Source organism: Ranitomeya variabilis, chromosome 6 (genome assembly GCF_051348905.1).
Source record: "Ranitomeya variabilis isolate aRanVar5 chromosome 6, aRanVar5.hap1, whole genome shotgun sequence".
NCBI lineage: Eukaryota > Metazoa > Chordata > Amphibia > Anura > Dendrobatidae > Ranitomeya > Ranitomeya variabilis.
This window is the reverse complement of record NC_135237.1, coordinates 25,967,342-26,180,076: the sequence shown is the minus strand read 5'-3', so window position 1 is coordinate 26,180,076 and position 212,735 is coordinate 25,967,342. Positions and strand designations below refer to the sequence as shown.

Below are 212,735 nucleotides of genomic sequence, written 5' to 3'. Positions count from 1 at the left end.
TCTATTATCTATCTATCCTCAGGTTAGCATCCTCAATAATCAGAACCTCCCACTCCCGTCTCCAAGACTTTACACGTGCGGCGCCGATTCTTTGGAATGCACTACCTAGGTTAATACAATTAATCCCCAATCCCCACAGTTTTAAGCGTGCACTAAAAACTCATTTGTTCAGATTGGCCTACCGCCTCAACGCATTAACCTAATTATCCCTGTGTGGCCTATTAATAAAAAACAACAACATAATCACGTTCCTCCATCATGTTCTCATACACTTTATGCAGTTAATAGCCTCTGTGTCTGTACTGTTACATACTTAGGCCGGTTTCACACGTCAGTGGCTCCGGTACGTGAGGTGACAGTTTCCTCCCGTACCGGAGACACTGACACACGTAGACCCATAAAAATCAATGCATCTGTTCAGATGTCATTGATTTTGTGCGGACCGTGTGCGGACCGTGTCTCCGTGTGCCAAACACGGAGACATGTCAGTGTTCGTGGGAGCGCACGGATTACACGGACCCAATAGAGTCAATGGGTCCGTGTAAAACACGCACCTCACACGGACATTCTCCATCTGGGGTCCGTGTGGCGTGCCGGAGACAGCGCTACAGTAAGCGCTGTCCCCCCCACATGGTGCTGAAGCCGCCATTCATATGTTCCCTGTAGCAGCGTTTGCTACAGAGAAAATGTGAATGATAGTGTTTAAACTAAAGATCCATGTGTCCGCCGCCCCCCCACCCCCTGTGCGCCCCCCCCGCTGGTCAGAAAATACTCACCCGGATCCCCCGTCGGCTGTCGCTCCTTCCTGGTCTGGCCGCGCCTCCTACTGTATGCGGCCGATTACACTCATGAATATGTGGCTCCACCTCCAATAGGGGCGGAGCCGCCTATTCATGAGTGTAAATGATCGGGCCCACGTGACCGCATACAGTAAGCCGCGGCCAGACCAGGAAGGAGCGACTGCCGACGGGGGATCCGGGTGAGTATTTTCTGACCAGCGGGGGGGGCGCACAGGGGGTGGGGGGGCGGCGGACACATGGATCTTTATTTTAAACACTATTCTTCATATTTTCCCTGCAGCAAACGTTGCTGCAGGGATGATATGAATCGCAGCTTCAGCACCATGCAGAGTGGGTACCACACGCTCCGTGTGGTACCCACTCGCCATACGGGCGGCACACGTGTGCCGCAGGTATGGCCTCCGTGAGTTCCCAGGCACACGGACACGGATAACTCCGGTACCGATTTATTCCGGTACCGGAATTATCTGGACGTGTGGGTCAGCCCTTAGGCAGTTAACTGGTTCATGCAGCTTTACATGAACACCCGAGCCTTACACTATGGCTGGTCCAAATAACTAAAGCAATTGTTACCATCCACCTCTCGTGTCTCCCCTTTTCCTCATAGTTTGTAAGCTTGCGAGCAGCAGGGCCCTCATTCCTCCTGGTATCTGTTTTGAACTGTGATTTCTGTTATGCTGTAATGTCTGTTGTCTGTACAAGTCCCCTCTATAAGTTGTAAAGCGCTGCGGAATATGTTGGCGCTATATAAATAAAATTATTATTATTATTATTATTATTATCTATCTATCTATCTATCTATCTATCTATCTATCTATTATCTATCTATCCATCTATCTATTACCCATCTATCTATTATCTATCTATCTATCATCTATCCATCTATTATCTATCTATCTATTACCCATCTATCTATTATCTATCTATCTATCATCTATCCATCTATTATCTATCTATCTATTATCTATATATCTATTATCTATCTATCTATCTATATATCCATCTATCTATCTATTACCCATCTATCTATTATCTATCTATCATCTATCCATCTATTATCTATCTATCTATTATCTATCTATCTATCTATCCATCTATCTATCTATTACCCATCTATCTATTATCTATCTATCTATCTATCATCTATCCATCTATCTATCTATTATCTATCTATCTATCTATTATCTATCCATCTATCTATCTATCTATTATTTATCTATCATGTATCTATTATCTATCTATGTATCTATCAATCTATTATCTATCTATCTATCCATCTATTATCTATCTATTATCTATTTATCTATCTATCTATTATCTATCTATCTATCTATCTATCTATCCATCTATCTATCTATTACCCATCTATCTATTATCTATCTATCATCTATCCATCTATCTATCTATTATCTATCTATCTATCTATCTATCTATCTATTATCTATCCATCTATCTATCTATTATCTATCTATCATGTATCTATTATCTATCTATGTATCTATCAATCTATTATCTATCTATCCATCTATTATCTATCTATTATCTATCTATCTATCTATTATCAATCTATTATCTATCTATCCATCTATTATCTATCTATTATCTATCTATCATCTATCTATTATCTAATTACAATATTAGACTTTGGTTTGCTTATAGCTTTTCCGTGTACTTGACAACGCCGCCCAGGGGCACCTGCCGGGAGGCCACCGCCGGCTCCCCCTACACTGATCTCTTGTTAAGCACTTGGCCACGCATTCCTATCTAAGAAGAAGCGATCCTCAGGGAGGTCCCCGGCTGATTAGGACAAGCGATTCACAGAAATGCTTAACATTAGGGGAATCTTGGATTAATGCTCAGATATGAGATTGGGGGCCCTTGGTGGACAGTCCTTAATTACTACATCCACAAGATCCCTATAGCAATCAGTCACCGTTCCTGACATGTCTGTTGTACTTACTGTAATACTTTTATTCCACATGAAATAACAATCCTAGAAAATCCTTTTTTTCCCATAAGCCTGTGTTACAGATGTCCCATATTATTCCATCTGGAAATGTATAATTTGATACCTTTAGTAGATGCTACTCACTTGGGTCTGTCCCTGCGCATTCAGTCTCTTCTCCTGCACATTGGATGGCAACCCGACACATTCTGGTGAAGTTCTCCATCCGTGTCATTCAAAGCTGGCTCAGTCAGCAAGATTCCACCTGAGTATTCAGGTAGATATTCCAGCCCGTAATACTGCAGCATCACTGCTGACTCAACTCTGCTATTCCAGTCACTGCTACATCGATCCCCATTGATTTCCCCTGATCCACTTCTCTTTATCACAGGATGCTGAACCTGCACATGTATAATGATATAAGTCTCTGTAGGTTACATGCCAATTTGCAACTCAGAACTGATAACGGTGTGGATTTTACAGGTGCTGAAGTGGTGTGAGGTTTGATAATGGACCCAGTGGAACACAGAGCAGTCATCAAGTTCCTTTACTTGAAAGGCCTCAAACCAAAGGAGATGTTCTATGAGATGAAAGAGGTTTATGGTGATGATTCCCCAACATATGATGGAGTCAATAACTGGCATCATCAACTCAAATGTGGTCGCACTTCGGTGCAAACAGCTCCAATTCCAGGGCGACCCCACTCTGCTATTGATGAACACACCATCCAGCAAGTGGAGGTCGCCATTTTGAAAAATCACCATGTAGTCTTTCACCACCTAGCCCAAAATGTCAAGATTAATGTGTAAAAATCATCCAAGACCATCTTCACATGCATAATGTAGCACCCCCACGTCAGGGCAATGGGGTACTCGGTTCCGGGTCCTTCGGTTCGGGGGATATCACGTCCAATTAAAGGTGAAGTAGTTTGTACAGTGTTCATGACGCCACCTGTGGTATTCGGTCAGGATGACCGACGCTGCTGAGGGGTCCGCTGGGGTGATGTTATGGCAGCTAGATGGTATACCTTCCCACAGGTGAAGTATGTCCCCAGGGCTTCCCAGAAGTGTAGATGGTGATGGTGTAGGGCGCGGTAAATAACGAGCACACAAGTTTGCAGTCTCTTTACCTTTTACTGAAGACTTCAGCGTCCACAGTCCCGAGTACCGTTCACAGGGTAGGCAGAATCCGGCCGGTCCGAAGGCACATCCAGAGTTCCCTTATCCAGGTGGAAATCAGTAGCCTTCCTACTAGCGCCTGTGTGTTGTAGTACCTCCCTGCTGAGCACCACGGGATAGTCCTCACAACTGTCCTGTATGTTTCTGATGTTATCTCTCTCTTTTTCCCTAGATGGTATGGATAGGACAACCCGTATGACTGGGTAGGCCTGGAGCTTATTTATAGGGACCCTAGAGATGCCCCTCTCCCACAATTTTGCCTCCGTGTCTTCTTAGATATTAAGGTCGGGCAACCAACTTGGAATTGACTGTCCTGCCGGTCTCTGAAGTAATGCGAAGAGTCTATTACTCCCTCGGTGTTCCGGCCACCGGCTACGCGCCTCAGAAGGAGGCTGCCGATCTTGGGGCAGAACTCCTCCCGGAATTTTCTCCTTGTGCTGTGACCTCGTTTCTCACTCTCCACAATACAATTCCTTTCTTGTCCTTTCTTAGGATACTGCCGCAATGGGTGCAGGCGCAGCTCCGTAACTTTCTATCTCGTGCTTGGCCTCTGTCAGGATCCCATCCCTGACAGGGACCCTCCATCTGCAGCTCAGGTGTTCCTCCTTTCCCCCTGTCTGCCTTACAGGTCCTCTCTGGGTCAAACCCAGGCAGCTTCAGACCAACTTCCTATCCAACCCACCAGTTTTACCTGTGTGTGAGGAGTGGCCTAATAGATAGAAGCAAGGCTCCCCCTGGTGGACTGGAGTGTGAAGTGTAGTGTGTGACTTGTGATACCTGGTCAGGTGAACTCCTTTAGTACCATCAGACGTAACATCACTCCCCCTGGTGGAAGAGCGACATTACTGCAACGACCAGGACTCTGGGGCGCTGCACATAATGTATCCGCTCGCTGGGTTCCCCGGCTGCTCACACCTTTCCAGAAGCAGGAACGAGTCGATGGCTCTCAGGTTCTATTGACGATGTGCCATGGAAACCAGGAGGAGACAACAGACTGATCACACAGGATGAAAGCTGGGTCCATCACTATGATCCTGAGACTAAAGTCCAGTCCATGCAATGGAAGCATCATGACTCACTGCCTCCAAAGAAGGCACATGCCCAACCCTCGGCAGGCAAGGTCATGCTCACAGTATTTTGGGACCAGCACGGAATAGTATTGATGGATTTCCTAGCAAAGGCTCCCATGATCATTTGGGCATACTATGCTTCACTGCTGCGGAAATTGCGGGAGGCCATCGAAATCAAGAGACATGGCATGCTCATCAAAGGTGTCCGCCATCTGCAAGACAATGCACCAGTTCAGAACTCACATGTTGCCCAAATGGAAGCATGCTCCTGTGGCTGTGAAATTCTACAGCATCTCCCTTATTCACCCGACCTCGCACCATTGGACTTCCACCTCTTTCCAACAATGAGTTATGTTTGAAGGACAAGCATTTTACAGATGATGAGCCTCTGATTTCCGAAGTCACAGCGTGGCTTTTCGGAGCAACCGGTCGACTTCTATAAGCGAGGTGTTTACAGCTCCTTAAAGAGATGGGAGCAGTGTGTGTCCCTAGGTGGCACCTATGTAGAGAAGGAATAATAACCGTGCCAAGTCTCATTGCTCTCAGTCCACAGGAAGTGGGTCAGGGAAATCTTTAATGAACGCCCCTCGTACATGAGCCTCTCCTGCAATCTCACTTCTGCTATACAGTTCCTCTTCACTGAGTCAGCTTTGTTAAATCAGTGAGATAGCTCTGCTGTATTGAACCTCCATTGCAAACTTGGCTTTGATACACCGTTTCCTCACTGCTGAATCATCTCTGCTACATCACTGTTCCAGCTCTGCTGCCATTGTTCTAATTTAGTTACTCCAGTTTCCATTGTTCCAGCTGTATTAAATCTGATCATCCGGACCAATGACTTCTAGGATCCCATTCTCCATCATGTGAGATGTTACAGCTAAGAAAAGGTGTGGCGCCCCTGAGGGTCCAGTTGCCACAGAGTACTGCACCTCACCCAGAGGTGTGGGATTCCGCTATCAGGTAAGGAGGGGCACTGCACAGAACCCTACACCTGCATCCAACACCAGACAATTCAGTCAGAGCACCTGGACGCACCCTAAGGAAGGGAGGTCTCATCTCAGGCTGGATAGGAAAGGGTACAAGTCACACACAAGAAAACCAGTATACTGTGCTGTATTAAAAGAAATATCTTTATTAAACAAAGCTACAATTTCCTGTAGCCAAAATTTCTAATTCATACTTGTCTAAATACCAACAGGTATAATATACACTCACCGGCCACTTTATTAGGTACACCATGCTAGTAACGGGTTGGACCCCCTTTTGCCTTCAGAACTGCCTCAATTCTTCGTGGCATAGATTCAACAAGGTGCTGGAAGCATTCCTCAGAGATTTTGGTCCATATTGACATGATGGCATCACACAGTTGCCGCAGATTTGTTGGCTGCACATCCCAAAGATGCTCCATACAAGGCAGGATGGATCCATGCTTTCATGTTGTTTACGCCAAATTCTGACCCTACCATCCAAATGTCGCAGCAGAAATCGAGACTCATCAGACCAAGCAACGTTTTTCCAATCTTCTACTGTCCAATTTCGATGAGCTTGTACAAATTGTAGCCTCAGTTTCCTGTTCTTAGCTGAAAGGAGTGGTACCCGGTGTGGTCTTCTGCTGCTGTAGCCCATCTGCCTCAAAGTTCGACGCACTGTGCGTTCAGAGATGCTCTTAGGCCTACCTTGGTTGTAACGGGTGGTGATTTGAGTCACTGTTGCCTTTCTATCAGCTCGAACCAGTCTGCCCATTCTCCTCTGACCTCTGGCATCAACAAGGCATTTCCGCCCACAGAACTGCCGCTCACTGGATTTTTTTTCTTTTTCGGACCATTCTCTGTAAACCCTAGAGATGGTTGTGCGTGAAAATCCCAGTAGATCAGCAGTTTCTGAAATACTCAGACCAGCCCTTCTGGCACCAACAACCATGCCACGTTCAAAGGCACTCAAATCACCTTTCTTCCCCATACTGATGCTCGGTTTGAACTGCAGGAGATTGTCTTGACCATGTCTACATGCCTAAATGCACTGAGTTGCCGCCATGTGATTGGCTGATTAGAAATTAAGTGTTAACAAGAAGTTGGACAGGTGTACCTAATAAAGTGGCCGGTGAGTGTAGGTCACTACTTGATAAATATAGGAAAATGCATCAACGCCTACTTGATCTACCATTCATGTAAAAAAGTGCTCAGTGCTATTCACAGTTACAACCCCAGGTGGCGTCCTAATATAATAGACACCTACATCACTGTGGGATCAGATAAAAGCATATAAAGTCAAACACTAAGGGTACCGTCACACTAAGCGACGCTGCAGCGATAGCGACAGCGATGTCGATCGCTGCAGCGTCGCTGTTTGGTCGCTGGAGAGCTGTCATACAGACCGCTCTCCAGCGACCAGCGATGCCGAGGTCCCCGGGTAACCAGGGTAAACATCGGGTTGCTAAGCGCAGGGCCGCGCTTAGTAACCCGATGTTTACCCTGGTTACCAGAGTAAAAGTAAAAAAAACAAACAGTACATGCTCACCTGCGTCCCCCGGCGTCTGCTTCCTGACACTGACTGAGCTCCGGCCCTAACAGCACAGCGGTGACGTCACCGCTGTTGCTTTCACTTTCACTTTAGGGCCGGAGCTCAGTCAGTATCAGGAAGCAGACGCTGGGGGACGCATGTAAGTATGTGCTGTTTGTTTTTTTTACTTTTACGCTGGTAACCAGGGTAAACATCGGGTTACTAAGCGCGGCCCTGCGCTTAGTAACCCGATGTTTACCCTGGTTACCAGTGTAAAATATCGCTGGTATCGTCGCTTTTGCTGTCAAACACGGCGATACACGGCGACCTAGCGACCAAATAATGTGCAGACCTTCTAGCAGCGACCAGCAATTTCACAGCGGGATCCAGATCGCTGCTGCGTGTCAAATACAGCGATATCGCTACCTAGGACGCTGCAACGTCACAGATCGCTGGCGATATCGCCTAGTGTGACGGTACCTTTACATGACAAGGTGGTCAGATCGGCGTGGTTTTCCAGAGCGCCCCAACGCACGTTTCGTCCCTTCGTCAGGAGGCCTGACAGGAAATTGTAGCTTTGTTTAATAAAGATATTTCTTTTAATGCAGCACAGTATACTGGTTTTCTTGTGTGTGACTTGTACCATAGTCAGTTTTATGTGCCATTACATACTAAGGGGATTTTGTGATGTGGATAGGAAAGGGTGTTGGAGGAGTGGGTGAGGTAGGTAGAGTAGGGGAGAAGCTTGTTAGGAACATCAGCTAGGCCAGATTGAGAGGGAAGTGGAGCTGAGCAGACGTGGGGGTCTGCAGCTCCTGTGAGACTGAAAGGGGTTCCTAAAAAGAGGGAACTGAAAGAAAGTGACACGACAGGAAGAACTGAAGGAAGGGGTTCCAGAGGCACGGGTAGTGAGGAGTCCACCCGTGGGGCTCGTATCCAGATGTGGAGGAACCAGGTCGCAGTAAGGGACCAGCCCTCAAACTAGTGGAGAAACTTAGGACTCGGCTAGCTAACCGGAGGCTGTGGTACCTCTTTGTGCCACAGCCACATCCACACATATTCGCTGAAAAGGCAGCCATGTAGGAGCAAGGGGTCTTAGAGGACGTCACCTGACAAGGTCCGAGGCTGCTGGATTGGGACACTGTGTGTGAAGTCACAGGGCAGAAGGTTGGAAGCCAGTGTAGTGAGACGGCCAGAGAAAGGAACATAGGAAAGAGGGTTCTGGAAAGTGCACCCAAATTGCTTGAGATCTGGCTGGACCACAGACCTGGAGGACACAACACCCCAGCTGGGGCAATTAAAAACTGTGAGTAAAGCATTGGAAACTGCACCACGCTGTGTCCTCACATTTATTTGCTGCGCCATCCACCCTGCACTACAAGTACCATCAACACTTTTAACACTACAGCTGCCCCGGGGTTTAGCTCCACCTGTGGAGAGCTGTACCAACTCTGCTGCATCACCATCAACCCCAGCGGACTCTGAAGCAGCGCCAGCTACTTTATTGCCGAGTACCACAGGTGGCGTCAAGAACATACTACCTTAGACTTTATTCCCATTTCCATTAACCTCCTTTTTGCTGGACAGTCAGGGCCACGGACCGGGTCACTGCCACCGTGACCACCCCTTTAAGAACAGAACCGGCCTGGTATTGAGTACCCTACGGTTCTAGCAGGCGCTCCACAGGCAGGAGGAATAATCAGTCTTCTTTAAATAATACATTTCTGTCTGCCTGCATCCACCACTAGAGGGAGCTGGGGAGCTTGCAGTATGCAGGGAACTACTAAGCTCCCCCTAGTGGTGGCTTCAGGAAGAAAGAAATCTTTAAAGAAGCTCTATATCAATGCAGAGGATTTAAAGCTCTTGGAGTCGAGACGGCAATAATTAAATATTAAGAAATTTATTTTTTGCAGACATTTGGACTAAGGAATAATTCGCTTTAAGGGCAGCTCACTGCTGAGTTTACCTGTAGCATTCCCAGTACAATTCCTTCCAAGACAATCCTGTGTCAGAGATGACCTATCCGCGTGTGCACTCCGTGAGATTGTCCCTGGGCGTACAGTAAGGGGGCGAGGGGCAGAAGTCATTCTCACATCACTGGTATTTACCACACTTCATTTTACGCCTTTGTGAGAGGTCAGAGTTGCAGACGCTTATTGTCCTGCCTGGATGGAGGCTCCGCAGTGTACGCTCGCTCCGGAGCATCGCTTTACAACAGCCTTGTACTGGGGAAAACTAATTCCTTACAGAGCGACCTGGAATTTATTAAGTAAATATCAGGTCTCGGGGATTATTTTCTGCTTCACATCGTATAAAAGTGAGAAAGACCTGAACAAAGTCATAAAATGGGAATCCGGGAATCTGCAAAAAAACAAAAAAAAAATGGCCTCTTCGATGTCATCATGCTAAATACAGAGATGAAACATGTCAAGGTGTTTTCCTACTAAAACGGAAAAAAAAGCTGGTGAAAAGTTTTTCCATTTCTAGAAAAGTTTGGTTAGAAGCAATATGACATACATACCATGATGGAACACAAATCTACCAGGATGAAGGATATACAGTATATATAACAGAATGGGGAACACATATACCAGGATGGGGGACATATATACCAAGATAGTGCACCAATATACCAGGATGGGGGACATACACAGTATATCAGGAAGGGGGACATATATACCAGCATGGGGGACATATATACCAGGAAGGGGGACATATATACCAGGACGGGGGAACATATATATCAGGATGGGGGACATATATACCAGAATGGGCCCAGGATGGGAAAATTACTGCATAATTGGAGAAGGAATAGAGCAACTCATGACTTCTGGATATGGGATGGACCCCACTCCTTCTTAAAACCACCATAACTACTGTAAACCTAGGTACTAAAATAAATACACAAAACACATTATTTTGGTTGTCAAAATGGCCACAGCTTTTATTCAAATCACAGGATTAAATAATCACAGTAGGAGTCAGGTGGAGTGCTAGTACATTGGGATTCACAAGTACTGCGATATCCCCATCTGTCTGACATACAGCACCAGGACAGACAGCCATAAAGGGGCGGCACGCACTGGCTTGCCATTCAAGCAGAGCCAGTAAACTTTCAGGGCACCAATGACCCTATTATCCTCACTCCTGTGCTTAACCACTGTGCCCGCCCCTGATTGATGTTACCATTACAACGTCCTTGAGGCTGGCCACCAAAGCCGAGCCTGCTCACCACCATGAGGTTTTACATCCTCTATTAGTTAAAATGAGTCCACCTTAACTTGTCTGCAACTTCCACCTGACTCCTAAACCACAAAGCCGTGACGGGTTAAATATTCCAAGTCTCATTTGACACCTTTTTTTTTTTTTTTTTTTTTTTAATAAATAATTAAATCATTTTTGTAAACTTAAAAACTAGAAGTCCCTGCAAAAGCATTAATGGGACTAAACTTGGCAAACCCCCGACTCACAAAGAGTCATCCTACAGCGCTCAGGAGAGGAAAAACCCCCTGTGGAGGAAACCTCCAGGGAACCATGGCTGAAGGATTGCCCTTCCCTTGGGCTTAGAAGGTTACCACAAATAATAACTCTTTATAGCCAATATACAATTGAACATGGTACAAGATATACAATGACAAATTCAAAAATACAATGAAAAATTTATCATTATACAAGCAATAATTAAAAAGTTTAAGGACAAAGATTATAAACAGGGCGGGAGGGCGGGTAATGTTTCCTCCTGTCCATCCTGTGAGAGAGAGAGGGAGAGCCAGAGTTGCCTCCCCTATATAAGCCCCACCCTCCTCACAGTAATACACCAGGCACAAACATCTAAACTTCCTCTTAAAGCAACAACACTCTTGTTTAAAATCTACACCGCAATACAAACAAAAGCTGCAGGAGTTCTCAGTCCACCCATCCCCAAGTCATGTCCACCTCCATCTAGTCTCCGGTGGTTTCTTGACTTCTGGATATGGGATGGACCCCACTCCTTCTTAAAACCACCATAACTACTGTAAACCTAGGTACTAAAATAAATACACAAAACACATTATTTTGGTTGTCAAAATGGCCACAGCTTTTATTCAAATCACAGGATTAAATAATCACAGTAGGAGTCAGGTGGAGTGCTAGTACATTGGGATTCACAAGTACTGCGATATCCCCATCTGTCTGACATACAGCACCAGGACAGACAGCCATAAAGGGGCGGCACGCACTGGCTTGCCATTCAAGCAGAGCCAGTAAACTTTCAGGGCACCAATGACCCTATTATCCTCACTCCTGTGCTTAACCACTGTGCCCGCCCCTGATTGATGTTACCATTACAACGTCCTTGAGGCTGGCCACCAAAGCCGAGCCTGCTCACCACCATGAGGTTTTACATCCTCTATTAGTTAAAATGAGTCCACCTTAACTTGTCTGCAACTTCCACCTGACTCCTAAACCGCCACCAGCGAGGCCATTTGACACCTTGAATGGACTCGACCCCCATCACCCATCCTAATAAAGTCATCAACGAGTTCTGCATGCTATGGAAAGACTGTGCATATAAGTAACAAAATTCCAGGACTACAGATTAATTTTAACAATGCAACACTACCAAATTATGATCAATAATACGGTAACTACAGCAAAATAACAGCCGCTAAACATGCTGCAATGCGGATCCTATAATGGGTAATGCAGAAACTAAACCATAATAAAGGGGGTAGCCACAGTCTGACTACCTGTATAATGACATCTGTCATGCCTCAAAAACTATTATACCGCATGTATTGTAGCCAGCTCTAATAAGGCTACGTTCACATTTGCGGTCAGCGCCGCAGCGTCGGGCGCCGCAGCGGCGCCGCATGCGTCATGCGCCCCTATACTTAACATGGGGGCGCATGGACATGCGTTGTGCTGCGTTTTGCGCCGCATGGCCGCAAGCGTTGGACGCAAGAAACGCTTCAAGTTGCATTTTTTTTGCGTCCAACTTGCGGGCAAAAACGACGCATGCGGCGCAAAACGCAGCGTTTTAGCGTGCGTTTTGCCGCGTTTTTGTTTGCGTTGTGCGCTGCGGCGCCGACGCTGCGGCGCACAACGCAAATGTGAACGTAGCCTAACTCACTAATTCACAGATTTTTGTTCTAGAAACCACCATTACATACAGTTGCTGGGCTGTGTAGTAACCAATTCTTAAACCCACTTACTATTACTACCCAAAAAAGTGATGAGTGTATATAAAGAGAAAGATATTATAAACAAGGAGAAATTAAAAGCCATACACCATATAATATCAACATTATAACCGATCATTAAATAATTTGAACAATTTCTGTAATATTTGGACATAGTAAATGAAATAAGCCTATAGCAGAAAATCTACAAAGGCATTATTAATAACCTTGCCACGCCATTGTTAATTGCTTTACAGGCATTTGATAACAAATACCATTAACCCTCTCCAACTGGGACAAAGGCATTGGGAATAGGCACATCGCCCTTCGTGTTAATGCGCTTGATTTCTTCACCCTTAGCCGCTCCCACTGGCTCAAGGGCATCGAGATGCACTTTATTACTTTTCCCTTAGTCACTCCCACTGACTCCAGGGCACCCATATTAGGTACATTGCTCTTCAGTTTAATGCCCCAGATTACTGCATTGTCCAGAGGACAACCTTGAAAGAAACAAGAGTTGGTCAATATAAACAGTCAAAATCTGTGCCTCAGCATTCTCAAGTCACATGAAAAAAGAGAGCGTCCTTGAAGCTAACGATTGTATTGAAATGCATGCCTTTTTTTTTTTTTTTTTTTTTTTTTTTTTTTAAAGCTATTGTTCCTAGCTCATAGGACCCAATTTAATTTGTAGGCATGTAGAATATGATTGCCATGTCCACAGGGACTTTACCCTAACTGGGTCTTGTAGGATATAAATGCTTCTGGAGACCAGGGGGCCATACTGTGATGGTCACTCCTCCACACCAGGGGGCCATACCAAAGATGGCTACCCCTCCATACCAGGGGGTCATACTATGATGTACACCCCTCCATCCAGGGGTCATACCCGAGATGTTTACTCCTCCACACAAAGGGTCATACTATGATGAATACCCCCCTAAACAGAGGGTCCATACCTGAGATGGTTACCCGTACTGACCAAATCATAATTAGCTTCAAGGACCCACTAAAAAAGAAACAAATAAGTGCTTTTTTTTTTTTTTTTTTTTTCTTTAATACCTTTATTAAAAACAAACATACAATAACCCAACAAAGCATAAATAACCTTAGCTCGCTGGGAGGAGTCCTTGAAGCTCATAAGATCTGGCGATTACCAAACATAAAGTGAACATAAAATGTACCAACAATTACTCCCAGCCGTTACCCCACCAGCTCGGGAGCACCATAACCACAGGGTTCCAATGTTCACTTGCACTTCCTGAGGATCCGACAAACCCTTGCCGAAACTCCCCTCCACATTTCACCAGATCCAGAACCATATTTAATACCAAACAGAAGAATCCATATCCCAATGGATCCCCCAGACCAATTTGCAACCAACTTCAAGGACCCCCCCAACTGCCCGGCTCCAGGTAATCCACTCAGTCTGTGCTATCCACCATCTTAGGTAATATAAAATTAAGCACTCAGTGGGTATACACCATTCCTGCAAATATATGAAGGGGACAATATAAGAATTAAAACAGCATACAATAAAACATCAAAGCATAAAGAACATTAACATGCTGGGAGGAGTCCTTGAAGCTCATAAGATCTGGTGATTACCAAACAAAAAGTGAACATAAAATGTACCAATTACTCCCAGCCGTTACCCCACCAGCTCGGGAGCACCACAACCACAGGGTTCCAATGTTCACTTGAACTTCCTGAGGATTCAACAAACCCTTGCTGAAAATCCCCTTCCACCATTCACCAGATCAAGAACCAAATTAAATTCCAAAAAGAGGAATCCATATCCCAATGGATCCCCCAGACCAATTTATAACCAACTTCAAGGACCCCCCCAACTGCACAAGATGTGAGAGAAGTGAAGATGAAAACACCATGTAAGTTTACAACCAAGGTATAGTACAGGTTGATACTGGAAAATGTCCCATCATAAGGTCAGATAAATTCGATGATGGGCAATGCTGTGTTATATGCTGTAACAATAAAGAAGCCGCCTGCTCCTCTACAGCAGTTACAGACAGGCTCTCTAACCACCAGCTGCACACATATCGTAGGAAAATATAATATGTAGGTCTAGTATAAGCTGCCTGCAGCCATAAGTGTACGTGCAGAAAACTGCAAGGTCTGTGTCCCCAGTCAGTCACGCTACCTACATACAATAGACGAGAGACAGGGCTGAAAACTGGGCCCATGATGTGTTCTCCAGAGCAAGGTGCAGCATCACACTAGGAGTGCCCACTCACTGCCCGCCATGTGCTGAGTTATTAGTGCCCACTCAATGCCCGCCATGACTGTGTTAGTAGTGCCCACGCACTGCCTGCCATATGCTGCATTATTAGTGCCCCACTCACCACCACGCCATGTGCTGAGCTATTAGTGTCCACTCACCACCACGCCATGTGCTGAATTACTCCCTGAATATTTATTGACACCTGATAATATATATATAGTAAGGCTCCAGGTAATGCACTCAGGCTTGTGCTATCCACCATCTTAGATATATAGAAAAAGGGGGGTGGATATATCAGGCAGGACAGCATGCAACATAATAGGACTAAAGGCTGCCATATCTCCAGAAATAAAGCACGGATTTGGAAGTCATACACAAATTATATGTGCAGCAAGGAAAGTAACCTGGAGACCCAGGATCTAACATGCACTCAAAGTCTGTATACATGATAAGCATGCTGCACAGAGATGGAGCCTTTACTCATATATCACATATATAGTGAGAGTAACCTGTTATGCTGGATCTGTACACCCAGCATCACCAGACTGTATTGTACAGAGATGGAGCCTTTACTCATATATCACATATATATAGTGAGAGTAACCTGTTACACTGGATCTGTACACCCAGCATCATCAGACTGTATTGTACAGAGATAAGGTCACATACAGGTCACCACACTCCATAAATGGGAAGGGGGGAATCAGCACACAGCAGCATGCAATGCACAGACATGAAGTGCAGCCTCTTACCCTCATATATATATACGGTATATATATACCATCCCATTACTGCTCCCTCTCACCAGTGACTAGTCCCTGTAACTGCCCAGTTCCGCGCTAGCAATAGCAGACACTGTATGTGTCAATCCTCTGACCCATCATACAGATGCTCAAAACTCATGAAGACTCTGTATAATACAGCAGAAATGTGACACAACAGCCATGTCTGTAAGGAGGTCACACAGGAGCTGTCTCTGCAGTGTGTGAGGCCACCTGTAACAGACCCATGAAGGAACATGGCAGCTACATGAATCTCTGAGGTGATATTGCTCCCAAATAAGATGTAAGAGCTGATACTACACTGATACATGATGAATGTGGAGTAGTATATCAGCCATGTCTGCAGGGAGGTACACATGAGGGAACATGGGAGACTGCATGAATTTCTGAGGTAAAATTGATCCTATATATGATGTAGGAGCTGATACTACACTAATACATGATGTGTGAGGTGCATGTACTCCTATCAGCTATAATGTGAGGTGATAACCCCAGTATTATACTCCCTGAAACTGCAGACATGTTTCCTCCTGTCCATCCTGTGAGAGAGAGAGGGAGAGCCAGAGTTGCCTCCCTATATAAGCCCACCCTCCTCACAGTAATACACCAGGCACAAACATCTAAACTTCCTCTTAAAGCAACAACACTCTTGTTTAAAATCTACACCGCAATACAAACAAAAGCTGCAGGAGTTCTCAGTCCACCCATCCCCAAGTCATGTCCACCTCCATCTAGTCTCCGGTGGTTTCTGATGTATTTGTAGGTTGTTCATGCAGATTGCATCTACAGGCTATCTACGGTTTTATATTTATACTTATTCGATACTTTTTCTTTTATTTATTTCCTTTTTATTTTTAGCTTTGAATACGCAGTTGTAAATGGTGATGAAATTGATGCCAGACACACGGAGAGCTTTATGTCAAGGCAGGTTTTATTTTTTTACTTTAAGTGTCAGGTCAGCTCTAATAAATGCCATCTGCTCCATAATATAGAGACTCCGATCAGGTGAAGGGTCGGGTCCTCACACTAAACTCCAGCTGGTGCAGCCTATAAAATCATTGGCGGCAAATAGGACTCAACCAAGATGACTGTGAGTGTCTGGTCTTCTATTAGAGATGACAGGCAGGAAAGCACTTATGGGCGGTGGGTCCCGACTCACTAGATTTCCACATTAGAAGAGTATTTGAGATAAACGACACGATTCTTTGTGCTGCCACTAGAGGGAGCTCATTTCATGCTGATTTATTATTGCATTTAAAGGGGATGGCTCATCAGATTGGAGCCTGCGCAGTGATCCCCTGATCGCCACCTAGTACCTCTAATTTATAACATCCTTTTATCAATATGAATTAATAGGTATGAATTCCAGAGACCCACTGGTGCAACTGGTACTAGTAGTAGTGGTGGTGGTAGTAGTAGTGGTAGCAGTAGTGGTGGTGGAAGTAGTAGTGGTGGTAGTAGTAATGGTAGTAGTGGTAGCAGTAGTGGTATTAGGTTTGTAGGAGTAGTACTGGTAGTTGTAGTGGTAGCAACAGTGTTGGTGGTAGTAGTAGTGGTAGTAGTAATGGTAGTACTGGTAGTAGTAGTGGTGGTGGTGGTAGTAGTAGTGGTAGTGTGGTGGTAGTAGTAGTGGTATTAGTGGTGGTAGAAGAGGTAGTAATAATGGTAGTATTGGTGGTAGTAATCGTAGTGGTGGTATTAGTGGTGGTAGTAGTAGTGCTATTAGTAGTGGTATTAGTAGTGCTGGTAGTAGTAGTACTGGTAGTAGTAATGGCAGTAGTGGTAGTAGTAGTGGTGTTAGCATTAGTGGTTTGGTATTAGTAATGGTAACAGTGGTGGCAGTGTTTAGTGGTGGTGGTAGTAATTGTGCTAGTAGTGGTGTTAGTAGTAGTGGTATTAGTAGTGCTGGTAGTAGTAGCAGTGGTAGCAGTAGTAGTAAATATAGGTAAACTGACTGAACAGCAATCTAGTCTGAACTGGTGCATAACCAAAAAAGTCTTACATAGCAAATAGATCAATGGCTGCACTCAACTGTACTTAAGCAACGAAATGCGCGATACATGAAATGTGAATAGCTTAATGGCTTGTGAAATCTATGAAAAAACACATGAGATTTTTAGCACAAGATTTGGCCAAAAAATGTGTGCCCATCCACCAAACGTCAAGGTAATCTCAGAACGGATGGGTACCTGAGCTGTCTGCCTAGTGTGAACACTTACCTATGGCTAATAACATGGTAAAGCCTGCTTTTATAGGAAGGTCAGAACCAACTGTGTTTGGTGATAGTAGTAGTGGTGGCGGTATTAGTAGTGGTAGTAGTGGTAGTAGTAGTGCTATTAGTAGTGCTAAGAAGAGCCACACGGTCCCCTGAAGAAGCTCGCAACGCGAAACGCGCGTCGGGGCAGTGCGGATACACGGCGACTGTGTCACCACCTCTCCACATGGGTAAGCTACTATTCTAACCTACCGCTGCTGTTTTGCACTTTTTGCACTTTTTGCACTAGCACCTTTTTTGGATGGCATCATAGTTATTGTGTGCAATCAGCAGGAGCCAGATGTCTGCAGATATCCGGGCTGTATACCCGGTCTGGCACATTTTTGACATCTGACTTCGGGTCTGGCTGACAGGTTCTGGATCAACGCACTTTAGCGGAGAGATTTTTTCCTGACTTGTTCTCTAGGGGTGTTGCTTATACAGTTACCGTGTATTTTGCCTTTTTGCTCTTTTTTCCCCAAAATTGCATACTCGCCCAATAGTAGTTTTTTTTGTAACTTTCTGTGTGTCTACTGGGTCTTTTTTTGATACTGGATTTATGTATTGTTGTTTATGTATTTGACAAAATAAAAATTTAGTTTGTTTTGATTTAATTCTAAATGTTTTTATTTGACCTCAGTCGTTTTATGGGTCGTTAACTCCTTTTTTCTATGTAGGAAAATATGTCTCTCCTGGGAGTGACTCTTTTTTGCTTTATGCAAGTCTAAATGTTGGATTGATATCCGCTATGTCGGGTTTTGTCAATTATCTATTAGTAGTGCTGGTAGTAGTAGTAGTGGTAGTAGTAATGGCAGTAGTGGTAGTAGTAGTGGTGTTAGTAGTGGTGGTGTTGGTAGTAGTAATGGTAACAGTGGTGCTAGTGTTTAGTGGTGGTGGTAGTAATTGTGCTAGTAGTGGTGTTAGTAGTAGTGTTATTAGTAGTGCTGGTAGTAGTAGTAGTGGTGCTGGTAGTAGTGGTAGTAGTGGTGGTAGTAATGGCAGTAATGGTAGTAGTGGTGCTACTAGTGGTGGTATTAGTAGTGCTGGTAGTAGTAGTAGTGGTAGTAGTGGTGTAAGTACTAGTGGTGGTAGTAGTAATGGTAACAGTGGTGGCAGTGTTTAGTGGTGGTGGTAGTAATTGTGCTAGTTGTGCTTGTAGCAGTAGTGTTATTAGTAGTGCTGGTAGTAGTAGCAGTGGTGGCATTAGTAGTGGTAGTAGTAATAGTAGCAGTGGTAATAGTAGTAGTGGTGGCTATGATAATAGTACCGCTAATGCAGGCAGGATTAGTTTTGTTAGTGGTGGTGAATGTAATAATAGTACTGGTAGTGCTGGTAGCAGTAGTAATGGAGTAATAGTAGTGGTGCTGGAAGCATTAGTAGCCACATACTGTACATCTTATTTATAAGCACATATTGGCCATATAATAATACCTGATACATGATAACACTAAGATGAAGATGAGTTGGGTTTTTTGTTATTCTCCCTACAAGAACAGGGAGGTAACACAGAGATTGTCTAGATAAAGGCCCAGTAATGGCAGATTTCCTTCCTCGGCCTCCAGTGATGAGACCACATCTGATAACATCTGATCCGCGGCTCTTCTTGGTTTAGGGAAATAGTTAGCAGTAATTATCATCTCTCCTAATTTGCTAATTGCTCATAATAAAAGGAGCTGTTTCAATGGGAGACTTAATGGTGGGAAAACATCACAGCAGGGTTAGACTTGTACTATTTTGTATTTTTTTAACTGTATGTAGCCCTTTGAATTTATTCTATTAGTGGATGACTCTCTGAATAAACACTCAATATAGTGTCAGTCAGGAGAACCTAGAATTAAATATTTCATCGATTTACTGTAGTCACAGAACAGCCCTGTTAAAGCAGGATCCTCCGATGACCTACTGATGCAAGTGCTAAGATTCTCTGCAGCGCCCCCAGAGGAAAAAAACAGTATTACATATGGTAAACAAAGGGCTGCTCATATAATGTAGCACATGCCGAGTTCCCCAGAGCAAGGGAGTCTGAAGTCTGAAAAAGTACCCACCCACCTCACAATTAAATAAAGGGAACAACCCCTTTAAGTGAGATGAGGTAATACCACTGTAAGGCACTCAGTTATAGACATGGGAGAATCTATTCGCAGGACTTCGGATGATGGACTGGATTCTTGTGAATTTATTCTCCCATCTCTACTCACTTAGTAAAGATATACTGAAACTTTTGCATGTTAAAGGGGAACGCCACAGTAGAAGTGGTAGGCAACCCTTCAAAGTGTCTCAGGTCCAGCAGAACAACGAGTAGGGAAACTGTCCCATTGTCCCGGGAGGTCAGCAGGATGTCCTAATTTTCACTTTATTTGCATCCTCAGGCATGAGATATTATTAAGTACAATGGTGGAGGAAGAGCCGATGTCTCCATCATTCAGCCTGTGCCCTCTGTACCATATGAGGCTTGGTGCAGAAGACACCGTGACATCACCAGATCGCGCCTGGTGTCACAGAGTCATCCACAGCACAGACCAAAGAAAACCTGCTCTGCTCTGCTCATCTCGGGAAGAAGGATGGGGAGTGTTATTTTTTGTATTTTTTTAAGCCAGTGCACTATTCTGAGTGGAGTAGAGGGGCAGCATACTGTGTGGGGTAGAAACCTTGGGGCAGCATACTGTGTGTTGGGGTGTGACACCTTGGAACACAATGTAGGGACATCATACTGTGTGCGTTTGGGTGACTCCTTGGAACACAATGAGGGGGCATCATACTGTGTGTGGGTGTGACACCTTGGAACACAATGTGGGGGCATCATGCTTTGTGCGTTTGGGTGACACCTTGGAACACAATGTGGGGGCATCATACTGTGTGTGTGTTTGGATGACTCCTTGGAACACTATGAAGGGGCATCTTACTGAGTGTGTGTTTGGGTGACACCTTGGAACATAATGAGGGAGCATCATACTGCGTGTGTTTGGGTGATACCTTGGAACACAATATGGGGGCATGATACGGTGTGTGTTTGGGTGACACCTTTTTACACAATGAGGGGGCATCATACTGAGTGTGTGTTTGGGTGACAACTTGGAACACAATGTGGGGCATCATACTGTGTGTGTTTGGGTGACACCTTGGAACATAATGTGGGGGCATCATACTGTGTGTGTTTGACTGACACCTTGGAACATAATGTGGGAGGATAATACTGTGTGTATTTGGGTGACTCCTTGAAACACAATGAGGGGGCATCATACTTTGTGTTTGGTTAACACCTTGGAATACAATGAGCGGGCATCTTTCTGTGTGTGTGGGTATGACACCTCGGAACACAATGAGGGGGCAACATACTGTGCGTGTGTTCAGGTGACTCCTCGGAACAGAATGAGGGGGTATCATACTGTGTGTATTTGTGTGACACCTTGAAACACAATGACAAGCATCATACTGTGTGTGTCTGGGTGACTCCTTAGAACACAATGTGGGGGCATCATACTGTGTGTGTGTTTGGGTGACTCCTCGGAACACTATGAGGGGGCATCATACTGTGTGTATTTGGGTGACACCTTGGAACACAATGAGGGGACATCATACTGTGTGTGTGTTTGGGTATCTCCTCGGAACACAATGAGCGGGCATCATACTGTGTGTGTTTGGGTGACTCCTCAGAACACAATGAGGAGACATCATACTGTGTGTGTGTTTGGGTGACTCCTCGGAACACAATGAGGAGACATCATACTGTGTGTGTGTTTGGGTGACTCCTCGGAACACAATGAGGGGGCATCATACTGTGTGTATTTGGGTGACACCTTGGAACACAATGAGGAGACATCATACTGTGTGTGTGTTTGGGTATCTCCTTGGAACACAATGAGGAGACATCATACTGTGTGTGTTTGGGTGACTCCTCGGAACACAATGAGGAGACATCATACTGTGTGTGTGTTTGGGTATCTCCTTGGAACACAATGAGGAGACATCATACTGTGTGTGTTTGGGTGACTCCTCGGAACACTATGAGGGGGCATCATACTGTGTGTGTGTTTGGGTGACACCTTGGAACACAATGAGGAGACATCATACTGTGTGTGTTTTGGGGTATCTCCTTGGAACACAATGAGGAGACATCATACTGTGTGTGTTTGGGTGACTCCTCGGAACACTATGAGGGGGCATCATACTGTATTTGGGTGACACCTAGGAACACAATGAGGAGACATCATACTGTGTGCTTAGGTTACACCTTGGAACACTAACATGGGTGAACCATACTATGTGGGGGTCATGAAAGGGATATCCTACTGTATGGGAACACTTAGGGGCAATATTTCTGTGTTGGCACACAAGATGAACTGAGTGACGTTACTGGTTTGGCTTAGCGGAAAAATAAACTGTCCCAATCAGGCTGTCTCATTCCTGACTTTCAGAGTTGGAAGTTATGGTGGTAATTCAGTGACCATGGTGGTCTTCAGCAAATGAATGGAGATGTACACAAGATAGAAGGATATAAAGAACGGATGATCAAACTGCAAACTACAATACAAAAACAACATAATGTGCGGCAGATCTTACAAAGTCAAAACATAAAAAAGTAAATAAAAAAAAATTCTCAGAAACTCCTGACAGGCTCGGATCTGCTCTCAATTACGCGTCCTATGTTATGACTGGAAATTGTGATATTCAAGTTTTATGCAAATGAGACGTATTCATCGTACAGTGAAAAGTTTTACAACCCTCTAATAAGGTTTAGGGGAAATTTACTAAGTGACTAGTGTTAAAAAAAAGTTTAATTTTGCAGCACTTCTATTTTGCCCAAAACATTTAGACTTTTTTGTCCTTTCCTGCAGTTTGAATCACTTACTTAGAAAGTAAGCGAGGTTTTGCTCATCACAAGTCACTTCCTTGCAGAAAACATTGATGTCATGTGACTGTTGAAGTTACCAATAATTTTACATGATAATCAAAATGTGTCCATAGAGCCTTGTCTGTAATTTGCATGTCAAGCGCCTAGGGCGGCAGTCTGTGAAGGGGGCTGCCATTGGTAAAATGAAAATCATGGTTGCTTTCTTCTGAAAATGGTGCCTGAATTATCTATGAGTAATGGAACTCTACTCTAGTGACTTTCCATGAAGTCGAGAAAAAATGCCGGACACAACCCAATTATAAAACAAAACCGTTATTTCTGGACAAACACATATTCTTCTCTAATACAACCCATGGCAGTAACAGCAACAAGTCACATTTGGGTAGATGTCTGGAGCGTCTCATTTCTGCTTCCATAAACGATATTCTAATTCATGGAATAAAACTGATTAAACTTGTAAAAATTAACAAAGAGATTAATAGCAGAACATTTATTAGTAATTGTCATTAAAATCGCTGCATTTAATAAGGGACAGATCTGAGACTCCCTTCTGTGAGAATATAATAAAACATCACGTAAAACGCCTAAGATTTCACTTCAAAGGTCCGAGAACATTTACTGCCATGATGACCATTTGTTGGTCATGAAGAGAAAACATCTGTTTCATAAATAAAAGCCCATGACACAGAACAGCTGGAGAAGCGTCCACCCAGATATATCGTAATGATCAGAAAAAAGGATTATAACAAAGAGGCTGCACAATAAATCTCTTATTTAAAAAAGAGTCACTAAAAGTAATAGAATTCAGCCACTATGTATAACAATATAACTACTATAATACTGCTCCTATATACAAGACTATAACTACTATAATACTGCTCCTATATACAAGAATATAACTACTATAATACTGCTCCTATGTACAAGAATATAACTACTATAATACTGCTCCTATGTACAAGAATATAACTACTATAATACTGCTCCTATATACAAGAATATAACTACTATAATACTGCTCCTATGTACAAGAATATAACTACTATAATACTGCTCCTATGTACAAGAATATAACTACTATAATACTGCCCCTATGTACAAGAATATAACTACTATAATACTGCTCCTATGTACAAGAATATAACTACTATAATACTGCTCCTATGTACAAGAATATAACTACTATAATACTGCCCCCATGTACAAGAATATAACTACTATAATACTGCTTCTATATACAAGAATATAACTACTATAATACTACCCCTATGTACAAGAATATAACTACTATAATACTGCTCCTATGTACAAGAATATAACTACTATAATACTGCTCCTATGTACAAGAATATAACTACTATAATACTGCTCCTATATACAAGAATATAACTACTATAATACTGCTCCTATGTACAAGAATATAACTACTATAATACTGCCCCTATGTACAAGAATATAACTACTATAATACTGCTCCTATGTACAAGAATATAACTACTATAATACTGCTCCTATATACAAGAATATAACTACTATAATACTGCTCCAATGTACAAGAATATAACTACTATAATACTGCTCCTATATACAAGAATATAACTACTATAATACTGCTCCTATGTACAAGAATATAACTACTATAATACTGCTCCTATATACAAGAATATAACTACTATAATACTGCTCCAATATACAAGAATATAACTACTATAATACTGCTCCAATGTACAAGAATATAACTACTATAATACTGCTCCTATGTACAAGAATATAACTACTATAATACTGCTCCTATATACAAGAATATAACTACTATAATACTGCTCCAATGTACAAGAATATAACTACTATAATACTGCTCCTATATACAAGAATATAACTACTATAATACTGCTCCTATATACAAGAATATAACTACTATAATACTGCCCCTATGTACAAGAATATAACTACTATAATACTGCTCCTATATACAAGAATATAACTACTATAATACTGCTCCAATGTACAAGAATATAACTACTATAATACTGCTCCAATGTACAAGAATATAACTACTATAATACTGCTCCTATATACAAGAATATAACTACTATAATACTGCCCCTATGTACAAGAATATAACTACTATAATACTGCTCCAATGTACAAGAATATAACTACTATAATACTGCTCCTATATACAAGAATATAACTACTATAATACTGCTCCTATGTACAAGAATATAACTAGTATAATACGGCTCCTATGTACAAGAATATAACTACTTTAATACTGCCCCTATGTACAAGAATATAACTACTATAATACTGCCCCTATGTACAAGAATATAACTACTACAATACTGCCCCTATGTACAAGAATATAACTACTATAATACTGCCCCCTATGTACAAGAATATAACTACTATAATACTGCTCCTATATACAAGAATATAACTAGTATAATACTGCTCCTATGTACAAGAATATAACTACTATAATACTGCCCCCTATGTACAAGAATATAACTACTATAATACTGCCCCTATGTACAAGAATATAACTACTACAATACTGCCCCTATGTACAAGAATATAACTACTATAATACTGCCCCCTATGTACAAGAATATAACTACTATAATACTGCCCCCTATGTACAAGAATATAACTACTATAATACTGCCCCTATGTACAAGAATATAACTACTACAATACTGCCCCTATGTACAAGAATATAACTACTATAATACTGCCCACTATGTACAAGAATATAACTACTATAATACTGCTCCTATATACAAGAATATAACTACTATAATACTGCCCCTATATACAAGAATATAACTACTATAATACTGCTCCTATGTACAAGAATATAACTACTATAATACTGCTCCTATGTACAAGAATATAACTACTATAATACTGCCCCATATATGTTATGACCCCAATGGCAGAGGGTCTCAGAAATATTTACTAAGTCTGCAAACACAAAAACCAGCTCATAGGGCAGTGGTAACAGGGCTGACCATATATCTAATCCTAGCACCACAAATAACAGCAGCCGGGGAACGTGCCTACGTTGATTCTAGACGTCTCGCACCAGCCGGAGAACTAACTAACCCTAGAAGGGAAAAGAAAGACCTTTCTTGCCTTCAGAGAAAAGACCCCAAAAGTTGGATACAAGCCCCCAACAAATAATAACGGTGAGGTAAGAGGAAAAGACAAACGTAAGAATGAGCTAGGTATTTAGCAAAGAGAGGCCCACTAGCTAACAGCAGAATATAGTAAGATAACTTATATGGTCAGCAAAAACCCTATCAAAAATATTCACGCTGGAAATTCAAGAACCCCCGAACCGTCTAACGGCCCGGGGGGAGAACACCAGCCCCCTAGAGCTTCCAGCAAGGTCAGGAATCACATTTAGTACAAGCTGGACAAAAATGAGAGCAAGCAAATAACCCAAAAAACAAAGAAGCAGGACTTAGCTTAATTTAGCACGAACCGGGACCAGCAGATAGGAGCAAACAGAAAGGATCTGATTACAACGATGCCAGGCACTGGACTAAGGATCCAGGAAGTTTATATAGCAACACCCCTGGACTAACGGCCCAGGTGGGTGCAAACTGAGGGAAGAAACTCCCAGAGTAATATCACTAGTAACCACAAGAGGGAGCCAAAAAGTCTAATTCACAACAGTACTCCCCCCTTAAGGAGGGGTCACCGAACCCTCACCAAGACCACCAGGGCGATCAGGATGAGCAGCGTGAAAGGCACGAACTAAATCAGCCGCATGCACGTCAGAGGCAACCACCCAGGAATTATCCTCCTGACCATAGCCCTTCCACTTGACCAGATACTGAAGTCTCCGTCTGGAGAGACGAGAATCCAAGATCTTCTCCACCACGTACTCCAACTCGCCCTCAACCAACACCGGAGCAGGAGGCTCAGCAGAAGGAACCACAGGCACAACGTAGCGTCGCAACAAGGACCTATGGAACACGTTGTGAATGGCAAACGACACCGGAAGATCCAAGCGAAAGGACACTGGATTAAGGATTTCCAATATCTTGTAAGGACCGATGAAGTGAGGCTTAAATTTAGGAGAGGAGACCTTCATAGGAACAAATCGAGAAGACAGCCACACCAAATCCCCAACACGAAGTCGGGGACCCACACCGCGGCGGCGGTTGGCAAAACGCTGAGCCTTCTCCTGTGACAATTTTAAGTTGTCCACCACATGATTCCAGATCTGCTGCAACCTATCCACCACAGAATCTACCCCAGGACAGTCAGAAGGCTCCACATGTCCCGAGGAAAAACGAGGATGGAAACCAGAGTTGCAGAAAAATGGCGAAACCAAAGTAGCGGAACTAGCCCGATTATTAAGGGCAAACTCAGCCAACGGCAAGAAGGTCACCCAATCATCCTGATCTGCCGAAACAAAACACCTCAAATAAGCCTCCAGAGTCTGATTAGTTCGCTCCGTTTGTCCATTAGTCTGAGGATGAAAGGCAGACGAGAACGACAAATCAATGCCCATCCTAGCACAAAAGGATCGCCAGAACCTGGAAACAAACTGGGATCCTCTGTCAGACACAATATTCTCAGGAATGCCGTGTAAGCGAACCACATTCTGAAAGAACACAGGAACCAGATCGGAAGAGGAAGGCAGCTTAGGCAAAGGCACCAAATGGACCATTTTCGAAAAGCGATCACATACCACCCAGATGACAGACATACCCTGAGACACCGGGAGATCAGAAATGAAATCCATGGAAATGTGTGTCCAAGGCCTCTTCGGGACAGGCAAGGGCAAGAGCAACCCGCTGGCACGAGAACAGCAAGGCTTAGCTCGAGCACAAGTCCCACAGGACTGCACAAATGACCGCACATCCCGTGACAAGGAAGGCCACCAAAAGGACCTAGCCACCAGATCTCTGGTGCCAAAAATTCCCGGATGACCTGCCAACACCGAGGAATGAACCTCGGAAATGACTCTGCTGGTCCACTTATCAGGAACAAACAGTCTGTCAGGTGGACAAGAGTCAGGTCTACCAGCCTGAAATCTCTGCAACACGCGTCGCAAATCAGGAGAAATGGCTGACAAAATAACTTCCTCTTTAAGAATACCAACTGGTTCTGCGACTCCAGGAGAGTCAGGCACAAAGCTCCTTGAAAGAGCATCAGCCTTCACATTCTTTGAACCTGGTAAATACGAGACCACAAAGTCAAAACGGGAGAAAAACAATGACCAGCGGGCCTGTCTAGGATTCAGGCGTTTAGCAGACTCGAGATACATCAAATTTTTGTGATCAGTCAAGACCACCACACGATGCTTAGCACCCTCGAGCCAATGACGCCACTCCTCAAATGCCCACTTCATGGGCAGCAACTCCCGATTGCCAACATCATAATTCCGCTCAGCAGGCGAAAACTTCCTAGAGAAGAAAGCACATGGTCTCATTACCGAGCAACCAGGGCCTCTCTGTGACAAAACGGCCCCTGCCCCAATCTCAGAAGCATCCACTTCGACCTGAAAGGGAAGTGAGACATCAGGCTGGCACAAAACAGGCGCCGAAGTAAACCGGCGTTTCAACTCCTGGAACGCCTCCACGGCTGCAGGAGCCCAGTTAGCAACATCAGAACCTTTCTTGGTCATATCCGTCAAAGGTTTAACAACGCTAGAAAAATTAGCGATAAAACGACGGTAGAAGTTAGCAAAACCCAAGAACTTCTGAAGACTCTTAACTGACGTGGGTTGAGTCCACTCATGAATAGCTCGGACCTTGACTGGGTCCATCTCCACAGCAGAAGGGGAAAAAATAAACCCCAAAAAGGGAACCTTCTGTACTCCAAAGAGACACTTTGAGCCCTTAACAAACAAAGCATTCTCACGCAAAACCTGAAACACCATCCTGACCTGCTCCACATGTGAGTCCCAATCTTCAGAGAAAACCAGAATATCATCCAGATAAACAATCATAAATTTATCCAGATACTTCCGGAAAATATCATGCATAAAGGACTGAAACACTGAGGGAGCATTAGAGAGCCCAAAAGGCATCACCAAGTACTCAAAATGACCTTCGGGCGTATTAAATGCAGTCTTCCATTCATCTCCTTGCTTAATGCGCACAAGGTTGTACGCACCACGAAGATCTATCTTGGTGAACCACTTGGCACCTTTAATCCGGGCAAACAAGTCCGACAACAGAGGCAAAGGATACTGAAATTTAACAGTGATTTTATTCAGAAGCCGATAGTCAATACAAGGTCTCAAAGATCCGTCCTTCTTGGCCACAAAAAAGAATCCCGCACCAAGAGGGGAAGAGGATGGACGGATATGCCCCTTCTCCAGAGACTCCTTGATATACGAACGCATTGCGGCATGCTCAGGTACAGACAGATTAAATAATCTTCTAGGAAATTTACTACCTGGAATCAAATCTATGGCGCAGTCACAGTCCCTATGAGGAGGCTGAGCACCGGATCTGGACTCGCTGAACACATCCTGATAATCAGACAAATACTCAGGAACTTCCGAAGGAGTAGAGGAAGCAATATACACCGGCGGGGAATCAGCATGAATTCCCTGACAGCCCCAACTTGACACAGACATTGCCTTCCAATCCAAGACTGGATTGTGGGTCTGTAACCATGGCAGACCCAAAACGACCAAATCATGCATTTTATGCAGAACAAGAAAACGAATCACTTCCCGATGTTCAGGAGTCATGCACATGGTCACCTGCGTCCAAAACGGCGGTTTATTTTCCGCCAATGGCGTAGCATCAATACCTCTAAGAGGAATAGGATTTACCAACGGTTCAAGAACAAAACCACAGCGCTTGGCAAATGACAGATCCATAAGACTCAGGGCAGCACCTGAATCCACAAACGCCATAACAGGGTAAGAAGACAAAGAGCAAATTAAAGTCACAGACAAAATAAATTTAGGTTGCAAATTACCAATGGCGACAGGGCTAACAACCCTTGTTAGGCGTTTAGAGCATGCTGATATAACATGTGTAGAATCACCACAGTAAAAACGTAACCCATTCTGACGTCTATGATTTTTCCGCTCATTTCTAGTCTGAATTCTATCACATTGCATTAAATCAGGTGTTTGTTCAGACAACACCACCAGAGGATTAGCGGTTTTGCGCTCCCGCAAACGCCGGTCAATTTGAATAGCCAGCGCCATGGAATCATTCAGACTTGTAGGAATGGGGAAACCCACCATCACATTCTTAATGGCTTCAGAAAGGCCATTTCTGAAATTTGCGGCCAGAGCACACTCATTCCACTGAGTAAGCACGGACCATTTCCGAAATTTTTGGCAATACACTTCAGCTTCATCCTGGCCCTGAGAAATAGCCAGCAAGGCTTTTTCTGCCTGAACTTCAAGATTGGGTTCCTCGTAAAGCAATCCGAGCGCCAGAAAAAACGCATCAATATTTGCCAATGCCGGATCTCCTGGCGCTAGCGAGAAAGCCCAATCCTGAGGGTCGCCCCATAAAAAAGAAATAACAATTTTAACTTGCTGAGCTGAATCTCCAGATGAACGGGGTCTCAGAGAAAGAAACAATTTACAATTATTCTTGAAATTCCTAAACCTAAATCGGTCTCCAGAAAACAGTTAAGGAATAGGTATTTTAGGTTCAGACATAGGACTACTGGTAACAAAATCTTGTATGCCCTGCACACGAGCAGCAAGCTGGTCTACACTTGTAATCAAGGTCTGGACATTCATGTCTGCAGCAAGCACAAGCCACTCAAAGGTAAAGGGGAGAAAGAGAGGAAAAAAAACAAAAAAAACAACTCAGAATTTCCTTTCTTATTATCCCACTTCTGCATTGCATAAACATTCAATGTTGGCCTGGCATACTGTTATGACCCCAATGGCAGAGGGTCTCAGAAATATTTACTAAGTCTGCAAACACAAAAACCAGCTCATAGGGCAGTGGTAACTGGGCTGACCATATATCTAATCCTAGCACCACAAATAACAGCAGCCGGGGAACGTGCCTACGTTGATTCTAGACGTCTCGCGCCAGCCGGAGAACTAACTAACCCTAGAAGGGAAAAGAAAGACCTTTCTTGCCTCCAGAGAAAAGACCCCAAAAGTTGGATACAAGCCCCCAACAAATAATAACGGTGAGGTAAGAGGAAAAGACAAATGTAAGAATGAGCTAGGTATTTAGCAAAGAGAGGCCCACTAGCTAATAGCAGAATATAGTAAGATAACTTATATGGTCAGCAAAAACCCTATAAAAAATATCCACGCTGGAAATTCAAGAACCCCCGAACCGTCTAACGGCCCGGGGGGAGAACACCAGCCCCCTAGAGCTTCCAGCAAGGTCAGGAATCACATTTAGTACAAGCTGGACAAAAATGAGAGCAAGCAAATAACCCAAAAAACAAAGAAGCAGGACTTAGCTTAATTTAGCACGAACCGGGACCAGCAGATAGGAGCAAACAGAAAGGATCTGATTACAACGATGCCAGGCACTGGACTAAGGATCCAGGAAGTTTATATAGCAACACCCCTGGACTAACGGCCCAGGTGGGTGCAAACCGAGGGAAGAAACTCCCAGAGTAATATCACTAGTAACCACAAGAGGGAGCCAAAAAGTCTAATTCACAACACATATACAAGAATATAACTACTATAATACTGCTCCTATGTACAAGAATATAACTACTATAATACTGCCCCTATGTACAAGAATATAACTACTATAATACTGCCCCTATGTACAAGAATATAAATACTATAATACTGCCCCCTATGTACAAGAATATAACTACTATAATACTGCTCCTATGTACAAGAATATAACTACTATAATACTGCCCCCTATGTACAAGAATATAACTACTATAATACTGCTACTATGTACAAGAATATACTACTATAATACTGCTCCTATGTACAAGAATATAACTACTATAATACTGCCCCTATGTACAAGAATATAACTACTATAATACTGCCCCTATGTACAAGAATATAACTACTATAATACTGCCCCCTATGTACAAGAATATAACTACTATAATACTGCTACTATGTACAGGAATATACTACTATAATACTGCTCCTATGTACAAGAATATAACTACTATAATACTGCTCCTATATACAAGAATATAACTACTATAATACTGCCCCATGTACAAGAATATAACTACTGTAATACTGCTCCTATGTACAAGAATATAACTACTATAATACTGCTCCTATATACAAGAATATAACTACTATAATACTGCTCCTATGTACAAGAATATAACTAGTATAATACTGCTCCTATGTACAAGAATATAACTACTATAATACTGCTCCTATGTACAAGAATATAACTACTATAATACTGCCCCATATACAAGAATATAACTACTATAATACTGCTCCTATGTACAAGAATATAACTACTATAATACTGCCCCTATGTACAAGAATATAACTACTATAATACTGCCCCTATGTACAAGAATATAACTACTATAATACTGCCCCCTATGTACAAGAATATAACTACTATAATACTGCTACTATGTACAGGAATATACTACTATAATACTGCTCCTATGTACAAGAATATAACTACTATAATACTGCTCCTATATACAAGAATATAACTACTATAATACTGCCCCATGTACAAGAATATAACTACTGTAATACTGCTCCTATGTGCAAGAATATAACTACTATAATACTGCCCCTATGTACAAGAATATAACTACTATAATACTGCTCCTATGTACAAGAATATAACTACTGTAATACTGCTCCTATGTGCAAGAATATAACTACTATAATACTGCCCCTATGTACAAGAATATAACTACTATAATACTGCTCCTATGTACAAGAATATAACTACTATAATACTGCCCCCTATGTACAAGAATATAACTACTATAATACTGCTCCTATATACAAGAATATAACTACTATAATACTGCTCCTATGTACAAGAATATAACTACTATAATACTGCCCTTATGTACAAGAATATAACTACTATAATACTGCCCCTATGTACAAGAATATAACTACTATAATACTGCCCCTATGTACAAGAATATAACTACTATAATACTGCCCCTATGTACAAGAATATAACTACTATAATACTGCTCCTATGTACAAGAATATAACTACTATAATACTGCTCCTATATACAAGAATATAACTACTATAATACTGCCCCATGTACAAGAATATAACTACTGTAATACTGCTCCTATGTGCAAGAATATAACTACTATAATACTGCCCCTATGTACAAGAATATAACTACTATAATACTGCTCCTATGTACAAGAATATAACTACTGTAATACTGCTCCTATGTGCAAGAATATAACTACTATAATACTGCCCCTATGTACAAGAATATAACTACTATAATACTGCTCCTATGTACAAGAATATAACTACTATAATACTGCCCCCTATGTACAAGAATATAACTACTATAATACTGCTCCTATATACAAGAATATAACTACTATAATACTGCTCCTATGTACAAGAATATAACTACTATAATACTGCCCTTATGTACAAGAATATAACTACTATAATACTGCCCCTATGTACAAGAATATAACTACTATAATACTGCCCCTATGTACAAGAATATAACTACTATAATACTGCCCCTATGTACAAGAATATAACTACTATAATACTGCCCCTATGTACAAGAATATAACTACTATAATACTGCCCCTATGTACAAGAATATAACTACTATAATACTGCTCCTATGTACAAGAATATAACTACTATAATACTGCTCCTATGTACAAGAATATAAGTACTATAATACTGCTCCTATGTACAAGAATATAACTACTATAATACTGCCCTTATGTACAAGAATATAACTACTATAATACTGCCCCTATGTACAAGAATATAACTACTATAATACTGCCCTTATGTACAAGAATATAACTACTATAATACTGCTCCTATGTACAAGAATATAACTACTATAATACTGCTCCTATGTGCAAGAATATAACTACTATAATACTGCCCCATATACAAGAATATGTCTTATTATAAAGCCTTGTAAATTAGAGAACAATTGTCCGGCTCCACATTATATTTTGTTCTGTCCTCCTGGTCCCCCCTCCACAGTCTTATTGTGAACTTCACTTTTAGGGTATGTTTCCACGTTCAGTTTTGCTTCAGGCTTTGGTCAGGATTTTATGCAGGTAAAATCCTGACCAAAACTACACCTGAGGTCACTGGCAGGTCACCTACGGTGTACCTGCGTGTTTTGCTCATAGTGGCAACAAGCTGCGTTTCGAAAAAACGCACCACGCATGTGTTTTCGCGGCAAAAACGCATGCGTTTTTTAACGCATAGTGGAGTCTGGATTTCATGAAATCCCATCCACTATGCTGTAACATCTGGACGCTGCGTTTCCTGAACGTGGAAACATACCCTTACCGACCCTTTCTTTCTTAGCCTGTAGTTCTTCTCACAGTTAATCAGTATTCTCTGCAGTTTGGGCCTCTTCTTGTGCTGGACGTCAATTAGAGGCAGTATTTGAGGCTCTCAGCAGAAGCTTCTAAGATCTCGGTGGGAAATTATTCTTAGGACAATTTGCTGCAGGGTAACAGTTACTGAATTGTATAATTTTGAGTAAATTTAGGGAGTTCTTAAATTTAACCCCTTAACGGCGATCTCCATTCCTGAATACCACTGTGACCTCCCAAATCGCCCACACGTGGATGGCTGGTTTCACCAAGAACCTCAATTTTCTTTTTACACTAAGCCACCGGTATATTGTGAGCCCCAATGGTGACAGCAATGACAATGTGTGCAAACTGCAAAGAATATGCAAGAATATGTTGGCGCTATATAAAAATAATGATTATTATTATTTTATGCCTGACCAATCCTTTTCGTGTTCGCACGTGTAAATATTGCCCCAGTAGAACCCCTTAGTATTCACACTCTCTACGATACATTTTTAATGGCCACAAACATTACAATTCCCCAAAAAGCCCTTTTTACTGACACATTATGGTGCCCCCAAAATGCCTCCCATGAAGCGTATGATGTCCCCACAGTGCATTCTCCTAGAGTATGATGCTCCCAACATAATTCACAAACACATAATACTCCCTGTCCACCCATACAGTATGATGTCTCCACATAGTATGATATCCCCACACTGTATAATGCTCCCATAGTGCCTCCACTCAGTATGATGGCCCTAGAGTACCCCAACACAGTATCATGCCCCCACACAGTATGATGTCCTCGCTGTGCCCCCACACAGTATGATATCCCCACATCCACATACTATGATATCCCCACAGTACCGCCACACAGTATATGCCCCCATATTGCCCCCCACTTAGTATGATGGCCCCAGAGTACCCCCACACAGTATCATGTCCCCACACAGTATGATGTCCTCGCTGTGCCCCCACACAGTATGATGTCCCCACATAGTATGATATCCCCACAGTACTACCCCCCCAGTATGATGCCCCCATAGTGCCTCCCACTCAGTTTGATGGCCCCAGAGTACCCCCACACAGTATCAAGCCGCCACGCTGTATGATGTCCTCACTGTGCACCTACACAGTATAATGCTTCCACAGTGCCTCTACACAGTATTATGCCACCACTGTTCCCCCACACAGTATGATGCAGCCACAAATTATGATACCCCCACAGTACATGATATTCACATTAACCACACACTACAATACCCCAAAAGTATCCTCCACAAATTAGGATGCCCCTCACAGGGCTTCTCACACAGTATGATTTCCCCACAGTGTCACCACACAGTGTGACGCCACACAGTGTCCCCCAGACACAGTATGATGTTCCTCACACAGTAAGATGCCCCCCACAGTGTCACCTCACAGTATGATGCCCCACAGTGCCCCCCAGACCCCAGATGCAGTATGATGTTCCTCACACAGTAAGATGCCCCCCCCAGTGTCACCTCACAGTATGATGCCCCACAGTGCCCCCCAGACCCCAGATGCAGTATGATGCCTCCCACAGTGTCACCCCACGGTATGATGCCCCACAGTGCCCCCCAGACCCCAGATGCAGTATGATGCCCCCCACAGTGTCACCCCACGGTATGATGCCCCACAGTGCCCCCCAGACCCCAGATGCAGTATGATGTTCCTCACACAGTAAGATGCCCCCCCCAGTGTCACCTCACAGTATGATGCCCCACAGTGCCCCCCAGACCCCAGATGCAGTATGATGCCTCCCACAGTGTCACCCCACGGTATGATGCCCCACAGTGCCCCCCAGACCCCAGATGCAGTATGATGCCCCCCACAGTGTCACCCCACGGTATGATGCCCCACAGTGCCCCCCAGACCCCAGATGCAGTATGATGTTCCTCACACAGTAAGATGCCCCCCCCAGTGTCACCTCTCAGTATGATGCCCCACAGTGCCCCCCAGACCCCAGATGCAGTATGATGCCTCCCACAGTGTCACCCCACGGTATGATGCCCCACAGTGCCCCCCAGACCGCAGACACAGTATGATGCCCTCCACAGTGTCACCCCATGGTATGATGCCCCACAGTGCACCCCAGACCCCAGACAATGGATATATCTGTAGATACATAGATGTATCTATCCATATATCTATCTGGCTGCTTTCACACATCAGGTTTTTGCCGTCAAGCACAATCCGGTGAGTTTTGAAAAAAACTGACCTTTTTTTCCACCAGATCCGTTTATTTCTCATATAGTTGTATTAGCGCCGGATTGCGCCTGATGACCACACGTTTCATCCGTTTTTGCCAGATCCGTCAGAAAAGCTGTTTCCGGCGGACGGAGAAAACGTACAGAAGAACGTTTTTTCTGTTTGGTGAAAAAACGCCCAGCGATGTAATGGAGTGTGGGTTGGACAAATGTAAAAGAGGAGGTTGGACAAGAAATTACATCACAATTTTTTTTTTTGCTCAATAATACATCTTTATTTAGCTTACAAAAACGCATCAAAAAAGCGCAAAAAAACGCATCAAAAAACGCACCTGTGTTTTCAGCCAAGAGCTGCGGATTTAGTGCAGAAAAATCCGCAGGAAAATCTGCAACGTGTGCACAGACCCACCAAGGTTAGATGCATGCTACTGTTGCATTCATGGACCCCAACTATGAAGATCTCTATGAAGAATCAGCCGTGTGCACAATGTATCAGATTGTATCAGTGTCGCCACATCGGGCTGGAATCCAATCCTAGGAGATCTCCAGAGTCCTGATCTGTCCTGAGATTACTGAGGGGGTCCGTGTCTATGTAGTTGGAAACACGGCCCCCCAGGGAGGAAATATCCGGGTGGAGATGTGGTTTGTGGTTGATTTGGTCCAAGTTTAAACTCAAGTGAAATAAAGGTCGGACGAAGTCACGGACTAAAGAGCGAGGACTTGTTCTGTGATACATTGGGGGTCCACACACAGCTCGGATGCAAACGTTTCACACTCTTCAATTATAAAATTAGAGAAAACTGACAAACGTAACCCTTTGAAAGCCATAAGATTTTGTGCTTAACCTTAGGTATAGCCTTAGCAAATTTTTGAAGACTCCCCCATCATGTTTATTAAGCCAGAATTATCTCTGCTTTATGCAGTATCTGCCCCCAGTGCAGCAATCATACTGCAGCAGTCTGATGAAAGGAGAATATTCATCTTAACATGGTAACTTGCTGATCACTGGAGGTCCGATTGCTGGGAGAATGGAGCTTTGAGTGGCATTTGGAGCAATGGCTAATCAGGAGAAATGGCTATGCTAAGCTTTCTCCTGCTGTCCTATAGACATTCAACAAAGCAGTGCATGATCAGCTCAGTAGGGCATCCATTGTGATAGGTAGAAGGTCCCAACAGTGTGCGTCCCCCAGTGAGCAGCGAGTTATCTATCTTGTGAAAAGGTGATAACTTGCTAAGATGAAAATTCTCCTTTAAGCCTGTCGCAGTATGATTGCAGCAGAAAACTTACAATCAGAATACCCCTTTAAAGGGATTGTCCAGTACTTTTATATTGATTGAGGTCATCAATATCAGATCGGTGGGGGTGCGGCTAGAAACCCAAGTGCAGTTTTCGATGGTTCCAGTCACAGGTATGAGCTCTTCTTCTTTAATATTTGTCATCCATTCTGAATTCATTTCTAGCTATGGCTAAATAAAAAAAACTGCACGTGAGATTCCAGCCTAAATAATACTGCCATACCATGCACCAGCCCAGAAACAGGACATTAACATAACATTAGAACATGACCACGAGCTCGCTACATGCAGACACCCACATCTAGTGTCCTTCCGTGTATTTTCTCTCTTGACGTCTGGATCTGACTCAGGGCCGGCGTCAGCACCCGGCGTACCCGGGCAAGTGCCGGGGCCCTGGCGAGACGGGGGGGGCCCATTTATGGCAGTAACATCCAAGTACTGTACACACACATGCTGTGTGCTGTATACTGCATGTGCTGTGCTGTATACTGCATGTGCTGTGCTATATATACTACAAGCGCTGTGCTGTATACTGCATGGGCTGTGCTGTATACTGCATGGGCTGTGCTGTATACTGCATGGGCTCTGCTGTATACTGCATGGGCTGTGCTGTATACTGCATGGGCTGTGCTGTATACTGCGTGGCTGTGCTGTATACTACGTGGCTGTGCTGTATACTACGTGGCTGTGTTACATACTACGTGGCTGTGTTACATACTACGTGGCTGTGTTACATACTACGTGGCTGTGTTACATACTACGTGGCTGTGTTACATTCTACGTGGCTGTGTTACATTCTACGTGGCTGTGTTACATTCTACGTGGGATGTGTTAGATGCTACGTGGCTGTGCTATATTTCTGTGCTGTATCTGTGCATCATGAATCGTGGTATGTGTTAAAGAGGGGGCTGTTGTGAATTTGCTTTTTGCTCCCTCTAGTGGTTACTAGTTTTTTGACTCTGGTTTTTCTGTCATTCCTTTTATCCGCACCTGGGTCGTTAGTTAGGGGTGTTGCTATATAAGCTCCTTGGACCTTCAGTTCTATGCCTGGCAACGTAGTTATCAGAGCTAGTCTGCTGTGCTCTTGTCTACTGATCCTGGTTCCAGTTATATCAGCTAAGTCTGCCTTTTGCTTTTTGCTATTTGTTTTGGTTTTGTATTTTTGTCCAGCTTGTTGCAAATCTATATCCTGACCTTTTCTGGAAGCTCTAGGGGGCTGGTGTTCTCCCCCCGGACCGTTAGACGGTTCGGGGGTTCTTGAATTTCCAGTGTGGATTTTGATAGGGTTTTTGTTGACCATATAAGTTACCTTTCTTTATTCTGCTATTAGTAAGCGGGCCTCTCTGTGCTAAACCTGGTTCATTTCTGTGTTTGTCATTTCCTCTTTCCTCACCGTCATTATTTGTGGGGGGCTTCTATCCAGCTTTGGGGTCCCCTTCTCTGGAGGCAAGAAAGGTCTTTGTTTTCCTCTACTAGGGGTAGCTAGATTCTCCGGCTGGCGCGTGTCATCTAGAATCAACGTAGGAATGATCCCCGGCTACTTCTAGTGTTGGCGTTAGGAGTAGATATATGGTCAACCCAGTTACCACTGCCCTATGAGCTGGATTTTTGTACTCTGCAGACTACCACGTTCCTCTGAGACCCTCGCCATTGGGGTCATAACAGTTTGCCAGGCCAGTATTAAATGTTTAATGCATTGCAGAAGAGGGATTATAAGAAAGAAGATTCTGAGTTTTTTTTTTTTTTTTTTTTCTTCTTCCCCTTTACCTCAGAGTGGCTATGCTTGCTGCAGACATGAATGTCCAGACCTTGATTACAAGTGTGGACCAGCTGGCTACTCGTGTGCAGGGCATACAAGACTATGTTATCAGAAATCCTAGGTCAGAACCTAAAATACCGATTCCTGAACTGTTTTCCGGAGATAGGTTTAAGTTTAGGAATTTCGTGAATAATTGTAAATTGTTTTTGTCCCTGAGACCCTGTTCATCAGGAGATTCTGCTCAGCAAGTAAAAATTGTTATTTCGTTCTTACGGGGCGACCCTCAGGATTGGGCTTTTTCGCTGGCGCCAGGAGATCCGGCATTGGTTGATCTTGATGCGTTTTTTCTGGCGCTCGGTTTACTTTATGAGGAACCCAATCTTGAGATTCAGGCAGAGAAAGCCTTGCTGTCTATGTCTCAGGGGCAGGACGAGGCTGAAGTGTATTGCCAAAAATTTCGGAAATGGTCCGTGCTGACACATTGGAACGAGTGTGCACTGGCCGCTAATTTTAGAAATGGCCTTTCTGAAGCCATTAAGAATGTTATGGTGGGTTTTCCCATTCCCACAGGTCTGAATGATACTATGGCACTGGCTATTCAAATTGACCGGCGGTTGCGGGAGCGCAAAACCGCAAATTCCCTCATGGTGTTGTCTGAACAGACACCTAATTCGGTGCAATGTGATAGAAAAACCGCAAATTCCCTCATGGTGTTGTCTGAACAGACACCTGATTTAATGCAATGTGATAGAATCCTGACTAGAAATGAGCGGAAAATTCATAGACGCCGGAATGGCTTGTGCTACTACTGTGGTGATTCTACACATGTTATCTCAGCATGCTCTAAACGTATAGCTAAGGTTGTTAGTCCTGTCACCGTTGGTAATTTGCAACCTAAATTTATTCTGTCTGTAACTTTGATTTGCTCACTGTCATCTTATCCTGTCATGGCGTTTGTAGATTCAGGTGCTGCCCTGAGTCTCATGGATCTGTCATTTGCTAAGCGCTGTGGATTTACTCTTGAACCATTAGAAAATCCTATTCCTCTTAGGGGTATTGATGCTACACCATTGGCAGCAAATAAACCGCAGTATTGGACTCAGGTTACCATGTGCATGACTCCTGAACACCGCGAGGTGATACGTTTCCTGGTTTTACATAAAATGCATGATTTGGTCGTTTTAGGGCTGCCATGGTTACAGACCCATAATCCAGTCCTGGACTGGAAGGCTATGTCAGTCTCAAGTTGGGGCTGTCGTGGTATTCATGAGGATTCCCTGCCTGTGTCTATTGCTTCTTCTACGCCTTCGGAAGTTCCGGAGTATTTGTCTGATTATCAGGATGTCTTCAGTGAGTCTGAGTCCAGTGCACTGCCTCCTCATAGGGACTGTGACTGTGCTATAGATTTGATCCCAGGCAGTAAATTTCCTAAGGGAAGACTGTTTAATCTGTCGGTACCTGAACATACCGCTATGCGTTCATATATCAAGGAGTCTCTGGAAAAAGGACATATTCGTCCGTCTTCTTCCCCTCTTGGTGCGGGATTCTTTTTTGTGGCAAAAAAGGACGGATCTTTGAGACCTTGTATTGATTATCGGCTTTTAAATAAGATCACTGTCAAATTTCAGTATCCTTTACCGCTGTTGTCTGACTTGTTTGCCCGGATTAAGGGTGCCAAGTGGTTCACCAAGATAGACCTTCGTGGTGCGTACAACCTTGTGCGCATTAAGCAAGGTGATGAATGGAAAACCGCATTCAATACGCCCGAAGGTCATTTTGAGTACTTGGTGATGCCTTTTGGGCTCTCCAATGCGCCTTCAGTTTTTCAGTCCTTTATGCATGAAATTTTCCGGAAGTATCTGGATAAATTTTTGATTGTTTATCTGGATGATATTTTGGTTTTTTCTGATAATTGGGATTCGCATGTGGAGCAGGTCAGGTTGGTCTTTAAAATTTTGCGTGAAAATTCTTTGTTTGTCAAGGGCTCTAAGTGTCTCTTTGGTGTACAGAAGGTTCCCTTTTTGGGGTTCATTTTTTCCCCTTCTGCTGTGGAGATGGACCCAGTCAAGGTCCGAGCTATTCTTGATTGGACTCAGCCCTCGTCAGTTAAGAGTCTTCAGAAGTTCTTGGGCTTCGCTAACTTCTACCGTCGTTTTATCGCTAATTTTTCTAGCATTGTGAAACCTTTGACGGATATGACCCAGAAGGGCTCCGATGTAGCTAACTGGGCTCCTGCTGCCGTGGAGGCTTTCCAGGAGTTGAAACGCCGGTTTACTTCGGCGCCTGTTTTGTGCCAGCCTGACGTCTCACTTCCCTTTCAGGTTGAGGTGGATGCTTCGGAAATTGGGGCAGGGGCCGTTTTGTCGCAGAGAGGCCCTGGTTGCTCTGTTATGAAACCTTGTGCCTTTTTCTCTAGGAAGTTTTCGCCTGCCGAGCGAAATTATGATGTGGGCAATCGGGAGTTGTTGGCCATGAAATGGGCATTTGAGGAGTGGCGTCATTGGCTCGAGGGTGCTAAGCATCGTGTGGTGGTCTTGACTGATCACAAAAATCTGATGTATCTCGAGTCTGCTAAACGCCTTAATCCGAGACAGGCCCGCTGGTCATTGTTTTTCTCCCGCTTTGATTTTGTTGTCTCGTATTTACAAGGTTCAAAGAATGTGAAGGCCGATGCTCTTTCTAGGAGCTTTGTGCCTGATGCTCCTGGAGTCGCTGATCCTGTTGGTATTCTTAAAGATGGAGTTATCTTGTCAGCCATTTCTCCGGATCTGCGACGTGTGTTGCAGAGATTTCAGGCTGATAGGCCTGAGTCTTGTCCACCTGACAGACTGTTTGTCCCGGATAAGTGGACCAGCAGAGTCATTTCCGAGGTTCATTCCTCGGTGTTGGCAGGTCACCCGGGAATTTTTGGCACCAGAGATCTGGTGGCCAGGTCCTTTTGGTGGCCTTCCTTGTCAAGGGATGTGCGGTCATTTGTGCAGTCCTGTGGGACTTGTGCTCGAGCTAAGCCTTGCTGTTCTCGTGCCAGCGGTTTGCTCTTGCCCTTGCCTGTCCCGAAGAGACCTTGGACACATATCTCCATGGATTTCATTTCTGATCTTCCGCTATCTCAGGGCATGTCCGTTATCTGGGTGATATGTGATCGCTTCTCCAAGATGGTCCATTTGGTTCCTTTGCCTAAGCTGCCTTCCTCTTCCGATCTGGTTCCTGTGTTTTTCCAGAACGTGGTTCGTTTGCACAGCATCCCTGAGAATATTGTGTCAGACAGAGGATCCCAGTTCGTTTCCAGGTTCTGGCGATCCTTTTGTAGTAGGATGGGCATTGATTTGTCGTTTTCGTCTGCTTTCCATCCTCAGACTAATGGACAGACGGAGCGAACCAATCAGACTTTGGAGGCTTATTTGAGGTGTTTTGTCTCTGCTGATCAGGACGATTGGGTGACATTCTTGCCGTTGGCTGAGTTTGCCCTTAATAATCGGGCTAGTTCCGCCACCTTGGTTTCGCCTTTTTTCTGCAACTCTGGTTTCCATCCTCGCTTTTCTTCGGGTCATGTGGAGCCTTCTGACTGTCCTGGGGTGGATTCTGTGGTGGATAGGTTGCAGCGGATCTGGAATCATGTGGTGGACAACTTGAAGTTGTCACAGGAGAAGGCTCAGCGCTTTGCCAACCGCCGCCGCGGTGTGGGTCCCCGACTACGCGTTGGGGATTTGGTGTGGCTTTCTTCCCGCTTTGTTCCTATGAAGGTCTCCTCTCCCAAATTTAAACCTCGTTTTATTGGGCCTTACAAGATATTGGAAATCCTTAATCCTGTATCTTTTCGTCTGGATCTTCCTGTGTCGTTTGCTATTCACAATGTATTTCATAGGTCCTTGTTGCGGCGGTACATTGTGCCTGTAGTTCCTTCTGCTGAGCCTCCTGCTCCGGTGTTGGTTGAGGGCGAGTTGGAGTACGTGGTGGAGAAGATCTTGGATTCTCGCCTCTCCAGGCGGAGGCTTCAGTACCTGGTCAAGTGGAAGGGCTATGGTCAGGAGGATAATTCCTGGGTGGTCGCCTCGGATGTTCATGCGGCCGATTTAGTTCGTGCCTTTCATGCCGCTCATCCTGATCGCCCTGGTGGTCGTGGTGAGGGTTCGGTGACCCCTCACTAAGGGGGGGGTACTGTTGTGAATTTGCTTTTTGCTCCCTCTAGTGGTTACTAGTTTTTTGACTCTGGTTTTTCTGTCATTCCTTTTATCCGCACCTGGGTCGTTAGTTAGGGGTGTTGCTATATAAGCTCCTTGGACCTTCAGTTCTATGCCTGGCAACGTAGTTATCAGAGCTAGTCTGCTGTGCTCTTGTCTACTGATCCTGGTTCCAGTTATATCAGCTAAGTCTGCCTTTTGCTTTTTGCTATTTGTTTTGGTTTTGTATTTTTGTCCAGCTTGTTGCAAATCTATATCCTGACCTTTTCTGGAAGCTCTAGGGGGCTGGTGTTCTCCCCCCGGACCGTTAGACGGTTCGGGGGTTCTTGAATTTCCAGTGTGGATTTTGATAGGGTTTTTGTTGACCATATAAGTTACCTTTCTTTATTCTGCTATTAGTAAGCGGGCCTCTCTGTGCTAAACCTGGTTCATTTCTGTGTTTGTCATTTCCTCTTTCCTCACCGTCATTATTTGTGGGGGGCTTCTATCCAGCTTTGGGGTCCCCTTCTCTGGAGGCAAGAAAGGTCTTTGTTTTCCTCTACTAGGGGTAGCTAGATTCTCCGGCTGGCGCGTGTCATCTAGAATCAACGTAGGAATGATCCCCGGCTACTTCTAGTGTTGGCGTTAGGAGTAGATATATGGTCAACCCAGTTACCACTGCCCTATGAGCTGGATTTTTGTATTCTGCAGACTTCCACGTTCCTCTGAGACCCTCGCCATTGGGGTCATAACAGGGGGCCCACTGAGACTCTTTCGCCCGGGGCCCTCAAAAACCTGGAGCCGGCCCTGATCTGACTCTTTCTCGATCTCAGAATTGATTGCTGTAGCTCTACAACTCCGGCCACCATGAAAAGCTTTTGAAAGATACAATAAAACATTACCAAGAATCTTATCTTTTGCTGTCAGATCATGTGAGGTTGACAAGCCTTGAGTCCTTCCATCCTGAAGGAGTTGTGACTGATGGGTGAAGTAATGAACACGTCTCCTCTCCATCACTTGGTCATCAACGTTTGACCTGAACCCCCGGATGGATATTGTTCTCAGAACTTAGTTTCTCTCTATTATTTCCACATTTCTCATAGTTTCATGGAATGTTCCCTCCACTTATATCCATATGAAAGGACAGGAAACATCAATCACAAATCTAATAATATGTTCTTCATGGAGGAGCGAGGTGTCTGCCGTAACCTCATATCTATCCTACATCGGCTTCTTTCCTTCCACCAGATGTTGAGGAGAGAGATGACATCTTACGTAACTGTGTCCAGAAGATACATAATTATATACTCTTGGGGTTGACTTGACTTCATAATTATCAACTATTTATTCTATTCAGCAAATCACCGAGTTCTTAGATGTTTGACCCCCCATTGATCACATGTTCGTAAATATCTATAACTCGTGACTCTATTTTTCGAGTTTTTAGAACATTGAAGAACCCTACTGATTCCCAAGGAGAACATTTCTGTTGGTATCTACCAGTTCTCCTCGAGGAGATCCAGGAGTTTTATGGGCAATGCTTCCTGGGAAAGAGTATGTAAATTATCATTAATTCTTTGTTGTGCTGTTTTAATTTTGGCAAATTCAATCAAATGAGGAAGGAACTTAACTTGGGTTAAATAAATCTGGTGAAAATCGAATCTTCCGGGATATGGTAAATAAAAAAAATCTATGATACTCCTGTCTCCTCTTCTCACCCCAAACTTATCGAACCGCTGCCCGCTGCCCAATCACATTCTTCTTAGCATACATCTCCGTCCAGCTGCTTCTTGGTCTACTTTCTTCTAGCACTACCATTGACGAGTTCCGTTAATGACTTGTGTTGTGTCCACTCTTGGGACCTAGTCAATGGCAGTGCCGGAAGTGAGATGGTGGAACCAGTAAGGCAGAAAAAATAGGACGAGTACCGGTATTGACAAGGAGAGAGGAGTATCAAAGTTTATTTTTTAACCCTTTCCTGGCTCTCAAAATCCAGCACAATAGCCCGTTGGGCAAGCCAAATACCACCAGAATCGGATCCTGATGAATCAGAATTTTTCGTAAAATTTTTAAAAAATCAGCTTCATTATTAATCAATTTGTTCATCACTAGAAGCTACCAGGTCCATTTATATCATGTCGAAGATCAACAACCAAACCCTAAACACACCAAGATGTGGCCCCTGATACAAAACATAAGCCCCAAACACTGCAAAACAACTGAGGGGCCCTTGGAGAGAGGCGGCCCTGTCTTCATTGATTCTTTCCAAAATATGTTACAGAGTCTTTCAAAAACAGATTTTATCCCTGAGACTTTAATTATTCTATTCCTTCCTTCCATGATTTAGTGTCTAGTCCCTGCAGGGATCAGTTTTAGTGTAGATGGATGGAACAGATAAAGGAAGTGCTGGAAATCTACTGCAAGTTCTGAGCTACCGGTGGGAACATTCATCAATTCCCAAAATCTGATAAAGAAACCAGGTGTCCAGTCCAGAGCCAAGGATTATAATCTACAGGGAGACCTGTAATCAGTCTGGAGTGTAATCACGGCGGAGATGTTTATAGCATTGTGTCTTCATGGGAAGCAGGGAGGACGTCAGCGGGAGGGGAGGACATCAGCGGGAGGGGAGGACGTGGTCACAGAATTTTTTTCCTATAAAGTCAAAAGTAAAATGAAAAAAATCAAGAAAGATGATCTAGTTTTTCTATAGAAAGCCAAGAACAAAGATGTAAGAAAACAAACGTACCACATGTTTTAGGGTCATGTTGACCCTCCTCCCTAATTCATGTGTGTAATAACAGGAAATATTCTTAGTTTTTTTTTGTTACTTTTATTTATTTTATTTTTTTTAAATCCACCATACGGTCCCACAGATATGAACCTTTTTATTTGCTTCTATTTTTTATGGTTTTTCAAAAGGGCATGGCTCACTGGCTCTTCTGGGGCGTGTCTCCAGGCTTTAGGGACGGCGAGACCAGTGCTGATTGGGCGCAGGGCTCACGTGACATAACAACCTCAACTGTGCCCTGGGAACTCAAGTGCCGACACCGCCGGAACGGCGCCTGCACCAGCACCGGAGCTGAGTATATTTGTTTTTATTTTAACAAGGCAAAACATAAGAGATGAGAAGGGATTGGCCAAACCATACTGACCCTGCGCTACCTTCCATTGCTGACTCCCCCTTCTGGATACTATTTTTGCAGAGTTGCCTGTGCTGGTCTCATCGCCAGCTATGGGGGTTTTGTTTCCTGAATTTACATCCAGCTTTTCTGTTGTGATCTGATTTTTCTTCCAGACCGTTCCCTCCTTAATGTATATCTGCCTCTGTGTACATGGTGGTCCTTCTCATTGGGCTTTGTCCCTTGTCTCGTTCCCCTCGAATTTAGTTAATCCGGGGGAGTTAAGTACCAAGCGATATAGAGCCCCCCAGGTTCTGGGTCCAGCAGAGACCCCTCCATCCTAAGCGACATAATCAGGAAAGAGATTGCTACAGATAATACCGTGTCCCCTAGGAGCCAGATCATTGCACGGTGGTCTCCAAACTTGCGTTTCTCCAAATTACAGCTCCAATCATGTCCTGACATCCGGACGCCCGCGAGCCGCAGGTTGAGCACCATTTTTGTTAAGTTTCTTTGTAGATCCCTTGGGAATTGCAAGTAGGAATTAATTTCCTAATCACTGCGGGATATTTCCTCTGTTGTATCCTTTTCCTTCAGAAAAATAAGTGAAATCAGTATTTTGCTTGGTCCTCGGTGATTCCAGGAGATACAATGTCAGGGGTCACCGGCACCACTGAAATAGATACATATATATATATATATATATATACCCCAGACTCAGAAGCCACCATTGTATTCAATGAAAGGGGTTTCCAGTTCTATGGAAATAAAGATTAATCTTTGTCAAAATTCTACAACTTTATAATATACTTTATATATCTATTTCTCAAGATCACTGCTAGCTGTCAGCATGAGAACTGACATTGTTGAATGTAAAGTCTGACACCCCATATAGACTTTATATTTCTCTCAGCTGAGGGCAGGGGTGTACATAGAAATCATGTGGCCCCGTTGCAAAAGTTCCCATTGCTCCTACATAACCCTCCAAATATTATAATGGCCCCCAAATAGTCTTCAGTAAAATATAAAGGCCCCCACATAGCCTTCCATATAGTAAAATGTGCCCCATAATCCTCCATATAGTATAGTGAACCGCATAGTCCTCCATACAATATAATTCACCCCAAAGCCCTACATATAGTATAATACACTCCCCATAGTCCTCCATATGGCAAAATACACTTTCCATAGTCCTCCATATAGTGTAATGCACTCCCCATAGACCTCTATATAGTACAATTCACCCCATAGTCCTACATATAGTATAATTCACTCCCCATAGTCCTCCATATAGTATAATTCACTCCCCATTGTCCTCCATACAGTACAATGCACTCACCATAGTCCTCCATATATCCATATAGTATAATATACTCCCCATAGTCCTCCATATAGTATAGTGAACCGCATAGTCCTCCATACAGTATAATTCAACCCCATAGCCCTATATATAGTATAATACACTCCCCATACTCCTCCATATAGCATAATACACTCCCCATACTCCTCCATATAGCATAATACACTCTCCATAGTCCTCCATATAGTAAAATGCACTCCCATAGACCTTTATATAGTATAATGCACTCCATAGTCCTCTATACAGTATAATGCACTACTCATAGTCCTTCATATAGTATAATGCACCCCATAGTCCTACATATAGTATAATTCACTCCCCACAGTCCTCATACAGTATAATGCACTCCCCATAGTCCTCCATACAGTATAATGCACCCTCTTTAGTCCTCCATACAGTATAATGCACCCTCCTTATTCCTCCATACAATATAATGCACTCCCCATAGTCCTCATACAGTATAATGCACTCCCCATAGTCCTCCATACAGTATAATGATCCCTCTTTAGTCCTCTATACAGTATAATGCACCCTCCTTAGTCCTCCATACAGTATAATGCACTCCCCATAGTCCTCCATGCATTATAATACACTCTACATAGTCATCAATACAGTATAATGCACTCCATAGTCCTCCATTTAGTATAATGCACTCCCCATAGTCCTCCATACAGTATAATGCACCTCATAGTCCTACATTTAGTATAATGCACCCCATAGTCCTCCATACAGTGTAATGCCCTCCCTATAGTCCGCTATATAGTATTATGGCCACCACAATGTACTCAATAACATAAAAAGCTCTGAGCACCCGCACACCTCAGTGCAGCAAGCATGTGGTGACGTCATCACACCCGCTGCGCTGAGACATCAGATGCAGAGGGGAAATGATGGGACAGGGAGCATCAGGTGATGCACCAACTTTCGTTATTGCTTTCTACTGTATCGGCAGCCAGGATGCTAAAACAGTTAAACGTGCGATGATGGGTGGGTGGGGGGTTGTGATGGCGCTACTACTGGTCCCCCCGAGTCATGGGCCCCATAGTAACTGAGTGGCCTGCTGTCACTGGCTGAGGGTTTGGTACAATAGCATCCTGCCTGCGCAGTGAACTAACCACTTGTGCTGTGAGCTTCTATCATTTACATTGATACATTGTAACAAGGTGTATCAGCACAGGAGATTGCATGCAATTGTAATAAAAGCTGCACAGAGGAAGTTGTGGAGATCTCTAGGAAGCCCAGAATGTAATCTTCTGCTGCAACAATCCGACTTATTGGATCTAGATCAGACAACAGGAGCAGCTGGATCCATAAAGTTCCACATTCTCATTTTCTGACCCTCAGCCCAGTACAGGCCCTGAGAGGGAGGATGACCTTGGGATTTACTGACCTTTTCCAGATCCATTAAAGTCAGAACAACTTTGTATTAATTACTCTTCTAATTATTAATTAGGTACTCTGATTTGGACAATCGCTTTTTGATAAAGGGGTCACGTAAAGAGAACTAATCATAGGATAGTGCCCGGCCGGGAGCCCTGTGATCAGCTGGAAACAAAACCTGGTAATAATATCATATATTATACATATAATGGATCCCTCCGATCATCTCAGCAGGCGAATGTGGACATCTAAGGTTAGTATTGAGGCTCACAATGTGGTCATTCCAGTGGGGTACGTTTATTTTTGTAATTGGAAATTTATGGCAGAAATGTCCTATAAAAGTGTTTTGTTTATCATTTTATATCTGTAAGATCCAGAAAAACCTAAATTCCCCTAAACTAATGATACAATTCTGACTTTATGCACCCACCACTAGGGGGAGCTCACTGCGCACGGAGCTATATTACTGGGATGGGTTGGCAGAATGAATGTGTATGCAGAGAGCTCCCTCTAGTGGAGGCTGCAGGTAAATGACAGGCCCGTTATCAGTGCAGGGTCGCAGCAGTGGTCGCAGCAGTGGTCGCAGCAGTGGTCGCCGTGGTGTATTCACCATTGTTCCTGCGCATCACAAGCTCTTCATGTTCCTGCTCCAGCCCTCATACGTATCCCAGCTATTCCCCGATACGTACCCCACACCGGATGAGATACAGCAGGTCAAAACATTAATAAAGGCAAGTGAAGTTCAGCAAAACGCCGCAGGTCCGACCAGAGACAGATGTGGCTTCAAAGAGCTCACCTAGTACCGCGCTGGAGCGTATCCAAGCCAGCGGAGCAATCCGTGTGTACCCGATGTGATACCAAGACTGACGAGCAGGATTACTGCGGGACCGTATCACATATCAAAGGCTTAGATACATGGCTCAGCAGTCAGTATCACACAGGATAGGATTAGATACACGGCTCAGCAGTCAGTATCACACAGGAGAGGATTAGATACACGGCTCAGCAGTCAGTATCACACAGGAGAGGATTAGATACACGGCTCAGCAGTTAGTATCACACAGGAGAGAATTAGATACACGGCTCAGCAGTTAGTATCACACAGGAGAGGATTAGATACACGGCTCAGCAGACAGTATCACACAGGTAGGATTAGATACACGGCTCAGCAGTCAGTATCACACAGGAGAGGATTAGATACACGGCTCAGCAGACAGTATCACACAGGTAGGATTAGATACACGGCTCAGCAGTCAGTATCACACAGGAGAAGATTAGATACACGGCTCAGCAGACAGTATCACACAGGAGAGGATTAGATACACGGCTTAGCAGACAGTATCACACAGGAGAGGATTAGATACACGGCTCAGCAGACAGTATCACACAGGAGAGGATTAGATACACGGCTCAGCAGACAGTATCACATATGAAAGGCTTAGATACACAGCTCAGCAGACAGTATCACATATGAAAGGCTTAGATACACAGCTCAGCAGTCAGAATCACACAGGATAGGATTAGATTCACGGCTCAGCAGACAGTATCACACAGGACAAGATTAGATACACGGCTCAGCAGACAGTATCACACAAGAGAGGATTAGATACACGGCTCAGCAGGCAGTATCACACAGGAGAGGATTAGATACACAGCTCAGCAGTCAGTATCACACAGGAGATTAGATACACGGCTCAGCAGACAGTATCACACAGGAGAGGATTAGATACACGGCTCAGCAGACAGTATCACACAGGACAAGATTAGATACACGGCTCAGCAGACAGTATCACACAGGAGAGGATTAGATACACGGCTCAGCAGGCAGTATCACACAGGACAGGATTAGATACACAGCTCAGCAGACAGTATCACACAGGACAGGATTAGATACACAGCTCAGCAGACAGTATCACACAGGATAGGATTAGATACACAGCTCAGCAGTCAGTATCACACAGGAGAGGATTAGATACACGGCTCAGCAGACAGTATCACACAGGAGATGATTAGATACACAGCTCAGCAGACAGAATCACACAGGAGAGGATTAGATACACAGCTCAGCAGTCAGAATCACACAGGAGAGGATTAGATACACAGCTCAGCAGACAGTATCACACAAGAGAGGATTAGATACACAGCTCAGCAGACAGTATCACACAAGAGAGGATTAGATACACAGCTCAGCAGTCAGAATCACACAGGAGAGGATTAGATACACAGCTCAGCAGACAGTATCACACAAGAGAGGATTAGATACACAGCTCAGCAGTCAGTATCACACAAGAGAGGATTAGATACACAGCTCAGCAGACAGTATCACACAGGATAGGATTAGATACACGGCTCAGCAGACAGTATCACACAGGATAGGATTAGATACACATCTCAGCAGTCAGTATCACATAGGATAGAATTAGATACACAGCTCAGCAGACAGTATAACACAAGTTAGGATTAGATACACATCTCAGCAGTCAGTATCACATAGGATAGGATTAGATACACAGCTCAGCAGACAGTATCACACAAGAGAGGATTAGATACACAGCTCAGCAGACAGTATCACACAAGAGAGGATTAGATACACAGCTCAGCAGACAGTATCACACAAGAGAGGATTAGATACACAGCTCAGCAGACAGTATCACACAAGAGAGGATTAGATACACAGCTCAGCAGACAGAATCACACAGGAAAGGATTAGATACACAGCTCAGCAGTCAGAATCACACAGGAGAGGATTAGATACACAGCTCAGCAGACAGTATCACACAGGATAGGATTAGATACACAGCTCAGCAGACAGTATCACACAGGATAGGATTTGATACACAGCTCAGCAGACAGTATCACACAGGATAGGATTAGATACACAGCTCAGCAGACAGTATCACATATGAAAGGCTTAGATACACAGCTCAGCAGTCAGAATCACACAGGACAAGATTAGATACACGGCTCAGCAGACAGTATCACACAGGACAAGATTAGATACACGGCTCAGCAGACAGTATCACACAGGAGAGGATTAGATACACAGCTCAGCAGACAGTATCACACAGGATAGGATTAGATACACGGCTCAGCAGTCAGTATCACACAGGACAAGATTAGATACACAGCTCTGCAGTCAGTATCACACAGGAGAGGATTAGATACACGGCTCAGCAGGCAGTATCACACAGGAGAGGATTAGATACACAGCTCAGCAGTCAGTATCACACAGGAGATTAGATACACGGCTCAGCAGACAGTATCACACAGGAGAGGATTAGATACACGGCTCAGCAGACAGTATCACACAGGACAAGATTAGATACACGGCTCAGCAGACAGTATCACACAGGAGAGGATTAGATACACGGCTCAGCAGGCAGTATCACACAGGACAGGATTAGATACACAGCTCAGCAGACAGTATCACACAGGATAGGATTAGATACACAGCTCAGCAGTCAGTATCACACAGGAGAGGATTAGATACACGGCTCAGCAGTCAGTATCACACAGGAGAGGATTAGATACACGGCTCAGCAGACAGTATCACACAGGAGAGGATTAGATACACAGCTCAGCAGTCAGTATCACACAGGAGAGGATTAGATACACAGCTCAGCAGACAGAATCACACAGGAGAGGATTAGATACACAGCTCAGCAGTCAGAATCACACAGGAGAGGATTAGATACACAGCTCAGCAGACAGTATCACACAAGAGAGGATTAGATACACAGCTCAGCAGACAGTATCACACAAGAGAGGATTAGATACACAGCTCAGCAGACAGTATCACACAAGAGAGGATTAGATACACAGCTCAGCAGTCAGTATCACACAAGAGAGGATTAGATACACAGCTCAGCAGACAGAATCACACAGGAGAGGATTAGATACACAGCTCAGCAGTCAGAATCACACAGGAGAGGATTAGATACACAGCTCAGCAGACAGTATCACACAGGATAGGATTAGATACACAGCTCAGCAGACAGTATCACATAGGATAGGATTAGATACACGGCTCAGCAGACAGTATCACACAGGATAGGATTAGATACACAGCTCAGCAGACAGTATCACACAGGATAGGATTAGATACACAGCTCAGCAGACTGTATCACACAGGATAGGATTAGATACACGGCTCAGCAGACAGTATCACAAAGGAGAGGATTAGATACACAGCTCAGCAGTCAGTATCACTCAGGATAGGATTAGATACACGGCTCAGCAGACAGTATCACAAAGGAGAGGATTAGATACACAGCTCAGCAGTCAGTATCACACAGGATAGGATTAGATACACAGCTCAGCAGACAGTATCACACAGGATAGGATTAGATACACAGCTCAGCAGACAGTATCACACAGGATAGGATTTGATACACAGCTCAGCAGACAGTATCACACAGGATAGGATTAGATACACGGCTCAGCAGTCAGTATCACATAGGATAGGATTAGATACAAAGTTCAGCAGACAGTATCACACAGGATAGGATTAGATACACATCTCAGCAGTCAGTATCACATAGGATAGAATTAGATACACAGCTCAGCAGACAGTATAACACAAGTTAGGATTAGATACACATCTCAGCAGTCAGTATCACATAGGATAGGATTAGATACACAGCTCAGCAGACAGTATCACACAAGAGAGGATTAGATACACAGCTCAGCAGACAGTATCACACAAGAGAGGATTAGATACACAGCTCAGCAGACAGTATCACACAAGAGAGGATTAGATACACAGCTCAGCAGACAGAATCACACAGGAGAGGATTAGATACACAGCTCAGCAGTCAGAATCACACAGGAGAGGATTAGATACACAGCTCAGAAGACAGTATCACACAGGATAGGATTAGATACACAGCTCAGCAGACAGTATCACACAGGATAGGATTTGATACACAGCTCAGCAGACAGTATCACACAGGATAGGATTAGATACACAGCTCAGCAGACAGTATCACACAAGAGAGGATTAGATACACAGCTCAGCAGACAGTATCACACAAGAGAGGATTAGATACACAGCTCAGCAGACAGAATCACACAGGAGAGGATTAGATACACAGCTCAGCAGTCAGAATCACACAGGAGAGGATTAGATACACAGCTCAGCAGACAGTATCACACAGGATAGGATTTGATACACAGCTCAGCAGACAGCATCACACACGATAGGATTTGATACACAGCTCAGCAGACAGTATCACACAGGATAGGATTAGATACACAGCTCAGCAGACAGTATCACACAAGAGAGGATTAGATACACAGCTCAGCAGACAGTATCACACAAGAGAGGATTAGATACACAGCTCAGCAGACAGAATCACACAGGAGAGGATTAGATACACAGCTCAGCAGTCAGTATCACACAGGATAGGATTAGATACACAGCTCAGCAGACAGTATCCCACAGGATAGGATTAGATACACAGCTCAGCAGACTGTATCACACAGGATAGGATTAGATACACAGCTCAGCAGTCAGTATCACATAGGATAGGATTAGATACAAAGTTCAGCAGACAGTATCACACAGGATAGGATTAGATACACATCTCAGCAGTCAGTATCACATAGGATAGGATTAGATACACGGCTCAGCAGTCAGTATCACATAGGATAGGATTAGATACAAAGTTCAGCAGACAGTATCACACAGGATAGGATTAGATACACATCTCAGCAGTCAGTATCACATAGGATAGGATTAGATACACAGCTCAGCAGACAGTATCACACAGGATAGGATTAGATACACATCTCAGCAGTCAGTATCACATAGGATAGGATTAGATACACAGCTCAGCAGACAGTATCACACAAGAGAGGATTAGATACACAGCTCAGCAGACAGTATCACACAAGAGAGGATTAGATACACAGCTCAGCAGACAGAATCACACAGGAGAGGATTAGATACACAGCTCAGCAGACAGTATCACACATGATAGGATTAGATACACAGCTCAGCAGACAGTATCACAGGATAGGATTAGATACACGGCTCAGCAGACAGTATCACACAGGATAGGATTAGATACACAGCTCAGCAGACAGTATCACACAGGATAGGATTAGATACACAGCTCAGCAGACTGTATCACACAGGATAGGATTAGATACACGGCTCAGCAGTCAGTATCACAAAGGAGAGGATTAGATACACAGCTCAGCAGTCAGTATCACATAGGATAGGATTAGATACAAAGTTCAGCAGACAGTATCACACAGGATAGGATTAGATACACATCTCAGCAGTCAGTATCACATAGGATAGGATTAGATACACGGCTCAGCAGTCAGTATCACATAGGATAGGATTAGATACAAAGTTCAGCAGACAGTATCACACAGGATAGGATTAGATACACATCTCAGCAGTCAGTATCACATAGGATAGGATTAGATACACAGCTCAGCAGACAGTATCACACAGGATAGGATTAGATACACATCTCAGCAGTCAGTATCACATAGGATAGAATTAGATACACAGCTCAGCAGACAGTATCACACAAGAGAGGATTAGATACACAGCTCAGCAGACAGTATCACACAAGAGAGGATTAGATACACAGCTCAGCAGACAGAATCACACAGGAGAGGATTAGATACACAGCTCAGCAGACAGTATCACACATGATAGGATTAGATACACGGCTCAGCAGACAGTATCACACAGGATAGGATTAAATACACGGCTCAGCAGACAGTATCACACAGGATAGGATTAGATACACAGCTCAGCAGACTGTATCACACAGGATAGGATTAGATACACGGCTCAGCAGTCAGTATCACAAAGGAGAGGATTAGATACACAGCTCAGCAGACAGTATCACAAAGGAGAGGATTAGATACACAGCTCAGCAGTCAGTATCACACAGGATAGGATTAGATACACAGCTCAGCAGACAGTATCACACAGGATAGGATTTGATACACAGCTCAGCAGACAGTATCACACAGGATAGGATTAGATACACAGCTCAGCAGACAGTATCACACAGGATAGGATTTGATACACAGCTCAGCAGACAGTATCACACAGGATAGGATTAGATACAAAGTTCAGCAGACAGTATCACACAGGATAGGATTAGATACACATCTCAGCAGTCAGTATCATATAGGATAGGATTAGATACACATCTCAGCAGTCAGTATCATATAGGATAGGATTAGATACACAGCTCAGCAGTCAGTATCACACAGGAGAGGCTTAGATACACGGCTCAGCAGACAGTGTCATATATGATGAGTTTAGGTATGTGATAGAGTTAGAAAGACATAACAAATAATATGACATATGATAGATACAGGGGTAGCATTACACAAGAGAGGCTTAGATACTCAAGCTCAACCATCATTTTCACAAGTGAATTAGACACAGTGTCACACAAAAGTGGATTATGTACATAAGCTCAGCCTACTTTATCACACGTGAGAGGCTTAGATACATGGCTCAGCAGATACACATGAAAGACTTAGATACCAGGGTAGTATCACATAGTAAAGGCTTAGATGCAATGGCTCAACCGACAATATCACTAAATATAGAGTTACATACAGGGGCTGTATCAAATGTGATAAGCTTGGATACAGTGGCTCAGCAGACAGTATGATCACACATGTTAGAATTAGATACACTCAGCAGACAGTATCACACATAGCAGGCTTAGATACACTCAGCAGACAGTATCACACATGACAGGCTTAGATACACCAGTGTAGCAGACTGTATCCTGAGGTTCTGTCTTTATTCTGGCAGTACGCCGCCATCTAGTGGTCACATCCTGTACTACACGCCCTGTTCTTACACCTGGATTTCCATCCTCCCAGCGGACACATCTGCACCTTACACACCGACACCGGCTACATATGTCCGCGGGATGTGTGAGGCTGGTTATCACCAGGGGCCGCACCGGGCTGACAGCTACTGTCCCATGAGCCTCATCATCAATGTATAATATCAGGAATTGTGGAACATGTCCTGTGGCTGCACTTAGAAACCGCAGAACTATAATCTTGGTCTGTAATTGAGGAAACATGAAAAAAGCGAAGTTCAATATGATAAAATATAGCTTGGTATATTGGGAGAATAATGAAATGTTGTTCCGGATATGGCCACCAGGTGGCGCTGCACGCCGTCTCACTCCCTGATTTCCTTCTGCCCTGCAGTCCCCATCAGTGTCAGGTCACGGGAGGGGGCGGGGCCTGCTCGGAGGCGGAGCCTGCTCGGAGGCGGAGCCTGCGCTGCCCCTTTGGCACTGTGTGTAGCTGTACAGCCCCTGTGCTTTACCGTACAGACTGCGGCTGCTCACTGTCGGCTTCTTTATATATGTAAAATACTAACGACATCCTGAAATTATAAAGAGTTAGGGAAACTTTAGCGCTGCAAAAAGACAAGGGGCGCGATCCATCATTTGCTGGGATTTTTTTAAGTCGCTTTTATTTCTTTAGGCCCAATTCATTCTTGCATTTGCTCTTTTTTTGTCTAGTTTTTGTTGTTTTATTGCCTGATTTTCTTTGCACCTTCCTCGTGTCTTTGAACGTCAATGTCAGTGGCGTATCCGTGGGGGGCAGCCGGGGCATGTGCCCGGGGGGCAGCCGGGGCATGTGCCCTGGGCGCAGCTGACAGGGGGGCGCCAGCGGGCCGCCTGATGATGCGGCGGTCCAAGGAGGGGGTTGGCAGGGCCAGGGAGCGGGGGCTGTCTAATTATACTCACCTACTCCTGGCGCGGTCCCTGCAGGTCCCTGGCTGCCCGGTGCCCCAGCTTCTTCCTGTACTGAGCGGTCACATGGTACCGCTCATTACAGTAATGAATATGCGGCTCCACCTCCCATAGGGGCGGAGCTGCATATTCATTACTGTAATGAGCGGTAACGGTGACCGCTCAGTACAGGAAGAAGCAGCAGCGCCGGGGAAGCAGGGACTGCACCGCGCCAGGAGCAGGTGTGTATAATGAGGAGGGGAGCGCTGCGCTGCGCGATATTCACCTGCTTCTCGTTCCAGCCGCCGGTCCGTCTTCTGCAGTGACGCTGAGGTCAGAGGGCGCGATGACGTAGTTAGTGTGCGCCCTCTGCCTAAACGTCAGTGCAGAGGAGGCGGGAGATGGAGCGGCGGCTGTAACGAAGTCAGGTGAATATTGAAAGTGCGGGGGCCTGAGCGACGGAGAGGTGAGTATGCGATTTTTTTTTTTTTTTTTTTATTGCAGTAACAGCAAATGGGGCAAATATCTGTATGGGGCCATAACATTTGTGCAGCACTATATGGGGCCATAATGTTTGTGCAGCACTATATGGGACCATAATGTTTGTGCAGCACTATATGGGGCCATAATGTTTGTGCAGCACTATATGGGGCCATAATGTTTGTGCAGCACTATATGGGGCCATAATGTTTGTGCAGCACTATATGGGGCCATAATGTTTGTGCAGCACTATATGGGGCCATAACGTTTGTGCAGCACTATATGGGGGCCATAATGTTTGTGCAGCACTATATGGGGGCCATAACGTTTGTGCAGCACTATATGGGGGCCATAATGTTTGTGCAGCACTATATGGGGGCCATAACGTTTGTGCAGCACTATACGGGGCCATAATGTTTGTACAGCACTATATGGGGGCCATAACATTTGTGCAGCACTATATGGGGCCATAATGTTTGTGCAGCACTATATGGGACCATAATGTTTGTGCAGCACTATATGGGGCCATAATGTTTGTGCAGCACTATATGGGGCCATAATGTTTGTGCAGCACTATATGGGGCCATAACGTTTGTGCAGCACTATATGGGGGCCATAATGTTTGTGCAGCACTATATGGGGGCCATAACGTTTGTGCAGCACTATATGGGGGCCATAATGTTTGTGCAGCACTATATGGGGGCCATAACGTTTGTGCAGCACTATACGGGGCCATAATGTTTGTACAGCACTATATGGGGGCCATAATGTTTGTGCAGCACTATATGGGGCCATAACATTTGTCCAGCACTATATGGGGGCCATAATGTTTGTGCAGCACTATATGGGGGCCATAATGTTTGTGTAGCACTACATGGGGGCCATAATGTTTGTGCAGCACTACATGGGGGCCATAATGCTTGTGCAGCACTACATGGGGGCCATAACATTTGTGCAGCACTATATGGGGGCCATAATGTTTGTGCAGCACTATATGGGGGCCATAACATTTGTCCAGCACTATATGGGGGCCATAATGTTTGTGCAGCACTATATGGGGGCCATAATGTTTGTGTAGCACTATATGGGGGCCATAATGTTTGTGTAGCACTATATGGGGGCCATAATGTTTGTGCAGCACTACATGGGGGCCATAATGTTTGTGCAGCACTACATGGGGGCCATAACATTTGTGCAGCACTATATGGGCCATAACATTTGTGCAGCACTATATGGGGGCCATAATGTTTGTGCAGCGCTATAAGGGGGCCATAATGTTTGTGTAGCACTATAACGGGGCAAGTGTCTGTATGGAGCATCTTATGGGGCCATTATTAACCTTTATGCAGGATTATATGGGGCTCCTGATTCAATATGGATATTCAAAAACACTTAACCTACTGATGTCTCAATTAATTTTACTTTTATTATCTATTTTAACATTATGGGGATTCAGGAATGTACCTTGGCTTGGTCATACAGTTTCAATAGAGTTAAGGTTCAAATGGGGGAGGTAGGGGGGGGGGGGAGGCGCCACACTGATCCTTTGCCCCGGGTGCAGGAAAGGCTAGATACACCTCTGGTCAATGTTATATGTGTTTTTTTTTGCGGTTGCATTGATTTCCCTTGTTCTCAGGGGCCCCGGTTGCATTGATTTCCCTTGTTCTCAGGGGCCCCGGTTGCATTGATTTCCCTTGTTCTCAGGGGCCTCGGTTGCATTGATTTCCCTTGTTCTCAGGGGCCCCGGTTGCATTGATTTCCCCTCTTCTCAGGGGCCCCGGTTGCATTGATTTCCCTTGTTCTCAGGGGCCCCGGTTGCATTGATTTCCTCTCTTCTCAGGGGCACCGGCTGCATTGATTTCCCTTGTTCTCAGGGGCCCCGGTAGCATTGATTTCCTCTCTTCTCAGGGGCACCGGCTGCATTGATTTCCCTTGTTCTCAGGGGTCCCAGTTGCATTTATTTCCCTTGTTCTCAGGGGCCCCGGTTGCATTGATTTCCTCTGTTCTCAGAGCCCCGATTGCATGGATTTCCCTTGTTCTCAGGGGCCCCGGTTGCATTGATTTCCCCTCTTCTCAGGGGCCCCGGTTGCATTGATTTTCTCTGTTCTCAGGGGCCCCGGTTGCATTGATTTCCCTTGTTCTCAGGGGTCCCAGTTGCATTTATTTCCCTTGTTCTCAGGGGCCCCGGTTGCATTGATTTCCCTTGTTCTCAGGGGCCCCGGTTGCATTGATTTCCTCTCTTCTCAGGGGCACCGGCTGCATTGATTTTCCTTGTTCTCAGGGGCCCCGGTTGCATTGATTTCCCTTGTTCTCAGGGGCTCGGTTGCATTGATTTCCCTTGTTCTCAGAGCCCCGATTGCATGGATTTCCCTTGTTCTCAGGGGCCCCGGTTGCATTGATTTCCCTTGTTCTCAGGGCCCCCAGTTGCATTGATTTCCCCTCTTCTCAGGGGCCCGGTTGCATTGATTTCCCTTGTTCTCAGGGGCCCCGGTTGCATTGATTTCCCTTGTTCTCAGGGGCCCCGGTTGCATTGATTTCCCTTGTTCTCAGGGGTCCCAGTTGCATTTATTTCCCTTGTTCTCAGGGGCCCCGGTTGCATTGATTTCCCTTGTTCTCAGGGGCCCCGGTTGCATTGATTTCCTCTCTTCTCAGGGGCACCGGCTGCATTGATTTTCCTTGTTCTCAGGGGCCCCGGTTGCATTGATTTCCCTTGTTCTCAGGGGCCCGGTTGCATTGATTTCCCTTGTTCTCAGAGCCCCGATTGCATGGATTTCCCTTGTTCTCAGGGGCCCCGGTTGCATTGATTTCCCTTGTTCTCAGGGCCCCCAGTTGCATTGATTTCCCCTCTTCTCAGGGGCCCGGTTGCATTGATTTCCCTTGTTCTCAGGGGCCCCGGTTGCATTGATTTCCCTTGTTCTCAGGGGCCCCGGTTGCATTGATTTCCCTTGTTCTCAGGGGCCCCGGTTGCATTGATTTCCCCTCTTCTCAGGGGCCCTGGTTGCATTGATTTCCTCTGTTCTCAGGGGCCCCGGTTGCATTGATTTCCCTTGTTCTCAGGGGCCCCGGATGCATTGATTTCCCTTGTTCTCAGGGGCCCCGGTTGCATTGATTTCCCTTGTTCTCAGGGGCCCCGGTTGCATTGATTTCCCTTGTTCTCAGGGGCCCCGGTTGCATTGATTTCCCTTGTTCTCAGGGGCCCCGGATGCATTGATTTCCCTTGTTCTCAGGGGCCCCGGTTGCATTGATTTCCCTTGTTCTCAGGGGCCCCGGTTGCATTGATTTCCCTTGTTCTCAGGGGCCCGGTTGCATTGATTTCCCTTGTTCTCAGGGGCCCCGGTTGCATTGATTTCCCTTGTTCTCAGGGGCCCGGTTGCATTGATTTCCCTTGTTGTCAGGGGCCCCGGTTGCATTGATTTCCCTTGTTCTCAGGGGCCCGGTTGCATTGATTTCCCTTGTTCTCAGGGGCCCCGGTTGCATTGATTTCCCCTCTTCTCAGGAGCCCGGTTGCATTGGTTTCCCTTGTTCTCAGGGGCCCGGTTGCATTGATTTCCCTTGTTCTCAGGGCCCCCAGTTGCATTGATTTCCCCTCTTCTCAGGGGCCCGGTTGCATTGATTTCCCCTGTTCTCAGGGGCCCCGGTTGCATTGATTTCCCCTGTTCTCAGGGGCCCCGGTTGCATTGATTTCCCCTGTTCTCAGGGGCCCCGGTTGCATTGATTTCCCCTCTTCTCAGGGGCCCCAGTCACGACTTAGTCCCCGGGCTCCGTGTCTCCTCTATGAACACAATGGTTGCTCAGCACTTTTCAGGCAGGGACAATGGTGGATACATTGTTGCTAAGTTCCATTGATTGCGCCTTTTACAGTAAACACAGAAGATTTGCACTTGGTATTTTGTGAATGGCCAATTACTTAGTCTCCAGGCAACTCTGGGACCTGCACAGACAGGCAGCAGCGCGTGTCCTGCGAGGTGACACCATTGCCCCCGACCTCAGCTCCTCACAGGAGACAGAACCAGAAGTGTCCGAGGTAAGAGACCTCACCGACCGTCTCACATCTGACCGCGATGGAAGGCGCCGCATTATCAGACAGTGCGGACTATCAAACCGACATGGGACAGTATGGAAGAATGCCTGGTAAAGATGAGAGGAAGCAGCGGCAGGAACATTGTGACAAATTCACTGCAAAGTGTCAGTTGTTGGGTTATTGAAGGTCTCTGTCACACGTCCTGGTGATTCCTGTACTGGAAAAGCGAGTACTGCTGAGACCTGTGGTCCGTGTCCGTGTGTGTGTGACACCTACAGAATGAAATGCGGCATAGAAATGAGCGACTGTTAGGAATGAAAGATGTTACAAAGATACAGATAGTGATGAGGAACGTGATAGATAGATAATAGATAGATAGATAGATATAGATAGATAGATAGATAGATAGATAGATAGATAGATAGATAATAGATACATAATAGATAGATAGATAATAGATACATGATAGATAGATAGATAGATAATAGATAGATAGATAGATAGATAGATAGATAGATAGATAATGGATAGAAGATAGATAGATAGATAGATAGATAGATAGATAGATAGATAGATAGATAGATAGATAGATAATAGATACATAATAAATAGATAGATAATAGATACATGATAGATAGATAGATAGATAGATAGATAGATAGATAGATAGATAGATAATAGATATATAGATAATAGATAGAGAGCTAGAAAAGAATACAGCACAATATTGCACAAATTGGCCAATTCCTGAGAGCCCATCAGCCAGGACTAGAACGTTCACCATGTCAGGGCTTCTGGGCTCTCATGTGTTGGCCAGTGTCTGTCAGCTTTTTGTAGACAGATTGATATGGAGATGTTGTAGACGGCTGTTCCTATAGTGAAGTTCCACAAATGTTGGACGGTTTAATCGTCTCCTTTTCTCCGGTCTCCCAGTAGAGACCCCCATGCTCCGTTGTACACAAGTGGCTTTAGCAGCAGCCTCTTGGCATTGAGCTCTCTGACATCAGTAACCTTTGCTATTATTGCTGTGTCTCATTAGATAACGATGTCTGTCGATATCGGACTTCCAGATGATAACGAGCGTCATTACTTGTTCTCCAGACAAGTGAAATTTAATGCAAATGTGAAGCTGGCCGCAGAAAGAAGTCAGCAGCACTTTATGGTTCCAAAGAGAATTCCGGAGAATAACATCTGGAAGAAGAAGCCTCTGGACTTCAGCTTCAGATTGTACAAATCACTGAATTTACCAAGGAGGTCGGAGGAATCTAACATGAAGGAAAGAAGGACCAGAAATCAGATTCTGAAAAGAAATGAGCTGGAGATAATAAGAGACTCCCCTCCCCCGCGGCCGAGGAAATCCGAGGAGCCGGGGACGTTTCGCACAAGATTTAGGCTCATAGAACCATTTGAAGCTAACTTATTGTATGTGAAAAATGGCGTCTACCCGAAAGAAAAATACGAGGATCCGAAGCCACACGACTTCAGACAAGTAGGAAAATATCACAAGACGCACCAACACACTCCTATACTGAAACACTCTGTGCTGCTGGGCACCCTGCTCCTTCCACTAGGTCAATCCCAGCCAGTGACTCCATTGTCTTCACTTTCCTATTTACATTATGATTCTGTCACATTCATCACTTACATCATTGTATGATAGAACAGGTCAGTGTCTCCCACAAGATCAACACACTCATCAACCTGAAACACTCTGTGCTGCTGGTGCATGCTCATTTTCCTTTTTTTTCAGTCTATATCTCCCTTAATCTCCTAACGTCAGGATGCTGTCCCTCTCACATCCATCCCTGTCCTCATAAACATCATCTAATGAGTGCGCCAGTCACTGCTGCCCACAAAATCAACACAATCATCAACCTGAAACACTCTGGAGTCTCTAACTTTCATCTTTCAAGCTGTCACCTTTGTTTTTGTTCCCTTCTTTTTGAATTTTGGCAATGTAGTCCTGTCCTTACTAACATCAAATGAATGGACAGGTCACTTTCTGCTACAAAATCAACACACTCACCACCTAAAACACTGCGCTGCTACAGAACTCTGCTCCTTCTTATATCTTCACATGCATTACTACTTCTTTCTATTCCCTGCCTCTTGTCATTGAGTAATCTGCCCTTACTAACATAAATGAATGGACAGTTCACTTTCTGCTACAAAATCAACACACTCACCACCTAACACTTAGGACCCGATTCATCATTCGCATCGTGTGTGGGGGTGGGTAAGTCACTTTTCTTTTTTGTCGTGTGGTATTCGTTGGGGTTTTCTTTCTACAAAAGTCTTCTGAATAGCGCACATGGTTCATGAATTTTACATTGTTTATTTGCTTTTTTTTGTTTGTTTTTTTGTTTGACGCTTGAAAGCAAAAATCACACGTTCCAATATAATTTTCAGAGAATCATAAAAATCGCTTCAGGGGGAACTGGAAACATTTTGAGCCAAAATGTTGCAACTTTTTAAAAAGTTGCATTTGTTGAATCAGCGACAAACTCCTCGTTACTAAGTCATTTCTAATCATCGTCTAGAATTGATGATTAATCCTCCGAGGTGTCGGCTGCGTTCTGCCGTTTCCTTATTGCTGATGATTCTGAACCTTCAAGGTCGGGTTTGGGCAGTTTTGCTCCAAGATTTACCTGTCACGTTCTCCTACATAGTGCGGCCCCTTTATATTCTGACCGTCATGTGTCTGACAATAATGGACGCAGTCAGACCTGTAGCCATCTTGTGACTGTCTCTGTTATGGGGGCACTGAGGATTGTTTTCTAGAACTCTCTTAACTCCTGTTGGTGCAAAACTTTCTTTTTTTGCTCTTAAATGTCACACTCCCCGATTAGAATTAATGGCCGACGTCTCTCTCTCCTGCAGTATGAGACGGACATTCCGGATTTTATTACGAGCTTCTCCCGGGATCCGTTCAACCTTAAATTTAAAGCCCAAGTTCTAAGTTCTTGTAAGTATTGTTACATCTGCTGCATAAACACATAAGACGGTGACGTGAAGCTGCTCCATTGTGACTACAATAAGACAATGATAACGGCTCCTTCATAGTCTCCATCGCTCTCCTCTCCGCACCATTGTAGAGAACCTTCCACTGTAAGGTGGAGACCATCAACAAGCAGGTTGTGCAGGTTGGAATCTGTGGTTTTCTGTTTAGTACTTTGAGGATCATCTGTAAGTGATTAGTTACAAATTATCCAATGTCCGGAGCTTCATTCACAAGGTTCAGAAGTGAAATCTCAGCACAATTCCTGATTGATCAATGTCTTCACACAGATAATTAGACATCTGGGAAATCTCTTCATTATACCAAAAAATAAAAATACAGAGGAAACCCTCTACCTCTGCTTATAGTAACATAAGTGACAGGTACTTCTCACTAAATTAGAATATCATTAAAAAGTTAATTTATTTCAGTTCTTCAATTAAAAAAGTGAAACTCATATATTCTATAGAGTCATTACACACAGAGTGATCTATTTCACGTGTTTATTTCTGTTAATGTTGATGATTATGGCTTACAGCCAATGGAAATCCAAAAGTCGTTATCTCAGTAAATTAGAATAATTAACAAAAAACTCCTGTAAAGGCTCTTAAGTGTTTATAAAGGTCTCTTAGTCTGATTCAGTAGCTCCACAATCATGGGGAAGACTGATGACCTGACAGATGTCCAGAAGGTGTCAGTTACACACTCCACAAGGAGGAGAAGCCACAAAAGGTTATTGCTAAAGAAGCCGGCTGTTTACACAATGCAGTATCCAAGAATATTAATGGAAAGTGGAAGGAAAAAGTGGTAGAAAAAGGTGCACAAGCAACCGGGATAACCGCAGCCTGGAAAGGATTGTTAAGAAAAGGCCATTCAATAATGTGGTGGAGATTCACAAGGAGTGGACTGCTGCTGGAGTCATTGCTTCATCACACACAGACGTGTCCAGGACATGGGCGACAAGTGTCACATTCCTTGTGTCAGCCACTCATGACCAATAGACAATGCCAGAAGCGTCTTACCTGGGCCAAGGAGGAAAAGAACTGGACTGTTACTCAGTGGTCCAAGGTGTTGTTTTCAGATGAAAGTAAATTTTGCATTTCATTTGGAGATCAAGGTCCCAGAGTCTGGAGGAAGAGCGGAGAGGCCACAATCCAAGCTGCTGGAGGTCTGGTGTGAGGTCTCCACAATCAGTGATGGTTTGGGGAGCCATGTCATCTGCTGGTGAAGGTCCACTGTGTTTTATCAAGACCAAAGTCAGCGCAGCAGTCTACCAGGACATTTTAGAGCACTTCATGCTTCTCTCTGCCGACAAGCTTTTTGGAGATGGAAATGTCATTCTCCAGCAGGACTTGGCCCCTGTCCACACTGCCAAAAGTACCAATACCTGGTGTAAAAACAACAGTATCACTGGGCTTGATTGGCAGCAAACTCGCCTGACCTTAACCCCATAGAGAATCTATGGAGTATTGTCAAGAGGAAGAGGAGACTCCAGACCCAACAATTCAGACGAGCTGAAGGCTGCGATCAAAGCAACCTGGGCTTCCATAACCCCTCAGCAGTGCCACAGGCTGTTCGCCTCCATGCCACGCGAAATGATGCAGTAATTGATGCTAAAGGAGCCCGACCAAGTATTGAGAGCATTTACTGAACATACATTTCAGTAGGCCAACATTTCGGATTTTACAATCATTTTTCAAGCTGGTGTTATAAAGTCTTCTAATTTACTGAGATATTGACTTTTGGGCTTTCATTGGCTGTAAGCCATAATCATCAACATTAACAGAAATAAACACGTGAAATAGATCACTCTGTAATGACTCTATAGAATAGGTTTTTGCATTGAAGAACTGAAATAAATTCTCCTTTTGATGATATTCTAACTTTGTGAGAAGCTCCTGTATATTCTAGAGTTGTGTATGATTGTTCCAAATAACACTGAAAAGAATAGTGAGTGCATCTCTGGGGTATAATACAGGATCAGTAATGTAATCTATTATACAGTGACTCAGGGTTATACACAGATTATATTTGGATCTCACTGTACAGTTGGGCTCAGATTTCCTCATCACTATCTATTGGGTAAAGTTCATCTCATATTTTTAATATCAATCATCTTTGTAGTAAATTCTTCTACTGATTGACAGTTATTCGTTTATGAAGCTGTTTATTACCAGTTATGCCCTTTATAACATGTGTGTGCACATTAACCCTGTATTATGTGGTGTAATTGGGATGATTTGTGTAATAGAGCGTATACATAGTAATATTAGAGGATCGCCCCGTCCTCTATTGATACTTTTATGTACAGTCATTTCTACCATTATACATTAGTTGTCAATCTTTCCTGCTTATCCATGGATTATGTGGGATGGAAATGATCAGGTTAGTTAATATTGCGCCCCTCTTGTCCATAGGTAGGAGCTGGTATTGCATCTATGCCCAGTGTCCAATATTACCAATTAACCAAAGTGGTGCTTTCCCTCGTACCAGTCCATGTGATTGTATCGGACTGTGTGTTCTTGCTCGTTATGGGCAGAGATATGGGCACTAACCCGATTATTCTTCATCCGGTCTTCCAGCGTGTCAGCTTCCACCCATAGATGCCACGAAGAGGAGGGTGAAGGTGAAACGCTTCTCCTTGCATAAGCCTACCGAGGCACAGTGGGATTCAGGACTTATTTTACCCAGGAGCCCCTGGCCACCCAAGTCCGCATCATACACTGTGAGTCCCTGCTGCTAGGTCTGCAGTCGTTCTAATCTCTGTTCTTCTGGAGCGCACCGCTCCTCTGCCTCCTGGCTTCTGCTTGCCTCCTGGCTTCTGCTTGCTGGGGAACGCTGTGCTTTTAGAGGCTGACAGTTCAGGACAGTTGCACGGTTGAGCCGCCGATCCGAACTGTCCGCTCTCCGATGGCGCAAGACGAGATCCAACATCGGAGATGCACAATGAAGCTGGTTGGTTCCAGCAATCTACACAGATTCAGAGAGCTTGGAAGCGCAGCGCTCATTGTCTAGGGAGTCGGCCACCTCTGGTAGACATGGTGAACTCGAGAATTAAAATCTAGTACTACAACTCTCACCATTATATCTTGATTCCAGAGACATAGAAGAAGGCGCGGTGTGTACAGCGCATTCATGGATCGGGTGGAAGAAAAATTCACTGCCAGGAATCAAGTGAGTATTAGAAACCCAATTTATGGGCCGTTTAAAGGATATGGACACTGTCGGAGACACTTTTTTCAGCTACATGTGCATAATTTTGTCTAAAAATCATTGTTGCATGAAAATTTCATTAACACCTTGGTGCCGCTTGGCTTCTACATCCTCTGTGTATCACTGTACATAGCAGACTGCAGAGTGAGTTACCTATGAGCTCGCTCTCACTTCTGTATTCCTTATTTATCTTCTTAAACATTTTTTTTTTGTGATAATTTATGACCAGTGAAAGGCAGCATCTTGCGCAACAGAGCGGTAATGGGGCAGAGAGAGTTCAACTTAAGTCTTTATTTTACCAGCTTACGAAAATAAACTAAAAATGTTATCAATCGGTTTGCAGCCGGATCGTCTGTATCATGTATCCGACCGATTTCTCCCGACAGATGGAGCTCACTGACTGATTCTCAGTTAATTCATTCTGCTGCCAGAAAAAAAAGAGAGTAAGGGGCTTAACAAGAAAAATGGTGCAAAATTATTAATGGATCAGAATTGCAAAATTTAATTTTTAGCCAAAAATATGTGAATTCAAGTAAAATATAAAATTGCCCTTCTGAAGGTGTTTATATCCATGAAATCCTTCAGAAGTCTTTCTCATTACAGGATATGAATAGGTTTCTTTTTTTCTGCTTGTTTAATGTTAACTGTTTTTACTGTAAGTTTTTTTTGTGTTAGAAATTCTGGCATAAAACTGTCTGCAGAATTTTTACCTAGCTTAGAGTTGGGCAAATATTGTAAATGTCATTTTTAATCCAGTTTCGCCAACTTTTGAGGAGAGGGTGGAGCTTAGAGAGAGAGGCGTGACCACAAAATTGGTATAAATTTGGGCGGAAATGTACTCCAGTCAGTGAATGGAGTACATTTGTTTTGCTAGAACATAGAAACTGAGAAGTACGCCATATTGCTCCAGTGGACCCATTATCAACACTGATGTGCAAAGCAATAGACTTGATGAATCGGCTCCTATGTGTATGTTTTCAATACAGAAATATTCATGTATAAAATTGGGAAAACTCAGCTATTGGAGAAAATTTACAAAAAATGTTTAACAATTTTCAAAAAGTTTTTTTTTCTCATTTTGTCCTAAGTTACAATCACATTAAAAGCAAAATCTACAATTCTGCGGGTTTCTCCCCATTAAGGAAGAAGTTCATTGTGGGAACTAAAACGACCCACGGACCGTTAGGGATCAGCTGGTCGGTCAGTTGTCTGACGATGAGAAGAACTGAACTTAAGACAACCAGAAGAATCTTCAGTCTTGAAAGAAGCCAATCGGATTCCGTGGATGGAATGTCGAGAGATAAATGATGTTGCGCTATGTGAGATTATCTGTTCTTTCAGTTTCAATGAATAAATAGTCATTAGAAGGTTCCACCCCTGCTTAGCCATCATAATTTAATACGTTCTGTTTCATAAAAATTGATAGCTGCAATTATTAGAGATGAATAAATCAAATTTGAGTTGAAATTTGTGAAATTTTCAGGTCCTTTTGCATTCGAACCATTTGCCACCTCCTTTTTACACATTGCAGAAAAATACATCAGTCAGAGAAGACTCACATGACCTCGGGCACAACATCGTGGTCTTTCCCATAATGCCTTACAACCATCCCATCATATGATATAGCATAGCCAATCAGAAGGTCCTTTCATACCCTGTATAAAAGCAAAGGCAGGGAATGCAGCAGCCATTATAAGGAGAATTAGAGTAGTGAGAGTTTGTCAGAGCTCAGCAAATAGAGAAAGGAAGAAAAAGCCATAAACCATTGCACAAATACACCAGAAAGTGATGTCTTGCGAGTGTGATAGTCTATGAATATTACAGAGATTCAATTGATTGAAGAGAGAAACAGGAGAGTTGCCATCAGCAGTGAAAGACTTCATGGGATTAATCAGGGATATGGTGGGGCTGGCAGCTTGTTTTGCTGCACTTGATTTACAATTTCCCATTTTCCTTATTCTTGATGCACTAGAATGCAACAGCAAGGCAGCACAAAATTTTTGACAGAAAAAAAAAATCCAAAATCTGTCAGATGGTGTGTTTACTTGCCACAAGTGACTGTACTAAGTTTATGGATTTCTTATGCATTCCTTTATTTTTGTTAAGGGGGAATACTTGCTTTCACAAAATACAAAAGAAAATTACTCAAAATCCAGGCTGTCTATCGCACAAAGTATCAAGAAATTTTTATTTTCGCACATCGGTTTTACTAGTCAAATTTTTTACTAGTCAAATTTTAATCTGTACTTGTCGCACATTGGATTGTTGCAGATGCTGGATTTTGATATGTGTACCTACCTAACATTTCTTATTATGTCATTTTTGAGAAGAGGGTTGAATTTTGCAAAAAGAAAAAAAAACTGAAAAAAGAAAAACCTTAAAAAATGTACCGTAGTTATTTAACTGTGCATGTCTGTTTCTGCAGACCGATTTAACAAGTCTAATTTGACATTCATGCATTACACACCTTTACTGCTGCCACATTTTGCTTTCTGTATGTACACTGCTCAAAAAAATAAAGGGAACACTTAAACAACAAAATATAACTCCAAGTAAATCAAACTTCTGTGAAATCAAACTGTCCACTTAGGAAGCAACACTGATAGACAATCAATCTCACATGCTGTTGTGCAAATGGAATAGACAACAGATGGAAATTATTGGTAATTATCAAGACACCCTCAATAAAGCAGCGGTTCTGCAGGTGGGAACCACAGACCACATCTCGGCACCAATGCTTTCTGGCTGATGTTTTGGTCACTTTTGAATGTTGGTTGTGCTTTCACACTCGTGGTAGCATGAGACGGACGCTACAACCCCCACAAGTGGCTCAGGTAGTGCAGCTCATCCAGGATGGCACATCAATGCGAGCTATGGCAAGAAGGTTTGATGTGTCTGTCAGCGTAGTGTCCAGAGGCTGGAGGCGCTACCAGGAGACAGGCCAGTACACCAGGAGACGTGGAGGGGGCCATAGAAGGGCAACAACCCAGCAGCAGGACCGCTACCTCAGCCTTTGTGCAAGGAGGAACAGGAGCACTGCTAGAGCCCTCTAGCAGGCCACAAATGTGCATGTGTCTGCACAAATGGTTAGAAACCAAGTCCATGAGGATGGTCTGAGTGCCCGACATCCACAGATGGGTGTTGTGCTCAGAGCCCAACACCGTGCAGGACGCTTGGCATTTGCCACAGAACACCAGGATTGGCAAATTCGCCACTGGCGCCCTGTGCTCTTCACAGATGAAAGCAGGTTCACACTGAGCACATGTGACAGATGTGACAGAGTCTGGAGACGCCGTGGAGAGCAATCTGCTGCCTGCAACATCCTTCAGCATGACCGGTTTGGCAGTGGGTCAGTAATGGTGTGGGGTGGCATTTCTTTGGAGGGCTGCACAGCCCTCCAAGTGCTCACCAGAGGTAGCCTGACTGCCATTAGGTACCGAGATGAGATCCTCAGACCCCTTGTGAGACCATATGCTGGTGCGGTTGGCCCTGGGTTCTTCCTAATGCAGGACAATGCCAGACCTCATGTGGCTGGAGTGTGTCAACAGTTCCTGCATGATGAAGGCATTGAAGCTATGGACTGGCCCGCTCGTTCCCCAGACCTGAATCTGATTGAACACATCTGGGACATCATGTCTCGCACCGTCCACCAACGTCACGTTGCACCACAGACTGTCCAGGAGTTGGTGGATGCTTTAGTCCAGGTGTGGGAGGAGATCCCTCAGGAGACCATCCGCCGCCTCATCAGGAGCATGCCCAGGCGTTGTAGGGAGATCATACAGGCACGTGGAGGCCACACATACTACTGAGCATCATTTCCTTGTCTTGAGGCATTTCCACTGAAGTTGGATCAGCCTGTAATTTCATTTTCCACTTTTATTTTGAGCGTCATTCCAACTCCAGAACTCCGTGGGATATTAGTTGTGATTTACGTTGATCATTTTTTAGGTTTTATTGTTCTCAACACATTCCACTATGTAATGAATAAAGATTTACAAGTGCAATATTTAAGTCAGTGATATCTAGGATGTGGGATTTTAGTGTTCCCTTTATTTTTTTGAGCAGCGTATAACCATCTACCGCACATTTCCTGTTATGTCTTATTTTCCAAGGGTTTAATAATTGGGATTGAAAAGATTGTCAAAAGTTAATCATAGCGTTGTACAAAATGTATGGAAAAGTGGCAATGAATTGAGTTGTGTTAAAGAAATAGAAAACATACCATGGCTAAGAATGTGAGAGCCGCTAGCAGCAGCAGTAGAATCACCGACGCTGGCAGCATTATTACTATTACTATTATTATTATTATTAATATTACTATTACTATATACTATTACTACATTATTATTATTTGGTAGTATTACCAAATGCAGGTCAGAATTGGTCTCCTTTACCTCCATCATGCATTTTAGTGTAGGACGTTATGGAATAAATGACACATAATAATATTTTTGTTAATTTATACAGCACCCACATATTCTGCAGAGCTTTTCAGTCTGCACGTTATCATCACTGTCCCCAATGGGGCTCACAATCTAGATTCCCTAGCAGTATGTCTTTGGAATGTGGGAGGAAACCAGAGAACCTGGAGGAAACCCACGCAAACACGTGGAGAACATACAAACTCCTTGCAGCTGTTGTCCTTGGTGGGATTTGACCCAAAGACCCCAGAGTTGCAAGGCTCCAGTGCTAACCACAGAGCCACTGTGCTGCCCAAACATCACTCCTCTCAGTCACAGCACGGTGATGTTACCTCTGACAGCGATACCATCAGTTTAAGCTAGTATTCTGCACAGAATCGTCTGCCTGATCACATGTACTAAATTGTAACAGATTCGGCAAATGGTAAAAAAAAAAAAAAATAATACCTCATTGCTCACCTTTCCCACTCCCCTACCACTCACTGTCCTCTTCTTTCCACCCTTCTGCACCACATATCCAATTTCTTCACATAAGCTAGGACATTCGCCAAGGCTGCCAAGGCCGTTTCCAGGACCTCTGAGGTCACTTCTTTTTAAGATCGTGACATCTTGACGTGAAGACATGCACCATGGCCTTGTGACCTCCAATTGTGACCTCCAAGACCTCGAGCTCAAGCCTATAGTGAAGAGGAAGGGAATGCATTGCACAAGGGTGGGAAAAAAAATGACCATATGGCAAACAGGGAGTAGCAGTGTGGCTGAAAATGTGAGCAATGTGGTGCTACTCAGCCTACATGCTGGTGGTTTCCAATAACAACAGATGTCAGTATAGTAGGAGTGAATAAAATAAAACAGATAAGGCAGCACTCTGTAGCGCTATAGCATGCAAACATAAAATATGAAAATTGAATTGCACTATTGCACTAGAAATATGAAAAATTGTGAATGCTTAGCTCATGAATTGGCCAATTCATGTGTACCTGCATCCACGTTAAGGCGTTTCTCATTGCCAGGACCTAATGCCAATCTGCTCTTAGACAGTCTACATTTCTCTGGGAACCTAATATGAATCCTCTCTGGACTAAAGTCTATATCTCTGTGGAGGGGTAGAATAGGAGGAGTAACACATAATATTATGTAATTTGTTAGCTGGTGTAAATGCCACTTTTCTTCCAAGCCCTATGACATTTCTCTTTTGTTCCTGTTCCTCTCTGTTCCTGAGGTATGGCCTCTATTCTCTGTACAGTATATGAATATGAATATAGTCTTTTTTGACAAATAGGCATGGCCCTCAATTTCTTGAGGAGCACACCCACTTGGAAGAAAAAAAAATTTATATACAAGGAAGAGCAAACTTATCTCAGGAACAGAGAAGAGCAGAAGAAAATTAAAACATTGCCAGATTCAGGAGAACACTGGAAATTACATCAATTAAAAAAAATTACATATTTATGGCTGCCCCTTACCAGCCTGAGAATACCAGCCCCCAGCTGTCTGCTTTAACAAGGCTGGTTGTCAAAAATAGGGGGGACCCCACACCATTTTTTTATTATTATTCCTTTAAATAATTAAAAAATACAGCCTGGGGATCCCTCTATTCTTGATAACCAGCCTTGCTGAAGCTGACAGCTGAGGGTTGCAGTCCCCAGCTGTGAGTTTTGCCTGGCTGGTTATCAAAAATACAGCTGAACCCACTCCGGTTTTTTTATTTTAGTTATTTATTTACAGCGCAGGCATCGGCTGATGAATACTCCCATCAGCCGCTCCTGCTCCCACTGTTATTAGCGGCAGCAGACGTCGGCTGATGGTCAGTAGTCTGATCAGCCAACACCAGTGACTGGAAGTAAACATTATACCTCCGATCATAGCTGTGGGTTCATACTGTCATTTGAACTGCGGCTCTGTGACCGGTGGTGAAGATTTCACTGCCAATCAGAAGCGGTGTTTGCTGCAATGTCATGCACATGACAGCACGACAAACACCTGGTCTTCAGGGAGCCGAACCCGAACACTAACACAGACTTCCTGGCGAAGTCCTTGCTCGAACAGTAGGTGTTTGGTATAGACGCTGAACTTTACTACTCTGGTTTGCCCATCTCTACTTATGAAATCTCAGAGCTGGATTCCCAGCTACACTGCACAATGCTGCTGTATTATGTCCTCCTTGCTTCCACTTTCTAGTAAGTGCTTATCTAATTTCAGAATCTGAATCTCAGCTACACTGCTCGGTGCTGCTTTATAATATCCTCTATGATATTACTGCTTCTGAACATGTGCTACATAGAGACTGCAGAGCAGGAATCCCTCATTCCCATGTGTGTTGTTTATGGGAGACATCATAACAGAATCTCCACCCATGAGCTCAGAGACAACTGAAAATTAGAGATGGAGACAGAAAGAAAACACTGATAAAAAATGCAGTATACAGTTCATATAATGGCCAGCTATTGTATTATTTTTCATGTATACACATGACAGCTTATTCTGGAAACTCACCTGAAACAATAGTTATGTGAGCCCTCGCGAGCAGGGTCCTCTCTCCTCCTGTACCAGTCGTGACTTGTATTGTTTAAGATTATTGTGCTTGTTTTTATTATGTATACCCCTCCTCACATGTACAGCGCCATGGAATAAATGGCGCTATAATAATAAATAATAATAATAATACTCCAACATTGCTAATATATGTCTACAAGCTGTGGAGAGAAGGGGAAGGGAAGTGACAACTGCTCTTGGCACATTTCTGGCTTACGAAATAAGTTGTCACCGAAAGACAAAACATCCAAAAATGTTGATACTTTGATGGACAAATTTTACCTTCTTTGATTGACCATGAAGAAGATATTCAGTCTCATGTGCGAGATGGGTGATGATTGTGACGAATCTGGATAAACTGCAGACAGCACTTGTAAGAGCAGCTCCATGACAGGTTACTGAGGGGTCTCAGAGCAGTCCCATCAGCTGGAACATTTCCTTCTGCTTGGTCACACCGGAGACACCTGACCTCAACCAGACTGAGCTCCTGAAGATCTCCTGCCGCTTATACGGTATGTCCTTCTCTTAGACTCTTAGCGTTCCTGGTTGCCAATAGTGTCGTTACCAAAACGTACTCTGTAGTAATATACACAACTCCAAAATGATTCTCCGGGGACAAAACCTGTCATTGATCTATGTCATCAGTCATGGAGAAGTGATGGACAGATCATGACTGGTGGCTCCTTCTTTGTCAGCTTTGACTTTGGATTATGTTTCCGTTTCCACGTCTTATGTGTTTCGCGTTTGGAGAAAGCTGAAGTCTGATGTAGAAAAGTACTCACTTGGCCCTCACTTGTCTTCCTTGGACTGGTCACCAGTAAGGTCTTCACTGGACCATCTTTGTTGTCTTCCAGTGACCATTAACGTGGAAATCTCCAGTGATGAGTAGACCGTAACATACGCCACTTGATATCATAACATTGTTACCTAGTCATCATCGGCGAAGCTGAAGTGGCCATCCTCAGAAGATGACAAAGATGACCAAATAAAGACCACGTAGGTGACCAGACCAAAGAATAAGAGGCCAGACCACAGTGAGGCTGTGCGGTGGGACACCTGAGGGCCCAATGAGTATGTTATTATTTTCTTACATATGTTTATTACTGTATGTTCCGAGGTCTGGAGAGACCTCACTACATAATATAATACACATTCGATTCACATGAAATTTATTAAATGCAAATTGAATTTTCTGGCAAATTTCATCATATTTGCTCATAACTAGAAATCACCTTTATTATTCTAAGATATATTACAATGTTTCGTGCTATTTATAATAATGCAGTCTCTTCACTATATGTGGAAAATAAACTTTGGGGCCAGCAGATAGAAGGGTAAGACTGTGTGAGATGACAATCTCTGCACCCCATATAATGCACTTTAAATATGTATATAATGCAGACTCCTCGGTAATTATATCCTCGTCACCTGTATATCTCAATGCTCCAGTATATCAGTGATACTAATGGCAGGCGCAGAGTAATAAAGCAATAAACTATTATAATGGGTGATTCTTAAAAAGGCTTGCTATAATTACCAGGATCATAAATACTATGTATCTGTATGTACAGTACTTGCCACATGTGTAGTAAGAGAAGTGCAGCAATTTTGTTGCATAGAGTTAACCCCTTAGTGGCCAAGCCAAATTTTTTAAATCTGACCAGTGTCACTTTATGTGGTGATAACTCTGGAACGATTCATCAACTTCCAGTGATTTTGAAATCGTTTTTTCATGGCACATTATAATTTATGATAATGGTAAATTTAGGTCAATAAGTTTTGTGTTTATTTACAAAAAATATCAGAAGTTTGACAAATGTTAAAAAATTAGTAATTTTCAAACTTTGAATGATTATCTCTTTAATCCAGATAGTCACACCATATAAAACATTAATAAATAACATTTCCCACATGTTTGCTTTATATCAGCACCATTTTTAAAATGTTATTTTATAAAAGGGGATATCCACTGATGTACCAAGGCATATAGAAGAAATAGGAGAAGAACTCTCTCTAAGATGTCGGTATTCACATTAGATGTATAGTAAAGATTGTCATTATCAGTGAAATAGGTAAATAAATAAAAAGGACATTTGATGATAAACGAGAAAAACAACCCGAAAACATCTTTGAACCTCCACAATATTTGACTGTAGGTATTGTGCTCTTATTTCTAGGCTTCATTCCAGTTTCGGTAAACAGTAGAATTACATGTTTTACCAAAAGCTCTATCTTGGTCTCATCTGTCCACATTTTCCCAGAAAGATTTTGCCTTTTTTATGTCTCTGTGTCAGCAGTGGGCTCCTCCTGGGTTTCCTGCCATAGCGTTTCATTTCATTCAATTGTCGACGGATAATTTGCACTTACATTGATGCACCCAGAGCCTGCAGGACAGTTTGAAATTCTTTGGAACTTGATTGGGACTGCTTTTCCACCATCCGGACTATCCTGCACTGCAACCTGTCATCAAATTTTCTCTGCCTTTCATGTCCGGGGACATTAGTTATAATGCCATGGGTTGTAAACTTCTTGATTATATTACACACTGTGGACAAAGGAACATCAAGATCTCAGGAGATGTAACCTTGAGATTATTGATATTTTTAACAATTTTGGTTCTCAAGTCCTGTGATGTGATTTTTACATTGCCCACACCTGTTACTTGCCACAGGTGAGTTTGAAGGAGCATTACATGCTTGAAACATAGTTTGAAACATACCCACAATTTTTAGGGGGGTTTGTATGAATGATGTCCAATTTTGCCATTTTTTTCTCGTTTTTTTGGTTTGTTCCAATACACACAAAGAAAATAAACATGTATAAAAAAAAGTGTAATTACAATAATTTTCTGGGAGACTTACTTCATTTTCTGGAACAATTTGAATGGTTCCAACACTTTCACCTTTGATTGTAGAAAGATAATCAGATACATACGATATACATAATGTATTCATTGTTTGGATCAATACTGGTTACAGTGATAAAATATTGTTTGCAAATAAGGAGCGCTCATGACAATGACTGGTGATTGGGCATGAAATAGAAGCCATGTTGTAGAAATAGATAAGTGAGTAATGGAGCAATGAAGAAAGAGAAGAGAACAGAGATGAGAAGAGAATGAAGATGCAAGAACTGAGAAAAGAGAGAATAGAAAGAAAAGAGTGGAGAGACAAGAGAACAGGGATACACAAATAGTGCTCTGTTTATGTGTTCATTTTCTTTTAGACTGTACTGCATGTGACTTCTGGTTTCTCTTGTTCTTCCTCTCATTCTGAAAGCTTCAGGGAGGCATAGAAGCTACAGCAAGGTGCAGAGAGGAAAGCTAGGAGCAGGGTGCAGAGAGGGAAACTAGGAGCAGGGTGCAGAGAGGGAAGCAAGGAGCAGTGTGCAGAGAGGGAAACTAGGAGCAGGGTGCTAAGAGAAAAGCTAGGAGCAGGCTGCAGAGAGGGATTCTGGAGCAGGGTGCAGAGAGGGTCGCTGGAGCAGGCTGCAGAGAGGGACGCTGGAGCAGGCTGCAGAGAGGGAAGCAAGGGGCAGGCTGCAGAGAGGGATGCTGGAGAAGGGTGCAAAGAGGTAAGCTAGGAGCTGGCTGCGGAGAAGGAAGCTAGGAGAAGGGGCAGAGGGGGATGCTGGAGCAGGCTGCAGGGAGGGACGCTGGATCAGAGTGCAGAGAGGGACATTGAAGAAGTGTGCATGGAGGGACGCTGGAGAAGGGTGCAGGGAGGGACGTTGGAGAAGGTGCAGAGAGGGACGCTGGAGAAGGTGCAGAGAGGGACGCTGGAGCAGGGTGCAGAGAGGGATGCTGGAGCAGGCTGAAGAGAGGGATGCTGGAGAAGGTTGCAGAGAGGGAAGCTAGGAGCAGGCTGCAGAGAAGGAAGCTAGGAGACGGGGGGCAGAGGGGGAAGCTGGAGCAGGCTGCAGGGAGGGATGCTGGAGAAGGGTGCAGAGAGGGTCGTTGGAGCAGGCTGCAGAGAGGGAAGCAAGGAGCAGGCTGCAGAGAGGGAAGCAAGGAGCAGACTGCAGAGAGGAACGCTGGAGAAGGGTGCAGAGAGGGAAGCTAGGAGCAGGCTGCGGAGAAGGAAGCTAGGAGAAGTGGCAGAGGGGGAAGCTGGAGCAGGCTGCAGGGAGGGACGCTGGAGAAGGGTGCAGAGAGGGAAGCTGGAGCAGGCTGCAGAGAGGGATGCTGGAGAAGGTTGCAGAGAGGGAAGTTAGGAGCAGGCTGCAGAGAAGGAAGCTAGGAGACAGGGGCAGAGGGGGAAGCTGGAGCAGGCTGCAGAGAGGGACGCTGGAGAAGGTTGCAGAGAGGGAAGCTGGAGCAGGCTGCAGAGAAGGAAGCTAGGAGACAGGGGCAGAGGGGGAAGCTGGAGCAGGCTGCAGGGAGGGACGCTGGAGCAGGGTGCAGAGAGGGACACTGGAGCAGGGTGCAGAGAGGGATGCTGGAGAGGGGTGCAGAGAGGGACGCTGGAGAAGGGTTCAGGGAGGGACGCTGGAGAAGGGTGCAGAGAAGGACGCTGGAGTAGACTGCAGAGAGGGAAGCTGGAGCAGGCTGCAGAGAAGGAAGCTAGGAGACGGGGCAGAGGGGAAAGCTGGAGCAGGCTGAAGAGAGGGAAGCTGGAGTGGACTGCAGAGAGGGACGCTGGAGAAGGGTGCAGGGAGGGACGCTGGAGCAGGGTGCAGAGAGGGAAGCAAGAAGCAGGCTGCAGAGAGGGAAGCAAGGAGCATGCTGCAGAGAAGGAAGCTAGGAGAAGGGGCAGAGGGGGATACTGGAGCAGGCTGCAGGGAGGGACGCTGGAGCAGGGTGCAGAGAGGGACATTGGAGAAGTGTGCAGGGAGGGACGCTGGAGAAGGGTACAGGGAGGGATGCTGGAGCAGACTGCAGAGAGGGACGCTGGAGCAGGCTGCAGAGAAGGAAGCAAGGAGCAGGCTGCAGAGAGGGAAGCAAGGAGCAGACTGCAGAGAGGGAACCAAGGAGCAGGCTGCAGAGAAGGAAGCTAGGAGAAGGGGGCAGAGAGGGAAGCTGGAGCAGGGTGCAGAGAGGGATGCTGGAGAAGTGTGCAGGGAGGGACGCTGGAGCAGGCTGAAGAGAGGGAAGCTGGAGCATACTGGAGACAGGGAAGCTGATGCAGGGTGCAGAAAGACACTGGAGAAGGGTGCAGAGAGGGAAGCTGGAGAAGGTTGCAGAGAGGGAATCTAGAAGGGGTAGAGGGGGAAGCTGGAGCAGGCTGCAGGGAGGGATGCTGGAGAAGGGTGCAGGGAGGGACGCTGGAGCAGGGTGCAGAGAGAGATGCTGGAGAAGGGTGCAGGGAGGGACGCTGGAGCAGGGTGCAGAGAGAGACGCCGGAGAAGGGTGCAGGGAGGGACGCTGGAGTAGGGTGCAGGGAGGGACTCTGGAGCAGGGTGCAGAGAAGGACGCTGGAGCAGGCTGAAGAGGAGGGACGCTGGAGCAGGCTGCAGAGAGGGAAGCTAGGAGCAGTCTGCAGAGAGGGAAGCTGGAGCAGGCTGCTAAGAGGGAAGCTGGAGCAGGGTGCAGAGAGGGAAGCTAGGAGCAGGCAGAGAGGGAAGCTGGGGCAGGGTGCAGAGAGGGAAGCTGGAGCATGCTGCAGGCAGGGAAGCTGGAGAAGGGTACAGATAGGGAAGCTGGAGAAAGGTACAGAGAAGGAAGCTACAGCAGGGAGCTGAGAGGGAAGCTGGAGTAGGGGGCAGAGAGGTTAGCTAGAGCAGGGTGCTAGTCATGGGTGAGCTTCCCCTTTAAGTCATTATATTCCCATTGTATTGCAGTGCTTGCTGGATATTAGAGTATTTATGTGTATATAAGTGATTATAGTTCTGGTAAGTGTGAACGTGCATCTCTCAGTTTATGACGTTATTATGCTCTGATTGACCTGGAATTGCAATCTCCTCCCTATATAATCCAGTTTATGATCTGTGCACTCTGCATCCTGATACCATTGCTTCTGTAGTAGTCGAGCTCAGTACACCACAGATCCCAGTGATCTACCAGTCATGGATGTGAAACACAAGGAGTTTGAGAAGGCTGGTGAGAAAGCTGGGCTCCAGATCTGGAGGATTGAGAAGTTAAAGCTGGCAGAGGTCCCCAAGGAGCAGTATGGAAACTTCTATGTAGGAGATGCCTATCTGGTGCTCAACACAGTGGAGATGGCGCTGTATAAGACTTACAGTCTCCACTACTGGCTCGGTAAGTGTTAATGCAGGATTTGCATTTGTCAATAATTTACATTACATACAGACCAGTAAGACAGCACATTTAAATTCTTGACTACGTCACACTGAAATAAAACCAAGAAAAATGACATGTACAGGCATTAAGTTAGGTCCTGGAAAAGAGAAATGCCTTAACGTGGCTTTCAGGTACACATGAATTGGCCAATTTATGCGCTAAGCTTTCTCAATTTTTCATATTTCTAGTGCAGTAATGCAGATTAGTGGTTACCATGCATATATGGTGCCACTTAAGTCCAATTGGAAAAATATGGATCCTGGTAGACCCATAGATACTTGTTCACACTATGAGACATTTCAGGGGAAAACTACATACACAAGTTTAATTTTATAGATACTGTCAGAATTCGTGGGACTAAAAAAAAATTATTAATCAGGCTCATAGTGTGGAGGCTTCTGGGTTAATATATTGGACAATTGCATGGCCTGCAATTCCGTAACACACAGTAACAAGCAGTCTTGGTTTTATTTTTCTCCACCCAGATCCCACCTCACTTTATTGCCTTCAATTGCACTTTCTCTGTACACCTTGGGCAAGGCAGTGTGGCTTGTAGGCACCCACCTGACACCAGTACCCGAGTCACATGCTCTGCCTTGGCCAGAAGGGATGCAGACACGCAGACATGCCACTCCGCCATGGCCACACATGATGCAAACTAACTACAGCTCTCTAGAAAGTATCCTCAATATTGGAAGAATGATAAGAATAATAAAAAGAATCACTGTGAAATGTTAATGTTGCATTATGTAAATTAAACCTAAAACGTATGTGATCTCTACATAATGTATCACAATATTCACTCAATGTAACCCTCTTAGGAAGTGAATGCACCCAGGATGAGAGCACAGCCGCCGCCATATTTACTGTACAGATGGACGACCACCTGGGTGGGAAAGCTGTGCAGTATCGGGAGCTCCATAACTGTGAGAGCAACACGTTTCTGGGTTATTTCAAAACCGGAATTAAGTATCAGGTACAAAAACCTTATATCTTATTATTTAGTAGTAGAAGACCAGAAAAGTGGATTGGTTCTAGAACACAACAGATATCATATATGCTGACAGTTTCTAAAATATCATTACAGAATTAAAAATATATTAAAAGATAAATCACCTATATACTTTTTCATGGATAAGAAATAACTACCGTAGTTTAATGTGGCCATCTATATTCAAGAAAATAATACTGCTATAATACTGCTTCTATATACAAGAATATAACTACAATAATACTGCTCCCTATGTACAAGAATATAACAACTATAATACTGCTCCTATGTACAAGAATATAACTACTATAATACTGCTCCTATGTACAAGAATATAACTACTATAATACTGCTCCCTATGTACAAGAATATAACTACAATAATACTGCTCCTATGTACAATAATATAACTACTATAATACTGCCCCTATGTACAAGAATATAACTACTATAATACTGCCCCTATGTACAAGAATATAACTACTATAACACTGCCCCTATGTACAAGAATATAACCACTATAATACTGCTCCTATGTACAAGAATATAACTACTATAATACTGCTCCTATGTACAAGAATATAACTACTATAATACTGCTCCTATGTACAAGAATATAACTACTATAATACTGCTCCTATGTACAAGAATATAACTACTATAATACTGCTCCCTATGTACAAGAATATAACTACTATAATACTGCCCCTATGTACAAGAATATAACTACTATAATACTGCCTCCCATGTACAAGAATATAACTACTATAATACTGCTCCTATGTACAAGAATATAACTACTATAATACTGCTCCCTATGTACAAGAATATAACTACTATAATACTGCTCCTATGTACAAGAATATAACTACTATAATACTGCTCCCTATGTACAAGAATAGAACTACTATAATACTGCTCCTATGTACAAGAATATAACTACTATAATACTACCCTTATGTACAAGACTATAACTACTATATTACTGCTCCCATGTACAAGAATATAACTACTATAATACTGCCCCTATGTACAAGAATATAACTACTATAATACTGCTCCTATGTACAAGAATATAACTACTATAATACTGCCCTTATGTACAAGACTATAACTACTATAATACTGCTCCTATGTACAAGAATATAACTACTATATTACTGCTCCCATGTACAAGAATATAACTACTATAATACTGCCCTTATGTACAAGACTATAACTACTATAATACTGCCCCCTATGTACAAGAATATAACTACTATATTACTGCTCCCATGTACAAGAATATAACTACTATAATACTGCCCTTATGTACAAGACTATAACTACTATAATACTGCCCCCTATGTACAAGAATATAACTACTATATTACTGCTCCCATGTACAAGAATATAACTACTATAATACTGCCCCTATGTACAAGAATATAACTACTATAATACTGCTCCTATGTACAAGAATATAACTACTATAATACTGCTCCAATGTGCAAGAATATAACTACTATAATACTGCTCCCTATGTACAAGAATATAACTACTATAATACTGCCCTTATGTACAAGACTATAACTACTATATTACTGCTCCCATGTACAAGAATATAACTACTATAATACTGCCCCTATGTACAAGAATATAACTACTATAATACTGCCCCTATGTACAAGAATATAACTACTATAATACTGCCCCTATGTACAAGAATATAACTACTATAATACTGCTCCCTATGTACAAGAATATAACTACTATAATACTGCTCCTATGTACAGGAATATAACTACTATAATACTGCTCCGATGTACAAGAATATAACTACTATAATACTGCCCCTATGTACAAGAATATAACTACTATAATACTGCTCCAATGTGCAAGAATATAACTACTATAATACTGCTCCTATGTACAAGAATATAACTACTATAATACTGCTCCTATGTACAAGAATATAACTACTATAATACTCCCCCTATGTACAAGAATATAACTACTATAATACGGCCCCTATGTACAAGAATATAACTACTATAATACTGCCACTTACAGTACAGACCAAAAGATTGGACACACCTTTTCATTTGAAGATTTTTCTGCATTTTCATGACTATGAAAATTGTACATTCACACTGAAGGCATCAAAACTATGAATTAACATGTGGAATTATATACTTAACAATAAAGTGTGAAACAACTGAAATTATGTCTTATATTCTAGGTTCTTCACAGTAGCCACCTTTTGCTTTGATGACTGCTTTGCACACTCTTGGCATTCTCTTGATGAGCGTCAAGAGGTAGTCACCGGGAATGGTTTTCACTTCACAGGTGTGCCCTGTCAGGTTTAATAAGTGGGATTTCTTGCCTTATAAATGGGGTTGGGGCCATCAGTTGTGTTGAGCAGAAGTCTGGTGGATACACAGCTGATAGTCCTACTGAATAGACTGTTAGAATTTGTATTATGGCAAGAAAAAAGCAGCTAAGTAAAGAAAAACGAGTGGCCATCATTACTTTAAGAAATGAAGGTCAGTCAGTCCGAAAAATTGGGAAAACTTTGAAAGTGTCCCCAAGTGCAGTGGCAAAAAACATAAAGCGCTACAACGAAACTGGCTCACATGAGGACCGCCCCAGGAAAGGAAGACCAAGAGTCACCTCTGCTTCTGAGGATAAGTTTATCCGAGTCACCAGCCTCAGAAATCGCAGGTTAACAGCAGCTCAGATTAGAGACCAGGTCAATGCCACACAGAGTTCTAGCAGCAGACACATCTCTACAACAAGTGTTAAGAGCAGACTTTGTGCAGCAGGCCTTCATGGTAAAATAGCTGATAGGAAACCACTGCTAAGGACAGGCAACAAGCAGAAGAGACTTGTTTGGGCTAAAGAACACAAGGAATGGACATTAGACCAGTGGAAATCTGTGCTTTGGTCTGATGACGAGTCCAAATTTGAGATCTTTGGTTCCAACCACCGTGTCTTTGTGCGACACAGAAAAGGTGAACGGATGGACTCTACATGCCTGGTTCCCACCGTGAAGCATGGAGGAGGAGGTGTGACAGTGTGGGGGTGCTTTGCTGGTGACACTGTTGGGGATTTATTCAAAATTAAAGGCATACTGAACCAGCATGGCTACCACAGCATCTTGCAGCGGCATGCTATTCCATCCGGTTTGTGTTTAGTTGGACCAACATTTATTTTTCAAAAGGACAATTACCCCAAACACACCTCCAGGCTGTGTAAGGGCTATTTGACCAAGAGGGAGAGTGGTGGGGTGCTACGCCAGATGACCTGGCCTCCACAGTCACCAGACCTGAACCCAATCGAGATGGTTTGGGGTGAGCTGGACCGCAGAGTGAAGGCAAAAGGGCCAACAAGTGCTAAGCATCTCTGGGAACTCCTTCAAGATTGTTGGAAGACCATTCCCGGTGACTACCTCTTGAAGCTCATCAAGAGAATGCCAAGAGTGTGGAAAGCAGTCATCAAAGCAAAAGGTGGCTACTTTGAAGAACATAGAATGTAAGACATAATTTCAGTTGTTTCACACTTTTTTGTTAAGTATATAATTCCACATGTGTTAATTAATAGTGTTGATGCCTTCAGTGTGAATGTACAATTTTCATAGTCATGAAAATACAGAAAAATCTTTAAATGAGAAGGTGTGTCTGTACTGTACAAGAATATAACTACTATAATACTGCCCCTATGTACAAGAATATAACTACTATAATACTGCTCCTATGTACAAGAATATAACTACTATAATACTGCTCCTATGTACAAGAATATAACTACTATAATACTGCTCCTATGTAAAAGAATATAACTACTATAATACTGCTCCTATGTACAAGAATATAACTGCTATAATATTGCCCCTATGTACAAGAATACAGCTACTATAATACTGCCCCAATATACAAGAATATAACTACTATAATACTGCTCCTATGTACAAGAATATAACTGCTATAATATTGCCCCTATGTACAAGAATATAACTACTATAATACTGCTCCTATGTACAAGAATATAACTACTATAATACTGCTCCTATGTACAAGAATATAACTACAATAATACTGCCCCTATGTACAAGAATATAAATGCTATAATACTACCCCTATGTACAAGAATATAACTACTATAATACTGCTCCTATGTACAAGAATATAACTGCTATAATACTGCCCCTATGTACAAGAATATAACTACTATAATACTGCTCCTATGTACAAGAATATAACTACTATAATACTGCTCCTATGTACAAGAATATAACTACTATAATACTGCTCCTATGTACTAGAATGTAACTACTATAATATTGCCCCTATGTACAAGAATATAACTACTATAATACTGCTCCTATGTACAAGAATATAACTACTATAATACTGCCGCTATGTACAAGAATATAACTATTATAATACTGCCCCTATGTACAAGAACATAACTACTATAATACTGCTCCAATGTATAAGAATATAACTACTATAATACTGCTCCTATGTACAAGAATATAACTACTATAATACTGCCCCTATGTACAAGAATATAACTTTTATAATACTGCTCCCTATGTACAAGAATATAACTACTATAATACTGCCCCTATATACAAGAATGTAACTACTATAATACTGTCCCCTATGTAAAACAATATAACTACTATAATACTGCTCCTATGTACAAGAATATAACTACTATAATGCTGCTCCTACGTACAAGAATATAACTACTATAATACTGCTCCTATGTACAAGAATATAACTACTATAATGCTGCTCCTACGTACAAGAATATAACTACTATAATACTGCTCCTATGTACAAGAATATAACTACTATAATACTGCTCCTATGTACAAGAATATAACTACTATAATACTGCTCCTATGTTCAAGAATATAACTACTTTAATACTGCTCCTATGTACAAAAATATAACTACTATAATACGGCCCCTGTGTACAAGTATATAACTGCTATAATACTGCCCCTATGTACAAGAATATAACTACTATAATACTGCTCCTATGTACAAGAATATAACTACTATAATTCTGCCCCTATGTACAAGAATATAACTACTATAATACTGCTCCTATGTACAAGAATATAACTACTATAATACTGCTCCTATGTACAAGAATATAACTGCTATAATACTGCCCCTATGTACAAGAATACAGCTACTATAATACTGCTCCTATGTACAAGAATATAACTACTATAATACTGCCCCTATGTACAAGAGTATAACTACTATAATACTGCTCCTATGTACAAGAATATAACTACTATAATACTGCTCCTATGTACAAGAATATAACTACTATAATACTGCCCCTATGTACAAGAATATAAATACTATAATACTGCCCCTATGTACAAGAATATAACTACTATAATACTGCTCCTATGTACAAGAATGTAACTGCTATAATACTGCCCCTATGTACAAGAATATAACTACTATAATACTGCTCCTATGTACAAGAATATAACTACTATAATACTGCTCCTATGTACAAGAATATAACTACTATAATACTGCTCCTATGTACTAGAATATAACTACTATAATATTGCCCCTATGTACAAGAATATAACTACTATAATACTGCCCCTATGTACAAGAATATAACCACGATAATACTGCTCCTATGTACAAGAATATAACTACTATAATACTGCCGCTATGTACAAGAATATAACTACTATAATACTGCCCCTATGAACAAGAACATAACTACTATAATACTGCTCCTATGTACAAAAATATAACTACTATAATACTGCTCCTATGTACAAGAATATAACTTTTATAATACTGCTCCCTATGTACAAGAATATAACTACTATAATACTGCCCCTATATACAAGAATGTAACTACTATAATACTGTCCCCTATGTACAAGAATATAACTACTATAATACTGCTCCTATGTACAAGAATATAACTACTATAATACTGCCCCTATATACAAGAATGTAACTACTATAATACTGTCCCCTATGTAAAACAATATAACTACTATAATACTGCTCCTATGTACAAGAATATAACTACTATAATGCTGCTCCTATGTACAAGAATATAACTACTATAATACTGCTCCTATGTACAAGAATATAACTACTATAATGCTGCTCCTATGTACAAGAATTTAACTACTATAATACTGCTCCTATGTACAAGAATATAACTACTATAATACTGCCCCTATGTACAAGAATATAACTACTATAATACTGCTCCTATGTACAAGAATATAACTACTATAATACTGCCCCTATGTACAAGAATATAACTACTATAATACTGCTCCTATGTACAAGAATATAACTACTATAATACTGCTCCTATGTACTAGAATATAACTACTATAATACTGCTCCTATGTTCAAGAATATAACTACTATAATGCTGCTCCTATGTACAAGAATATAACTACTATAATACTGCTCCTATGTACAAAAATATAACTACTATAATACGGCCCCTATGTACAAGTATATAACTGCTGTAATACTGCCCCTATGTACAAGAATATAACTACTATAATACGGCCCCTATGTACAAGTATATAACTGCTATAATACTGCCATCTGTGTACAACGATGATCATGTATGTAACACATGATCACATATTTCCCCCTCAGGCTGGTGGAGTGTCTTCTGGTTTTACCCATGTGGTTACTAATGACCTCACTGCACGACGAATTCTTCACATCAAAGGGAGAAGAGTGGTCAGGGCTACAGAAGTTCCCTTCAGTTGGTCCAGTTTCAATATCGGAGACTGTTTCATCGTTGATGTTGGAGCTGTGAGTAAAGGGTCTGTTTTGTTTTTAAAAAATAAAAAAACAATAAACAGAATTTTTTTATATAAGGGTTACTCTAATAGACTAGAAAAATATTTAGAATTGAGAGTCCTCAGTGGTTGATACCTTTTAATGGCTAACTGAAAAGATGGTAACAAATTGCAGCTTTCGAGACTACTCAGGTCTCTTCATCAGGCACAGACTAAAAGAAATTCTGGATAATCACATATTTATGCACAACATATCACAGAAAAAAGCAAAACAAACCATGGATAAGACAGGTGACATGAAGCAGAATTACCATGAGTGATGAACAGTTAAGTCCATAAATATTGGACCAGTGCTTAGATAAGGAATGTTTTATTGTCCTCTGATTGGGGTCTAGTTCTGTTGTGATGACCCCACATGGTCTGAGGGGCAAATTCCTTAGTTCCTTAGTTGATGTATGTTTTATTGTCCTCTGATTGATACATAAAGGATTAATAGTCCTGAGATCTGATAGAGCAGAAGAGTCTCTGCAGTTCCCGATGTACCGCACTCATCCATACATCGGTGTCATGTACCCCAACTCTTCCATATTCAAGCAGGATACTGTATGACACATGGCTACATGGATTTGGGTAACAATGTATCACATGCTTTCTGATTACTGTTGGAGGTGTCGGGTGTTCGGTCACCACCTATGACATATTGATTGACAGGTCCAATAGATACTCTTTATGAACACTCTTCTTGTTGGCCAAGAGTTGAGAATCCTGAACAGAGGACCCCCCCTCTAAACTTGACAACCTCATTAAAGCTCAAAAGAAGTCAATGTTTTACCCCAGGTAAATACAAGAATGATGAAGTCATCAAGCTGCCTATGACTTCAGAAGATCATACAAATAATTATTCTTTAGGATATCTATTTTTGGGTCCCAAACTCTTCTGAGATCCATAAATTTAGTCATTGATCAATTTCTTCCCTTGGGCGACCTATGTTTAATATTTCTTCTCATGGTCATGTCTTTTAATCGGATCTTCTCAGTATGACAATTTCCATAAGTTTTTCCATCCTTCTATTTGGTGGTCGTCTTATCGGTTCAACTCTTTAGATGAAACTTGTCTTCTACGTTGAGCTGGATCTTCTCGGTTTAACCATTGGAGAAGTTTCATCTTGACTTCCTTCGGAATTTTCTTGTTTGTTACCTTTTCATCCACATGAGTCTCCACAAACTCTAAAGTCTAAAGAAGGGAAGGAAGGTGTCTACTGGGGCAGGTAGATATAGAATTATGGGAGCAAACCTAAAACCTTGCCCCTGCTGAAGGAAAACCTTGTTGTGGCTTTTGTTGTGAATTCCGCTCTTGGGCTCCCTCCGGTGGTTGTAAGTAGCACTTTTGTGAACTTTGCTCTTGGGCTCCCTCCTGTGGTTTTGAGTGGTATAGCTGCTTCTTGGATTTAGCATTAGCAGCTGCTTCCACTGGTCGTCTTTCTGGCTCGGCTATTTTAGTCTGGCCTTATCCCTCAATCAATGCCAGTTGTCAATTGTTCCTGCTTGGAGCCACTGCTCTTTTGGGTTTCCCTGACACACTGTCCAGTTCAGCAAAGATAAGTCCTTGCTTGTCCTTTTGCAGTCCATCTGTTGTGGACTTTATTGTTCAGCACATTCTATGTTTTGCTCATTTGTCCAGCTTATCAGTATGGATCTATTCAGCTAAGCTGGAAGCTCTGGGCTGCAGATTTTGCCCTCCACACCTTTAGTCAGGTGTGGAGATTTTTGCATATCTCTGCGGTGGACTTTTTCTAGTTTTTATTACTGACCGCACAGTTTTCTGTTCTGTACTAATTCTGTCTAGCTAGTAGTGGCCTCCTTTGCTAAATCTTGTTTCATACTACGTATGTCATTTCCTTCTCCTCTCACAGTCATTATTTGTGGGGGGCTGTCCTATCCTTTGGGGATTTTCTCTGAGGCAAGATAGCTTTCCTGTTTCTACCTTTAGGGGTAGCTAGTTCTCCGGCTGTGACGAGGTGTCCAGGGAGTGACAGGAACATCCCACGGCTACTGCTAGTGTTGTGTTAAGATCAGGAACTGCGGTCTGTATAGTTACCACCTGCTCAGAGCTAGTCGCATGTCGCTCCTAAATTACCAGTCCATAACAGTACAACTGGCCAAAAATGAGTTGAATACATCTCAAAAGAAGGAAAAGAAAAAGAGTTCTGAGCCATTTTTTTTTCTTTAGTCTGTTTTGTCTTTTTCCTTCTTCTTAATCTCTGGGTGGATTTGGGCGCGGACATGGATGTTCAGGGTTTGTTTTCTCGTGTGGATCAGCTTGCTGCAAGAGTTCAGAGTATCCAAGATTATGTTGTTCAGACTCCAGCCTTAGAGCCTAGAATTCCTACTCCAGATTTGTTTTACGGGGATAGATCTAAGTTTTTGAACTTTAAAAATAACTGCAAATTGTTTTTTGCTCTGTAACCCCGTTCCTCTGGTGACCCCACTCAGCAAGTTAAAATAGTTATTTCTCTGCTGCGTGGTGACTCTCAGGACTGGGCATTCTCCCTTGAGTCAGGGGATCCGGCATTGCTTAATGTAGATGCATTTTTTCAATCGCTCGGATTATTGTATGACGAACCTAACTCTGTGGATCATGCGGAAAAAACCTTGTTGGCTCTGTGCCAGGGTCAGGAAGCGGCAGAATTATACTGCCAGAAATTTAGAAAATGGTCTGTGCTCACTAAATGGAATGAGGACGCTCTGGCAGCAATTTTCAGAAAGGGTCTTTCTGAAGCCCTTAAAGATGTTATGGTGGGGTTCCCGACGCCTGTTGGTCTGAGCGAATCTATGTCTCTAGCCATTCAGATCGATCGGCGCCTGCACGAGCGCAAAGTGGTGCACCATATGGCAGCATCCTCTGAGCAGAGTCCTGAGCCTAGGATTCTGACTAGAGCGGAACAGAGGGGATACAGATCTCAGAATGGGCTGTGTTTTTACTGTGGTGATTCAGCTCATGCTATCTCTGATTGCCCTAAGCGTATTAAGAGGGTCGCTAGATCTGTTACCATTAGTACTGTACAGCCTAAGTTTCTCCTGTCTGTGACCCTGATTTGCTCATTGTCATCTTTCTCTGTCATGGCATTTGTGGATTCAGGCGCTGCCCTGAACTTAATGGACTTAGAATTTGCCAGGCGCTGTGGTTTTTCTTTGCAGCCTTTACAAAGCCCTATTCCTTTGAGGGGTATTGATGCTACACCGTTGGCCAAGAATAAACCTCAGTATTGGACTCAGCTGACTATGTGCATGGCTCCAGCACATCAGGAAGATTGTCTTTTTCTTGTGTTGCATAATTTACATGATGTTGTTGTACTGGGTTTTCCATGGTTACAAGTACACAATCCAGTGTTGGATTGGAAATCGATGTCTGTGACTAGTTGGGGTTGTCAAGGGGTACATAGTGACGTTTCTTTAATGTCAATTTCCTCTTCCCCCTCTTCTGATGTTCCTGAATTTTTGTCAGATTTCCAGGATGTATTCGATGAGCCCAAGTCCAGTTCCCTTCCTCCACATAGGGACTGTGATTGTGCTATTGACTTGATTCCAGGCTCTAAGTTCCCTAAGGGCCGACTTTTCAACCTGTCTGTGCCAGAACATACCGCCATGTGGAGCTATGTTAAGGAGTCCTTGGAGAAGGGGCATATTCGGCCGTCTTCGTCACCATTGGGAGCGGGATTCTTTTTTGTTGCCAAGAAGGATGGCTCCTTGAGACCCTGTATTGATTATCGCCTTCTTAATAAGATCACGGTCAAATTCCAATACCCTTTACCTTTGCTCTCTGATTTGTTTGCTCGGATTAAGGGGGCTAGTTGGTTTACCAAGATTGACCTTCGAGGGGCATATAATCTTGTTCGTATTAAACAGGGTGACGAATGGAAAACTGCATTTAATACGCCCGAAGGCCATTTTGAATACCTGGTGATGCCTTTCGGGCTTTCTAATGCTCCTTCTGTATTTCAGTCCTTCATGCATGACATTTTCCGCAATTATCATGATAAACTCTTGATTGTGAATTTGGATGATATTTTGATTTTTTCCAATGATTGGGAGTCTCATGTGAAGCAGGTCAGGATGGTATTCCAGATCCTTCGTGATAATGCTCTATTTGTGAAGGGGTCTAAGTGCCTATTTGGAGTTCAGAAGGTCTCTATTTTGGGGTTTATTTTTTCTCCTTCGTCTATAGAAATGGATCCTGTTAAGGTCCAAGCCATTCATGACTGGATTCAACCCACATCTGTGAAGAGCCTTCAGAAATTTTTGGGTTTTGCTAGTTTTTATCGCCGTTTCATTGCCAACTTCTCTAGTGTGGTTAAGCCTCTGACCGATTTGACGAAGAAAGGCGCTGATGTGACAAATTGGTCCTCTGAGGCTGTTGAGGCCTTTCAGGAGCTTAAGCGCCGATTTACTTCTGCCCCTGTCTTGCGTCAGCCGGATGTGTCTCTTCCTTTTCAGGTTGAGGTTGACGCTTCTGAGATTGGGGCAGGGGCCGTTTTGTCACAGAGGAATTCTGATGGTTCCTTGATGAAACCATGTGCCTTCTTTTCCCGAAAGTTTTCGCCTGCGGAACGCAATTATGATGTCGGCAATCGGGAGTTGTTGGCTATGAAGTGGGCATTTGAGGAGTGGCGACATTGGCTTGAGGGAGCCAAGCACCGCGTTGTGGTCTTGACCGATCATAAGAATCTGATTTACCTCGAGTCGGCCAAGCAGCTGAACCCTAGACTGGCTTGATGGTCCCTGTTTTTCTCCCATTTCGATTTTGTGGTTTCATATCTTCCGGGATCTAAGAACGTTAAAGCGGATGCCCTGTCTAGGAGTTTTTTGTCTGATTCTCCTGGAGTTCTTGAGCCGTTTGGCATTCTTAGGGAAGGGGTGATTCTTTCTGCCATCTCCCCTGATTTACGGCGGGTGCTTCAGGAATTTCAGGCTGATAAACCTGACCTCTGTCCTGTGGGGAAGCTGTTTATTCCTGATAGATGGACAAGTAAGGTAATTTCTGAGGTCCATTGTTCGGTGTTGGCCGGTCATCCTGGGATTTTTGGTACCAGAGATTTGGTGGCTAGGTCCTTTTGGTGGCCTTCCTTGTCGCGGGATGTGCGTTCTTTTGTGCAGTCCTGTGGGACTTGTGCCCGGGCTAAGCCTTGCTGTTCCCGCGCTAGTGGGTTGCTTTTGCCTTTGCCTGTCCCTGAGAGGCCCTGGACGCATATTTCTATGGATTTTATTTTGGATCTTCCTGTTTCCCAGAGGATGTCTGTTATCTGGGTGGCTTGTGACCGGTTCTCTAAAATGGTCCATTTGGTACCTTTGCCTAAATTGCCTTCCTCCTCTGATTTGGTTCCATTGTTTTTTCAGCATGTGGTTAGTTTGCATGGCATTCCGGAAAATATTGTGTCTGACAGAGGTTCCCAGTTTGTTTCCAGGTTTTGGCGGGCCTCTTGTGCTAGGATGGGCATTAATTTGTCTTTTTCTTCGGCGTTCCATCCTCAGACAAATGGCCAAACTGAGCGAACTAATCAAACCTTGGAAACCTATTTGAGATGCTTTGTGTCTGCTGATCAGGATGATTGGGTGGCTTTCTTGCCGTTGGCCGAGTTTGCCCTTAATAATCGGGCCAGTTCGGCTACTTTGGTTTCGCCTTTTTTTTGTAATTTTGGTTTCCTTCCTCGTTTTTCTTCAGGGCAGGTTGAGCCTTCTGATTGTCCTGGTGTAGATTCTGTGATGGACAGGTTACAGCAGATTTGGACTCGTGGTGGACAATTTGACGTTGTCTCAGGAAAAGGCTCAGCGTTTTGCTAACCGCCGTCGGTGTGTTGGTCCTCGGCTTCGTGTGGGGGATTTAGTCTGGTTATCTTCTCGTCATGTTCCTATGAAGGTTTCTTCCCCTAAGTTCAAGCCTCGGTTTATTGGTCCTTATAAGATCTCTGAGATTATCAATCCAGTGTCTTTTCGTTTGGCCCTTCCAGCCTCTTTTGCCATCCACAATGTTTTCCATAGATCTTTGTTGTGGAGATATGTGGTACACGTTGTTCCCTCTGTTGATCCTCCTGCCCCGGTTTTGGTTGAGGGGGAGTTGGAATATGTGGTTGAGAAAATTTTGGATTCTCGTTTTTCGAGGCGGAGGCTTCAGTATCTTGTTAAGTGGAAGGGTTATGGCCAGGAGGATAATTCTTGGGTGGTTGCCTCCGATGTCCATGCTGCCGATTTGGTTTGTGCTTTTCACTTGGCTCGTCCTGATCGGCCTGGGGGCTCTGGTGAGGGTTCGGTGACCCCTCCTCAAGGGGGGGTACTGTTGTGAATTCCGCTCTTGGGCTCCCTCCGGTGGTTGTAAGTAGCACTTTTGTGAATTCTGCTCTTGGGCTCCCTCCTGTGGTTTTGAGTGGTATAGCTGCTTCTTGGATTTAGCATTAGCAGCTGCTTCCACTGATCGTCTTTCTGGCTCGGCTATTTTAGTCTGACCTTATCCCTCAATCAATGCCAGTTGTCAATTGTTCCTGCTTGGAGCCACTGCTCTTTTGGATTTCCCTGACACTCTGTCCAGTTCAGCAAAGATAAATCCTTGCTTGTCCTTTTGCAGTCCATCTGTTGTGGACTTTATTGTTCAGCACATTCTATGTTTTGCTCATTTGTCCAGCTTATCAGTATGGATCTATTCAGCTAAGCTGGAAGCTCTGGGCTGCAGATTTTGCCCTCCACACCTTTAGTCAGGTGTGGAGATTTTTGCATATCTCTGCGGTGGACTTTTTCTAGTTTTTATTACTGACCGCACAGTGTTCTTTCCTTACTATGTATATAGCTAGAAGTGGCCTCCTTTGCTAAATCTTGTTTCATACTACATATGTCATTTCCTTCTCCTCTCACAGTCAATATTTGTGGGGGGCTGTCCTATCCTTTGGGGATTTTCTCTGAGGCAAGATAGCTTTCCTGTTTCTACCTTTAGGGGTAGCTAGTTCTCCAGCTGTGATGAGGTGTCCAGGGAGTGACAGGAACATCCCATGGCTACTGCTAGTGTTGTGTTAAGATCAGGAACTGCGGTCTGTATAGTTACCACCTGCTCAGAGCTAGTCGCGTGTCGCTCCTAAATTACCAGTCCATAACAGGCTTTGACTTGGGTAACGGAACTTTTTGGTAACTTTTCCTCATTTATTTCCTTGGTAATCACACAACAAATGGGTTAGTTCAACGACCTGATCCGTGTCTGTAAGGCTTCTCTTAGTTGCATATTAACACCAATTCTTAAAATTAGACATTAATTTCACGTATTTGTATCGTTCGGTCATCACACTGTTTTATTGGGGGCAAAGATATTTGATTGCAGATAATGGCCCTGATGAAAGATATTATAAAAATTACTCTTAGCAATAAATAACTCACATGTTTCTCAAAAACTTGGAGGTAATCCTGTTAGCAATTATTTCCTTATTGCTTGAAGAAAGAATTCCATTAATACTAACCACATGTAAATTACTACGTAAATGACTGATACATTTTTACAGACATTTTCAGGATTTTCTTCTAGAATTAAAAATAAATATCTATAAAGAAAAAGTCAAGCTGTAGTAATGCAAATGAGGAAATCCATTCTATTTTATTGCATTTTACACCCCAGACCCATGTTAATTGGCTATAACCGTTTAGTAGAGGGGCGACTTTTTGAGTTTTTAAATACATGTAATTTGCAGTCACAATTAAATTATTAAGGAAATGTACCCCTCCGGGGACATTTTTTTTGTTTAATTTTTTTTTTTACTTAAATGCACGTAGAGTGGATATAAGAAGTCTACACAACCATATTAAAAAACCTGGGTTTTCTCATGTAAATAAAAAGTCATACCAAGAATCATTTCAGAACTATTTCCACCTTTAAGCTATGTGCACACGATGCAGATTTGTAGCATTTCCGATGCGTTTTTTCCACGCGGAAATGCTCCAAAAACGCAATGGATTACTTAAGCAATGTTACTCAATGACATGATCAGTACATTTCCATCCTTATTTGCAGTGTTTTATTTCCTGCAGCATGTCAATTCTTTTTGCAGGTCTGCAGCGTTTCTGCACCCATTGACTTTATTGAGTCAGTCAAATCCGCAGCAAAAACGCAGGTGTAAGGTTTGCTTATTTGCTGCAGATTTGCTGCCAAAAACGCTGCGATTTGTCGAAGAGAAATTATGTCAGAAGGAGTATTCTGGAGGAGAATGTGTGCGGGCAGAGAATGTGTGCAGGCGGGGAATGTGTGCGGGCGGGGAATGTGTGCGGCGGGGAATGTGTGCGGGCAAAGAATGTGTGCGGGTGTCTGTCTACGGTCATCTGTCTGTGGGCATCTGTGTGTGTGTACCCAGGCATCGTCTGATGGGACTACTACTCCCATCCGGCTATATCTGCTGTCACATATAACAGAGACAGCATTGATGATGTGAGAATAATCTCATCATCCGGCACCTGTGTCAATTGTAAAAAAAAAATCAAAACATTTATATAATCACATGCAAAATATGTACTCACTGAACACCTAATCCCCGATATCCGTGTCTCCTGCAAACAATCAAAAATAATAAACCAACATATACTCCCTGTCCGCCGTAGTCCATTTAATGCCGAGTGTCCCACATCGATGTCACCCGGCCTCCGGCAACACACTGACAGGAGGTGATCTCTCCTGCAGTGTATCACTGAGCCGCTGTGAGAGTTCACCAAAGTTCATCAGCTGATCAGCTGTGGTGCTCTCACTTACAGCACTGCTGCATGGGAAAGTTCTCACGTAGCGGTGCCGAAAGTGAGAGCATCGGAGCTGTTGAACTCCGGTGAACTCTCACGGCAGCGCAGTGATACACTGTGGGAGTGATGACCTCCTGTCAGTGTATCACTGGAGGCGGTAGAAACGATAGAAAAATCTTTGAAATTATTCTTTTTGGTAGGATTTTCTTTTCATGACAAACATCTGGAAATTTAACATGGGTTTGTAGACTTTTTATGTCCACTGTAATTGAGGCTAATCATTTTTACAATTGGGTTTTGTTAAAAATGTTGTAGCGTTTTCTTTCTTAAGGCTCTACGTTTCCCTGCATATTGAACTTTGATGTGATCTGTGGTCAAACATCTGCTGAGAGGTGAATACATATATATACAAAAATAGGTATGAAGTATGCATTAAAGATATAAATTAAACCTACAACATAATGCACAACTCAGGATTATATACAACAAAATTCCTTTATTAAGAATCATAAAAAATGCCATATAACATGTATAAAAGGGAAAACAAAACACAAAAACCAGGTGGAAAAAAGTGCGGGACCGCACAGAGACCAATGATGGTATATCTTGTAACTAATAAAGGCAATATTATATCCAAATGCAGTGTTTATAAAAGTTAGATCATAAGTATACAATATTTCTCATCCTTTATGTCCACAAAATAGAAAAAAATCTATTACATTTATTAAATGGATACCTATGTGCTGAAGTTATGGATCAAGTTACTTGTTCATGTGTCACAGAGTATCTCTATCAGGGCACCAATATAGTATGATTCGTTCATGTGACAACATAATGTTTGAATATAATCACAACATAGTGAGATTATCTATGTATCAACATATTACAAATGGAGCATAGCATAGTTTTGCATAGTCAGTAACATGCTCAAATAGTTGTAAATTCAAAAGTCCATGTAACAGATTAAGAAGTAAAAAGATTATATAAAGAGATAGGATACTTAACCATATAAGAGGTCCTGTGACAGCCCGCACCTGCCCGACGCGCGTTTCGCCTGAGCTTTGACGAGCTTTCCCTCGTCAAAAAATGCGATAAACTGTATCTACACGTGAGTTTAATGGAGACAAGTAGAAAGAAAATAAATCACAGAATTTATCTCAACGATGATTCTAATGTTAGTTACAGAGTTCTTCCAATGATTAGATAAGATCTGCAGTAACAGACATGGCCACATGGTCACAGCAATGATGAATGTTGAAATACACTGCTCAAAAAAATAATGGGAACACAAACGACAGAATCTAACTCCAAGTGAATCAAACTGCTGTGAAATCAAACTGTCCACTTAGGAAGCAACACTGACTGACAATCAATTTCACCTGCTGTTGTGCAAATGGAATAGACAACAGATGGAAATTATTGGCAATTATCAAGACACCCTCAATAAAGGAGTGGTTCTGCAGGTGGTGACCACAGGCCACATCTCAGTACCAATGCTTTCTGGCTGATGTTTTGGTCACTTTTGAATGTTGGTTGTGCTTTCACACTTGTGGTAGCATGAGGCGGACTGTACAAACCACACAAGTGGCTCAGGTAGGCTCATCCAGGATGGCACATCAATGTGAGCTGTGGCAAGAAGATTTGCTGTGTCTGTCAGCATAGTGTCCAGAGGCTGGAGGTGCTACCAGGAGACAGGCCAGTACACCAGGAGACATGGAGGGGGCCATAGGAGGGCAACAACCCAGCAGCAGGACCCCTACCTCAGCCTTTTTGCAAGGAGGAACAGGAGGAGCACTGCCAGAGCCCTGCAAAATGACCTCCAGCATGCCACAAATGTGCAAGTGTCTGCACAAATGGTTATAAACCGACTCCATGAGGATGGTCTGAGTGCCCGACGTCCACAGGTGGGGTTGTGCTCAGAGCCCAACACCATGCAAAATGCTTGGCATTTGCTACAGAACACCAGGATTGGCAGATTTGACATTGGCGCCCTCTGTTCTCTTCACAGATGAAAGCAGGATCACACTGAGCACATGTGACAGATGTGACAGAGTCTGGAGACGCAGTGGAGAGTGATCTGCTGCCTGCAACATCCTTCAGCATGAAGGTTTGGCAGTGGGTCAGTAATGGTGTGGGGTGGCATTTCTTTGGAGGGCTCCACAGCCCTCCATGTACTCGCCAGAGGTAGCCTGACTGCCATTAGGTACAGAGATGAGATCCTCAGACCCCTTGTGAGACCATATGCTGGTGCGGTTGGTCCTGGGTTCCTCCTAATGCAGAACAATGCCAGACCTCATGTGGCTGGAGTGAGTCAGCAGTTCCTGCAAGATGAAGGCATTGAAGCTATGGACTGGCCCGCTCATTCCCCAGACCTGAATCTGATTGAGCACATCTGGAACATCATGTTGCACCACAGACTGTGCAGGAGTTGGCGGATGCTTTAGTCCAGGTCTGAGTGGAGATCCCTAAGGAGAACATCCATCACCTCATCAGGAGCATGCCCAGGCTTTGTAGGGAGGTCATACAGGCACGTGGAGGCCACACACACTACTGAGCATCATTTTTACTTCATCTAAGGACATTACATTCCACTTTAATTTTGTGTGTGTGACTCCAAATCCAGGCCTCCATTGGTTAATAAATTTGATTTCCATTGATGATTTTTGTGTGATTTTGGTGTCAGCACATTCAACTTTGTACAAAACAAAGTATTCAATGAGAATATTTCATTCTTTCATATCTAGGATGTGATATTTGAGTGTCCCCTATATTTTTTTGAGCAGTGTATATAGATCATGTTTGATTACTTTGAACAGGACATTTACCAGTGGTGCGGGGAAAAATGCAACAAGTATGAGCGCATCAAAGCAGCGCAGCTCGCCAACGGCATCCGGAACAATGAAAGAAAAGGCAGAGCAAAACTAATCGTGGTAGAAGATGGGAGTGAGCCCAAAGATCTCATAAAGGTAACAGAATAATGTGAGCACCAGTCACTGTGTACATACATTACATTACTGCTCCTGAGTTACAAACTGTATTATACTAAAGAGCTGCGCTCACTATTCTGCTGGTGCAGTCACTGTGTACATACATTACTGATCCTGAGTTACATCCTGTATTATGCCCCAGAGCTGCACTCACTATTCTGCTGGTGCAGTCACTGTGTACATACATTACATTACTGATCCTGAGTTACATCCTGTATTATACTCCAGAGCTGCACTCACAATTCTGCTGGTGCAGTCACTGTGTACATACATTACATTACTGATCCTGAGTTACATCCTGTATTATACCCCAGAGCTGCACTCACTATTCTGCTGATGCAGTCACTGTGCACATACATTACATTACTGATCCTGAGTTACATCCTGTATTATACTCCAGAGCTGCACTCACTATTCTGCTGGTGCAGTCACTGTGTACATACATTACATTACTGATCCTGAGTTACATCCTGTATTATACTCCAGAGCTGCACTCAGTATTCTGCTGGTGCAGTCACTGTGTACATACATTACTGATCCTGAGTTACATCCTGTATTATACTCCAGAGCTGCACTCACTATTCTGCTGGTGCAGTCACTGTGTACATACATTACATTACTGATCCTGAGTTACATCCTGTATTATACTCCAGAGCTGCGCTCACTATTCTGCTGGTGCAGTCACTGTGTATATACATTACATTACTGATCCTGAGTTACATCCTGTGTTATACTCCAGAGCTGCACTCACTGTTCTGCTGGTGCAGTCACTGTGTACATACATTACTGATCCTGAGTTACATCCTGTATTATACTCCAGAGCTGCACTCACTATTCTGCTGGTGCAGTCACTGTGTACATACATTACATTACTGATCCTGAGTTACATCCTGTATTATACTCCAGAGCTGCACTCACTATTCTGCTGGTGCAGTCACTGTGTACATACATTACATTACTGATCCTGAGTTACATCCTGTATTATACCCCAGAGCTGCACTCACTATTCTGCTGGTGCAGTCACTGTGTACATACATTACATTACTGATCCTGAGTTACATCCTGTATTATACCCCAGAGCTGCACTCACTATTCTGCTGGTGCAGTCACTGTGTACATACATTACATTACTGATCCTGAGTTACATCCTGTATTATACTCCAGAGCTGCACTCACTATTCTGCTGGTGCAGTCACTGTGTACATACATTACATTACTGATCCTGAGTTACATCCTGTATTTTACCCCAGAGCTGCACTCACTATTCTGCTGGTGCAGTCACTGTGTACATACATTACATTACTGATCCTGAGTTACATCCTGTATTATACCCCAGAGCTGGATTCACTATTCTGCTGGTGCGGTCACTGTGTACATACATTACATTACTGATCGTGAGTTACAGCCTGTATTATACTTCAGAGCTGCACTCACTATTCTGCTGGTGCAGTCACTGTGTACATACATTACATTACTGATCCTGAGTTACATCCTGTATTATACTCCACAGCTGCACTCACTATTCTGCTGGTGCAGTCACTGTATATACCTATAAGAAAAGTACGACTCAGACCATAATTCTACAAAAAATAACAAGTTTTATTTGACAACTTTAAAAAAATAACAAAGACACCAATGATGATGGGTACCAATACAAATGGCACCATAGACCCGAGGTATATACATACACTATCCTTACTGCCATAAGATATATCCCCAAAAAGTATGTATACCTATTCCGCCCAATGGCCTATTACTGCAGTTCACAGGGTGTAAATTCCTATATGGCAAAACCCCTTTAAAAGTATACAAACATTGTGATTACCTCAAGGTCCGATGGTGCCAGAGCCCCTACGCACGTTTCGGCTGCAACAGCCTTCTTCCGGGGGAGTGGCATCATCAGATCACTGACCAGTTTAAATACCAAGTCCATCCAATCAAATTATACTAAAATGCTGCACGTCATCTAGCCGCCGCCTTGTTGCGGCGCATGCTCTGACCGCCACCAGGGGGCCCCGAGTCCTTCACGGCGTCATCAGGCACTACCGCCCACACGACCGCCCACAGGCAGTCACGTGAGCGCAAGGACCCGATCCAGACACCAGCGAACAACGCAGGGCCGAATGGTGAGGGGCGCGCACGCGCACAGCGGCAAACCAGCAACGGAGCAACGCCAACCTACTGGGGTAAGATTGTATTAACCCTGTGTACTCAATTTAGCCCCGATCTCATATATTACAAGTGAGCAAAGATAGCCGTGCTACAAGCACAGTGCATATATATAGAAGGTGCATAAGCTAGTGCATTGAAACTGAGATATAAAAAATTACATACATCCGTCATTTCAATAATTAATCCTGACATCTCATATATCAGAAATAAATAAAATAAACATACTACAAACACAGTGCATGTATTGCTACAATACATAAATAAGTATAGTGCATATAAGCAATTATACTATATAATACAAATCTGAAAAAATGCCATAAATGACAAAGTAGCAATACTGGTAACCACAATCAATATAATACAAATAATTTATAAAGAAACCCCCATACTATAACCCCTACACATAGGTATGTTGTGCATACGCATATTATTACAGTGACGAATTATATGCAACCATGAGTAGAGCTCAACTCAAGTGCAAATATACATTATACAAAAAAATTCATAAAATGCTTCATATGAAGACACTCCCCATTTCCCATATTGTGTAAGTACATGGTAAGTATAGTGTATATAACCAATTCTATAAAACTATAAAATGCAAGTCTAAAAGAGTGCCAAAAAGTGACAAAGTGACAAGTACCAATAAACAGTATTAATATACTACAAATACATATATAGAAAACCATATAATATCCCCTGTACAAAAATATATTATACATACACATATTATTACAGAGACAGATTGTATACCACCATGGGTGGAGCCCAACTCGAGTGCATATATACATTATACAAAAATACAAAAATTCATAAAGTGCATCATATGGAGAAGATCTCTTCCATTATTCGTCCACCTGTATTCAGAGGCTTATAAGGGCATGGCGAAGACTAGAAATTAATAACAAGGACATATTACAATTAAAAATGAACATGAAAAAACAATTAAAAACAGATGAAACCACAAAAATATTAAAAATGACAGCTATATTATAAAAAGGGTGCATAGCTCAGTGTTTCATTCAAACCATCTGGTTTAAGGGTACGTAATTCCCAAATCCAACGGGATTCCTTTTGGGCCAAAACCTTACTTACATTGCCCCCCCGTGGACTTAGGGGGATACAGTCAATCCCCTTTACTCTTAAATAGGAAGGGTCACTGGCATGAAACTGCTTAAAATGCCTTCGGACACTTTTTAATAAGTCCAGATTCTTCTCCTCCTTTCCAGCAAGGATGTCCCTGACATGTTCCCTGATTCGTATCTTTAGGGCTCTTGTGGTTAGTCCTACATAAATTTTAATACACGTGCAATACGCATAGTACACCACCGCAGTGGTAGTACATGTTATTGCATGTGTAATTTTGAACTCCCGTCCATCAGAAGATACAAAATCAGTTGCCGTGTCCACATTGGGACATGCCACACATTTCCCGCATGGTTTACAACCCCATGGGGGTCTTGGCTTCTGCCTTTGTGACTCAAAAAGGGACCGCTCTCTTGGAACATAGAGACTTCTAACTAAGATGTCCCTCAGACTTTTGGATCGTCGTGCAGTAAGTGACGGCTTTTGCGACAAATACTGTTTGAGTATTGGGTCCACCAGTAAAACTGGCCAATGTTTTGCCACACAATCAAACAATTTACTCCATTGGGAATTATAAGTTGTCACCAATCTTAACTGATTGGTGGCCGCTTTTTTCGCCGATGAATAGAGGAGCTGCTGACGATCCGCATTTCGGGCACGATTGTAAGCCCTTTTTATACTTCTTCGACACTAACCCCTCTCCAAGAATCTCTGCCTCATCTCCAGTGCACGACTTTCAAAATCCTCCATAGTAGAACATATCCTTCTGATCCGAAGAAACTGGCCATATGGTACTGCGTTGATTACATGATTCGGATGAGAGGAGCTGGCATGTAACACAGAATTCACAGCAGTGTCCTTACGGAAGGCATCCGAAACTAAAAGACCATTAGGGTCCCTTCTGACCATGACATCGAGGAATTCAATTTGTTCATAACTATGTTTATATGTCAAATGAATGTTATAGTCATTATTGTTTAAAGTCTGAAAAAAAGTTTTTAACTCAGATGACGTACCACGCCAGATCAAAAAAATGTCATCGATGGAGCGGGTCCAAAAAATGACCCGCTCTATCGATGCCCCCCGATCTGACGTGAACAGATCCCTCTCCCACAGCCCCAGGAACACATTTGCATACGAGGGCGCACAGGCCACCCCCATCGCGGTGCCCTGGAGCTGTAGGTAGAAGGACCCATTAAAAATGAAAAAATTATGAGTCAGTAGAAAACGTAAAAGACTAATCAAAAATTCAATTTCCTGTCCCAAAAAATTAGTCATGGTCAAAAATACAGATACCGCCCTCAAGCCATCCTGGTGCCGAATGTTCGTATAGAGCGACTCCACGTCACAAGTCACCAGTAACATATCCTCATCTATATGTATTGAATCTATTTTTTTCAAAAAATCAGACGTGTCTTTAGTAAATGAGGGAATGGTTTCCACCAGCGGCTTGAGGAACATATCTATATACTTCCCAATGCCCTCCGTAAGGCCACCTATCCCGGAAACAATAGGCCTTCCTGGGGGATTTTTCTGGTTTTTATGCACCTTTGGTAACAGGTACAGGGTCGGTATACGTGGATCTTTTACAAAAAGATTATCTCTCACTTCCACTGTGATAATTCCCTCTCTTCAGCTCTCCACAACATTTTGCGTAACTCTTCTTTATATGAGACAAGAGGATTGTATGTCAATTTTTTATAACAGACCGAGTCTCTCAACATCCTAAATACCTCTGTCTCATATAAACTCGTAGGCCAGAATACAACATTCCCGCCTTTGTCCGCAGGTTTTATTAATATGTCCTTAAGATTACTAAGGGCCTTTATGGACTGATGTTCATTCTCTGTTAAATTGTCCTGCCAGACTATTGGCGGGATCCCCTTTAGCTCTTCCGTTACTAATTTAATAATGTACATACATTACATTACTGATCCTGAGTTACATCCTCTATTGTACCCCAGAGCTGCACTCACTATTCTGCTGGTGCAGTCACTGTGTACATACATTACATTACTGATCCTGAGTTACATCCTGTATTATACCCAGAGCTGCACTCACTATTCTGCTGGTGCAGTCACTGTGTACATACATTACATTACTGATCCTGAGTTACATCCTCTATTGTACCCCAGAGCTGCACTCACTATTCTGCTGGTGCAGTCACTGTGTACATACATTACATTACTGATCCTGAGTTACATCCTGTATTATACCCCAGAGCTGCGCTCACTATTCTGCTGGTGCAGTCACTGTGTACATACATTACATTACTGATCCTGAGTTACATCCTGTATTATACCCCAGAGCTGCACTCACTATTCTGCTGGTGCAGTCACTGTGTACATACATTACATTACTGATCCGGAGTTACATCCTGTATTATACTCCAGAGCTGCACTCACTATTATGCTGGTGCAGTCACTGTGTACATACATTACATTACTGATCCGGAGTTACATCCTGTATTATACTCCAGAGCTGCACTCACTATTCTGCTGGTGCAGTCACTGTGTACATACATTACATTACTGATCCTGAGTTACATACTGTATTATACCCCAGAGCTGCACTCACTATTCTGCTGGTGCAGTCACTGTGTACATACATTACATTACTGATCCTGAGTTACATCCTGTATTATACTCCAGAGCTGCACTCACTATTCTGCTGGTGCAGTCACTGTGTACATACATTACATTACTGATCCTGAGTTACATCCTGTATTATACCCCAGAGCTGCGCTCACTATTCTGCTGGTGCAGTCACTGTGTACATACATTACATTACTGATCCTGAGTTACATCCTGTATTATACCCCAGAGCTGCGCTCACTATTCTGCTGGTGCAGTCACTGTGTACATACATTACATTACTGATCCTGAGTTACATCCTGTATTATACCCCAGAGCTGCACTCACTATTCTGCTGGTGCAGTCACTGTGTACATACATTACATTACTGATCCTGAGTTACATCCTGTATTATACTCCAGAGCTGCACTCACTATTCTGCTGGTGCAGTCACTGTGTACATACATTACATTACTGATCCTGAGTTACATCCTGTATTATACCCCAGAGCTGCACTCACTATTCTGCTGGTGCAGTCACTGTGTACATACATTACATTACTGATCCTGAGTTACATCCTGTATTATACTCCAGAGCTGCACTCACTATTCTGCTGGTGCAGTCAGTGTGTACATACATTACATTACTGATCCTGAGTTACATCCTGTATTATCCTCCAGAGCTGCACTCACTATTCTGCTGGTGCAGTATGATACTGTGTGATATCTGTGTGTTTATATGTATATAGCCTCATGTTTATCTTATCCATCTACAGTATCTATGTATATTATCCAATGTCTACTGTATCTATTGTATCTACTATATCCATTTATCTTCCTCTGTGTACAATCTATGTACCTTTTATTTACATATCTATTTACAAAAAAATAACTGATCAGCAGTTCTGAACAAAATAAAGAGAGTGTGAACCAGTGCAAGCTGCTGTTACTGCATAACATACAACAAAAGAATACAGCCGCCTCTGTACGAATATTTGATATTTGGGTTTCATTACTGCCATATAGAATACACTTATGAAATGAAGGGACTCGGCACACAGATTGGGCAATTCATGAGAGACCACCAGCTGCGAGAAAGCGACCTCTCACCGATGGGACACTAAACCCAAAATGTATCACACTTGCCTTTCCTGGGCTAAAAGCTGCAAATTTAAAGGGATTGTCCAATCTAAATTGATAAGTCTGCAGTCACCCTGTGTGAAACAATCAGGAATTTGCTAAAAAAAACAAAACAATTACCTACAGATTACTTATTCGTATTCTTAAAGATTTTAGGTCCAAAACCGAAGTTACCGGAAGGAGATGAGGACACAGACCAAGTTGCTGATGTTATCAATAGGGCGAAGGCGAAGCTGCACATGGTGAGATGGAAGAAAATCATTACCTGCTAGATCTTGGGCAGCCTTGAGATCTGTGTGTTTTCTGGGATGAGGATAGATCCCAACATTTCAGGGAAGAGCACTTCCTAATGCTTCCCACCTCCACTGTGAGCCGATCACTGGAGATCCAGCTGCTTTGTGCCTATTGTAATTCATAGATGACTGTGTAATACATGTACTCTTTGCTATAGATAAGCCAGCCCCCTTCTCATAGATAGAGAAGGGGGCTGGCTTGGCTATAAGATTACTGCAGATCAGCTCCTATCCAAATAGGAAAATTATTAATCTCAGCAGAGAAATCTGCTTCTTTCTCCACTTATGAGCCACTTCTCCTCCTACATTAATCATTCACTCCAAGAAGCAGCCCTCAAATCATCATCAAAGAGAGGGGTAGGTTACACCCATAGTTTTCTCTATGGAGAACAGAGAGGTGGAGAAGGATAGAGAGGAGCAGAGTGAGAGGCAGTGAAACTTCTAGTGGAAATTCTAGCCAGCTTATCATAGTGCTGGATTCACAGCTACACTGCTCAGTATTGCTGAATATAGTTCTCCTGCCTATGCTGCTTCTTTTTTTGTGCTACCAAATGTAAAAAGAGAAGGAATCCTCGTTTTTGTTTGTGCTGTGTATGAGAGACATCATAGCAGATTGTCCCCACCTACTAGCTCAGAGTCAACTGCAAATTAGAGATCGAGCCTCCCAGGGATGAGAAATGCAGGATGCAAGTCATATAATGGCCAGAAATAGTGATTTCTCATGTGCAAACAAAACACTTTATTCTGAAAAGTTTCTTAGTTATCTCTTAAATGTGTGAGCAATACGTCTCTTATATTACAGGTGTCAGATGAAACTGGATCCATGCAAATAACCACAGTATCAGAGGAAAGTCCGTTCTCCAAGTCCATGCTGCTGACTGAGGAATGTTTCATCCTGTATGGAGGAGACAAGATCTTTGTTTGGAAAGGTAAATAAAAAAAAAAATAGATAATAATAAAAAAATAATAATAACAATATTATTATTGTTATAATTATTAATAATAAATAAAAATATTATTCTCTGCCCACAGTGATTAAGCTTTAAAAAAATCAATATTTTTTTTAGGCAAAAAGTCAAATAAGGAGGAGAAAAAGATGGCTCTGAAGACAGCAGAAGATTATCTAAAAAAGATGAATTATGCAGCCAACACTCAGGTATTAAATGGAATGTATAATCATAGAGTGACCATACCAAGTTTTAACTTTAAGCAGATTTTTGTTTCTTCTAACATCATATATAACATTAGAAGAAAAAAAAATCTGCTAAAAATTAAAACTTGGTATAAATTATAGGTCACTCTATGGTCATACATTCCATGTATATATATATGTATATATATATATATATATATATATATATATATTCATGCAATTTTCTCTGTGGTCACACATGTAGATGTGAGTCTTTGCTGCAGGACAGGTATCTCTCAGGCATTTATATATCGATATTTGCAAGTAGAGAGGTAATTAGCGACACAGTTCCCATAGGTTCCACAAATGCTGTGCTTACATAGATCCGAAACACAGAAGTTACTGTAGAATAAGACTTTACTAGATTATTATTATTATTATTATTATTATTATTATTTATTGTTATAGCGCCATTTATTCCATGGCGCTTTACAAGTGAGGAGGGGTATACATAATAAAAACAAGTACAATAATCTTGAACAATACAAGTCATAACTGGTACAGGAGGAGAGAGGACCCTGCCCGCGAGGGCTCACAATCTACAAGGGATGGGTGAGAATACAGTAGGTGAGGGTAGAGCTGGTCATGCAGCGGTTTGGTCGATCGGTGGTTACTGCAGGTTGTAGGCTTGTCGGAACAGGTGGGTCTTCAGATTCTTTTTGAAGGTTTCGATGGTAGGCGAGAGTCTGATGTGTTGTGGTAGAGGGTTCCAGAGTAGGGGTGATACGCGAGAGAAATCTTGTATACGATTGTGGGAAGAGGAGATAAGAGGGGAGTAGAGAAGGAGATCTTGTGAGGATCGGAGGGTGCGTGTAGGTAAGTACCGGGAGACGAGGTCACAGGTGTATGGAGGAGACAGGTTGTGGATGGCTTTGTATGTCATCGTTAGGGTTTTGTACTGGAGTCTCTGGGCAAAGGGGAGCCAGTGAAGGGATTGACAGAGGGGAGAGGCCGGAGAATAGCGCGGGGACAGGTGGATTAGTCGGGCAGCAGAGTTTAGAATAGATTGGAGGGGTGCAAGAGTGTTTGAGGGGAGGCCACAGAGCAGGAGGTTGCAGTAGTCAAGGCGAGAGATGATGAGGGCATGGACTAGGGTTTTTGCAGATTCTTGGTTGAGGAATGTACGGATTCGTGAAATATTTTTGAGTTGAAGTCGGCAGGAAGTGGAAAGGGCTTGGATATGTGGTTTGAAGGAGAGATCAGCGTCAAGGATAACCCCGAGGCAGCGAGCTTGTGGGACTGGGGAGAGTGTGCAGCCATTTACTGTAATGGATAGGTTCATTGGGGGGGTCGCGTGAGATGGGGGAAAGATGATGAATTCTGTTTTGTCCATGTTAAGTTTTAGAAATCTAGCGGAGAAGAAGGATGATATAGCGGATAGACGTTGAGGGATTCTGGTTAGTAGGGAGGTGATATCTGGTCCAGAGATGTAGATCTGTGTGTCATCAGCATAGAGGTGATACTGATCTATGAGCTGTGCCAGGCCAAAGGTGTAAATGGAGAAGAGCAGGGGCCCAAGGACTGAACCTTGTGGGACTCCGACAGATAGGGGGCGAGGTGAGGAGGTGGTGTGTGAGTGGGAGACACTGAATGTCCGGTCTGTTAGGTATGATGAGATCCAGGATAGGGCCAAGTCTGTGATGCCAAGGGATGAGAGGATCTGTAATAATAGGGAATGGTCCACTGTGTCAAAGGCAGCCGACAGGTCGAGGAGGAGGAGAACAGAGTAGTGTCGCTTGCTCTTGGCGGTTAAGAGGTCATTGGTGACCTTAGTTAGGGCAGTTTCAGTGGAATGGTGTGACCGGAAGCCAGATTGTAAGCGGTCAAAGAGGGAGCAAGAAGAGAGATGGGAGGACAGTTCAAGGTAGACGCGTTGTTCCAGTAGTTTTGAGGCATAGGGGAGAAGTGATATAGGGCGATAGGTAGATACAGAGGATGGGTCAAGAGAGGGCTTTTTGAGGATAGGTGTGATGGAGGCATGTTTAAAGCTTGAGGGGAAAACACCAGTTGTTAGTGATAGGTTGAAGAGATGGGTTAGGGTTGGGATGAAGATTGTGGTGAGGTTTGGGATGAGGTGGGATGGGAGCGGGTCAAGTGCACAGGTGGTGAGATGCAATCTTGAGAGTAGAGTGGCGAGTTGATCTTCTGTAATGGTGGAGTAGTTGGTTTTGGAGGTGGAGGGTAGGGAAGTTGGGAGGAAGGGCTCTGGGGGTTGTTGACCAAAACTGTCTCTGATGTTATCAATCTTCTGCTTGAAGAATGAGGCAAAGTCTTCAGCAGAGATAAGTGGGGAGGGAGGAGGTGCTGGGGGACGGAGGAGAGAATTGAAGGTGTTGAATAACTGTTTAGGGTTGTGAGACAGGGAGGATATGAGAGATGAGAAGTAGGTTTGTTTTGCTGTGGCGAGTGTGGTCTTGAAAGTAGTGAGGGACTGTTTGAATGCGATGAAGTGGTCATTGGAGTGGGATCTTTTCCATCTGCGCTCAGCAGCCCTGGAAGCTCGCCTCAGTTCTTTGGTCAGGCTGGTGTGCCAGGGTTGTCTGTTAATTAATTAACAGATTAATGATTCTTTTTCTGCTCTATTTGTCATTTCCATTCTCATTGTTATATAAGCTCCATGTGCTCCTCTCACAGATCATAGTTCTGCCAGATGAAGGGGAGACCCCAATGTTCAAACAGTATTTCAAAGACTGGAGGGATAAAGACCAAAGTCAAGGCTTCGGGAAGGTGGTCACTAAAGGAAGAATTGCAAATATTAAGCAAGCTCCGTTTGATGCAAAATTGCTTCACAGCTCTCCAAAAATGGCTGCTCAGTACAACATGATTGACGACGGGTCAGGACAAGTTGAGGTAAATTTACGTAGGCTAAGTTATTGTAATACTACCCACTATGTACAAGAATATAACTACTATAGTACTGTCCCCTATGTACAAGAATATAACTACTATAATACTGCTCCTATGTACAAGAATATAACTACTATAATACTGCCCCCTATGTACAAGAATATAACTACTATAATACTGCCCCTATATACAAGAATATAAATACTATAATACTGCCACTATATACAAGAATATAATTACTATAATACTGCTCCTATGTACAAGAATATAACTACTATAATACTGCCCCTATGTACAAGAATATAACTACTATAATACTGCCCCTATGTACAAGGATATAACTACTATAATACTCCCCCTATGTACAAGAATATAACTACTATAATACTGCTCCTATGTACAAGAATATAACTGCTATAATACTGCCCCCTATGTACAAGAATATAACTACTATAATACTGACCCCTATGTACAAGAATATAACTACTGTAATACTGCCCCTATGTACAAGAATATAACTACTATAATACTGCTCCTATGTACAAGAATATAACTACTATAATACTGCTCCTATGTACAAGAATATAACTACTATAATACTGCTCCTATATACAAGAATATAACTACTATAATACTGCTCCTATGTACAAGAATATAACTACTATAATACTGCCCCTATATACAAGAATATAAATACTATAATACTGCCACTATATACAAGAATATAACTACTATAATACTGCTCCTATGTACAAGAATATAACTACTATAATACTGCCCCTATGTACAAGAATATAACTACTATAATACTGCCCCTATGTACAAGGATATAACTACTATAATACTCCCCCTATGTACAAGAATATAACTACTATAATACTGCTCCTATGTACAAGAATATAACTGCTATAATACTGCCCCCTATGTACAAGAATATAACTGCTATAATACTGACCCCTATGTACAAGAATATAACTACTGTAATACTGCCCCTATGTACAAGAATATAACTACTATAATACTGCTCCTATGTACAAGAATATAACTACTATAATACTGCTCCTATGTACAAGAATATAACTACTATAATACTGCCCACTATGTACAAGAATATAACTACTATAATACTGCTCCTATGTATAAGAATATAACTACTATAATACTGCTCCTATGTATAAGAATATAACTACTATAATACTGCTCCTATATACAAGAATATAACTACTATAATACTGCCCCCATGTACAAGAATATAACTACTATAATACTACTCCTATGTACAAGAATATAACTACTATAATACTGCCCCGTATATACAAGAATATAACTACTATAGTACTGTCCCCTATGTACAAGAATATAACTACTATAATACTGCTCCTATGTACAAGAATATAACTACTATAATACTGCTCCTATATACAAGAATATAACTACTATAATACTGCTCCTATGTACAAGAATATAACTACTATAATACTGCTCCTATGTACAAGAATATAACTACTATAATACTGCCCCTATGTACAAGAATATAAGTACTATAATACTGCCTCCTATGTACAAGAATATAACTACTATAATACTGCTCCTATGTACAAGAATATAACTACTATAATACTGCCCCCTATGTACAAGAATATAACTACTATAATGCTGCCCCCTATGTACAAGAATATAACTACTATAATACTGCCCCCTATGTACAAGAATATAACTACTATAATACTGCCCCCTATGTACAAGAATATAACTACTATAATACTGCCCCTATGTACAAGAATATAAGTACTATAATACTGCCCCCTATGTACAAGAATATAACTACTATAATACTGCCCCCTATGTACAAGAATATAACTACTATAATACTGCTCCTATGTACAAGAATATAACTACTATAATACTGCCCCCTATGTACAAGAATATAACTACTATAATACTGCCCCCTATGTACAAGAATATAACTACTATAATACTGCCCCCTATGTACAAGAATATAACTACTATAATACTGCCCCCTATGTACAAGAATATAACTACTATAATACTGCCCCCTATGTACAAGAATATAACTACTATAATACTGCCCCTATGTACAAGAATATAACTACTATAATACTGCCCCCTATGTACAAGAATATAACTACTATAATACTGCCCCCTATGTACAAGAATATAACTACTATAATACTGCCCCCTATGTACAAGAATATAACTACTATAATACTGCCCTCTATGTACAAGAATATAACTACTATAATACTGCCCCCTATGTACAAGAATATAACCACTATAATACTACCCCTATGTACAAGAATATAACTACTATAATACTGCTCCTATGTACAAGAACATAACTACTATAATACTGCCCTTTATGTAAAGGTGTTTAACTACTTTGCAGTGAATATATTTTTTTTCTTGAAGATTTGGCGAGTTGAATCCACTGGTAGAGTCGCAGTGGATCTTGAAACTTATGGACAATTCTATGGTGGGGATTGTTACATAATTTTGTACACTTCTGCTAAAGGAACAGTGCTTTATACCTGGTGAGTAGAAAAGGCGAAAACACAATTTTTGACTTATCTCCTTTGTATACCAGACCAATGCCGAAACCCCATAACCTCCCTATCCAACATCACTGAAGGGGGGCTTAATTGTCTCCTCTCCAAATCGCATCTCACCACCTGTGCACTCGACCCCATCCCATCCCACCTCCTCCCCAACCTCACCACCACACTTATCCCATCCCTAACCCACCTCTTCAACCTATCACTAACTTCTGGCACCTTTCCTTCTGCATTCAAACATGCCACAATCACGCCTATCCTTAAAAAGCCAACCCTCGACCCAACTGCTATGTCCAGCTATCGCCCAATATCGCTGCTCCCATTCGCTTCCAAACTCCCTGGAGCAGCACGTCCACTCTGAACTTCCCTCCCACCTCTCATCTAACTTGTTCGACAATCTACAATCTGGTTTTCGCCCCCATCACTCAACTGAGACTGCCCTGACCAAAATCACTAACGACCTACTTACCGCCAAAGCTACTGGACAACACTCTGTACTACTCCTTCTAGACCTGTCCTCTGCTTTCGACACAGTTGACCACTGCCTCCTACTAAAGATCCTCTCCTCCTTTGGCATCAAAGACCTCGCCCTATCCTGGATCTCCTCATACCTTTCCAGCCGCACATTCAGCATCTCCCTCTCCCACACTACCTCCTCATCCCACCCTCTCTCTGTTGGAGTCCCCCAAGGCTCTGTTCTAGGACCCCTACTCTTCTCAGTCTATACACTTGGCCTGGGACAACTCACAAAGTCCCATGGATTCCAGTACCACCTCTATGCTGATGACACTCAGATCTACCTCTCTGGCCCAGACGTCACCGCTCTGCTGTCCAGAATCCCAGAGTGCCTATCAGCCATATCCTCCTTCTTCACCTCTCACTTCCTCAAACTCAATGTGGACAAATCTGAACTCATCATCTTTCCTCCATCCCACAGATTTTCCATACCTGATCTATCTATCACCATTAATGACATCACGCTTTCCCCCGTACCGGTAGTCTGCTGGCTCGGAGTAACCTTCGACTCTGCCCTGTCCTTCAAACTGCACATCCAAGCTCTGTCCACCTCCTGTCACCTCCAGCTCAAAAATATCTCCAGAATCCGTCCTTTCCTCAACCTTCAATCTACTAAAATGCTTGAGCATGCCCTCATCATCTCCCGCCTTGACTACTGCAACATCCTTTTCTGCGGCCTCCCTGCTAACACCCTTGCACCTCTCCAGTCCATCCTTAACTCTGCTGCCCGACTAATTCATCTCTCTCCTCGCTACTCCACCGCTTCCCCCCTCTGCAAATCTCTTCACTGGCTCCCATTCCCTCAGCGTATTCAGTTCAAATTACTAATACTGACCTACAAAGCCTTCCATAACCTGTCTCCTCCATATATCTCTGAACTAATCTCCCGATATCTTCCCTCACGTAATCTCCGGTCCTCCCAAGACCTCCTTCTCTCCTCCACACTTATTCGCTCCTGATCCAATCGCCTCCAAGACTTCTCCCGAATATCCCCCATCCTCTGGAATTCTTTGCCCCAACACGTCCGACTATCAACCACATTCGGATCCTTCAGACGGAATCTGAAAACTCATCTCTTCAGGAAAGCCTACAGCCTGCACTGACCACGCTGCTGTTATGACCTGGTAGTTAAGAGGCCACACCGATATGACCTGGTGGCTAAAAGGCAACATGGGACGAGCTCTGAGGAGGTGGTATCTCTACTACCGCAATCCCTAATCCTAACAGCAACACTAGTAATAGCCGTGGGATGTTCCTGACTCTCCCTAGACACCTCTTCACAGCCTAAGAATTAACTACCCCTAAAGAAGGAAATAGAAAGCTATGTTGCCTCAGAGAAAATCCCAAAAGGAAAGATAGCCCCCCACAAATATTGACTGTGAGTGGAGAGGGAAATGACATACACAGAAATGAAATCAGTTTTCAGCAAAGGAGGCCAATACTAAACTTGATAGACAGAGAGAAAAGGATACTGTGCGGTCAGTATTAAAAACTACAAAAATCCACGCAGAGTTTACAAAAAATGAACTCCACACCGACTCACGGTTTGGAGGGGCAAATCTGCTTCCCAGAGCTTCCAGCTAGCCTGAATATCACATAGTGACAAGCTGGACAAAAAGAGACATATTTGCAAAGCAATAATGTCCAAAACAAATGGACGAACAAGAACTAGCAGAACTTACCTTTTGCTGACAAGAACAGGCCATATGAGAAATGCAAGGAGAGAACCAAATCCAACCTAAGAACATTGACAGCTGGCATGAACTAAAGCCCAGAGCAGGTTTAAATAACAAACCCAGGCAAGGCGATCAGTGATGGCAGCTGCTACAGCTACCTAACGGAGCAGCAGTTCCACTCGAAACCACCAGAGGGAGCCCAAGGGCAGAACTTACAAAAATACCATTAGCAACCACAGGAGGGAGCTCCAGAACGGAATTCACAACACGCTGCCTCCTCATCACTACCGAAGCTACCGCCTCATCAACACCGGAGCTCCTGCAACCCCCAACCTATTGTCTCCTTCCCCACCATCCTGTAGAATGTAAGCCTGCAAGGGCAGGGTCCTCGCCCCTCTGTATCAGTCTGTAATTGTTAGTTTACTGTACGCGTTATCTGTAACTTGTATGTAACCCCTTCTCATGTACAGCACCATGGAATCAATGGTGCTATATAAATAAATAATAATAATAATAATCTCCCTCCCAAAAAAACCCCCAAAACCATATTTTAAGACCAAGCAATTTTTGCAGTTTTTATTGTCATGCCTTTCTTATCGTTCCATTGATGCTGCTGTATAAGGGCTTATTTTCATTAGTTGGATTTTTCCCTTTTCAGAAAATCCCTAAAAACAAAATAAAGAAAAAAACACATTGCTCTTTACTCACCCTTCACGGTCCACTGGTGATTATTTGCCACTGCTCCCAGGATCTGATATTAGCTGCAGCGTTGATTTCATGTCAACAGAGCTGCAGCCAATCACTCAGTGCAGACGCTCTATGCTGGGTGTTATTTCTACAGGGGCAAAGCTGGTGAGATCACTGATTGGTTGCTGCTCTACCAATGTGTCGTCAGACAATACCGCACACCAGGAGCCATGGTGGAGACTCAATGCTGGACCTGGAGAGCGCGAGTAAAGCACAGTTTATTTATCTTGTTAATTTTTTTTAACAATCTGTGCCTACGGAAAAAGATTTTCTGAAAGGTGACAACCCCTTTAACCATTTGATAGAACCCCTTTAAACTCTTTAAAATGGGTGGGGTAAGTAAGTAGAAACAGAAATTCCAACATTATTTGCAGTTTTTTTTCTTCTTTAAAGCTGACAGAGGGTTAATGTTGTGAGTTTTCCTTTTGTTAACCTTTAAGTTATGCTCACCTTTGGCATTTTTTCAGCTTTTTTTTAATACGGCACGCAGCATTTCTCCTCCAAACACTCTTTTTGGTGCAAAAATGCTGCATGTGAACTTAGGCCAAGTTGTATTGCTGAGTATTTGTGGCATTTCTGATGCTACAGATTTTCTGCAATAATTTGCTTCATTAGTTTACTTGCATTTCCTCATTGTGTTTTGGAGAGTGTTTCTTTTTTTTTTTTGCTTTTTTTTTTACTTATGAATTCTCCTCAACTCATTAAAATCTGTGGGGAAAATAAATCACAAATTTACGGCAAGAGGAATTAAGTTACTGATTTAAAGAAAAAAAGCCCTGCAGGTCAGTTTACTCTATGCAAAAAAAAGTTATGTAGGGATGAAATTTCTAGAAATCTCATCCACTTTGCCAAAACTTTAAGATGCTGCAGTTCTTTTTGTGCACAAAAAAAATATGTAGCATCAAAATGAACTAAATTCTCATGGTGGCGATTTAAAAGTTTAGAGTTTTTTTTTTACCTTCAACTTTGATGTTAGGGTTTTGTCAAGAGAAAAATCCTGTTCTCCGCCCGTTGCCTGCATTCTTACACTTGACCAGCAGAGGTCGGTATGTGCAGCGGTCAGAGGTCGGTATGGTGCAGTGTGTGGCCGTAGCTGCAGCAAACTGTGTCTGGGATCCTAGGAGAAGACCTAGAGTCTACAGTTCAGTTGTATTTCAATAGATAGGCTCAACTTCACCTTTTCCTGCAAAACACAAGACCTCGTAGGGTGATGGGGGTGGAAGGAGTAAAGAAACGTATGGCTCTTAGGTGTAGGCGGGAAGGGGAGGCATCCACTAACCATCAAATTATTTTCCCTATAATCCGCCATTTATCCGGATTAATGGATTTCCTCTTTGTTATAGATCTGATATGTTTGTTCCTTTCAGGCAGGGGAATCATTCGACAAAGGACGAGATCATGGCGTCCGCCTTCCTCACAGTGCAGCTGGATCGCTCCATGAAGGCCGGAGCCACTCACGTCAGTACCGCACCGATCCCGGGGGCATATCACCGCGGACTTTCATCTATTACGTCTCCGGCTTTTCTACAATTTGTTTTTGCCGCTATATCATCCTTCACTTCATCTCCGACTGATAATAACATCGGGACGAATAATTATTAATCCTCTGTTATTTTTCTGCTCGTTTCCAGTATTTTATTACTTTGCTTCCCCCTAATATTGAGACCTTCTATAGATTCACGTTTGGTTACTTTTAGTTCTGGATTCGGCAGCATTTTTTGCACAAACTTTGAATCCACAGACGTCATAAATGTCTACGGTCGTCAGCACCCCGCCGCGTTCCTGCATTTGACTTATCTGTTTGTTCTATTAAAAAAAAAGTTTCCATTGTTACATTTGTGTTTACATAACATGTAACAGAAGAAACCACAACCGTATTAAAAGGCGCACAAGTCTGTTTTGATCCGTTTTTTTACAGGATGCAAAAAACTCAGTCTGCTGCGCCTTTTCATCCTTTTTATAAAAAACGGATTACATTTATTTTATAAAACATTTCAGTCTATGGAAAGCAGATGTAAATATATTGTCACGTGTTTACAACCGTTTTTTTTTTTGTTCCAACTCTTCCAGACGTGGACAATTTTAATTTTTGTGTTTTCGTTTTTTCATCCCTTTCTAGGGTCATACATTTTTTTTTTATTTTTCTTTGTTTTTCTAGACTCGCGTCTCTCAGGGGAAGGAGCCTCCACATCTTCTGGCCATATTCAAAGACAAGCCGCTGATTGTCTTCAAGGACGGCACATCCAGGAAGAGCGGTCAGGCTCCTCCGCGCCCCATCCGGCTCTTCCAAGTCAGAAAGAACATAGGATCGATCACGAGGATAAATGAGGTAAAGAAGATGTTAATGGAACATCCCAGTAGAAAGTACAGGAGTTGTCCTATTCTGGTGCCATGCGGTGTTGGTCTTCGGTAAGGAAGGGGGGCCTTAACTGTCCCTGGAACTGGGACCCTAACTATCCCTGTTCTGGGGGTACTCTTGAAGGTAGAGAGGCCTGAGTCTCCTTACTATGCTCCTGTTAAACCCTGGTCTGTCCCCTCCCCAACCGCATGACGCATGGGACAAAAATGTAAGGTAAACAAGATACAAAGACAAAGCAGGAATAACAGAAGAAACAAACATAGAAACACTCACCAAAGTTAAGGAGGTATATAGTGAAGAATAGGAATGTACCAACCAAATGGGAGTAGGAAAATTCAGCACAGAGTCTCCAAGGAGCTAGGAAGCAAAGCTTTTACTGGCAAGGAAGAGAAGGTCTGGCCAGGTTTTATAGAGAGAAGTAATGACCAGATCAGAAGCAGCTGAAAATGGAGCTTCTGACCAGCATAGAAAGGGTCTTAATGTCTTCAGCACCAAAGTAAACTAAATCCATTTAATATGGGACACAAACACACAGGCTAAATGGAAGATCTGCGATTCACAATAAGTAGTGATCTTCTTACCCAAGAACCCAAGGTCTCCCAGGAGGACGTGACACACTCTGGACAACTGGGGCTTATATGAAGACGCTGAGCTTGTAGGAACTGAAGGAGTTGTATTTAGTAGATTTATTTATTTTTATGGGAATGATGTTTTTTAGTGATTTCACAGATCGGACTCCAGAATAAAGTGCGCCCTTGTGTATGTGCAGGTTGATGCTGACGCCCGCGCGCTCAACGCCAACGATGCTTTTGTGCTGAAATTCCCAAATGACTCGGCCATTATGTGGATTGGAAAAGGAGCAAATGTGGAGGAAATCAAAGGCGCGGAATATCTGGTGACAACTATGAAGTGGAAAGGAACAAAAGTGGAAGAAGGCAAAGAGCCAGGTACGAGATCAATCAGCAGATGCTCGTCATCATTATGTACATGTCCTTGCCACAAACGTCACATAAAATCACTGGCCACAGATGCCACCAGATATTGCTCGACACAGAAACTGCTATACATTGTCTGCCAGAAATGCCACCAATTCCTGTATTTCTTGCCGTAGATGCACCATACAAAGCCTTCTACAGGCGTCAACATACATTGGCTCCCACAGATATGATTTAAGATCTAAGCTCCAAATCTCCCACATAGTCATAAACTTACATAAAAGCCTTTCTGGCTGCCTGCTGTCACCACTAGGGGGCGCTCCCGGCACATACAGTCCACTACCTCCCACTGATGCAGCATGCGCCCCCTAGTGGTGGGTGTCAGCAGCTTTACAGGAGACTGAGATGTCCGGGACAATCCAGGAAACAAACATTCAGTTCTCATATGAATTCACGATCATTTTGGATTTCTCTGATCTCTGACTGCACAGATTATAATCTTTTAAACGTCGCTCTATTATCAGACATTTTCTGGACAACTCTGGGCGGTAAGAAGGAATATCAGACGTCTCCTCTCCTTGAAACCCAACTGGAAGATCACCCACCAAAACTGTATGGATGCTCCAATAGAACCGGGAGATTTCTGGTAAATATTCTGATTCTTCATATGTTTCATAGAATTAAAAAGTGTTCCCATTATGCCATCCTTTAATAGGATGTGATAGGAGGGGTCCTACATGTGAGACCCATCCCTGTTAGCCAGTGCTATAGTAATTTTATTTATATAGCGCCAACATATTCCGCAGCACTTTACATTATAGAGGGGACTTGTACAGACAATAGACATTACAGGATAACATAAATCACAGATCAAAACAGATACCAGGAGGAATGAGGGCCCTGCTCGCAAGCTTACAACCTATGAGGAAAAGGGGAGACACGAGAGGTGGGTGGTAACAATTGCTTTCGTTGTTCGGACCAGCCATAGTGTAAGGCTCGGGTGTTCATGTAAAGCTGCATGAACCAGTTATCGGCCTAAATATGTAACAGTACAGATACAGCGGGCTATTAACTGCATAAAGTGTATGAGAACATGATGCGAGGAACCTGATTATGGTTGAAGTTTTTTGAATGGGCCACACAGCGATAGTTAGGTTAATGCGTTGAGGCGGTAGGCCAGACTGAACAAATACATTTTTAGGGAACGCTTAAAGCTGTGGTGATTGGGGATTAATCATATTAACCTGGTGTCACAGGGTCCTTCTCCGATATCACACAATGAACAGAGCTAGAGTATAGTAAACAATTCCAAGACCTTTATTTAGGCAAAAATACGAAAGGTCCATATACGATCCACCACACAAAGGATAAAAAATAGTCCAGAACACGAATGCAGTTCAGTAACAGGATAAAAGTCCAACAATCCAGCATAGAGGATAACAGTCCATATTCCCTTCTTTCTCTCTCTGACGTGCTGTCTTCACATCATGGTTCCACACAGGATCTGATTTCCCCCCAGCTCCTGTCCTCTCCTTATGTCCAGGAGTAGTCAGACAGGTTGGGGTGGTTTTCAGGCCTCCCACACCTGACAAATGTGCCTGGTGGATTAAGGCACTATAGGGGGTCATTGATTCAACAAGCTAGTTCAATATGTCATTAGCATATTAGCAAACAGGTTTATTCACTGACCCTGTGGAGAGATAACAGTACAGGAATGTGGGGGCTGATATCAGATGGCAAATAACAGCAATTCATCAATTGGCAAATAACTCATCCTACAAGAGAACACCATGATAATCAGTAAAATATAAATATACACAAAAATGATACCCACATAACATATCACACCATCACACCTGGGTAGTGCATTCCAAAGAAATGGCACAGCATGTGAAAAGTCTTGGAGACTGGAGTGGGAGGTTCTGATTATTGAGGATGCTAACCTGAGGTCATTAGTGGAGCGGAGGGCACGGGTAGGGTGATAGACTGAGACCAGAGAGGAGATGTAGGGTGGTGCTGAGCCATGGAGTGGTTTGTGGATGAGGGTAGTAGTTTTGTACTGGATTCTGGAGTGGATGGGTAGCCAGTGTAATGACTGGCACAAGGTAGAGGCATCGGTGTAACGGTTGGTGAGGAATATGATCCTGGCAGCAGCTGTTGTGAATTCCGTTCTCGGGCTCCCTCCTGTGGTCGTGAATGGTACTTTGGTGAGTTCTGTCCTTGGACACCCTCTGGTGGCTTTAAGTGGAACTGCTGATCTTTGAGGTTGGCTTTCTCAGCTGCCCTCGTTTATTCCTGCTGCTGACTTCCCTATTTAACTCTGCCCAGGTCGTTAATTCATGCCAGCTGTCAATGTCTCAGTACTGGTTCAGATCTCTCTTGGATTTCTCTGATGACCTGTCTACTCCAGCAGAAGCTAAGTCCTTGCTAGTCCATTTGCTGTTCATTGGTTTTTGAATATATTTCTCAGTACATGTTATGTTTTTGTCCAGCTTGCTATTATATTTCCTTGCTAGCTGGAAGCTCTGGGGGTGCAGAGCTGCACCTCCACACCGTGAGTCGGTGTGGAGGTCTTTTTGCACACTCTGCGTGGTTTTTTTGTAGTTTTTAATACTGACTGCATAGTTCCCTTTCCTATCCTCTGTCTGTCTAGAAGTTTAGAAAGTGGTCTGTGCTTACACAATGGAATGAGTGTGCCCTGGCAGCAATTTTCAGAAAGGGTCTTTCTGAAGCCCTTAAGGATGTTATGGTGGGGTTCCCCACGCCTGCTGGTCTGAGTGAATCAATGTCTTTGGCCATTCAGATTGATCGGCGTTTGCGCGAGCGCAAAGTTGTGCACCATTTGGCGGTGTCCTCTGAGCAAAGGCCTGAGCCTATGCAATGTGATAGGACTTTGACCAGAGCTGAACGGCAAGAACACAGACGTCAGAATGGGCTGTGTTTTTACTGTGGTGACTCTTCTCATGCTATCTCTGATTGTCCTAAGCGCACTAAGAGGTTCGCTAGGTCTGTCACCATTAGTACTGTGCAGCCTAAATTTCTCTTATCTGTTACTCTGATTTGCTCATTGTCGTCCTACTCTGTTATGGCATTTGTGGATTCTGGCGCTGCTCTGAATTTGATGGACTTGGAGTTTGCCAGATGCTGTGGTTTTTTCTTGGAGCCTTTGCAGATTCCTATTCCCTTAAGGGGGAATTGATGCTACGCCTTTGGCCAAGAATAAACCTCAGTACTGGACTCAGCTGACCATGTGCATGGCTCCCGCACATCAGGAAAATATTCGCTTTTTGGTGTTGCATAATTTGCATGATGTTGTCGTGTTGGGTTTGCCATGGTTACAGGTTCATAATCCAGTACTGGATTGGAAATCAATGTCTGTGTCTAGTTGGGGTTGTCAAGGGATACATACTGATGTTCCTTTGATGTCAATTTCTTCTTCCACTCCTTCTGAAATTCCTGAGTTTTTGTCGGATTACCAGGATGTATTTGAGGAGCCCAAGTCCAGTGCCCTACCTCCTCATAGGGACTGTGATTGCGCTATTAATTTGATTCCTGGTAGTAAGTTCCCTAAGGGCCGACTGTTTAATTTATCTGTGCCAGAACATGCCGCTATGCGGAGTTTTGTAAAGGAGTCCTTGGAGAAAGGGCATATTCGCCCGTCTTCGTCACCGTTGGGAGCAGGGTTCTTTTTTGTGGCCAAGAAGGATGGCTCTCTGAGACCCTGTATAGATTACAGCCTTCTCAATAAAATCACGGTCAAATTTCAGTACCCTTTGCCTCTGTTGTCTGATTTGTTTGCTCGGATTAAGGGGGCTAGTTGGTTTACCAAGATTGATCTTCGAGGGGCGTATAATCTTGTGCGTATTAAACAGGGCGATGAATGGAAAACAGCATTTAATACGCCCGAGGGCCATTTTGAGTACCTGGTGATGCCATTCGGGCTTTCTAATGCCCCATCTGTGTTTCAGTCCTTTATGCACGACATCTTCCGGAAGTATCTGGATAGGTTCATGATTGTATATTTGGATGATATTTTGGTCTTTTCGGATGATTGGGAGTCCCATGTGAGGCAGGTCAGGATGGTGTTCCAGGTCCTTCGTGCTAATGCGTTGTTTGTGAAGGGGTCTAAATGCCTCTTTGGAGTTCAGAAGGTTTCCTTTTTGGGCTTCATTTTTTCCCCTTCTACTATCGAGATGGACCCTGTTAAAGTTCAGGCCATTTATGATTGGACTCAACCTACATCTGTGAAGAGTCTTCAGAAGTTCCTGGGCTTTGCTAATTTTTATCGTCGCTTCATCGCTAATTTTTTAGTGTGGTTAAGCCTTTGACTGATTTGACGAAGAAAGGCGCTGATGTAGTGAACTGGTCCCCTGCGGCCGTTGAGGCTTTTCAGGAGCTTAAACGTCGTTTTACTTCGGCCCCTGTGTTGCGTCAGCCAGATGTTTTGCTCCCTTTTCAGGTCGAGGTTGATGCTTCTGAGATTGGGGCAGGGGCTGTTTTGTCTCAGAGAAGTTCTGATGGCTTTTGATGAAGCCCTGTGCTTTCTTTTCTAGAAAGTTTTCGCCTGCTGAGCGTAATTATGATGTCGGCAATCGGGAGTTGTTGGCTATGAAGTGGGCATTTGAGGAGTGGCGACATTGGCTTGAGGGAGCCAAACATCGCGTGGTGGTCTTGACTGATCACAAGAATCTGACTTACCTCGAGTCCGCCAAGAGGTTGAATCCTAGACAGGCTCGATGGTCACTGTTTTTCTCCAGTTTCGATTTTGTGGTCTCATACCTTCCGGGATCTAAGAATGTGAAGGCTGATGCCCTTTCTAGGAGTTTTTTGCCTGATTCTCCAGGAGTCTCTGAGCCGGCTGGTATTCTCAGAGAGGGGGTGGTTTTGTCTGCCATCTCCCCTGATTTGCGGCGGGTGCTGCAGGAGTTTCAGGCTGATAGACCTGACCGCTGTCCTGTGGAGAAACTGTTTGTCCCTGATAGATGGACTAGTAGGGTTATTTCTGAGGTTCATTGTTCAGTATTGGCTGGTCATCCTGAGATTTTTGGTACCAGAGATTTGGTTGCTAGGTCCTTTTGGTGGCCTTCCTTGTCACGGGATGTGCTTTCTTTTGTGCAGTCCTGTGGGACTTGTGCCCGGGCCAAACCTTGCTGTTCTCGTGCCAGTGGGTTGCTTTTGCCTTTGCCTGTCCCGAAGAGGCCCTGGACGCATATTTCCATGGATTTCATTTCTGATCTTCCTGTCTCTCAAAGGATGTCTGTCATCTGGGTGGTTTGTGATCGGTTGTCTAAGATGGTCCATTTGGTACCCTTGCCTAAATTGCCTTCCTCCTCTGATTTGGTTCCATTATTTTTTCAGCATGTGATTCGTTTGCATGGCATTCCGGAGAACATTGTGTCGGACAGAGGTTCCCAGTTTGTTTCTAGGTTTTGGCGGTCCTTTTGTGCTAAGATGGGCATTGATTTGTCTTTTTCTTCAGCGTTCCATCCTCAGACAAATGGCCAAACCGAACGAACTAATCAGACCTTGGAGACCTATCTGAGATGCTTTGTCTCTGCTGAACAGGATGATTGGGTGACCTTCTTGCCATTGGCCGAGTTTGCCCTTAATAATCGGGCTAGTTCTGCCTTTTTTTTGTAATTCTGGTTTTCATCCTCGTTTTTCTTCAGGGCAGGTTGAGCCTTCTGACTGTCCTGGTGTGGATTCTATAGTGGACAGGTTGCAGCAAATTTGGACTCACGTGATGGACAATTTGACGTTGTCTCAGGAGAAGGCGCAACGTTTCGCTAACCGCCGTCGCTGTGTTGGTCCCCGACTTCGTGTTGGGGATTTGGTTTGGTTGTCTTCTCGTTTTGTTCCTATGAAGGTTTCTTCTCCTAAGTTCAAGCCTCGTTTCATTGGTCCTTATAAGATTTCTGAAGTTATCAATCCTGTGTCATTTCGTTTGGCCCTTCCAGCTTCTTTTGCCATCCATAATGTGTTCCATAGGTCGTTGTTGCGGAGATATGTGGCGCCTATGGTTCCTTCCGTTGATCCTCCTGCTCCGGTGTTGGTTGAGGGGGAGTTGGAGTATGTGGTGGAGAAGATTTTGGATTCTCGTGTTTCGAGACGGAAGCTTCAGTACCTGGTTAAATGGAAGGGCTATGGTCAGGAGGATAATTCCTGGGTTGTTGCCTCCGATGTCCATGCTGCCGATTTGGTTCGTGCCTTTCATGTGGCTCGTCCTGATCGGCCTGGGGGCTCTGGTAAGGGTTCGGTGACCCCTCCTCAAGGGGGGGTACTGTTGTGAATTCCGTTCTCGGGCTCCCTCCTGTGGTCGTGAATGGTACTTTGGTGAGTTCTGTCCTTGGACACCCTCTGGTGGCTTTAAGTGGAACTGCTGATCTTTGAGGTTGGCTTTCTCAGCTGCCCTCGTTTATTCCTGCTGCTGGCTTCCCTATTTAACTCTGCCCAGGTCGTTAATTCATGCCAGCTGTCAATGTCTCAGTACTGGTTCAGATCTCTCTTGGATTTCTCTGATGACCTGTCTACTCCAGCAGAAGCTAAGTCCTTGCTAGTCCATTTGCTGTTCATTGGTTTTTGAATATATTTCTCAGTACATGTTATGTTTTTGTCCAGCTTGCTATTATGATATTTCCTTGCTAGCTGGAAGCTCTGGGGGTGCAGAGCTGCACCTCCACACCGTGAGTCGGTGTGGAGGTCTTTTTGCACACTCTGCGTGGTTTTTTTGTAGTTTTTAATACTGACCGCATAGTTCCCTTTCCTAAGAGAAGATTCGGCCTCCTTTGCTAAAATCTGTTTCATTCCTGTGTTTGTTACTTCCTCTTAACTCACAGTCAATATTTGTGGGGGGCTACCTTACTTTGGGGAATTTCTCTGAGGCAAGGTAGGCTACTATTTCTATCTTTAGGGGTAGTTAGCTCTTAGGCTGTGAAGAGGCGTCTAGGGAGAGTTAGGTACGCTCCACGGCTATTTCTAGTGTGTGTGATAGGATTAGGGATTAGGATTAGGGATTGCGGTCAGTAGAGTTACCACTACCTCAGAGCTTGTCCCAGGTTTTTCCATTTTAACCATCAGGTCATTTCGGGTGCTCCTAACCACCAGGTCCATAACAAGCAGCATTCAGGACAGATTGGCGCGTGGAGGGTTTGGTAAGAGGGAGGCCGATTAGTAGAGAGTTACAATAGTCCAGACGAGAATGAATAAGTGAGACAGTAAGAGTTTTTGCAGAGTCGAAAGTAAGAAAAGGGCGAATTCTAGAAATGTTTTTGAGATGCAGATAAGAAGAGCGAGCCAGTGATCGAATATGGGGGGTGAACGAAAGCTCAGAATCACGGATGACCCCAATGCAGCGGGCATGTTGCTTTGGAGTAATGGTGGAACACGGAGATGGCAATGTCAGGCAAAGGTAGGTTAGTAGAGGGAGAGAACACGAGGAAGTCAGTTTTAGACAGGTTCAGTTTCAGATAGATGGAGGACATGATGTTAGAGACAGCGGTAAGACAATCACTGGTGTTTTCTAAAAAGTCAGGCGTGATATCAGGAGAAGTGTATAATTGGGTGTCATCAGCATAGAGATGGTACTGGAAACCAAACCTACTGATTGTTTGTCCAATAGGGGCAGTATACAAAGAGAAGAGGAGGGGGCCTAGGACTGATCCTTGAGGAACCCCAACAGTAAGGGGAAGGTGAGAGGAGGAGGAACCAGCAAAACATACAGTGAAAGAGCAGAGAGATAGGAGGAGAACCAGGAGAGAACGATGTCCTTAAGGCCGATGGAGCAGAGCATAGTGAGGAGGAGCTGAAGGTCCACAGTGTCGAATGCTGCGAAGAGATCCAAGAGAATGCAAGTTTTGTTACAAGTTTTCCCAATACTGTTAAAACAATGAAGCGGGAACATGGCAAAGTGGAGGGGTGTGACTTATAGTATAGAAGCGTGCCTTAAAATGTGACCCCATATGCCTAAATTGCACCCAAATTTTAGTCTCAATATAATCTAACCTGCCAAGACGTAAAGATGAGCAAAAACCTTTGGTAACTAGTATTATCACCATACAATGTACTATACTGGCTGTACAGAGTATTTCAGGAATGAGATTGTATAAGGGGAGTGGGTGCATCTGGCTACTTTGTGGCAATGTCTATATTAACCCTGTGATCACCTCTCTCCTCCATGGTGCCTGGTAGGTTGAAGAAGTTCCCGGGGAGTTCACACAAGAAGACCTGGCCGAGGATGACGTCATGATGCTGGACACCTGGGAGCAGGTAATCTCGCCTATCACCTGGCTGAAATGGGATTGGTTACCGTATTATTGGATACTCTGGATTATAGAACACTATGTGATAAGAGCCTTACTTGAGATATTCAAGAAGTAATAAAAACTCTGAAGGGTTCTGTGATCACTTAGTTCATGCAGAAACAGAACATGTAACAGAAGCCCCCACCTACCATACAGTATATCCACTGTGTGCAGAATTATTAGGCAAGTTGTATTTTAGAGGATTATTTTTTTATTATTGATCAACAACTATGTTCTCAATCAACCCAAAAGACTCATAAATATCAAAGCTTAATATTTTTGGAAGTTGGAGTGGTTTTTTTTAGATTTGTCCATCTTAGGAGGATATCTGTTTGTGCAGGTAACTATTACTGTGCAGAATTATTAGGCAACTTAATAAAAACCAAATATATTCCCATCTCACTTGTTTATTTTCACCAGGTAAACCAATATAACTGCACAAAATTTAGAAATAAACATTTCTGACATGCAAAAAAAAAATAAAAAAAAAATTAGTGACCAATATAGCCACCTTTCTTTATGATGACACTCGGCAGCCTCCATCCATAGATTCTGTCAGTTGCTTGATCTGTTTACGATGAACATTGCGTGCAGCAGCCACCACAGCCTCCAGACACTGTTCCGAGAGGTGGACTGTTTTCCCTCCCTGTAGATCTCACATTTTATGAGGGACCACATGTTCTCTATGGGGTTCAGATCAGGTGAACAAGGGGGCCATGTCATTATTTTTCCTTCTTTGAGACCTTTACTGGCCAGCCACGCTGTGGAGTAGTTGGAGGCATGTGATGGAGCATTGTCCTGCATGAAAATCATGTTTTTCTTGAACGATACCGACTTCTTCCTGTACCACTGCTTGAAGAAGTTGTCTTCCAGAAACTGGCAGTAGGTCTGGGAGTTGAGCTTCACTCCATCCTCAACCCGAAAAGATCTCACAAGTTCATCTTTGATGATCCCAGCCCATACCAGTACCCCATCTCCACCTTGCTGGCGTCTGAGTCGGAGTGGAGCTCTCTGCCCTTTTACTGATCCAGCCTCTGGCCCATCCATCCGGCATATCAAGAGTCACTCTCATTTCATCAGTCCATAAAACCTTTGAAAAGTCAGTCTTAAGATATTTCTTGGCCCAGTCTTGACGTTTTATCTTAGGTTTCTTGCTTGAAGGTGGTCGTTTTTCAGCCTTCCCTACCTTGGCCGTGTCCCTGAGTATCGCACACCTTGTGCTTTTTGTTACTCCAGTAACGTTGCACCTCTGAAATATGGCAAAACTGGTGGCAAATGGCATCTTGGCGGCTTCACGCTCGATTTTCCTCAATTCATGGGCAGTTATTTTGCGCCTTTTTTGCCCAACACGCTTCTTGCGACCCTGTTAGCTATTTGCCATGAAACGCTTGATTGTTCGGTGATCACGCTTCAAAAGTTTGGCAATGTCAAGACTGCTGCATCCCTCTGCAAGACATCTCATAATTTTGGAATTTTCAGAGCCGTCAAATCTCTCTTCTGACCCATTTTGCCAAAGGAAAGGAAGTTGCCTAATAATTAAGCACACCTTATATAGGGTTTTGCCGTCATTAGACAACACCCCTCCTCATTACAGAGATACCCATCACCTGATTTACTTAACTGATAGTTGGCTCTCAGCCTGAACAGCTTGGAGTAGGACAACATGTATAAAAAGTATCATGTGATCAAAATACAACTTGCCTAATAATTCTGTACACAGTGTACATAATTTATAATGTTAGTTCCTCTGGGCCCCTCAGTCATCACGGGGCAGCTGTAGCCTTTTTGCCCCTTATAGCTGCATCCTACATTAAAGTCTCAATCCCCATATCACAGCATCAATAAAGACAATTATGGTAGATTTTTTGTGACTCCCTTATCACCTACATTTAAAAGTATGGAACCCACAAAAAGATCAGTTCCATTGGCGTTCTCAGGGTTGTCCTATCCTGGACCTCGTGGGCTTCATTATCTATTAAGATGCTGGACCATCTTGAGAATCTTCTTGTGTTCCAGTCCATGGACCTCTTCCCTGTCCTCTCTATCTTCTGACCGGTCTGTAGTTGCTCAGTAGAAAAGGACCACCAGTCCTGATTATCTTATACACATCATTCTTTGCAATGTTTTATAGATATTTTTGTGGATTGGAATCGATTCCAATGACGTAGAGAAGAAGGAATCACTGGTGGCAGGTGAGTCTGTCTCTTTGGTCAGCAGTTGTCTTCTCCAACTACACCATCATGGTGGCCATTCAGTGGCCATACTCATCAGGTGCTTTAATCTTGGATGAAGATCTACACCATTATATTTATGGGAACAAACCTGGAATGAAAGTTTTTTGAATGATCTGGTCAAAAATATCATGGCTAAAGGTTAATGGATTGATCTAATATAGATCTACCACTACAAAGGCAGCTGTCCTCACCAGGAACTAATCTCCTCCACATTCCCTGGAGAAGCTGCAGTCTACAGATTTTTTCTACGACTTGTTATTATATATTGAACTCACTGGGAAAACATTGGGTACATGTTTGCAAAAAGTCATTGAGACCATGTCTATCTAGGGTCTCTTGCTCGGCAATCCCTCTTTAGTGGGGTGCTTAGCTATAGACCCTTCTGGTGGGGCTAGTTTTTAGGACATCAACCATTTGCCTAAAGCTTGTCATCTCCAACATGAAGCCAAGGGCAGTTAGGGCATGCTAGGAGAACGCCTGTACATAGGGGGGCAATTCACATTGCTCCATATTTGATTTTGAAAGCCAATATGCTCCCTATGAGGGAACATATTGTATTTTGTTTTAAGTAGGACACAACCAGCAAAAGTTGATAGGTACTCTCAACCACTGCAAACTTAAAGAGTTTATCCAGTTACTATAGGGGGGATATGTTCAAGATCCTCGTCTCTTGGCCTGAGTGGTGAATGGTTACTGTATAAGAGTGCCTCTCACTCTGGAGGACCTGTCTTGCATTCTATAGACATCCTATTGATTTCAGTGGACACGGTGTAATACCTACTTCCCTCCTGTAGAGGCAGTGCAGGGAATTTGAACACTTACTACCAGATTTTCTCCCAGCAAACCTCTGACTGCTCAGAGTTCAAATAGAAAATACATTTTTTGTGATCAGATTATTTCTTAGGGAAAAATATGGACTGTTCAAAATAGAGAAATCCTTTAATAGCCAGTTTACAACTCCCTTTCTGGTCCTCGCTTGTTTATTACATCACTATGCTCTTTTTTTTCTTGATTCATCTGACTGACATATTTTGGTTATAGCCAAACGATATCTGGAGAGTGATCCATCAGGAAGAGACAAAAACATCCCCATCACCGTCATCAAGCAAGGACACGAGCCGCCTACGTTCACCGGCTGGTTTTTGGCTTGGGATTCCAAAAAATGGTAAAACAGTAAAAGGACAAATTACCTGGACATTTTGGACAAATTATATACCTCATCCATCAAGATCTTTTGCTGTAATAATGAAGGTTGGGATCATCCGTGGTTCCCCCGGCTCATTCCTCCTATTGATGGAATGTTCGAATTGTAACATTCTAAGCGGTTGCTAAGCAACAGATTCATTGTATTCATTTTAAAGAGGCATCTGGCAAAAGCATTTATCACCTTTATACCAGATTCGTGATCATTATTAGTTTGGTGGGGGTCCGGCGGCTGGGACCTTCACCAATAATAGTGATCAGTGGTTAGCTGTATCTTACTAAATGCCATCCATGATCTTTGCTGTTTAGCTGCCGTTAAACTTAGGGTTCGTTTACAAAGATTCACTTTGTCCAAGCTGTTGGATGGAGAGGGAGGGCACATAATGGACCACCATGTCACTCAGACTCTATACAGTTGGTTTGGGGAACTAGTGTATCTCCAACAATTGTGGGGGCTCTAGAGGTCATACCCCACCTTCACCACAACAGATAAACCACTACCAATAAAATATTTATATCCCAACCAGTAGATAGGTAATCAATTATTTTGGCTACAATAATACCCATTTAATTATACAACCCTTGCAATAACACTATGTTGGGTCTATCATGGTGCTCACCCCAACTGGGTATCTCTGTAGAATGATAAACATCAAGATCTGCCTCTTGGTCCACCTAGGACTCGCCAGTTATTGGGAAACAACTACAACTCCCATCTGGTGACCACAACTCTTAACTTGGTGCTTTGCAAAGACAAAAAAAGTATTATATCAGTTTTGGACCTTATCGTAATGAAGTCGATTTCCTGCCTCCTTTAGTCAATAATTTGGGGACAGGGAAGGGCTTACATTTTTTAATCTTTCTAAGTCGTCTTCAATGGAGGGAAGACAATGGACTCACAGTTCTAAAAAAAAAAACCTGGAACTGTTGTTCATTGGAGAATGTAACTTTTGTCATTATGATTGGAGATGCACACAGATATTAGGAATAGAATTTTTGATGGCTGAGAATGTCCTGGAGTGATGTCAAAGCTGTGTTTTCTCTCTTCTTTTAGCATTCAGTTGGTGATTGTGATCCATAATCCAGGGGGTACAGTAATTGTAGAATGATCCCCCTCCATTTCATCTCACAGCATTATTTGCATATCTCCATGCAGCTGCATCCCCCTCCTATCCTCCCCTCATTTATAAAGAGGCTGCAGGAATCAAAAGATCATACAATGGAAGAAAGTCGTCACTTGTTCCCTTATAGTATATAACCTAAAATTGAATCTATTGTAGGATTGATTTGCTACATCTATCGCTTATTTATCCAAATTGCAAACAGCCCCCGTGTGCCACTTACAACCTTGGCGTCTTCCTATGGGGATTAGAGACCTTGAGGTCCTATCAAGTTCCAGGGTAAGGTCTGTTTGACAACAACCCCTGCATCCCCTATAGATACGACCTTGCTTTTACCAACAGGTTATGTACGTGTGACCTGTGTATCTCACAGCTCGGGGATATCAGTGATACAAATGACGGTCACAGAGCAGTAAAGCAATAACCACCTGTAATTATTGATTCTTAATCAGCCATGCTGATAATTACCAGGATCATGAATACTATATATTTGGTGTATACAAAAGATTACAGTAAATGCAAATCTTGCCATGTGCATTATAGGTGTTGGAACTTCCTTTTATTGTACAGCAGAGTTCCAGGGGTCGTCCGCTGCCTGACGAGGCGCATACACAGATAATAGAGGACGTGCCCCTCTCTATCCTGCCTAATGCATAGGAGCCGAGTTGTCATCATGTCAAGGAACACGAGAAATAAAATGCAAATAAAATTATTTTTAAAGCATAAAATGAAGGTCACATACTTATTTGATAAATATTTGAAGTTTTCTTTAATCGTGATTGTGCAGCGATGTTTCAGCTCGGACACATTGAGGCGAAATGTTTCAGTACATCGGTCAATAATGGCTCTATACTTCATGCACTGTATTTCATGTTTTGGAGTGTGGACTCTCTGAGATAAACTGGATTAATGACCAATATTACCCCCATATAGAGACCGCGTACAGTGGTTGACAGTCATGTTGGCACCAATGCAGTTCAATATGGCTGTCGTTGTAAATCTGGGGCACCCAGCAGGAAAAATCTCCGACATTAGAAATGCTGATGTATATAGGTAATAGATGATAGATAGATGGTGAGCCATACAGGGGCTTCTCACAATCCTTGGCGTACCTCTGCCTCGACGCGCGTTTTGCAATGCTTCTTCGGGAGGCGAAGGGGGATCTTAGTTTGCAGTAATGGAGCAAATGCTGGCCGGTGGAGCACGTTGGCAGATAATAGTTGACTAGCCAGGTCAATAACAAAGGGGTTGGACTCAGAGATGAAATGAGAAGGCAGAGATGTAAGCAGGTGCATTACCGAGGTCAGAACCAGCAAGATGGAATCAGATGCAGAATCGACAGGTGAGTGAAGAGTGAAGTCAGATCAGGGTCAGCTATAAGTATCAAGTAAGAGCGAAAGGAATCAACAGGAGAAATGACACAAGGGTCAGAAAAAAAACTAAAAGAATAAAGCACGGCACTCCAGTATTTGGTGCCCCAGTAGGATCCTATCCCTTTAAGTATGTGAAGTAAACTTGACACTCGGATGTAAAAATGATAGATCTTTATTTGTGCAACAATTCAAAACAGACGTTGGGGACCTAAAATGGGCCTTTTTCCGTTGCACATGTAAAACAAAATCAGAAGTAACAGCGCAAATGACAGGGAGGAGCAGCTGCAGTGGAGGCACGCACCGCTGCAGCCTGTCACTTGCGCTGTTAATGAAGAAGGTCCTATTTAGAACCAAAACATCTGTTATGGATTGCCTGCACAAATAAATATCTACCATTTTCTCATCCGAGTGCCAAGATAAAAGTTATAACTGTCTCTATGAACAGTAGCATGGAGGACATTATACAGCAGTACTAAGCAGCGTAGCTGTGAATCCAGCAGTGAAATAACACAAAGCTCTTTTTTTTTCTCTCTTTTAATCACTTTGATCCTGCCTCCTGCTCCACTTTCCATAGACTTCTATAGGCAACTGTCATTTGATTTCTCAGTTAGCTGGAAATCCCTCTTGATTTCGAGATGAAACGTTGCAGTTTTTCAGAGAAATTTAGGAATTCGGGAGGCAGGGAGAGGAAAAGAATTAGCTCCTAGGTAGAGCAAGAAGCATACTCCTCTGATAAAATATTTGACTAAGTTTCGTATATTTGCTTGTGTTATTCTATTGTGCAAAAAAGTTTGTTGTAACAATTTTTAAATCATTTATTACATTTTAAGCTCCCCCTAGTGGTAACTGTCGGTAGTGAGAATGTTATTTAACTCTTGTTTATACATTTAAGCTCTAAATGTTAGAATTATCAAGAAATCAGAGATCTCGTCTAAAGAGGAATATATCAAGAAATCCATCAGCACAGAAAATGTGACTTGTGTAGATTCAAGGGTTGATATTCCCTTTAATTCCGCTGTTTTATGCCCTTTCTATTGCAGCGCTTGCTGTATATTAGATTATTTCTTAGTGGTTATAGTTCTAGTAAGTGTGAACGTGCAGTTTATGGCGTTATTATGCTCTGATTGGCCTGGAATGAATTCTCCTGCCTATATAATCCAGTTTATGATCTGTGCACTCTGCATCCTGATACCATTGCTTCTGTAGTAAAGTTGGACTCAGGACACTGCAGATCCCAGAGATCGACCAGTCATGGATGTGAAACAGTTTGAGAAGGCTGGTAAGAAAACTGGGCTCCAGATCTGGAGGATTGAGAAGTTGAAGCTGGCGGAGGTCCCCAAGGAGCAGTACGGAAACTTCTATGTAGGAGATGCCTATCTGGTGCTCAACACGGTGGAGATGGCGCTGTACAAGATCTACAGTCTGCACTACTGGCTCGGTAAGTGTTAATGGGTCTTATATTTGATGAGAACTTGCATTGAGTGTAATATATATGGAACCTCTACGAGAACACACTTATTGGTTCAGGTTTGAGAAGAAGAGACGCTCAACGTAGGAAATCCAAAAATGGCCTCAAGACGCAAGTTACTAGAAAGACCATTGACCACTAACTTGTTCCTCTGTGTTCATGTAATATGGACATTAATCTTGGACAACTGGAAATTGTTGCACTTTGAGCTGTGGAGCTAAGCGGCTAACATGTAGATCTGGTGCCACTTATCTCCAGCGTGGAAAATTGATGGAAGGGGAGAGTTAAAACTTAAAATTATTTCTAATGAGGCTCCTTATACATGCCACTGAAAAATTTTGTTAAAGTGTCATGAAGGCTCAGTTTTACTGAAAAGTTTCGTAAAAGTTAAACACTAATACTTATGTGATGTCTAAATGATGCCTCTACTATATGTCATAGCGCATCTCCCCAGTCCCACAAGCTCGCTGCCTCGGGGTAACCCTGGACTCTAATCTCTCCTTCAAACCGCATATCCAAGCCCTTTCCCCTCCTGCAGACTTCAACTCAAAAATATTTCCTGGATCCGCACATTCTTAAGATCAAGAATCTGCAAAACCCCTAGGGCATGCCCTCATCATCTCCCGCCTTGATTACTGCAACCTCCTGCTCTGTGGCCTCCTTTTCAAACAAACACTCTCGCACCCCTCCATTCTATCCTAAACTCTGCTACCCAACTAATCTACTTATCCCTCCGCTATTCCCCGGCCTCTCTCCTCTGTCAATCCCTTCACTGGCTTCCCATTACCCAGAGGCTACAGTTCAAAACTCTAACAATGGCATGCAAAGCCATCCACAACCTGTCTCCTCCATACATCTGTGACCTCGTCTCCTGGTCAGGCCCGTATTTGCCAATAGGCATAGTGTTGAGACTGCGTAACATAAGTGAGACAGTGTAGGGTAATTTTTTGCGTAGGGAGCACAGTGAGGGGCAATTATTTATTCAGGGACACAGTATTGGACATATAGAGGCACAGCGTGGTGGTTGTTCGCAGTCAGGAACATTATATTGACACTTAATTTAAGGGCACTGTTTCGAGATGTGCTGCAGAAGACCGGAGAACACAGAACCAGAGGCGTATCTAGGTGGGGGGCAGTCGGCAGGGGGGCGCTGTTGGGCCGGCTAATGCAGCAGTCCGAAGTGTCTCCTCCGGCGGCTGCATTCTGCCGCCCCCCGGACTGGTAGTCGACTGTGCTCTGTGCCGGCTGTCAAGCTGATAGCCGGCACAGAGAAGCTGCAGCGCCGGCTGCCAGCGTTCAGTAGTGCTCACGTCTAATAGATGTGAGTACAATTGAAGCTCTGACCACCGGGTGAGAGTGACGCCAGCAGCATGATCAGGTCATGTAATCACGCTGCTGATGTCACTGGCCCGCGTTGCAGAAGAGAACACTGGTGGTAAGTGCTCCGGTGGAGCTGAAGACACCAAAGATTAAGTGCAAGGGGGGATTTAGAGTGGGGATGGGGGGGATTTAATGTCTGGGAAGATTTGGACTGGGGGACGGGTGGATTTAATGTGTGTGTGGGTATTTGGAGTGGGGATGGGGGGATTTAATATCTGTGGGAAGATTTGGACTGGGGAATGGATGAATTTAATGTGTGGTGGGGAGATTTGGACTGGAGATGGGGGGATTTAGGGCATGTATGAGGAAACAGTATGGGGAGTGTATGAGGAAACAGTATGGGGGATATGTGCAGACAAAGTATGGTGAGTTTGGTAATGGGTGCAGACAATATGGGGGGCGAATGGGGAATGTATGAGGACACAGTATGAGTAGTGATGGGAAAAATGTATGTGGACACAGTATGGGGAGTGAGAGAGATGGGATGCGTGCAGACACAGTATTTGGAGTCGGGGGGTATGTGTGAGCAGGCAGTATAGAGCATCAGGGAGTAAATATATGAGGAGGCAGTATGGTAAACAGGGGATGTGAGATGAGACAGTATGAGGAGGGAGGGGAATATTGTGAGGAGACAGTACGGGGGGGAGAAAAGTGAGTGGGCACAGAATAGACACTGAGCAGTGGGGAAGCAGTGTGGGGGGACAGTGCAAGGGTACAGGCAGGAGGGAACAGTATACCAAGGAGGGGGAGTGTGATGAGAGGGTACAATATAGAGAGTGGGCCCTATAGGGAGGACACAGTGTGAGAGGACAGTGTGAAGAGGGCTCCCAGTATGGAAAGGAGAGGTCAGTGTGAAGAGCTTGTACCATAAGAGGGACAGTGTGGGGAGTCATATTTTGTGCAGACAATATAGTGAGGGGCAATTGTTTATTCTGGGGCTCAGTGTAGGGCATATGTTTTTATTCAGGAGCATTATTATAACACTGCTATCTTTAAGGGCATCCTATAGAGATTTGCAACAGAAGACCGGAGAAGAAGGAAGTCTGCAGAGACGGATGAATGTGCTGCTGAGAACGGTGATGAACAAGGGGTCTTTCACCTACAAAATGCCAATTAGTCTGCATACACATTTATATAGGAGACATACACACGTGGTCAAAATTGTTGGTCCCCCTCATTTAATGACAGAAAAACCCACAATGGTCACAGAAATAACTTGAATCTGACAAAAGTAATAATAAATAAAAGATCTATGAAAATGAACAAATGGAAGTCAGACATTGCTTTTCCACCATGCTTCCACAGAATTAAAAAAAAAACTCATGAAATAGGTCTGGACAGAAATGATGGTAGCCTTAACTTTATATTTTGTTGCAACCTTTTGAGGCAATCACTGCAATCAAACGATTCCTGTCAATGAGACTTCTGCGCCTCTCCACAGGTATTTTGGCCGCTTCTCAAGACCAAACTGCTCCAGTTGTCTCGTGTTTGATGGTTGCCTTTTCCAGACGGCATTTTCAGCTCTTTCCAAAGATGCTCAATAGGATTTAGGTCAGGGCTCATAGAAGGCCACTTCACAATTGTCCAGTGTTTTCCTCTTACCCATTCTTGGGTGTTTTTAGCTGTGTGTTTTGGGTCATTATCCTGTTGCAAGACCCATGACCTGTGACCGACCAAGCTTTCACACTGGGCAGCACAATTCTCTCTAGAATCCCTTGATAGTCTTGAGATTTCATTGTACCCTGCACAGATTCTAGACACCCTGTGCCAGATGCAGCAAAGCACCCCAGAAAATAACAGAGCCTCCTCCATGTTTCACGGTAGGGACAGTGTTCTTTTCTTGATATGCTTCATTTTTCCATCTGTGAACATAGAGCTGATGTGCCTTGCCAAAAAGTTCCATTTTTGTCTCATCTGTCCATAGGACATTCTTCCAGAAGCTATTTGGCTTGTCAACATGTAGTTTGGCAAATTCCAGTCTGACTTTTTTATGATGTTTTTTCAACAATGGTGTCCTCCTTGGTCACCTCCCATGAAGTCCACTTTGGCTCATACAACAACGGATGGTGCGATCTGACACTGATGTTCCTTGAGCTTGAAGTTCACCTATAATCTGTTTAGAAGTTTTTCTGGCTCTTTTGTTACCATTTGTATTATCCGTCTCTTTGGTTTGTCATCAGTTTTCCTCCTGCGGCCACGTCCAGGGAGGTCGGCTACAGTCCATGGATCTTACATCTCTGAATAATATGTGCAACTGTAGTCACAGGAACATCAAGCTGCTTGGAGATGGTCTTATAACTTTTACCTTTAACATGTTTGTCTATAATTTTCTTTCTAATCTCCTGAGACGACTCTTTCCTTCGCTTCCTCTGGTCCATGTTGAGTGTGATACACACGATGTCACCACACAGCGCAGTGAGGATCTGTAGCCTTATATACCGGCCACTCACTGATTCCAGGATTGTAGACACCTGTGATGATAGTGGACACTCCGCGATTTAACATGTCCCTTTAGTCACATTATTTTCAAGGGAACCATCATTTCTGTCCAGGCCGATTTGATGAGTTTTATTTTTTTTTATTCTGTGGAAGCATGGGTGCAAAGCGATGTCTGACTTTCATCTGTTCATTTTCATAGATTTTTTATTCATTATTACTTTTATCAGATTCAAGTTATTTCTGCGACCATTGTGGCATCCCCCTACTCTGAAACGTTCTACCCCAACACACCAGACTCTCACCTACTGTGGAAACCTTCAAAAGGAACCTGAAGACCCACCTCTTCCGACAAGCCTACAATCTGCAGTAGCCAACAATCCACCAAACCGATGCACGACCAGCTCTACCCTCACCTACTGTATTCTCACCCATCCCTTGTAGATTGTGAGCCCTCGCGGGCAGGGTCCTCTCTCCTCCTGTACCAGTTGTGACTTGCATTGTTTAAGATTATTGTACTTGTTTTTATTATGTATACCGCTCCTCACATGTAAAGCGCCATGGAATAAATGGCGCTATAATAATAAATAGTGATAATTATTATTATAACCCTCTTAGGAAGTGAATGCACCCAGGATGAGAGTACAGCCGCCGCCATATTTACTGTACAGATGGACGACCACCTGGGTGGGAAAGCTGTGCAGTATCGGGAGCTCCATAACTGTGAGAGCAACACGTTTCTGGGTTATTTTAAAACTGGCATCAAATATCAGGTACAACAAAGCAATATTTCAGGAGTACAAGACCAGAAAATTAGAATATTAAAATTACATGTGATTATGATTACCCTAACCCTACCTCAGAATATAAATACTGAATTAAAACATGTAAAAAAAATATATATCAACTCTTCTGTGATACTTCCTCCTATGGACAATAAATAAAAAAATGCTATAATACTGCCCCAATGTAAGAATATAACTACTATAATACTGCCCCCTATGTACAATAATATAACTACTATAATACTGCCCCATGTACGAGAATATTACTACTATAATACTGCCCCTATGTACAAGAATATAACTACTATAATACTGCTCCTATGTACAAGAATATAACTATTATAATACTGCCCCTATGTACAAGAATATAACTACTATAATACTGCCCCTATGTACAAGAATATAACTACTATAATACTGCTCCTATGTACAAGAATATAACTACTATAATACTGCTCCTATGTACAAGAATATAACTACTATAATACTGCCCCTATGTACAAGAATATAACTACTATAATACTTCCCTTATATACAATAATATAACTACTATAATACTGCCCCTATGTACAAGAATATAACTACTATAATACTTCCCTTATATACAATAATATAACTACTATAATACTGCCCCTATGTACAGGAATATATCTACTATAATACTGCCCCTATGTACAAGAATATAACTACTATAATACTGCTCCTATGTACAAGAATATAACTACTATAATACTGCTCCTATGTACAAGAATATAACTACTATAATACTGCCCCTATGTACAAGAATATAACTACTATAATACTGCCCCTATGTACAAGAATATAACTACTATAATACTGCCCCTATGTACAAGAATATAACTGCTATAATACTGCCCCTATGTACAAGAATATAACTACTATAATACTTCCCTTATATACAATAATATAACTACTATAATACTGCCCCTATGTACAAGAATATAACTACTATAATACTTCCCTTATATACAATAATATAACTACTATAATACTGCCCCTATGTACAGGAATATATCTACTATAATACTGCCCCTATGTACAAGAATATAACTACTATAATACTGCCCCTATGTACAAGAATATAACTACTACAATACTGCTCCTATGTACAGGAATATAACTACTATAATACTGCCCCTATGTACAAGAATATAACTACTATAATACTGCCCCTATGTACAAGAATATAACTACTATAATACTGCTCCTATATACAAGAATATAACTACTATAATACTGCCCCTATGTACAAGAATATAACTACTATAATACTGCTCCTATATACAAGAATATAACTACTATAATACTGCCCCTATGTACAAGAATAAAACTACTATAATACTGTTCCTATGTACAAGAATATAACTACTATAATACTGCTCCTATATACAAGAATATAACTACTATAATACTGCCCCTATGTACAAGAATATAACTACTATAATACTGCTCCTATGTACAAGAATATAACTACTATAATACTGCCCCTATGTACAAGAATATAACTACTATAATACTGCCCCTATGTACAAGAATATAACTACTATAATACTGCCCCTATGTACAAGACTATAACTACTATAATACTGCCCTCTATGTACAAGAATATAACTACTACATGATGACGTATTTCCCCCTCAGGCTGGTGGAGTGTCTTCTGGTTTTACACATGTGGTTACTAATGACCTCACTGCACGACGACTTCTACACATAAAGGGAAGGAGAGTGATCAGAGCTACAGAAGTTCCCTTCAGTTGGTCAAGTTTTAACAACGGAGACTGTTTCATCGTTGATGTTGGAGCTGTGAGTATAATAAAGAACCGATTCAAAATGCAATTGTAATTTTTTAGATGATCCTTCATAAGAAGCACTGTATAGATTATATATATATATATATATATATATACATACATTCACTCTTTGTAACAAAAATGGCACCACAAATATTGAAAGAATAAGAGACAAAATTATGAGTCTGGTGTCTTCATGAGGAGAGTGCCCATCAAGGCTCTGATTGCAGGGCCACCATTGGAGCAGTACTGGCAGCTTTACTCTAAGGCCGGGGTCACACTTGCGAGTTCAATGTGAGAAACTCGGGCGAGTCTCTCGCATCAGTACTCGGCACTGCCGCCGGCACTTGGGATAGAAATACATGCAGCCGCACGCTCCGGTCCAGAGTGCCGGCGGCAGTGCCGGGTATTGATGCGCAAGTTTCTCGTACCACACTCGCAAGTGTGACCCCGGCCTAAAGGTGAGTAAGTAATATCTCTGAGGTGTTCTGTTTATGTACAAAATATGACATTAGAACATTAATATGTCAAATATGTAAGTGCACCGTGTCACTAACATGTGAGCGGTGTGTGTTATACAGTGGGTACGGCAAGTATTCAGACCCCTTTAAATGTTTCACTCTTTGTTTCATTGCAGCCATTTGGTAAATTCAAAAAAGTTAATTTTTTCTCATTAACGTTCACTCTGCACCACATCTTGACTGCAAAAAAAAACAGAAATGTAGAATTTTCTGCTAATTTATTTAACCCCTTAAGCCCCAAGGGTGGTTTGCACGTTAATGGGCCAATTTTTACAATTCTGACCACTGTCTCTTTAAGAGGTTATAACTCTGGAACGCTTCAACGGATCTTGGCGATTCTGACATTGTTTTCTCGAGACATATTGGGCTTCATGATAGTGGTAAGATTTCTTCGATATTAGTTGCATTTATTTGTGAAAAAAAAAAACAAAACAGAAATTTGGCGAAAATTTTTAAAATTTTGCAATTTTCCAACTTTGAATTTTTATGCCCTTAAATCACAGAGATATGTCACACAAAATACTTAATATGTAACATTTCCCACATGTCTACTTTACATCAGTACAATTTTGGAAACAAAATTTATTTTTTGTTAGGGAGTTATAAGGGTTAAAAGTTGACCAGCAATTTCTCATTTTTACAACACCAATATTTTTTAGGGACCACATCACATTTGAAGTCATTTTGAGGGGTCTATATGATAGAAAATATCCAAGTGTGACACCATTCTAAAAACTGCACCCCTTAAGGTGCTCAAAACCACATTATGAACCCTTCAGGTGTTTCACAGGAATTTTTGGAATGTTTAAAAAAAATGAACATTCAACTTTTTTTCACAAATATTTGTTTTATTTTACCAAGGGTAACAGGAGAAAATGGACCCCAAAAGTTGTTGTACAATTTGTCCTGAGTACTCTAATACCCCATAATTGGGGGTAAACCACTGTTTGGGCGCATGGCAGAGCTCAGAAGGGAAGGAGCGCCATTTGACTTTTCAATGCAAAATTGACAGGAATTGAGATGGGACGCCATGTTGCGTTTGGAGAGCCCCTGATGTGCCTAAACATTGAAACCCCCCACAGGTGACACCATTTTTGAAAGTAGACCCCCTAAGGAACTTACCTAGATGTGTGGTGAGCACTTTGACCCAACAAGTGCTTCACAAAAGTTTATAATGCAGAGCTGACAAAATAAAAAATCATATTTCTTCACAAATATGATATTTTCGCCACAAAATTTTATTTTCCCAAGGATAAGAGAAGAAATTGGGCCCCAAAAGTTGTTTTGCCATTTGTCCTGAGTACGCTGATACCCCATATGTTGGGGTAAACCTCTGTTTTGGTGCACAGGAGAGCTCGGAAGGGAAGGAGCACTGTTTTACTTTTTCAAAGCAGAATTGGCTGGAATTGAGATCGGACGCAATGTCACATTTGGAGAGCTGTTGTGAATTCCGTTCTTGGGCTCCCTCCTGTGGTTGTGAATAGTACTTTTGGGAGTTCTGCCCTTGGGCTCCCTCTGGTGGGTTCGAGTGGAACTGCTGCTCCTGGAGTTTGGCCTGGCAGCTGACTTCACTAATCGGCTCCCTTGGCCTTGGTATTTAACAGGGCTCTGGTCTGTAATTCATGCCAGCTGTCAATGTTTTTCTAGGTTAGACTCAGTCTTCTCCTTGGATCTCTCTGATGGCCTGTCCATGTCAGCATAAGATAAGTTCTTGCTAGTTTTTGTACTTACTGTTCAGTTTAAAGTTATGTCTCTTTTTGTCCAGCTTGTCATTATGAAATGTTCAGGCTAGCTGGAAGCTCTGGGGAAGCAGAGTTGCCCCTCCACACCGTGAGTCGGTGTGGAGGTTCTTTTTGTAATCTCTGCGTGGATTTTTAGGTTCTATATACTGACCGTACAGTGCCCTTTCCTATTTCTGTCTGTCTAGTCAGAGTTGGCCTCCTTTGCTAAAATCTGTTTTCATCCCTGCGTTTGTCATTTCCCTCTCCACTCACAGTCAATATATGTGGGGGGTTATCTTTCCTTTGGGGAATTTCTCTGAGGCGAGATAGTTTTCTATTTCCATCTTGAGGGGTAGTTAGTTCTTAGGCTGTGAAGAGGCGTCTAGGGAGTGACAGGAACGTCCTACGGCTATTTCTAGTGTTTGTGTTAGGATTAGGGTTTGCGGTCAGTAAAGCTACCACCTCCTCAGAGCTTGTCCATGATCTATTTTACCCACCAGGTCACATCAGTGCTGCTCCGTACCCACCAGGTCATTTCAGTGCTGCTCCGTACCCACCAGGTCATATCAGTGCTGCTCCGTTCCCACCAGGTCATATCAGTGCTGCTCCGTAACCACCAGGTCATAACAGTACAGCTGGCCCACAATGTGTTAAATACATCTCTAAAGAGGGAAAAGAAAGTTCTGAGTCATTTTTTTTTTTTTTTTTGTAGCTTGTTTTGTCTTTTTTTTTCCCCTTAATCTTTAGGTGGTTCAGGATTTGGGTACCGATATGGAGGTTCAGGGTTTGTCCTCACGTGTTGATCATCTCGCTGCAAGGGTACAGAATATCCAAGATTATGTTGTCCAGACTCCGGTTTCTGAGCCTAGAATTCCTATTCCTGATTTGTTTTCTGGGGATAGATCTAAATTTTTGAACTTCAAAAATAATTGCAGATTGTTTTTTGCTCTGAGACCCCGTTCCTCTGGTGACTCCGTTCAGCAGGTGAAGATTGTTATTTCTCTGCTCCGTGGAGACCCGCAAGACTGGGCATTCTCCCTTGAGCCAGGGAATCCTGCATTGCTCAATGTAGATGCGTTTTTTCAAGCACTCGGACTGCTTTATGATGAACCTAATTCTGTGGATCAGGCAGAAAAAATCTTGCTGGCTCTGTTTCAGGGTCAGGAAGCAGCAGAAATTTACTGCCAGAAATTTAGAAAGTGGTCTGTGCTTACAAAATGGAATGAGGATGCCCTGGCAGCTATTTTCAGAAAGGGTCTTTCTGAAGCCCTTAAGGATGTTATGGTGGGGTTCCCCACACCTGCTGGTTTGAACGAATCAATGTCTCTGGCCATTCAGATTGATCGGCGCCTGCGTGAGCGTAAGGTGGTGCACCATATGGTGGTTTCCTCTGGGCTGAGTCCTGAGCCTATGCAATATGATAAGACTTTGACTAGAGCAGAACGGCAGGAATTCAGACGTCAGAATGGGCTGTGTTTTTACTGTGGTGATTCTGCTCATGCTATTTCTGATTGTCCTAAGCGTACTAAAAAGGTCGCTAGGTCTGTTGCCATTAGTACTATACAGCCTAAATTTCTCTTGTCTGTTACTCTGATTTGCTCATTGTCGTCCTTTTCTGTAATGGCATTTGTGGATTCTGGCGCTGCCCTGAACTTAATGGACTTAGACTTTGCCAGGCGCTGTGGTTTTTCCTTGGAGCCTTTGCAGAGCCCTATTCCCTTGAGGGGGATTGATGCTACGCCATTGGCCAAGAATAAACCTCAGTACTGGACACATTTGACCATGTACATGGCTCCAGCACATCAGGAAAATATTCGCTTTTTGGTGTTGCATAATTTGCATGATGTTGTTGTGCTGGGTTTTCCATGGTTACAGGTACATAATCCAATGCTGGATTGGAGATCTATGTCTGTAACTGGTTGGGGTTGTCAGGGGATACATAGTGATATTCCTTTGATGTCAATTTCCTCGTCCCCTTCTTCTGAAGTTCCTGAGTTTTTGTTGGATTTCCAGGATATATTTGATGAGCCTAAGTCTAGTTCACTGCCTCCTCATAGGGACTGTGATTGTGCTATTAATTTGATTCCTGGCTGTAAGTTCCCTAAGGGTCGACTTTTCAATCTGTCTGTGCCAGAGCATGCTGCTATGCGGAGTTATGTAAAGGAGTCCTTGGAGAAGGGGCATATTCGCCCGTCTTCGTCACCGTTGGGAGCGGGGTTCTTTTTTGTTGCCAAGAAGGATGGCTCCTTGAGGCCCTGTATAGATTATCGCCTTCTCAGTAAGATCACGGTCAAATTCCAATACCCTTTACCTTTACTTTCAGATTTGTTTGCTCAGATTAAGGGTGCTAGTTGGTTTACCAAGATCGATCTTAGAGGGGCGTATAATCTTGTTCGTATTAAACAGGGTGCTGAATGGAAAACAGCATTTAATACGCCCGAAGGCCATTTTGAATATCTGGTGATGCCTTTCGGGCTCTCTAATGCTCCATCTGTGTTTCAGTCCTTTATGCATGATATTTTCCGGGAGTATCTGGATAAATTTATGATTGTATATTTGGATGATATCTTGGTTTTCTCCGATGATTGGGAGTCTCATGTGAAGCAGGTCAGGATGGTATTTCAGATCCTTCGTGCTAATGCACTGTTTGTGAAGGGGTCTAAGTGCCTTTTTGGAGTTCAGAAGGTTTCTTTTTTGGGTTTCATTTTTTCACCCTCGGCTATTGAAATGGACCCTGTTAAGGTCCAGGCCATTCATGATTGGACTCAACCTACATCTGTGAAGAGCCTTCAGAAATTTTTGGGCTTTGCTAATTTTTATCGCCGCTTCATTGCTAATTTTTCTGCTGTGGTTAAACTTCTGACCGATTTGACCAAGAAAGGTGCTGATATGGTGAATTGGTCCTCTGCGGCTGTGGAGGCCTTTCAGAAACTTAAGCGTCGTTTTACTTCTGCCCCTGTGTTGCGTCAGCCAGATGTTTCTCTCCCTTTTCAGGTTGAGGTTGACGCTTCTGAGATTGGGGCAGGAGCCGTTTTGTCTCAAAGAAGTTCTGATGGCTCTTTGATGAAACCGTGTGCTTTCTTCTCCAGAAAGTTTTCGCCTGCTGAGCGTAATTATGATGTCGGCAATCGAGAGTTGTTGGCTATGAAGTGGGCATTTGAGGAGTGGTGTCATTGGCTTGAGGGAGCTAAGCATCGCGTTGTGGTCTTGACCGATCATAAGAATTTGATTTACCTCGAGTCTGCCAAGCGGTTGAATCCTAGACAGGCTTGATGGTCTTTGTTTTTCTCCCGTTTTGATTTTGTGGTCTCGTATCTTCCGGGATCTAAGAATGTGAAGGCGGATGCCCTTTCTATGAGTTTTCTGCCTGATTCTCCGGGAGTCCTTGAGCCGGCTGGTATTCTCAAGGAGGGGGTGATTCTTTCTGCCATCTCCCCTGATTTGCGGCGGGTGCTTCAGGAGTTTCAGGCTGATAGACCTGACCGCTGTCCTGTGGGGAAACTGTTTGTTCCTGATAGATGGACTAGTAAGGTAATTTCTGAGATTCATTGTTCTGTATTGGCTGGTCATCCGGGGATTTTTGGTACCAGAGATTTGGTTGCCAGGTCCTTTTGGTGGCCTTCCTTGTCGCGGGATGTGCGTTCTTTTGTGCAGTCCTGTGGGACCTGTGCCTGGGCCAAGCCCTGCTGTTCCCGTGCTAGTGGGTTACTTTTGCCTTTGCCGGTTCCTGAGAGGCCCTGGACGCATATTTCCATGGATTTTATTTCTGATCTTCCTGTCTCTCAGAAGATGTCTGTCATCTGGGTGGTTTGTGACCGGTTTTCTAAGATGGTCCATTTGGTACCTTTGCCTAAGTTGCCTTCCTCCTCTGATTTGGTTCCATTATTTTTTCAGCATGTGGTTCGTTTGCATGGCATTCCGGAGAATATTGTGTCTGATAGAGGTTCCCAGTTTGTGTCTAGGTTTTGGCGGTCCTTTTGTGCTAGAATGGGCATTGAGTTGTCTTTTTCTTCGGCATTTCATCCTCAGACAAATGGCCAAACTGAGCGAACCAATCAGACCTTGGAATCCTATTTGAGATGCTTTGTGTCTGCGGATCAGGATGATTGGGTGGCCTTCTTGCCGTTGGCCGAGTTTGCCCTTAATAATCGGGCCAGTTCGGCTACCTTGGTTTCGCCTTTTTTTTGTAACTTCGGTTTTCATCCTCGTTTTTCTTTGGGGCAGGTTGAGCCTTCGGACTGTCCTGGTGTGGATTCTGTGGTGGACAGGTTGCAGCGGATTTGGACTCAAGTGGTGGACAATTTAACGTTGTCTCAGGAAAGGGCTCAACGTTTTCCTAACCGCCGTCGGTGCGTTGGACCCCGACTTCGTGTTGGGGATTTGGTTTGGTTGTCTTCTCGTTATGTTCCTATGAAGGTTTCTTCCCCTAAGTTCAAGCCTCGTTTCATTGGTCCTTATAAGATTTCTGAAATTATTAATCCGGTGTCTTTTCGTTTGGCCCTTCCTGCTTATTTTTCCATTCATAATGTGTTCCATAGATCTTTGCTGCGGAGATATGTGGTACCCATGGTTCCCTCCGTTGACCCTCCTGCTCCTGTGTTGGTTGACGGGGAGTTGGAATATGTGGTGGAGAAGATTTTGGATTCTCGTCTTTCGAGGCGGAAACTTCAGTATCTGGTCAAGTGGAAGGGTTATGGCCAGGAGGATAATTCTTGGGTTTTTGCCTCCGATGTCCATGCGGCCGATTTGGTTCGTGCTTTTCATCTGGCTCGTCCTGATCGGCCTGGGGGCTCTGGTGAGGGTTCGGTGACCCCTCCTCAAGGGGGGGGTACTGTTGTGAATTCCATTCTTGGGCTCCCTCCTGTGGTTGTGAATGGTACTTTTGGGAGTTCTGCCCTTGGGCTCCCTCTGGTGGGTTCGAGTGGAACTGCTGCTCCTGGAGTTTGGCCTGGCAGCTGACTTCACTAATCGGCTCCCTTGGCCTTGGTATTTAACAGGGCTCTGGTCTGTAATTCATGCCAGCTGTCAATGTTTTTCTAGGTTAGACTCAGTCTTCTCCTTGGATCTCTCTGATGGCCTGTCCATGTCAGCATAAGATAAGTTCTTGCTAGTTCTTGTACTTACTGTTCAGTTTAAAGTTATGTCTCTTTTTGTCCAGCTTGTCATTATGAAATGTTCAGGCTAGCTGGAAGCTCTGGGGAAGCAGAGTTGCCCCTCCACACCGTGAGTCGGTGTGGAGGTTATTTTTGTAATCTCTGCGTGGATTTTTAGGTTCTATATACGGACCGCACAGTGCCCTTTCCTATTTCTGTCTGTCTAGTCAGAGTTGGCCTCCTTTGCTAAAATCTGTTTTCATCCCTCCGTATGTCATTTCCCTCTCCACTCACAGTCAATATATGTGGGGGGCTATCTTTCCTTTGGGGAATTTCTCTGAGGCGAGAGAGTTTTCTATTTCCATCTTGAGGGGAAGTTAGTTCTTAGGCTGTGAAGAGGCGTCTAGGGAGTGACAGGAACGTCTCACGGCTATTTCTAGTGTTTGTGTTAGGATTAGGGATTGCGGTCAGTAAAGCTACCACCTCCTCAGAGCTTGTCCATGATCTATTTTACCCACCAGGTCACATCAGTGCTGCTCCGTACCCACCAGGTCATTTCAGTGCTGCTCCGTACCCACCAGGTCATATCAGTGCTGCTCCGTACCCACCAGGTCATTTCAGTGCTGCTCCGTACCCACCAGGTCATATCAGTGCTGCTCCGTTACCACCAGGTCATAACAGAGAGCCCCGATGTGCCTAAACAGTGAAAACCCCCAATTCTAACTGAAACCCTAATCCAAACACACCCCTAAGGGTACCGTCACACAGTGGCATTTTTATCGCTACGACGGCACGATTCGTGACGTTCTAGCGATATCGTTACGATCTCGCAGTGTCTGACACGCTACTGCGATCAGACACCCTGCTGAGAATCGTACGTCGTAGCACATCGTTTGAAACTTTCTTTCGTCGCTGGATCTCCCGCTGTCATCGCTGGATCGTTGTGTGTGACAGCGATCCAGCGATGCGTTCGCTGGTAACCAGGGTAAACATCGGGTTACTAAGCGCAGGGCCGCGCTTAGTAACTCAATGTTTACCCTGGTTACCAGCGTAAAAGTAAAAAAAAACAAACCGTATATACTCACCATCTGATGTCCGTCAGGTCCCTTGCCGTCTGCTTCCTGCTCTGTCTGTCTGCCGGCCGGAAAGTGAGAGCAGATCACAGCGGTGACGTCACTGCTGCGCTCTGCTCTCACTGTACGGCTGCACTCAGTCAGAGCAGGAAGCAGACGGCAAGGGACCTGACGGACATCAGATGGTCAGTATGTACTGTTTGGTTTTTTTTACTTTTACGCTGGTAACCACGGTAAACATCGGGTTACTAAGCGCGGCCCTGCGCTTAGTAACCCGATGTTTACCCTGGTTACCAGCGAACCTCGGCATCGTTGGTCGCTGGAGAGCGGTCTGTGTGACAGCTCCCCAGCGACCACACAACGACTTACCAACGATCACGGCCAGGTCGTATCGCAGGTCGTGATCGTTGGTAAATCGTATAGTGAGACGGTACCCTAACCCTAATCCCAACCATAAACCTAACCACATCCCTAACCCTGACACACCCCTAACCCTAATCCCAACCATAAATGTAATCCAAACCCTAACCGTAACTTTAGCCCCAACCCTAACTTTAGCCCCAACCCTAACCCTAACGTTAGCCCCAGCCCTAACCCTAACTTTAGCCCCAACCCTAACTGTAGCCCTAACCCTAGCCCCAACCCTAACTGTAGCCCTAACCCTAGCCCCAACCCTAACACCAACCCTAACCCCAACCCTAGCCCTAACCCTAGCCCTAATGGGAAAATGGAAATAAATACATTTTTTTAATATTTTTATGTTTCCCTAAGGGGGTGATGAAGGGGGGTTTGATTTACTATTTATAGCAGGTTTTCCAGCGGATTTTTATGATTGACAGCCGTCACACACTAAAAGATGCTTTTTATTGCAAAAAATATTTTTTGCGTTACCACATTTTGAGACCTATAATTTTTCCATATTTTAGTCCACAGAGTCATGTGAGGTTTTGTTTTTTGTGGGACGAGTTGACGTTTTTATTGGTAACATTTTTGGGCATGTGACATTTTTTTATTGCTTTTTATTCCGATTTTTGTGAGGCAGAATGACCAAAAACCAGCTATTCATGAATTTCTTTTGGGGGGGGTGTTTATACCATTCCACGTTTGGTAAAATGGATAAAGCAGTTTTATTCTTCGGGTCAGTACGATTACAGCGATACCTCATTTACATAATTTTTTTATGTTTTGGCGCTTTTATGCGATAAAAACTATTTTAAACTATTAACTATAGAAAAAATAATTATTTTTGCATCGCTTTATTCTGAGGACTATAACTTTTTTATTTTTTTTGCTGATGATGCTGTGTGGCGGCTCGTTTTTTGCGGGACAAGATGACGTAACATGGTTATTTATATCTGTCTTTTGATTGCGTGTTATTCCACTTTTTGTTCGGCAGTATGATAATAAAGCGTTGTTTTTTGCCTCTTTTTTTTTTTTTTTTTTTTAAACGGTGTTCACTGAAGTGGTTAACTAGTGGGACAGTTTTATAGGTCGGGTCTTTACGGACACGGCGATACTAAATATGTGTACTTTTATTGTTTTTTTATGTAGATAAAGAAATGTATTTATGAGAACAATATATATTTTTTTCTTTATTTAGGAATTATTTTTTTATTTTTTTTACACATTTAAAAAAATTTTTTTTACTTTGTCCCGGGGGGGAAATCACTGCATAGTGACAGATCGCTGATCTGACACTTAGCACAGCACTGTCAGATCAGCGATCTGACATGCAGCGTTCATGGCTTACCAGCGCCTGCTCTTAGCAGGCGCTTGTAAGCCACCTCCCTGCAGGACCCGGTAGTAGCCCCGCGGCCGTTTTGGATCCGGGGCCTGCAGGAAGGAGACGCTCGGTACAAGGTGAGTACATCGCCTTGTACCAATCACCTCAGGGAAGCAAGCAGCGAGCCCCCTCCCTGCGCGATGCTTCCCTATGCCCCCGCAATGCTGCAATCATGTTTGATCGCAGTGTACCGGGGGTTAATGTGCTGGGAGTGGTCCGTGACCACTCCTGGCACATAGTGCCGGATGTCAGCTGCGATAGTCAGCTGACACCCGGCCGCGATCGGCCGCACTCCCCCGTGAGCACGGCCGATCGCATATGACGTACTATCCTGTCACTGGGAATTAAGTCCCAGGTCACCTTGATGGGATAGTACGTCATATGGGATTAAGGGTTTAACTGAAATATCACTTGGTCATAAGTATTCAGACCCTTTGCTCAGACACTCATATTTAAGTCACATGCTGTCTTGACTCCACTCTACAGCCATTCGGCCATGTCTAGGGCTAGGTTGAGTGATTATCCCCTCTCACCACTTGGTGTGCTGGAGAGATTTCGTAGGTTTATATCACTGAAGCTAACAACCTGTTGTGAATTTGCTTTTTGCTCCCTCTAGTGGTTACTAGTTTTTTGACTCTGGTTTTTCTGTCATTCCTTTTATCCGCACCTGGGTCGTTAGTTAGGGGTGTTGCTATATAAGCTCCCTGGACCTTCAGTTCAATGCCTGGCAACGTAGTTATCAGAGCTAGTCTGCTGTGCTCTTGTCTACTGATCCTGGTTCCAGTTATATCAGCTAAGTCTGCCTTTTGCTTTTTGCTATTTGTTTTGGTTTTGTATTTTTGTCCAGCTTGTTCCAAATCTATATCCTGACCTTTGCTGGAAGCTCTAGGGGGCTGGTGTTCTCCCCCCGGACCGTTAGACGGTTCGGGGGTTCTTGAATTTCCAGTGTGGATTTTGATAGGGTTTTTGTTGACCATATAAGTTACCTTTCTTTATTCTGCTATCAGTAAGCGGGCCTCTCTGTGCTAAACCTGGTTCATTTCTGTGTTTGTCATTTCCTCTTACCTCACCGTCATTATTTGTGGGGGGCTTCTATCCTGCTTTGGGGTCCCCTTCTCTGGAGGCAAGAAAGGTCTTTGTTTTCCTCTACTAGGGGTAGATAGATTCTCCGGCTGGCGCGTGTCATCTAGAATCAACGTAGGAATGATCCCCGGCTACTTCTAGTGTTGGCGTTAGGAGTAGATATATGGTCAACCCAGTTACCACTGCCCTATGAGCTGGATTTTTGTATTCTGCAGACTTCCACGTTCCTCTGAGACCCTCGCCATTGGGGTCATAACAGTTTGCCAGGCCAGTATTAAATGTTTAATGCATTGCAGAAGAGGGATTATAAGAAAGAAGATTCTGAGTTTTTTTTTTTCTCTCTCCTTCCCCTTTACCTCAGAGTGGCTATGCTTGCTGCAGACATGAATGTCCAGACCTTGATTACAAGTGTGGACCAGCTGGCTACTCGTGTGCAGGGCATACAAGACTATGTTATCAGAAATCCTAGGTCAGAACCTAAAATACCGATTCCTGAACTGTTTTCCGGAGACAGGTTTAAGTTTAGGAATTTCGTGAATAATTGTAAATTGTTTTTGTCCCTGAGACCCTGTTCATCATGAGATTCTGCTCAGCAAGTAAAAATTGTTATTTCGTTCTTACGGGGCGACCCTCAGGATTGGGCTTTTTCGCTGGCGCCAGGAGATCCGGCATTGGCTGATCTTGATGCGTTTTTTCTGGCGCTCGGTTTACTTTATGAGGAACCCAATCTTGAGATTCAGGCAGAAAAGGCCTTGCTGTCTATGTCTCAGGGGCAGGACGAGGCTGAAGTGTATTGCCAAAAATTTCGGAAATGGTCCGTGCTGACACATTGGAACGAGTGTGCACTGGCCTCTAATTTTAGAAATGGCCTTTCTGAAGCCATTAAGAATGTTATGGTGGGTTTTCCCATTCCCACAGGTCTGAATGATACTATGGCACTGGCTATTCAAATTGACCGGCGGTTGCGGGAGCGCAAAACCGCAAATTCCCTCATGGTGTTGTCTGAACAGACACCTAATTCGGTGCAATGTGATAGAAAAACCGCAAATTCCCTCATGGTGTTGTCTGAACAGACACCTGATTTAATGCAATGTGATAGAATCCTGACTAGAAATGAGCGGAAAATTCATAGACGCCGGAATGGCTTGTGCTACTACTGTGGTGATTCTACACATGTTATCTCAGCATGCTCTAAACGTATAGCTAAGGTTGTTAGTCCTGTCACCGTTGGTAATTTGCAACCTAAATTTATTCTGTCTGTAACTTTGATTTGCTCACTGTCATCTTATCCTGTCATGGCGTTTGTAGATTCAGGTGCTGCCCTGAGTCTTATGGATCTGTCATTTGTTAAGCGCTGTGGTTTTACTCTTGAACCATTAGAAAATCCTATTCCTCTTAGGGGTATTGATGCTACACCATTGGCAGCAAATAAACCGCAGTATTGGACTCAGGTTACCATGTGCATGACTCCTGAACACCGCGAGGTGATACGTTTCCTGGTTTTACATAAAATGCATGATTTGGTCGTTTTAGGGCTGCCATGGTTACAGACCCATAATCCAGTCCTGGACTGGAAGGCTATGTCAGTCTCAAGTTGGGGCTGTCGTGGTATTCATGAGGATTCCCTGCCTGTGTCTATTGCTTCTTCTACGCCTTCGGAAGTTCCGGAGTATTTGTCTGATTATCAGGATGTCTTCAGTGAGTCTGAGTCCAGTGCACTGCCTCCTCATAGGGACTGTGACTGTGCTATAGATTTGATCCCAGGCAGTAAATTTCCTAAGGGAAGACTGTTTAATCTGTCGGTACCTGAACATACCGCTATGCGTTCATATATCAAGGAGTCTCTGGAAAAAGGACATATTCGTCCGTCTTCTTCCCCTCTTGGTGCGGGATTCTTTTTTGTGGCAAAAAAGGACGGATCTTTGAGACCTTGTATTGATTATCGGCTTTTAAATAAGATCACTGTCAAATTTCAGTATCCTTTACCGCTGTTGTCTGACTTGTTTGCCCGGATTAAGGGTGCCAAGTGGTTCACCAAGATAGACCTTCGTGGTGCGTACAACCTTGTGCGCATTAAGCAAGGTGATGAATGGAAAACCGCATTCAATACGCCCGAAGGTCATTTTGAGTACTTGGTGATGCCTTTTGGGCTCTCCAATGCGCCTTCAGTTTTTCAGTCCTTTATGCATGACATTTTCCGGAAGTATCTGGATAAATTTTTGATTGTTTATCTGGATGATATTTTGGTTTTTTCTGATAATTGGGATTCGCATGTGGAGCAGGTCAGGTTGGTCTTTAAAATTTTGCGTGAAAATTCTTTGTTTGTCAAGGGCTCAAAGTGTCTCTTTGGTGTACAGAAGGTTCCCTTTTTGGGGTTCATTTTTTCCCCTTCTGCTGTGGAGATGGACCCAGTCAAGGTCCGAGCTATTCTTGATTGGACTCAGCCCTCGTCAGTTAAGAGTCTTCAGAAGTTCTTGGGCTTCGCTAACTTCTACCGTCGTTTTATCGCTAATTTTTCTAGCATTGTGAAACCTTTGACGGATATGACCAAGAAGGGCTCCGATGTAGCTAACTGGGCTCCTGCTGCCGTGGAGGCTTTCCAGGAGTTGAAACGCCGGTTTACTTCGGCGCCTGTTTTGTGCCAGCCTGACGTCTCACTTCCCTTTCAGGTTGAGGTGGATGCTTCGGAGATTGGGGCAGGGGCCGTTTTGTCGCAGAGAGGCCCTGGTTGCTCTGTTATGAAGCCTTGTGCCTTTTTCTCTAGGAAATTTTCGCCTGCCGAGCGAAATTATGATGTGGGCAATCGGGAGTTGTTGGCCATGAAATGGGCATTTGAGGAGTGGCGTCATTGGCTCGAGGGTGCTAAGCATCGTGTGGTGGTCTTGACTGATCACAAAAATCTGATGTATCTCGAGTCTGCTAAACGCCTTAATCCGAGACAGGCCCGCTGGTCATTGTTTTTCTCCCGCTTTGATTTTGTTGTCTCGTATTTACCAGGTTCAAAGAATATGAAGGCCGATGCTCTTTCTAGGAGCTTTGTGCCTGATGCTCCTGGAGTCGCTGATCCTGTTGGTATTCTTAAAGATGGAGTTATCTTGTCAGCTATTTCTCCGGATCTGCGACGTGTGTTGCAGAGATTTCAGGCTGATAGGCCTGAGTCTTGTCCACCTGACAGACTGTTTGTCCCGGATAAGTGGACCAGCAGAGTCATTTCCGAGGTTCATTCCTCGGTGTTGGCAGGTCACCCGGGAATTTTTGGCACCAGAGATCTGGTGGCCAGGTCCTTTTGGTGGCCTTCCTTGTCAAGGGATGTGCGGTCATTTGTGCAGTCCTGTGGGACTTGTGCTCGAGCTAAGCCTTGCTGTTCTCGTGCCAGCGGTTTGCTCTTGCCCTTGCCTGTCCCGAAGAGACCTTGGACACATATCTCCATGGATTTCATTTCTGATCTTCCGCTATCTCAGGGCATGTCCGTTATCTGGGTGATATGTGATCGCTTCTCCAAGATGGTCCATTTGGTTCCTTTGCCTAAGCTGCCTTCCTCTTCCGATCTGGTTCCTGTGTTTTTCCAGAACGTGGTTCGTTTGCACGGCATCCCTGAGAATATTGTGTCAGACAGAGGATCCCAGTTCGTTTCCAGGTTCTGGCGATCCTTTTGTAGTAGGATGGGCATTGATTTGTCGTTTTCGTCTGCTTTCCATCCTCAGACTAATGGACAGACGGAGCGAACCAATCAGACTTTGGAGGCTTATTTGAGGTGTTTTGTCTCTGCTGATCAGGACGATTGGGTGACATTCTTGCCGTTGGCTGAGTTTGCCCTTAATAATCGGGCTAGTTCCGCCACCTTGGTTTCGCCTTTTTTCTGCAACTCTGGTTTCCATCCTCGCTTTTCTTCGGGTCATGTGGAGCCTTCTGACTGTCCTGGGGTGGATTCTGTGGTGGATAGGTTGCAGCAGATCTGGAATCATGTGGTGGACAACTTGAAGTTGTCACAGGAGAAGGCTCAGCGCTTTGCCAACCGCCGCCGCGGTGTGGGTCCCCGACTACGCGTTGGGGATTTGGTGTGGCTTTCTTCCCGCTTTGTTCCTATGAAGGTCTCCTCTCCCAAATTTAAACCTCGTTTTATTGGGCCTTACAAGATATTGGAAATCCTTAATCCTGTATCTTTTCGTCTGGATCTTCCTGTGTCGTTTGCTATTCACAATGTATTTCATAGGTCCTTGTTGCGGCGGTACATTGTGCCTGTAGTTCCTTCTGCTGAGCCTCCTGCTCCGGTGTTGGTTGAGGGCGAGTTGGAGTACGTGGTGGAGAAGATCTTGGATTCTCGCCTCTCCAGGCGGAGGCTTCAGTACCTGGTCAAGTGGAAGGGCTATGGTCAGGAGGATAATTCCTGGGTGGTCGCCTCTGATGTTCATGCGGCCGATTTAGTTCGTGCCTTTCATGCCGCTCATCCTGATCGCCCTGGTGGTCATGGTGAGGGTTCGGTGACCCCTCACTAAGGGGGGGGTACTGTTGTGAATTTGCTTTTTGCTCCCTCTAGTGGTTACTAGTTTTTTGACTCTGGTTTTTCTGTCATTCCTTTTATCCGCACCTGGGTCGTTAGTTAGGGGTGTTGCTATATAAGCTCCCTGGACCTTCAGTTCAATGCCTGGCAACGTAGTTATCAGAGCTAGTCTGCTGTGCTCTTGTCTACTGATCCTGGTTCCAGTTATATCAGCTAAGTCTGCCTTTTGCTTTTTGCTATTTGTTTTGGTTTTGTATTTTTGTCCAGCTTGTTCCAAATCTATATCCTGACCTTTGCTGGAAGCTCTAGGGGGCTGGTGTTCTCCCCCCGGACCGTTAGACGGTTCGGGGGTTCTTGAATTTCCAGTGTGGATTTTGATAGGGTTTTTGTTGACCATATAAGTTACCTTTCTTTATTCTGCTATCAGTAAGCGGGCCTCTCTGTGCTAAACCTGGTTCATTTCTGTGTTTGTCATTTCCTCTTACCTCACCGTCATTATTTGTGGGGGGCTTCTATCCTGCTTTGGGGTCCCCTTCTCTGGAGGCAAGAAAGGTCTTTGTTTTCCTCTACTAGGGGTAGCTAGATTCTCCGGCTGGCGCGTGTCATCTAGAATCAACGTAGGAATGATCCCCGGCTACTTCTAGTGTTGGCATTAGGAGTAGATATATGGTCAACCCAGTTACCACTGCCCTATGAGCTGGATTTTTGTATTCTGCAGACTTCCACGTTCCTCTGAGACCCTCGCCATTGGGGTCATAACACAACCTCAGTGATACATATCTCCCCTCCAGTACTTTGCCAACGACTGTCATATTGCCCATAAGAGTCACTTTCTGTTGCCTCCAGGGGCAACTGCCTTAGCAATATAGAGCCCAAACATTTCTTTATGTAGATTTTTTTGGCATTCGCTGCACTTGGCGAATTCTATTAATTTGCAATCCATTTTAAGTGAATGCCCTTTACCATTTTACACATTCAGAGAAGGCTGATGGACATTGAGATTGGCCGCATGGGCTACCCCATAATTCCTTGTAACTATTCCATCACATGAAATAGTCCCTCCTGATAGTCTGCTCTATCAGAGCCTGTATAAAAGCAGGGACAAGGAATTCAGCAGCCACTTTGGGCCAGAAAGCTCTAAATAAATTGTACAGATAGTGTGTGACTGGGAGAACGGTTAGCATCTGTCTATTCATGTTGAGTTCACTTTGATATTACATAGGATGTACTTGCGTTAAAGAGCCTAGATCATTATAGTCCTAGGAGACCTCAGAGTGTTATACAGTTCTTTTCAAGGACGTGTGATCAATTCACCAAAAATTTAACTTTTTTGAAAAATTACGGCTGAGCTGGCGAGTTAGCATTTAAAAAAATTTGCTCATGTCTAAAAATCTTCTAGCTATGATAACACAATGTAGGGGAAGGACAGCAATATGAACCTTTACCCCAGTGAAGGACAGACAAACCAAGAATCAAATAAGTGAGAGCCCTTAACATCAACAATGAAAAACACCAAAAAAATGGACCCCTAAAATATAACTTATTCTTACAAAGCTAAAATCATGTTCATGTTTCAAAATATAGATAAGTTGAGATGAGTACGTGTGTTATGAACTATACTTTTGGGCTCCCTCTTGTGGTCACTCGCGGTATGGCTCTTGGATTCTCTTTCCTCAGCTTGGTAGTCACCTGTTCGTTAAGACTCTGGGTGTTTCTATTTAAACTTCCTGGAGTCTTAGTCCATTGCCTGGCATCCATGTAATCAGTCCTTGTCTGGTTGCTCTTGTCTACTGGTCCTGATTTTTGCAACATAAGCTAAGTCCTGCTTTCTTGTTTTTTGTTTATTTGTATTATTCTGTTTTTTGTCCAGCTTGTTCATAATGTGATTCCTGATTTTGCTGGAAGCTCTTGGGGGGCTGATATTCTCCCCCCATACCGTTAGTCGGTTCGGGGGTTCTTGGATATTCAGCGTGGATATTTTAGTAGGGTTTTTCGCTGACCACATAAGTCCGCTTTCTATATTTCTGCTATTATTTAGTGGGCCTCTCATTGCTGAATCTAGTTCATACTTACGTTTGTCCTTTCCTCTTACCTCACTGTTATTATTTGTTGGGGGCCTGTATCTACTTTGGGGTATTTCTCTGGAGGCAAGTGAGGTCTGTATTTTCTCTGAAAGGGTTAGTTAGATCTCCGGCTGGCGCGAGACGTCTAGAACCAACGTAGGCACGTTCCCCGGCTGCTATTATTTGTGGGCTAGGATCAGGTATGTGGTCAGCTCAGTTACCACCTCCCTAAGAGCTAGTTTTTATGTTTGCAGACTTTGCTGAAGACCCTGAGATCCTCTGCCATTAGGATCACAACAGTATGCCAGGCCACTGAATAGTTTATGCATTGCAGAAGTAGGATTAAAAGAAAAAAAAGAAGTTCTGAGTTTTTTTGTTTTTTTTTCTTCCTTCCCCTTTACCTCTGAATGGCTTGAAACTCTGCTGCAGACATGAATGTGCAAACTCTGATTACTGGTGTGGATCAGCTTGCTGCTCGTGTGCAGAGCATTCAGGATTTTGTTATTGGCAGTCCTATGTCAGAGCCTAAGATTCCTATTCCTGAGCTGTTCTCTGGAGATCGATTTAAATTTAGGAATTTTAGGAATAATTGTAAATTGTTTCTATCTTTGAGACCTCGTTCGTCTGGAGACTCAGCTCAGCAAGTTAAAATTGTTATCTCCTTCTTGCGGGGCGACCCTCAGGATTGGGCTTTCTCATTGGCGCCAGGAGATCCGGCATTGGCGAATATTGATGCGTTTTTTCTGGCGCTCGGATTGCTTTATGAGGAGCCCAATCTTGAAATTCAGGCAGAGAAGGCTTTGCTGGCTATTTCTCAGGGCCAGGATGAAGCCGAAGTGTATTGCCAAAAATTTCGGAAATGGTCCGTGCTTACTCAGTGGAATGAGTGTGCTCTGGCCGCAAATTTCAGAATTTAAGAATGTGATGGTGGGCTTTCCCATTCCTACAAGTCTGAGTGATTCTATGACGCTGGCTATTCAGATTGACCGGCGTTTGCGGGAGCGCAAATCCGCTAATCCTCTGGTGGTGTTGTCTGAACAGACGCCTGATTTAATGCAATGTGATAGAATTCAGACTAGAACTGAACGGCAAAATCATAGACGTCAGAATGGGTTGTGTTTTTACTGTGGTGATTAGTGTTGAGCATTCCGATACTGCAAGTATCGGGTATCGGCCGATACTTGCTGTATCGGAATTCCGATACCGAGATCCGATATTTTTGTGATATCGGGTATCGGTATCGAAACAACATTAATGTAAAAATGTGTAAAAGAGAGAATTAAAATAAAAAATATTGCTATACTCACCTCTCCGACGCAGCCTGCACCTTACCGAGGGAAGCGGCAGCGTTCTTTGTTTAAAATTCGCGCTTTTCTTTCCTTTACGTGAGTCCCGGCTTGTGATTGGTTGCGTGCCGCCCATGTGACCGGCACGCAACCAATCACAGCAAGCCGTGACGTAATTTCAGGTCCTTCAGGATTTTAAAATTACGTTCCGGCGTTGTGATTGGTTGCGTCGCAGTCACATGGGAGACGCAACCAATCACAGCAAGCCGTGACGTAATTTCAGGTCCTTAAGGATTTTAAAATTACGTCCCGGCTTTGTGATTGGTTGCGTCGCAGTCACATGGGACACGCAACCAATCACAAGCCGTGACGTCACGGGAGGCTGGACACGCGCGCATTTTAAAATGGGCGCGTGTCCAGCCTCCCGTGACGTCCCGGCTTGTGATTGGTTGCGCCGCGATCAACCAATCACAAGCCGGGAGGCTGGACACGCGCCCATTTTAAAATTTTAAAATGCGCGCGTGTCCAGCCTCCCGGCTTGTGATTGGTTGACCGCGGCGCAACCAATCACAAGCCGGGACGTCACGGGAGGCTGGACACGCGCCCATTTTAAAAAGCGCGCGTGTCCAGCCTCCCGTGACGTCCCGGCTTGTGATTGGTTAATGGCGGCCATGTTGCCGGGACGCGGACCAATCACAGCAAGCCGTGACGTAATTTCGTCACGGCTTGCTGTGATTGGTCCGCGTCCCGGCAACATGGCCGCCCTGACCAATCACAAGCCGGGACTTCACGTAACCAAGTAAAAGCGCGAATTTTAAACAAACAACGCTGCCGGTTCCCTCGCTGAGGTCCAGGCTGCGTCGGAGGGTGAGTATAGCGATATTTTTTATTTTAATTCTTTCTTTTACACATTTATATGGATCCCAGGGCCTGAAGGAGAGTTTCCTCTCCTTCAGACCCTGGGAACCATCAGGAATACCGTCCGATACTTGAGTCCCATTGACTTGTATTGGTATCGGGTATCGGTATCGGATTGGATCCGATACTTTGCCGGTATCGGCCGATACTTTCCGATACCGATACTTTCAAGTATCGGACGGTATCGCTCAACACTAGTGGTGATTCTACACATGTTATATCAGCATGCTCTAAACGCCTAACAAAGTTTGTTAGTCCTGTCGCCGTTGGTAACCTGCAGCCTAAATTTATTTTGTCTGTGACTTTAATTTGCTCATTGTCTTCCTACCCTGTTATGGCGTTTGTGGATTCAGGCGCTGCCCTGAGTCTTATGGACTTGTCATTTGCCAGGCGCTGTGGTTTTGTCCTGGAGCCTTTGGAAAATCCTATTCCTCTTAGAGGAATTGATGCTACGCCATTGGCGGAGAATAAACCGCAGTATTGGACACAAGTGACCATGTGCATGACTCCTGAACATCGGGAGGTGATTCGTTTTCTTGTTCTGCATAAAATGCATGATTTGGTCGTTTTGGGTCTGCCATGGTTACAGGCTCATAATCCTGTGCTGGATTGGAGGGCTATGTCTGTGTCAAGTTGGGGTTGTCAGGGAATTCATTGCGATTCCCCGCCGGTGTCTATTGCTTCCTCCACTCCTTCGGAAGTTCCTGAGTTTTTGCTTGACTATCAGGATGTGTTCAGTGAGTCCAGGTCCAGTGCTCTGCCTCCTCATAGGGACTGTGACTGCGCTATAGATTTGATTCCTGGTAGCAAGTTTCCTAAGGGACGATTATTTATTCTGTCGGTACCTGAGCATGCCGCGATGCGTTCTTATATAAAGGAGTCTTTGGAGAAAGGACATATTCGTCCATCTTCTTCCCCTCTTGGTGCGGGATTCTTTTTTGTGGCCAAGAAAGACGGGTCTTTGAGACCTTGTATAGACTAACGGCTTCTGAATAAAATCACGGTCAAATTTCAGTACCCTCTGCCACTATTGTCGGACTTGTTTGCTCGGATTAAGGGTGCCTGTTGGTTCACCAAGATAGATCTTCGTGGTGCGTACAACCTTGTGCGCATTAGGCAGGGAGATGAATGGAAAACTGCATTTAATACGCCCGAAGGTCATTTTGAGTACTTGGTGATGCCTTTTGGGCTCTCTAATGCTCCTTCAGTGTTTCAGTCCTTTATGCATGACATCTTCCGGAAGTATCTAGATAAATTTGTGATTGTTTATCTGGATGACATTTTAGTTTTTTCTGATGATTGGGATTCTCATGTAAAGCAGGTCAGGATGGTGTTTCAGGTTTTGCGTGATAATGCCTTGTTTGTGAAGGGCTCAAAGTGTCTCTTTGGAGTGCAGAAGGTTTCCTTTTTGGGTTTTATCTTTTCCCCTTCTGCTGTGGAGATGGACCCAGTCAAGGTCCGAGCTATTCATGATTGGACTCAACCCACGTCTGTTAAGAGTCTTCAGAAGTTTTTGGGTTTTGCTAATTTCTACCGTCGTTTTATTGCTAACTGCTCTAGCGTTGTTAAACCTCTGACGGATATGACCAAGAAAGGTTCTGATGTCGCTAATTGGGCTCCTGCGGCCATTGAGGCCTTCCGGGAGCTGAAGCGCCGGTTTACTTCGGCGCCTGTTTTGTGCCAGCCTGATGTCTCACTTCCCTTTCAGGTTGAAGTGGATGCTTCTGAGATTGGTGCAGGAGCTGTTTTGTCGCAGAGAGGCTCTGGTTGCTCTATGATGAAACCATGTGCTTTCTTTTCCAGGAAGTTTTCGCCGGCTGAGCGGAACTATGATGTTGGTAATCGGGAGTTGTTGGCCATGAAGTGGGCATTTGAGGAGTGGCGTCATTGGCTCGAGGGAGCTAAGCATCGTGTGGTGGTCTTGACTGATCACAAGAACCTGATGTATCTCGAGTCTGCTAAACGCCTGAATCCTAGACAGGCTCGTTGGTCATTGTTTTTCTCCCGTTTTGACTTTGTGGTCTCATACCTGCCTGGTTCGAAAAATGTGAAGGCTGATGCTCTCTCTAGGAGCTTTGTGCCTGATTCTCCTGGAGTCTCAGAGCCGGCTGGTATTCTTAAAGAGGGAGTGATTTTGTCGGCCATTTCTCCTGATTTGCGACGTGTGTTGCAGAGATTTCAGGCTGGTAGACCTGACTCTTGTCCACCTGATAGACTGTTTGTTCCTGATAAATGGACCAGCAGAGTTATTTCCGAGGTTCATTCCTCGGTGTTGGCGGGGCATCCTGGGATTTTTGGTACCAGAGATTTGGTGGCTAGGTCCTTTTGGTGGCCTTCCTTGTCACGGGATGTGCGTGCTTTTGTGCAGTCCTGTGGGACTTGTGCTCGGGCTAAGCCTTGCTGTTCTTGTGCCAGCGGGTTGCTTTTGCCCTTGCCCGTCCCGAAGAGGCCTTGGACACACATTTCCATGGATTTCATTTCAGATCTTCCGGTGTCTCAGGGAATGTCTGTCATCTGGGTGGTGTGTGATCGTTTTTCCAAGATGGTCCATTTAGTGCCCTTGCCTAAGTTGCCTTCCTCTTCCGATCTGGTTCCTTTGTTTTTTCAGAATATGGTTCGTTTGCACGGCATTCCTGAGAATATCGTGTCTGACAGAGGATCCCAGTTTGTGTCCAGATTCTGGCGATCTTTTTGTGCTAAGATGGGCATTGATCTGTCGTTCTCGTCTGCCTTTCATCCTCAGACTAATGGCCAAACGGAGCGAACTAATCAGACGCTGGAGGCTTATTTGAGATGTTTTGTTTCTGCGGATCAGGATGATTGGGTGACCTTCTTGCCATTGGCTGAGTTTGCCCTCAATAATCGGGCTAGTTCCACTACTTTGGTTTCGCCATTTTTCTGTAACTCTGGTTTTCATCCTCGTTTCTCCTCGGGTCATGTTGAGCCTTCTGACTGTCCTGGGGTGGATTCTGTGGTTGATAGGTTGCAGCGGACTTGGAATCATGTGGTGGACAACTTGAAGTTGTCACAGGAGAAGGCTCAGCGTTTTGCCAACCGCCGCCGCGGTGTGGGTCCCCGACTTCGTGTTGGGGATTTGGTTTGGTTGTCTTCTCGGTTTGTCCCTCTGAAGGTTTCCTCTCCTAAGTTTAAGCCTCGCTTTATTGGTCCTTATAGAATTTTGGAGGTCCTTAATCCGGTGTCTTTTCGTTTGGATCTTCCTGCGTCGTTTGCCATTCACAATGTGTTCCATAGGTCTTTGTTGCGGCGGTACATTGTGCCTGTGGTTCCTGCTGTTGACCTTCCTGCTCCGGTCTTGGTTGAGGGCGAGTTGGAGTATGTGGTGGAGAAGATCTTAGATTCTCGTCTCTCTAAACGGAGGCTTCAGTATCTGGTCAAATGGAAGGGCTATGGTCAGGAGGATAATTCCTGGGTGGTCGCCTCTGATGTTCATGCGGCCGATTTGGTTCGTGCTTTTCACGCTGCCCATCCTGATCGCCCTGGTGGTCGTGGTGAGGGTTCGGTGACCCCTCCTTAAAGGGGGGGTACTGTTATGAACTATACTTTTGGGCTCCCTCTTGTGGTCACTCGCGGTATGGCTCTTGGATTCTCTTTCCTCAGCTTGGTAGTCACCTGTTCGTTAAGACTCTGGGTGTTTCTATTTAAACTTCCTGGAGTCTTAGTCCATTGCCTGGCATCCATGTAATCAGTCCTTGTCTGGTTGCTCTTGTCTACTGGTCCTGATTTTTGCAACATAAGCTAAGTCCTGCTTTCTTGTTTTTTGTTTATTTGTATTATTCTGTTTTTTGTCCAGCTTGTTCATAATGTGATTCCTGATTTTGCTGGAAGCTCTTGGGGGGCTGATATTCTCCCCCCATACCGTTAGTCGGTACGGGGGTTCTTGGATATTCAGCGTGGATATTTTAGTAGGGTTTTTCGCTGACCACATAAGTCCGCTTTCTATATTTCTGCTATTATTTAGTGGGCCTCTCTTTGCTGAATCTAGTTCATACTTACGTTTGTCCTTTCCTCTTACCTCACCGTTATTATTTGTTGGGGGCCTGTATCTACTTTGGGGTATTTCTCTGGAGGCAAGTGAGGTCTGTATTTTCTCTGAAAGGGTTAGTTAGATCTCCGGCTGGCGCGAGACGTCTAGAACCAACGTAGGCACGTTCCCCGGCTGCTATTATTTGTGGGCTAGGATCAGGTATGTGGTCAGCTCAGTTACCACCTCCCTAAGAGCTAGTTTTTATGTTTGCAGACTTTGCTGAAGACCCTGAGATCCTCTGCCATTAGGATCACAACATACGTGATTACTTTACCCTGATCCCTTACATTATTTATGATGATGTCTGGAATTCTAATATCTTTCTATTAGGATTTTATAAATCTATATTTTTTATTTTTTTTTCTACTGTATTGACTTTCTTATTTATTCATCTGCACACAGTGACATAAATAAGTATTTGATCCCTTGCTGATTTTGTATGTTTGCCCACTGTCAAAGACATGAACGGTCTATAATTTTAAGGGTAGGTTAATTTTAACATTGAGAGATAGAATATCAAAAATAAAATCCAGAAAATCACATTGTATAAATTATATAAGTTTATTTGCATTTTGCAGTGAGAAATAAGTATTTGATCCCTCTAGCAAACAAGACTTAATACTTGGTGGTAAAACCCTTGTTGGCAAGCTCATCAGTCAGACTTTTTTGTAGCTAATGATTGATGAGGTTTGCGCACATGTCAGGAGGAATTTTGCTCCACTCCTCTTTGCAGATCATCTGTGAATCATTAAGATTTTCAGGCTGTCACTTGGCAACTTGAAGCTTCAACTCCCTCTGTAAGTTTTTTATGGGATGAAGGTCTGGAGACTGGCTAGGCCACTCCATGACCTTAATGTGCTTCTTTTTGAGCCAATCCTTTGTTGCCTTGACTGTATGTTTTGGGTCATTGTCTTGCTGGAAGATCCAGCCACGACCCATTTTTAATGTCCTGGCGGAGGGAAGGAGGCTGTCACTCAGGATTTTACAGTACATGTCTCCATCCATTCTCCCATTTATGTGGTGAAGTAGTCCTGTGCTCTAAGCAGAGAAACACCCCAAAACATAATGTTTCCACCTCCATGCTTGACAGTGGGGATGGTGTTCTTTGGGTCATAGGCAGCATTTCTCTTCCTCCAAACACAGCGAGTTGAGTTAATGCCAAAGATCTCAATGTTTGTCTCATGTGACCACAGCACCTTCTCCCAATAACTCACAGAATCATCCAGGTGTTCACTGGTAAACTTCAGAAGGGCTGCACATGTGCCTTCTTGAGCAGGGGGACCTTGCGGGCACTGCAGGATTTTAAACCTTTACGGCGTAATGTGTTAGCAATTGTTTTCTTGGTGACTGTGGTCCCAGCTGCCTTGAGATCATTAACAAGTTCCCCCCGTGTATTTTTAGGCTGATCTCTCACCTTCCTCATGATCAAGGAGACCCCACGAGGTGAGACTTTGCACGGTGCCCCAGATTGATATCGATTGACAGCCATTTTGTATTTCATCCATTTTCTTACTATTGCACCAACAGTTGTCTCCTTCTCACCCAGCGTCTTACTTATGGGTTTGTAGCCCATTCCAGCTTTGTGCAGGTCTATGATCTTGTCCCTGACATCCTTATAAAGCTCTTTGGTCTTGCCCATCTTGTAGAGGTTAGAGTCTGACTGATTAATGGAGTCTGTGGACAGGAGTCTTTTATAAAGGTCACTATGTAAGACAGCTGTCTCTAATGCAGGCAACAAGTTTATTAGGAGTCTAACTGGTCTGTAGGAGCCAGGACTGTTAATGGTTGGTAGGGGATCAAATACTTATTTCTCACTGTAAAATGCAAATAAATGTATAGAATTTAAACAATGTGATTTTCTGGATTTTATTTTTGATATTCTATCTCTCAATGTTAACCTAGCCTTAAAATTATAGACTGTTCATGTCTTTGTTAATGGGAAAACTTACAAAATCAGCGAGGGATCAAATACTTATTTCCTCCACTATATATATATATTTCTGACACTTATAGCTTGGATTGAGATACATGTGCATAGAATATTCCTGTTTAAGATAAACTACATTAACCAGGAATAGGAATCTATAGCTGCTTTACCGCTACCTCTTCCCGCCATCTACGGCTTTCCTCTGGAGGATTCCTTGTAGTTCAAGTTTAGCGGATTGAACATTGGACTTTATAGTAAGTTCTTATTTTTTCCCCGGGAAACCACCGAGCAGACGGGACAGAGCCTGGAATTCTTTGCCTACGGTATCTATCATTTTCACCACGGTTGCATTGTAACCTTAATCTTTTCACACAGTTGTAGTATTTGACCCTTGCGTTCTTTTATTGGAGGCAAAGGTTTTAGACTGCAGATAATGAACCTGATGAGAAATACACGGGGCTCAAAAACCTACAAATACTTCCTGGTTCTGAGTCCTACTAATCGTTACGATATGTAATAAATATGTAAATGACTGATATACATTTATCAGGACGTCAATCTATGCAACAATATTAAGGAATTCCTTCTAGAATGATCAACGTTCAGCAATACAAATCGTAAGACACGTAAGAAATGCCCGAAGGAACTTTGTAGCACATTTTACATCCCTTAAATGAGAGCTATTCTTTCATCAGCCTTTACATATATATGTGATTATAAAAACAACAACTTTGTAAGGTTTCTTATCAGAGAATTCTGCTTCTTTCTCCACTTATGAACCACTTCTTTTCTCCCCCTTGCACCCCCGTCTCCTGAACTTCTCTTTCACTTGGAAAAAAACAGTTTACAGATGATAGAGACCCTTATGAAAGAAATAACTAATATTTACCTCTGGAAAGCTGGGCCACCGCTCCAGTGTTCATCTGACCACTTAAAGGGAACCTGTCAGCAGGATTGTGAACAGTAACCTAGAGTGTCAGTTCGGCGCCATTATACTGATTACAATGATACCTGGTGATGAAATCTGTCTTGTGGTTGTTGTTTAATCTTTATTTACAGCTTTCAGTTAATGATATGCTCGTGCTCCGTGGCGGCCTGCGGGTGTGGCTGAGGTCGGGGCTGAGGGCAAGGCTTTATGTGGTGTCCCTATTTTACATGCTGCATAGAATATGGTTTGGAAAAAAAGTAGTCACATTCACCAGGCAGGAGGTGGCGCCTGGGCGGTAGTATGATACGATGGATAATATGCCTGTTTTCATTTTATTTCGACTTTTAAAAAAAAAACAACAAAGCTATCTTAATTAAAATGGTGCCGTTGGCCTAACCAGCGCAGTATCATCTATCGCTTTCTGATAAATGCTACTGCGCAGGTGCAGCTGCTGGCGCCGTTTTTCTAGAGAAAAAAAAAATGAAGCCTCCATCAAGATGGCGCTGGCGATAGATGCTACTGAACAGGCTTGGTCGCCGATGCCATTTTGATTAAGATACTTCTATTTGTAAAAAAAAAATATATGTCTAAATTAAAGGAAAAACAGGCATATCATCCATCGTATCATGCTATAGTGCAAGCATCACCGCCGGCACCTATCTGATGAAAAGTCAAAAGATGCTCTAGGATTTTACAGGATGAAAAGGGTGAAGTGGTCAAAAATGATGTTGAGAAGGCCGAACTTTTAAATTCCTATATTGCATCTGTGTTCTCTAAGAATGAAAATGTAACATCAACTGATCTTGACATCGATGGAATGAAAGAATCAGCAGAAGCTATAAACAGAGTGATGTGAGGGAACACTTAGATCATTTAAATGAATTTAAAACCCCCTGGTCCAGATGACTTACTTCCTTGGGTACTGAGAGAAAATTGCAGTATCACAAGCCAGAATATTTGAAAAATCCTGGAGAACATGAAAAGTCCCAGAAGATTGGAGAAGAGCAAATGTTGTCACTATCTTCAAAAAAGGAAAGAAGATGGAGCCAGGTAATTACGGGCCAGTGAGCCTTACTTCTATACCAGGAAAGATATTTGAACAAATTATTAAACTGAATGATCTAGATAATGGAACTGAAAGTAAACCGATCTACCTTTGCATCATCTGTAAATTTGAAGGGACAGCTAACACTGGAGAAGACAGAGAAAGGATTCAGAAGGATGTAGATGCAAGAATCTACATCTGGGCAAGAAAAACTAAAATTACACCTACAGAATGGTCCTCCCATTCTGTAGGTGTATTTTTCATTTTTCTTGCCCAGATGTAGACTCTTGCATCTCTCCGTTAAATACCTTTCTGTTAGTAGCTGCCCATTGTTCAAGCTTTTCTAGATCCTTCTGATGAGGCCTGAGCAAGAAGGAGTAGAGGGGGATAGTTAGTTCACATGATCTACAGTAGACTCTATGCTTCTCTAAATTCATCCTAGAACTGTGTTTGCCTTTTTTGATGCTGCATCACACTGTTGACTCATGTGCAGTCTGTGATCTATTAGTATACCCAAGTCTCTTTCACACGTGCTGTTGCTTAGTTCTATTCCTCATAGAACTAAGCAACAGCACGTGTGAAAGAGACTTGGGTATACTAATAGATCACAGACTGCACATGAGTCAACAGTGTGATGCATCAGCAAAAAAGGTAAACAGTTCTAGGATGAATTTAGAGAAGCATAGAGTCTACTGTAGATCATGTGAAGTAATTATCCCCCTCTACTCCTCCTTGCTCAGGCCTCATCTGGAATACTGGATCCACTTCTAGGCACCACATTTTAAAAAAGACATAAAAAAAACTGGAGCAAGTTCAGAGAAGAGCAACCAGGATGGTGAGCGGATTGCAAAACTATGTCCTACGAGGAACAGTTAAAGGATCTGGGAATGTTTATCTTGCAAAAAAGAAGACTAAGAGGAGACTTAATATCGGTCTACAAATATCTGAAGAAATGTTACAGTGTAGAGGGATCATCATTATTCTCATTTGCACATGGAAACAGGAGAAGCAATGGGATGAAAGAGAAAGGGAGAAAATACAGTTAGATATTAGAAAAAAACTTGTTGACAGTGAGGGCATTCGATAAGTGGAACAGGCGGCCACGAGAGGTGGTGTCCTGAGTTCTCCTTCAATGGAAGTCTTCAATCAGAGGCTGGACAGATATCTGTCCGAGATGGTTTAGTGAATACTGTATTGGGCAGGGGGTTGGACGCCATGACCCTGGAGGTCCCTTCCAACTCAAACATTCAAGGATTCTATGATTGTAAACATGGAAACACAGAGAAGTAAACAAGGCAATGACAAAACTGGACCTGAAGGGGATTGAGGAGAGTGAGAATGGCTGCAGTTTGGGATTATTTATGGATGATTTCCAGTCTCTGCACATCCGATGGAAAGTAATTTAATACCAATGAAGAACACAGATGGGTCAGATCAGGTTGTAAGCAAAGATATCATTTGTTAGCAATGAAAGCAATGAGCAACGTGTGTTTTTGTTCTACAGGAAATTTACCAGTGGTGCGGGGAAAAATGCAACAAGTTTGAGCGCAACAAAGCATCACAGCTCGCCAACGGCATCCGGAACAATGAGAGACTAGGCAGAGCGAAACTAATCGTGGTAGAAGATGGGAGTGAGCCCAAAGAACTCATAAAGGTAACAGAATAATGTGAGCACCAGTCACTGTGTACATACATTACATTACTGATCCCGAGTTACATCCTGTATTATACCCCAGAGCTGCACTCTCTATTCTGCTGGTGCAGTCACTGTGTACATACATTACATTACTGATCCTGAGTTACATCCTGTATTATACTCCAGAGCTGCACTCTCTATTCTGCTGGTGCAGTCACTGTGTACATACATTACATTACTGATCCTGAGTTACGTCATGTATTATACCCCAGAGCTGCACTCACTATTCTGCTGGTGCAGTCACTGTGTACATACATTACATTACTGATCCTGAGTTACATCCTGTATTATACTCCATAGCTGCACTCACTATTCTGCTGGTGCAGTCACTGTGTACATACATTACATTACTGATCCTGAGTTACATCCTGTATTAGACTCCAGAGCTGCACTCACTATTCTGCTGGTGCAGTCACTGTGTACATACATTACATTACTGATCCTGAGTTACATCCTGTATTAGACTCCAGAGCTGCACTCACTATTCTGCTGGTGCAGTCACTGTGTACATACATTACTGATAATGAGTTACATCCTGTACTATACCCCAGAGCTGCACTCACTATTCTGTTGGTGCAGTCACTGTGTACATACATTACATTACTGATTCTGAGTTACATCCTTTATTATACTCCAGAGCTGCCCTCACTATTCTGCTGGTGCAGTCACTGTGTACATACATTACATTACTGATCCTGAGTTACATCCTGTATTATACCCCAGAGCTGCACTCACTATTCTGCTGGTGCAGTCACTGTGTACATACATTACATTACTGATCCTGAGTTACATCCTGTATTATACTCCAGAGCTGCACTCACTATTCTGCTGGTGCAGTTGCGGCGCCCCCGCTGCCGCAGGGCCGAGGGGTACCCGGTACCAGGCCTCTGAGTCTCTTGTTCTGGGGTTGTCACGGTGGCTAGACCCGGTCCGTGGCCCTGCCTGCCAGGGGGGGCGTCCGGTGAAAGAGTGGTGAATGGTGGTGTAGTTGTGAAGTTCCGGTCGCAGTAAATAACGAAGACACCAGGTTGCAGTCTCTTTACCTCTTTACTGAAGATCTCTGGGTCCTCAGTCCGGAATACGGTTCACCAGGCTGCGCAAGTCCGGCCGGTCCAATGGCACCTCCAGAGTTCTCCTTGCAGGTGGAAATCTGTGCCTTCCTGCTAGCGCTATGTGTTGTGGTCCTCCCCTGCTGTGCTTACGGGATAGTCCCCACAACTGTTGTGTCTGTTTCTGATGTTCCCTCACAACAACTCGATTAGATGATGTTCTGCTAATCCTCCGTCCCTCCCGGTGTTATGGTTGGGACGCACCCGTATGACGGGTAGGCTCGGAGCTCTTCCGGGACCCTAGAGTCGCCCCTCTCCACAGGTTGCCCCCTATGTCTTCTTAGGTGATGTATGTGAGACAGCCCGCCTGTGACTGACTGTCCTGCCGTTGGTTTGAAGTATTGCTTGGAGCTATATATATATATAAATACTTCCTCGGCGTTCCGGCCGCCGGCTGTGCGCCTCAGTAGGATGTTGCCTCGGTCTTACAGCACGACTCCTTACTGGTATTCTCCTTCTTGCTTTGATCTCGTTTCTCACTCAGCACAATATATCTCGCTTGTGATCCTTTCTTAGGGCACCGCCGCTATGCTGAGCAGGCACGGTCCCGTGACGCTCTTCCTTGTTGCCAGGCCTCTGTCAGGGTCCCAAACCTGACAGGGACCCTACCGAATCTTCCCCCACAACACCCTCTGCCACAAGGTGTTGCCTGGTTCCAACCCAGTCAGCTTTCTGATCTAACTTCCTGCCTGACCCCCAGTTTACCCACACGGTGAGGAGTGGCCTAATAAATAGCACCCTTAGCTCCCCCTGGAGGCCCGACTGTGAAATGTATTGGTGTATGTGATACCTGGTCAGATGAACTCCTTCAGTGCCATCAGACGTAACATAGCCCCCCTTAGCGGCGGAGCCACAGTACTGCAACGACCAGGACTCTGGGGCGCTGCACAGTCACTGTGTACATACATTACATTACTGATCCTGAGTTACATCCTGTATTATACTCCAGAGCTGCACTCACTATTCTGCTGGTGCAGTCACTGTGTACATACACTCACTGGCCACTTTATTAGGTACACCATGCTAGTAACGGGTTGGACCCCCTTTTGCCTTCAGAACTGCCTCAATTCTTCGTGGCATAGATTCAACAAGGTGCTGGAAGCATTCCTCAGAGATTTTGGTCCATATTGACATGATGGCATCACACAGTTGCCGCAGATTTGTCGGCTGCACATCCCAAAGATGCTCCATACAAGGCAGGATGGATCCATGCTTTCATGTTGTTTACGCCAAATTCTGACCCTACCATCCGAATGTCGCAGCAGAAATCGAGACTCATCAGACCAAGCAACGTTTTTCCAATCTTCTACTGTCCAATTTCGATGAGCTTGTGCAAATTGTAGCCTCAGTTTCCTGTTCTTAGCTGAAAGGAGTGGTACCCGGTGTGGTCTTCTGCTGCTGTAGCCCATCTGCCTCAAAGTTCGACGCACTGTGCGTTCAGAGATGCTCTTAGGCCTACCTTGGTTGTAACGGGTGGCGATTTGAGTCACTGTTGCCTTTCTATCAGCTCGAACCAGTCTGCCCATTCTCCTCTGACCTCTGGCATCAACAAGGCATTTCCGCCCACAGAACTGCCGCTCACTGGATTTTTTTTCTTTTTCGGACCATTCTCTGTAAACCCTAGAGATGGTTGTGCGTGAAAATCCCAGTAGATCAGCAGTTTCTGAAATACTCAGACCAGCCCTTCTGGCACCAACAACCATGCCACGTTCAAAGGCACTCAAATCACCTTTCTTCCCCATACTGATGCTCGGTTTGAACTGCAGGAGATTGTCTTGACCATGTCTACATGCCTAAATGCACTGAGTTGCCGCCATGTGATTGGCTGATTAGAAATTAAGTGTTAACAAGAAGTTGGACAGGTGTACCTAATAAAGTGGCCAGTGAGTGTAGTTACATTACTGATCCTGAGTTACATCCTGTATTATACTCCAGAGCTGCACTCACTATTCTGCTGGTGCAGTCACTGTATACATACATTACATTACTGATCCTGAGTTACATCCTGTATTATACTCCAGAGCTGCACTCACTATTCTGCTAGTGCAGTCACTGTGTACATGCATTACATTACTGATCCTGAGTTACATCCAGTATTATACTCCAGAGCTGCACTCACTATTCTGCTGGTGCAGTCACTGTGTACATGCATTACATTACTGATCCTGAGTTACATCCAGTATTATACTCCAGAGCTGCACTCACTATTCTGCTGGTGCAGTCACTGTGTACATGCATTACATTACTGATCCTGAGTTACATCCAGTATTATACTCCAGAGCTGCACTCACTATTCTGCTGGTGCAGTCACTGTGTACATGCATTACATTACTGATCCTGAGTTACATCCTGTATTATACTCCAGAGCTGCACTCACTATTCTGCTGGTGCAGTCACTGTATACATACATTACATTACTGATCCTGAGTTACATCCTGTATTATACTCCAGAGCTGCACTCACTATTCTGCTAGTGCAGTCACTGTGTACATGCATTACATTACTGATCCTGAGTTACATCCAGTATTATACTCCAGAGCTGCACTCACTATTCTGCTGGTGCAGTCACTGTGTACATGCATTACATTACTGATCCTGAGTTACATCCAGTATTATACTCCAGAGCTGCACTCACTATTCTGCTGGTGCAGTCACTGTGTACATGCATTACATTACTGATCCTGAGTTACATCCTGTATTATACTCCAGAGCTGCACTCACTATTCTGCTGGTGCGGTCACTGTGTACATACATTACATTACTGATCCTGAGTTACATCCTGTATTATACTCCAGAGCTGTACTCACTACTCATATACATTAGATGACTGATCCTGAGTAATGATGGGCGAACCCGAACAGTAAAGTTCGGGATCCATACCAAGCACCTACTGTTCAGGCACAGACCTCGAACGTGGACTTCTCCAGGATGTCCGTGTTACGGGTTGTGTTCGGCACCCCAAATATCGGGCGTTTTCAACGTTGTCATCTGCATGACAGCGTGAGAAACACCGGCAGTTCTGATCAGTGGTAAGATTATTACCGCTGGTCAGAGCGCCAGCACTGTGACCAGTTGTGTTAAGTTTACCTCCGGTCACAGAGGCGTCAGCTGATGAGAGAGTAATACTCCCATTAGTCTACGCCTGCTGCTGCTAATAACAGCAAGAGCAGGCACCGCTGATTGGGAGTATTTATCAGTCGGTGCTATATATAAATTAAAAAAAAAAAAATGATGTGTCAGCTTTGGCAAGGATGGTCATCAAGAATAGAGGGGTCCCCACATCATTTTATAAAAAAAATATTTAAACAAATTATTTTAAAAACGGCATGGGGTCACCCACATTTTTGACAACCAGCCAAGCTAAAGCAGACAGCACGGGGCTTGTAAGAGGCCATTGATTTTGCCCCCTCCCAGCTAAAAACAGCAGGCCACTGCCACCCCAAAATGGCGCATCTATAAGATGCGCCAATTCTGACGCTTTGCCCGGCTCTTCTCACTTTCCCTGTGGTGGTGGCAAGTGAGTTTCATATTTGTGCGGTCGATGTCACCTTTGTATTTCCAGGTGACTTCAAGTCCAGCAGTTAGGAATAGAGAGGTGTCTATAAAATTCTCCCGTTACTAACCCCATAGTCATATTGTAAATAAAAAAACACCAACAAGTCCTTTATTTAAAACTAAAATCCACACCATTTTACTAATTTATTTAATAAACAGTTTTCTCACCTGACGCCCAGTATAAACAATGCTCTGTGAGTTGAACATCCAGAACTCAGACTGATACATTGTACCGATCCAGCAGAGAGACATGGCATCTATCTATTATCCATCTTATCCATCTAGCTTTCATTTTAAAGGGATAACACTTTATTGCTCTTGCTCCATTTATTTGACATAAAATGTGATTTTTTTTTTTATATATTACTATTCTCCATTCTGGGATTCTGCACTTGATGCGAACTACAACTCCCATTATGTTAGTAGTGTAGCATTGTAGTTGGTGATGAAGAATGATCTATGGATGATCTTATCCCACAAATTTTTATGTCTTAAAGATTTTAGGTCCAAAACCGAAGTTACCGGAAGGAGATGAGGACACAGACCAAGTCGCGGATGTTAGCAACAGGGCGAAGGCGAAGCTGCACATGGTGAGATGGAACGGAATCATTATGTGTTAGGACCCGGGCAGCCCTGAGACCACGTAACACACAGATCTCAGGATATATCCTATAATTTCAGAAAGGGATATTTTCTTATACACCCCACCCCCCATCCACCAACCATCGGCCGATCGGTTAATGTCTATTTTATATACTTTCTATAATATCAACAAACTTTCAATATTCTTCATGTACACAGATAGTACAGCTTATTCTGAAAACTACAGATGCAATTGAAGTAATTAGATATGTGATACTTGACTCTTCCGTTTCTTCAGAGGTTTCCATTCTGACTAATATTCATAAAGAAAATTATGCAACTCTTTCACCACTGTCAAAAAGGAGGGACATTGATGAGCGGTCAGCAGCAGCAGTAAGGAGGGACATTGAGGAGCTGTCAGCAGCAGCAGTGAGGAGGGACATTGATGAGCGGTCAGCAGCAGCAGTAAGGAGGGACATTGAGGAGCTGTCAGCAGCAGCAGTGAGGAGGGACATTGATGAGCGGTCAGCAGCAGCAGTAAGGAGGGACATTGAGGAGCTGTCAGCAGCAGCAGTGAGGAGGGACATTGATGAGCGGTCAGCAGCAGCAGTAAGGAGGGACATTGAGGAGCTGTCAGCAGCAGCAGTGAGGAGGGACATTGATGAGCGGTCAGCAGCAGCAGTAAGGAGGGACATTGAGGAGATGTCAGCAGTAGCAGCAGTGAGGAGGGACATTGAGGAGCGGTCAGCAGCAGCAGTGAGGAGGGAAATTGAGGAGCTATTAGCAGCAGTGAGGAGGGACATTGAAAAGCTGTCAGCAGCAGCAAGGAGGAGGAACACTGAGGAGCTGTCAGCAGCTGCAGTGAGGAGGGACATTGAGGATCTGTCAGCAGCAGCAGTGAGGAGGGATATTGAGAAGCTATTAGCAGCAGTGAGGAGGGACATTGAGGAGCTATTAGCAGCAGCAGCAGTGAGGAGGGGCATTGAGGATCTGTCAGCAGCAGCAGTGAGGAGGGACATTGTGGAGCTGTCAGCAGCTGCAGTGAGGAGGGACATTGAGGAGCTGTCAGCACCAGCAGGGAGGAGGGACATTGAGGAGCTGTCAGCACCAGCAGGGAGGAGGGACATTGAGGAGCTGTCAGCATCAGCATTAGGGAGGAGGAACATTGAGGAGCTGTCAGCAGCAGCAGGGATTAGAGATCTTGAGGAGCTGTCACCAGCAGCAGGGAGGAGGGACACTGGCGATTAAGCATGCACTTCCTCAACGGATTACACATTGATATACATTTCAGCAATAAGTACAATGATAATAAGAATTCGTATTAATATTAGCCAGATGTCAATTACCCATGACTTATATTACAGGTTTCAGATGAAACTGGATCCATGACGATAACCACAGTATCAGAGGAAAGTCCGTTCTCCAAGTCCATGCTGCTGACTGAGGAATGTTTCATCCTGTATGGAGGAGACAAGATCTTTGTTTGGAAAGGTAAAATGATAATAATATAGATATCAACGGATCTTTTGAAATTCAAGGTCAACAGCTTTGCAGAATTTTTCTCTGAAATTTTGTTTATGGCAGATCAGTCCACTACAAGTTGTAAATATTGCTAAGTTTATTGCCCTGAAAGATGCGAGTAACCCTTTTAGGTCTCCTTGGACTGTCTCCAACTGCTTCCCCGCTCTTATAGCAGACACAGCCTCAGTAATGGCACAGTGATCTCCACATGTCTACGGGTAAACACACTGCACCCTTAGACTCATTTTAATTTTTAAAATGTAAACATGTTCCAAAAAGAAACCATCACTTTTTTGGCGGTAGATGACGGTTAGGCCGGAGCATATGCAACATTAGTAGCTTTTTGACAGGCTCAAAAATTATCCATTTAAAGTTAATATCTGGGACTTTGTGAAAAAGAAAAAATGTGCCTAAGCACTATCAGAAAGGTAGTTGCTACCTGCTGTGCCCATCGCCGTTCTTCTCTGGCACAGAGCCGTCACAAACAGCTCCTGCCGGCGATTCAGCTGCCTCTGCTGACATCACATCAACATAGCGTCAGCTTCTTTTCCGCTCCACTCTGTTGACAGGTCATAACTTCCGACGTCATTCCAATTGACAGTAAGATCCTTGCTGCCTAACTGGGGGAGCTCATTGTCAATCTGCATGGCATTGGCAGTCACGCCTCGTTCACAAAGCAGGGTGGAAAAGAAGCCAGCACTGTCAACATCAGCAGAGCCAGCTGACTCGCCAACAGGAGCGGTCTGTGACTGCTTTGTACCGGTGGTGAACAGCATCGGGCACAACAGGCAGGTAAGCAGCAACTATCTGCTTGTTAGCGATTAGGCACATTTTTGTTTTTCACAAAGTCCTGGATATCCTGTTTAAGATTCAGCAAAATAGTGGCTGCAGATGATCTTCCCCCCAAAAAACAAATAAATAAAATCAGTGTTCTTGAGAATACAGATTTTTTTTCAAAAATTGAAGCAGAACTAAATTCTACGCAAATAAATTTGTTCATTTCTAATACATAGATAGTAGATGGATACATCTGCTGAACAAATCTCTGTGGTACTTTGTTACATTGTATCCGTCCAGAGTTCCGATTGTTTAGCTCACAGAGCATTGCGTAGACCAGATACATTGGTATCCACTTCTCAGCTGAGAGCAGAATTAATATTGCTCCGAGTATAACTAAGACCAGGTTCACACTGGCATTTGGGTTTCTGATTTTCTGTTCCATTATAGGAACAAAAAAAAAAACAGAACTCTGCAAAAAAAACCCACATCCGTCCCATCTTTGAGCCAATAGTACCAGATGGACACCATTAACTATACAAAAAAAAAAAGCAAAAATACTATATTTGTGATAGAGCCTTCTAATGGAGAATCGGCTGCAAGTATAATCCAAGCATTAGCATCTAGAGATCTTGAGAAATGAACTGTTAGAAAGTTGTAAAACTTAAAATTTTAAAATACATTTTCAGGCAAAAAGTCAAATAAGGAGGAGAAAAATACGGCTCTGAAGACTGCAGAAGATTACCTGAAGAAGATGAATTACGCCGCCAACACTCAGGTATTAACTTCAAAAAAAAAGTAAATCTACCACTTTCCAAATATATTTTCAGGGTAGAACTAACAGAATTGAATCTCCCCGTTACCTGCTGTGTAAGGATAAATAACTCCGTGATGGGGCTGTAAAGGATGGACAGGTAGCAGTGGACCGAAAACAAGAGACAAATCCTATGGAATCAAAACGATTTAATATTATAGAAAACTAAAAGAAATAAACGAATTAACATTTATAATCAATATTGTACTGTAGATAACGGCTGCTCCAGGAATTTGTTTACTTAATATTGGTTCTCACGTCTTGTACATTTATAACTTATCCACAAGAAAGTAAATATTGCAGCAAACAGTATTAATAAATGTCAGACTTTTCCCCAGTCCTGTGCACTATTATATTTCTAATGACATCGGTACTTAAGCTCCATGTGCTCCTGTTACAGATCATAGTTCTGCCAGAGGAAGGGGAGACCCCAATGTTCAAACAGTATTTCAAAGACTGGAGGGATAAAGACCAAAGTCAAGGCTTCGGGAAAGTGGTCACTAAAGGAAGAATTGCAAATATTAAGCAAACTCCGTTTGATGCAAAATTGCTTCACAGCTCTCCAAAAATGGCTGCTCAGTACAACATGATTGACGACGGGTCAGGACAAGCCCAAGTAATTTTAGAATTTTTTTTATTTGGTTTTAATGTAAATTTTTATAGTGCTGCCCCCATGCACAAGAATATAACTACTATAATACTGCTCCTATGTACAAGAATATAACTACTATAATACTGCTCCTATGTACAAGAATATAACTACTATAATACTGCTCCTATGTACAAGAATATAACTACTATAATACTGCCCCCTATGTACAAGAATATAACTACTATAATACTGCCTCCTATGTACAAGAATATAACTACTATAATACTGCCCCCTATGTACAAGAATATAACTACTATAATACTGCTCCTATGTACAAGAATATAACTACTATAATACTGCTCCTATGTACAAGAATATAACTACTATAATACTGCTCCTATGTACAAGAATATAACTACTATAATACTGCCCCTATGTACAAGAATATAACTACTATAATACTGCCCCCTATGTACAAGAATATAACTACTATAATACTGCTCCTATGTACAAGAATAACTGCTATAATACTGCTCCTATGTACAAGAATATAACTACTATAATACTGCCCCTATGTACAAGAATATAACTACTATAATACTGCCCCTATGTATAAGAATATAACTACTATAATACTGCCTCCTATGTACAAGAATATAACTACTATAATACTGCCCCTATGTACAAGAATATAACTACTATAATACTGCCCCCTATGTACAAGAATATAACTGCTATAATACTGCTCCTATGTACAAGAATATAACTACTATAATACTGCCCCTATGTACAAGAATATAACTACTATAATACTGCCCCTATGTACAAGAATATAACTACTATAATACTGCTCCTATGTACAAGAATATAACTACTATAATACTGCCTCCTATGTACAAGAATATAACTACTATAATACTGCCCCTATGTACAAGAATATAACTACTATAATACTGCCCCCTATGTACAAGAATATAACTGCTATAATACTGCTCCTATGTACAAGAATATAACTACTATAATATTGCCCCTATGTACAAGAATATAACTACTATAATACTGCCCCTATGTACAAGAATATAACTACTATAATACTGCCTCCTATGTACAAGAATATAACTACTATAATACTGCTCCTATGTACAAGAATATAACTACTATAATACTGCCCCTATGTACAAGAATATAACTACTATAATACTGCAACTATGTACAAGAATATAACTACTATAATACTGCTCCTATGTACAAGAATATAACTACTATAATACTGCTCCTATGTACAAGAATATAACTACTATAATACTGCCCCCTATGTACAAGAATATAACTACTATAATACTGCTCCTATGTACAAGAATATAACTACTATAATACTGCTCCTATGTACAAGAATATAACTACTATAATACTGCCCCTATGTACAAGAATATAACTACTATAATACTGCAACTATGTACAAGAATATAACTACTATAATACTGCTCCTATGTACAAGAATATAACTACTATAATACTGCCCCTATGTATAAGAATATAACTACTATAATACTGCCCCTATGTACAAGAATATAACTACTATAATACTGCTCCTATGTACAAGAATATAACTACTATAATACTGCCCCTATGTACAAGAATATAACTACTATAATACTGCAACTATGTACAAGAATATAACTACTATAATACTGCTCCTATGTACAAGAATATAACTACTATAATACTGCTCCTATGTACAAGAATATAACTACTATAATACTGCCCCTATGTACAAGAATATAACTACTATAATACTGCAACTATGTACAAGAATATAACTACTATAATACTGCTCCTATGCACAAGAATATAACTACTATAATACTGCTCCTATGTACAAGAATATAACTACTATAATACTGCCCCCTATGTACAAGAATATAACTACTATAATACTGCTCCTATGTACAAGAATATAACTACTATAATACTGCTCCTATGTACAAGAATATAACTACTATAATACTGCCCCTATGTACAAGAATATAACTACTATAATACTGCAACTATGTACAAGAATATAACTACTATAATACTGCTCCTATGTACAAGAATATAACTACTATAATACTGCCCCTATGTACAAGAATATAACTACTATAATACTGCCCCTATGTATAAGAATATAACTACTATAATACTGCCTCCTATGTACAAGAATATAACTACTATAATACTGCCCCTATGTACAAGAATATAACTACTATAATACTGCCCCCTATGTACAAGAATATAACTGCTATAATACTGCTCCTATGTACAAGAATATAACTACTATAATACTGCCTCCTATGTACAAGAATATAACTACTATAATACTGCTCCTATGTACAAGAATATAACTACTATAATACTGCCCCTATGTACAAGAATATAACTACTATAATACTGCAACTATGTACAAGAATATAACTACTATAATACTGCTCCTATGTACAAGAATATAACTACTATAATACTGCTCCTATGTACAAGAATATAACTACTATAATACTGCCCCCTATGTACAAGAATATAACTACTATAATACTGCTCCTATGTACAAGAATATAACTACTATAATACTGCTCCTATGTACAAGAATATAACTACTATAATACTGCCCCCTATGTACAAGAATATAACTACTATAATTGTTGTGAAATTGGATTTTGGGCTCCCCCGGTGGCCACTGGTGGAATTGAACTGGTGTGCGTCATCCTCTCTGTTCACCTGTTTCCATCAGGATGTGGGAGTCGCTATTTAGCCTTGCTCCTCTGTCACTTCCATGCCGGTCAACATTGTAATCAGAAGCCTTTCTGTGCATGTTCCTGCTGCTAGACAACTCCCAGCTAAGTTGGACTTAGTCCTTGTTTGTTTTTGCATTTTGTTCCAGTTCACAGCTGTAGTTTCGTTTCTGTGTCTGGAAAGCTCTTGTGATCTGAAATTGCCACTCTGATGTTATGAGTTAATACTAGAGTCTTAAAGTAATTTCAGGATGGTATTTTGATAGGGTTTTCAGCTGACCATGAAAGTGACCTTTCTGTCTTCCTGCTATCTAGTAAGCGGACCTCAATTTTGCTAAACCTATTTTCATACTACGTTTGTCATTTCATCTAAAATCACCGCCAATATTTGTGGGGGCCTCTGTCTGCCTTTCGGGGAAATTTCTCTAGAGGTGAGCCAGGACTATATTTTCCTCTGCCAGGATTAGTTAGTCCTCCGGCCGGCGCTGGGCGTCTAGGGATAAAACGCAGGCTACGCTACCCGGCTACTGTTAGTTGTGCGGCAGGTTTAGTTCATGGTCAGTTTAGTTTCCATCCTTCCAAGAGCTAGTTCTTATGTTTGCTGGGCTATGTTCTCTTGCCATTGAGAACCATAACAGTTTGACCGGCCTAAAAGGGTTAAATTAATTGACAGAGAAAGGAGAGAAAAGAGAAGTCTGCTGAAGATTTTTTTTTTTCTTTTTTTCTCAGTTCTGAGTGTGCTTGTAATTGAATCTCTTGCAAGTCTGCCTATATTGCAGCCTTTCTCTCTCTCTCTCCTTCTAATCCTGGAATGGCTCTGTGTTCACCTGTTTAAAATGGATATTCAGAGTTTAGCTGCAGGTTTGAATAATCTCACCACGAAAGTTCAAAACTTACAAGATTTTGTTGTTCATGTTCCTATATCTGAACCTAGAATTCCTTTGCCTGAATTTTTCTCGGGGAATAGATCTTGCTTTCAAAATTTCAAAAATAATTGCAAGTTGTTTTTGTCCCTGAAATCTCGCTCTGCTGGAGATCCTGCTCAGCAGGTCAGGATTGTGATTTCCTTGCTCCGGGGCGACCCTCAGGATTGGGCTTTTGCATTGGCTCCAGGGGATCCTGCGTTGCTCAATGTGGATGCGTTTTTTCTGGCCTTGGGGTTGCTTTATGAGGAACCTCAGTTAGAACTTCAGGCGGAAAAGGCCTTGATGTCCCTATCTCAGGGGCAAGACGAAGCTGAAATATACTGCCAGAAATTCCGTAAATGGGCTGTGCTTACTCAGTGGAATGAGTGCGCCCTGGCGGCGAATTTCAGAGAGGGTCTCTCTGATGCCATTAAGGATGTTATGGTGGGGTTCCCTGTGCCTGCGGGTCTGAATGAGTCCATGACAATGGCTATCCAGATCGATAGGCGTCTGCGGGAGCGCAAACCTGTGCACCATTTGGCGGTGTCTACTGAGAAGACGCCAGAGAATATGCAATGTGATAGAATTCTGTCCAGAAGTGAACGGCAGAATTTTAGACGAAAAAATGGGTTGTGCTTCTATTGCGGTGATTCAACTCATGTTATATCAGCATGCTCTAAGCGTACTAAGAAGCTTGATAAGTCTGTTTCAATTGGCACTTTACAGTCTAAGTTTATTCTATCTGTGACCCTGATTTGTTCTTTATCATCTATTACCGCGGATGCCTATGTCGACTCTGGCGCCGCTTTGAGTCTTATGGATTGGTCCTTTGCCAAACGCTGTGGGTATGATTTGGAGCCTCTTGAAACTCCTATACCCCTGAAGGGGATTGACTCCACCCCATTGGCTAGCAATAAACCACAATACTGGACACAAGTAACTATGCGGATTAATCCGGATCATCAGGAGATTATTCGCTTTCTTGTGCTGTATAACCTACATGATGTGTTGGTGCTTGGATTGCCATGGCTGCAATCTCATAACCCAGTCCTTGACTGGAAAGCTATGTCTGTGTTAAGCTGGGGATGTAAGGGGACGCATGGGGACGTACCTGTGGTTTCCATTTCATCATCTATTCCCTCTGAGATTCCTGAATTCTTGACTGAATATCGTGACGTTTTTGAAGAACCTAAGCTTGGTTCATTACCTCCGCACCGGGAGTGCGATTGTGCCATAGATTTGATTCCGGGTAGTAAATACCCTAAGGGTCGTTTATTTAATCTGTCTGTGCCTGAACATGCTGCTATGCGAGAATATATAAAGGAGTCCTTGGAAAAGGGACATATTCGTCCTTCGTCATCTCCCTTAGGAGCCGTTTTTTTCTTTGTGGCTAAGAAAGATGGCTCTTTGAGGCCGTGCATTGATTATCGGCTTTTGAATAAAATCACGGTTAAATATCAATATCCGTTGCCACTGCTGACTGATTTGTTTGCTCGCATAAAGGGGGCCAAGTGGTTCTCTAAGATAGATCTTCGTGGGGCGTATAATTTGGTGCGAATTAAGCAGGGGGATGAGTGGAAAACCGCATTTAATACGCCCGAGGGCCACTTTGAGTATTTGGTGATGCCTTTTGGTCTTTCAAATGCCCCTTCAGTCTTTCAGTCCTTTATGCATGACATTTTCCGTGATTATTTGGATAAATTTATGATTGTGTATCTGGATGATATTTTGATTTTTTCGGATGACTGGGACTCTCATGTCCAGCAGGTCAGGAGGGTTTTTCAGGTTTTGCGTTCTAATTCCTTGTGTGTGAAGGGTTCTAAGTGCGTTTTTGGGGTTCAAAAGATTTCCTTTTTGGGATATATTTTTTCCCCCTCTTCCATCGAGATGGATCCTGTCAAGGTTCAGGCTATTTGTGATTGGACGCAACCCTCTTCTCTTAAGAGTCTTCAGAAATTTTTGGGCTTTGCTAACTTTTATCGTCGATTTATTGCTGGTTTTTCTGATGTTGTTAAACCATTGACTGATTTGACTAAGAAGGGTGCTGATGTTGCTGATTGGTCCCCTGCTGCTGTGGAGGCCTTTCGGGAGCTCAAGCGCCGCTTTTCTTCCGCCCCTGTGTTGCGTCAGCCTGATGTTGCTCTTCCTTTTCAGGTTGAGGTCGACGCTTCTGAAATCGGAGCTGGGGCGGTTTTGTCGCAGAGAAGTTCCGATTGCTCCGTGATGAGACCTTGTGCTTTTTTCTCGCGTAAATTTTCGCCCGCCGAGCGGAATTATGATGTTGGGAATCGGGAGCTTTTGGCCATGAAGTGGGCTTTTGAGGAGTGGCGTCATTGGCTTGAGGGGGCTAGACATCAGGTGGTGGTATTGACTGACCACAAAAATCTAATTTATCTTGAGTCCGCCAGACGCCTGAATCCTAGACAGGCGCGCTGGTCGTTGTTTTTCTCTCGGTTTAATTTTGTGGTGTCCTACCTGCCGGGTTCTAAGAATGTTAAGGCGGATGCCCTTTCTAGGAGTTTTGAGCCTGACTCCCCTGGTAATTCTGAACCTACAGGTATCCTTAAGGATGGAGTGATATTGTCTGCCGTTTCTCCAGACCTGCGGCGGGCCTTGCAGGAGTTTCAGGCGGATAGACCTGATCGTTGCCCACCTGGTAGACTGTTTGTTCCTGATGATTGGACCAGTAAAGTCATTTCTGAGGTTCATTCTTCTGCGTTGGCAGGTCATCCTGGAATCTTTGGTACCAGGGATTGGTGGCAAGGTCCTTCTGGTGGCCTTCCCTGTCTCGAGATGTGCGAGGCTTCGTGCAGTCTTGTGACGTTTGTGCTCGGGCCAAGCCTTGTTGTTCTCGGGCTAGTGGATTGTTGTTGCCCTTGCCTATCCCGAAGAGGCCCTGGACGCACATCTCGATGGATTTTATTTCGGATCTTCCTGTTTCTCAGAAGATGTCTGTCATCTGGGTGGTGTGTGATCGTTTCTCTAAGATGGTCCATTTGGTTCCCCTGCCTAAGTTGCCTTCTTCTTCCGAGTTGGTTCCTCTGTTTTTTCAAAATGTGGTCCGTTTGCATGGTATTCCGGAGAATATCGTTTCTGACAGAGGTACCCAATTCGTGTCTAGATTTTGGCGAGCATTCTGTGCTAGGATGGGCATAGATTTGTCTTTCTCGTCTGCTTTCCATCCTCAGACTAATGGCCAGACCGAGCGGACGAATCAGACCTTGGAGACATATTTGAGGTGTTTTGTGTCTGCAGATCAGGATGATTGGGTTGCTTTTTTGCCTTTAGCGGAGTTTGCCCTCAATAATCGGGCCAGCTCTGCCACCTTGGTGTCTCCCTTTTTCTGTAATTCGGGGTTTCATCCTCGATTTTCTTCTGGTCAGGTGGAATCTTCGGATTGTCCTGGAGTGGATGCTGTGGTGGAGAGGTTGCATCAGATTTGGGGGCAGGTAGTGGACAATTTGAAGTTGTCCCAGGAGAAGACTCAGCTTTTTGCCAACCGCCGGCGTCGGGTTGGTCCTCGGCTTTGTGTTGGGGACTTGGTGTGGTTGTCTTCTCGTTTTGTCCCTATGAGGGTTTCTTCTCCCAAGTTTAAGCCTCGGTTCATCGGCCCGTACAAGATATTGGAGATTCTTAACCCTGTGTCCTTCCGTTTGGACCTCCCTGCATCTTTTTCTATTCATAATGTTTTTCATCGGTCATTATTGCGCAGGTATGAGGTACCGGTTGTGCCTTCCGTTGAGCCTCCTGCTCCGGTGTTGGTTGAGGGCGAGTTGGAGTACGTTGTGGAAAAAATCTTGGACTCCCGTGTTTCCAGACGGAAACTCCAGTATCTGGTCAAATGGAAGGGATACGGTCAGGAGGATAATTCTTGGGTGACTGCCTCTGATGTTCATGCCTCCGGTTTGGTCCGTGCCTTTCATAGGGCTCATCCTGATCGCCCTGGTGGTTCTGGTGAGGGTTCGGTGCCCCCTCCTTGAGGGGGGGGTACTGTTGTGAAATTGGATTTTGGGCTCCCCCGGTGGCCACTGGTGGAATTGAACTGGTGTGCATCATCCTCTCTGTTCACCTGTTTCCATCAGGATGTGGGAGTCGCTATTTAGCCTTGCTCCTCTGTCACTTCCATGCCGGTCAACATTGTAATCAGAAGCCTTTCTGTGCATGTTCCTGCTGCTAGACAACTCCCAGCTAAGTTGGACTTAGTCCTTGTTTGTTTTTGCATTTTGTTCCAGTTCACAGCTGTAGTTTCGTTTCTGTGTCTGGAAAGCTCTTGTGATCTGAAATTGCCACTCTGATGTTATGAGTTAATACTAGAGTCTTAAAGTAATTTCAGGATGGTATTTTGATAGGGTTTTCAGCTGACCATGAAAGTGCCCTTTCTGTCTTCCTGCTATCTAGTAAGCGGACCTCAATTTTGCTAAACCTATTTTCATACTACGTTTGTCATTTCATCTAAAATCACCGCCAATATTTGTGGGGGCCTCTGTCTGCCTTTCGGGGAAATTTCTCTAGAGGTGAGCCAGGACTATATTTTCCTCTGCCAGGATTAGTTAGTCCTCCGGCCGGCGCTGGGCGTCTAGGGATAAAACGCAGGCTACGCTACCCGGCTACTGTTAGTTGTGCGGCAGGTTTAGTTCATGGTCAGTTTAGTTTCCATCCTTCCAAGAGCTAGTTCTTATGTTTGCTGGGCTATGTTCTCTTGCCATTGAGAACCATAACATATAATACTGCTCCTATGTACAAGAATATAACTACTATAATACTGCCCCTATGTAAAAGAATATAACTACTATAATACTGCCCCTATGTACAAGAATATAACTACTATAGTACTGCTCCTATGTACAAGAATATAACTACTATAATACTGCCCCTATGTACAAGAATATAACTACTATAATACTGCCCCTATGTACAAGAATATAACTACTATAATACTGCCCCCTATGTACAAGAATATAACTACTATAATACTGCTCCTATGTACAAGAATATAACTACTATAATACTGCTCCTATGTACAAGAATATAACTACTATAATACTGCTCCCTATGTACAAGAATATAACTACTATAATACTGCTCCTATGTACAAGAATTAAACTACTATAATACTGCTCCTATGTACAAGAATATAACTACTATAATACTGCTCCTATGTACAAGACTATAACTACTATAATACTGCCCCTATGTACAAGACTATAACTACTATAATACTGCCCCTATGTACAAGAATATAACTACTATAATACTGCTCCTATGTACAAGAATATAACTACTATAATACTGCTCCTATGTACAAGAATTAAACTACTATAATACTGCCCCTATGTACAAGACTATAACTACTATAATACTGCCCCCTATGTACAAGAATATAACTACTATAATACTGCTCCTATGTACAAGAATATAACTACTATAATACTGCTCCTATGTACAAGAATATAACTACTATAATACTGCTCCTATGTACAAGAATTAAACTACTATAATACTGCTCCTATGTACAAGACTATAACTACTATAATACTGCCCCTATGTACAAGACTATAACTACTATAATACTGCCCCTATGTACAAGAATATAACTACTATAATACTGCTCCTATGTACAAGAATATAACTACTATAATACTGCTCCTATGTACAAGAATATAACTACTATAATACTGCCCCTATGTACAAGAATATAACTACTATAATACTGCTCCTATGTACAAGAATATAACTACTATAATACTGCTCCTATGTACAAGAATATAACTACTATAATACTGCTCCTATGTACAAGAATATAACTACTATAATACTGCTCCTATGTACAAGAATATAACTGCTATATTACTGCTCCTATGTACAAGAATATTACTATTATTTTGCCTTCTATGTGTGAAAACAAATCAGTTATAATACTGGATCTTATAGACCTTTTTCCACATGATTAATATTGTTATTGGTGTTTTTTTCTCCTGTAAGATTTGGAGAGTGGAATCCTGCGGACGAGTTCCAATAGCTCCAGAGACATTTGGACAATTCTATGGTGGGGATTGTTACATCATTCTATACACTTCTGCTAAGGGAACAGTGATCTATACCTGGTGAGTGATTAATGTGACTTAATTGTTGATCCTCCTGAAATAAAATAATTAAAAAAAAAGAATAAATCCTTTCATAATCCGAGAGCATGCTGTACACACACTTGTATTCATTTACTGTTTTGGCCAGTAGGGGTCAGCATGCTCTCGGGCTGCACTAAGAAGCTGCTGATTTCCATATCTGCGGATTTAGAAAATAAGTATCTAATAATTACATTTATATTTATTATATTACTTTTTATATTAAAATTCTGATAATTTAGTTAGTATCAAACTTTCAAACATGGAGTTCTCCTTTATTTAGATATATTTATACTTATTAAAAGGGTCCCAATGATAAAAGGCTGATCACACGGTGTTCCTCTACTCGGATCCTCAGCGATCATTTTTAATCTGCTGTAAAGTCTGGCAATTGGTGATCCATTTCCTTGTAGCGCCCCTACAGGTGAAATGTAGTATTACACCATTGTCTGTAACGCAGGACAGGACGGGTCCTCCAGAGCGAGAGATGCTCTTTACACAAGAGATCGGGATCCCACCTAGAGGACCCCCTCTAATGACCCCATAATACCCAACGAGGTAGATGACAATGGGCTTTATAAAATGGACAACGCCATTAACTACCACAGTCCTTGTGTCAGGATGATGATGATGATGACGACCAAGGACGTTCCTCACCCCAATGAGCTGCCAGACTGATCTCTTCATTTTCCTGGATTATCAAGTTATTTCCTGATTATCTGTCATGGGGCCATATTATGAATATTTTCCAAACCATTGGATTCCAGATTAATGGATTTCCTCTTTGTTATAGATCTGATCTGTTTGTTCCTTTCAGGCAGGGGAATCATTCGACAAAGGACGAGATCATGGCGTCCGCCTTCCTCACGGTGCAGCTGGATCGCTCCATCAAGGCCGGAGCCACTCACGTCAGTACCGCACCGATCCCAGGGTTATATCACCGCGGCGCTTCATCTATTACATTCCTGTGCTCTTACATCAGCCGTTCACTTTATCTACAACTTGTAATAACATCAGGATGAATTATTAATAATCCTCTTCAAGTTTCTGCTCATTTTTATCACAATACGTAATAGATAGATAGATAGATACATAGATAATAGATAGATAGATAGATAATAGATAGATAATAGATAGATAGATAGATAGATAGATAGATAGATAGATAATAGATAGATAGATAGATAGATAGATAGATAATAGATAGATAGATAGATAGATAGATAATAGATAGATAGATAATAGATAGATAGATAGATAGATAATAGATAGATAGATAGATAGATAGATAATAGATAGATAATAGATAGATAGATAGATAGATAGATAGATAGATAGATAGATAGATAATATGTGATAGATAGATAGATAATAGATAGATAATATATAGATAGATAATAGATAATAGATAGATAGATAATAGATAATAGATAGATAGATAATAGATAGATAATAGATAGATAGATAGATAGATAATAAATAATAGATAATAGATAGATAATAGATAGATAATACATACACATATACAGTATACAGCTAGTGGTGACAGTGGTGGGGGAGGGGAGGCTGTTTGCTTACAGTCATATACACTAATGAGTCCTGGGAGAGAAGTTTCCAGCCTCTGAGGTATAAATATAAACCTTACATTGGACTTACTTTTCTCTGCTATGAGCGGTCACATTACATGACCCTCACTACTACAAGTTCTTCTCACTAAATTAGAATATCATCAAAAAGTGAATTTATTTCAGTTCTTCAATACAAAATGTGAAACTCATCTATTCTATAGAGTCATTACACACAGAGTGATCTATTTCACGTGTTTATTTCTGTTAATGATTATGATTATGATTAAGGCTTACATCCAATGAAAACCCAAAAGTCATTATCTCAGTAAATTAGAATACTTTATAACACCATCTAAACTGTGTAAGTTGTGGATGGTCCTAATTTCTTGGGGTAGAGCATTCCAGGAGATTGGCACAGCACGGGAGAAGTCTTGGAGACGGGAGTAGGAGGTACGGATTAGTGCAGAGGTTAGTCGAAAGTCTCTTGCGGAGCGTAATGAGTGCATAATAATAATAATAATTTTTTTATTTATATAGCGCCAACATATTCCGCAGCACTTTACAATTGATGTAGGGGGGCCGCACTGTGGAGAGGACAGGTAGGTGGTACACAGAGATGAGGAGATGTAGGGGGGCCGCACTGTGGAGAGGACAGGTAGGTGGTACACAGAGATGAGGAGATGTAGGGGGGCCGCACTGTGGAGAGGACGGGTAGGTGGTACACAGAGATGAGGAGATGTAGGGGGGCCGCACTGTGGAGAGGACGGGTAGGTGGTACACAGAGATGAGGAGATGTAGGGGGGCCGCACTGTGGAGAGGACGGGTAGGTGGTACATAGAGATGAGGAGATGTAGGGGGGCCGCACTGTGGAGAGGACGGGTAGGTGGTACACAGAAATGAGGGAGGAGATGTAGGGGTGCCACACTGTGGAGAGCTTTGTGGGTGAGAACAAGTACTTTAAATTGTATCCTGTAATGAATGGGCAGCCAGTGTAACGACTGGCGAAGAGCGGACACGTCCGAGTAACGATTAGCCAGATGGACGACCCTGGCTGCTGCAGTAAGGATGGACTAGAGAGGGGAAAGTCGTGTGAGGGGGAGGCCAATTAATAGAGAGTTGCAGTAGTCCAGGCGGGAGTGGATCAGGGCGACAGGGAGTGATGTTCTTTAGGTGTAAGTGCAGCGCCCCAGAGTCCTGGTCGTTGCAGTACTGTGGCTCCGCCGCTATGGGGAGCCATGGTACGTCTGATGGCACTGAAGGAGTTCATCTGACCAGGTATCACAGACACCAATACATTTCACAGCCGGGCCACCAGGGGGAGCTAAGGGTGCTATTCATTAGGCCACTCCTCACATACTGGTAAAACTGGGGGTCAGGCAGGAAGTTAGAGAGAGAAAGCTGACTGGATAGGAACCAGGCAACACCTTGTGGCAGAGGGTGTTGCGGGAGATGATTCGGTAGGGCCTCTGTCAGGTTTGGGACCCTGATGGAGACCTGGCTACAAGAAAGAACGTCACGGGACCGTGCCTGCACAGAATAGCGGCGGTGCCCTAAGAAAGGAATAGAAGAGAGATATATTGTGCTGAGTGAGAAACGAGATCGAAGCAAATAGGAGAATACCAGTAGGAGTCGTGCCATAAGATCGAGGCAACATCCTACTGAGGCGTGTAGCCGGTGGCCGGAACGCCGAGGAAGTATATAGACATCTAGCTTCAAGCAATACTTCAAACCTACGGCAGGACAGTCAGTCTCAGGTGGGCTGTCTCACATCAAATCACCTATGCAGTCTTGGGGGGCAACTTGTGGAGAGGGGCGACTCTAGGGTCCCGGAAGAGCTCCGAGCCTACCCGTCATACGGGTGCCGTCCTAACCAGAACATCGGGAGGGACGGAGGATTAGCAGAACATCATCTAATCGAGTTGTGAGGGAACTTAAGAAACAGACACAACAGTTGTGGGGTACTTTCCGTAAGCACAGCAGGGAAGGACTGCAACACATAGCGCTAGAAGGAAGGCACTGATTTCCACCTGCAAAGTGAACTCTGGAGGTGCCATTGGACCGGCCGGACTTGCGCAGCCTGGTTATCTGGATTCCGGACTGAGGACCCAGAGATCTTCAGTAAAGAGGTAAAGAGACTGCAACCTGGTGTCCTCGTTATTTACCGCGACGTGCATTCCACAACTGCACCACTATCACAACTCATTGCACCGGACGTCCCCCACTGACCGGCAGGGCCACGGACCGGGTCTAGCCACCGTGACAACCCCAGAGCAGAGGCCCGGTACCGGGTACCCCTCGGCCCAGCGGTGGTGTGGGGGCGCTCCAATTTTGGCGTCACGAACAGGATCTACTTAAGCCTGAAGAATCAGGTCATGTGTGCCTTGGAACTGTGATTTATTGTGCTTAGACTGTGCTTTATTGAGAGACTGTGTATTGCCATTTGCCGAGAGAAGTTCCCGCCAAAAGCCGCCGCCATTGCTACGCCAGAGAAGAAGGAGGGCGTGCCATGGGAGGAGACTACCAAAGTGGCGCCAGAAGCGGCGACCGCCCCCTGCGCCTCTTGTTGCAAAGCGATGACCTGCCTCGAAGCAGAGGACCACCCCCTGACCTGGAACGGTGGGAAGCGGGTGACGGAGAAGCTCGGCCCTGGAGAAATGGCGGAGTCCGATGCATGCACTGCCACCGACTATCGGACCATGACGATGAACAGCAAGTGCCAGAACGAGGAAGGAACAATCCCGGCTTGCCCTCATCCACCGGAGGCGGACCCACGTCCACCGCAGCGGAAGGACCCGAAGTCCTTGGAATCGGCAGCGGAGCTGAGCCTATCCATCCCAACCTCGGAGCCAGCGGAGGAGGAGTCGTGGAAGGCGGAGCCGCCTCCGGAGACCGCATTGGAGGAGCCGCGGTCCGGGCCGCAGCCGACTCCAGCGTCCTCATCAACGGACTGGATCGGCATCGGTGGAACCACATCAGGCGCCGGTATGGACGGCGCCCCTGCTCCCCTGCCCGGTCCCGCTCTCGCGACCGATCCTCCCCACAACAGTAACCATTCATTCACAGTTGAACGGGTGGTCCTCACCCCCAGCGCGATGGGGAAGTTGATACCGCCGCTACCAACCAAGAGGGGAGAGCCCATAGATGTGGGCCCAGACGGGGTGATGCTCCGGTGGGACACCCCCTGGGTTGAGCCGGATGGAGTCCCGGGGGATGGTCTCACCCTTGCAATACTTACCTGGGAACAGTACAATCAATGCTTGATCCAGCACTGGAAAAATCGAGACGAGGTTGAACAACATGATACGCAACGTAAAAAGTCTGTGCATGGAAGGAAAGACGTGGTAAAGCGGGGAACTGTGTTGGCCTTCCACCCGAAGAGGGGATGGGGTTCCATACAGGAGCCGGGACTACCCACTGACGTCTTCGTTACAAGTTACAACGTGAAAACTACCTGCTGCGACCGGAACGGCGACCCACTACGAAGGGGGGATCAGGTGACGTACACCCGTCACCGGAGCGCACAAGGATGGTGTGCTCGGGATGTCCGGCGATGTGAGCCTGAGGGGACGTCACCTGCTGCCCCGATCATGACAGATCCAGATTTGCCAGATCTTGTGACCATCACCACCGTACGCCTAGTAGCGGCTACTGAACTTGCAAGCAGGGTTAGCCTTCAAATCCAGACACCGGGTGATCTGACGGCCCCTGCGGGACCTGCCACCGGCACAGACGCCACAGCAGTCGGAGGTCAGGGGCCAAGGCCGCCAGAGCAAGAGTAAACCTCGAAACCACGAGAATGTAAATAGTTAACTGTTTGTTTTCCTGATTCTTGCTGCTAAACCCGTCCAGGGTTAACTCCCAGGGGATCCCTTTGTTGACCCGGGATCCCTATTGTTTTGTTTGTTTTTGCTATTTTTCCCCTGTTATCAAGAACTGCCGCAATCATGAACAATGCATGATACAAACTTCTTGTAAATAGTTCACACCTTCTTAAGGGTGTTTCTTACTGGTTTTACTTGTAAAGAGACTCTTTGCGAAGATACCGCACCGGAGCCTTTGCTGAGTACAGACTGGTAGCTTGAGAAGATATGCTACCTCATGAAGACTTGGTCCCCTTTTAAAGGGGATTTTTGCTGTTACACTTAAAGAGTGACATTGCTTTAAGACTGATAGAAAGCAATAATGTCAAAGCAAATGAAAATGATGATGGTGTTTACATGTAAAGTTATATGTATTTGACTAGTTAATTGTAAAAGAAATGCTGATAATGTTTAGTGGAAGAAAGTGAAAGCTAGAAGAAAGGTGCAGTAGGCCCGTAGGGGTAGACATAGTGTCCTGCATAATAGTTGGCAAGAAAGTTAAGATAGAAGTTAATGCTCTAAGAAAATGGTTGATAATGTTGGTAGAAATTGGGGATAGAAGGTGAACCCTGAGTCCTCCGTAGAAAAACTAGTTTATTGTAAAGAGAGAGTTAATAATGTGTTACAGAGGACAGAAAGTGAACCCGTAGGGGTTAGTCAGTGAGTCCTCCTAGGAGCCATATGAAGATGGCTCAGTATTCCTAAACTGAAAGTACGTTATGTTTTATACTGTGTATAGTAGTGGAAAAGACAGAAGGCTCGGGCTGAAAGGAGTGGTCCTGTAGGAAAGGAGAGGCAGTAGGTCTGGCGCCGTTAGGACAGGCGGTCCTGCAGATTTAAAGAAGGAGAATGTGAAGTTAAAATTGCCTTATAATGTGATTATAAGAAGGTCTTTAGCGGATGCTGAGTGTACGTCCTTAAAGGCGATGTTAAATTATTGTTCAAAGAATTGCACTAAGTAGAATACCCGGTTGGGTAACAGAAGTTATTTATAGCCTGTTGCTGTAATATTTAACCATGTTTTGTAACGTTCAAGTGTCCTCACCTCCCATAAAGGGAAGCTCTGTTCAAGTATACTTATTGTTATTTGCACTCAACAAAAATTGTATGTCTTTTTGCTAACCTGTATTGTTGTTTCTTCCCAGTCCCGGAGTACTGGATTTAACCGGGGGGGAGTGCAGCGCCCCAGAGTCCTGGTCGTTGCAGTACTGTGGTCCCGCCATGGTACGTCTGATGGCACTGAAGGAGTTCATCTGACCAGGTATCACAGACACCAATACATTTCACAGTCGGGCCACCAGGGGGAGCTAAGGGTGCTATTCATTAGGCCACTCCTCACATACTGGTAAAACTGGGGGTCAGGCAGGAAGTTAGAGAGAGAAAGCTGACTGGATAGGAACCAGGCAACACCTTGTGGCAGAGGGTGTTGCGGGAGATGATTCGGTAGGGCCTCTGTCAGGTTTGGGACCCTGATGGAGACCTGGCTACAAGAAAGAACGTCACGGACCGTGCCTGCACAGAATAGCGGCGGTGCCCTAAGAAAGGAATAGAAGAGAGATATATTGTGCTGAGTGAGAAACGAGATCGAAGCAAATAGGAGAATACCAGTAGGAGTCGTGCCGTAAGATCGAGGCAACATCCTTCTGAGGCGTGTAGCCGGTGGCCGGAATGCCGAGGAAGTATATAGACATCTAGCTTCAAGCAATACTTCAAACCTACGGCAGGACAGTCAGTCTCAGGCGGGCTGTCTCACATCAAATCACCTATGCAGTCTTGGGGGGCAACTTGTGGAGAGGGGCGACTCTAGGGTCCCGGAAGAGCTCCGAGCCTACCCGTCATACGGGTGCCGTCCTAACCAGAACATCGGGAGGGACGGAGGATTAGCAGAACATCATCTAATCGAGTTGTGAGGGAACTTAAGAAACAGACACAACAGTTGTGGGGTACTTTCCGTAAGCACAGCAGGGAAGGACTACAACACATAGCGCTAGAAGGCAGGCACTGATTTCCACCTGCAAAGTGAACTCTGGAGGTGCCATTGGACCGGCCAGACTTGCGCAGCCTGGTTATCTGGATTCCGGACTGAGGACCCAGAGATCTTCAGTAAAGAGGTAAAGAGACTGCAACCTGGTGTCCTCGTTATTTACCGCGACCTGCATCCCACAACTGCACCACTATCACCACTCATTGCACCGGACGTCCCCCACTGACCGGCAGGGCCACGGACCGGGTCTAGCCACCGTGACAACCCCAGAGCAGAGGCCCGGTACCGGGTACCCCTCGGCCCAGCGGCGGTGTGGGGGCGCTCCATAAGCGGCACGAGCGGGCAAGAGATTGTATGTGGGAGGTGAAGGAGAGATCGGAGTCAAACATAACACCCACACAGCGTGCCTGCTGCCGGGGCGACCTAAAGCTTCTACAATATTATACTACTTATAATACAATATACTACCATGACTAAATATACAGCTAAAATCACATACTAATGATACAATACTAAAACTACTACTATTACTAAAATAATATACTGCTCAAAATACGATTAGTGAAGTAACATTGTAGCACTACTACTTCTATGCTCAGGGTCACCAATTTATTCATCTATATATATTTTTTTTTTTTTTTTGGACATCTTATCAAAAAATCTGACAGCTGACATTATTAAGGACACATGGAAAAAGCGTCATTATTGTAGCTGATAAGCGCTGCTTGTCCACAGCCCGGAATAACGAGATGAACCCATTAGTGGCCATAACTGTGACCTGGAAAGTCATAAAATATTGGATACGAGCCCTCCGGCGTCACATTAGTAGAAGACCCCAGGACCGCCCGTAGCACGTGGCAGGTGGGGACACGGAGTGATAATAGTTTCTAATTTTTGTTTTTCTAGACTCGCGTCTCTCAGGGGAAGGAGCCTCCACATCTTCTGGCCATATTCAAAGACAAGCCGCTGATTGTCTTCAAGGACGGCACGTCCAGGGAGAGCGGCCAGGCTCCTCCGCGCGCCATCCGGCTCTTCCAAGTCAGGAAGAACATAGGATCGATCACGAGGATAAATGAGGTGAGAGAGCCGTTACGTACCGGTGCATCTCAGCAGACAGTGCACATTTTGGAGAAGCCTCCGTATGTAAAAAATTATGTTCCGCCATTTCTAGAAAAGTCCACTGACAACAACCAATATGGTGGAATTATTATTATTTGTGGATGTTATTGTTACGGGGCACAGGTAATAAAAGAAATGGCTGAAAAAAGTTTATGTGAACTCCAAATTTATTTTTTTTTTATCTAAAAGGAGTTGTCCAGGATTAGAAGAACATGACTTTCTTCCTCCAGAAACAGCGCCACTCCTGTTTTCAGGTTGCGTTTGGTATTTGTAGTTCAGCTACATTGAAGTTATCGATGCAAAAGTCGCAATACCTTACCCCACCTGTAGACGAGGTGGCGCTGTTTTTAGCTAAAAGGCAACTATGTTTTTCTAAACTGGGACAAGCCCTTAGATTTCACAGATCAGACTCCGGAATAAAGTGAGCCCTTGTGTATGTGCAGGTTGACGCTGACGCCCGCTCGCTCAACGCCAACGATGCTTTTGTGCTGAAATTCCAAAATGACACGGCCATTATGTGGATTGGAAAAGGAGCAAATGTGGAGGAAATCAAAGGCTCGGAATATCTGGTGACAACCATGAAGTGGAAAGGAACAAAAGTGGAAGAAGGCAAAGAGCCAGGTACGAGATCACTGTCCATTGGCTAAAAACTGGCGGCTTCTGGGAGGAAAGAAGTTCACTATCTCCTGATCGCCGCACTGTCATAGGACACATTGTGACACTGTTTATACAGATTATAATCCAAGAACGTCGCTCTTTTATCAGACACTTTCTGGAAAACTCTGGGCGGTAAGAAGGAATATCAGACGTCTCCTCTCCTTGAAACCCAACTAGAAGATCACCCACCAAAACTGTACGGCTGCTCCAATAGAACCGGGAGGTTTCTGGTAAATAAGCCGATTCTTCATAGGTTTCATATAATTACAAAGCATCCCATGATGTATCCCTTAGTATGACATGATAGAGAGGGGTCCAACACGTGAGACCCCACTCTCTTATCCAGAATCAGGACCCCGATCGTCCTTGTATCACATGTGAATGACCGGGCTGCACTCGGATACATTGTAACAACCTGGAGTCCTGACTGACACATCGCAGGATTCTATAGACTGGATACAAATGTAGCAGCTGTGATCAGGAGCGGTCTATAGGAGGGTTAACCGCTGCTGACAATCACTGACAAGTAGCAAAGATCTAGAATATGGGGAGAAACCGAAACACAAAGGGACAGATTCAAAATTCTCAATGCGTTTATACATTGTTGCCAGATTTATTATTCTGAGTGCATTTAGACCTTGTCGCTGAATACAAAAATGTTGGCGCAAGTTTTGGATTTATTTATTGTGTTCCATTCACGGTTTACCACCTTACTCAGCAATGGAATTCGGTTTAAAGGGGAAGAGCGTGACTTAGGTGACAAGGCGAGGGTTAAATGTAACGGCTCATTCACATGCAAAAAAAACCTGCCGGAGATCCATCATTGTGTTTTTGATCAGATTTTCAGTGTTTTTGTCAGTTTATTTTCAGTTTTTTCAGTGTTTTATGGATGGGGAAAAAAAACCAAAAACCTGATTGATAGAAGCTGGAAAAACCCCAAACAGTCCGTAAAAAATAAACAGCGCACGACCGCACCCATAAACGTGTATTAGCCAGAATTAATCCAAGACTTGGAATAAAATCGGACAAGTCTTCATTATCTTGCGAGGACCACTCGGTCCCAAAAACTACACCCATGTGTGACCCGCACCATAGACTAGAATAGGCACAAGTTCTATCCATAAAAAACAAGATTTATGCGAAAAGCTGACATATGAATGAGTCCTAACACGACTCCTCCAAATTGTATCCAAATATCGGTGCAAATTTTTAACTTAAAAAAGGCAATCTATAGGGGACGACGATAGTTTGGGGTCCTGCGGCTGATATTACCATACAGTATGCATTACTTGGTGCGCAGAGTATTTCAGGAATGCGCCTGTACTCACTGTTTTCTGCCAATGTCTATATTAACCCTGTGATCACCTCTCTCCTCCATGGTGCCTGGTAGGTTGAAGAAGTTCCCGGGGAGTTCACCCAAGAAGACCTGGCCGAGGATGACGTCATGATGCTGGACACCTGGGAGCAGGTAAGAACTGCAGGAATAACTTCTGACCACTAGGAGGCGCAGCATTAAACCACTTCCCAGTTACTGTGGTGTTCAGCTACCTGCAGCCGCCACTAGAGGGGGCTCATCTCATACAGAATTATACCGCGTCCAGTGAGTGGCGGATGCCCAAAACTCTATTATATCTATGTAATTCTCAGTAAAACAGACACCAGGCTTTATATCACTAATCTGCACAGAGCTCCGGGCTGAACAAAAGAATGGAGGACATCCCCATTAACTCCTTATGGACCAGGCCTTAAAGGGATTGTCCATTCTGATGATATTGATGGTGTCCTTAGCGAATATGGGGGGGACCTGTGATTCTTGTGATCACTCCATTCTCAAGAATTTCCAAAGACATTGTTGCAGTGATGATTCCCAGTATTGGCGATGGAGTATGGCAACTTTTTGGTTCCTGTGACTTTTTAGCAAAGTTCAAGCAAAAATACAAAATCTATAATAGAGTCCCCAACTAGTGCAGCAAGCGCCTCTTCTAATAATGGCGTGTGGGCCCCTCAGGGTCAGTGACATCTTTGCACGGTCCTTATATCCATGCCACACACTAACATGCGATAGGTTCCTTCAGGGAAATACTCCATTTTCTATAATCAATGACAACTTTTGGACTTAGTCCCTATAAAAAAAAAATACGGAACCTCCAAAAGCCGATCATTAGTTTAATTCGCAGTTTCCGTTCTCTCGAATGTTGGACCTAATGGGTTCGTATGCATCTACCATAACGCTGGACCTTCTTGAGGATCTTCTGGTGGATCCAGTCCATCCCTGGCCAACCTCATGGATCTCCTCTCCACTCATCAGAATAACCCCCCTCAGTCCTGATTATCTTCTAAACATCATTTTGGTCATTTCTTCCAGATATTCTTGTGGATTGGAATTGATTCCAATGAAGAAGAGAAGAAGGAATCGCAGGTGGCAGGTGAGTCCGTGTCTCTCTTCTAGGTTCCTCCATTTCCCCCATGATTGTAGTTGTCCCTGATGGACAACCTCTTTACTTGTAGGAGCCAGTAATTTTTTGGGAGAACCACGGGTCGGAGATCCCTGACCTGTCCGTACATAGATGGGACAACCCACCAGCTTCATGTTGCTCTACTTGGAGGACCATAGATAAAATATCTGCATTGGCCAATAAATTCTTAATAATTGTGCAGACTTTGTTTTATGTTGGACACCTCAACAATAGAAAGTTATTATTGTAACCAGGCAGGCGATTATGAAAAACTATATAAAGAGGTTATAGAGTTTAGAAATCCCACTTCAATACACTCTCCTCAGGGATTAGTATGGGGGATGCTTTAGACATTTTTGGGCCAGAGCTTCTCTGGAGGACCTGTCCTGTCTGGTATGACTCAGACACCAACTGATGAGCATGGACACTGTGTAATGCCGATTTCCTCCTGTGGAGGCACTGCTGAGAAAGTAAACACTTACTGGCTCATGGATTACAGCCAATCACTTGGGAAACAGTCATCGATCAGATTTTAGTGAACCATTTATTAAGTATAGACTGTCCCAGGTGAAGAACTTCTTTAATGGTTAGATTACCACTAATGGTCAGGATGCGGGTCATTATGACAGAATGGGGACCAGGATGGGGGTTATTATACCAGAATAGGATTCAGGATGCAGGTTATTATACCAGAATGGGGGTCGTTATTACAGAAAGGGGCCAGGACAGGAGACATTATTACAGGAAGGGGCCATGATGGGGACACTGTAACATGGATGTCTTTATAGGATATAGAACACTTTAAAGGACCTAACATCTGATCAACATGGAGGTGGGAACCCAGGTCCCAATTTTGCACCAGGGTCCATGAGACTCGAGTTACACCACTGAGACTGAATCCTATTCTGGTATAATGACTCCCATCTTGGTATAATAAACCTATCCTAGGGCCCTTCCTTGTGTAATGACCCCCATCCTTGTATAGTGACCCCCATCCTAGGCCCCTTCCTGGTATAATGACCCCCATCCTAGGCCCTTTCCTGATATATTGACCCCCATCCTAGGCCCCTTCCTGGTATAATGACCCCCATCCTAGGCCCCTTCCTGGTAAAGTGACCCCCATCCTAGGCCCATTCTTGATATAATGACCCCCATCTTAGGTCCCTTCTTTGGTATAATGTCCCCCATCCTAGGCTCCTTCCTGGTGTAATGTCCCCCATCCTAGGCCCCTTCCTGGTATAATGACCCCCATCCTAGGCCCCTTCCTGGTATAATGACCCCCATCCTAGGCCCCTTCCTGGTATAATGACCCCCATCCTAGGCCCCTTACTGATATAATGACCCCTATCTTAGGCCCCTTCCTGGTATAATGACCCCCATCCTAGGCCCCTTACTGATATAATGACCCCTATCTTAGGCCCCTTCCTGGTATGATGACCCCCATCTTAGGACCCTTCCTGGTACAATGACCCCTTCCTAGTCACCTTCCTGGTATAATGTGTATCTGTTTAAAAAAAAAAGATTTTTCTTACGTTCCTCTGCTCCCGCGCTGCGCGGTGTCTTCTGTGGCCGGTGGCTGACTTCAGTGTGCAGGCATGGGCAGCGCATGATGTCACTGCCATGTGCCGCTAGTGACTGGCACGCCGTCGTCAGCTGATTGGCCGGTGGCGGGGACTGCAACATAGGGAGCCGGCGGTGTCTCTGATCTGCAATACGCTTCACCTGAATGTGCGTCCTCGAATGCACGTCCAGCTGAAATAGGCGCTGTCCTCGGCGGTCCCTCCTCCCGCACAGCCGGGTTGCTCTCTGCGATCGCGATCGTTACGTCCCTGTCCGGTCTGTTCCTCGCTTGTTTTGTGATCTTTTTTTCTTGATTCATCTGACTGACATATTTTGGTTATAGCCAAACGATATCTGGAGAGTGATCCATCAGGAAGAGACAAAAACATCCCCATCACCGTCATCAAGCAAGGACACGAGCCGCCTACGTTCACCGGCTGGTTTTTGGCTTGGGATTCCAAAAAATGGCAACAGTAAAAGGACAAATGACCTGGACATTTTGGACAAATCATATACCTCATCCATCAAGATCTTGTGCTGTAATAATGAAGGTCGGGATCCTCCGAGTGATGTCAGTTAGTATCGGTCCCGTGTGACTGACCGGCCGTCCTCTTCTCGTCTGATCTCCGGGATTACATTCGCCATTTCGACCCTTCAGTCTAACAAAAAACAGCAACTTATCAACATCTCACAAATGTATCAAACTGTAATAAAAAAACGAATCCAACAATGAAGATTCTGATGGATCCGTGGGGTTCAGAATTTTTTTTCCTTTAATGATGGGATTAGACTGCGCTGCACGCTCGTCTGTGATACACTGCACGGACGGTGACCTTTATTCCTTCACCTTATTCTCGTACGCTCTTGTATCATTTTCTTATCTTATAAAATTCACAATCATTCAGACATTTTTATCACATGAACCCCCGTTTCTATACAGCGCACACCCCGACATGAGGCATTTAGAGTGAATCTGTCACCAGGTTTCTGACATCTAGTCTGAGAGCAGCACAATGTAGGGGCAGAGACCCTGATTTCAGCGATGTGTCACTTACTGGGCTGCTTGCTGTAGTTTTGATAAAATCACTGCTTTATCAGCAGGAGATTATCGCTAGAAGACTAGTAAACCTGCTGCCAGCTGGTCTAACTCCGCCCCCACCACTGACTGGCCTCTTTCTGCCTATGCACAGTGTACACAGAAAGCTGCCAATCAGTGGTCTGGGCGGGATGCAGCAGATAAAACTGTAGCAATCGGCTCAATAAGTGACACATGGCTGAAATCAGGGTCCCCACATCATGCTGCTTTCTGCATGATGAAAAGTAAGTGCCCCCCACATCCTTCTTCAGGAGCTTTTCTGACCTCCATCCTACATCTATTAGACATTAATATGCAGATTAACATCTCCTCTCTTCCAGCAAGGATTTCTACAAGACTTTGGAGGCGTCGGTGGGGATTTTTGCCCCTTCATCCAGTTGATCATTTGTGGGGTCAGACCCTGACATTGGGGGCGGCCGGGCTCACAATTTCCATTATAGGTGGGGGATGGGTCTGAGGTCCTCCACCATCTGTACGGGGGGCACAATGCAGTCAGGGGGTAACATCCTCCTGGAATCACCAACCCCAGGCCCCTCCATCAGACAGAGCAGTACGATCCGTCGCTGCACATTGATGCTGAGCATCCAGCAAGGACACGGTTGACGGCGACGTATAAGGGATGGTCACACACTGAAGATAAAGGCGCCATATGGTGACAGCGAGGAGGGTGTGTGGATTTGCGCTGTCACGTTATGCACACAGTAATGCGTTCTGCTCAGGGTAAAACACCCCAGTCATTATGTCATAAATGCTCCTCCGCCCCCGGCACAATGAATTATTAACCATTTTAGTGCCCCCCCTCCTCCGCCGCCTGCACGTTATCCAAAGCAAATTTCTTCCATTTAGAAAACAGCGGAAAAAAAAAAAAGGGAGACCTCGGGAAACATGTGTTATTTAGTATTCATCGTCTACATATTTCCTCCTTTAGTCAACACTTGCGGTTAATTATTAACCATTATATTTAAAGGGACAGTGCTCAAAAAAAGTATTCACAAAGTTATGTCAATGTGCTAAAATCGCTATTACTGTCACTACATAGAAATCCGTAATGTTATTTATCATGCTGTATTGAGTGGTAGACTTCACTGCAGTTTTGGCGTTATATTCATGAATCAGGCGGATTTGGATGAACACTGCAAACATCCTGATTATTGACCCTTGGAAACCTGGATCTATGAGTCAGGCCCATGCGGATTGGTTGGACAGATTTAGTTTGTGTCCCTTAAAGGTTCGTTAACACATTTGCACATGTACATGAGGACGAAACAATGCGCACACATGAGGGCGGTTATTTGTGTATTAATTGGCTGCACAATTTTTCTGCAAAAAAATCCTGCACACTGCTCACCCAAACCCAACGCAGAGAACATGACTGTTATTGTTTTTTTTTAGGATATTTAATGTTTTTTTCGTTAAAAATAATACTAATAGTATTTTACTAATAATACCGCCAATAGTGCTGATAATTAACAAGCTACTTGATATCCTCAATTTTTCGCATGTCATTGATGCAAGAGGCACTTTTTGCAGCATTTTTTTTATTTTTTGGGGGGCTAAAGCTGAATATTAGCTGTAAGAAAAGATGAGCAAATGGATTGTAAACAAATTAATTTTGCTACAATTTTCCCCAAAATTCAGATTTTAATGAATCCAAATCTTTGGGAACTTAATTTTCACGAATCTGGCAAAATGTCTCCCAGTCAGCCATTATTTGGTTAAATTCTGAGGGCCAAGAAGGTCTTAAACCACCCCCCCCCCTAAAAAACAGTTAATTATTATAGTCCCCTATTGACTCTCCCCATAACGCCCCCTCCACCACATCCCCCGGTCCAGTCCTCTTCTTATCTTGAGTCTTCCATTGTTGCAGTAGAGAATTTTGAGAAATTTGCTTGACTCTAGCTAACAGTCAATAGGAATATGTGAGACGCGCTGTGATGGTGTGATATGCTATGTGGGTATCATTTTTGTGTATATTTCTATTTTACTTATTTTGATGGTGTTCTCTTGTAGGATGAGTTATTTGTTAATTGATGAATGGCTGTTGCTGCCATCTGATATCAGCCCCCACAGTACTGTATTGTTTGCTAATGTGCTAATGACATGTTGACCTAGCTTGTTGAAACAATGAGCCCCTGAGACCTTCCCCCTCCTGACCTGTGAATGAGGAGGGGGACTTGTAAATATCAGGGAGGTGAGACACAGATCAGTCCTGTGTGGAATGATGATGTGTTCATAGCATCTCAGAGAGAAAGAAGACTTTATGGACTATGCTATCCTCTGTCTGCTGGATTGTTGGACTTTTATCCTGTTACTGAACTGCATTCGTGTTCTGGACTATTTTGTCTGTTGTGTGGTGGATCATGTATGGACCTTTCGAATTTTTGCCTAAATAAAGGTCTTGGGATTGTTTACTCTTCGCTGGCTCTGTTGATTGTGTGGTACCGGAGAAGGACCCTGTGACACACGCAACCAAAAATTAGCTTTTTGTGGCTTTTTTTTCCACAAAGCACCATGATATTTTTATATTTTATTATTTTTTTTTTACACTCTAGGCGTCCAGAGTTTTTGGTAGTCGTTTTCCCATTGTTCTATAGTAAAAAAAAAGGTCTGCTTGATGGAGATGTAACGTGTCGCGGGGCGATAGCCGTGGGCCAGGTACTCATTCTTCACAACCTGACATTATGCATGAGGATGAGGGTCTTGGCTTGTGTGTGGGCTTCGTCTACATCTTTTTCTCTCACCACTATGGCCGGTACTCCGCTCCTCCGCTGACTGACGCCTTGGATCTCCCGCCCGGGGCCATGCTCTTCATCTTATGTTCCCCGTTCCGTCAGCTCATTACCTCTCCAGCTTGTGTACTCAGGGCCGTGCTGTTAGGCTAGGCGTCCTGTCCCAGAACCCGTATCCAGTGCCTCTCTCTGTCCTTCGCTCACTTCTCTCTCGTTCTCTCCACTCAGGATCTCACTATCTACATTCTCGGTCTCCACTCACGTCAGGGACACTCACGTCACCCACGCGGCTCTGCTGACTAATCAGACCTTAGGTCTGCTGCTGTTGGTTGCTGGGTCCTATCTAACTTCCTAACAGGAAACTGTCTCTGTCCCTGCGATTTAGAACCTCCCACTCTGGGCTTGTCCCAATTATTGACCCTATCTCTCCCTACCATCTGTCAAACTACAATGCCACCAGTAATAACGCATGTCACAATACACATTACACATAATAACAATACACGTGTCTTGAAGGGGGAACGTGGGCCGTATGTCCATCTTCATACAGAAACGCATGTAGTAATAAAACAAACGCTACAAAAAAAGGCCATTTTTAAACTCTTTGTGAAGGACGCCTTGGGGCATGTGCACATGGGGCGCATACGTAGCACTGCACGGGCTGAAAGGTGGGGTAGATCTGCAGCTTGTGTGCAGACCTCAGATATTCCACAACAGATACGACCTGTGCGCTGACATCTTTACTACATGTTCTCACACTGCTGATTTTTGCTGCAGTTTCCTAAGTCGCTTTTTACAGGACTTCGCTTTTGTTACAATTTTTTTGTAAGTCCAGAGAAGGAAACAACATCTCGATTGCATTGTGTGAACACTCTGATTGTTTTGTGCATCATTTTCTCCATTATGATTATTATTATTTTTGCATAGTTCATCATGCATCATCACAAACATGCCGCTTCATCAATTATTCAGCTTTGTCCCAGTTTTATGGCATTTAGTATTAGGCAGTGTAAGGGATTGTATAATATGGGGGGATACGAGGGGAATCTGCTACATCAGGCCTCACCTAAATCGTGGGCTTATTAATGCAGGACAGTGGGAGCTTTATGCTTCTGACACACGGGGAACATTCTACGATGGGCGGCAGTTTACACACCGCGGTGCTCGGCCGCTGCCTCTCCTGGGCCTTTTTCTATAAATCTGACTGTACAACATCTTGGCCACCATTAGAATAATCAGTATAACTATGATCTGCCCTGGGCGATGATTTCACAAGGTATCGTGGAATATTTGCCGTACCTTTTGCATGCACAGTCCATACTATAAGCAGGATAGCAGATAGAAAAAACTATATAATAAAAGCCAGATTCTGGGGTGTGTAAAAAGTATTCCATCCATCTTCTAGGGTTTTTTAGGGTTAAAGGCCGAGAATCGGCTCTAGAAACTTGGTTGTGGCCGTATTATAAAGGCTCGTCGTGTCGGCCATGTTCGTGCACTTGTGAAGCCTAATTTTACAATATACAAAAATGTTGCAACATTGCATTATATAAGATACAAGATAGAGGCTTGTAAATGACCCTGGAATAAATGCTGGCATAGTTCTTATGATGAACACTATATTAGAAGTGTTTCCCTGTAGATCTCTGAAAGCTCATGTGAAGGACATAGACATTAGAGAAGTCAGTGACGTTTATAGTACATACCAGGCGGCATAGATATCGCCATGGCAACAGAACTCCACTGTGTCTTCATCTTCTGTCATATTTATATAATACATTGTTGCTAATTAATTATCTCCTGATTGTTATATCCTGTTAAACCCCGCCCACCCGTGATTTATTCTGGTCCCTGCATGGTCCAGCCCTTGTTATAAACACCTACTCTTTGTGACTTTAGGATAAACCAGCGGACGTCAAAGAGTAAAATTCTCATGTATTATTCTGTAGAGCTGAAATACCAGTGGTGACAGTGTGGTCACTAGTATACGGTAATAAGATGAGATGTTTCACACTCCGAACAGCAGGAAGTGAATTGGGTCAACGCTTCCTGTAATACTTACATGTTTTTGAATTTGTAGCCGTAACTCTACTACGAGATAGATGATAAATAGAAGATAGATACGATAGATAATAGACAGATAATAGATAGATGATAGATAATAGATAGATAATAGATAGATGATAGATAATAGATAGATAATAGATGGATAATAGATAGATAGATAATAGATAGATAGATATATAATAGATAGATAATAGATAGATAGATAGATAATAGATAGATAAAAGATAGATGATAGATAATAGATAATAGATAGATAATAGATAGATAGATGATAGATAGATAATATAATAGATAGATGATAGATAGATAGATAGATAGATAGATAGATAGATAGATAGATAGATAGATAGATAGATAGATGATATATAGATAGATATGTAGATAATATATGGATAGATAGATGATAGATACTAGACACAACTCCGCCGCCTCCAACCATCAGGACAATTACGCAATTGACTTGGAGCACCCACCAGGGCCTAGGGGTACTCGGTACCGGTCATCATCAAAGGGGTGGTCACGGTGGCAGCGACCCGGTCCGTGGAACTGGGCATCCAAGTAAAAGGGAAGGTTTTAAAGGGGTTATTGAAATAAGGATATTTGTGACGCCACCTGTGGTATTCGGTCAGAGGTGACCGACGCTGCTTAAAGGGGTCCTCTGGGGAGTGATGGCACTGCAGCCAGGATGGTATGGCTTCCCACAGGTGAAGCTGCGTCCCCAGGGCTCCCAGTGTATTTGGCTAAGATGGTGTGGTGCCAGAATTAATCAGAGGACACAAAGTTGCAGTCTCTTTACCTGGTTTGCTGGTGATTAACGGCCACAGTCCAGGGTACCAGCAACCAGTGATGGTGGGGTCCAGGCAGCCTGGAAACGAGTTGAATTCCCCTTGTCAGGTGAGATTGTGAGTCTTCCACTATGCGCTGTATAATAGTCCCTTGCTGCATATGGCTTCTTTCAAGATCCTCTCTTACTCTCTGTCCTGGGAGAGTACCTGCATGGTAGGCAACGCGAGCCAGTTTATAGGGGTCTCTATCCACGGTGACTCTGGGCTCTGGATGTTGCTGTAACTCAGGGTGTAGATGTGGGCAAGTCATTTTCAATCTCCTGCCCTCCGGTTTCTGCTGTCGGGCATGAAGTCCCACACAGCCTTGGGCTCCCGGTGCCCGGTTTCTGCACTTCAGCATGGAGGGAGCCCAATCGCAGCTCTCCTCTAGCTCCTCACTTCTCCTCTGCTC

At 43.5% G+C, this 212,735-nt stretch overlaps 3 protein-coding genes and 1 long non-coding RNA gene across 7 annotated transcripts; 3 read left to right on the top strand and 1 right to left on the bottom strand.

Moving 5' to 3' along the window:
* The first annotated feature begins 62,703 nt into the window (after nucleotides 1-62,703).
* Nucleotides 62,704-70,395, top strand: C6H7orf78 (chromosome 6 C7orf78 homolog). Its single transcript, XM_077268090.1, has 6 exons — nucleotides 62,704-62,815; nucleotides 63,852-64,301; nucleotides 65,693-65,777; nucleotides 68,393-68,535; nucleotides 68,910-68,984; nucleotides 70,166-70,395. Exons 2-6 carry the CDS (start codon nucleotides 63,858-63,860, stop codon nucleotides 70,187-70,189), a joined length of 771 nt encoding a protein of 256 aa, XP_077124205.1. The 5' UTR covers nucleotides 62,704-62,815; nucleotides 63,852-63,857; the 3' UTR covers nucleotides 70,190-70,395.
* Nucleotides 70,396-81,421: 11,026 nt separating this feature from the next.
* On the top strand, nucleotides 81,422-135,457 carry LOC143781465 (scinderin-like). Its single transcript, XM_077268087.1, has 16 exons — nucleotides 81,422-82,175; nucleotides 83,039-83,193; nucleotides 89,870-90,031; nucleotides 101,589-101,738; nucleotides 108,879-108,971; nucleotides 109,825-109,951; nucleotides 110,090-110,178; nucleotides 112,849-113,064; nucleotides 115,492-115,613; nucleotides 119,941-120,031; nucleotides 120,732-120,902; nucleotides 121,702-121,879; nucleotides 122,392-122,513; nucleotides 130,055-130,132; nucleotides 132,299-132,359; nucleotides 133,443-135,457. Exons 1-16 carry the CDS (start codon nucleotides 81,983-81,985, stop codon nucleotides 133,568-133,570), a joined length of 2,136 nt encoding a protein of 711 aa, XP_077124202.1. The 5' UTR covers nucleotides 81,422-81,982; the 3' UTR covers nucleotides 133,571-135,457.
* LOC143781466 (uncharacterized) lies at nucleotides 109,802-133,701 on the bottom strand. Of its 4 annotated transcripts, none has more exons than XR_013216723.1 (3): nucleotides 133,618-133,701; nucleotides 130,030-130,153; nucleotides 109,802-109,917 (listed from the first exon to the last, which is right to left on the bottom strand). It is a non-coding gene; the product is annotated as an uncharacterized LOC143781466 (long non-coding RNA). The 4 variants fall into 4 exon arrangements; XR_013216725.1 differs by lacking the exon at nucleotides 109,802-109,917 and adding an exon at nucleotides 119,589-119,702; XR_013216724.1 differs by lacking the exon at nucleotides 109,802-109,917 and adding an exon at nucleotides 119,590-119,690.
* Nucleotides 135,458-137,258: 1,801 nt separating the features above from the next.
* Nucleotides 137,259-207,056, top strand: LOC143781464 (scinderin-like). The gene is made up of 16 exons (XM_077268086.1): nucleotides 137,259-137,536; nucleotides 142,001-142,155; nucleotides 143,830-143,991; nucleotides 173,470-173,619; nucleotides 178,823-178,915; nucleotides 180,272-180,398; nucleotides 181,895-181,983; nucleotides 182,420-182,635; nucleotides 192,267-192,388; nucleotides 193,224-193,314; nucleotides 200,725-200,895; nucleotides 201,381-201,558; nucleotides 201,703-201,824; nucleotides 202,985-203,062; nucleotides 203,960-204,020; nucleotides 205,954-207,056. The coding sequence occupies exons 1-16, from the start codon at nucleotides 137,350-137,352 to the stop codon at nucleotides 206,085-206,087; spliced, it is 2,136 nt and encodes a 711-aa protein (XP_077124201.1). The 5' UTR covers nucleotides 137,259-137,349; the 3' UTR covers nucleotides 206,088-207,056.
* The last annotated feature ends 5,679 nt before the right edge of the window (nucleotides 207,057-212,735 follow it).

Coding starts and splice junctions, on each gene's coding strand:
- LOC143781465 (XM_077268087.1), top strand. CDS start 81,983: ATGGATGTGAAACACAAGGAGTTTGAGAAGGCTGGTGAGAAAGCTGGG. Junction 83,194..89,869: donor AAACCGGAATTAAGTATCAG/GTACAAAAACCT, acceptor TTTCCCCCTCAG/GCTGGTGGAGTGTCTTCTGG. Junction 110,179..112,848: donor ATTATGCAGCCAACACTCAG/GTATTAAATGGA, acceptor CTCCTCTCACAG/ATCATAGTTCTGCCAGATGA.
- LOC143781464 (XM_077268086.1), top strand. CDS start 137,350: ATGGATGTGAAACAGTTTGAGAAGGCTGGTAAGAAAACTGGGCTCCAG. Junction 180,399..181,894: donor CAAGATCTTTGTTTGGAAAG/GTAAAATGATAA, acceptor ATACATTTTCAG/GCAAAAAGTCAAATAAGGAG. Junction 182,636..192,266: donor ACGGGTCAGGACAAGCCCAA/GTAATTTTAGAA, acceptor TTCTCCTGTAAG/ATTTGGAGAGTGGAATCCTG.
- C6H7orf78 (XM_077268090.1), top strand. CDS start 63,858: ATGTCTGTCGATATCGGACTTCCAGATGATAACGAGCGTCATTACTTG. Junction 65,778..68,392: donor AGCCCAAGTTCTAAGTTCTT/GTAAGTATTGTT, acceptor CCGGTCTTCCAG/CGTGTCAGCTTCCACCCATA. Junction 68,536..68,909: donor CCAAGTCCGCATCATACACT/GTGAGTCCCTGC, acceptor TCTTGATTCCAG/AGACATAGAAGAAGGCGCGG.